This window comes from Pantherophis guttatus, chromosome 6 (assembly GCF_059756535.1).
Source record: "Pantherophis guttatus breed Tessera chromosome 6, ASM5975653v1, whole genome shotgun sequence".
Classification (NCBI taxonomy): domain Eukaryota; kingdom Metazoa; phylum Chordata; class Lepidosauria; order Squamata; family Colubridae; genus Pantherophis; species Pantherophis guttatus.
The window spans coordinates 95,970,701-96,259,058 of record NC_142068.1 but is presented as its reverse complement, the minus strand read 5'-3'; positions in this window follow the sequence as shown (position 1 = coordinate 96,259,058).

The window sequence follows — 288,358 nt, the reverse complement described above, 5'->3', positions numbered from 1 at the left end:
TGACCAAAGTAGGATAGCCTTTCTTTGGCAATCTTGGCCTCAAGTGATATTTTTGGTGTGTTTATCCATGCCAGACATTGCAGCTCTTCCAAGTGCTACACGCCTTGTGATCTCAGGGCTGCAGTCACCATGTTGGTCTACCTTAGAAGCTAAGAAGATGAATTCATTTACTCTTTCATCTAAGGTATTTAATATCTTAGTGATATTAATCTGCAATGCACTTGTTATGTACAGAGCCAAGACAGACATTGTTTAATTGCACCAGCTGGTTCACACCAGTTCGGGTAAACTGGTAGCGGCGATCGTGGATGGGCCCGCCCACCTGCCCCGGCTCCAAGTCGTGCTATTTAGGCACTTTTTTGAGGCCGGGCGCATGTGCAGAAGGCACACGAGTGAGCAAAGCACATGCATGGAAGGCTGGGTGCATGCATGGACAGTGTGTGTGTGTGAAGCGAATGTGCATGCATGGGGGCGAACCAGTGGGAAAGGTAAGTGAAACCCACCTCTGCACCAGGCAGAGACTTTCCTGCCACTGGGAATTCTGTACCTATCCTTACTGTAAAAAAGGTTGATTGAGTCATATGATTTAATGCTAAAATGTTGACTGCAATGTGCGGTGATCTCCAACATCCAAGATTAACCAAGAAAGAGTTGCAGAGAGAATTGCATGCTCCCCCTCCCTCACCCACTCCAAAATAAGAAACCTTCAAAATGACTTGTGTTTTTTTTTTCTTGAGGGAGGGAGGGGGAGTTTCCCCTGATGACTAGTTGTAAATAATTGAAAGAGGGTGGGAGGAGACACACAACAGCAACAGAACTGTATGGCAACATCTGTTGGATATGTTTAATTTGCTTCCCTGATTATTTAGCAATGATGGAAAATGCTTTGCTCTGTGTTTTGTCTGTGCGGGAAAATTGGGCAAATTGAAATAAATGGTTTCAAATTGCTTTTGCGATTGGATCAAAATGTTTGTGAGGTAACATCTGGAAAGCTTTTTCTGGGGGGGGAGAGAGAAACCCAACTAACTGTAGGCATGGGATTTGGGGAAGGAAGGAAAGGCAGCTGTGGCTGCATCAATTCAGTTCAGGGCGCTATTTTCCATTCTTCAGAGGGATTTTCCAAGACAACCTTTTAATATATTCTTTTTAAAAAAAATATTGGTTCTTGATTTTGCACCCCATTGAGATTTAGAGCCCTTTGCTTCTACTTGTAAAACATCTGCACCTGATCTGCCCCAGATACAGATCCCAAGGAATGTAGCACACACAACCTATGAACAAAACTCAATTTACTTCCAAACATAGTTTTCTACAAATGCAGGCTGTTAATTAAAACATCCTTAACAACCTGCCAGAAATTCCACAGAAGGATAAAGTCTTATGAGAGTTGGCAAAAAGCGCAGAAGCAAGGTTTGCAAAGACAGTCCACATTCAATGACCAGCGAGCGAACATGCGTTGTTTCCTGCAACTTTTACAAGTTGTGTGCAAACTTAAATAGGCTAAGGGAGTGGCCAATTACCCCCAAGCCTTACTCTTGAGTATCCTTACTCAGTAAGGAGGAGCCTTACTCCTCCTAAGTAACCACTCCTGCCTTTTGGCAGCTCTGCGTGCTTGTGCATTGAGAAGAGGCTCCTCCACTTCATCCTCTTCACTTAAAGGAGCCTCTGGAGGTTCTGAAGGCCCTGGCTGAATCCCCGCCTCTGGCACCACATCTTCTCCAGCCTCCTCGCTGTCCGACTCAAGCACGGCTGCACAGGCTGCTGGCGTGACACCACACCAGCCTCCTCCTCGTCGGGATCAGCAACACTCCGCGCAGGCCGCTGGCGGGCCACAAAAGCACCAGGCTTGCCCTGACTGTAGTAAAGAGGTCCACAAATATTTTGTTTGTCATGAAATCTGCCCTAACACTTTGCACCAGATGATGACGGTGGTGGTGGTGATGATGATGATGATTTCCCCCCAACTCCATGGGTCACATATTTCATTTTATTTGAGTCAGGTTGACTCAGCCTTCCGTCCTTCTGAGGTGGGTAAAATGAGGAGCCAGATTGTTGGGGGAAAGAGGCTGACTCTGTAAACCGCTTAGAGAGGGCTGTAAAGCACTGTAAAGTGGTATATAAGTCTAAGTGCTATTGCTATTTGCTGGACCTCACATTTCCCTCAGGAGCTCAAGAATGGCAGTATATACAACCATTTTCTTTACAATGAGCAACCCTCAGCAAAGTAACTCATGTTTCCATGACACTGAGAATATGAGTGTATCCAAACTCTTCCAATTTGATATTCAATCTATTGTTGTTGTTGTTGTTGTTGTTGTTGTTGTTGTTGTTGTGTCACTAAGTCATGTCCAACTCTTCATGATTCCATGGACCATAGCACACCATCCCCTCTCCTCTGTCTTTCACTGTCTCCCAGAGTTTGCCCGAATTCATGTTTATTGCATTGATGACTCTACCTACCTCATCATCTGCTGTCCCCTTCTCCTTTTGTCCTCATTCCTTCCCAAAATCAGGGGTCTTTTCCAAAGAGTCCTCTCTTCTCATTAGGGGGTCAAAGTATTTGAGCTTTAGCTTCAGGATGCGTCCTGTTTCCTAATACGATTCGATTGCTTATTTGTTCCTTATGACTATCATTAACTGTTGTACCTTATGATTCTTGACGAATGTATCTTTTCTTTTATGTACACTGAGAGCCTATGCACCAAGACAAATTCCTTGTGCACACATGCCCAATAAAAAAATCTATTCTTTCAAAAATACAGTCAGGGTTGATGTCCTTATCCAATCTATATTTCTACTCAGTCCCAATTAAATGGATATACTTAGAGTTTGGTTCCTTTTCTTACCCATGGATGTTCATATTTCCCCAGTCACTTTGGGAAAAAAAGTGGACTAAAAGGGGTTTTCTGCTTTTAGTCTCTCAAGCACCGCCACTTTTTTAATCAGCATAAATCTTGGGGGTGAATAGATTTTCCAGCAGCAACTCTGGGGTGTAGCCAACACTGATCATTTAGACCAGGAATGTCAAACTGGATTTCTTTGAGGGCTGGATCAGCATTGTAGTGCTCCTCCTTGGATTGGCCAGGGGTGGGTGGTGGGGAGATGGGATGGACAGCCTCCTGCAACACCCTGCCAACCTCCTGTAGCACCCCTCGCATCCCGTTTTGGTTGGTGGGTTGCTGCAGGAGGCTGTCCAGGCTGAAAATGGGGCACAGGAAAGGTTACACGCAGCTCCCACACCCCATTTTGGCTGCCAGAGGCACCATGGGCCAGTCCTTTGCTATTTCCCAGCCGACCCCGCCCGCCAAATTTAAGCACTTGAGTTTGACACCTGATTTAGACACTGTTATATATACAGGGATGTGGTGGCTCAGTAGCTAAGACACTGAGCTTGTCGATTGAAAGGTTGGTAGTTAGGGTTAAGGTTAATGGGGCGAGCTCCTGTGACTTGTCCCAGCTTCTGCCAACCTAGCAGTTCTAAAGCACATAAAAAATGCAAGTAGAAAAATAGGGACCACCTTTGGTGGGAAGTTAACAGTGTTCCGTGCACCTTTGGTGTTTAGTCATGCCGGCTACATGACCACGGAGACGTCTCCGGACAGCTCTGGCTCTTCGGCTTTGAAACGGAGATGAGCACCACCCCCTAGAGTTGGGAACAACTAGCACATATGTGCGAGGGGAACCTTTACCTTTACCTTTATATATTCTGGGTAAGGACAACCATTAAGAAAAAAAAATGTAGTACAGATTTGTCAGGAACAGGCTTCCCTTTTTATTGGAAGATTTTAAAAAAAGAAACTTTTCAGAAACATTCTTATCAAAATGCAATCTGAGCAGGCATAGATAAATTGCTGTATGCTCACCCCACCTTATTTCTCCTTCTCTTTTCTTGACATTTCCATGATATCAATCCTTCTTCTCGGTTATCTATTTTTTTATTATTATTACAATTTTCATTTCCAGAACCGCATCTCCATTTTACAGATAAGAGCAGAAATTCTCTAGTCATCACAATCAGATCCATAAGGCAAAGTCAATGGCTTAATTGCGCATGCATTTGTTCGGCTAAGCAAATTGCAGATGCGATATGCAACAGTGATTAAAATTGGCAGTGGTTTTTGCTGCTGTCAGAAGGAGGGCAGTTTCCATGAGATTAGCCACAGCACTTCAGGGCTGGCTAATAGGTTGTCCAGTTCAACAGAGGACATTTGCTCTGCTCGTGGCAAATACTTTGCTGCTATGGGACAACCATGGTTGAAATCAATCAGCAGCTGGGAATATTGAAATATTGTTTACTAGCTGGACACCCGTGCTTTGCTATGAAACTATGTGATCGGGCATGATAAATTGACACTTAAAGCCTGAAACTTAATGTAGAATGTGTAACTCTGTAGCATCAGAGTGTGTTAATATAAGGCACCTGGCAGTTAGAACAGAGGGGGAGTTGAATGTCCCACCCAGGCCAGATGAGTGACGTGCTGGCCATGTCCATGCCCAGTTCAGTGAAGGGGTAGCATCAGAGCGTGTTAATATAAGGCAACTGGCAGTTGGGACAGAGTTCCTTTCAGGTGGGGAGGGGGAGTAGAAAATCTAACTCCTTAGCATCAGAGTGCCTGAATATAATACTGTATATGAAATACTAATGATCTGATGGTCATTTCAAAAAATCCTTTCTTAGTGAGCACCTAGAAGCCAAGAGGAACATAAGTGCCAAATTTCAAGTTTGTAGGCTTTACCATTCTGGAGATTTCACGATGAGTGAGTGGTATTTGGCTTATATATATATATATACAGATTTGTGTCCTGTTCATTTAAGTATGGCTGCTAATAACACTTACATTCTTGTCCTTGATAACACATACAACCAACACACACACACACACACACACACATGCACACACATCATGGTGTTGGGTCCTTAGATATATCACGTACCTGTAGTACTGTGAAGGATTATATGAAAGATAGAGCACATGAGACTCATTTAAAGCATCACACAAGGGACAGAAGTCATTCTGGAAGATTTCAACCTTTGTGGCCTGAAGAAAAATACAAGAATTTCAGCTGGTAACGAGATCATTTTCAAAGCAAGAGAGAGTTCTTGAGAGACGGCTCATCCATAAACTGGATACGGAGATGATTCACCTTTGGAACACTGTCCTTCCTCCCCCATGAGTCAAGATAGGTCCACAGGTTTCTGGCTTTTTAAAAAATATTTAAATACTTAGTCCTGCTATCTCACTTGGGGTTCGCAGAGGAGAATGTAGCCATGGGATTGGTTGGTGCACTGAAGCCCCTCTCCTGCCTTTTCATTAATATTTAACATTGAATTTTAACCATCCTTGCCCCTATTTTAATTTTTTTTTTTATATTCAGGTTTTATATTTTTAACTTTTTATTTGTATGCTACAGTGGTGGGTTTCAAAATTTTTTACTACCGGTTCTGTGGGCGTGGCTTGGTGGGTATGGCATGGTTTAGTGGGCGTGGCTTGGTGGGCATGGCAGGGGAAGGATACTGTAAAATCTCCATTCCCACCCCACTCCAGGGGAAGGTTACTGCAAAATCCCCATTTCCTCCCGATCAGCTGGGACTCGGGAAGCAGAGAATAGATGGGGGTGGGGCCAGTCAGAGGTGGTATTTACCGGTTCTCCGAACTACTCAAAATTTCGTCTACCGGTCCTTCAGAACTGGTCAGAACCTGCTGAAACCCACCTCTGGTATGCTACCCAGAGTTCTTCTGTGAGTAGATGGGCAGTTTCTAATGATGATGATTGATGATTGATGATGAGAGCGAGGGAGACACACACACACAGAGAAAGACAGATAAATACATGCAGTATATACATACAGACATACAAGGAGATAAGCAGCATGGAGCTATGACTGGCCAGGTTTTACGAGGTCTGTTAAAAAATGAGTGGGAAATGGGATACTTTTGAGCCATCACAATCAATGAAGTACCATGCATGATGGGTTCTCCACCTTACTTCTTCTGTAATTCAAATCTAGGCGGGCTCTGTGACTTTGAATTGTGTAGATGTAGCTAAGTATTCTATGCAGGGGTAGCATTCATTCACCTTTGCTACCGGTTCACAACTGTGAGCATGAGCAAATGTGAGGACCTTCCATGCATGTGCAGAGCGTCAAAAACGGGACGTGATGACGTCCAGGTGGGTGGGCGGAGCCTCCTGCCACTGCTACCAGTTCACCAACCGAACCAGATATACCACCGAATACCACCACTGATTCCACGAGTCCCTGAGCTTTAGTTCAGCAGGTGAACATTAAAAGCTGTAAATTATTTCTATGTTTCTTGAATTTTTGGAGGAACCAATAGAAGCAGTAGATGTTCTGCTGCCTTTGTGTGTGACAAAATAGCACAGGAAAGAAACAGGAAAAAAAAAGTGATGGTGCTGCCTTCAGGCACATATTGAACATGTTCTAAGAAGACCAAAGGGGAAAAGAAAGAGAGGACTTCATTTTGATGGCCAGGTGGACATCTCTGCACTCGGGGTACAACTTTGCTTCAGACCTTATGAAGACAGACTTGGTTTTTTCCCCTCACAATTTCCCGATAGAGATAAGAAGGGAAGGGCAATGGGAAGATACTCAGAGTGAGGAAAACAACAGCAACAGAGCAACGGGAGAATGGATGGCTGCACCCACTTTTGTTTTGGCCCCAGAGATCACTTGCTTCGTCTGTCTCCATCAGCAGCAGCAAATAATCTCGGAAAGTAATTGAAGGAAAAAAAGTCTTCCTACTTTTGATGGAGATCATGCTTAACCAAATGCTGCAGTAAGAAACCACAAGATCCCAGGGGACATGTTTGCAAGAGGGAACATTTAAGCAGGATCCTTTGGTATGGAAAATGTGAAGCAAAGGATTAGGGCCACAAGCTATTTTATCATTAAAGCTACTGAGATCTTGTCACGCTCCACAACTGAATGTGACATTGACCATTTTCTCACCACAAAAGGGGACTCACTTAGAAAAATGCAGTGGAAAAATGAGTGAGAAACCAAGGAGCTGCTGCTTCAGTTCTACAGAGGAATTATAGAGTTTGTCATCTGCACTGCTATAACTGTCTGGTTTGGCTCTGCAACCCAACAAGGCAGACACAGACTTCAGAGGATATTTAGAACTGCAGAAAAAACAATTACTACCAACCTGCCTTCCATTGAGGACCTGTATACTGCACGAGTCAAAAAGAGGGCTGCGGAAATATTTACAGACCCCTCACATCCTGGACATAAACTGTTTCAACTCCTACCCTCAAAACGATGCTATAGAGCACTGCACACCAGAACAAGACACAAGAACAGTTTTTCCCCAAACGCCATCACTCTGCTAAACAAATAATTCCCTCAACACTGTCAAACTAGTTACTAAGTCTGCACTACTATTAATCTTCTCATCGTTCCTATCACCCATCTCCTTCCACTTATGACTGTATGACTTAACCTTGTTGCTGGTATCCTTAAGATTTATATAGACTGTTTCCTAATATGATTTGATTGCTTATCTGTTCCCTATGACTATCATTAAGTGATGTACCTTATGATTCTTGATGAATGTATCTTTTCTTTTATGTACACTGAGAGCGTATGCACCAAAGACAAATTCCTTGTGTGTATAATCACACTTGGTCAATAAAGAATTCTTTCTTTCTTTCTTTCTTTCTTTCTTTCTTTCTTTCTTTCTTTCTTTCTTTCTTTCTTTCTTTCTTTCTTTCTCTCTCTCTCCCTCCCTCCCTCCCTCCCTCCCCCCCTCCCTCCCTCCCCCCTCCCTCCCCCCCTCTCTCTCTTAGAAAAATGCAGTGGAAGAATAAGTGAGAAATCATTCCCCCTCCTCCCCCACAAATCCTAAAGTCCTAGTCACCTCCAGTAAGAAGACATTTGTCCTTCAAAATTGTCCTTCTATTACACTTCATAAAATGTGTCCTTTGAAAAGAGATACATCGATCCAATTCAGTTACCTGTGCCCCGTAGACATACTGTACACAGTCTTTCGAATAGAGAGAAAACATAATTTGAATAGTTCCTTTCTGGTCCAGTGTTTCAAAAAATTAGCCATTCCCACAGGGTGGAAAAGCTATCAATTTTGCACTCTTCTGGTCGGGAAATACCTTATTTCATTCTTCTCTCTTTAGAATAACAGAGTTGGAAGGGACCTTGGAGGTCTTCTAGTCCAACCCCCTGCTTAGGCAGGAAACCCTACACCACTTCAGACAAATGGTTATCCAACAGCTTCTTAAAAACTTCGAGTGTTGGAGCATTTACAACTTCTGGAGGGAAGTTGTTCCACTGATTAATTGTTCTAACCGTCTTTGTTCGTTTTTACTTTATTTTTTTTTAATTTGGGCCCATTTTAATCCACAGATTCCCTGCTGCCATTAGAAGAAACTCTAATTAGAAGTTAGAAGGTTCACAAGTTTGGTCCTGATTAATACTTTGAGGAGAAGCCTCCAGATAAGGTTTCTTCCCTGCAGGTTTAGCTTCCCAATGGGAAGCTTTTTTAAAAAAGAAAGAGAAAAGGAAAAACAAGAAGGCAGCAATTATAAGACAGTTCTGCCCAGGAAAACAACACAGCGTCTGCCAAATCACTAAGAGTTGAACAAAGCTTGAAGAAGATCCTAGCTTTACTTATTCACCGAAGCTCCTTCCCATTCGATCAAGATTTCAGTGAGAGAACTTCTAGAGATCAAAAAATCTTCACGGTGATACCAGGCTGAATAACAAGATGTGGTTAGAATGCAGTATTGCAGGCTAACTCTGCCTAGGGCAGGGGTCAGCAATCTGCAGCTCTGGAGCCGCATGTGGCTCTTTCACCCCTCTGCTGTGGCTCCCTGTCACTCAAAATATGCATCACAACCGCCAATGTGCAACACCCACCGGCAGGCGATTTATTGAGCTTTTAAACCCCCAGTAGGCCAACCATGGATAAATCTGAGAAAAGAAAAGTTTCAGAACAAAACAGAACATTTAATTCAACTACATATGCCAGTTTTGTGGCTGTTCAAGAAATAGTCAGGCATGGGAAGGGTTTTGTGGCTCCCGGTGTTTTCTTTTCTGTGGGAAACGGACCCAGATTGTTTGGGGGCAATATGCTGACTCTGTAAAACCGCTTAGAGAGGGTTGTAAAAGCACTATATAAGTCTTAAATCCTATTGTATTGCTATGATGCCCTTTTCTGGAGATGGAATAGTTTGATAATCCTTCAAAGGAAGCCTATTTTAAATTGTTAGATTCAAATAATCCCTGTTGCCCAGGCCTTTTAATATTCCTTTGGAAGAACATTTTTATATCTTTGACTGTGAATGTGTGGAGAATATTGTTCATTATTTGTTATATTGCCCATTGGACAAGGACTCAAGAGGGAAGTTTCTGTCTGTTTTTTTAAAGTATGCTAAAGTTTTAATTGTCAAACTCCTAAGAGATGCTTATTTCTTATGTTAAGCTAATAATTGCTTTGTTCATCAGTCAAAAGACAAAAATCACAGCTGCTTTGTAACAAGTTCAAAAAGTTTTAGCCTGCCCCTTTTAAAAAAATATTCTGTGCCTGTGTGTTAGCTTTGGAAGCCATATTAATCTCGGAAGCTTCCACACTGCCACCTTCTTGTGGTTGGGAAAGTAGGAGGAGGGATTTAGTAGAGAGACTGTAGTTAGACATAATAGCATTCTTCTTTTCGGTCAAGGTCATGGTGCTCCTGCATCTGGAGGAGGAGTGGTTGCAGAGGTGTCTCAAGTTGGGATGGATGGTGATTGGGCCATGTGATGGACTGATGGGTGCAGGAGCTGGATATGGGGTTTTGATTTATTGAGGGAAAACCCTGAACTCTCACATTCGGGTTTTCCCAGATGTGCCAGTATATCTAGTCCAATAAATGAAGTTTTTGAGATGAAGCTTGTCTCAGAGTTTTTAACTGGAGTTGGGTTGTTCTGGAACACTGACACTGTGATTGCAGCCTATTCCCTCTTCCTGTTCAGGGTGCCATAGTACAGCCACACTTGGAATATTGCATCCAGTTCTGGTCACCATGATATAAAAAAGATGTTGAGACTCTGGAAAGAGTGCAGAGAAGAGCAACAAGGATGATTAGGGGACTGGAGACTAAAACATATGAAGAAAGGTTACAGGAATTGGGTATGACTACTCTAGTGAAAAGAAGGACCTGGGGCTACATGATAGCAGGATTTCAAAATTTGAGGGGCTCCTACAAAGATGAGGGGGTCAAAGTATTTTCCAAAGCACTAGAAGGCAAGACAAGAAACAATGGTTGGAAACTAACCAAGGAGAAAAGTAACATGGAACTAAGGAGAAATTTCCTAATGGTGAGAACAATCAACTAATGGAATAATTTGCCTTCAGAAGTATTGGGTGTGCCATCACTGGAGGCTTTCACAAAGAGGCTGGACAACTATTTATCTGAAACGGTATAGGGTCTCCTGCTTGAAGAAGAAGCTCTCTGATTGTTGTGGCCCACCAGTGGCCAGCAGAGCTGGCAGCAGATTCAGACAATGAAGAGGTTGGGGAGGAACGTGGGATAGTCCTGGAGTCTGGGGAAGGCTTGGACGATGGCTCTGAGTCGGAGGCAGAGAGGGGGCCAAGGCCATCTGGTAGTCCTTTGCTGCCTCCAGAGTCTCTGGAGTCTGACATCAGCAAGGCAGAAGAACAGCATGAGCCTGTTCCCAGAGTGCGCATGCACAGAGCTGCCAGGAGACAGGAACAATTAAGGAAACAGGGTCGATTTGGGAGTAAGGCTTGGAGATGATTGGCCCCTCCCATAAGACATAAAAGAGAAGCGAACGGGACGTGAGCTTTTGCAGGAAGCAATTAGTTCATCTGGCCGATTCAAGGTTTGAAACTTCTGTTTGTGACTCTGTGCCAAGTTTGGCCTTGCCCTGCGTCTGGAAATTAGCTCTCTGGCAGCGTTCTACATGAGATAGGTGGGTGTTGATAACCTTCCTCTGAAAGACTTGATCAAGCCTTGTGGACTGTAAATGGAAGTAATTTACAGCTGTATGAATTAAAGAGGTTTGCTGGGATTAAATTTGTGCTGTTTAATTTCTAAGGAAGCCTAGGTCAGAACACTGAGGTCCCTTCCAACTCTGTTATTATATGTTCCATGTGTGGGACCTTCCCATCTGATCTGTGGCTTCTTGTTTTCAATGAATGAATATTTATTTATTTATTTATTTATTTATTTATTTATTTATTTATTTATTATCGAATTTATAGACAGCCCTTCTCCCGAAGGACTCAGGGCGGTGTACAGCCAAATAAAAAACATAAATACAAATATTAAAAACAATTTTAAAAGATATATATAAATTTGGCCCCAAAACTAAAAAGCAATAACAAAACATATTAAAAAACATTTAAAAGCATTAAGCATTAAGAATATGGAGAATAGGTTCAGTAGAACATCGGTTTAATGGTTAGTTTTGGGAGATATCTCACTGGTGTCTCCTGTATGCATTTGTACTCTGAGCTAATCTGCATCCAATACACAGGATTGCTAAAAAGTAGGCATGTTTGCTATCTCAGTAGTATTTCAAGAACACATGACTGATGTTTTTTCAAGATGGAAATGCAGTTAATTTACTTGATCATGCAGCAGATGTTTAAGATCCTTCAGACACTGGACAGTCTAATTGGAATAGAAGAAGCCTTCGATTTGAGTGTTTACAAAGGCTGGGGGATTTATGATCAGCGAATGGGAGAAATAACCAGATGGCATCAAAGCTATCTTGTGTTTATATCACACACTCTTTCTTAGCTTTCCGAAAGATTCACTGGAGATGTTGATTCAACAGAGGGCAAAAGACACCCCTGGTTTGTTTTTCTCTCCATCCTTCCCCAGTTTGAACAACAGCTTCAAGAAAGAGGCAGCAGGGGCTGTTTGAGAGGGCAAACACTCCACAAATAATCCTTTCCCTTCATTTACAAAGCATTCCTTTCTTTTCATCAGCAGCCCTTTTGTGTTGGCAGCAGCCCCCATTGGGCCTATAGAAACTTCCATGGCCTCTGATGTAAAAAAGCTTGCAGTTAAGAATAAAGGCATTTGTGGGGAGCAAGTCCCCTGCAGCATGTAAGCAAAAAAGAAGGAACCAGAACTGAAGGACAATTGGAAACTGGCTTGGCTCACTAGTTTTGACTCCTTTTTTCTGCCCTCTTTCCTTTGCACTGATGGATGTTACCTAATTTGGATCGTGAAATGTTTGCAAGAAAACCACCAAGCTTAGGGAGCACCAAGCGTCCCTCATTTGAACCCTGAGCTACAAATTTAAAAACACCATAGCCTAGTGAAAAGAAGGACTAGGGGGTGGCATGATAGCAGTGTTCCAATGTTTGAGTGGCTGCCACAAAGAAAATGGGGTCAACCTATTCTCCAAAGACAGCAGACAAGACAAGCAACGGATAGAAATTAATCAAGGAGAAAATCAACCTAGAATTAAGGAGAAATTTCCTCACAGTCAGAATAATTAACCAGTGGAACAGGTTGCTTTCAGAAGTTGTGGGCGCTCCATCGCTGGAGGTTTTTAAGAAGAAACTGGACAGTCACTTGTCTGAAATGGTATAGGTGTCAGGTTTTGAGGTCGACTCAAATAAATTGCATTTCAAACAAAGTCTTTGAAGAAAAACTCCCATTTATTAAGCACAACATTCTAACTCCGACTCCATCTCAGCCAACACTGACTTCCAGACCCAAAACACTCCCTTTCCATTCCCCACTCCCCTGCACTCATTAGCCATCTTCCAAGTCACTCTACCCCTAATCTTCTGCTCCAGCTCAAAGGAATTTCCCCCCTCCCATCCCATCTCCTAGGGGATATTATCTCCAGGGAAAATAAGTAGGTGAAAAGTCAAATGTCCCTTTCCAGACGCCTCCGCTTCTCCTTCTTATGTCAGCACTAGAGTAAATGCAGCTTGATGGCTAACCTTTTCTGGACCGAGTGCCCAAAACATGTGCCCCCCGGCATGCTCCCCCTGCATGTGCCATCTCTGCATGCACCCCCTGCATATGTGCACCCCCCATATGCACCCCACCCCCTGCACATGCACAGGCAGCCCCCCGCACGTGCCCCACCTGTCTGTGCATGAGCAACAGAGACCCAAAGACCAGCTGGCTGGCAGGAGGTGTGAGCACAGGCCCAGCGGAGCTGAACTGGGGTGATGGCTTGTGTGCCCACAGAGAGGGCGCTGTGTGCCACCTGTGGCACGTGTGCCATAGGTTCGCCATCACGGGTCTAGGGTCTCCTGCTGCAGCAGGGGGTTTGATTATATGACTGCCAATATGTCTCTGTTATTCTGTTCAATTTTCTCCTTTACTGCTACCTCTTTCCTTTCTCAGCAGGACTCAGGTCCACAAGATGTCAGTAGTGGATCGAGAACAGCAAAGGGCAGACAGAACTCTCCATTGTCAACATCTCCAGAGTGTCAGTGCTGCTGACTCAGAAGGTAACACGTAGCATCGCAAACCAGCAACAATGTGATTCATTATTAATAATCCGTGGGCAAGGAAGATTTGAGAGCACCAGTATGCAGCTGATTTGGGTAGCCTGTGCAGCTGGCAGGGAGGCTGCAGGGTCCTAAGTAACAGAACCTCTGTCCTGTAAAATTGCTAGCAAGTAGATTAGGCCAGATGTTCCAGGGGTGTTGAGAGTGGACCTCCAGGGCCAACTCATTACACCAGATATCCCTTTGACCCTGGGAACCACATTTTACCATACATTTACAAATGTTCTCTCTCATATAAGGGATTCCCTTTCCTGTGCTTTGAATTTAGACCCAGCGGAATTTATCCCTTTGATTTCCCATTATGTTTTGTGTCAGCCTCAAAATGAGGTACTCTCCACCTCTGTATCTTAACCAGGGAACCTGTGCCTGTTCAATCCATCCCTCTGCAAGATTATTACCACCTCCTCCACCTCCTCCTCCTCCTCCTCCTCCTCCTCCTCCTCCTCCTCCTCCCTACTGATGTGTCAGTCAGGAACATAGCCAAAGCAGGGAGAGAGAGCTCTGAAGCAAAATGAATTTTTGGAAACAATGAATAGGCAAGAAAACAATAAAGGAAGGTTGCTGAATAAAATGCAATTTCCTGCCATCACCCTCTTCAGAGGCTGCCTGTTAGTGAAATATGAGTCAACTGTTTTTTTAAAAAAAGATGTACCAAAGATATGATGGTTATAAGGAAAAGAGTTGGCATGGCAGCTCACAAGTGAACAAACAAGAACATTTCACAGGCTACAGAGGAAAATTGATTCCAGTTGATTCTACATCTACCTCATTACTCTGCAAAATTTGAACTGCTTCTACTTATTTTCCATGGGAGCTTAGAACAATCCTCAGTGGTTCTTAGGCATGTGAACCTGAACCTGAATTCCTAACCATCCATGGTGACTTCTTTTCTGGAAGCTTATGGAGCACCATTCAGAGCCAGACACACAATTTATACTTGTTGTGTCAGTTGCCAAATCTGATCTAACTTAGAGTCCTTTAGTTAAACGTCTCTCCTGATTCGACTTTGTCTGGCACTGACTTACCTTTGTTTGCATCGTTATATTTTTGCCAGTGTTGAACTGTTGGGAGAAATATTGCCTGGCTATGTTAAACCACACTTTTTTCTACAAATAAATCATAAAGTATATTTTATCCAGTCCAGCTAGAGAGAACTGTTGTCAGGGTTCCAAGTAACACCCCCAATGAAAGAAGACTCCAAGGCTTGAAGTTCCTCAAAGTCCCATTTTATTAGAGATGTCATATTGGCACATCTGGGAAAACACAAATCTGAAAGCTTCCAGGTTTTCCTCACCCAAAGGAAAGTCCAAGTCCCTTCCTCCTGCACCCACATGTCCATCACATGGTCCAATCAAAGGACTATCCCAATTGGAGATGCCTCTCAGTTTCAACCCTCCAGGTGCAGGGCAAGATGTCCTTGACTCTCTGAGAAAGGAATGTTATTATGACTATATATCACCCCTGCTTCATACAATCCCCCCTCCCAGTTTTCCACAGCAGTAGATGTGGCAGGCCTGAAGGCCCAATGCAAAAGATGGCTTCCAGGCCTGACAATTGTGTTGTAGTAGGCCAATAACTGTTATCCAAATTAAACAAAACCAGTGAAAATAGGTATCTCAGCAGCTCCACCTCTTTGCCCCCTCCCTCACCCATATTCTTTTCAAGTACAAGAACAGTTTGTTTTTCTACTTGTTGAATCTAAATTAGGTATTTTATTCCCAAGAATGTCAGGAGCATGAGAAGCCTTCTGCTCATTTCAGCAAATTGCCTGCTGGTTACTTTACCCTTCATGAAATCTGAGAATTTTCTCAGATACTCCTTTTCATTTCCTCACATGTATTATATGGGTTCTAGCAACTGAGGAACAGAAGGTATCAAACTTATCTGTCCAAATCTATCTTTGAAGGCCCATCCCATCATTTCTCCTGCTTTCTAGCATCTCTTACAACAAACAGACTCCTAATGATATAAGTCACTGGTTGTATTTGCAGAAGTTGCAGAGAACTGGGACTTGTCCATTGGATGAAGCTAGCCACATGGTAACTGAATCACTGGTGCATTTCTGTTGCATTTGCATAGCACAAGAGGTTGCTGGGAAGACTGGCTCAACACAAGTTGAAGAGAACTGGGACTTTGTCCATTGGATCAAGCTAACTACATAGGAGCTGAATCACTGGTTGTATATGCATAGCACCAGAGGATGCTGGGAGGAGTGGCTCAACACAAATTGACTGATGAAACATGAAAATAAGAGATGGTGAGAAGAGACTACTCATATTAATTGAGATTTATTATGAATGAAATTAACTCAAATTTAATTTTAGACCCTTGCCTTACCAGCCATGTTTTAGAGTGCATTTTTCCTCTGGCGTATCATACAAAATATCAATATTGTCTTTGGTTTAAGAACATCTGTTTAAATCATATTTCTCTGTTTTAAATTGTGTGGGGACAATGTTTGTGACTGCCAACATTGCATGGATGATAGGTTTGGGGAAGAGTGTCCCTGTGGGCCCAATTCCTTCCCATTGAACCTGGCCACTCACCTCCCTTCAGTCTAAATTCAGCTGTGGTTGCGTGAGAAGAGCTGTGACTGTACACCACTCTCTGGAGATATGAGAAGAACATGTCTCTCTAGCTCTTTGCCACTGAGCGTTGATGGCCTGCTCAAGGAGTGAGTTGTTGATCCTGGAGGTGAGCAAATCTGCCAGCATCCAATGTGAATTTGAGACCGGAGGTGGCATGATTCAATTTGAATTTACCCTTTGAGATTTGAAGGCAGCAAGAATTGATTTGAACTGACTGGAGATTCGATATGATAAAATAGTCAGGAAAAAGTTACAATGGAGATACATCAAAATTGATGTAGCGGCTTTGTGCTTGTCAAGGTGGGATGAAAACACCTAAGATGGTAGACTCTTTAGAGGACATTAACTAGGTCATTTTCAGCTGAGTATCCAAATGACCTCTGCAACACTTCTTTTCTTTGTTTTTAATGTAACCTCTCTACAAATACAGTATCCGACAAGACAGAGAAAGTAATGAAAGTGGAACTACAAATGACAAGCATAGAAAATAATTTGGAAAAGGAGGCTTTCTGGATGCATCAAAGAGAATGACTGAAGTCTTAAAAATTAAAAGGGAAATACAAATGATAAACCAGGAGGTTGACCTTGGAAATGTTTTCTAACTGGATCTACAAAAGAAGCTTGTTAACACTTTAAAGAATATGAGATATGAAAGCCAGTTTCGTCCCGTGGCCAAAGACTCAGGCTAGAAACCAGGATACTGGGAATTCTAGTCCCACCTCAGGCATGAAAGCCAACTGGGTGACCTTGAGCCAATCACCAGGAGATGGTGACTTCTAGTCCTGCCTTAGGGTCCACCTCCATCAGCCCAACCCACCACACAGAGTTGTTAATAGGGAAAATAGGAAGAGGAATATGTTGGATATGTTCGATACTTTGAGTTATTTGTAAAAATAATTTTTGTTGTTGTTAGTTGCGAAGTTGTGTCCAGCCTGTTGCGACCCCATGGATAAGGTGACCAGACGTCCCGCTTTTGGCGGGACAGTCCCGCTTTTGAGCAATTTGTCCCGCGTCCCGCGGCGTTTCAAAAAAGTCCCGATTTTTCTTGAGCCCCAGCTGATGGCTAGAAGAAAAAAAACTGTTTAAACTCTTGCCCGGGGCTTCAAAGGGCCGCCCTACAGGCAATCAGTGTAAAGAGTTCCTGAAGCTAGCTAAGCTTCAGAAACGAAACCGAAACCAGGGTCTTTGGTGCCGCGTGACAAAATGAGGCAGAGAGAGATTTATTTTTATTTTTATTTTTCCTCCCCAAAAAAGGTAGGTGAAAAACTGCAAACAATGGGAAATTTAGGAGGAGAGTTCAAGATTTTAAAACACAAAGGAAAAAAAGCTGTATTTAACTAGGGAATTGTAATAATTGAGATACTATTAATTGTATATTGTGTTGAAAGCAGAAATGGTTAAGTTGTGGTTCGGAGGAATATATGGGAGAAATTATTTGGTTTATTATTATTGGTAAATATAATTAATTGATTTGTAAGAAATTGGATTGCATGGAAATAATTGGAATATTCATGTTCATATTGATTAATATACAAAAAAGATAGTTTTATAACTAATTGATTTATATTAAAATGTTGAATTTGTATTAAACAACTGTATTACATAATTACATAATTAAACAATGTGAGGATGGATATAAAAATAGATGACAATGGGAAGGGGTATAATATAGAATAGAAGGGAAAAATTGAATTTGATTAAGATTAGAGATGAGGATGAAGGGTAATATTGGTTTTTTTAAAAAATAGATGAGGAATAAATATGGCAAAAAGGAAATATAGAAATTGTAAATTTAATTGAAATGACTAAACGCTGTTTAAATTTGTGAACCAGCCAAATATTCTGTTCAAAGAAAATACATTGTATGTTTGTATGTGTGTTTCTAATTATTGCTATTTATTCATATTTGTTCTCTTTTATTCTTTAAAGTTTAACAATTCATTCTTTATCTTAATATCTTTATATTTGCTTGGGGTTGGCTTTCTTCCCTTTCATCTTTTTTATTGTACAGCAATCTTTCTCCTCAAACCTACCACCTCTCTCTTTTCTTTCCTTCTTACTTTCTCTTCCCCCCACCCTCTTTTTCTCCTCCCTACTTCCTCTTTCTTTCTCCTTCTCCTCCTCTCTTCCTCCCTCTCTTACCCTCACTCCTACTCTAATTTCCATTCCTTCATCCCTCTCTATTGCTGTAATCCTTTAATGCATATGGACTACTCAGAGGGCTGAAAAAGTTATTTTTGACTGGTCCTCACACTTTTGACCAGTCCTCGAACTTATGACTGTCCTCACATTTTACATTTTTGCCCTATCTTGTCATCATGGTGAAGAGAAGCAGTTGTGAAATGAGTGACATGGTTGTTAAGAATGCTGCATGGGCATAAATGTGAGGATGGTCATAAGTGTGAGGACCAGTCAAAAGTGCGAGGACCTGTCAGAAATGACTTTTTTCAGCTCTCTGGTTAGTCCTTTTGTGCATATGGACTACTCAGAGGGCTGAAAAAGTTATTTTTGACTGGTCCTCACACTTTTGACCAGTCCTCGAACTTACGACTGTCCTCACATTTTACATTTTTGCCCTATCTTGTCACCTTGTTGAAGAGAAGCAGTTGTGAAATGAGTGACATGGTTGTTAAGAATGCTGCACGGGCATAAATATGAGGATGGTCATAAGTGTGAGGACCAGTCAAAAGTGTGAGGACCTGTCAGAAATGACTTTTCAGCCCTCTGAGTAGTCCCTATACACATAGCCATGGCCACCCGGTCACATGACCAGGTAGCCACGCCCACCCAGTCACATGGCCTCCAAGCCACGCCCACACAATAAGCCACGCCCACAATGGTGTCCTTCTTACCAATGTTAAAATCTGTTCACCTTACTCTATAGACATAGCCATGGCCACCCGGTCACATGACCAGCTAGCCACGCCCACCCAGTCACATGACCAGCTAGCCACGCCCACAAAATAAGCCACGCCCACAATGTCCCTCTTTACCAATGTTAAAATCTGGTCACCTTACCCATGGACAACGTTCCTCCAGGCCTTCCTGTCCTCTACCATTCTCTGGAGACCATTTAAGATCATGTGGACTGCTTCAGTGACTCCATCCAGCCACCTCCTTCTCTGCCATCCCCTTCTTCTTTTGCCCTCAATCTTTCCCAGCATTAGGCTCTTCTCCAGGGAGTCCTTCCTTCTCATTAGGTGGCCAAAGTATTTGTGTTTCATCTTCAAGATCTGGCCTTCTAAAGAGCAGTCAGGGTTGATCTCCTCTAGGACTGACCGGTTTGATTGCCTTGCAGTCCAAATAGAAGTGGGTTATAAATAAATAAATACCGTGTTTCCCTGAAAATAAGACCTCCCCCGAAAATAAGCATTTCCCTGAAAATAAACCCTCCCCCCAAAATAAGCCCTCCCCAAAAATATTTAAACATATGTGCAGCTGGTCCTTGCCATTTCCTCTGATTAGGGTTAGGGAGACAGAGTTGGAAATCAGGTAAGATGACAAGAGGAGCCCCGTCTTGCTCCACACACCCCAAAATAATAAGACCTCCCCGAAAATAAGGCCAAGCGCTTATTTCGGGGTTCAAAAAATATAAGACAGGGTCTTATTTTCAGGGAAACACGGTATCTCTGGTTTATTTGATCAACTTTTTTTAGCAATGTTCTGGCAATCTTTATGGAGTTTTTGTTGATACTAGAGTTGAAAAGTTGTTTTATGGATTTTCTTACAGATAAAGGATGGGATCAGGGATAAAGAGATATCTGTTTATAACTATATAGAATGCAGAGAGTTTCTAAGTTTGTTTATATTTGTTTTGATAAAAGTTGAAGGTCATTTCTTTACAGTTTTTTCTTTATTATATTCCTTTTTTATTTTTCTTCTCTTTTTATATACTCTTTCTTCTTTTTTTCTTGTCTCTCTCTCTAAGTTTAGTTTGTATTATTGTATTGTATTGTATTATTGTAATCAAAATTCTTAGTACAAATTATGTTTGGAATATCTGTAAAGAAAAATAGGGGGAAAGAATAGCACAATAACTCTGAAATTGCAGGGATGAAACTGAAATCCGCAATAATATTTGAAGTTCTACAATGCCAGAAAAAGCTTGGAACCTTCTGTCGGTTTTCAGCTGCTTCAGAGGAATCTGAAAATGATTAGGATTCAAGGGTATTTTGATAGAAACTTTTTGATTCAAATCTAACATTTTGCAGTGTCTTCGTGGGTTCTGCATTAGGCTTCTCACAAAATCAGAAAATCCTTGTGCATCTGGTCTTTGTGAATCGTTTTAACATTCATATACTGCTTTCCTTGCAAGCAAATCAATGTTCCTAAGAATCAAGAAAATGAGTGGAACAGCTTCAAAGCACTGAGACAACAGAGCAAATAAAAGTGGAACAGGAAAGAACAGGAAAAAAGTAAGAAAAGATGAAACTCAATAAATTATAAAGAGGGAGCTGCTGCTCCTACCCGAGGCTCTACTGACTTGGAACTGCATGAGTGGTAGTCCAGTGCAAGAAAGTCAAACTTAAAATCATTTGATCAACTCCCGTCTTCCCAAAAGGAATTTAAGTCACTGGAAAGAAAGAAGAGAAAACTAATTACCTCCTTCTAAAAGCCAAACTGAAGCAGTGGTGTAGTTCTCCATAGTATTACAACGAGAGAGAGAGAGAGAGAGAGAGAGAGAGAGAGAGAGAGAGAGAGAGAGAGGGAGGGAGGGAGGGAGGGAGGGAGGGAGGGAGGGAGGGAGGGAGAGGGGAAGAGATGATAGATAGATAGATAGATAGATAGATAGATAGATAGATAGATAGATAGATAGATAGATAGATAGATAGATAGATAGATACTGTAGATGATAGATAGATCAGAGGTGGGTTTCAGCAGGTTCTGACCAGTTCTGGAGAACCGGTAGCGGAAATTTTGAGTAGTTCGGAGAACCGGTAGTAAAAATTCTGACTGGCCCCACCCCCATCTATTCTCTGCCTTCCAAGTCCCAGCTGATTGGGATGAAATGGGAATTTTGCAGTAACCTTCCCCTGGAGTGAGGTAGGAATAGAGATTTTGCAGTATCCTTCCCCTGCCATGCCCACCAAGCCATGCCCGCCATGCCACGCCCACCAAGCCACGCCCACCATGCCACGCCCACAGAACTGGTAGTAAAAATTTTTGAAACCCACCACTGAGATAATAGATAGATAATAGATAGAGGGATGATAGAGAGAGAGAGATAGGTGAGAGAGAGAGAGAGAGAGATGATAGATAGATAGATAGATAGATAGATAGATAGATAGATAGATAGATAGATAGATAGATACTGTAGATAGATGATACAGATAGATAGACAGACAGACAGACATATAGATGATAGATTGATATATGGATGGATGGATAATGCAGAATCAGATGTTCATGAGGACGATTTTTTTTTCTTTTAAGAAAGAACTAATAGTTTATCCAATCAGTTTATGAACAGTTGATGCTTTATTTGACACACTTTCTATATCAATTGTTTCCTGAATGGGTGAGCTTTGTCACATTGCATCCATGTAGCAATAATATAATGTTCACAACCCTCATATTTTGTTATCCTGGAATATAGAGACAAGCAGCTGATATCTATTTAAACTCTTGGTGCAACTATCTCCTTTCTCTCTATTGCCTTTCAAAAGTTCCTCATTGGTGGAAGAATCTTGACTATTATTGCAATTTTCTGGGAAGTTCACATTAGAAATAAAACCCAACAAATTCTCATTTCTTTTCAGCAACCAAATTCCCTCTGTGGAATACACCATACTCAATTTGTTTGGGTCAGAGCTGTTAAAGATGAGAATACTAAAAAAGAAAAAGAAGCAAAACATTGAGATAGAACCTTAATTACATGCCACAAATTGAGGTGAATATCATGGGGATTCAAGTCCAGATTTTTAACTGGTTAGCATTCTAAAATAAGCTGTATCTAAATGGATTTCTCAATTCACTAGGTTTTAAGGTATTCTCAAATGTTGATAAAAAATCTTATTTAGAAAGAAAAGTAAAAGAATTCCCCGCTTATTCCTACAACCAGCTATGAGTTTTTCCTGAATATATTAAAGATAACAGGAGTTGAATCTGTGGATTTACAAGCATAGAGCAAGGATTCTGCTCCTAGGGCTGTAACTTTACTACTGGTTCTGTGGGCGTGGCTTGGTGGGCATGGCAGGGGAAGGATACTGTAAAATCTCCATTCCAACCCCACTCCACGGAAGGATCAGTGGTAGGTTTCAAATTTTTTTTACTATCAGTTCTGTGGGCATGGCATGGTGGGGTGGCATGGCTTGGTGGGCGTGGCTTGGAAGGATACTGTAAAATCTCCATTCTCACCCCACTCCCTGGGAAGGTTACTGCAAAATCCCCATCAGTTGGGATTTGGGAGGCAAATGGGGATGGGGCCAGTCAGAGGTGGTATTTACTGGTTCTCTGAACTACTCAAAATTTCCACTACCGGTTCTCCAGAACTGGTCAGAACCTGTTGAAACCACCTCTGCTGTAATCCTTTTCCAAAACAGATGTTTTGTTGTCTAATGTTATCTAGTATGGCTTTCCAGATCCCTGCCAATATTTTCCCATAGACATCCACTCTACAAATGAATGACATTGATTACAACTGTCTCTTGCAAGGCCTTTTAGAGAAATTTACCTTCCACACACAAGAAGCAGAGGGTTTTTTTTTTTTTTTTACATTTATCCTGGATGTCTGCAGTTTGGCAAAATATATCGATAACAATAACTTTGCTAACTGAGGTAAAACTCTTGGCAAATTTCACTGAACTCTTCAATATCTTTTTGACCTCACCTTCAAGTATCTGAGAGGTAGAGAAGTAAACATTTCATTTGTAGAAACTTGAAGAAACACCATAAAAGAAGAAAGGAGAAGAGATATTACCCAAGAAAAGATTTTAATAATAATCCTGGGGAACATGATTTATTTTGTTCATCTAATTTCCAACTCACTCAGTTTCAGAAAATAACTTCAAACAAATTAAAAAACAGAACCCAAGGTCTGAAGGAACAGATATTTTTTTAAGGGCTTGCTTGAAGATAAGTAGTGTGAGGCAGTGGTGAAATTCAAAAATTTTCCCGGTTCTGTGGTCGTGGTTTGGTGGTCATGGCTTGGTGGTCATCTGACCGGGTGGGTGTGGCTTGGTGGTCATATGACCAGGCAGGCATGGCTTGGTGGTCATGTGACCGGGTGGGCGTGGCTGCACAACTGACTCACACACAATGTAAAAGCAGCTGGACTTCATACAAAATGGCCCCTGCAACAAGCAGGAACCTCACAGAGTCACAGAGAGCTCAAAAATCAACTATCACACTTTACACAAAAATAACACAAAAGCTGCACAACATTTAAGCAGTTTTTTATTACTGGTTCAGGTGAACGGTAGCAATTATTACTACCAGTTCAGGTGAACTGGCCACCCTTGGGGTGAGGTCCAAACAGACCTACTATTAGAAGCTATGACAGAGAAGGGCCACTTCTTGTAACCTGATTCGCAGCATTGCCAGTTGAAGATGGCAAAATGTTGTTCTTAGTAGACATGTCCCTATGATCACTTCAGAAACTGCAACATCTAATTTTGTCTTAGAGGGTGCACAGCTACAGGTAATCCTTGACTTACAACCACAATTGAGTCCAAAATTCCTGTTGCTAAGTGAGACAGTTGTTAGGTAAAGTTTGCTCCATTTTATGAACTTTATTTCACAATTGTGAAATCACTGAAGTTGTTAAGTTACCAACACAGTTATTAAGCGAATCTGGCTTCCCCACTGACTTTGTTGGCCAGAAAGTCACAAAAGGTGATCACATGACCCCAGGACACTGCAACTGTCACAAACATAAGTCAATTGCCAAGCTTCCCCATGACTCTGGAGATGCTGCAACACTTGTAAGTGTGAAAAACAATCATAAGTCACTTTTTTCAGTGCCATTGTAACTTTGATTAGTTACTAAACAAACTGTCGTAAGTTGAGGACTGTATGTACTATGTGAGATAGACGGTCCTCAGAAAGCTAGATCATAGGTCATGTAGGGTTTTATGAGTAATGCAAACCCAACTGCTATGAAACAGTCACAAAGAATCTTGTCAAAATTCCCGAGCTACAAAATGCAGCATTAAAAAGAAAAAGAAAGTAAAAATGGGGAAAATAGAACAGAACAGAACAGAACAGAACAGAACAGAATAGAATAGAATTCTTTATTGGCCAAGTGTGATTATACACACAAGGAATTTGTCTTTGGTGCATACGCTTTCAATGTACATAAAAAGAAAAGATACATTCATCAAGAATCATAAGGTACAACACTTAATGATAGTCATAGGGAACAAATAAGCAATCAAATCATATTAGGATTTGATTTCTTATTTGTTCCCTATGACGTTAAAAAGAAAAAGAAAGTAAAAATGGGGAAATAGAATAGAATAGAATAGAATAGAATAGAATAGAATAGAATAGAACAGAACAGAACAGAACAGAACAGAACAGAACAGAACAGAACAGAATAGAATAGAATTCTTTATTGACCAAGTGTGATTATACACACAAGGAATTTGTCTTTGGTGCATACGCTTTCAATGTACATAAAAAGAAAAGATACATTCATCAAGAATCATAAGGTACAACACTTAATGATAGTCATAGGGAACAAATAAGCAATCAAATCATATTAGGATTTGATTGCTTATTTGTTCCCTATGACGTTAAAAAGAAAAAGAAAGTAAAAATGGGGAAAAGACAGAGCAAACTTCTAAATTACATAAGAATAAATTTTCCAGAGCATTTCTTGGTGGAATAATGACCTCTGTCTCTATCTTCTGTATTAAAATTACTTTGTTCCATTTCAAGTCATCCAGCTTTGTTTAAATAAATATGGGGGTAATTAATCCATCAGTCTCCATCAGATATTGATAATATCCAATGGCAGGGAATTACAGAGCCTTGAAGTTAGCAACTACTATTAAAATCCCATTTTTTACTCATTTGGATGCTACATATATTATCAGCAGAGATTGTCACAAACTTTAATTCTTGGATGTATAAGCAACCTCAAGACACATCTTGCCATCAAGCAAATTCTTCTTGGACAATTCCTTTAGAACATAGAATCGTAAGATTGAAAGGGACTTTGGAAGTCTTCTAGTTCAACTCCATGGTCAAGGCTGGAGACCTTATACCAGGGGTCTCCAGCTTTGCTGGCTGAGGAATTCTGGGAGTTGAAGTTCACAAGTCTTAAAGTTGCCAAGGTTGGAGACCCCTGCCTTATACCATCCCAGTGAAACTGTTGTCCAGTCTGAAAACCTCTAGTGATGGAGCACCCACAATTCTGTGAGACAAACTGTTCCATTGATTAATTGTTCTCACTATCAGGAAATTTCTTCTACTTGTAAGAGCCGAGGTGGCACAGTGGTTAGAGTGCAGTACTGCAGCTACTTCAACTGACTGCTAGTTCAACAGATCAGCGGATCAAATCTCACAGGCTCAAGGTTGACTCAGCCTTCCATCCTTCCGAGGTGGGTAAAATGAGGACCCAGATTGTTGGGGGCAATATGCTATTTAGTATACTGTCTTTGGTGTAAGCCGCCCAGAGTCCTCGGGGAGTGGGCGGCATAGAAATATGAATTAAAAAATAAAATAAAAAATAAATACTGTCAGCTGCCAGCTTATATTTGCTTGTGCTTTGCTGCTATATGGTGACAGACTGCCATGAAGTATGGGGTAGGGGGAAGGGAGAAGGCTTGAGGGAAAATGAAAGTAAGTGTTGAATCTCCTCCAGACACTGCTTCAAGATTACCCAGCAAATCAGCTGCATACCAAACTGTGCTTGGACTGATTGTTATGAAAACATTTTGCCCTAACCTGGCTGGTTGCACGAGGGGGTGAGTGAAGGGAGGTAGCCAGGGGTGAAATCCAGCAAATTCTGACAGGTTCTGGAGAACCGGTAGTGGAAATTTTGAGCAGTTTGGAGAACCAGCAAATACCACCTCTGGCTGGCCCCAGAGTGGGGTGGGAATGGAGATTTTGCAATATCCTTCCCCCAGGAGTGGGGAGGGAATGGGGATTTTGCAGAATCCTTCCCCTGGAGTGGGGTGGGATTGGAGATTTTGTAGTATCCTCCCTCTGCCACGCCCACCAAGCCACACCATGCCCACCAAACCATGCCCACAGAACCAGTAGTAAAAAAAAAATGGATTTCACCACTGGAGGTAGCTAAGAGAGGGAAAAGTTGAATTTAGGGATTTTGGTGCACAATTTTCAGTTCTGGCTTTCCATTACTGCAATGCACTTGACTTCTAATAAAACTATACCTTTCTCAATAAATGGAGCCAAAGATCATTTCTGTTTAGAGGTTTAAGGCTGGATACTTTTTAATTCTAGGTTGGATCACTGTTCAGCAAAGCTTCCACCCATTACTTCTTGTCCTGTCCTCTGGTACTTTAGATCAATTTGATTGGTAAAGGCTAAACTGAACCTCATCTCTTTCTTGTCATCTGGAACAATCAACAAATAACATTTCTTAGAACAATGTTCCTCATTGTTATGGGTTAGATGACCATGTGCCCTTGGAGGGAAATGAAGATGCTTGGAAGGTGCTATCCATCTCTAACTCTTCTCTTCACAACCAGGGAATCTAGGATACCAGCTAGGAGTATCTGAGCTAGAAAGTGCATTTTCTACTTCCATGGAGAGAAACAGTTCATTTATCTTCATACAAACAAATGTGCCCAGTACATCCGGTGATTAGAACAGGTGACCCATGGCATTCCTGGGTCATTTTATCTCAGTATCTCTCAAAGCTATTATCGTAAGAATAAAAGGAGAAGGATTCTATACAAGCTGCATTGAGCTCTTTGGAGAAAAAGGTGTGATGAAGAAAAGAAAGAACACTTCTAAGAAAAAAAAAGAACACTTCAAAATCTATTCTCATTTTTCATTTCATGGTGGCATTGTTCCACCTCTTGGGACTGTTGTAGCATATAAATATAAATCTTTATATTTTTATTTATTTTAAATTGTAAAAGAAAAATGCTGTGTTGTGCATGATGTTTTCGGTCTGGTGATGCAGGTGGTAAATATCGTTCTTGAAACTACATTTCACTGGCTACCACACAGTGAAGATTGTCAATTCTTCTGCTTACATGACTGAAATACCTGATTAGAGGTAGGAACAGGTGCCAGAGAGGACACAGGCTGTATTCCTAGATGCTGATAAACAGTCAGATGTCCTGATAAACATGCATCCAAGACCTGAAAATTAATCAAGGGTTGAGGAGGAATGGGAAGATTCTGCTCCCTTCCTGCTGGCTATGCTAAAGGATGGGAAGTGGATACATGAGGAAATGCTTAATGTTTTGGCAACCATGGTTTGAAAAAAAACAATTGTAATTAATTTCTGAAAAAGGGATGCAGCTACTTAAAAGGTGTGTTTACCAGGTGGGTAAAATTAACCAGGTGAGACATAGTTAATACTTGAGAGGAAGTGTCAGGTGTGCCTCCTTTCAGTACTCAAGAAAGAAAACCCGCTGACTCCATTTTCATAGAGAAAGGTACTTTTACTGAGTATGAACTGAATGCAACCAAAGAAAAGCAAGGTCTGAGGCAATAGGCGCGAAAATCACATATAGAAAGCATCCTTAAACCCTCCACCCAATCGTCCAGTCAGGATTATCCAATCCACATCCCCCCAAGGGGTCATGTGGGGTGCAGCTTCCGATGGTGCCTCCTCCTGGTATGCCATGATGGTTGACCTTGAGTGATTATCAGTGTTCTTCCCAGCTGCAGAGAAAACGCTGAGGAAAACTTTCTCCCCTCTTCTCCACCAGCTCACTTCCCCTCTCCCAGACATTCAAACAGCTCCCCTCTCCCCCCACCACCGTTACAATGGCAACCGAGCAATCAAGTAATAAAAAGGCGGAGGCTGACAGGAAGGAAGGAAGGAAGGAAGGAAGGAAGGAAGGAAGGAAGGAAGGAAGGAAGGAAGGAAGGAAGATTGGTTTTGGGTCCAAGTAGATCAGTGTTTCTCAACCTTGGCCGCTGGACAATGTGTGGACTTCAACTCCCAGAATTCCCCAGCCAACAGAGCTCTAGTGTTGAGAAACACTGAGGTAGATGAAACTGCATTGGTCACCTACATAGATGTCCTGTAGAAGAGCATTGTGAAGGAAGAACAGCTATTATAGCCCTGTTGGAACTCTTGATATATTATTGTTACTCTTTGTATACATGCTCAAAGTCTTTTCAGAGTGAAGCAATATATACATTTTAAAGGTAAAACAAATTAATAAATAGATAATTTTAAGTTCACCTTTGCATTTCATGGGTGGAATTGCCCTGGGAGGAACAGGTATTTTAGAATATATATATATATATATTTTAAAAAAGATTCCCCAATCCCTTTTGTCTATACAAATAAAAACAGGCAAACAACAATAAAAAAAACCTTTATCTTGTTCACCCTTGGCATTTCATGCCATCCTCCTTTGAATATTTTCCAACAAACAGAATCACACAACAAGCTTTCTTTCAATTGCTGGCAGATTTTTCATCCCAGTAAGAACCTTTAGATAGGCTCCACAACCTGAATCCCAGAGGTTTCAGAACTTTGATTTAAAGCAGTATATTTCTGATGAAGGCTTGACCCAAACAACGCTTTTGAAGTCGTGAGTGTAAATATATTTCTATTTTGCTGAAAGTCTGTTTTGGATCAGACATTCAATGAAGAGGAAGTGAGACTTTACATTATTATATACACTGTTCTTTCTTTGAATTTGTCAACAGGAACCAGGGCTGACAATTCCAAGGTGATGACCCCAAAGCCTCCAGAGAGAGCTACCCATCAAAAAAAGGTACAAATATTGCCTTAGCAGAACATTGCTGAAAGATGAAAAGGAAGTCCAAAGTCTCTCAGAAAGTCAAATTGTGACATGGCAACTGTAGCCCACAGATATTCAATATTTCTCCGAGCAGCCTATCAAAAGCAGAATTTCAGCAAATACCAACATCCTTTTTGGAAAAACCAAAGCGGGAATTCTGATTTAGAAATTAAGAATCATATCCAACTCTAAAGAAAGTCTTTAAAATGATCTGAAAAATTCAATTGTACCAATAGAAGATAAAAGGTGTAGCTGTGGGGTTCAGCTGAGGAGTAACACCTAGTTGGGTAATGACATGTCTCCAAGAAACAACCAAATTTAGAGACCATCAAGAACCCCTGAATTCAATTGTGGAATTTGTTAGTTCTTCTCTGAGAACAGTTGATCCTTCTGATAGCCACATACTACAAGATTTCAGTTAGACTGAGATCCAGCAATTCAGGAAACAGAGCAATTCACAGGTAAGATTGGGGCAAATTGAAATCAGCCTCCCCAAGTTCAAAGATTTGTACTTCTGAAGAACTGTTAGGGGAAATACTGATACAGATTAATGGAGTTGGAAGGGACCTTGTAGGCTTCTAGTCCAACCCCCTGCTCAAGTAGGAAACCCTGCACCATTTCTGACAGATGGCAGTCCAGTCTTTTCTCAAAAGCCTCCAGTGAGGAAGCTCCAACAACTTCTGAAGGCAACTTCTGTTCCATTGGTTGATTGCTCTCACTGTCAGAAAATTTCTCCTTATTTCTAGGTTGAACCTAGGCTGAATCTACTAAAAAGATCATAGGGGACCTCTTCCCCCTTATGAAGAAAATGGATGATTTTATTATTATGGTTCATCACACAGTCAGCCAGATGTTCAGAGTGGATTGGGCATTTTTATCTGCCTATTGAGACCTTTCCAATGACCTGGGATAGGCAGATGTGGATGTTTGATGGTGTTATAGAGATCATGGCCAGAGGTACGTTGTTCCAAGTAAAGCTGCCTTTTGCAAAGGACTGATAGGGAATTTGTATTATTTTGTATTTTTTAGGCAGAACAATTTTTATAGGCGGTACAGAAGAGTTTCCAGATGTTCTGGCACTAGACTTATTCAGTTTTTGTTTTTTAAAATTTAAATTTAAAAATTTCAATAATTTTTGTTTGGCATAGAATTTGGACTCATAATTTCTTCTTGCACCTGTGTGGTTTGGATGGACAGTTTGTACCTCAAAGTATTTATCATGTAGTCCTTTTAAGGTCCTGATCTGTCATGGCCACTAGGAGATCTTGGTTGGGCTAGGCTGCAAAGAGGTTCTGCCCTATTAATTCTACAGCAAAGTGGTGTAAGAAAGCTGTTTATGCTTCACTTGAAATAAAGGAACCCATCATTAAAAAGGGGAAAAAAGGGGGCACCGATTTTTGCACTTGTAGTAATTTCAATAATAAGCAGCATTTTATAGTTTTCAAAGAAAGAATCCATGCATTGGGGGCATGCAGAATTCTTCCAATTTCAGCTCTCCCTCTGAATCTAATGCCAACTGTTAACAGCAGGTTCACTTTTAATGACAGCTGTTTTCAGCGAGTGGAACTAATTTCTGGGTTAGCTCCTTCTCTTTGTCAGCAGATAAGTTGGAGGTAATGCTAATATCCAGATCACTAATGTCCCAATTTTCTTTTTTCTGTTTTTCCTCCTAATTAAATTTCAAAATTCCTCCCTGTCTTCTGTGAAAGAAAGAGAATATGAATTATTAAATCCCAATGAATGAAACATTTAACTTTGGTTTCAATGCTACAGACGTTTTATGGGATTAAAACATGAGAAGGTCATAACAAATTAATATTTGCAAAAGAACATTGCCTTATGAAGCTATGAAACTCCACCCTAATGCTACTTCATAGAAGGGGCTTGGATCTGGTAGAGATATATTAGTGCAATAGATCTTCAACTAAGGAAAATTACCATCATCAGTAGAAACAATAAGGATCCTAACTGGAAATGTCATATCTTCTTGTAGAACCAGTGAATGCAGTGTTACTCAATCCCTCCAAAGGGAAAATAAGCATTCGTGCTTTACATATCTTCAATAGCCAGTTGGCAATATTTTGTGCAGCTTCTGGAAAAACAATGTGTCCTGTGGTGGATGCTCATTCAATAAGAATGTCATTATTTTATATAAAAAAGATCTATACGCTCATTCAATCACGCTCCTCTTGATGAGATCAGATAATCACACCTACCATCTGTTCCTCTACATATGAAAGCCTTTTGTGATAGGTTGTGTAGGAGATGACCAGGCTGAGCCTGTGGGAGGGGTTAAATGCGTCATCAGTCTCAAGTCAATTTGCACCCACATGAGACTTATGTCCAGCCCACCTTGAATTCTGTTGACACTCATCTACTGCCAATTTGCTTTGACTGTTAGTAGTTCAGATTTTTGTAGAGAACATTAGCATACAATAAACTTTTAGTCATTTGTACTACCTGGACTTCTGATTTCCTGTGCTTGACAGGCATTCAAATTGCTTTGAATCCCAGATTGGTTAGTTAGCTAGTTAGGTAGTATTAAGTTGGACCAGTTCTTGGGAACTGCATATTTAAATGCTGTCCACTCTCACCTGTTCCCAGAGATAATTTGAAATTGCCTTCTACCATCTTATCTTTTGTCTTCTTCTATTTCACTCAACCTTGACAAACATAGTTGTTTTTTCTACTCCATCATCTCGTTGCACATAAACCCACAGTGTCAGCCTTAATTCGCTCCAGGACTGATTGATTGTTTCTTCTTACAGTCTGTGGTACTCTTAATAACTTTCTCAAAGTCCATAATTCAAAAGTGTCTATCTTCTTTCTCCTGCTTTTTCTTGGACCCAGATTTTAAAGCTGCAGATTAAAACTGGAAAAACAGTGCTTGATTGATGGTAATATTTATGCTAATTGAAATGTCCTTCATGTTTAGGATCCTCTTTTAAATTTTCCACTGCACTCTACCATAGGAATCATCTTTGTTTCCCCTCCATCTTGATCTTGTCTTGCAGAAAGAAAAAAGAAAAGAATCTACAACCTTCCCTCTTTTTTTGCATTTGGTGGAATGTGTGGTTTTGTTTTAAGTCTTCTTTAAGCCATCTAGGACAGTGATGGCTAACCTTTTTGCCATCGCATGCCAAAAGCGGGGGAGCGCAGGGGGTCACGAGTGCGCATCCCCACACCCATAATTCTATGTGCTCCGCCCCCTGCTTGCATACATGACACCCCCCCCATGCTCCCCCTGCTTTTGGTTTGCTGACTTCCGGTAGAACAGGAAGGCCTGTTTTTCACTCTCCCCAGGCTCCTGAGCCATTCTAGGAATGGCTTCTCCACACCCCCAGAGGCCAGAAACAGTGTGTTTCCTGACTTCCGGTGGGCCCAGAAGGCCCGAATATCAGCTGGCCGACACATACATGTGCGCCGGAGCTGAGCTTGCGTGCCCACCGATATGGCTCCGCGTGCCACCTGTGGCACATGTGCCATAGGTTCGCCATCACAGACCTAGGATCTTTAGATGAGATAGATAGTGTTATAAGTCCTTTAATTAGCTAGCTAATAAAGTAAATAGCTAAATAAACAATCAAGCCAGGAATTCATTAAATATGTTGTTTGACATAATCTGTGTCTATTTAATATTTAGCACTAACCTAGATTGGTAGGTGTCCTTGAGAACTGGGTGATGGTGATGGTGGAATTGTCTAGGGTTCTGGAATGAAATGCACACTCATGAATGGAAACATCAGGATGGTTTTTGAGGACCTCTGCATTATTATAGCTAAATACTCAAGATGATCCTTTGTAGAGCCAGAAGGCATGAAGTACCCCTCCCACGAATTTCACGCTAGCAATCTGTCCTATTCATTTTTTTTTCATTTTTAGACAGAAAAACTATCAGAGATTTTGAATAATCCATAATTCAGGTTAGACAACGTTAAATGTGCATGCAAAAAAAATAAACAAGTGTGAACTTGAATTAGAAACATTAAAGTTGTGATGTGACCAGATTTGGTCTTCTCAACTCAAGAACGGTTCTATCTTTGTTCGGCCTTTGCTCCTTCTCTCTGAGGCTGGTTCCCCCATTTTTTTGAGAAGCTAATTTTGAGCTTGCTGAGGGATCCCCAAAGTATACCTCGCTTTCCTACTTGGTGCTTTTTCCTACATTTCTCTATCAGCATTACTCTAATTTCAATTATCAAGCTGAAAGAGGCCATCAACCTGTCTACAGATTATAACTTATTCTCCAAGGATATCCTTATGACTCCCAAACCTGCACAAAACGTTTTTCTTGCATCCACTGAACGTGAAGGAGGAGAGAATATCTGAGTTTAAAGTTCTACATTTTATTGAATCTCTTCCTCTGTGACAAGCAATTCTGGGATATGATAAATATCAGTTCCTCGGGGTGCCGTCCTAAAGTAATAACAATGTTCCCTGCTTCTGTTCAAACATTTTCTTCCTTTTCTATATGATTCCTGAGCAGCAACCTGTGGCTACAGTTCCATTGTTTCTAAAAAGGTCTTTCTGTAGAGAAGAGTATTGGACACCCAAAGAAAGGATCCCATGGCGATGAATTTAAGAAGCCATAAGAGAAAACAACTCTGACCTCATTAAACTCTTTTCTGTTTGAAAATTTCAAATATTTTTAAGAAAGGGAGGAAAAGGGAATATAGACTCTGGTGAGGTGGCAAGGTTGGGTAAGTCATAATATTCCTTTTATTTGAATATGGAATGGAAAGCGTGCAATTTTGTGGGAAATGAATTAAGGCCACTCACTTGGAGATGTTCGGTAGGGACACCTAGTTTTCCAGAAAGAAATGGCTGCTGAGACAGAGTAAGGTAAAGTGCTGTTTCAATGAACAACCTCTTCAGCACCTTTTTCAAAAATTTGTTATAAAAATGGCAATCTATTCTATTCTATTCTATTCTATTCTATTCTATTCTATTCTATTCTATTCTATTCTATTCTATTCTATTCTATTCTACTCTACTCTACTCTACTCTACTCTACTCTACTCTACCCTACCCTACCCTACCCTACCCTACCCTATCCTATCCTATTCTCCTCCTCTTCCTCCTCCTCCTCCTCCCCCTCCTCCTCCTCCTCCTCCTCCTCCTCCTCCTCCTCCTCCTCCTCCTCCTCCTCCTCCTCCTCCTCCTCCTTTCTCATCAGCAACAGGAAGCACCCTTTCTCCAAACAAACAATACAGCATTTTTGAAGTCATAAAGAAAAAGTTTTCTTGCTAAACTTGATATTAGATAACTCACTTAAATAATAGTTTGCACACATCAGTTGCCAAATGAAAGATTACACTAAAGAGATTTATTACTTCTTGATATAGGACAAGATGTTTCCAGGCCTTTCCTTAAGAACCTGTTTTCTTCAGCACATAGTTTGAATCTGTAATTGAAGCCACAGAAAGATGGACAACCCTCAACCATATATAGAGTTAATTTTCTTTTGATTTCAGGATGCTTGTATCAAATCACACTCAGAATTAAGACTTCACATCTTTTATTCCCCCCCCCCTTTTTTTTTTTGCTTTGATGTGATATATTGAAACTGATTCGTCTGGAGTCAGTGAACTTTCCCTTTCAATAATCTGCATTTTAATGCTCCCTGAAATAAATACTGCTTTATTGTTGTTGCACTTTGAGAGTTATTAAGGTTGTTATAGCCTAGCATTATGTTTCATAAAAGAGACTAGGTGACAGCTTTTCAGGTGGGAGAAAGATGAAAAGATGGAAATACAGAGATAAAGGGAAAATATGAGCCAAAGAGACAGAAGGTTGAACAAAGAGCCTAGGAATAGGATGTATGGTGGAGAAGAAGCCAAAACAGGTCAACTGCAGCCGTTCCTGGTCCCTCATCTTGTCAGGAAGAAGGATAGCAATGCAGAAAAATGGAGGCAGGCAGGAAGAGAAGCAAGATTTCACAAATAGATAGGAAAATAGGATATTACAAATACTATAACACTCTGGGTCATTCCGATGCTTTCCAGACATGTTGGAATGCAAATTCGATACATACTGTCCCATATCCCTGCTGCAGTGGAGTACCCCAAGGCTCTGTTTTAGGCCCTTCAACATCTTGTTGAAGTGATTTGGACAAGGGGATAGATGGGGAACTCATCAAATTTGCAGATGACACCAAGCTGGCAGGAATAGCCAACACTTCAGAAGATAGGCTTAAGATACAGAAGGATCTTGACAGACTTGAACATTGGGAGCTATCTAACAAAATGAAATTCAATGGTGAAAAAAGTAAGGCTCTACATTTAGGCAACAAAAACAAAATGCACAGGTGCAGTATATGTAGTACCTCACTCAATAGTTCTAACTGTGAAAGTTATCCTGGAGTCCTAGTGGACAACCATTTAAATATGAGCCAGCAGTGTGCAACAGCTGCCAAAAAAGTCGACACAGTTCTAGGCTGCATAAACAGAGGGATAGAATCAAGATCACGTGAAGTGTTAATACCACTTTATAATGCCTTGGAAAGGCCACACTTGGAATATGGCATCCAGTTTTGGTCGCCATGATGTAAAAAAGATGTTGAGACTCTAGAAAGAGTGCAGAGAAGAGCAACAAAGAGGATTAGGGGACTGGAGGCTAAAACATATGAAGAACAGTTGCAGGAACTGGGCATGGCTAGTTTAATGAAAAGAAGAACCACAGGACACATGATAGCAGTGTTCCAATATCTCAGGCGTTGCCACAAAGAAGAGGGAGTCAAGCTATTCTCCAAAGCACCTGAGGGCAGGACAAGAAGCAATGGGTGGAAACTAACCAAGGAGAGAAGCAACCTAGAACTAAGAAGACATTTCCTGACACTGAGAACAATCAGTCTGTGGAAGAGCTTGTCTCTAGAGGTTGTGGGAAGAAACTGGACAGCTGCCAGAACTGCCATCATATGCTGAGCTTTGCATTTGCTAGCTGCCAGGCTGCTATGAACTATGGGGGGAGAGAGCCGGACAGGGTGGGGGAAAGGCTAACAGTACCTTCCAGGGGTAGCATCTCAAGGTCAAAGCCCTGGGAATGGAAAGGAATGGCTACTAACCAGCCTGCCATTGAAGAGATTGTTCCCAAAACAAATTATTCAAATATAATTAGACAATAAGGGACCAGCAGCGGGGAGGAACTGGATGGGGAAAGTTAACTGGGAAACTTTGATATGCAAACTTCAGTTCTAGCTTTGCTATACTGTATTACACTTGGCTTTTAGTAAAGTATATCTGACGCGATGGCTCAGTGGGTAAGATGCTGAGCTTGTCTATCAAAAGGTCGGCAGTTCAGTGGTTCGAATCCCTAGTGCCGCGTAATGGGGTGAGCTCCCGTGACTTGTCCCAGCTTCTGCCAACCTAGCAGTTTGAAAGTACATAAAAAATGCAAGTAGAAAAAATAGGGACCACCTTTGGTGGGATGGTAACCGCATTCTGTGCGCCTTTGGCATTTAGTCATGCTGGCCACATGACCACGGAAACGTCTTTGGACAGCACTGCCTCTTCGGCTTTGAAACGGAGATGACCACCACCCCCTAGAGTCGGGAATGACTAGCACATATGTTTGAGGGGAACCTTTATCATTTATCTTTCAACATGAATGGAGTTGAGAGTCTTTTCTTGCCTAAAGGATCAAGTTGCACCAGGTTTGAAAAAAGGCACTTGTCTGGAATGATATGGGGTCTCCTGCTTGAGCAGGCGATTGGTCTAGAAGATCTCCAAGATCTCTTCCACATCTGTTATTCTGTTATTCTGTAATGGATAAATAGATGATTAGGGATTGTGAGAATTGAGTCGAGTTACCTGGTGGTTACCAGACCTAGGACAGTGGTGGTAACTCAACTATAGAAAATGAACCAAAGGACCTCTTGAAGCCTATAAAGAGGCACAATGGAATCATCATCAATGATGGTTCTTTTTTCAGCTCCCTTACCCTACATTTAAACTGGGATCCAGGAAGAGCAGAAGGCAAGAAATATAACTCTACAGATAAATGAAAAAATGGGATGTGAGGTGGCAAATAATTTATATTAGGGAAAAGATCAAGGGTGTTTTTTTCTTCCCCATGTAAAATTTCAACATTTTCCAAAACGAGTTCGGAGCTATTGCAACTCATGCAGAAGTGAACTGGGTAAACTCACTCAAAGTTCAAAGTTCAGGATTTGGGTTTCAACATATAATGTTTCTTTAATCCATGCATTACTTGCAGCATTCTTGGGTTTTCTTTTCTTCCTGGTACATTTATGGTGCTTTAGCCCACAATCTGGGAATGAATTTGCTACACAACTGCCGCTTCAGAGGTTCGAGATGGCTGTGCTTAAATTAGCAATTCTATTGAGCCTGACTTGCAGGATAGTTATTTCTTCTACCTACTGGCAGTTGAAAAGAAAAGGAAAATTGAATTTATTTTCCAGCAGGACAGTTATTCAAGAGTAACAACTCTTTGTTCTTTGACTTGTATTTAAAAATTCTGGTGCTGTTTTCTGTTATGTTTATCTAATGTCACTCAGTCCTGCTAAATAAGAAACAAACCAATAAAAAGGCCCAGAATGCAACATGATTCCTCCCTCCTTCTGTCTTTTTCTTTCTTTCCTTCCTTCCTTCCTTCCTTCCTTCCTTCCTTCCTTCCTTCCTTCCTTCCTTCCTTCCTTCCTCCCTCCCTCCCTCCCTCCCTCCCTCCCTCCCTCCCTCCCTCCCTCCTTCAATTTTATTTACCTTTTCAACATGGGACTTTTTTGATAGCTAAAACTGTGCTGGAAGGAGACATCTGGTGAATTTTAAGTAGCATTTCTCTTTTTTTCTTTTTGGAAAAAAAAGAAAGATTGTGGTCTGGCTGCAGGTAATCAGGGCAACTGCACTGTGCTATGTCTTCTTGAAAAGAAGAGCAACATATCTTATTTTATACTCCATCTACCCTGTTCTTAATTGAAAAAAGAATGCCCAGTCAGAGGTGGATAAGTGGTTCTCATCAGGGTCTGTTTCCTACATAATCATAAGCTTCTTTTGTTGCTATTCCTGCATCAATCTTCATTTTCCCCTAACATTTGCATCTTTATATATACCTTTCCATAATGTATGCAGGTTTGTATGTCGTTTTCCATAATATATTGATTTACGTACACAGGATAGCCTGGAGGAGCACAATGACTAGATATTTACACAGAGGAGACAACAAAAAGAGACAGAAGCAGGGATTAGCAAACTAGGAGCGAAAAGGAAATGAATAATTATTTCAGTTACATATTCTGAAGTTTAAATTACAGGAATAACTTATAAATAGGACTTAAGCCATGCAGAAATATACTCCCCCCCCCAAAAAAATACACTTGTTCCTTAATTCTAACTGGAATATTACAATCAGTCTTGAGTTTTATCTTTACTTGTTGTATGGGTATCTGCTTTTCCTCTGGAAGTAAGGTGACAAATATGGATCTTCCTGCTCATGTTGTTCTTCACCGTTGAACTGTGAAGTTGAAATGTTGAAATGAGGTAAATTGTGTAGAGAATGAATGATTGGTCCAAAGTCACATCATTTGCCTCATGGATGAATGGAAACTGGGATCTGGAAGACCAAAATTTTAACCTCTTTTATTTTTTTTATTTTATCTTATACATCCAACAAACATTAAATCTATAGCGATCTACGTCAAAACGCGAGAAGGAAATAAACTTGTCCCATTACATACTGTATATAGGGTAACCTACAAAAGTCTATTACATATACCAATTGACATGCTTATCCAATACTTCTATTTGTAGCTCGATTTGACATCCAATTATACCATTGACTCCAAGATATATAGTAATCTGTGTCCCCCCGTCCTTTCAGTATCATAGTAAGCCGATCTGATTCCGCACAATTCATTATTTTCTGAATTACTACTTGTTCGGGTGGGCTAACATCCATCTTACAGTATTGGGCCCATGCCAATCTTGCAGCTGTTGTTATATGTAGCAGGTTACCATTTTAACCTCTTTGTTGTGACAATGATGTTCCTCTGAAGCACACAAAAAACTATGCTCTCCTCAAACTACAATCTGAATGAAGAGCATGGCATGGGATTTAGCAACTGCAAGACCGGTGGTAGACCTTGTAGTGCAGGGATGTCAAAATCAAAGTCTGGGGGCTGGATCTGGCTTGTGGGGTGCTTAGATCTGGCCCATGGGGCCACCCTGGAAACAGCAAAGGACCGGCCCATGGTGCCTCTGCATGACACTCCCAAGCTCCGTTTTAGGCCAAGGCAGCCGCCTGCAGCCCTCTGCCAGTGAAAACAGAGCTCGGGGAGGCTGCATGGAGCCTGCCTGGACTCCATTTTTGACCGCAACAGCCTTGCAATCCTCTACCAGTGAAAACGGAGCCCAGGAAGTCACGCACAATCCCCCGAGCCCTGTTTTTACTGGCAGAGAGCTGCAGAAGGCAATCATGGCCAAAAACGGAGCCTCGATGAATGACATTGAGCTGGCCACCCCCACCCAGGCCACCCCCCCAAGGTCAAACCCAACCCTGATGCAGCCCTCAATGAAATTGAGTTTGACATCCCTGTCCTAGTGGGTATATTCACATTTGGGTGCAAAAATAAAAGGGGAAGCATCTCACTGTTTCATTCCAGAAACAGTGCATCTGGAATAACAGACTCACAGAACTGGAAGGGATCTTGGAGATCTTCTAGTCCACCCCTTTGCCCAAGCAGGAGATCCTATACCATTTCAGACAAATGATTGTCCAAACTTTTCTTAAAAACCTCCAGTGATGGAGTCCCCACAGATCAATTGGCTATTCTGCTCATCCACTGAATTGAGAGTTGAGGTCCACAGAACTTAAAGTTGCCATGGTTGAGAAACACTGATAATGAACAGCATTCAATGAGTTCAGCTATGTTCAGCTGTTCAATTTTGAAGCCACTTGGGCAGTTTAGGACAATTTATTGTCTTTCTTCCCTTTCGTTTACTTTTTACATTTGCTTTAATCCTCCCATATTCACCGGGTCTTTTTCGTACCCTTTGTAAGGCCACTGCCTTTGTTTGGTTTCCCCACTTTCCATTTGTCCTAGTCCTTTTAGCTACTGACCCAGATAGCACCTGATGGACATACATGATTTACTGAGATCAACCAAAACGTTTATGTAATAAGGAGATTCTGAGTCAGCTATATAATAATAATAATAACAACAACAACAACAACAACAACAACAACAACAACAACAACACACCTGACATAACAATAGTTGAAAAGAAAAAAGTATGGCTCATTGACATTGTGATACCTGGTGATGCACGGATTGAAGATAAGCAGCAAGAAAAAATCACAAAGTACCGGGACTTGCAAATTGAAGTTGAGTGACTGTGGAAAAAGAAATTGTGTGTTCTCCTGATTGTAATTGGAGCCCTTGGAGCAATACCCAAAGAGTTACCTTGCTGTTTAGACATTCTAAATTTACCGGACTTGAACATTTTGCCTCTACAAAAAACCACTTTACTCGGAACAGCTTACATCCTCCGACGATACCTTAACAGTTACGAGGTCCTTGGTTAGGGCTCGAGCTGCTGAGCTATTAACCAGCCTCAAAGGCTGTGAATCTCACTAAAGATTAACCAATAATAATAATAATAATAGATGGAATAATAGATGGAACATAGATGGAAAACCAAAGCTTTGCATGGACAGCACTTGAAAAACATTGAAGGAAAATGTGATGACAACTTGACATGGGCAAGTTGTCAAGAAACGAACGGAAGGTTTAATACTGGCTGCTCAAGAACAAGCACTACAAACTAATGCCATGAAAGCGAAGATACAAAAATCCACCGACAATCCAAACTGCCGACTTTGCAACAACAAAGTCAAAACTGTTTCACATTTAATATGTGAATGCAGCAAAATTGCACAAACTGATTACAAAGCTAGACACGACCGAGTTGCTAAATTAATCCACTGGTCGTTGTGTAAAAAATACGACTTTCCTGTATCCAAAAAGTCATGGGAACATAAAGTGAAAAAAGTTATTGAAAATGAGAAGGTGAAGATATGGTGGGACTTTCGAATACAGACAGATCATCACTTGGAACACAACACGCCAGATATCACAGTTGTCGAAAACTGAAATGTACAATTTATTGACATCGCGGTACCAGGAGATGCCAGAGTCAAAGAAAAAGAACTGGAAAAAATCATGAAATATTGTGACCTGGCCATCGAAACTACATGGCTACGGATGAAACATGTAACAGTGATACCCATTGTCATCGGGGCACTTGGTACCATGTCCAAGAATTTTATAACATACGTCAGCAAATTGCAGCTTCCTGCAATAACACCAGCGAAACTGCAAAAAACTGTGCTACTTGGAACATCATACATCTTAAGAAGGTACTTGGTTGATACCTAGGACGCTGGCAGCAACCCGTATCAACCATTAGCACCAATCAATGGTATTTGTGATGCATTTTTTAATGTTCAGTTGACTGAGTTTCATATTTAATGAATAAAGATAACAGCAACAACAACAACAACATTCTCTTCCAGGCTGCTTCTCCCCATCTGACCTACTTTTCTTCTTCTATCTCCATCTGCTTCTTCGCTGCTTCTTTGGATCTACTATTAAAGAGGAATTTCCCTTCAACATGCAAATGCCTTCATGCTTGAAGTGCTGAATCCACCAAGCTGTTCGTGCCTGTGAAACCAATTCTTGTCAGTCCATTTTAAACCGGAAATCTACCCAAACAATTAATTTTGCCATTTTCCACCTCCTCTTGGAAATTTCAAGGGAGGTTGATTCTGTTTATCATGAAAGCAGCTCCTTTGCTCCAGTACAGCTCTTGCCACTTAACCAGATGGAACCTCGGAGAGGTCTCTGAACGGTTGGTGTTTAATTAAGCAACGTAAGGTATGACTGATCAACCTTTGGGAGCTGGCGATGCTATGCACAGGTTTTTCTTTTTAAAAAAAAATATGCAAAGAGCTTTTGCACTTAGCCAAAATGCAAAATTCGGGACAAGAGCAGGATATATTATTTCTGGATAACTGAAGGCATGGATTTCAAAGCTCTGAGGATGACGAAACCTCAGGATTCAGTCCTTTATCTTTAGAGCTAGTTCTCTGTAGATCTCCCCATCATTTTCACTCTTATAAGAGTAAAGCATTCACATTGCACATTTAGGAATCAGTGGAGGAATTAAAATGTTACAAAAATCCATTAAAAACCATGGAGATTGTGACGAGCAAAGGACATGGAGTATAGTTGGTGTGTTTGAATAGCTGAGAGTCAGAAGTCCTTCCTGATCTATGTGAAATGAGCCAGAATAACAAAATAAAAGAGTTGGAAGGAGCATCAGAAGCGTCCTCTGCTCTAGCAGGAGACCCTAAACCACCCCAGACAAGGGGCTGTCCAGTCTCTTCTTAAAAGCTTCCAGTGATGAAGCACCCACAACTTCTGAAGGCAATATGATTTATGGTTCTCAATGTTGGGAAATTACTCTTTAGTTCTAGGTTGCTTCTCTCCTTGATTAATTTCCATCCGTTGCTTCTTATCTTGCCTTCTGGTGCTTTGGAGGATAGGGTGACCTCCTCTTCTTCGTGGCAGCCCTTTAGATATTGGAATATGGCTATCATGCCATAAATCTACATGCTTCTTCACTGCTTGCTGTATGAACTATTCCCACATAAAGCCTACTTAGTGGAGGAGTGTTTTCTGAACTGCTCTAGACAGAGCAGGAAGCAGTGGCCAGATGTGGACCCAACTCATTTAATTAAAAAAACTACGTGAAATTCAAATTAATTTCTTCTGTTGAGGAGTAAGCACCATCTACAAGTTCAATTATTTACCCTCTTATTTGGTTGTGGAACAGTTGACTCTTAACTCAAAATTCAATGTTCAGAAATGTGTCAGGTTATTTTTTGATTAAGAGCCTTCATTTTCTTCTCTACGATCCTTTTTGTAAAAGGATTACAAAACACCATTGTATACAAATTACTGAGCGGATTCTACCGTTTGTAACAGGCAGATGAATTCTTTGTTTTCTGCTTGCATCATAGGTACTAAGCATCCTGTCAGATGAATTTTATTCTTTTTAAACCTCCTGATCTATATATGCTATGATTGCTCCTATTTACATTTTGACTAAGAGCCGTAATGGCACAGTGGTTAGAATGCAGTACTGCAGGCTAACTCCCTGCTCACTCCAGGATTTCAATTCTGAGCAGCTCAAGGTTAACTCAGCCTTCCATCCTTCCGAGGTCAGTAAAATGAGGACCCAGATTGTTAATATACTGACTCTGAAAACTGTTTAGAAAGGGCTTTAAGCACTGTGAGGTGGTATATAAGTTTAAGTGCTGTTGCTATTGCTATTACATTTATAACCCATGTCACTCCAGAAGTTCTAGGTCAGTGATGGCTAAACTTTTTGTCATCATGTGCCGGGGGAGGGGGTCATGCACGCGCGTGCCCTCACCCATAATTATATGCGACCCGTCCCCATGCGCACGACCCTCCCGCTCACCCCACTCCTGGCACGCAGTGGCCCGGTAGGCCCATTTTTCTCTCTTACCTGGTTCCAGAGCCTTTCTAGCAGTCTGGGGAGGGCAGAAACGGCCTTCCCCACTCCACCTGGAGGTTCTCTGGAGGCCGAAAATGGCCCATTTGCCAACTTCTGCTCTCCCCAAGCGCTGGAACTGAGCTAGAATGCCCACTGATATGGCTATGTGTGCCACCTGTGGCACGCGTGCCATAGGTTCTCCATCAGGGTTCTAGGTGGTATACAAATAACATTGGTATTTTAATATGACCATACTTGGTAGCACACTTGGACTATACCTTAATAAGATCACACTTGGAATATTGCATCCAGTTCTGCCCACCACAATATATATATTCATTCATTCATTTATTCATTAATTTATGTATGTATTTATGTATGTATGTATGTATGTATGTATGTATGTATGTATGTATGTATGTATGTATTTACTTACTTACTTACTTACTTACTTACTTACTTACTTACTTACTTACGTACTTACTTACTTACTTACATTTTTATACCACCCTTCTCCCAAGGGACTCAGGGCGGTGCACAGCCACCAATAAAACACATATATCCATAAAATTTAAAAACAGTTTAAAACATATTAAATAATTTGGCTCCAATATTATTAAAAACTAAAACAAACCATTAAAATTCATGTGTAAGCCAGCCCAGCTTGTTGAAACAATAATGTCTTGAGGGCATGGCAAAAGGTGCATAGGTCAGGGATCATACGTATCTCCGGGGGCAATTCATTCCAGAGGGCAGGTGCCCCCACCGAGAAGGCTCTCCCCCTGGGGGTCACCAGTCAACATTGTTTGACTGATGGCACCTTGAGGAGTCCCTCTCTGTGGGAGGGTATTGGTCGGAAGGGGGGCTATCGGTGGCAGAAGGCGATCTCGTAAGTATCCAGGTCCTAAGCCATGGAGTGCTTTAAAGATGGTAACCAGCACCTTGAATCGCACCCAGAAGACCACCGGGAGCCAGTGCAGCTCGCGTAGGAGAGGTGTTACATGGGTGTGCTGTGTCGCTCACATAATCACCCGCGCGGCCACATTCTGGACCAGTTTTATATATATAAAAAAGATGTTTAGACTCTGGAAAGAGTGCAGAGAAGATCAACAAAGATGATTAGGGGGCTGGAGGTGAAAACATATGAAGAATGGTTGCAGGAATTGGGTATGTTTAGTCTAATGAGAAGAAGGACTAGGGGTGACAGGATAGCAGTGTTCTGATATTTTAGGGGCTGCTACAAAGAAGAGGGAGTCAACTTATTTTCCAAAGCACCAGAAGGCAATACAAAAACAATGGATGGAAACTAATCAAGGAGAGAAGCAACCTAAAACTAAGGAGAAATATCCTGACAGTGAGAACAATCAGCTTTCCTCCAGAAGTTTTGGGTGCTGCATCACTTGAAGGTTTCAAAAAGAGACTGGGCAGCCATTTGCGTGAAATGCTATGGAGGTTGGACAAGAAGACCTCAATGGTCCTTTCCAACTCTGTTATTCTATGTTCTAATACAATCACAATATTACAGGTTTTTTTTAAAAAAAGGAACAGGTTTTTCTACCACCCAGATATTTCTTAGTAGTCTCCCGTCCAAGTATTAATCAGACTTCCATTGCCTTAGTTTAGACAGGTGCTGCAGCTGTCAAAAGTAATTTGCTCTTTCATCTAGTTGTTTCTTCACTCTCAGCTTGACAACAATCGGGAGGTGGGTGGTTAGAATGTCGGGGTGGGAATGGAGCGCCTAGACTCTGTCTGCAGATTGTGAGACCCTGTTGCCAGCCCCAAGGTCACACAGCACAGGTGTTTGAATGGTCCAGACTGTTCCCATAACAAAAGAAGCGGATGTAATTGGACAAAGCAATGGACTGAGGGGGATGGCCAAAGGGAAAAAGCAAGTTTAACTATGTGGGATTTTGTGCGGTAAAACCAGAGCTGGTCTCGCTTCTTCTGTGCCAATGTAGCGTATTCAATAAAGTTTTACTTTTGGGAAACACAATGTCCCAGGATTTCTGTTTTGGGATTCTCTAGTTGGACAGCTGAGAACCACTTATGGTGACTTTTGTGCTATGGAAATGAACAGACACAAAATTCATCTGTAAAAGAATCCCCATTACAAACCAGCATGGAAAGCCATAGAGATAGCAGCAGAGACTTCAAAGTCTGGGTCACAGGGAATGAGGCCAAGTACTTTTAAATATTTGATCAGCTAGAACAGAGAGATGTCTTCCATTGGGGATTTACCTAATCTGTTTCACTTCACTTGCATGCCAAAGTGCCAATACTTGCTCCAAATGAGGTTCTTCTGATTAGATCAAACACATTCACTAGTCCTTCAGTTAAAGTGAAATCTTGGAATAACTAATAGCTTACTTGACAAAAGATGGCTTTTCATGGGAAAGTATCAAGTACTGAAGTCCGGTCCAATTCACTTGTAATGATCAAGAAATTTGAGAAGAAGGGAACAAGAATGCTGCTCATAAATATCTGATCATAGCCTTTTATAGTACGAGTGGAGCGGTGGCAATCAGGACGCTGTGAGTTCGATCCTAGGTTGAGGCAGATATTTTTCTCTCTGGGCATGATGAGAATATATCTGCTGAATATAGTTCCACATTGGCGACAGGAAGGGCATCCGGCTAGTAAACACTCAGCTCCATTCAGTTGCCCAGACTCCACCCCTGCAAGGGATTATGGGGTCATTAAAAGATGATGATAGCCTTCTTTGGTACAATAAGACTTTAAACGAAATTTAAATTATAATAACCAGTTCCAGTCATGGTGAGGATCCATCTACGTGGTCACTAGAAGCTGAAAATGACTTGATAGTGTATCATCAATCAGTTCCAAATATAAACACTGAGATCCATTAACAATATTTTAGGGTTGATTTTATTGACCCCATGCCTAATCAAGGCATATCCTGATTCTCTTTTCTTTGGTGTTGCAATTCCCTCTCTCCTTTCCAGATGAATTTTGGGTTGTAAATAATACACATTTCTCCATATGGATTTCCATGATATGAGGCCAACTTATTGTAGTTTCACCTCTAGCCTTCTGAAGGTCAAGAATCAAATGATATTTGCTATATACCGTAGTACATTTTCATCAGAAAGTTTTTCCCTGAAATTCTTTGCCTTTTTCTTGATTGAATGGATGGATTTTATTGTTCTTTTGTTTTCTCTGCTCCTACTATTTAATTTAATATTGAAGGAAGTATACTTTGCTTGGACTTCTCTCAGTTGCATTGACTGGCAGAAATAAAAATGTTGTCTTTTATGTATTGAGAAAAACCGAATTGAATTTCTGGGCTATGCTCTGGTCCTTTGATTTGGGCAATATTGTCTACTATTGATCTCTGGGTTTACTAGAGGAAAAGAGAAAGTTCAAAGAAATGCTAGAATCTTCCTTATTATTTATTTATGCTGATCTTATCAAACAGTTAGAAATGCAGCCTGCTGATCTTCAATTTTATTCATTTATTTCAAAATTTTCTACACCCCAGTTTACAAATTGGGGTAAGCCATATTTTTAAAAGTCAATATAAAAAAATAAAATGAGGAGGAGGAGGAGGGTAAGGAAGACACCTAATGATTATAAACTTAATTTCAGCCTTTGAAATCAGTTGTTATAACAGCATCTCTTCTAAAAAGTCTTTTAAAAATATCTTTTAAATTGCAGCTGTTCTACGCATTCTCTGTGCTGAGATATGTATGTTCCCATATCAAATTAGCATTCTGCTGATTTGTACAGTTTCCTAAGTCCAATTTAGAAGTTATTTCCAGGGGTGTAATTTTGAGCAAAAGAGGAGAAATAATTCCTCCATAGCATGTATTTTACTGGAGTTGGGGGGCAGGGCACTGGAAGAGAAGTCACTTCTGGTTTTGCATAAATATTTTGGGTGTGGGACCACGTGGGGCCAGCAAGCGTGTCACATAACATGAATGCATCACCGTGACTTCAAGCTTCTGAAAAGTCTTCTTTCTAAAGAAACCAGTTAGGGATTTGCTTGTGGTAGCGGTAGAGATGGGTTGCTGGCTCTTTTACAGTAGTGGCCAGCATTGTGGAAACCTTTTGGGAAAAGTGTATTTTTGAGGTTTGATGGCTAGTAACACCACTTTTTTTTTTTTTTTTTAGTTTCAAGATAATCATATTCCATTGCTGGAATGGCCTGAGAATAGCCCAGACCTTAACCCAATTGAAAATCGATGGAGCCGACTGAAGAAATTTGTTAGTCAGAAGTGACCCAGCAATAAAACCCAGTTCATAGAAGCCATCATTCAATCTTGGTTTCACATTAGAACAGCTGCAGAACTAAAAGACTTGGTTCACTCCACGGGAAGACGTTGTGAAGGTTAACCAACTAAGTATTTACTGACATGGTGATAATTTTTGTATATCTCATTTTTTTCTACGTGTTTCTCTTTTCTTCTTTATACTGTAACTGCTATTCAAATAGCAAATCCTTCATAAAAGTTATTGCATTACATTCTTGATTAAATGATCTTTCCATTGATATATAACTTTATGGTACTACTGCAAAAAAAAAAAAAAAGTGGTGTTATTAAGCTAGTTTTAGAAAATACACTTTTCCCAAAAGGTTTCCACAATTTTGGTCACTACTGTAAAATTGTAATACTTAGAGTACTCTCGGAGAAATCTTTGATCTTCTATTCATATATCACCAGCAGTCACTTGTCTAGGAAGATTCTCCATAGCCATCCAGGTCATGGTTGTCCCAAAGGTGCTTTTTCCAAATGGCAACTGGGCGTCTTGTTTTTTTCCCCTTGAAAACGTTTTGCTTCTCATCCAAGAAGCTTCTTCAGTTCACTTCAGAACTGCAGTGGTTGTAGGCACAAGGACTGGTTTTACAGATTAGATTACAGATTAACAGAGTTGGAAGGGACCTTGTAGGTCATCTAGTCCAACCCCCACCCAAGCAGGAAACCCTACACCATTTCTGATACAGATGGCAGTCCAGTCTCCTCTTGAAAGTCTCAAGTGATGAAGCCCCTACAACTTCTGAAGACAACTTCTGCTCCACTTCTGTTGACTGTTCTCACTGTCAGAAAATTTCTTCTTATTTCCAGGTTGAATCTCTCCCTGTTCAGTTTCCATCCATTATTACTTGTCTGGCCTTCAGGTGCTTTGGAAAATAGCTGGCCCCCCTCCTCTCTGTGGCAGCTACTCAAATATTGGAAGACAGCTATCTTGTCTCCCCTGGTCCTTCTCTTCCCTAGCCTAGCCATGCCCAGTTCCTGCAACCATCCATCATATGTTTCAGCCTCCAGTCCCCTAATCATCCTTGTTGCTCTTCTCTGTACTTTTTCTAGAGTCTCAACATCTTTTTTTATAATGTGCTGACCAAAATGGGATGCAGTACTCTAGGTGTGGCCTTACAAGGCTTTATAGAGTAGTATAAAGTAACTGAGTGGGATGGAAATTTGGCTGTATTTTTTCTTTGCTCAGAAGAACATTTTTCATGGATTTGATGACAAATCATTCTTTATCATCAATTTTCTTGAGAGACTGTATTTATACACACAGCTTTATTTAATGTCCCAAACCTGGAGGGGAGACAGGGAAGAAAGTCCCTCAAATTTTGGAAGACTGCTATCATGTCTCCCCTAGTCCTTCTCTTCACTAGACTGGTCTTAAGTAACTTTTTTTCAGTGCTGTTGTAACTTTGAACGTCCATTAAAATAATGGTTGTAAGTCGAGGAGTATCTGTACTGGCTAGTTTTCAGGAGTATCTGAATATAGCTGCCTGTCTGAATCTGCATCATTGTTCCTTAAGATTCTAAAACTCAGACACAGTCTCGTTTCTCTGACCTGTGTGCTATTCTTTACGAGGAAGTAAATTTATCCTCCCTGCATGCAAATTTAATAAACAGTGTCATTCTCCATAAATGTCAAAATTACCCCTGTCGGTAGCAAGAAATCACTCAAAGGATATAATTTACAGAATGCTGTTAAATTATTCTACCTGGACCTGCTAGGTTCATAAAATACAGCCTTTCGGGGCATTAAAAATCCCCTTAGGAGACAAGAATAGAATCACTTCTCTAAATCAACAAAGTCCCCATCCTAGACAATTCTTCTCATCCCAAGGAGAAAACGTTTAAACCTGTCTTTTATGGGAATTGGCATTTTAGAGGACTTGGGCAGAAACAGTTGACTTAATATGGCTATGATATTCATAGCACACACCAGATTTGTGTTCTGCAAAGTATAATCTCAGGAGGACTGTTATTGTGTATTTCTCAGCTGTCAGATGCTTTGCAATCTGACTGAACTTATTCATTCACATCCACCGCTTCCTTTTATGACTAATGCTTTCCTTACGCATCATTATTACCATTTGAACTTTCTTTCAGGGCTTCATGGCCTAGAAACGTATTATTTGCTTTTCAATTTTCCAGCAGAAAGGAAGACAGACATGTTCCAATCTCTGATTTTGGTTGTATTTAAGTGGAAACCTTTCCTGCCAATGAACATTTTAGTGTCACAAAGGTAAAACGCTGGAAACTTTTAAGGCTTCCCCTTGGTCTGATGGAGTGAAAATACTACCCAAAGGAGCAGGGAGAAAAGGGTAATGAAAGAAAAGTTTGTGACAAAGATGAAAAAAGGTTTGTACCTTACCTTCTGTTTATTCACCTTTCGTTTGGAGGCAACAAGAAAAGGTGTTTTGAAAGAACTGGATGGGGGCATTACTTAGTTCTCTTTTCCACTTCACTTCATTCTCAAGAATCTTTCTCATTTTATTTATTTTTCTCAAGTAAGCAGTTTCTGGGAACAGGAGATGGCCTCTTGAATCAAATGGAGAGAAAATGTTATGTTTTTGTTTTAACGGAGTGTGACATTATGTGCAAATGGGAACAATTTCTCCTGATTCAACCTAGCCTTCATCCGTAGAAGAGAAGGTTATTGGTTTTTCTTTTTCTCCTGAATTCAGAAACTCTCCTTGTACAAGAGGTGAAAATCCCAAATTCAATGAAGGAAAACAAAGGGGGTGAAGAAAGTAATGGTCTACGAGGAGGAAGTCCATGTCCTCGTGAGCTTTGTGTAACAACCTTTGAGGTTGTAGCAGTGTGTTTGTGACATGGTCTCCGTTTATGCTATTCCACCATCAAGAATGTCAGCGGGTCCTTTCAATTAAACTGTTCAGCTACTCACTCATCTATATTCTTGCAACGGCACTGAATAACAAACATTTCGCCTTGGGGGCTTTGTGGGTAATTCGGATGCACGTCTCTTTGTCTGCAATCATCAGAATCAGCAGCGGCATCTTAATATGGAAAAGATGATAAAGATTTACAGACTGCAGGGGCACCGGCTCACAAAATGAAAACTATTGTCAGCATGCAAATACCATGGGGATATCCTTCCATGCGATGCTGATTCTGGAGAAAACAAGATGGATTATGGAATGACAACATCTAATTCCTTCATTAGAGGGATGGCAGCCTAACCTATGGGAGTATGCATCAATGTCAGAAAATAACTTCAAACATGAAAGACAAGTCTCATATTATTTTCAGCCTAGCCTGGAAACCATTTATGGATTATAATTCTGTATGTAGCTCACTGCCACATCTGAGACTTCAGTTCTCTTAAAATAATAGCAATAGCATTTAGGCAATTAAGTCTCTGGGCAGTTTACAAAAAAGAAGCATTATTTGCATACTCATTTTATTGGTCTTGGAAGGATGGAAGGTTGAGTCAACCTTGTGTCAGTGAGAATCAAACTCCAGGCTGTGGGCAGAGTTTGCTTGCAGAGTTACACTTAACCACTGCACCACCAATAAGGTTTCTAAACTATTCAAACACATTTATTTATTGTCGTTATACAGATGTCTTAGCTAATCTTGAATTTGACTTTTGTAATTGCCTGGAATGTGTTCAAGTCTTAAACCGTTGTGAAATTGTCTTTCTGTTTGTTCTAATCCAAGTTGGGGGGAAAAAAGAAGAGCTGATGAAGTCTGAAGAAATCCACAAAATTGATTTGTGTAAATTGTGTTTAGGAATGAAGGCTGCAAAGAATGAACCAGGAAATGCAAGGCCCAAACTCATCCTCACCTTATTCTGTCATTCTTTTCTCTGAAGCCCATCTTCCTTTTCTATTTCATTGGGATTGGAAAGAAGAGAGCAATCATATACCATCTGGGATTAGATGCCTCCTTCCAAAAATGTATTATTGCATTGCCAGCCAGTCCTAGAGGAGATCAACCCTGACTGCTCTTTAGAAGGACAGATCCTGAAGATGAAACTCAAATACTTTGGCTACCTAATGAGAAGGAAGGACTCACTGGAGAAGAGCCTAATGCTGGGAATGATGGAGGGCAAAAGAAGAAGGGGACGGCAGAGAACGAGGTGACTGGATGGAGTCACTGAAGCAGTAGGCGTGAGCTTAAATGGACTCCAGAGGATGGTAGAGGACAGGAAGGCCTGGAGGAACATTGTCCATGGGGTCACGATGGGTGAGATATGACTTCGCAACTAACAACAACAACAAAAGCTTTCCAAAGCACCCTTGTTCTGTTGCAATGTGTGGTACCTAGCAATCCTGACTTATAAATTGGCTTTATGGCTCAGATTAAAGTCTTGCATTATCAAAATATACACTACAATGAAAAATGAAAAAAAAAAAAAAGGGAAAGTAGGGGAAAAAAAAGGGAAGAGGACAACATGTAGGGTAAAAGGGCCTGGTGGCTCAGCAGACTGATAGCATTGTGATTAACACCAGCTGTCTGCAATTACTGTAAATTCGAATCTCCCCAGGCTCAAGGTTGACTCAGCCTTCCATCCTTTCTAAGGTAGGTAAATTGAGGACCCAGTTGTGGGGGCAATAAGCTGACTTTGTATAAATATACAAAAGAATGAAGGCTATTGCTTAGCACATTGTAAGCCACCCTGAGTCTCCGGAGAAGGGCGACATATAAATCAAATTTAAAAGAAAAAAAAAAAGAAAAAAAAAAAAAGAAAAACACTGACTGCCAACTCTTTTTAGCGCAATGGAAGATGGTAATAACATATGTTAGATCAGGCGCAGGAAATGAAGACGTGACCAGCTCGATACATTCAGTAATTTTATTTGTTACAAAAGTATAAGACAAGACTGCTGGCGCGCTGCCGGAGCTCTCCTTATATTCGCTCCTGGCAGACGCACCGCCCCTTGACAGGGATTCAAATCTCCCGCCCGATGGCTAGCAGCCAATCAGGGCGGATGTCCTTATAAGGACATAACACTCCTCCCCCCTTAGTCCGAACTGTCAAATCTCGTCCACAAAAGTCACGTAATCGCGCAGGTACGTGGGACCCCTCGGCACCCTAGCTGACCTGCGCAGTCTCACTTCTTCTCCGTCTCCGGCCTGGATGGACGGGGCTCCTTCGTCTCCTGGTTCCCTCTCCGGAACCGGGCTCGGTTCGGCTGTTGAGTGAGCGGGGTCACCCCCAGCGCCTCCGGCCGGACCTCAGACCTTGGATGGCTGGTTCTGTTGGTCTTCCTCCTGGCCTGTGGATCTATTGCCTCGTCTCGGTTGCTCGGTTCCGACCCGGGAAGAGCGTCTGAGTCTCGGTAAGCCTGTCGCTTGCTCCTCCCTGGTCTCCCGGGCACTGCGGTTCGGTCGCGGTTCGGCCTGCTGCTGGTTGGGTGGTGGTTCCGCTCGGTGCCCTCGGGTCCGGTCCGCCGGCCGCGGGTGGTGCTGGCTTGCGTTGTGCTGTCCGACCTCGCAGGGGTGGCGTTGGTCCCCTCGGTTGGGCTGGCATTGGTCTACCCCATCTGGTTGGTGGTGGTCGACCTGGTTGGGATGTTGTTGCGGGACTACCTCTGCGGGGCAGCGGAGGTTTCCCCTGCCGGGGTGGTGTAGGTCTCCCTGGCCGGGTTGTTGTCGGCTTTCCCTTCCCCCTAGTCCCTGGTCTACCGTCGGGTGGTGCCTGGGGTCATCCGGGTCGGGTTGTTGTTCGCTGGCTGTCCTCTGAGATGGGCGGGGGTCCCTCTCGCCGGGGAGTCGTGTGCCACCCTCGCCCATGGGTAGTGGGGTGCCCGTCTTGGCTGGGTCCCGGTCTACTCGCCTGGAACTGCGGTCTCCCTGGCTGGGCTGGTGTAGGCTGCCATCACTGGTGGGGTGCGCTGCTCCTCCTCTGGGCAGGTCCCGGTCTACTTGCGGGCTGGGTTGGTGGTCCCTGGCCCTGTTGTGCCGGGTGCCCACCTGGCTGGGTTGGTGTTGCCATCTCCCGTGCGGTTGGCCCCGGTTTACCTCGCTGGACTGCCGACGTGACAGTACCTGGTAGTGTGCCGGGCCGACCTCGTCGGGATGGCGTTGCTCTGCCTCGCAGGGGTGTGGTAGGCCTACATCATTGGGGTGTGGTAGGCCTACCTCGCCGGGGTGTCGTAGGCCTACCTCGTCTGGGTGTGGTAGGTCTACCTCGCCGGGGTGTTGTAGGCCTACCTCGTCTGGGTGTTGTAGGCCTCCCTCGTCAGGCTGTTTTTCGTATGCCCCCCCACCTTTTCCGGAGTTGGTCGATGTGACGTCTACAGACCTGTCCATCTTCCAACTCGACGGTGTAGGATTTGGGGCCGGTTGTGCTGGCAATCTTCCCCTTCAGCCACTTAGGAGAGCCGTTGAAATTCAGCGCGAAAACTGAATCTCCCTTGCTGAAGGTGCGAAGCGGGCGACTGGCGGTTGCGGTCACTTCCGGGCTGTATTGGGGGTGCAGCCGGTCCAAGGGTGACCTCAACCTTCTGCCCATTAGTAGTTTGGCCGGGCTCTTGTGGGTGGTGGCATGTGGCGTGATGTGCTGAGTGAGGAGGAAGTTATCTATGCGTTCTTGCCAGTCTCCCGGGCCCATCTTGGTGAGGGCTTCTTTGGTGAGTCTGACCATGCGTTCAGCTTGTCCGTTTCCGGCCGGCCTGTACGGGGCGGACAGGGCGTGGCAGATGCCCCGTTCTGCCAGGAAGGACTCCATGGCCAGGGATGTGAGCTGGGGGCCATTGTCCGAGACCAGCATGTCCGGTAGTCCATGTGTGGCGAACAGACGGCGCAGGGCTTGGATCGTCGCTTCTGTTGTGGTAGATGCCATGGGTACCACCTCGAGCCACTTGGAGAAGGCATCTACCACGATGAGGAGGTGTCGCCCCTGCATCGGACCCGCGAAGTCGATGTGGATCCTCGACCAGGGGTTGCTGGGGGTCTCCCACTTCGCGACTTCGGATTGCGGCGGCGCTGGGCGAACTTCTTGGCACGGGTCACATCTGGAGACCCATTGCTCAATGTCTCTGTCCATGGAGGGCCACCAGACGTAACTTTGTGCCAGGGCCTTCATGCGGACGATGCCCGGATGCCCTTTGTGCAGAGTCTCTAATGTTCGCCGTTGCAGAGTGCTTGGAATCAGCACCCTGTCTCCCCATAACAGACAGCCCCTGATGGTGGACAGCTCCTTCTGTTTCCTGGTGAACGGGCTGGACCTCTCCTCTGTCTTTTCCGATGGCCACCCTCTGAGGATCCAGGACTTCACTTGGCGGAGTGTGGGGTCCTTTTGGGTGTGAACGGCCACATCTGCGGATGAGACTGGACAGCTGGCGTCGTTCTCTATGTGGAATAGGTGGAGCGTGGGGGCTGGGTCTTCGACTGGATTCTTCGATGGGCATCTGCTGAGTGCGTCGGCATTTCCTATGGTTGTGCCTGGCTGGTGCACGAGCCTATAGGAGTAGCCGGCTAGGAAGATGGCCCATCTCGTCATCCGCGGGTACATGAAGGTCGGGGTGGGTTGGTCGCCTGCGAGGAGTCCCAGGAGTGGCTTGTGGTCGGTGACTACGGTGAAGCGTCTTCCGTAGATGTATTCGTGGAAACGCTTCACTCCTGCCACGATGGCCAGGGCTTCTTTGTCCAGCTGGCTGTAGTTCCGTTCTGCGCCGGACATGGTCTTCGAAAAGTAAGCGATCGGGGCTTCTGAGCCGTTGGGCAGTTCGTGGCTGAGAACTGCCCCCACCCCGTAAGGCGATGCATCACAGGTCAGCTTGATGGGGAGCGTCTCGCTGTATTGGATGAGGACGCTCTTGGACGTCAATAGTCCTTTGATGGCCCGGAATGCTGCTTCCTCTTCCTGGCCCCACTTCCAGGAAGCCGCTTTCCCCAGCAGGCGGTGGAGTGGCTCAGCAACTGTGGCTTTCTGTTTTAAGAAAATGGCGTAGAAGTTGAGCAACCCAAGGAAAGCCTGAAGCTCCGTTTTGTTTTTTGGGCTTGGAGCTTCATGGATTGCTTCCACTTTTGATTTGGTGGGGTGGATGCCAGTGCTATCAATGAGATAGCCCAGGAACTCGACTTCCTGTACTCCTATGATGCACTTGTCCCGCCTGACCCTCAAGCCCTTGGCCTTGAACCGCTGCAGGACAAGCCTGAGCCTTTCAAGGAGTTGAGCTCTTGAGTCACCGGAGATGAGCACATCGTCGAAGTAAGGCACCACCCCTGGAACGCCTTGGAGAAGGCGTTCCATCATAGATTGGAAAATGCCGGGGGCAGCACTGACTCCAAATTGGAGGCGGTTACATTTGAATGCCCCCCTGTGCGTGACAATTGTTTGTGCCTCCGCCGTTTTTTCATCCACTGGCAGTTGCTGGTAAGCCTGGGCCAGGTCCAGTTTCGCGAAAATTGAGTCAGATCCCAGGGAATGCAGCAAGTGTTGCACTACTGGGACTGGGTATGCGCTCTGTGCCAATGCCTTGTTGATGGTACAACGGTAGTCGGCGCAGATGCGCACAGACCCATCATGCTTCAGTGGGGTCACAATGGGGGTCTCCCATGAGGCATGATCGATCGGTTCCAGGACGCCCTGGGCGATCAGCTTATCCAGCTGCTCGTCTACTTTAGGCCGCAGGGCAAACGGAACTCGGCGGGGCTTGAGCCTGATTGGGGTGATTCCCTTGTCCAGATTGAAGGAAATTGGCCTCCCCACAAATTTCCCCAGCTTACCATCGAAGACTTCTTTGAACTCTTCGAGGATGGTGTCGAGTTCGTCCCTATGGATTTCGTGGATGCCCTCAATGGAAAGCCCCAGCGGCTTAAACCACTCCACTCCTAACAGGTTCGGTCAGCTGTTCTCCACGATGGTGATGGGCAGCTCTCCGTTAAAGTCCTTGTATTTGATGTGGATGGTGGTTCTGCCCAGGATTCCAATGGAATTACCGTTGAAGTCCACAAGCCTCGACTTCGGGGTTTTCAGCTGGGTCTTCTTGCAGGATGGCTTCAGCTGCTGTAGGTGCTGCCAGTCCATGATGGAGTAGGCGGATCCGGAGTCTACCTCCATCTTGCACAGTGACCCTTCCGCCATCAGCGTCATGTGGAACTTGGTGGTCCCCTCGTCACTTGTGTGAGCGATGGTTGTCTGGTGCACCGTTCTGCTGCGGGGATAGTCGTCCTCCCTGCGCCGGGACTGGTTCGAGGACCGTTTGGATGTCCTCTGGTTGTCTTTGCGATTCTCGCGGAATCGTGGTCTGGGCGGTTACGGGGCTGGATCTGCTGCTCTGCAGACCTCGGCGATGTGCCCCCTCTTCAGGCATCGGCGGCAGGTCACGTCCCTCCATCTGCAGGTTGCCCTGGGGTGGTCGCCTTTGCAGCTGCCGCATCGTTCTCCCCGGTTGCCCTGCTGTGGGTTTTCCTGCCTGGGGGGACGGGAAACCTTGTGTACGGCCCTTTCCTCATCAGACTCGGATTGCGTGGTTGAATCGTCTGATGAGGTCAGACCCGACTTGTGGATCTTGTGGATCCCTCTAGCTTTCACCATCGCGGCGGCTGCCTTCTCGGATGTTTCAGCCGCTGTTGCTTCGTCGAGGACGTCTTTGAGTGGGATCCTCTTTCGGCTGAGGAACTTCTTTTGCAGACCCACATCTCGCATTCCAAAAACAACGCGGTCTCGGATGGCGTTGTCCACGTTATCGAACTCGCAGTTGGCAGCGATTTGGCGAAGCGCTGCCACGAATTCTTTGATGGATTCACCTTCCCGCTGATTTCTCTGCTGGAAGGTGAACCTGTTTGCGATTGGGGTGCCTGTGGGTGCGTAATGCTCCTGCAGGGCTTCTTGCAGGTCGTTCCAGGACATCTCCTCAATGTCCCTGGGTGCCACGAGGTCAATCGCCATTTCCAAGATGTCCGATCCGCAGTGAGCCAGGAAGAGGGCTCTTTTCCGCTCATCATCGAGGTTCTGGTAGCCATTGCCTCGCAGGAACTGCCGAAATCGGACCATGTACAACCTCCACTTCTCTCGGGATGGGTCGAATGGGTTCAGTGCGGCAATCGGAGCTTGCGGAGTTGCCATTCTGAGAGTCGCTGTGGTTTAGTGCCTTCAGCTGGTTGGGCGATCGTGCCACGAGTCTTGTTCAGGTTCTCTTCTCTAGTCCTTCGTCGCCAGTGTTAGATCAGGCGCAGGAAATGAAGACGTGACCAGCTCGATATATTCAGTAATTTTATTTGTTACAAAAGTATAAGACAAGACTGCTGGCGCGCTGCCGGAGCTCTCCTTATATTCGCTCCTGGCAGACGCACCGCCCCTTGACAGGGATTCAAATCTCCCACCCGATGGCTAGCAGCCAATCAGGGCGGATGTCCTTATAAGGACATAACAACATACAACCTCAACTTTTTACTTTTACATAATAATATATACTAGCCATTTCTATAACAAAATCTACCGGTATCTGATTGGTAAAACCCAAAATCAAAGTTTATTATTTTTTTTCATCCTCTAGCACAAAGTCCGGAAGTGGTTTCCAAGTAGAAACAAAGCTAGTCATATTTTGTTCTTTAATTAAAGCTACCAATTTAGTCATCTCTGCTAACTCCATCAGCTTTTGTGGCCAGTCATCCATTGTGGGAATTAAAATGTAAGAATTTCTATACTGACTACAATAAAAATAATCCTTTGGGCTCCTTCTTTTCTGAAGGTAGATGGAGAATTTGGACCTTCTCTTCCTGTTTGTTGGCTGATTTTATTTTCCTGGCAACATCTAATTTGTGCAGATTCATTTTTTTTTCTGTACAGGACGTTAACATTTCAGATGTTTAATTGTACTTTGCCATATGACAAGAACGTTTTCTGTCTAGGCCAGTATTTATTTGATCAGATGGATACATTTTACCCAGTATCTTTATTTTGTCTGCTATTTCAGTCTGGTTTTTTTCACACATTTGAATATTTGTTGTCTCTCTTGTTGGCCAAGCTCAGTGATGCATAACCAACAGAAGGGGGAATAAATTGTCATTTTCCTAATTTCTCTGCAAATAATTTTCCCCACCCTTACTTTTCTAGATTGAGGTATGGTTTTCAAAAAGACTACAAAAATATATGTTTCGACTGGCTATTTTTTTTTCCAACATGCGTATTTTAGAATACATGTTCTCTCAGCATCACATTAGCAAGTTTCCACATAGGAATTTTTATGTTTCTGTGTATATTTGAGCTATGAGCAGCACTGCAGTATTTGGAGAAGTGCAAAACCCCGTGAATAGCTACATTCTAATCTGCATAAGAGAATCTGGATATATAAGTTCAGTAGTGCAAAACAAATTAGTTCATATTGGGATGAGCAGAGACGGGGTTCCTCAAATCCTACTGCCTGTCTTCTTAATTCTTTATAAATTCCTCTTTGTTTACACCGTCAGGCATCTAATTTAAAGTAGAACGTCATATTTCTGAGGTCCCATTTCTGTAAGTCTTCAACTTATAAACCATTTGTTTAGCAACCATTTAAAATGGCCGTGCTGCTATCTCCTTCTTAGCTTGCTTCAACTACAATTCCACATTTTATTTGTTTAAGAAATGTGTGATCACTGCCTCAGTCAAAGGGTAGTTCCTGAACTAGTTATTTCACATCCTCGTGGTATGTTTATCATCAAGTTCTCATAAAACAGAGGTGTCAAACTCAATTTCATTCATTACACACAGAAAAGGGTTGTGTTTGACCTTGGGAGGGGGGGCAGAGGGCGTGGCTAGGATAGGCGTGGCCAGCTTGATGTCACTTGTGTCGGGGGGGCGCCTGTGGTGGCTTGAGTGCTCTGCCAGTGAAAACAGGCTCCCAAGTTCCGTTTTTGGCTGCGACAGCCTCCTGCAACCCTCTGCCAGTGAAAACAGAGCTCGGGAGGCCTCCGAGCTCCATTTTTGCTGGCAGAGGGTTGCAAGAAGCTGTCACAGCCAAAAACAGAGCTCAGGAGCCCGTTTTCACTGGCAGAGGCACTGTGGGCCGGTCCTTCGTTGTTTCCAGGATGGTTCTGCAGGCCAGATCTAAGCACCTTGCAGGCCAGATCTGCCCCCCGGGTCCTTGAGTTTGACACCCCTGCCATAAAATATACGAACCATACACATGTTTACAGTATCTCTAAATAAAGCACATAAGACCTTCATCTGTGTTGGCTGGAGGAGACCTAACATTTAAAATGGCTTATGTCTTGCCAGCCTCTGTATATGGCTGGTTCAAAGATACCTTTCTAACTCAGGTAACCAAGCCACCATGGGACAGTTAAATGAATTGGTTCTAGGAAAGGGTCTGTATCCTCAGACAAACCAGGAAGGAGATAAATGCATTTCTTCCCATCTACTTTCTAGCAAAGGTGTCAAAATAATATATATTTAAATGTATATATAAAGTGAAAACATTCTGAGAATTCTGTAGTTCCTATATCATAAGCAAAAGGAAGGTCTACAATTTAAAATGTTTTCAGAAAATGGTGAATCATCATCATCATCATCATCATCATCATCATCATCATCATCATCATCTTACATCCTCCGACGATATCTTAACCGTTCCTAGCTCCTTGGTTAGGACTCGAGCTGCTAAGCTATTAACCAGCCTCAAAGGCTGTGAATCTCACTAAAGATTAACTAATAATATTAAAGCAAGGAATGGCATTCAAAAATGTGCCAATGAAAGTGGAAGAGACTATTCGGGCAAGTGTATCTCTACCTATACATGGTTAAATTATGAGCAATGACCTAAAGCAGATATTGGAATTCAGGGAGTTGAGTCCACAAGTCTTAAAGGTGCCAAGGTTGGAGACCCCTGACCTCAAGCACTGAGTGGAGAGGGTTTTGATCCATCTCCAAAACCTTTCATTATATGAGCTGTAGTAATCTCTAAAATCTAAATAAGACTTGATCCCTTTGGGGAGGGATATCTTGGACAGAAAATCCACAGCTTTCAGTAAAACACTAACATTTCTTTTGTTTGAAAAATGGGATTAATCACAACTGCAATGGCTACATTTTGATGCCCAATAGAATAAATAGTCTTCATTTAAAAAAAAAACCCTGAAAAGGAAGTGTGTTGAATGGATGGGGAGGAATATTATTTTTCTCTTTAAAAAACCTACAAAGCACTGTCCTCACCCAGTTATACCATATGTAGTACTTATTTTTCCAACTATGTGCAACAAGGAAGAGCTATTGTGAGTCACTAAATAATCCACATTCTGCTCTGAACCTTGACACTTACTCAGAGGATAGTTATCTTTCTCCATTTCCCCTTAACTATAGTTCTTGAATTCTTTTTTTTTATTGAAAAAGTTTTACAAACATCAATTTCCATTCCCATCCCTCCCTAACCCTCCCAAACCCTCCCTCCCCATGACTTCCCCAAGGTGAAATCCATCCACATTATATTATATCATACTTTACCACCCTTCTATTGTCCCCCCTGTGCACTATACAATTCTGCTTAGCAGTAAACTATTTTGCCCCCTATAAACTATACATTTCTAAACAACATTTGGCTAAAAGCTATTTGATACTTCCTAGTTTGATATTTATTCTGCACATAATCTATCCATTTCTTCCACTCCCATACATAAGTCTCTTGAGTCCGGTGTTCTTGAATTCTTTATTGGCCAAGTGTGATTGGACGCACAAGGAATTTGTCTCCGGTGCATAGCTCTCAGTGTACATACCAACAACAATGTGATAGGTCATAGATCCTAAATCATAAGATACAATCATAAGATACAAACAACAAGTGATAAACCATAAGATACCAATAGAAGAAGGTAATAGGAAAGATGAGAAGGTGAAAAAGATGAGAAAATGAGAAGGATAATAGCAATGGGTAAATATCTTCAGGCATAAGACAGTGCTGTGGGAATTAGGTGTTCAGCAGAGTGATGGTACTAGGGAAGGAACTATCTTTGTATCCAGTTGTTTTGGCATGCAATGCCCTATAGTGACATCCTGAGGGGAGAAATTGAAACAGTTTAGAAAACTGGACTAGACTAGACTAGACTAGACTAGACTAGACTAGACCAGACCAGACCAGACCAGACCAGAACAGAACAGAACAGAACAGAACAGAACAGAACAGAACAGAACAACAGAGTTGGAAGGGACCTTGGAAGTCTTCTAGTTCAACCCCCTGCTTAGGTAGGAAACTGTATACCAGTGATGGTTAACCTTTTCAGGACCAAGTGCCCAAAGCACACACCCAAAACTCCAAAATGCAATGCGTGTGCAGCCCCCGCATATGCGTCCCACCCCCAGCACATGTGTGTGCCCCCATGCATGCACCCTGTGCCCCCACGCATGCACACATGGTGCCCAACACACACCCACGCCCACTGCACATGTGCATATGGGCCCCCGCACACGCCCCACCCCTGCGCATGTGCGGCAGAGACCCAAACACCAGCTGGCCGATGGGAGGCGCACTTGCATGCATGGCAGAGCTGAACTGAGCTGAACAGTGCCATCAGAGACGCCGCTGAGTCCCTATACCATTTCAGACAAATGGTTATCCAATTGCTTCTTAAAAACTTCCAGTGCTGGAGCATTTACAACTTCTGGAGGCAAGTCATTGCACTGATTAATTGTTCTAACTGCCAGGAAATTTCTCCTTAGTTCTAAGTTGCTTCTCTCCTTCATTAGTTTCCACCCATTGCTTCTTGCCCTGCCCTCAGGTGTTTTGGAGAATAGTTTGACTTCTTCTTCTTTGTGGCAGCCCCTGAGATATTGGAACACTGCTATCATGTGTCCTGTGGTCCTTCTTTTCATTAAACTAGCCATGCCCAGTTCCAGCAACTGTTCTTCATATGTTTTAGCCTCCAGTCCCCTAACCCTCTTTGTTGCTCTTCTCTGCACTCTTTCTAGAGTCTCAACATCTTTTTTACATCATGGCAACCAAAACTGGATGCAGTATTCCAAGTGTGGCCTTACCAAGGCATTATAAAGTGGTATTAACACTTCACGTGATCTTGATTCTATCCCTCTGTTTATGCAGCCTAGAACTGTGTCGACTTTTTTGGCAGCTGCTGCACACTGCTGGCTCATATTTAAATGGTTGTCCACTAGGACTCCAGGATCCCTCTCACAGTTAGAACTATTGAGTGAGGTACTACATATATTGTACCTGTGCATTTTGTTTTTGTTGCCTAAATGTAGAACCTTATTTTTTTCACCATTGAATTTCATTTTGTTAGATAACGCCCAATGTTCAAGTCTGTCAAGATCCTTCTGTATCTTAAGCCTTTATCTTCTGGAGTGTTGGCTATTCCTGCCAGCTAGGTATCATCTGCAAATTTGATGAGTTCACCATCTATCCCCTCATACCCCTCAAAGTGGTGCCAGATTCTATTATTTCATTGAGAGATTGTGACTGAATGTGCACCTGGAGAAGGAGTGGAGAGGAATCTTGGCAGGGGCACTTCCCAGAGAGATGTCAGAACATTCCAGAGAGTGGCCCAAAATAAGAGACAGCACAGTCCTGAACTAAGATGGGGGAGGGAGGAAAAGGTTCAAGGTAGCTACACCCTAGAAATTCTCAGGTTACATCTATTAGGTTAGAAGGCTATCGCTTTACTCTGGCAAGATTCTAGTAGGTGTAAGCAAATACAGGGTTGGACTTGATTGGAATTCACTGTGTCATCTTTGGACTTGAACCGACAGAGATGTCCTTCCAATGAATTCATGAAAAGATCTGCAGGTTTAGTAGCAGAATGGGTTTTTATGTAGCATATGGGTTTAATCAGAGGCAGAAGTATATGAACAACTCTTAACCAGTTGGTTCCTGGAAGGTCCATTGCCTTTTTGTTGAATCCACTTTCTAAACAATCGCAAATTTTAAGTAAAAAATTAGAGATTATTTTAACCTGAAGATAAGCCATCAGCATAGTGAATATGCTGCACAAACAGCCAATGCATATGAGCTATAAAATCATCTCCTTTCTCATTTTGATGGGTTAGTTCCTGGACATTAGGAACTTCATAAGCTACAGGTAGCATGGAACAGTAGAGTAGAAATTCTTGGTGCCTTCCAATAAAACTGATGTTACCTTCTTAGTTGATGGAAGTCAACTATTGAAGACAGTCCATCCTGAATATAGAATCTTTCTGTCCATGTAGATGGAGTGTATTGGGAAAAAATGCATTTTTAATGTTCTGGGATGATGATGGACATGCACACACCATCTCCTCTCACTAAGAACTTTGTGAGAAATTTATGTGGAAATAGTAGAAGATACAGTAGTAGTATAGTTAAAAAGTTAAGTTAACTAACCTTAATTATTATCTCATAAATTCCTCAGGATTTTATTCACTGTTTGCTTCAGAGCCCATTTTCTTTTATCTCTGCATTTTCGGCTTGAATTAAACTCCAACACACATCAGTCTCTGTTGCTGTAAGAGGTTAAGAGAGGGCACAGGAGATAAAGATATTATAATGCATCGCTCAGGCCAGGCAGAACCTGATTTTTTTTTTCAATCAAAAGCCACGTTTACATTTTCAGAAGAAAAGCAATGTACAAAAGCAAATGAATTATTTTTTTCCCCCCTTTAGGAAGGCAGCCGAATATGAATTACAAATTAAGAGGTGCATTTGTACAGGCAAACAATGTATTGTTGTTGTTTTCTTTTTGTCCTCCATATAATATTGATAAGTGTTTACATTCCCTGGTGAACATATTTCTCAGAAAGTTGAATATATTGTGTATCCCGAAGTCCCCTGATTGCTCTGTAAATATACAGCAAATAACCTAATTACAAAATATTAAAGTATTGTAGCAGAAGCGTACTGCTGGAACATTTTTATGAGATAACTTTTCCACAAGTAAGAAAAACAAGTTATCTGCTCTTGTTGGCATGAAAGCCATCAATTTATTCAGTTTCCATGACTCGAGATCCCTGCAATGTTAAACTGTTTTCCACAAACAAATAAAACAACAAACTGAGCAACAGATATAGCTTTATTTCCATTTAAGTGGACAATCCAATTAAGTAGCTAGTAGCATCTTTATTAATTTAATTAAGTAGCTAGTCGCATCTTTATTAATTTAATTAAGTAGCTAGTAGCATCAAAGGGACACAGTGGCGCAGTGACTAAGACACTGAGCTTGTCGATAGAAAGGTTGGCAGTTCAGCGGTTCGAATCCCTAGTGCCACGTAATGGGGTGAGCTCCCGTTACTTGTCCCATCTATGATGATTCATGAAGCAACTTCAGATCAGTGCATTGTTCAAATCATTGATGAAAGGAAATCCATTCCCTCTCCTTCTTTTGGGTCTGTTTATTTAGATTCATATATTGAATGAGGGACATGGTGGCTCAGTGGCTAGGACGCTGAACTTGTTGGTTGAAAGGTCGGCAGTTTAGTGGTTCAAATCCCTAGTGCTGCGTAATGGGGGTGAGCTCCCATTACCTGTCCCAGCTTCTGCCAACCTAGCAGTTCGAAAGCACATAAAAAATGCAAGTAGAAAAATAGGGACCACCTTTGGTGGGAAGGTAACAGTGTTTCGTGAGCCTTTGGTATTTAGTCATAAATTTGGTATTTTGGTATTTAGTCATGACAGCCACGTGACCACAGAGAGTCTTTGGACTCTTCGGCTTTGAAATGGAGATGAGCACCGCCCCCTAGAGTCAGGAACGACTAGCACATATGTGCGAGGGGAACCTTAACCCTTACCTTTTTATATTGAATAGGATGCTGTCAGGAGGATGCAATCTCAGGTCCCAAAGTGATAGGCGTGAATTAAATACTGTAACCTAATACTGTGCTTAAATCTACTGTGTCCTTCAGTTTCTCCAAAGCCTTCTCCACCTTTGTGTTCTCAAAATGTTTCAGAATTTCTTTAGAAATTGTTTTCATGGTGTTTTTAGGGCTACCCTATTATTGCAAAGTGGGCAAAGTTATCTCTGTTTCTCAGGTTGCCCCCCTCATGGGAGCAGAAAATCCCCAAATTGCTGTAGATTTTTGGAGAGGCTGCTAAACCATAAAACATTGAGACACTTTCTTTTGACCATCATGTAACTAATTTATTTTACCGTGTTTCCACTTATTTTCTTCTCAATCAGAAATGTTATGAAAACAATTTTTACTTTGCCATATTAAATAAGAATTGGGGAAGGAAGGAAGGAAGGAAGGAAGGAAGGAAGGAAGGAGAGGGAGAAAAAGAAAGAAAAAAGAAAGGGAGAGAGGGAGGGAGAAGGAGGGAGGGAGGGAGGGAGGGAGGAAGGAAAGAAGGAAGGAAGGAAGGAAGGAAGGAAGGAAGGAAGGAAGGAAGGATCTTTTTGGCACATGATTAGAAAAGATTTTTTAAAATATAGGAAAATGCTGAAAAGTTGCACTGTCAATAACTGTGAGAATCAGTAAATAAAAGAGAAAATATCCCTTGATAAATCATATACCTTCATTATATCTGGCACTTGGGGGATTAGGGGTCATATCATTGTTCATTTCTTTTCTCGAGTTATTTTAACTGGTCATTTGAGTTGCAGCAAATAAATAGTGGCTGTTTACAAATGTCTAGGGGTACTTAGGATGTATGAAGGGTGAGGAACTCTTCCTTTTTTCTTCTTGGCATTTGTTTCTCACATCCAAGATCTGATGCCAACCTACCTGGGAGTGAAGCTCAGTTCAAGAGGGCTTCTGTCTGAATAGACTTTGAATCCTGGATGGGTGATTCAGGTGAATAAAGACAGTCACAATGCATAATTAAAACAGCTGGAAATAAGTGCACACCGTGAAGGGTATTTGTTGATTAAACGACCTTTACTTAACTAATGCTGCCCTTTGCATTGGGCTTATAAACATTTATTCAAAAGCTCCGTGCTGAAATTAGCACTGCATTGAAATTAGAAATGCGCGGCTGGATGTACCTCATAAAGATTCTAAGAATAGTGTCTCATTCCATCTCCTTTTAATTAATGGGAAAGCATGTAACCCATTTTATAAACAAACAAAATTACTTTGCACAATCAGATCCATATGTCAGCCTTGTGCTCAGATAAGTAGATTTACTGTAGAAAGGATAATGAAGCCGTTACAGAAGAATTCCACCAACTGCTGTATATGACATTGATTGAGTGAGTGAGTGAGAGAGAGAGTGCAATCAAGTTGTCTTGGACTCCCAGTGACCACAAATAAATGTATGTATGTATGTATGTATGTATGTATGTATGTATGTATGTATGTATGTATTGTTTTTCTATCGAGACAACTGGTCTACCCCAGCATGTGTGAGGTAGCATACTGCATCCCTTTCGCCTTTCAGCTCCAATCCAGGAGCCCTCAAGCAGTCGCATTCACGACAAACCATTTTATACCAAATTTATATTTCGCTGATAAAGAGGTTAATACAACTGCCTAACATGCAGGCAGCCCAAGTTTGAATCCAAGTAAGGATATGACTAGCTGATGAGAGCTAAATAGCTTGAAATAGATCTATCCTAGTCTCCCTTTATTTCTTTATCAGCGAAATATAAAATGTATGTATGTATGTATGTATGTATGTATGTATGTATGTATGTCCCATGACTATGTATCCCTAACCTGATCTTTCAGGTCTTCCAGAAGTGCACTCATTAACATTGTCATTGAGTCAATCCACATTGCTACTAGTCATCCTTTTCTCCTTTTCTTCTCCTAGGTCTTTGCATGGTGTGTCTGAAGAAGGATAGTTTGAGCAGAGCCATTTGTGTCTTGAGTGAAACCTCCGGGTTGATCCATCCGTTTATTTTCTTGGTTGTCCCTGAGGTTCTCAAGAGATTTCTCCAACACCATAGTTCAAAATCATTACTATTCTTCCTATCCTCGTTCTACAGAGTCCAAATATAAGGTCCTGCCTCTCCCTCCTGTTCAAGAAAGCATGGGCTCTCAAAACTTTAGCATTTCAAAAGGAACCTTTTATTGAAAGGGAGTGATTGCAAGACAATGCAAAGCAGGGTCTGAGTTCCCTCCAGGCAATTTCGTTAGGATAAAGTGGTTAGAAATCCCTCCTCTCAGTTTGATGTTGAATGAGCCAATCCACAAGTGCGAAGATGTTGTGGAAACGGTCGTCCTGAGAAAGAGATAAGGAGTCATTCCCATGCATTTCTTCTGTGAGGCTTCCAAACCAGAGGTGGGTTTCAGCAGGTTCTGACCAGTTCTGGAGAACTGATAGTGGAAATTTTGAGTAGTTCGGAGAACCAGTAAATGCCAGCACTGACTGCCCCTGCCCCCATCTATTCTCTGCTTCCCGAGTCCCAGCTGATTGGGAGGAAATGGGGATTTTGCAGAAACCTTCCCCTGGAATGGGGTGGGAAGGGAGATTTTACAGTATCCTTCCCCTGCCACACCCACCAAGCCATGCCACACCCACAGAACCAATAGTAAAAATTTTTGAAACCCACCACTGTTCCAAACTGAAAGAGAACAGATGGCCCTCCCCCCCCCTTGTACATTCCCCAAGGTAAATCCAAGCACAGGACAGAACAGGTGACAGGGTAAAAGTTAAACTAGGGAATTATAGGATACGTAAAAAAACAGGATGAGAGCAATAAGTGAGTAAAAGGATCCGGGGTCCCCTCCCCACTTGAATGGCAGTATCACGATAGGGATCTGTCACCAACTTTCACTTCCATAGTGTGTCACGGGGAATACTATGTCTTGCACGATTCTGGTCTTTGTAGATATAGACAATCATGTCATTTGAATCCATGGCTATGCTACTAAATACAAATCTGTGGCATATTTTTTGATTTCTTATTTCTTTACCATTACTGGTTGATTCTAAAAGACCAGAGCTATCCACTACTTTGATGTCTTCATTGCCAATGCCAAAGCTGGTTATTATTGGTCTTCTTTATATGTAATGTTGTCCCATTTTTTTCACTATGCCTCTTGATTTTTATTACCAGAGCTTGCAGATCCATTGCATTTTTGGCTATTGAAATAATGTCATCAATATAAAGAAAATTATTGGTATTTCCCCCCCCCCCCCAGTTTTAAAACCATTTTCGTCTTCTTCCAATCCAGCATCCTTTAATACAGTATATATTCAGCGTATAGGTTGAAGAGGGAGAGCATACAATTTTGTCACTTTCCTTTACTAACCTAAATCCACTTTATTTTACATGTTCTGTTCCTGCTGTGGCTTCCTGATCTGTATATAATTTTTTCATGAAGACAATGAGATGTTCTGATAGGGATAAAGCTGTGGCTGGAGAACGTTCAACAATGGAGTAGGAAGTTTTGTAGCCCACATTTTTTTACATCTTTCTGGCAATCCTAACTTTTACCTTTCTAGATGGTAACCAGGAATATTCTGATACAGTGCAGAAGTTTCATTTTTCATGATTCAAGACTCATTTTTTGCTTTAGTTAGAGGTCTCTTTTTCTCAGAAAAAAAATCTGTTTCTTTTTTATTATTATTATTATTATTATTCTGGTTCATCACAGAGTCAGCCCGATGTTCAGACTGGATTTCACATATTTGTCTACCTATCGTCGGAGTGTCAAACTCAAGACCCATGGGCTGGATCTGGCCCATGGGGTGCTTAGACCTGGCCTGCAGAGCTGCCTGTGGTACCTCTGCCAGCAAAAATGGAGCTCAGGAGGCCTTCCTGGGCTCCCTTTTCACTGGCAGAGCACTGCAGGAGGCTGTCGTAGCCAAAAATGGAGCCCTGGTGGGCTGCGCATGCCCCTCGCGAGCTCTGCTTTTGCTGGCAGAGTGCTAGCAAAACAAACTACTAGCAAAAGAGTCATTTGATCACATGAGTGATGTTGAGCTGGCCACGCCCACTCTGGCCACACCCATCCCGCCCCTCCAAGGTTAAACACAACCCTGATGCGGCTCTCATTGAAATTGAGTTTGACACCTGTGCCCTTTTGAATCCTTCCTGAAGACCTGGGATAGGCAGGGCTGAATGTTTAATGGTGTTACAGATATCTTTGCAGGATGTAAACTGCTCCAAGTAAAGCTGCCTTTTGCAATTGACTGATGGTGGTTTGTCAATGCCAATGGTGTTCAAGTGCTCCAGTTGTTTTGAGATTGCACACAGGGCACCAATTATTATTGGTATTATCTTTGCTTTCTTTTGCCACAATCGTTGTTTCTGTTTGCAGGTCTTTGTATTTTGTTATCGTCTCCAGTTCTTTCTCTTCTCTTCTGCTGTCTCCAGACTCTACCGCATCCAGATTTTTTGTCTTTCTTTTCAACAATTGTTAAATCTGCTGTGTTATATGACAGGTGTCTGTCTGTTTGAATTCTAAAGCCATTATTATTATTTAAGATTTAATCTTCAATTCGATTCACAGTCTGGGACTGGTAAAAATGTAACAGTTCAAGTCCTAACCAAGGGACCTTGGATATTAAAGTAGCATCTGAGTAAACAGGCAGTTCCAAGTAGGGTGGTCTTTTGCAAAATCAGGACATTCAAGTCTAATAAATTCAAATTTTCCATTTATCTAGGCAGCCCTTTGGGTATTGCTCCAAGAGCAACTATTACTATAGGTACAACCATTGATTTCTTCCTCCATAATCACTCAGCTTCAATTTGCAGATCGTTATTTTTTCCAGCGGTTTCTCTTCAATTCGTGCATCACCTGGTATTGCAATATCAATTAACCAGATTTTTTTTTTATTTTCCACAATAGTGATGTCAGGCATTTTGTGGGCCAGATGTCTGTCTGTTTGGATCTGAAAGTCCCACAGGATCTTGACTTGCTCATTTTCAAGAACTTTGTCAATTTGGTGTTTCGAGTAATTTTTGCTACATTCAAACCCACACTTCTGGCAAAACTTCCAATATATGATTTTGGCATCTCAATTATGATGTTGTAGGTAATCAGTCTGTGAGATTTTGCTGCAGCCACTGATAAGCTGATCCACTGTTTCATCTTTCTCATTGCATAAGCGACATTTGCTGTGTTACTGACATGTTAATTTTTTGCTTTCATGGAATTGGTCTGCAGGGCTTGTTCTTGGGCAGTCAAAATGAAGCCTTCAGTTTCTTTCTTCAGCTCCCCCGATTTCAACCAGCTCCATGTTAGCTTTGTAGCTGCCTTTCCTCCAATGTCCTTCAGGTATTGACTGTGCATAGGCTTTCTTTGTTTCAGTTCGAAACATGGTGCTCAATTGTTTCCTTTCTGCTTTCCATTTGTTGTTTTTAAAAATTACTATTATTGTTGTTGTTGTTTTCAAGATTGTATTTAGGCTTCAGATACCTGATAGCTGTGCTTTAACCACTGACTAGATTTCAGTAAGCAGCTGAATGCAATCAATGCCTTGAGTTTTTTGAAGAGTATATTGTGGACTCTGACATTTCAACGAGATTAAAAAGATTATAGACGGCTTTGTATGACTTCTCAATTGTTTACTGGAGCATTGGAAGTGATTCACTCTCTGCTGAATTATACCGAGCATCAGCCTTAAGTAAAACTTCATTGTGTGAATTGGCTGAATGTGCCAACTTGCCAGAATTCTACATGAGTTTTTTTTTAAAAAAAGGCCTTGCATCTTATCGGTGGAATGGTCCTCATCCGACAGATGGAGAGCTGCAGGGAAATGAGAAGATAATCGTTTGCTGCCTGATGGGCCACTGGTGATTGTTGATTAGGCGAGCACTGAAATAAATGCACATTGTTGAACATCTCTGGGATAGCCAGAAATCAAATGAAGCTATTAGCTCAATTGAGCATCGCACAGAAAGTGGTGAATATTCCCTGGGTATATCTTGCATGTCAACACAATTGAGAAGCAGAGAGATATTCTAAAAGAAGCAACATCTTGGATAATTATGGAGGGAATTATAAATATCAGTAGAAATGAAAATGCAAGAGAGGGGGTTAATAATCTTCTAATGTGCTAATATACTGCATTCGTATCTTTCTGTTTAAATTTGCAATATTTCCTTCTGGAACCTCCTGATCATTAGATCATTGTTTTTATATGGTTTTCTTGTCTTCCCTTAAATTGTACCTCGGGCCAGAGAAGAGTACCAGATTAGCAACTGAGGAAGTATTGTAATACTTCATTCATTCAGAGAGAATGGACATCAAGATGAAGACTTGTTCAACCAATCTGTGAATCTGCTCCCATTGGATAGTAAAATGTTTTCTAGAGATCAAAGGATACTATCATGGAATATATAGGAACCTTGGAGATCATCTATTTCAGGGATCTCCAACCTTGGCCACTTGAAGACTTGTGGACTTCAACTCCCAGAATTCCTCAGCCAGCTTTGCTTTGCTTTGACAGATGACCAACCAATTCCTTCAATGAAGGAGAATCTACAAGGCAACCCAGCTCTTACATTAGGAAATTGACCCTGAAGCTCATCTGAAGTCGCATTCTTTGCAGTCCCTTAATCTATCTCCAAAGCCTACCACTTCTTTTATGCTTGATCATTTGAATTGTGTATCAAATCTTAGAATTTAAATCAATCCCAAGTTTGATTTAGTGATCCATCTGCTGGTATGTCAGACTCAGCTACTACCAGAAATGTGTATCAATAATTATTTATCTTTGGCCAATGACAAAGCCAAAAAGATGGCTTTATTTGGGCAGTCCAAAGTTTAAACTAGACACAGAAGAAGAATTTAAACTGATACCTTCAGTTAACACTGTTCCCTCATACTTTTCCAAAAAAACCCACTTTCTGATGGCATTGGTCTTCGTATTCAGCTAAGAATAAAATAACAAATATGGATAGATTGATATTCATATTTGCTATGGATTTGATCCATCAGAAGCCACTGAGATTTCTTCTGTGAGCTGTGCTACTAGATCTGCTCTGGTGTCCATCAGCACTGTAATTTTTCTTAACAAACAAAACTTCTTGTCAGAGTTCCAAGTAACATCCCCAACAATCGTCTAAGCGCACTTCCACATGAGGGTTCTGTACTAGTTTCAAATATCTCTAAAGCTCTGGATTCCTATAAGTCCAGCAGGTTGGAGAGTGATTTAGTTGAAATCACAAAGCTGGAGATTCATTCATTCATTCATTCATTCATTCATTCATTCATTCATTCATTCATTCATTCATTCATTGATTCATTCATTCATTCATTCATTCATCTGTAGCTTCATTTTTGCATTGGAAGACTCTTCCTTTCTAGTTCTTATGTATCAGGTTCCTACGTGTCAAGTCCTCTAGGGGAAATGGTAGATTGGTATACAGCAGGGGTGTCAAACTCAAGGCCTGGGGGCTGGATCTGGCCCTGGGGGGTGCTTAGATCTGGCCCGTGGAGCCACCCTGGAAACAGTGAAGGACTAGCCTGCGATGCCTCTGCCAGCAAAAATGGAGCTCGGGAGGGCTGCATGTGGCCTTCCCACGCTCTGTTTTTGCTGGCAAAAGTTGCAGGAGGCTGTTGCAGCCCGAAAACAGAGCTCAGGAGCTCATTTCTTCTGGCAGATCGCTCGGGCCATCACAGGTGCCCCTGGCATGAGTGATATCAAGCTGGCCACGCCAATCCTGGCCATGCCCACCTTGGCCCCCCAAGGTCAAACACAATCCTGATGCGGCCCTCAGTGAAATTGAGTTTGACACCCTGGTATTCAGTATCCCCTTATTTTGCTCAGGTATAATAAGGAAGGGTAAAATTTACATAGGTTTTGTCAATTTCCCATTTCACAATACTTGCAAGCATGCAAATCTCTTGGCTACTGTTTTCTCATTCCCCCCCCTTCTTTTTTACATAAACTTGGGGTAATGACCTAGAGGTTTGGGGAAAAGCAGTGATCTTTAGATTAGACCTCCTTCTTAAATTCCATTTTATTTATGCTGATAATCTGGTTGGTAATCTGGCTGCTGATTTCTAGGTTCAGCAAATGGTTTCACCTTTTGCGTACCAAAAATGGAACCATATTTTGAAGTAAATGAATGGGACTGTATTAATGCTTCAGCTGAAAAGCAGATGTCCATGTAAGCTCCTATAGCTTAGCCACATGCAACAGAACTTCTCCCTTCTGTTCTAGGGAAAATGATGCTAACTATTAAAAAACGAAGAGGAAAGAAAGGAAAAGTAAATTGTGCATAAGGAGGTTGGTCAGCAATCCACCAGACTTCATGAAGCTGAGCTCCTATTTATATTTCTACTTTGAGTCACACAGCCCTAATGCAAGACTGCACAATTCATAATAGCAGGAAATAAATTAAAACAATCCAGCTCTGACTAGGCAGCTGATCTCCCCATTTAATTTAATGAGTTCAGGGTCACAGGAAGGGCCATCAAGGAGGCCTTGGCTCTGTTTGCCAACAGTAATAAATAGCAAGGAGAGAGATAGTTATCCAATCACTCTTGGTAAAGGCTAATGCAGCAAGAGACTACCATTTATTCTCAACAGCTTCACAAACAAGTGGCAATCCCACTGTTGCATAGATAGATCATAGCCCCATAGCCACATGGCTAGAGATAGATAGATAATAGATGGTAGATAGCTAGATGATAGATGATAGATAAATAGATAGATAGATGGATAGATGATAGATAGATGAAAGATAGCTAGATGATAGATAAATAGATGGATAGATGAGAGAGAGAGAGAGAGAGAGAGAGGCAGGCAGACAGATAGAGAGATAGAGATAGAGACAGACAGACAGACAGACAGACATGAAGGCTATCAAGAAATCATGTCTCTAGGGTAATAAAAGATTCTATGGACTTTAGGAACTTACTTAAAAATGGAAAAAATGTCAAAAGTTTTTTTTTTTTGTATTAAACTTTCTGCATTGCTTCAACATACTTTCTCATAAAGTTCTTTGCCAGAAGTTACCATGATCTACTTCCTCCTTGCTATGTCTATCTTAAAAGGATTGCAGGGTAGAGTTTTCAAAAATTAATTGTGAAATCCTACCCGTAGGTTTAATATCCTTCCAAAGATCTAACATTCAGGATACTTTTACCCCATCAGAGCCCAAAATGATGTAACTACAAGAAACCTGATGCTTAGCCATGAATCTTTAATGGAGCTGAATCAATTCAAATATAATATTGTTGCCTTCAAATCTTACATCTCCTATTCAGATTGAATCTTGCCACTTCTAATTTTTGAATCCAAATCAGATCTTGGCTAGCTCCCACATCTTTTCGTAGGTTAAATGTATGAGCAGGACAATAGGAATGCAAATATTGCAAGCAGCAAAGCTGGACTCAATTCAATAATCTGTAAACTTGTACGCATATATTATTACTCATAGCTGCATTCCGTTACATTCTGGTAATCAGGTGAAACAGAGATGGATTTAGCAGTGCATGTAATGAGTGGGTCATTTTGCTGGCATAATTCACTCAGTATAGATTTATGCATAACTACTTTCTTTGGTGTCTGACAGATTTGTGGAATAAATTCATTTTAAATAGCTTTGGGAATGGGGTGAATGTGGAAAACATCATGGCTGTTTCCCCATTTTGTCAGGGGATATAAAATCCTCATGTTCGTGGGACAGGCAGCTAAATTCTCCCACATTTAGGACCCTTTTGTGGCTCAGGAAAAGGATGGGAACAAAATCTTCATCTTACGTCCTTTCCTACCTCTCTTTTGCCCATTCCATTTGTCAATGTAAATTCTGCTCAGGACATTTTATTGGTTTCACTTGCCAATTAAAACGACATCTGTCATCATTTTCATTTTCATTTTGCATAATTCAATATAAACAAATTTTAGACATACTACCATGTTTTCCCGAAAATAAGCCCTCTCTGAAAAAGAGCCCTCCCCTGAAAATATTTAAACGCATGGACAGCCGGTCCTCGCCATTTCCTCTGGTTAGGGTTAGGGAGACAGAGCTGGAAATCAGGTAAGACAGCAAGAGGAGCCCCGTCTTGCTCCATGTGCCCCAATATATATATATATATATATATATATATATTTAATTTGATTTATATGCTGCCCTTCTCCAGAGACTCAGGGCGGCTTACAATGCGTTAAGCAATAGCCTTCATACTTTTGTATATTTATACAAAGTCAGCTTATTGCCCCCACAATCTGGGTCCTCATTTTATCTACCTTAGAAAGGATGGAAGGCTGAGTCAACCTTGAGCCTGCTGAGATTCGAACTTATAGTAATTGCAGACAGCTGGTGTTAATCACAATGTTTTAGTCTGCTGAGCCACCAGGCCCATGATAATAAGACCTCCCTGAAAATAAGGCCAAGCACTTATTTTGGGGTTCAAAAAAACAGGAACTCTATCAGCTTCTTATGCCTCTATTTTCAAAGTACTTTAGAACTTTAGAATCAGAATCTTGTTTTCCTGCTTGTTTGTTTGTGAAATTTTTATGCCATCCATCTCACTCTGAAAGAGATTTTGGGCTTTGGGCCAAATCTGGCATGTTGCTCTGTGATGTTGGATATCAATAAATATATTGATATGATAAATCTTTTTGGCTTATTGTAAAAAATATGTCTTTCATTTACTACTCTCTATTGGCTGCAAATTCAGACATGAGATTCACAAAGGACATCACTCTTGTCATGCCCCAGCATATAACTTTTATACACTGTTGTTGCTCTCTAGCCCCATCTAGTGGCTGGAGAGACAAATACCAAGTATATTGTCGAAGCTGACCCCACTGTTTTACTCATCAGCCTGCACTCTCAAACCAAGTGCATGCTGGGAAGCCAGACTCCATTTCCTTTAGCATTTGGAGAAGGCAGGAACACAAGAAGAATCTATCTTAATCTGTGGCACATGGTCATCCAAGGACAAACCCACATCCCACACACAGAGATTAAAGCTGGTGAGGTTTAAATTGCTTGTATTTATTAATTGTTATGTTCAGCAGTAACTCAATAGTGCCTATCTTGTATTTGGTTCTCATCATACGTATCCCTATTTTCCTCCAATTTCACCATATCCTGTTCTTTCAATAAAGCATTCATATCTACGCACATGGTCTGTTTTATTGGAGGATAGGTGGGTTTAGCTGCATGTCAAGCTGCACACAGACTAACCAGTTGTGAGGACAGAACAACTCTGAAGTTTCCATCCTATAGAGAGAAAAGAAAAGGCTGGACTATTGCATCATAAACTATAATTTAGTCTCATGTGCAAATTAACTGTCCTGCCACATAACATTTATAGAATCAAAGTCCACCATCCATTTCACAGAAGCAAGGCAGGACAAACCCAAGAGAAACTCCTCAAGACAAGCATGTTTTTGTTTTGGGAGCTTGACAAACTGGTTCAGCCATTCAGCCCAGTTCAACGCAAGGGAGAGGCACTTGCTAGTCAATTAGATGCCAAATAGGACTTTTGCAAAGGGTAATAACTGCACTCAGCAAGAACAGGGAGGATTTGGGGCATTTTAAGAAGAATTGCAATCATTTTGATGAACCAGCAATTGCCTTCTCTAGAACTGGAGGCTGAGTGAAGACAGGATGCCAATTTCTATGCCTGCTGTTTTGATTGCTTCTGATAACAAAAAGATGGGATGAGGTAGGAGGCAATGAAAAAAAAAACTACTGGTTATAGTTGTTGCTAAATTATTGGATATAATTTGAAAAGTGGAAGGAACACTTGCTGGTTCCATTGGTCAACAATGGGAGCAGCAGATTTTCTGGCCAAAGCATTAAGTCTAAATGGTGCCACGTCAGCTGCCTTATACCCTCACCCCAAATTTATGTTTCTGACATGTGTTACTGGTGTCCCTACTCTGTATAATGGGGTAAGAGTAAGATGCTGGAGGGAAACACTCAATGTCAGCTCTATGATGCTTGCTTGCCATTGGCTGCCATAGGAATGAGGAAAGGAGAATGGCATTTGGGTGGGGGGATGTGATCTGGAGAGAGATGCCCTGTGTGAACTAAAAGGGAGGACTGTTCCCCATGATATACTGTCCAGCTGAATGAAGTTGTTTATACCCAGTCAAGGTCAACTGTCCTGGAATACCAGATGGACGAAATCACCTGAAGATGCGCCCAACATGACACCATATGGGTTGGGGTTTGGACATTCAGCCTGGGTCCTTGGGGGAAGGGATTTGGGGATACTTTCATTCAGAGGTGAAATCCAGCAGGTTCTGACAGGAAATTTTGAGCAGTTTGGAGAACTGGCAAATATCACCTCTGGCTGGCCCCAGGGTGGGGTGGGAATGGAGATTTTAAAGTATCCTTCCCCTGCCACACCCACCAAGCCACACCACGCCCACCAAGCCACGCCCACAGAACCGGTAGTAAAAAATTTGGATTTCACCACTGCTTTCAACATGTAACTTTTGCGCCTTTTGCTTCAGATCTTGCTTTTCTTTCGTTGCTATCATTTCAAACTCAGTAAAAGTACCTCTTCTCTACAAACATGGGGTTTTTTTCCTTTCTTGGGTTTTGAACGGAGGCATGCCTGGCACTCACCTCCTTGAACATCTGATAATGTGCAACTCTTCCAAGGACGTTTGAGCTATCTTTTTGATTGCCTCCATCCACCTTCTCCATTGTCTTCTACTTCTTTCAGCTTCGCCAAGCATAATCATTTTTCCTCCTCTATCACATTCACCCCACGTACCCAAGGTATGAGTTTCTGCTTGCTGATTGTCGCCTCAAGGGACCAGTCACTTTTTATTTGTTACAAGATAGATTAATTGGTTCTATTTGCAGTCCCTGATACTCTTAGCACAAAAAGTGCCTCCAAACCCATCTTTCAAAGGTGTCTATCTTCATTCTCTTGTTCTTTGTCGGGGCTCAGCTTTCATAACCTTCCTTCACTACAAAAGCATCCCTTTAATTGTTCTGATCTTTGTTATTATTAAACTACCCCAATCACCCTTGATCTTCTTTCAGCTGCTTATTCATTCTTCCCTAAGATTGAAGTGTACAGCTATATCAGATGATGCTTGCTTGTTTATTAATGATACTTAATGTGATTGTTATTGGGACTGCAATGCAATCCCAATAACAATCATATTAAGTATCATTATACATATACATACATACATACATACATACATACATACATGCAAGTTTTGGTATATTCAGTTCGAATCCCTAGCGTCGTGTAACAGGGTGAGCTCCCGTTACTTGTCCCAGCTTCTGCCAACCTAGCAGTTCGAAAGCAGGTAAAAAAAAACAAGTAGAAAAATAGCGACCACCTTTGGTGGGAAGGTAACAGCGTTCCATGAGCCTTTGGCATTGAGTCATGCCAGCCACATGACCACGGAGACGTCTTCGGACAGCACTGGCTCTTCGGCTATGAAACAGAGATGAGCACCCCCCCTAGAGTCTGGAATGACTAGCACATATGTGCAAGGGTAATCTTTACCTTTGATACAATTGTTATTGGGACTGCAATGCAGGTTTAGGCTAAGACATTTTAATGAAAACATTTCTAACACCAAAATAACTTGATGTTAATTTAGTGTAGTTTAGACTTAGCCATATAGTTTCTTTAGTATCAGCATTTGATATTCATGACACCTCTGGTTTCTTTGGCGATCAGGCTTGCTCTAGCCTTCAACAAATGCTGTACTTTGATACACTTTATACTTCATAAAAGGGTATATAATCATCCATGATTATTTGCTAGACATATTTGAATGTAAATTGAAAAATGAGTCAACTTCTGGTTGAAAAATACTGTTTTGGATTGGGTTAAACTCTCTACCTTGCTTTTGAGGTTGATTTTCCTTTTCTCTGGCAATTAATCTTGAAGAAAAAAACCCTGCATTAGGCAGCTGGATTCTGAAGGCATCTGCACAGCATCTCATCCTTATGTGTTCTGGGAAGGAAGGAAGGAAGGAAGGAAGGAAGGAAGGAAGGAAGGAAGGAAGGAAGGAAGGAAGGAAGGAAGGAAGGAAGGAGACCTCATTTAGAAGAAGCTACAGATAGTCTTGTCCACAGCAAACTATAATGAGGGCAAATTGATGACCTTGTGGGACAATATCATAATGGAAACTCCACCCATTCATATGTGGAATCCAACATCCGACTAAAGTACATACATCACTTTTGTGTGATAACATTATTGTGTACATTCCATCATTTGCCATCTTGCTGCCACTCACCCCTTAGATGCCAATGGCTAGAAAAGTCTAATTCCAATGGGTGTACTAGGCTAGGGCAGCCAATCAATTTTATTTTAAATCTACAAGTTCAATATTTTAATTGTTTTATGCAATATTGTCTCATAAATTTCTAAGTAGTCAGATGTTACGAAAGGCAGAAAAGAAAATGCTGGGTTGACCATGCCTTCTACTCCTTGGAGTTATCTGTGGCTCACTCCTTCCTCCACCAGAGCCGAGGTGGTGCAGTAGTTAGAGTGCAATACTGCAGGCTACTTCAGCTGACTGCTAGCTGCAGTTCAGCAGATCGAATCTCACCAGGCTCAACATTGACTTAGCCTTCCATCCAGTGGTGAAATCCAAATTTTTTTACTACCGGTTCTGTGGGCATGGCTTGGTGGGTATGGCAGGGGATGGATACTACAAAATCTCCATTTCCACCCCACTCTGGGGGCCAGGCAGAGGTAGTATTTGCTGGTTCTCCGAACTGCTCAAAATTTCCACTCCCGGTTCTCCAGAACCTGTCAGAACCTGTTGGATTTCACCCCTGCTTCCATCCTTCTGAAGCAGGTAAAATGAGGACCGAGATTGTTGGGGGCAATATGCCAACTCTGTAAACCGCTTAGAGAGGGCTGTAAAAGCACCATGAAGCGGTATATAAGTCTAAGTGCTATTGCTATTATAATGCTAAGAGAACAGAGAATCTGGGCAATGCAATTCTCCCAGAACTGGCATGTCAGATGCTATGAAAACTTCTCCTTAAACTTTTTTGTATCTGGAAAGCAGCTTCAGGTCTTAAGTAAGTAAATAAATCTTTAGATGAACTTTTGAAATAAGCACTAGCAAACAAAGTTGTTTGAAGTAAATAGGATGATATTATGAGACTTTCTGGAGCTGTGAATGTCAGGTATGACATTCTAACCTAGTTTGCTTGCAATGACATTATTAGGAATGCTCAGGGTCCAAATTCTTAACTGGTTTGAGTGGTGTTATGGAATATTGTTTTACTTTAAAAATAAAACTTACGTATGTCAAGCCAAGATATGAATCATTCCAATTTTTTTAATTAAGTCACATGAAGTTAGTTAACAGAAGGGAAAAAAAGGCAGTATTAACAATACAATCTAACCTGAAAATTAATAATCATGCTAATAAAAAGGCAAAATCACAACATATTGGTTCAAGATATTGAAAGGCTGACAAGCAACTCAGGATACATACCCTTGACTATTTTCTTTCTACCCACATATGATAAAAATGGTAAAGGCATGATCTGTTACATGCTGAAGCATCTGCCACATGTATAAAAGACGTATGGATCAGAAATTGTCTACCTCTATTTTAGGTAGCCCAGTCCTATATTCTGAGATGCTTAGAAAATCAGCAAAAACCTTCAAGCCAACACAACGTAGGGCAGTTCAGAGATTTTTCAGAGATTTCGGAGTTTTTGTCACCACATTATAAAAAAAAAGATGTTGAGACTTTGGAAAGAGTGCAGAGAAGAGCAACTAAGAGGATTAAGGGCCTGGAGAATAAAATGTATGAAGAACCATTGGAGAAATTTGGTGTGGCTAGTCTAGAGAAAAAAAGGAGCAACATGATATCAGTGTTCCAATATTTGAGGGGTTTCCAAAAAGAAGAGGAAGAAGAAGAAGAAGAAGAAGAAGAAGAAGAAGAAGAAGAAGAAGAAGAAGAAGAAGAAGAAGAAGAAGAAGAAGAAGAAGAAGAAGAAGAAGAAGAGGGGGTCAACCTATTTTCCAAAGCACCAGAAAGCAAGATAAGAAACAATGGATGGAAACTAATCAAGGAGAGAAGCAACCTGGAATTAAAGAGTAACTTCCTAATAGTGAGGACAATTAATCAGTGGAATGATTTGCCTTCAGAAGTTGTGGGTGCTTCATCACTGGAGGCTTTTAAGAAGAGACTGGACAGCCATATGTCTGAAATGGTATGGGGTCTCCTGCTTGGACTAGAAGACCCCCAAGATCCCTTCTGACTCTATTATTCTGTATTCTGAGAGATTCTATTGCCATTTCAGGGCTGTCCAGGATTCCTCTGTGAAATCTTTAAATCTGTTTGGTGGCAGGCTATTGTAAAATCATCCATCAGTTGCAATTGCCAGGAGTCATTCTCTTGTCTCTTTGATAAACACACAACACAGCTCCCAAAGTGTGATCAGTAATATGTATGGTTCCCCTGTTTTTGTTCTGTGTCAGGTCTCTGTTTTGCAAGTGACAAGCTCAGGGGTGGCGATTCCGCTTACATGTCTCTTTGATAAGGCAAGCGGAATGACCTTTGCTTCCCAGTTGTAGAAAGACACTTTGTGTGGTTCACGTGAGGCCAGAGGACAAGTTTACCTGCTCTGTGGTTAAACTACTGAGGAGCTGATTTTAGTTTCAAGGAAGCCTCCAAGCCATCACGGAAAATATGACATCTGAGCAATTGCATACTGTATGTTGTCATACAATCTGAGCTATGAGAGAAATGTTTTCCTTGACGTTAGAGGACATTCAAGGAGAAAATACGACCAGTGAGACTTACATTTATAGATGCTATTTCATCTGTGGCAGGCATTGCTCTGACTGAGCAATTGGTGAGAAAGAGAGAGACAGAGAGAGAGACACACACACACACAGAGAGACATAGACATAGACAGACAGACAGACAGAGACACAGAGAGACACACTCATAGACAGACAGAGAGAGACACAGAGAGAGAGAGAGAGACAGACAGACAGAGACAGAGACACAGAGAGACACACAGAGAGACACACACACACACACAGAGAGAGATAGAGAGACAGACAGACAGACAGACAGACAGAGACAGAGACAGACAGAGACAGACAGACAGACCTTAACAATCAAACAGAAACTCTTTTTGCAGGACACATATTCTGTAGGTGACAATTCTTACATGGCTTATAAAATTCTCAATCTCAATGATTCTTTAATCTTTTGGGGAGGAAGAAGACCAGGCTCCAAAACCTAAGAAAGACATGCCAAGATTCTTCTAGATAGTTTCTTTTATTATTTCTTGCCTACAGACAGAAATCTTGCCAAACTGAAGCAACTACTTCCATCATTAAAGGTACATTCTGAGTACTTCTAGGGAGGAGCCATCTTATTGCTCTTCCTCCCAACCAGCAACCATCTAAACGTCACTATCTCTTGCTCTTCTGGAATGTGACCCCCCTCCCTCCTGGGAATTCAGACTACATTCCACCACAATGTTGCACCAAAAATAGGGCTGGGCAATGATAATTCTAATAAAGTGCTTTGAAATTGCGAGAACCTAAACATTTCAGCTGTCTGAAATTCTTTAGCAGTTTCTTTTTCCCAAATCTTTTCTTAAGAAGGAAAGACATCTAAACCACTGCTGATCCCTGCCAGAAGCTCACTGATTTCCCATGTTTTCCCAAAGAAGGAGATTGTGAAGTAACTCTCCCCATCTACCTCCACCCCCAATGAGGAAGTATTAACTCCCAAGGAGGGTACAGTGGGATAGAGATATATGAAACCAAAAGAAAAACCACTACTATCAGTCCACTCAACCACCTGTCAACTGTCCAGTTGGCAAATCCAGAAAAAGAAACTCCTAGAACATTATTTTACTAAGAGTATAAACTTTACTGAATAAATCCACATTGGCACAGAAGAAGCAAAACCAGCTCACTGTCAGGGCTCCGATGAATGCCCTAATTAACTCATGAGCCTCGAGCCAAGTTTCAAAAGAAATCCAGTTATTTATTAGGAGCAACATGCCGGCAGCTTCCCAAGTATAGTCAACTCTGCCGCACGTAATTTATGGCTCAACTATGACCCTGTTTCCCCCCCTCCTCTCAGGCTGTGTCATAAATCACATTCTCCAATGAGGCACTTTCGTGGGCTGTAGAAACCACGCCTCGCAAACTGACTCTGGTAATCTGAGATCCAACCTTGGAGGAAGGTATGCGTGGAATGTGGCTGCTGAATTGCTCAATCAGTTCTCCCCCCTTTCTGCCCATGGTGACTTGAGAGCAGACTAGAAATGCTTTGAGAGTTGACACTCTGAGCTTCCCGTACATACACCTACATAGTTCATTTCCCCTTTCCCCACGGGCTACCCACAGTCCATTATGTCCATCAATTGCTTCTGTTCATTTTGTTTTGAGAACTATCCAATCACGCTGTGGCATCTACTCTGGGTGCTCGGGGGTGGGAGGGAGCAATGTCTCATGGCAACCAACCATACTTGGAGGCCATTCCCCCCACCCTTCCATTCCAATCCACCCCATTCTTTCTCAAGCTGCAAGCAAAGCAGAATATAGATGAAAGTTCAAGTCAGTCTTGACACCTCTTACGTACCTAATGCCACCTCAAAACTCTTCAAAGAAAGCTTCAAGGGCTCTGAGAAGCAGATGGCAACCCTTTCTGAATGGGAGAAAATTTCTACAAAATTGGAAGGCAGCTTTTAATACTACTGGTATGTTAATTTAAGCACTGCATCTTTTGGGAGGAGTACACCACCTTGAGGAGGCAACCCCTTTTCTACACATGATAGATCAACTACAGGGACTACTATGACCTGTCATCATGCAATCTTGGGCAACTTAAATGGGGTTGATGTTGACCAGGCATATATGTCTATGGAGAGTCTCAGTCATCCAGATCATGGTTGTCCCAAAGATGCTTTTTCAAAAGACAACTGGACTTCGGAAGAACCATACAGAACCATTCTGTAGAACTGAAGAAGCTTCTTGGATGAGAAGCGAAACATCTTCAAGGGAAAACAAGGAACAGTTGCCTTTTGAAAAAGCACCTTTGGAATGACAGGGCATAGAGTTAGGAATTTTGTCAATGAAAGAGTTTCTTTTCATGCGTTCTACAGTCTCCACTTGCACATCACCAAATAGAGCCCAATCAGAAGAAGCTTGATTTTCCAATTCAAGTCCTAATGACGCTGCGAAAATATCTGGTTTATACAGGATGATTGCTATATGCCCAAGAGCATCAATATATTTGAGTGCATCCTTTCCCATGGGATCTAATTAAGAAGGTTCCTAAAGATGATTTTGCATCAGTGATGTTACACACTCAGTCCAAAGCAGCAGAATAAGATAATATGAGTCTTTTCTTCAAAAAGACTCCAACAGAAATCAGTTGGAGTCTGACATATTCCCCCCTTGTGAACAAAATTTCTGGTTAATGTCTTTCTAGTTAGTTTTATTTGCATGTGCTTCTGCACGAAATTAAGACAAAGGATTGGTCCCTATGGTCTCTTCTGGTACAAGAGGCATTAGGACAGCAGATAGGAGGGAAGGGCTAATAGGAGAGACCAAATGTTATAGTGCAGCAAAATCAGTTCCATTTTCCTAAAGAAAGAAGAAGAGAGGAGGGGAGAGGAGAGGAGAGGAGGAGGGGAGAGGAGAGGAGGAGAAGGAGGGGAGAGGAGAGGAGATGGGGAGAGGAGAGGAGAGGAGGAGAAGGAGGAGGAGGAGAAGGAGAAGCAGAAGGAGAAGGAGAAGGAGAAGGAAAAGGAGGAGACCATTAATATTGTAGATTTATATTCTAGATGAATAGTAGGAGTCCAGGTATGAAAACTATTGTCTCTAAAGAACTTCTAAGTAACAAGAAACAAAGGTCTGACCTAGAACCACAAATAGAAAGATTTAGCTCTCTTCTGGGTGAAAACTGAATGGGAAAGGCAGTTGTCATCTCTAAGACAAGTTTTTGAGTCAGAAATGATCTCCTCACATATTTCAATGAGTAGGAGAGCCTAGAAGTAGCATCTCTAATGTCTGAAATAAGCAAAAGCTCTCATGACTATGGAGGGGACAACAGCCCAGATCTAAAAGGGCTCAACTGTCCCTCTTGGGGGAAATGGATGCAGAAGACAAGGAACTTCCTGCATATCCAGGGGTGGGCTTCAAATATTTTATCAAGGGGTTCTCTGGCCGGTTGCTGGGTGGGTGTGGGCATGGCTAGTTGGCCTCCTACACCACAGTGGGGGTGGTGGTGGCGTTTTTGCCCTCCCCGGGTTCTGGAGGCTTTCCTTGAGCCTCTGGGAGGGTGCAAAAGACCTCCCCAGGCTCTGGAGGCCCTCTGGAGGCCAGAAACAGGCCCGTTTCCTGCCTTCCTGAACTTCTGGTAGGCCCTGCACTTACATGCATTCCAAAACGGGCCGCGTGGGGACTCCAGGAAGGAGAGGGGTGGGCGGGGCCAGCCAGGAGTGGGATTTGGGGGTTCTCCAAACTGCCAGAAACTTAGCTAGAGGTCCTCCAGAACCCCTGCAAACCCCCAGCAGTCCATCCCTGTGCATATCCTTGGACAGTTTTTTCCTGGCTGCTGTTCTCTCAACTGCTATGAAAACATGTCTATCAGCCATTGGCTGTGGCACATAAGTTTTTGAAGAATCCCCCAGCCTGAGGGCTGGCAGCAATCCTGTTGTGATAATTGGGAGAAAAACAGCTGTGGAAGGAGGGAGAATTCAAGGAGAAGCAGCAGAAGAGACCCAAAGGATCCTATTCTCTTGTTTTGCCCTTTTTTAAAAAAAATAATATTTTTTTATTATTAAGTTTCATGATAAAATAAAAACATGGAAGAAACAAAGTTAGGAAAAAACAAGAAAGTACAAAGGATAAAGGAAGAAGAAGAAAAAAAAGAAAAAAACAACTTTCTTTAGTGCAGTAGATTACAAAAATAATAAATGGTTGCGAAATGAGTCTCATCCAATTTTATGATCTCTTTTTGTGACGGTTGTTAAACAAAACACTGCAGTTGAAAGCTACCGTATTTTTCGGAGTATTAAGATGCACCCTTCCCCCCCCTAAAAGGGGGTGAAAATTTAGGTGCATCTTATACACTGAATGTAGCCCCGCCCACCCACTGCCCCCCTCCCTTTGGCCTCTGCCTCCCAGCAGTTACCTCCTTGCAAGCAAACAGCAAGAAAAAACAATTCCTTTCAGCTTCAGCACATCCTAATTAGCACAAGTTGATTGGATCGGCCTCCCGACTCTCAGCTGTTTTGTGCGGGGCCCCTGCTGCTTGTTGCAAGGAGGTAAATTGCTGGGAGCAGATTTTTCTTGTGCTAATCAAGCTATGCTGAAAACGAAAATGAAAGTAAAGCAGGCTATTTGCTTCTTTTCTGCAACGAGGCAAAATTGCTGGGAGTCAGAGGCAGAGGCAGATTTCTTTTTCTTGTTTTCCTCACCAAAAAAGGTAGGAGCATCTTATAGTCTGGTGCGTCTTATACTCCGAAAAATACGGTAAGTAAATCATGCAGTCATTATTGGCCTTTTGTTTTTCATTTCACAACATTTCAAGCCCATTCTATAATGATCTCTTCTGAGTGATTTGTCTTCCTTGAGATCTCTTCTGCATCTCAAAAAGGCTCTATACAGTGGTGGTTGGTATTCAGCCGGTTCAGACCATTTCGGGTGAACCGGTAGTGGCAACCTGCAGTTGAGCCTGCCACGCCCCACCCTGGTGCTATGCCATCCTATTTATCCACGTTTCCTAATCCGCATGCAAAGCTCACATTTTTAGTACGCGGTGAACCGGTGGTAACATTATGTGAAACCCACCTCTGGCTCTATAGATGCTGAGTAGTGATTAGGAGCCCTGGTCCATTTCTGCAAGAGATGCTCACTTTCATTCTAGAGAGAACCACTGGTGAAGTTCTCCTTTCATCTGTAGGTAATAAGAATGAAATTTGAACTTGGAAGCTATACAGGTAGTTTAGAACTATAATTCGGATCAGAAGTTCCATAGGCACATAAGTAAGGAAGCTGCTAAATATGTCCCATCTGATTTTATGACTGTTGTGACAGTTGAGTGGTGTTGATAGCATGATGTGGTGGCCTAGTGGTAAAGATGCTCACCTCCCACTCAGAAGGTTGAGAGTTCAATCCTAGGTAGCAGCAGATGCTTCTCTCCTAGGGCGCAAAGAAAAAAATATCTGCCGTGAACTCCACATGGTGTCAGGAAAGGCATCCGGCCAGTAAATTCTCAACTCCATCCAGTCACCCCAACTCTACCACAAATAGGGTCATGTAAAATAAATAAATAAAAGGGAGTTAAAGGAAGCACTGCAGTTGAAAGCTAAGCAAATCATGCAGTCATTAAGCAAATCTAACTTCTCCCACTGACTTTGCTTGCCAGATGCTGGCTGGGAAGGTTGCAGTTGGCAATCACATGACCCTGGGATGCTGCAACCCATTGTAAATACATGTCTGTTGCCAAGTGTCCACATTTTGATGAACGTGAGGATGATGCAACAGACATAAGTGCAAGGACCAGTTGTAAGTCACGGTTTTCAGTGCCATCACATCTTTGAACTGTCACTAAACAAATGGTTATATGTCAAGTAGTACCTGTGTAGTTCATTTAATAAAACAATGCAAATATTTGTTTGTTTGTTTATTATTTATTTACCATGTTTTCCCAAAAATAAGACCCTGTCTTATATATTTTTTGAACCCCGAAATAAGCACTTGGCCTTATTTTCAGGGAGGTCTTATTATTTTGGGGTGCATGGAGTGAGACAGGGATCCTCTTGCCATTTTACCTGATTTCCAGCTCTGTCACCCTAACTCTAACAAGAGGAAATGGCGGGGACCAGCTGTGCATGCATTTAAATATTTTCGGGGAGGGCTTATTTTCGGGGAGGTCATATTTTTGGGGCAGGTCTTATTTTGGGGGAAACACAGTATTTATTTTCTCCTATTTCTAAATGACCCACCTTCCTTAAAGAGGGACTTAAATTATGCATGGGGTTTGTGACTATCCTACATATTCTACACATTCATGATGATAATAACAGTATTAGTTAATTATGAAGTTCCCCATGAAGGTGTTTTAAACTGGTTAAAAAGCATAAGATAGGACCTGCCTATGGGCTTTTAACAATGTAAGTAAAGAGAGAATAAAGTAAAAATGCAAAGAAATAAATGGACAAGGAAGGGTCTCAAACACACACCTCCCTTGAAAATGATCAGTCAGAAAAATGGTAGATCTCTAAGAGAATAAACTGGTCGATAATGTGTGGAAAAGAGGCAGGCTATTGTTGTTGATATCATTGTGATTTCTATTAATATTTTTCTAGAAATAACTAAAAATATTGATTTGCTGACCAGATAAGTTTTTGTTTACCGCTGATCCGCTAGGACAAAGTTCCTAATCCAGATGTTTTCAACAACAGAGCCCATAAACTCTAGTTAGCACAGCCGAAGTTGAGAAGCGATGAGAGCTGTCGTCCAAAATGACTGGGGTCTTCTATCACCGGCAATGATCACCGCATGACCTGTCCTGAAAGCAAAGCACTGCTTCATGTTAATTTGCCTTTGTTTCTTCTGATTGGCCTCAGTATGTGGTCAGGTCTTTGTTGGCTGAGTAGCAGGAGCAGATCATTACATTCACGATTAGCTGGAAGCACTCTGAGAAAACCAAAGGAAGAGCAGCCACAGCGTGAACAGAAGAGAACGAAAATAGAACAGAGTTCTGGAGAAAACGACTCTAGCCCCAGAGCCTATTTTCATTTCTGCAAGAGAAATAAGCCAATTTCAATATCAGACTAGTAAAAATAAGCGAGAAACTGTGATAACAGAGGAGCGCAAAATAACCATCCAGGCAAAGAGACAAAGCCAATGTTCTAACCTGGCTCCCAAACACGACAAGCCCTTTGTAGTTAATGAAATGTTGTTTTTATTAGGAGCGCCAGCAGCCGCTCTCTCACAGCAGGCTACAAAGTCTCTAAGTCCTGTGGAAAGTGACACTTGCTCCCTTTTCCCCTGAAATGGCCCAACACACCAGGAGTCAGTCAGTCTCTCTCTCTCTCTCTCTCTCTCTCTCTCTCTCTCTCTCTCTCTCTCTCTCTCTCTCTCTCTCTCTCTTCCCACACTCGCAAAGGAAGTCCTAGAAGGTCTGCTCCTGTCAGGCCTGGCTGAAAGCCATTTTTTGCATTGGGCCTTCAGGCCTGCCGCATTTACTAATGTGGGAAATTGGGAGGGTGGGATTGTATGGAGCATGGGTGACATATAGTCATAATAACATTCCTTTCACAGAGAGTCAAGGACATCTTGCCCTGCACCTGGACAGATGAAACTGGGAGGCATCTCCAGTGGACGATGTCTTGATTGGACCATGTGATGGACATGTGGGTGCTGGGCAGTCTTCTTTCGTTGGAACCCTGACAGCTTGCTTTCTTCCAGCAGCGCACACACACACACACACACACACACACACACACACACACACACACTCAGAAGGAGCTGCAGATTCCAAGAAGAACTCTGATAATTTTCAGACAGGATTCGGAAGTGCAGGCTATCAGTGACGAACTGGCAGAGAGATGAATAGTTGTCTGCCACACCTATTCCTCTCCGCCCCCTGCCTTTTATCCCGAGAGCTAGGGTGGTACTTTGCTAGCAGCGGTGGCTCTTCTGTCCCAAGGACCGGCCCATAGATTTCCACTGCTCTCCTCTTCTCTGCCTTCTGTGCATCTGCATGTCAGGCACTGGACCCAGCTGTTCCTCCTCTTCCTCATCAGCCACCTCCAGACCTGGTGGTTGTTGACTCTCCATCTGAGGGCTGATGGAGAGGCCCAGGATCCGTCTCTGTCTCTATCTCTGACAGCTCCATTCCTTCTTCCCACTCGGAGCTCTCAGATTGCCTTGTTGCTGGCCCCGACTCCCATGCCGCCACTTCATCTGATTCGGCTGCCGAAGGGGCCTCATCTGATTTGACTGACAGGCCACAACAGCCAAGAAATTAGGTTCTTCTTGATCCTGAGTCACTGTAACAAAAGGCTAGTGAGATCAAGACATTTTGATCTCTTTTTCTGTGTCTGATATCAGATCTGGGAGTGAGGATCTCTGTTATCTTTGGAGGAATGGATCTTGGCTCATCCAACTGCCTAGCTCCTGGGATCTTGCACTGTAACTTTGGATATGATTAGGTAAAGCAACCAAGTGCAAAAGTGTTGATGTGTCAGTAGTAAGAGTCTGAAAAATCACTGGGGTCCCTCTATAAGGCAGTGGCCCCCAATCTTTTGGGCACCAGGCATTGGTTCTGTGGAGAGAGACTGGAGGGAGTGTGGTTTCGCATGATGCCTGTGGATGGGGCTTCGCTTGTTTGCGCAGACCAGTTTCTGGCATGCCGTAGCCCAGTGCTGGCCCACAGACCAGAGATTGGGGACCCCTGCTGTAAGGGACACAGAAACACAAAGAGGTCATATTTATTTATTTCGTGATGAAGACATTTGAAGGACAGGAAATACATCTATTAACATTAACAGCTCCAGATTGCCCTAGTGGTTATGCAGGTTAATGAAAAAGAACTCGTGATTTTCTTATGTATGGCATACTTAAAAGAATTGTGGATTGTTTATATCTTCTTATGATGAAGCAAAGGTCTTCTACATGGACAATTTTATGGCCCGTTCTCTTTAGTGTTAAACATGAAGCTCTCAAGGGTATTCCTAAAGATTAATTGGTGTTGGTTTCACAATCAATGGATGTAGCTCTGTTTACCATCCCACACTCAGTGTTTATGTGATGATAGAATATCTGCAATTCTGCATGGTTAACCACAGACAGCTGACATGATGGAATGTCTATTGCATCCTCACGATGCAAGCTTCACCTTTTTGATATAGGTAGTTCTCAACTTACAGACCACAATTATTATTATTATTATTATTATTATTATTATTATTATTATTATTATTATTATTATTATTATTATTATTATTATTATTTGAATTTGAATTTGTATACCGCCCTACTCCCGAAGGACTCAGGGCGGTGAACAGCCAAATAAAATACATATAATACAAATGTTAAAAAACCATTAAAATACAATTAAATAATTGGCCTGGAAACGAAATTTAAATTTATAAGACAAATTTAAAATTTAAAAATTTAAAAAGTTATTAAAAAAGTTTAAAAGAGAGGTTAGGCCAGGCCGGCCTGCTGAAAAATAAATGTTTTGATGGTACGGCAGAAAGCGCGCAGGTCCAGGATCCTCCGTATCTCCGGGGGGAGCTCATTCCAGATGGCGGGTGCCCCCACAGAGAAGGCTTTCCCCCTGGAGGCCACCAGTTGACATTGTTTGGCCGACGGCACCCTGAGGAGCCCCTCTCTATGGGAGCGTACTGGTCGGTGAGAGGCTACTGGTGGAGGAAGGCGGTCTCATAGATACCCTGGTCCTAAGACATGGAGCGCTCTAAAGGTGGTAACCAAAACCTTGAAGCGCACCCGGAAGACCACCAGGAGCCAGTGCAGCTTGCACAGGAGGGGGGGTCACATGGGAGCGCCCTGTCGTGCCCTGATAAAATGCCCTCCCGGCCACAGCCGTCAAGTGCTCTTCTAAAGATAGCTGTGAGTCCAGGAGGACCCTCAAGTTTCGAGCCCTCTCCGAGGGGGCCAATGACTCGCCCCCAATAGTCAGTGATGGCACCAACTGACTATATCAGGATGCCGGAAACCACAGCCACTTGGTCCTGGATGGGTTGAGCCTGAGTCTGTTTCTCCCCATCCAGATCCGTACAGCCTCCAGGCACTGGGACATCACTTCAAGGGCATCATTGGGGTGGTCCGGGGTGGAGATGTACAGCTGGGTGTCATCAGCGTACTGGTGGTACTTCACCCCGAAACCACGGATGATCTTGCCCAGCGGCTTCACATAAATGTGAATAGATAAATTGAGCCCAAAATTTCAGTTGCTAAGAAAGACATTTGTTAAGCGAATTTTGCCCCATTTTACAACCTTTCTTACCACAGTTGCTAAGTGAGTCACTGCATTTGTTAAGTTAATAACACAGTTGTTAAGTGAATCTGGTTTCCCTCTTGACCTGGGAGATACTGCAACCATCATAAATACTGTGAATCAGTTGCCAAGCATCTGTATTTTGATCACATGACCATGGAGATGCTGCAATGGTCATAAGTGTGAAAAATGGACATAAGTTGCTTTTTCAGTGTCATTGTAACCTTGAGTGGTCACTAAATAAACTGTTGTAAGTTGAGGACTACCTGAACTATTTTCAGGCAACCTCACTCACGAGCACGAAAGAGATGGCACCCACCCTTCTGTTTTCAGTCTCTGCGTCTGTCTTGGAACGTTCATAAATGCATCGCGGTCACTGAATTAGTACCAAGTGCTTAAATGAAAAATCTTAGCTGTCAAGGGGATATGGTTATAGAATTCTTTATAACTTAGCCTTTAGCATCTATAAATAGTCCATTGATTCATATCATTAAGTACACTTGACTAATTCAAAGGATTTAAAGCTATGTCTTGAAATGATTGTTTAATGCTAATTTAATTGGAATCTTGCACTAATATCCCCCCACCCCCCATTTTTTGCAGCAGTAGCTTGAAATTCTGCTCTTGGGATAACCCTTGAGGATGTACTTCACCGGCCTTGATCCCTTTGCTTTGGTCTGTATATATACATACATACATACATACATACATACATACAGAACATTAGTTGGGTAGGCATTGGCAGCTTCAGTATATATCAGTCAAAGTTGGCTAAGCCCTGGCAGCTTGTGTGTGTGTGTGTGTGTGTGTGTGTATGTATGTATGTATGTATGTATGTATGTATGTATGTATGTATAAGGTAAAGGTTCCCCTCCCACATATGTGCTAGTCATTCCCGACTCTAGGGGGCAGTGCTCATCTCTTAGTTGTTCATCTTTCTTTTGCTGAACTACACTAAGGTGCGCTGAGTAGCCATTGCTAAGTCCTAACCTCACTTTCACTGCACACAGGTGTCCTACCTATGGGCTTGGTTCTGCTTCTTTCGTCTTTGTATCAGAAGTTAATTTTACATATTTTAAAAAATTACCCAAGTAGGATTACAGAGTTTTATTTCTGAGACCAAGAAACAAATAAAATGGTATATTGTCACATTTTGCTGAGCACCTTAAAGGTAAAGGTTCCCCTTGCACATATGTTCTAGTTGTTCCCAACTCTAGGGGGCGGTGCTCATCTCTGTTTCAAAGCCAAAGAGCCAGCGCTGTCCGAAGATGTCTCCGTGGTCATGTGGCTGGCATGACTAAATGCCAAAGGCACACGGGACGCTGTTACCTTCCCACCAAAGGTGGTCCCTATTTTTCTACTTGCATTTTTTACGTGCTTTCGAACTGCTAGGTTGGCAGAAGCTGGGACAAGGAACGGGAGCTCACCCCGTTACGCGGCACTAGGGATTCGAACCGCTGAACTGCCGACCTTTTGATCAACAAGCTCAGCGTCTTAGCCACTGAGCCACTGCATCCCTGTATGCATGTATGCATGTCTGTATACACACACACACACACACACACACACACACACAAGCTGCCAGGGCCTAGCCAACTTTGGCTGATCAAAAAAACCTAAACAGGGACAGGCTGAGCTAATACTTGGATGGGAGTCTTGCCTTGATAGTATTTCACTGACTGTTTCAATTTATCTAAAGGTATGAGTGACAAGTTCACACCAAGAATGAATCTGAAGATTTTCTACTGTGGACGGGTGAAATTCTGCAGGTGTAGACTTCCCTGTGACTTCTGTTTCACCTCTATTGTTCATCCAGCTTAAATCTGGAAGGAGATTGATTGGCAGAACCCTACTCAACGAGCACTGAATGGGCTAGCTGGACTGATAAAAATGAATTTGTTTCTTTTTCTCCCCTAAAGATCTGTCTGGAAGTTTAGTCAAGCCAGTTGCCATGACAAAATATCCAAGCAGCTCTACCTAGATAACTGAGAATCTTCATCGACGTGTTCTAAAGATCTGTCTAAGACTGAACAATGCTTGGAAAGACGATAATGAATATACTACTGAGTTAACTTTCTCCCTGGCCTGAAAATCCCTTCCAAGATCCTGCATTGATTACAAGGGCCATTTTATGTTGAGAGGTTCAGCTCGTCTTGAGTCTGACGGGCTGGAAATCAGGTTACTCCTGTACTGAGATTAGTTGTACATATCAGGAGGAATCCATTCAACAGCATGAGCAGTTGTGGAATTCAATTTTTTTTTACTACCAGTTCTGTGGGCATGGCTTGGTGGGCATGGTAGGGGAAGGATACTGCAAAATCCCCATTCCCATCTCACTCCAGGGGAAGGATACTGCAAAATCCCCATTCCCACCCCACTCTGGGGCAGCCACAGGTGGTATTTGCCGGTTCTCTGAACTACTCAAAATTTCCACTACCGGTTCTCCAGAACCTGTCAGAACCTGCTGACTAGCACCCCTGCATGAGCTGGCAAGTTGCCAGGTAAATGAGCTACTTTTAGCTGGCAACTAAAAGTAACTTGGTCTTACCTGCTGAGACAACGATCCAGAGAAATGCTTTCATTTCGAGACACAGTTTGGGGACCCAGAGCAGAGGCAATACCTATCTTTCCTTATGGACATCAAGCAGTGTCACAGTATTATCAATATTTCATATTGTATATTCCACTGGGGGAGGAAACACGGCCATTTCCTTAGTTGTTCTTAGACAACTATGACACGCTTAAGATGTCTTCAGGCTTTCAATGCTCAGTTGCTGCACAATATGAGCTGTAGCAACTGTGCTCAATAGCACTAATGAAGCTAAAGAGACTTTCTAAATACCCAGGAGGAGAAGGATGGAGGACCTTATGGCCTCCAAGATGTTGCTAAACTGTAATTGCAGATCCCGGCATGAGCTGAACTGCTGGGAAATGTACTGTAGCTCTGCAGCATCTGGAGAAACCATCACTCTTAAACCAACCTTTAGTGCTTGAAAGCTAAGATAGAGAATCAGTTCTCAATCATCTTCTCAATAGCCCATCATCTCTTCCTCCTTCTTCCTTTCTCCCCTAGCAGTTGTATGTTAGTTGTTCATCTTTCTTTTGCTGAACTACACTATGGTGCACTGAGTAGCCATTGCTAAGTCTTAATCTCACTTTCACTGCACACAGGTGTCCTACCTATGGGCTTGGTTCTGCTTCTTTCGTCTTTGTATCAGAAGTTAATTTTACATATTTTAAAGAATTACCCAAGTAGGATTACAGAGTTTTATTTCTGAGACCAAGAAACAAATAAAATGGTATATTGTCACATTTTGCTGAGCACCTTAAAGGTAAAGGTTCCCCTTGCACATATGTTCTAGTTGTTCCCAACTCTAGGGGGCGGTGCTCATCTCTGTTTCAAAGCCGAAGAGCCAGCACTGTCCAAAGACGTCTCCATGGTCATGTGGCCGGCATGACTCAACACCAAAGACGCACGGAACGCTGTTACCTTCCACCAAAGATGGTCCCTATTTTTCGACTTGCATTTTTTTTTACGTGCTTTTGAACTGCTAGGTTGGCAGAAGCTGGGACAAGTAATGGGAGCTCACCCTGTTATGCGGCACTAGGGATTCGAACTGCTGAACTGCCGACGTTTCGATCGACAAGCTCAGTATCTTAGCCACTGAGCACCTTACAGTAGTCCAAAACAAGCAACAGGGATAAATAATAATGAAACTAAACAAGATTTGGGTAATTAAGAATAAAATTTTAACAGTGCAAGTGAAAGATAGCATGTATATTAATTGATTAATAAATAAGTAGTCATTAATAAATATGGCTCCTTTCCCCTCTGCGTCCTCTTCCTTATTATTCCTTATAAATGTAGGCTCCTTGATAGATAAAATTCAGTGTGTTTCTTGAAATTTCGTTTTTATTTGGGGAATATGTCTGGTCGCAGACCATAACAAATATTGATGATGATGATGATGAAGCCTAACAAAGGTCCTGCTTTGGATGTTAAGTTTTTCTTCTGTGAATCCAGGAGTTTTGCTCTCCTTCGCTTTGCATGCTGGGAAATGGCCATGCAAGCCTTTCCTTCTTTCAGTCCCCTTTCAATTCCTCACATTTTATCTCACACCAAATGTTTCTTCCCTTCCCACAGTGAAGGCCACCATTTCTGTAGGAAGCCTTCCTTCCTTCAGGGCTGCATTCATTTCTGTGGGCCACAAGGCCTTCTATGGATCCCTTTCATGAGAAAAGGAGCAGCAGACATAAAGCAGATCTCCTGTTGGTGAAAAGAACTCTGAATGACAGACTTGGATGCTGAACTCCTCATCCGTGACTTCCCAGTCACTCCAGGAAGCCTCCACATCAGTGTCTCCTCTTCCATTTCAGTGCCTCTTAGTGAAAATGGAAAAAGCTAATTTGGCAATGGCTTGCCTGAGAACCTAGCAGTTGTTCCTTCATGTGCACTTATAAAAGCAAAAGTTTCACTAAATGAGACATAAAGATCACCTTGCCTGATGGGACCAAATGGCCATCAAGTTTGAACAATCTGCTTCCAACAGCAGCCCGCCAACAGCCACTGCCAACAATTAGGACTGGATTTGCATTGACTGACCAGGACAGCTCCTGAAATTTCGTGTAGTGGAACTTCCTGGTGAAAATACCTCAGGCACTCCAAATGCCAGCATGTTTATCTCCCCAAAAGTGCTCAACTTTCATGCAGGGAAATGAAACTTCCTTCCTTCCTTGTGGGCAGCCAGACCAAAACTTAGGAATGTCCGAGCAATTCTGGTGGAACCTAGAAAGCTGTGACACAAATTTTAGCCAACTTTTATTTGTTTTTCTCATTTGCAATGTTTACCACCTGATTTGAGGACACCCGTAAGATGAGATGCTGCTTAAAATTTGAGGAAGCAAGGACTAGTGAATAAAATAGAATAGAGTTGGAAAAAACTTTGTAGGTCATCTAGTCCAAACTCCTGCTCAACCAGGAGACCCAATACCTGGACAGATGGCTGTCCAGTCTCTTTTAAAAAGTTTCCAGTGAGGAAGCACCCACAACTTCTGAAGGCAAACTGTTCCATTGGTTGATTGTTCTCAACGTTGGAAAAATTCTCCTTATTTCTAGGTTGAATCCAGAGGTGGGTTTCAGCAGGTTCTGACCAGTTCTGGAGAACCAGTAGCGGAAATTTTGAATAGTTTGGAGAACTGGTAAAAACCACCTCTGACTGGCCCTGCCCCCATCTATTCTCTGCCTCCTGAGTCCCAGCTGAACAGAAGGAAATGGGGATTTTGCAGTAACCTTCCCCTGGAGTGGGGAGGGAATGGAGATTTTACAGTATCCTTCCCCTGTCACACCCACAAAGTCTTGAAAAACATAATTTGGGAAGATGACAAACATCTTCCATGCAAAACTGTCAGTCACTCCCTCTGGGCATCCCTCATCGTGATGGCAACTATTGCCAAGATGTACCACTTGGCTACATCTCTTCCACTTGCGGTTTTCCATTATTTGTTTAACAATGTCTTAGAGGAATTCCAGGAAGCTTTCAAGGGCCTGCTGTGTTTCTGAGACATTTTCAACCATAGTTTTTTGTTTTCTGTTTTCTGTTTTCTGTTTCCCTTTCAGGCTCGAGGTGATGGAAACGTGTATTAACCAAATAAAGAAGAGGTGCATCCGAACAAACGAAGTAAAAATTGTAGAACTAATTGCCTTGGATTTAAAATATTTGTCCAAGGGGGGAAATTACCCTGCCATTTTGTCAATGCTGCACTCTATAATATTTTATGGGGAATAGAAGGGAAACATGATAAAAAGGAGAACTGAATAGAAACAATTTACCTCATGTTGTGTTAATGAATATCAAATACCATTTCCTATTTGAGTTGCTTATATAGTACTTTCAGAGAACACTTTTTTAAAAAAAACACTTGTTATCATTCAGTGCCATTCCCATCCAACCCCAGTTATTTTGTCTACTCAACACAGAGCCTTGTATGTTACGAACAGGTGTCCAGATACATCTGTTGAGGTGCAAAGTGGATTGAAAACTCTACAAACCCCATTTCCTTCATCATCAACCCCATTACTTTAATCATCTGGAAGACACCAAACTAGAAGACAGTTAGTGCTTTTTTTTTAGAAAACTGTTTTTTAAAACAGTGTTTTTTTAGTGTTTTTTTTAGAAGACAGATTTTTCCTGAATGCCATCACTCTGCTTAACATTTTTTTTTTAATTTGATGTATATGCTGCCCTTCTCCGGAGACTCAGGGCGGCTTACAGTGCGTTAAGCAATAGCCTTCATACTTTTGTATATTTATACAAAGTCAGCTTATTGTCCCCACAATCTGGGTCCTCATTTTACCTACCTTATAAAGGATGGGAGGCTGAGTCAATCTTGAGCCTGGTGAGATTTGAACTTGCAGTAATTGCAGGCAGCTGATGTTAATAACAGTGTTTTAGTCTGCTGCGCTACCAGGGCTCTGGTCAGGGCTCAATTAATTCCCACAACACTGTCAAATAATTTACCAAGACTGTATTACTATTATTCTTCTCTTCCTTACTAGTATCTGTCTCTTCCCACTTATTACTATAGCCATGTTTCTTGTATCTTTCAATTTATATTGTTTTTATTTGTTTCCTGGTATGATTTGACAGCTTATTAGTAACCTTGACTAACACTAAGTGTTACATAAAGAATAAATCTCTTTATTCTTGACGAATGTATTTTATTCTCCTTACGTACACTGAGAGCATATACACCAAAGACAAATTCCTTGTGTGTCCAATCACACTTGGCCAATAAAGAATTATATTTTAAGCCTCTTTGCATCAGGTCTCATCACATCACATATGGAAGCTGCTTGGAGGTTCCTTCTTCTGAGACCATGAACTTCCTAGTCTATTCTATCTTCCAGTGCTTTGGGGATGCTTCTCCCCCATTCAAGTCCTTATTAATTTTCTGAGACCATGTTCTGTGTGCGTGCTGCTGATTTCAATCCCATCAGTTCAAGTTCAGATGACCAAGTTGATTCAAACGGAACCACCCAAATTGGTTTGATCTGGTTCCATTCAGATCAAAATGAGTTTATGAAAGCTGTTCAGATGGAAACAGTCAAGTTAGGGAGGGTTCCACACACCCCATGCAATTGTGGCTTCAGTTTTAAAACTTAGTTCAGTACAGATATTCAGTCAAACTATTTTCCAAACCACCAGAAGGAAAGACAAGAAACAATGGAAATTTTTAAAGAAGATGTTGGATAACCATTTGTCTGAAGTGGTGTAGGGTTTCCTGCCTAAGCAGGGGTTTGGACTAGAAGACCTCCAAGGTCCCTTCCAACTCTGTTATTCTATTCTATTCTATTCTATTCTATTCTATTCTATTCTATTCTATTCTATTCTATTCTATTCTACTCTACTCTACTCTACTCTACTCTACTCTACTCTACTCTACTCTACTCTACTCTACTCTACTCCACTCCACTCCACTCCACTCCATTCTATTTTTTTCTATTCAATGGATGGAAACTAACCAAGGAGAGAAACAACCTAGAACTAAGGAGAAATTTCCTAATGGAATGCAATTAACCAATGGAACAGAAGTTGTGGGTGCTTCATCAATGGAGGCTTTCAAAAAGAGACTGGCCAATGATTTGTCTGAAATGGTATAGAGTCTCCTGCTTGAGCAGGGGGTTGGATTAGAAGACCTCCAAGGTCCCTTCCAACTCTGTTATTCTATGTTCTAAAGTGTCCTAGAATGTATTTTCATATTCAAACAGCTACATTTGGAATCTACTTGTAAGGCAATGTGTAGCATGTAGTCTGTGGTTTTATAAGTTATACACAAAGAAGTTCAGAAAGAAAAGAAAATTTTTCATCATAAAATTAAACATCTACATCTTGCTTGCACTGCAAACGTTAATACCAGCATGGAAAGATAATATGAGAAGAGCAAGATGCTTTGGGGTTGAGGGGAAAAAAAATCACAAATCTGCTTTTTTGCTTTGCTAGATGAGCTGTTCCTAAGAGCATTGTGTGAATCTCTCTTTAATTCTTTCTTTCTGTTGTTTCAAAAAATAACCCTCTCAGCTGCTTAGAGAGGGCCAGGCAAACAGCAACAAATCTTTTGATGCCACATACTTAGTTTCCAGTTATTCTATGCTTTAATTCTTTTGAAGTCCTGCTGAGAGATACGCAAGGTGCCATTGCTCAGAATTCTCCCAGCAATCTCTCTAGACAGCTCCTTAGCCCAGCACTTCAGAGGCTGTAAATATAATCATCTATTTTCTTGCATAAATAGAAAAGAAAAAAGAAAAGACAGACGTGGAAGGAAAAGGGAATTGACAGCATTCTGTCAGTTCCATCGCTTAGTCAAAAGCGGCAGCTATTTGTTGAAGCACAGAGTGAACATTTGCATCTTAAACCCTGCAGGTTTCATTTGTACCTTTCCACTGTGCTAGGATTTAGATCTGAATCTGCCAGTTCCACTGAAAATGCATCAAATTCAACCACGTACAGAAGTTTTTTTTTCTTTCTTTCACTGCTACTGATTTCCCTGCACTCTCCCTCATCCAGTGTTTTAAGTTAAACTGAAAGCTCTTTCTTCTTTCTTCTTCTTCTTCTTCTTCTTCTTCTTCTTCTTCTTCTTCTTCTTCTTCTTCTTCTTCTTCTTCTTCTTCTTCTTCTTCTTCTTCTTCTTCTTCTTCTTCTTCTTCTCCTTCTCCTTCTCCTTCTCCTTCTCCTTCTCCTTCTTCTCCTCCTCCTCCTCCTCCTCTTCTTCTTCCTCCTCCTCCTCCACCTCCACCTCCTCCTCCTCCTCCTCCTCTTCTTCTTCCTCCTCCTCCTCCACCTCCACCTCCTCCTCCTCCTCCTCCTCCTCCTCCTCTAACTGGCACAGGATACACACTCTCTCCTCTTCTCTTGATATCAATTGCAAATTGTTTTCTGAACCAACCCAAAATATTGTAGGAAGAATAACAAATGGTGCACACCAACAAAATGTGCACGATTATACTGTTGTTATTTCAGTCCCCAACATTTAAGGTTCTGTCCATTGTTTTTTTCAGCATGAAGAGTGATTTCTTTAGCACCATCCATGAGAAGTTCCCTAACTTTCTCTGCTCTGTTTCAGAGCAGAGGTTACTACCTTAAAGCCTTGTGGATTTCAACTCCCAGAATTCTCCAGCCAGCATAGCTCTGCCTTTTTAATTCAGTACTCCTGAAATAGAATACGCAGAAGGAGAACCAAACAAAGGGAAGAAGCTTATAAGACTATAATCTTTCCTGATCCTGGGAATGGAGTGGTTGGGTTGGGGAAGCACAGAAATTAAACATTGATTGCTGTCTTGCTATTTGCTTCATGAGTTGACATTAGAAATCAATAAGCTAGAAGAAGCATGTTCTTTTTAATTTTCCATCCTTGGAGAGAGATCTCGAGCCTGGCAAACTTTCTTACTGATGTGTTCGTTCAAAGTACATCTTGTGGCCACTTGGTCATTACAGGAGATGGGAGAAGAGATGTTGGACTGTATATTCTTCAGTGGGACCAAGGCTGATACAAGGTGGAAGAGACCTGTCCACTGGTTGCTATTTATATCAGCATTGAAGATATGCACATTTCTTTCAGAACATTTGTAAATACAAGTCTCCTGTTTAAGATCCTGCTGCAATATTTTGTTCCGTCTTAATCCATCCATCTGCCTGTCTGTCTGTCTATCATCCATCCATTTGTCCATCCATCTAACCATCTAACCATCTATCCATCCATCCATCATCCATCCATCTATCATCTATCTATCTATCTATCTATCTATCTATCTATCTATCTATCTATCTATCTATCTATCTATCTATCTATCTATCTATCTATCTCTAATTCTATTTATTTGCCATTCCCAACTTTCTGTCCAGAAGACACATGTCTACAATAACAAGTTAAACATAAATGTTTATGATCTAATTTTAAAGAAACCATTATCAGCTAAATTAAACCTTAAAAGGCCAGGTCATAGATGTAAGTTATGACTCCTTCCCCCAAAATTGTAAGAATCTGGTTGTCCATTTTCCTCATCTCCAAAAGATAACTATTTTCTGTAGCTATTGATTATTGATCGGTTTTGTCATATATCACTGTATCCACATTTGGAGGATTATGCTTACTATTAGTATAGAGGTTGATAATAATCTTGGTTCACACAGCATATTTCCTCCTCTCCCTCAATCTGGCTATATCAAAGCTCTTACTGCAATTGCAAATATAGTTCTAGAAATTATCCAAGGTTGAGAACAAGATGTCACCTTAAGCACGGTAAGAAGGTTGGGAAGAAGTAAGTCTGTTGTTTGAAGCCGTTATTATGTTTAGCCAATTTATGAAGAAAAACACCATACCATCCATGTGAATGTGACCTCGAAGCATAAGTAATCAAAAATTGAATCGTTGAAACAAATTGTAGAAAAATAGTAAGACTTTTCAGAAGAACAAGGTATCCCTTTGAGGAGAGCCCGTGACATATATGCTTAGAGGCATATTATCTACCTAATATGCAAGTAGCCTGGGTTTGAGTCCCAGAAAGAGTATGGCTAGCTGATGAGAGCTAAATAGCTTGAAATAGATCTATACTAGTCTCCCTTTATTTTTTTGTAGCCTGACTAGGTGGCTTAGTGGCTAAGACGCTGAGCTTGTCGATCAGAAAGATCGGCAGTTTGGCGGTTCGAATCCCTAGTATAGGTCTACTGTGTGAGCAGAGGGTTGGACTAGATCAGGGGTCGGCAACCTTAAACACTCAAAGAGCCACTTGGGCCTGTTTCCTACGGGAAAAAAAAAACCACACCAGGAGCCACAAAACCTGAGTGGGCGTGGTGAACTCGATGTCACTCACTCCCATCCAGTCACATGACCACCTAGCCATGCCTACCCAGCCACAAAACTACTCTCTATATCTCTCTCCTCCTCACGCCACATTTGCTCATAAGGCAGCCTTCACTTCCTGCCGCTTCGGGCTGGAGTCCAAAAAAGGGGTAAGAGGGGCGGGGCGAACCAGTGATGGGACAGGGAGCCGCGGCAGAGGGCCCAAAGAGCTGCTTGTGGCTCTGGAGCTGCAGGTTGCTGACCCCTGGATTAAATGACCTCCAAGATCCCTTCCAACTCTGTTACTCTTAGTTTATATATTCCCTCTCACTAGGCCTCATCAGTTGACTGCTACACTTCTACTAGTGGCTTCTGGAAGCTTCAAAATAAATTATGAAGTTTTCTGAATTATATTAGTATATTTATTCTCTCCCTCTCCCCCCCTTTCTCCCCCTCCCTCCCTCCTTCTCATATATTGGCATCTAATATATGTATTGCTTCCAATTAAGTGCTGGGTAAATACTCATTAACAAACCAGTCTTAAAAATTCTTAATTCACATTGTAAGATATTGTCTACCCACTATTTGTGGATGTCATAAATTTTATTTAATCAAGTGCTGTGCTTTCTAATTATGCTACTTTTCCATTGTTCTCGCATTTGCTTTTCTTTAATGCACTCCTATCTTCTCGGGGGGGGGGGTGTTTTGTGTGTGTGTGTGTAGATGCTAGACCTACTGGACTGAAAGTAATGGGTGAGAGTTAATTAATTTGAGCAGTGATGACTGGCGAGTGGAATTGTTCTGACTGAATTGTGCTCTCCTTGTCAAAGCACTAGACTCTAGGAGGATTTCAAAGCAGTTACAAAGTCGAGTTGTGTAACAATACATTCAGTCTGGTTGTGAAAGTACTATATTCTTTCCTCTATTCAGCAACAGCTGTGGCATAGTTCTCAGGAAAAACTATTCCACAAAGATCCTCAATTCTCCAGTCTCCAGTTCTTTTTCTGTTTTTTTTTTTAAAAAAAATTAACTATGACTACTTATTTTTTTCCTATATAAATGCACTATCAACTTTACCTTGATTCATGCTCTGCGGAAAACCTCTCAAATCACTGCCAAATTTGGTTTTGACAGAGGTGGAGCTAATTCAGGATTGTTGCTAATCTTACCCAACTCTTTTGACATCCTTTGAAATTCCTTAGCTGTTTTATATAAGTATATTGCCACATTAGTGTTGTGGTGGAATGTAGTCAGGAGTCGCAAGAGGTTGTTTCCCAGAAGGCAAAGATACAGCAGAGCCTGGAATGTCTGGTGGGCAGGAAGAGAACAAGATTGGTCCCTCCTTAGCAATTCACAGATGTCAGAGTATGTTCATAAACTGGAATAGGGATAGCAACAGGTTAGCCAATGAGGGCTGTTTGGTAGTTGAAACATAGTATTTGTTGTATGGGGTCATAAGAGACAGTTTGGAGGCTGGGCGTGGCTTAACTGTTCTGTACATAAGCTTGAGGGCACTAGCTTTTCTCCCGTCCATTTTGCTTTCTCCATTTTGTGCTTCCATTTTGTGCTGTGTTTGTACTTGCTATTTCTCTTCTCTACAATGTGGAAAAACCTACGATGGTATTGTATATAAAGACATTTTCTTATGTAGATGAATTCTGCAGGATTATTTAATTGTGTATCTGATTGTGTATGCTGCAACAAATTTATGCAAGTCCACCTCATGTGGTAATATGTGCCAGGTATTTGTTTACATTTCCAACAGCTTGGGGACATATTGTTAAACATTTTAGCCAATCTTCCATGGCAAGGATTTTGATGACATGACATAAATAGGTGGTCACCTACCCATCACAAAACTTAACAACCGCAAGATAGGAATCCAATTGTGAAGCTTTGAGCAATAAGAATGCTGAAGTTCCATCCTTTATCCTTTTGAAATAAATGTTGGAAATTACTGGATATCCCACTTCTAATAATTATGGCCCATGCAAGTAAAATTAGCATCCAGCTCATACTGTGAAGGAACACAATAAATCTGTCATCAACTTTTGTCAGGATAAAATAAATGCAGGTTGGATTCAGCAGTTACATTTGTAAAGGCCCTGACTGTAAAGAGAAGAATGATGTGGAAAAGCAAAATAAATGCACTTTCAGTGGGAGCCCCATTATATTAAATATCCTTGATACTGTGAATGGAGTATATCATTGTTAGACATTATTTGTTCCAAAAATATTCAGAACAATTAATGATAATCATCCTGTCAACATTTTCTATAAGGTTGTATTGTTCTTGCTTTGCTTTCTATGGAGTACCAAACCTTTGGATGTTATTACTTTAATTTATCTTTGAATTCTTGTCTACCAGGCCATCTCCCTACACAATAGCTTGATTTTACTCCATTATAGATCAAGTCATGATGCTTCCTCATTGCCTCCAGAAGGAAGTTCTTATTTCTTGTTTGAATCACATTAGGGGAAATTAGATTGACTGACTATAAGTGTAGGAGATAATTGAGACTGTACATTGTTGGCTTTTCGTTTGACATCACGATTAGGTCCTTGCTGGATAAATAGAAATATTAGTTCAATGGCCTTTTTGATCATCTGTGTTTCTGTAAACAAGACTTTTAATGATGCATAATAAGTCCTGATCACTGATCGCTTTGAACTAGAAAGGAAGATTATCTCTCCCCCTGTCTTAAACTGAGAATTGCATTTACTGCTAAAATAATATGCACAATTCATACACAAAATGTAAATTAAATAATGGAAACAACCAAACATGATTCTTGTTGGCAACTTCATCTCATTTATTCATTTAGGAGAAGCAACATCAAGCAACATCCACTTCTTTTTCTGCTAAACTGTTATGAGGTTTGAACAGTTTGGAAGATTATCACAAACTGGGAACACAATTTCTGTGTTCCCCCAAGAGCTGAATAATTGTAAATAAATTGTAATACCCTGCTTGGAGACAATTGCAAACCCATTTTAATATTTGTAAAGTAATATCTCTGTTTTGTTTTTGAAAATAGATGAAAAAAAATAAAAATACTGGCATGCCACTCACTCCATTGTGACTTAACTGGAGCCTAGACTACCAGCTTTTCACTGTTGTATGTCAGAAGCATCAAAGGGTTGAATCAGTCTTGTCAGCTTCCTGATATCAGTTTTGGAGAGTTTAATGAGGTTATGCTACATTCGTTAACTGGTTTTCAGCAATATTTATTATTAAAAAAGAGAAATGATTTGTAGCAGTTGTGGCCATCCATGTTTCTTTGGCTGGTTAGTTTCATCAGAAAAAGATTAGCAAAGAATATCTGTTGAGTTCATTTAAAGCAGTGATAACCACTGAAGCGCTGCATGCATAAGGTGAGGGGATTTATAACCAGGCCACTGATGGAAATTCAGTGAGAATACATTCCTGAGACATTAACAGATTAACAGAGTTGGAAGGGACCTTATAATTATCTAGTCCAACCTCCTGTCCAAGCAGGAGACCCTACACCATTTCTGAAAGAGGGCAGTCCAGTCTCTTCTTGAAAGCCTCCAGTGATGAAGCTCCCGCAACTTCCGAAGGCAACTTCTGTTCCATGGGTTGATTGTTCTCACTGTCAGAAAGTTCCTCCTTATTTCTAGGTTGAATCTCTCCTTGGTCAGTTTTGTTAGGAAATGGTTATTGCCTAATTGGTTGGCCAGGAAATATATAAGCCAACATTGTATGATGGTATTATGTGAATGTATTATGTAGCTTTAAGAACTGTGCTGAGCCATTCTGCATCCTGATTGGCTGAGCTCTGTAGCCAATGTATTTAAGGAGAACTAAATTATGGTTAGTGTGGACACTACACCATTTTTACCTGCTGCTACGCTGTAACTCTTTTTGATCTCTCTATATGGTCAATTGTTTGATCATGATTATTTATTTACTGCTTTCTGATATTTATTGAACTGTTTTTATATTGTTCCTTGTATTTTTCTACAAACTGGTAAGAAGATTTTATATCCCTGGATTGATCTTCTATTGCACTTTATATGGCTAAGACTTGGATTGTTAAAGGACTATGATTTTGCTTTTCCCTAAAAGTAAAATACTATAAAACCCAGTTTGTCTGTATGTTATTCACAATTACTCTCAAAACGTTTCCATGCGTAAAACTCTAACGGTACTCTGCTTTATAAACCACAACTTCGGGTGTAACTCAACAATATCCTTAACAAGTTTCCATCCATTATTCCTTGTCTGGCCTTCGGGTACTTTGGAAAAGAGCTTGACCCCTTTCCTCTCTGTGGTAGCCCCTCAAATATTGGAACAGATTGGAGAGAGATTCTTGTCCATGTGAGGTTGGGTAGGGAACTCAGGAAATTGGTGTTCTCTGAGCTTGGTTGTTTTCTTTTTCTTTTTTTTTTTAATAAAAAGTTTTTTTATTATTAATACAAAATTAAAAAACGTTGGACATAGATATGACATCCCTGGTTCCATACATCTTCCATCACTTCACAATAATATTAGTACTCATATAAACATATAGTTCGTAAGCTTTGTTCACTATTTAAGCATAATATGATATTAATAATCCGGGGTTTGTTATCCGGGGTTTGTTTGTCATCAGAGCTGAGACTGGGGATTTGGGGGAGTCTTGGGACAGGAGAGGCGGGAGGCTGACCAGGGCTCTATCGGTCGCCTCGGGTGGCTTCTCCTTCCCCCCCCTTCTTCCCCCAGATATGTGTGGGTGTTGGCCTTTGATGGCCACCCACCCTTGGACTTGGACTGGGTTTTTTGTCTGCTATCCCTACTCTCACCCCAGGGAAGAACTTGTGCCTGTGGGATTATCATCACTGTCTTTAATAACTTTACAAATTGCTGGCTTCTTGTGCGACCCTGAACTGGAGGAGAACTGGGCAAAATGGTGTGCAGGTGCTGAGGGGGCTGTTTGTCATCCGCCAGATGAAAGGATGGACTATTGTGACTTTATTGTCGGTGTCATCGGCCCCAGTCACTGTGAGAGGGTGACTGGGATAATTATCCTCCAGACGTGGGGGGATGTCACTGGCCCCTTTCACTGTCGTGAGAGGGCAGTGAACCAGCTCCTGATATGAAGATCTACTTTGACCCAGTATTATTGGACGATCTGGTGAAGCCCTGACCAGTTGACTCTCCATCTCTGTTTTGTGCGATGTTTACGGCTGCTGACCTGCTTGCGCTGCGAGACTCCCCCCTCTCGCAGGTTTGGCCCTCCTCACTATTGAGGGCCTACCTTGATGATGGATTTTGGAATCCCGAGAGGTGGCATGCGGCGAGGAGGGGGTTGTGGGGTTTTTTGGGGAAATTTTTAGATAAGGTTTTAAAGGTTTCTGGGAGGGGGGTGGGTTCGGTGGGTTTGGGGGAGAACCTGTCCGGGAGGAGGCCAGAGCCGGCTGAAGAGCACGGCACTAGAGATGTGGGAACCGGGGTCAAGGAGGGAGTTAGAGCTTGTGTTATGGATGGTCATTACATCAGTACTGTGGGTGGGAGGGGCAGATATGGCGGGAGCAGGGGGCCACATCAGGTTGTGGGAGCGCACGCCCGCTGGCTCCAAGCGGTGGCGCGCTCCGGCCTCCAATGCTCCCCTCGTTCCCCAGGTTGCACAGACCCTCAGGCCCTGGGCCTTCGGCTGATGCTGTGCAACGCCCGGTCCGTGGTAAATAAAGCCCCCCTCATTTATGATCTTGTTCAGGAGGGGGGAGCGGACCTGGCGGGTATTACGGAGACCTGGTTGGGCCAGGAGGGGGGGTCCCCCTCATTGAGATGTGCCCACCCGGTTTCCGCGCATTCCATCAGCCGAGGACACAGGGGAGGGGCGGGGGGGTGGCAGTTGTTATTAGAGAAGGTCTTGGTCCGAGGGAGGTCACTGTTCCTCAGACGGCTGGTTGTGAGTCCCTCCTTGTGAAGTGGGGTCATGGGGTGAAGATGGGTGTGCTGATTACGTACCTGGCTCCCTGCCACGTGATGGCAGCCCTGCCCGAGCTGCTCAACGTTATAGCCGCGGTGGCGGTTGACACCCCCAGGCTTATGGTCATGGGGGATTTTAACCTGCCATCCGTCGGTGAGGTGTCTGAGGTGGCTCGGGAGTTCATGGCTTCCATGACGGCCATGGACCTGACCCAGTTAGTTCATGGCCCTACTCACATGGGGGGGGAAACACGCTAGACCTGGTTTTTGTCTCTGGTCAGTGGTTGAGTGAACTTGAGATAGGGGATATAGTGATCAAGCCCTTGTCATGGTCAGATCACTCCCTCCTTCGCTTTGAGCTTCGAACCACCGCACCCCACCGCAGGGAGGCGGAACCCCAGGCGCCTGATGGATCCTGATAGGTTCCAGACGGAGCTTGGGCCATTTCCTGAGGCTCTGGCACACGGCTCGACTGAGGAGCTGGTGGCCGCCTGGGATAGGGCGGCCGCTGGAGCTTTGGATTGGGTCGTGCCTTTGCGGCCTCTGACCCAGCGTCGATCTCGCCTGGCTCCTTGGTTCACCGAGGAGCTGAGGGAGATGAAGCGCCGGAAAAGATGCCTGGAGAGTGGTTGGAGGGCCAGCCATTCTGAATCTGACCGAACACTGGTAAGGTCTCATATTAAGACCTACCTGGTGGCGATAAAAGTGGCGAAGTATAACTATTTTGCCACTCTTATTGCGTCATCAGATAATTGCCCGGCCGCCCTGTTTAGGGTGACCCGCTCCCTGCTCCACCAGGAAGCGCGGGAGGACCCCTTGGAGGGTAGAGCCGAGGATTTTGTACAGTATCTGTATGACAAAATCGCTCAGATTCGGGAACATCTGGACTCTGACTGGGTAGATTCAGCGGGGAGGACAGAGGCAGGTCTTGTGAGTATTATCTGGGAAGAGTTTGATTCTGTGACGCCCGAAGACGTGGACAGGATACTGGGTAGACTGAGCGCAGCCACATGTTTACTGGATCCGTGTCCCTCCTGATTGGTGCTGGCCTCTCGGGAGGTTACACGAGGCTGGCTCCAGGGGATTATAAATGCTTCCTTGAGTGAGGGTGTCTTTCCTGCCGCCTTGAAAGAGGCGGTGGTGAGGCCTCTCCTCAAGAAACCTTCCCTGGACCCGGCAGTGTTGGCAAATTATCGTCCAGTCTCCAACCTTCGCTTCGTTGCGAAGGTTGTTGAGAGTGTGGTAGCGCGACAGCTCCCCCAGTACCTGGATGAATCGTTGTATCTGGATCCGTTCCAGTCGGGCTTCAGGCCTGGGTACAGCACGGAAATGGCATTGGTCGCGTTGGTTGATGATCTCTGGAGGGCTCGGGACAGGGGTTGTTCCTCTGTCCTGGTCCTATTAGACCTCTCAGCGGCTTTTGATACCATCGACCATGGTATCATGCTGCACCGGCTAGAGGAGTTAGGGGTGGGAGGCACCGTCTTACGGTGGTTCTCCTCCTTTCTGACCGGTCGCAGCCTGTGTTGACAGGGGGGCAGAGGTCGACCCCGAGGCCCCTTGTATGTGGGGTGCCACAAGGGTCGGTCCTCTCGCCCCTTCTGTTCAACATTTATGTGAAGCCGCTGGGTGAGATCATCCGTGGTTTCGGGGTGAAGTACCACCAGTACGCTGATGATACTCAGCTGTACATCTCCACCACGGACCACCCCAACGATGCCTTTGAAGTGATGTCCCGGTGCCTGGAGGCCATGTGGATCTGGATGGGGAGAAACAGACTCAGGCTCAACCCATCCAAGACCGAGTGGCTGTGGTTTCCGACATCCCGATATAGTCAGTTGGTGCCATCACTGACTATTGGGGGCAAGTCACTGGCCCCCACGGAGAGGGTTCGCAACTTGGGTGTCCTCCTGGACTCACGGCTGTCTTTAGAAGAGCACATGACGGCCGTGGCCCGGGGGACTTTTTATCAGGTTCGCCTGATTCGCCAGTTGCGTCCCTTTCTGGATCGGGACTCGTTAAATACGGTCACTCATGCTCTCGTTACTTCCCGCTTGGACTACTGCAATGCTCTCTACATGGGGCTCCCCTTGAGGAGCACCCGGAGGCTCCAGCTGGTCCAGAATGCGGCCGCACGGGTGGTTATGGGAGCAACGTGGCGCTCCCATGTGACCCCCCTCCTGCGCGAGCTGCACTGGCTCCCGGTGGTCTTCCGGGTGCACTTCAAGGTTTTAGTTACCACCTTTAGAGCGCTCCATGGCATCGGACCGGGGTATCTACGAGACCGCCTTCTGCTACCAATAGCCTCTCACCGACCAGTACGCTCCCATAGAGAGGGGCTCCTCAGGGTGCCGTCGGCCAAACAGTGTCGACTGGCGGCCCCCAGGGGGAGAGCCTTCTCTGTGGGGGCACCTACCATCTGGAACGAGCTCCCCCCAGAGATACGGAAGATACGGAAGACCTGCGCACGTTTCGCCGTGCTCTCAAAACTTTTCTATTTCAGCAAGCTGGCCTGGCCTAACTCCCATTTTTTAAATTTTTTAAATTTTTTAATTTGTGATTTTATAAATTGGGTGTTTTAATCTGTGTTTCGGCCAAAATATTTAATAATTTTAAGGGATTTTTTAGTATTTGTATTATCTGTATTTTATCTTGGCTGTTCACCGCCCTGAGTCCTTCAGGAGTAGGGCGGTATAGAAATTTGATTAATAAATTTGATTAATAAATAATACTTTTCCCCTTATTTTTGTATATTTATTTATCTCTTAAACATACATTTATCTATAATAACATCTATATTTTTGTTCTAACACTATACATTTGTCTTGGTTACCCTCTTGTTATCTATCCAATCATAAAATTGTTTCCAGATTTTGTAGTACTTAGTTTCGCTTTTATCCTTGAGTTCCAAAGTGAGTCTGTCCATTTCTGTGCAGTTAAAGATCTTCAGTAATATTTCCTCTTCAGTTGGAATATTTTTCTCTTTCCATTTTTGAGCAAAGGCTATTCGTGCCGCTGTGACTATATGCAATAATAAATAATTTGTATCTTTCTTATATTTTCTTTCTATAATTCCCAGTAAGAAAAATTCCGGTTTGAGCTCTATATCTGTTAGCAAAATTTCTTCCAGCCAGTTCTTTAGTAAATTCCAAAATTTCTGTGCCTTTGGGCATTCCCACCACATGTGGTAGTAATTCCCAATGGTCTCTCCACACTTCCAGCATATCGAGGATTTCCCCTTATACATTCGTGCTAATCTTGTGGGTGGGGGAGGTGCCACCTATAGAACATCTTATAGAGGTTTTCCATGTAGGAAGTTGCTAGTGTGATTTTTAATTTTTTTCCCATAAACTTTGCCAATTGTCCAAATCGACATTATGCCCAAAATATTTTCACCAAATTATCATTGTTTCTTTCACCTGTTCCTCAATCATATCTTGTTCAAATAAATATCGATATAGATTACTAATGGTCTTGCCTTCCCTGCTAAATAAAATTTTATCTAATTCTGATGATTCTTGCTTTATGCCCCATTCCTTTTTATCTTAGCTTGGTTGTTTTCTTGCAGATGTTTCATTACTCAAACTAGTTCACATCATCAGTTGCCTAGTTTGGGTAATGAAAACATCTAAACTCAAGGAGCACAAAGGAGCCTTCATTTCAACCCTGAGCTACAAAATATTCTCCTTTATTGATGTCAGGAATAGTCTGCATAGCTTGGGAGGGGCTGACTTTTCATTGGGGGTAGCAATGAAAGCAGATCTAATACTTTCCCTTGTTCCTTGAACATTTGGGGGAGGGGGAGGATATGAGATTATGACAGTTCTATTTTCAACACACACACTTCCATTGACTTTGAGTTTAAGCTATCCCACTTTTTTCAGTCGCAATCTCATGTATATAGGCATGGCGGTATGCAGTGAAAGTCAGTAACAACCTTATCCAGACTGTCCCAAAGGTGCTTTTTCAAGAGGCAACTGGACTTTCTGATTTTTCTTTGAAGATGTTTCACTTCTCATCCAAGAACCTTCTTCAGCTCTGGTAGTGTTGTGGTCCGCCAGCAGCCTGAGGAGCTAGCAGTGGAGTCGGACAGTGAGGAGTCTGGGGAAGGCCTGGATGAGGGCTCTGCATCAGAGGCAGAGATGGGGCCAGGGCCATCTGGGAGTGATGTGCGGACTCCGGAGCCTCCAGAGTCAGACAGCAGAGAGGCAGAGGAACAGGAGGAGCCTGTTCCTAGTACACGCACAGAGCTGCCAAAAGGCAAGAGCAGCTAAAGCAAAAAGGATGTCTCAGGAATAAGGCCAAGAGATGATTGGCCCTTCCCATAAAGCTTAAAAGAGCAGCAAAGGCTCTTGGGCTCTTTGTAGGAAAGCAATGTTGCTAAATCAGTTTTCCAGTCGGCGTCTATTGTTTCTGAACTTTATGGGGCTTTGCCAAGAAAGGCCTTTGGCAGGGTGCCAAAGAAGATAAAGGTTTGTGATGAGCCCAAAGGACTTTTTCTGAAAGATTTTTTTGGGAATTAATTTGGACTAAGCTGGAAATGAAGTAATTCTCAGCTGTTCTAATAAAATAGTTTTGTTTGAGACTAATTGTGTCCTATAATGACTAAGTGAACCTAGGTCACAACAGGAAGCCAAGACTAAACTAAAGTAGGTTTTGGAGCAGAACTTCATGAGGCTGACTCAGGCCTCTGGAAATACCCTCCCCTCCAAATCCCGATATTCCCCACATTTATCATCTTTAGGGATGCTTTAAGATTAGGTTTTTCTGGAATCTTTTACAGATTGGCTACCTTTGTGCTTTGCCTGGCTGCTTTCATCCAGGTCTTGTTTTAGTTTTAATTTGTTGATTTGGAGGATTTAGGAAATAGTAGTCTAAGGTACCGTGTTTGTTAACTACCTAGGATTTTAATAACTCCACAGCATACAAATACTGAAGATAACACCATACTTTTAATCTCCTTTTCCATCTCCTGTAAGAAAAATGCCATCTTGGAAAAAATGGGATTCTCTTACTTGTAATAATTGATAGTGTTACTGGGGCACAAACAGATCTAATAATATATCCTGTATGATGTTTATTGATGGATTCAACTGAGAGCCCTCTTTGACTTCATCTTAACCAGGCTGTTAATCTACTTTATATGTTGGGCTATTTTAGTCAGAAACTAACCAGTAGATTAATTTAATGGTCTTTGTTTACTTGGACTAGCCTGGGAAACTGGCAAGATTCTAGTCAATTTCAGTCTAATTCCCAAACATCCTAAAACAGTCAGTAGTTGCTGTCTTTGCTTAGTTAACATAGCTAAATGTGGTGTGTATGTGTGTGTATCTCCATCTCCATCTCTATCATCTCTATCTCTATCTCTATCTCTATGTCTATCTCTATCTCTATCTCTATCTCTATCTCTATCTCTATCTCTATCTCTATCTATCTCTATCATCTCTATCTATCGATAGAGATGATAGAGATAGATAGAGATAGATAGATAGATACACACACACACAATTTCCCTTAAAATAAGACATCCCCTAATAAGCCCAATTGGGCTTTTGAGTGTATGCACTAAAATACCCCCCCCCAAAATAAGCCCTCCCCAAAAATATCTAAACGCATGTTCAGCCGGTCCCCGCCATTTCCTCTGGTTAGGGTTAGGGAGACAGAGCTGGAAATCAGGTAAGATGGCAAGAGGCGACCCGTTTTGCTCCACGTGCCCCAAAATAGTAAGACCTCCCTGAAAATAAGGCCAAGCACTTATTTTAGGATTCAAAAAATATAAGACAGGGTCTTATTTTCAGGGAAACATGATATATATATATATTTGTGTGTGTGATTTCATCTCTCTTCTTCTTCCTCTCCCTCCCTTTCTCTCTCTGGTGTGTGTGTGTATGTGTGTGTGGTTTGTACAAAGTCCTCTTTATTCCCACTTTTGGTTTCTCTGCCAGTTGATTTGAGATGAATATTCCAGGAGTCCTAGAGGTCCTCTAAATGGCAGACTTTGAAAAATTCTGATTATAAGCCCATGCATCTATACTAGCGTAATCCTACTGTGCGGTTGGCATAGGATGCCAGCTTCTTTCTGGCAATCTCAGACCAGTGATTAAGTTGAGGAGTTAAAAGGCACTTAGAGAGCCTAAGGCATAATGTTCTCCACAGGAGGCGCTTATAATTGTACTCCTTCTTGCCTCCAACTCTGCACATTTCACCAGCATTGTTTGCTTTGAAGTGAGCAGCAGAGACACTCACCTCATGTGATGGAAAAAGGAAGAATAGGTCCCTTCCAGCCCAGGGCTTGTGAAAAATTACCATCTCTGGGTATGTTATTAACAGGGGATTTTATTATTGTTTTTAGGAACTGGAAAAACGAGACATATAATCATGGGGGAAAACACATTCACTACTGTGGATGCCTGTTGTCTTGCCTTTGACTTCCTTAGCTTGCTTCAGATTTGGTGTTTCAACTCAGGACAGGCTCCCTTTGTTAACCATCTCCTCAGTGTTCTCCTAGCATTGATTAAATGGAGAAGTGAAAACGGACAGGTTGCTCTAAAACATCGGCTAAAACATATGAAGAACGGTTGCTGGAATTGAGTATGTCTACTTTAATGAAAAGAAGGACTAGGGGAGACATGATAGCAGTGTTCCAATATCTCAGGGGCTGCCACAAAGAAGAGGGAGTCAAGCTATTCTCCAAAGCACCTGAGGGTAGAAGAAGAAGCAATGGGTGGGAACTCATCAAGGAGAGAAGCAACTTAGAACTAAGGAGAAATTTCCTGACAGTTAGAACAATTAATCAGTGGAACAACTTGCCTCCATAAGTTGTGAATGCTCCAACACTGGAAGTTTTTAAGAAGATGTTGGATAACCATTTGTCTGAAGTGGTGTAGGGTTTCCTGCCTAAGCAGGGGGTTGGACTAGAAGACCTCTAAGGTTCCTTCCAACACTTATTCTATTTCTATTTCTCTACTTTGACCCTCTACACTTCACTTTTCTGAGTCACTGGGGAAGCTCTGAAGAACCCCTGATCCTGCCATCAACTGAGCATCCCCTCCAAAACTTCATGGATTGAGAATCATGAGGATTCAACCTGGGGGAATTGTGATGATGATGATCACATTGTCCATTCAGTCATGTCTGACTTCTGGTGATTTTATGGGCCAGGTCTCATAGAACTTACATGGAGAATTGTAACATGTCCCAACTCAAATCTGTATGGTGAATATACAAAGAGATTGGGATGAGTTGCATGTGCTTAAACGTGTGAAAATTGGCTTGGGGTGGGTTGGGTTAGAAATTGATCAGAAAAGAATGGAGTATAAAATAGGAGTAACTGAGGATTATATAAAATGCTTCCTAGTATTTCTGCTTTAAGTTACTGTAAGACTTTAAAACGTGAAGAATGCAATCTCTCTTTGGACAGATTCACCACTTATCAACCAATAAATCATCTCACAGAGGGCTAGAGAAGATCTGGCTGCTGAAGCTCTGCTTGGTGCATTTGAGCTGAAACATGATTCAGGAATAGCATAATTTACTGAAGCAGAACCATGCTATCTTTATCTCTTTCTTCATCACATCCTATTTATGGTCTGATGAAGGATCATAGATCCAGAATAAAAATACTTACGCTGAACATCCTTCTCCAGAAAGTAATATGATAAGTAACTTGTGTACAACAATCCTGAAAGTGCTTTTCCAAAAGGCAACTGGACTTTTTTGGACAGAACCATGGTGGCGCAGTAGTTAGAATGCAGTACTGCAAGCTACTTCTGCTGACTGCCGGCTACCTGCAATTTGGCAGTTTGAATCTCACTAGGCTCAATGTTGACTCGGCCTTCCACCCTTCCGAGGTGGGTAAAATCAGGACCCAGATTGTTGGGGGGCAATAGGCTGACTATGTAAACCGCTTAGAAAAGGGTGTAAAAGTACTATGAAACGGTATATAAATCTAAGTCCTATTGCTATTGCTATTTGGTTTTTTTCTTTGAAAATTGAGAACTGAAAATTTGAGAACTGAAGAAGCTTCTTGGATAAGAAGCAAAATGTTTCCAAAGAAAAACCCAAGAATGTCCAGTTGCCTTTGGGGATAACCATGACCTGGATGACTGAGCATCTCCATAGACATTGTGTACAGAAGGTTCCTACATTATACAGGCCAGTCTAAATTGTTTCTCTAATATGACAAAAATGGCAAGCAGAATGTATGACACAACTGGACAAAGTCAATCAACCAGCTGTGCCCTATTTCAGATCTAGAAAGAGCTCCTGGGGATTCATTTGGTCAAGGCACAGTGAGAAATTCATTCTGCCCATCCCATCTTTAAAACTACAGATTCCGTTTTTTTTTTCCTATTAAGATTTTTATTTTTATTTCTTATACGCATATTGTAAATGTACATTCTCTTATCCATAATTATCCATACATATACATAGTTTTTCTAAAGAAAGCATAACACTAAAACATTTTAATTACATTTGGGGTTGCTCTTCTACCTTTTCTTTCCCCTCATTTTACAACAAACCTTCTTCTCCTTCTCCTTTCTTTCCCTTCCCTTCCCTACCTCCTCTCCTCTCCTACTTCCTTCCTTCCTCCTCTCCTTCCTTTTCCCTACTTCCCCTTCCTTTCCCCCACTTTTCCCCTCTTTCCCCCTTTCTAACCTTCTCTCCTACTCTTTTCCCCTCTCTTTTCTTCCTCTCCTTTCCCCTTTCTTCCATTCCTCTCTCTCCCTCTCCTCTTCTATCTTACCTCTACTCCTCTCTTCTTTCTTCTCTGCTGTTATTATGTGTATTTAGTCATACACATAACAGCAGCAAGAATTGTATTTGCGCAAAATTGGACGACTGAGAAAATCCCGTCAGAAGGTGAAGTAATAAAGAAGATTTTAGACTGTGCAGAAATGAATAGATTAACTCTAAGAATAAAAGATAAAGAGGAATCGGTGTATTTCAAGACATGGGGAAGATTCTATGTATGGTTAGAAAAGAAATCTGAATAAAAGATGATAGATAAACAGATAAGAGAAAGATGAATGAGGGAGAAAACAAAAAGAAATAGAAACTCAGATGACACCAGAGTAAATGAAAAAGGGAGATGGGGGGGGGAGAGAAAGAATGTTATAATATAAATGTACAATTATGATGATAGAGGTGACAGACTAGGTAAAACTGAAAGGAAATTGAAAGAAAGTATATATTACTATAAAATTGGGGATGCTCGGATACCAAATAGGGGAAATATTGGACAAAATTACAGATTCCTATGGATTAGCAAGGGGTTGTGTTTGAAGTATTCTTTCTCTGGATGAAACTAAGAAAAGGAACTTATTTATTTATTTATTTATTTATTAGTTAGATTTATATGCCACCCTTCTCCAGAGACTCAGGGCGGCTTACAATGTGTTAAGCAATAGCCTTCATACTTTTGTATATACCTGCTTAGTAGGGCTTTCGCCCGCCCCCCCCAAAGCGGTGTTCTTTTTTTATACAAAGTCAGTTTATTGCCCCCACAATCTGGGTCCTCATTTTACCTACCTCAGAAGGATGGAAGTCTGAGTCAACCTTGAGCCTGGTGAGATTTGAACTTGCAGTAATTGCAGGCAGCTGGCAGCTAAGTGCTACTTTAACAGCACTTAGTCCACTGTGCCACCAGGTTCCTTGCATACAATATTAATTTCTAACAACTCACTAGTTCCACAGCTACATACACATTCTCATATCAAGATGTATGCCAAAATCCAGACTATATTTGTTGAACAAAGGGATCCTGGAAGAACATACCTGATGTCTAATAATAATAATATCTCTACACTTATTTTGAAATATAGAAAATAGATGCTCATAAAATAGCACAGAGAGAGAGAGACAGAGGCAGATACTCATGAATAGGTACAGACACAAAGACAGACAGGCAGGCAGTCAGTCAGTTAGACTGATGATTATTTGCAACAGAAATTTGCATTTTGAACCTATCTCACCCAGACCAGTTAAGGACTCTATCCTTGCCATATTTAAGTAAGAATAAATCTTGGCAGAAAAAAAGGGAGCTTCCATTCCTTGGGTGAACAAGAATGGAAGCTCCCTGAAACACACAGTAAGTTACTTTAAATTCTAGCACTTCTCCATGAATGTGCCATTCAGGCTGGTTAGCACAGACATACATTTGATAAACAATTTGCAAAAGAGAAAGGTTTATTGTGCATTGTGATTTATTTGGCTTTTGTGTTGACATGCAGGAATGGAGAAAACGGGGAAAACTCCAGGTAAGTACATGCATTTTGAAAATGCTTAACTTCCAACCTTCCTGCACACAAACATCATATCAATGTAGTATATGAGCAATGTGATGAGAACAGACCCTGGAGTTGACACAGTTGTGCACCTATTGAAAATGTTGTTTGTTCTTCGTTTTTAAGAAGCATGATTTGTTGGAGGGAAAAAGCTTGAAGGTATCTGGATGGTGTTTGATGGAAAAAATATATTTTCGTCTCTATCACACACCGAGAAAAAACCCTTCTAAATAATTCTACGTAGGTATAATTTAAATTCCTCTCTTACTTTATATTTTGACTGCCTGTCCAATAATTTTATATGTTCCAGTTCCTCTTGGGATGAGGAAAAAATGCATTTATTTATTTCAGATATGGGCAGCCTCCCAATTAAAAACACATCCCATTCAATAAAAATGAAGGCAGTGATAATCCAGAGACTAATAGACTGACCGATGTAATAATATTCCCACAGAGACACATTCCTGCTAATCCAGTGATTTCAAAGCCATTTAAAAAATGACAGGGATATTGCTCCAGATGGCAGGGGATGCAACAGAAAAGGCATATTTCCTGGATTAGAATCACTTGGAGAAAGGATTCTTTGGTTCATGATTTAGTTTGCAATTCCCTAACCAATTCTCCAACTGCAATATTTTCCATTGTACTTTTTCTAAGACACAATGCATATAAAGATGTGTATTTTTAAGACAGTTCCATTAAAAAGGCATATGTTAATGAATAATGTTGAAAGAAAAAGTTTGTCTTAGCAACGTTCTATATGTGCAAAAGATGGACAAAACAAATTCAAAAAATGGGATTGAGAGAAGTTTAAAAATATGAAAACTGAGTAATACCAAAATGGAGCGATCCTTCCTGCTCTAAACAATTTCCTCTCACATGCCAACTTTGGAAGATGAATTTGTTAGAAGTGGCTGCCTTTCCATGACTGATGTGGTTTTGTATCTTTTGGAAGGAAGAGAATCAATTGTACACTTAAACAGGTAGTCCTCATCTTATGAAAACTAAGCCCAGAATTATACTTGAAAGTCATGACAGTCACGAAGCAGACCATAATATCTGACTGCACCCAATTCTACAACCTTTTTGGGGCAGTTGTTAAGTGAACCTAGGCATTTTTGCCAAAAACCAGAAGTAAACACCGGAAAGTGACACAAATCACCCAAAGTCCTACTCATATAACTGTGGGACACTGCAAAATGGCTTTAAATCAGGGGTGAAATCCAGCAGATTCTGACAGGTTCTGGAAAACTGGTAGTGGAAATTTTGAGCAGTTCGGAGAACCGGAAAATACCACCTCTGGCTGGTCCCAGAGTGGAGTAAGAATGGAGATTTTGCAGTATCCTTCACTTGCCACGCCCTCCAAGCCACGCCCACAGAACTGGTAGTAAAAACATTTGGATTTCACCACTGCTTTAAATGTGTGCCAGCTGCCAAGTATCCAAAAATGCAATTGCATAACATCATGGAGAGTGTGGCTGTCAGATCTTTGAAAATGGGTTTCAAAGTTCAAAGTTGGAGAGATCCATCATAATCTTTTTTTTTTTTAATTTTGATTTATATGCCTCCCTTCTCCAGAGACTCAGGGCGGCTTACAGTGCGTTAAGCAATAGCCTTCATCCTTTTGTATATTTATACAAAGTCAGCTTATTGCCCCCACAACTGGGTCCTCAATTTACCTACCTTAGAAAGGATGGAAGGCTGAGTCAACCTTGAGCCTTGGCAAGAGTCGAACCTGCAGTAATTGCAGGCAGCTGGTCTTAATAACCAGCTTAATAACAGGGTGCCTTAGACCACTGTACTACCAAGGCTCTTACTTGAACAGTCACTAAACAACTGGCTGTTAAGTGAAGATTGCCTGCCCAGCAGAGATGAACAATCTTCAGCCCATGGATGGCCCCAACACCTCAAGATGAGTGTGATGAACTTTCAGATTGTTATGGCTCACTGAAACAAGTCCTCTGCTACAGTTGCTTCAATCACTTTCTTGAGTGTATTCTACATGATATCTACTTGACCTTGTTATGATGCAAAAGTGCCTGGGATTTTATTTATTTATTTTATTTATTTTATTTTTTTCAATTTATATACCGCCCTTCTCCCTGAGGACTCAGGGCGGTGCACAGCCAGAATTAAAAACATGAAATAGAAATATTAAAAACAATTAAAATATATATAAATTTGGCCCAAAATTTAAAAAACCACAAACCAATCAAACATTTAAAAATAAAAAAAAAAAATTCTTCCTAAGCCAGCCCGGCTTGCTGGAAAAAGTGGGTTTTAAGGGCACGGCGGAAGGCACTGAGGTCTTGGATTCTCCTTATCTCTGGGGGCAGCTGATTCCAGAGGGTAGGTGCCCCCACAGAGAAGGCTCTCCCCCTGGGGGTCACCAGCCTACATTGTTTGCCTGATGGCACCCTGAGGAGGCCCTCTCTGTGGGAGCGCACGGGTCGCTGGGAGGTCGTCGGTAGCAGCAGGCGGTCTCGAAGATAGCTAGGCCCTATTTTAACCATATTCCTCTTTCTCTCTCTCTCCTTTTTGGTTGAGAGCAATAGGTCCAGGGCCCTTGTCCAAGGACTACATAATATTTCTGATGCACTTGTTAATATTGGAAATCCAATCGATCAAATATTTCCCTTGCTATAAAACAGCTGATGTGATTAAAAAAAATGTGACATGCAAAGTACACAGAGCAAGGGGATGATAAGATGGATATGATTTCATTTTAACAGATTAACAGAGTTGGAAGGGACCTTATAGGTCATTTAGTCCAATCCCCCCTCCCGCTCAAGCAGAGCCTACACCATTTCTGACAAATGGCAGTCCAATCTTTTCTTGAAAGTCTCAAGTGATGAAGCTCCCACAATTTTCAAAGGCAACTTCTGTTCCATTGGTTGATTGTTCTCACTGTCAGAAAGTTCCTCCTTATTTCTAGGTTGAATCTCTGCTTGGTCAGTTTCCATCCATTATTCCTTGTCTGGCCTTCAGGTGCCTTGGAAAACAGCTTCACCCCCTCCTCTCTGTGGCAGCCCCTCAAATATTGGAAGACTGCTATCATGTCTCCCCTGGTCCTTTTCTTCACTAGACTAGCCACGCCCAATTCCTGCAACCGTTCTTCATATGTTTTAGTCTCCAATCCCTTAACCATCCTGGTTGCTGTTCTCTGCACTTTTTCTAGAGTCTCAACATCTTTTTTATAGTGTGGTGACCAGAACTGGATGCAGTATTTAGCTGGTTGTTCACTAAGACTCCAAGATCTCTCTCACAGTCACTGCTATTAAGCCTGGTTTCACCCAGTCTATATGTGTACTTTTGGTTTTTCTTACCTTCTCTTACTTTCTTACTTTCTCTGAACCAGTTAGTTACAAAACTGGACCAATTCTCCAAAGCAGAATATCTGATGTTTGTGCTACCAGTCCATTGTTTGCAAAACCAGGGAGCTGATTTTTCAGGAATGCATTAGATACAGCTGTTGAAATGATCCAAAATTGCATTGCTAGTCAAAAATAGCGAGCATATGTTTTCTAGATACTGAGATTTTGAGCAACAGATGGGCTCCCATGCTTTGTGGGCCTCCATTGATTATTCCAGATAACAAATCTGTATTCCTCACACTTCACTTCTCATTAAATGCTAAAAGTTCGTCAAAGATTCAGAAATGGTCAAATAAAGCTCCCCTCCCCATTCTTGCAACCTTTTGAGATTCACTCTGTGAGATTTCTTATCAGAAAGAGATTGGAGGAATTCCCAGAGAACTAGTTAAAACTGACACCGTGGCCTCTGGGCTGTACAAGAGTAAGAATCACTGGGACTTTATTTACAACTGAGAATTGGGCTAATAGCAACCTGGAGCTGTTTTCAAGTCAGACAGCTCTCTCTGTTTATGCTTGCATACAGCTGTTTTCTGTAGCTTAGGGAGTTATAAAGTATGCTTTGCTTGCCCTGTCAATTCTTCGTGTTTGAAAAGCATGTTTCCTAACAACTGTAAAAGCCTACAAATAATGAGAAGGAAACTAGAGATTGGAAGAAAGATCTGTATGATGGGGAGCTCGGAAGGACCACATATTTTCTTGGTTTTACCATAAAACCATATTTTCTCTTCTGCAGGCAGAATAAAGATGCAATCAGCCAACATGAAGTACCACTGGTTCATAGTAGAATAGAATAGAATTCTTTATTGGCCAAGTGTGATTGGACACACAAGAAATTTGTTTTTTGTACATAGGCCCTCAGTGTACATAAAAAGACAAGATACACTCGTCGTGAATCACAAGGCACAACACCCAGTGACAGTCATACGGTACAATAAGCAATCAAATCATACTAGGAAACAATCAATATCAATATCAATCGCAAGGATACAGTCATGCAGTCACAAGTGGTAGGAGATGGGCAACAGGAACTATGAGAAGACCAATAGTAATAGTAATGCAGCCTAATGTGAATAGTTTGACAGTGTTGAGGGAATTATTTGTTTAGCAGAGTGATGGCATTCGGGAAAAAACTGTCCTTGTGTCTAGTTGTTCTGGTGTGCAGTGCTCTATAGCGTCTTTTTGAGGGTAGGAGTTGAAGCAATTTATGTCCAGGATGTGAGGGGTCTGTAAATACTTTCACAACCCTCTTTTTGACTCGTGCAGTATAGAGGTCCTCCATGGAAGCAGGTTGATAAATAAATATTATATTTTATTATATAAAATATAATATTTATTTTATAATTGTTTTTTCTGCAGTTCTAATTACCCTCTGAAGTCTGTGTCTGTCTTGTTGGGTTGCAGAGCCAAACCAGACAGTTATAGAGGTGCAGATGACAGACTCAATAGTTCCTCTGTAGAACTATATCAGTTCTATAACTGTATTCATGACTTTATATCAATCTGGCCAGGTGCATGTTACACACACAGTTACTTCTCATCAATCCTAGATAGTCAGGAATAACAATAAGGCAATCAGGCAAGGGAGAAGTTGTATAACAAAAGGACACCTGGACATTAAAGTCTCAGTTTCAGTCACTGTTCCTCTCAGGTTAGAATTATAAATGACGCTTGATAGAGCTCTTAGAAAATCATTGGCAGACAGGTTAGCAAATGGAAAGGTAGGAAGATCAATGGTCCTTTTTGATATATGTATGTTTGTCTGGCTTGGTTTCCATCTATTTTTTTTTTGCAAAAAGTTTTTTTATTTTTTTCCAAACATACAAATTACATCCTTTCTGAACAGAGCTTTGATCCGGTCATCACTTTGCTCAATTTTAACAAAATCTTTAACAAAATTTTATCTATACTATTTTGCCATAGCACTTATTTCTAAATCTTATATCACATATTCAATTAATACTATCTTTAAAAAATTAACACATATTTAGGTTTCCATCTCTTGCTGACTCAAACAAATATGTTGCCCAGCAGAAATCATGAAAACACAGAACATTTTACCTGTGTTTTACTAGAAGCTCTAAGTCTCTCATGCTTGAGCTGTCAACAGTTTTTTTTTCCCTAAAACCCTAAAATTTCCTGAGATTAAGCAGGCAAGGCAAGAGTTATCCGTCACATCTTTTAACAGCTCCATTTAGAAAATATTCAGCAGTAATTTATCTGCCAGAGACTTGGTGGAACCAAACCACAACTTCTAGACCTAACAGTGAAGAGCTGTAGATAGATACCTAAATTAATATTCCCCTTTCCTCATTTACTAGTTAAATATTTTGTGCCATCATCACCAACGGCTATGAAAACTCTCAATATCTGGGGCTCAAGTAATGTTTAACAATGCTGAAACAGGAAATCAACAAGTGTTCACTCTTGAGGCAGTTGTTTCCTGGTGAGACTTTAAAAGTAATTCAACCATTGATGATTGCAAAATGTTACTGTCAACATAAGGTTACGCCTTATCAGAGGCATCTTGGGTAAAGAGTTGAAACATCCAGGCTGACCGCCTTATAGCCAAATTTCATGCGGAAAATCCAAACAAGCCTGGGATGTGTGTGTTTGCATCCCTAAATTCTATATCTGTACTCAAATTGTTTTTGCTTTGCGCAGGTTGCTTTCGGGAAGTGAGGGGAGCCAAATGTCAACTTGCAAAGCTTTCTAGTTGCCATAAGAGGGGGGGGGGAGAGAACTGATGGAGCTGATTGATTTCCCTAACTGAAACTACATTCCACAAATGCCTTTCTGTGTCCTAGGTTACCGGAGTCAGTAGGAGGGCTTTGGGTTTCACAGCCCGCCAACGTGGTCAATTGGAGAATGTGATTTATGACATAGCCAAGGAAGAGCGGGGGGAAGACAGGGTCATGGGGTACGGTAAATCTATGTGAGGTCAGTTCTAACTGCATCAGAATATTGCCGGAATGGTGCTCCTAATAAATGACTGTATTTCTTTTGAAGTTTGGCTCGTGGCTCATGAATTAATTAGGGCATCTTTTGGAAACTTCACAGTTACATTTCTTGTCCTTCCAAATCTCATATCTTCCACAAAATAGCACTAACAAATTTCTTTTCTTTCCTTCTTTTAGACAAACCTGTCAGAGAGCCAATGTTACAGTTTAGTGCGTCATCTTACTTTGAAACAAGTCAGAAGCTTGGAAGATATTTGCTGATCCTATCATGGATGCAAAGGTAAATGGACAGCGACTGATCCAATTAACTGATAACATCTATTACCACCATGCCAAACAATCTACTCGGAATCAGTAGCAAGATGAGCAAACCAAAAGATATCATATTTTTCCATGTTTAAGATGCTACTTTTTCTTAAAAATATTTAATTGAAAATGGAGGGTCATCTTATACACGGGAAACAGAGAGGAAAAGGCCACACATGCTGGATGAGCCTCTATCTTATATGCAGCTCTATCATTCCTCTCTATTGTAGTTGTTTCCTGTATCACATTGCCACTCTAGGTTTCAGCTCTATTGGTCCTGTGATGCATGTCCTGTTCTTGTTGTATTACTCACTCTAACAAGATGGCTTCTGCACAGTGATGGCTTGTAATGTGCTTACTACAAGAAACTACGTGAAACATGGAGGTGTCTTATACATGAGGGCATCTTATACATGGGGGCGACTTAAAGATGGAAAAATATGGTATATGCACCATATTTTTGGCATTATAGTTGCAGAGAAGAATATTTGAAGGGCTGCCACAAAGAAGAGGGGGTCAACCTATTTTCCAAAGCACCAGAAGGCAGGACAGGAAACAATGGATGGAAACCAATCAAGGAGAGAAGCAATCTAGATATAAGGAGAAATTTCCAGACAGTGAGAACAATTAACCAGCGGAACAGCTTGCCTTCAGAAGTTGTGGGTGCTTCATCACTGGAGACTTTTAAGAAGAGACTGGACAGCCACTTGTCTGGAATGATATAGAGTCTCCTGCTTGAACAGGGGGTTGCGCTAGACCTCTGAAGTCCCTTCCAACTCTGTTATTCTGTTAAGAAAAAGCTCAAAACATCTTACATTATAAAGAAGGCTATGGCATCTTATTGTAATCACTATATGTATAAAATATACAATGCATTAGGGAAGAGTCTCCCAAAATGCAGTTTCTTCTAGGAAATATAGGGAGATATCATCAATATATGAAGCCGTGGAGGCACAGTGGTTAGAGTGCAGTACTGCAGGCTACTTCTGCTGACTCCCAGCTACCTGCAATTTGGCAGTTCAAGTCTCACCAGGCTCAAGGTTGACTCAGCCTTCCATCTTTCTGAGGTGGGTAAAATGAGGACCCAAATTGTTGGGGGCAATAGGCTGACTCTGTAAAACCGCTTAGAGAGGGCTGTAAAGCACTGTAAAGCGGTATAGAAGTCTAAATGCTATTGCTATCTATTCATGCTTTCCAAAAACATCAGCAATCCTATCAATGGATACCCCCCATATCTGATTTATTGGAATTCTTCACATAATCTGCAAAGTTGCATGAAAATAAGCAAGAATAAAAGTGATGCACTTCAGTAGCTGCGGGCAACTGCTGTCATAGTCAGTGCTCTGTTGGTTTTTGGATGAGAATCTAGGACAGCAAACTGGACTTTGAAGTTGAAAGGTCAACCTGGGGGAGTGCAAAAACTTTTTTTTAATCTTTAGGCAACCAACCAAAGGCCAGTTGGTCACAACCTGGATCTGTGAGTGTGTTTTCAAAACAAAGAGTGTTCTGCAAAACCAGAAGGGAATGTACTATCTGCACTTGGCCAACTGTCAAGGCTTGTGGGGTCATCAATAAGAGAATCTGCCCCTTTGTTCATCTGGCTCAGTAGAATGGGTTCCTCTGCTTTGTGTCTCTGGAAGTCACTTGACCATCTTGACCTGAAGGATTGTCCTTCAATATCTCAACTCCATCCCAGCAATTTAAACCCCTTGCTGGACGCAACTGTGAGATCACTTTCAAAACACAGAAGTAGCTTAGAGAGTTGTGTCAGTTCAAGATGTGCCTGGAAAACACCTAAAAGAAAGACATACTATATGTTGATCCATGATTTTACAAAAGAAGGCAACAATAGCTTTTCTCCAATACTATCTTTTTTTAAATCAACAACCACGTGCCACACAATGCACATGTGTTTGAATTTCCCAGAACTTCCTGAGCTTGGATGATGGAAAAAAGCAAGGTGTGAAGAAAAATGCAGAAAAGATCCATGAATAGGTTGATTTTGTGACTACCAGTATGGGGCCTGCTGTTTAGATGGAAATGGTAAAACATGCTGCATAAGATGTGGTTTTTCTTAATGTTTCAAAATAAACTTCAATACTTCCAGCAGGTCCTACAGATTGGAAAATGATGACCAAGATGTCACTTTAATATTTAAACCTCCATGTACATTAAGATGCATGCTGTTTCCTTCTTCACATTTGAGATTCTTATAGACATGGGAGAAAGTCATATACTGCACAGATGTAGTTAGAGCTTTGATTATTTTGTTTCATGATAAAGAATTGAAATGCAGAGAATGGTAAATCTGATCTCCATATAAGATACATTTTTCAAACCTCTTCAGAAAGGTAAAATGGAGAGAGGTGCCATAAAATGACTCTTCATATTAAAAAGGAGGATTGAAATATATATAGAATAACTGCATTGATTGCAGCTCAAAATAGTTCATTGGGAAAATATTTCATAGCCATTTTCATCTGCTACAGCAGGAGACAAATCCAGATGGCCAGTTCCAATTAATCTGAGCTCATTTTTTAATATGCAATCAATCAGTTCGGCATTTAATCTCATCTGTTAATTAAACAAGACTTTTTTTCCTTCAAAAGAGAATTAAATTGCACTATTTTTTTTGTAAAAAAAACACTTCTGCCAGACTTCTGAACACATCACTGTTTTTATTTTTATATTGTTTAAAATATTTATAGTCTTCCCAATATCCAGAGAATTTCATAAAGGTCTAGTCTAGTGAAGAGAAGGACCAGGGGAGACATGATAGCAGTGTTCCAATATTTGAGAGGCTGCCACAGAGAGGATGGGGTCAAGCTATTTTCCAAAGCACATGAGGGCCAGACAGGAAACAGTGGATGGAAACTGATAAGGAGAGATTCAACCTGGAAATAAGGAGAAATTTTCTGACAGTGACAGTGTTAGATCGGCGCAAGGCAACAGGAGAGAGTCATTAGTGAATTCAGCACCTTTTTATTTCCAGCAAAATGTGACTGGAGCTCGCCTTTTTAAGGAGCTCCAGGCAGACCAGCCGACCAATGACAGCAGGTTAAATCTCCCACAGTCCGGACAGCTAATCCGGTGAGCATGAAACTTTATGTAGATTCTAGCCAATCCATGGCGAGCATGAAAACTTATGTAGATGCTAGCCAATCTGTACATAACACCCCTCCCCTCCTAGAATGAATAGTGTCCAATCCCCTGCCTATGTATGTGACGTAGTCCTCTAGGTAGGCGGGGCGCGCCGGCTTCCTACTGGACTGTGCAGTTCACTTGTCCCCGGGATCTTGGTTGCAGCGGTCGAGTCTGGTGTTCCTCCAGCTGCCTGGGAAGGAACCTTCTGGAGCTCCTCAGCCCGCGAGTCAAGTTCCGGCCTGGTTCCTTCGGCTTCCGAAACCATCGCTTCCCACTGGACACCCTCAATCCCAGAGGAGTGGTCACAGCTCTGGTTGGTAAGTAGTCCCCCTGTTGGGCCACCGGGTAGGCTTGGTTCCTGCTCATCTGTTTCCCGGCTGGCGGTTGAGCGTGCTCCTCGGGGCAGAGACCTCAGGTTCTGCGATTGCTGCTCTGGCCCTCTGGTCACGGTCCAGTCGCCCTGGTTTCTCAGCTCGGTGTCCCCCAGGTGGTGTCTGAGTTGGTCGATATGCCTCCTCCAGATCCGCCCATCCTCCAGCTCAATGCGGTATGACTTGGGGCCAGTGACAGCCAATACTCGGCCCACCAGCCAGGTCAGGTACTCGGCATAGTTGTGTCTGAATACCTGGTCCTGTACGTTGAATGCCCGCATGGGCCATGCGGAGTCCAGAGGGGTCTCAGGAAGGTAGTCTGGGTGGTATCAGTCAAGTTGCGACCTCAGCCTTCTTCCCATCAGCAACTCCGCTGGGCTCTTGTTGGTGGTCACATGGGGGGTGATGTGTTGAGCGAGGAGGAACTGGTCGACTTTTTCCTGCCAATTCCCTGGGCCCATTCAGGTGAGGGTTTCCTTGGTTAGTCTCACCATTTGCTCGGCCTGCCCGTTGTGGATGTAAAGGAGAGATGAGTACGTGCCGGATCCTTTGCTCTGCTAGAAATGTCTCTATGGTCTTGGCTGTCAGTTGTGGGCCATTATCAGAAACCAGGACATTAGGTAGACCGTGGGTGGTGAACAGCCATCGGAGGGCTCGGATGGTGGCTTCTGTCGTGGTTGTCTGGATGATGATCATCTCTAGCCACTTGGAGTATGCATCTACGACAATCAGGAACATCTGTCCTTCTACTGGTCCTGCAAAGTCAATATGTATGCGGGACCAGGGCCCCTTGGCCACTTCCCATTCATGAGTTGGTGCCCATGGTGGCACTGGTCGCATCCCCTGGCAGGGTTTGCAGGTGGCCACCCACTCGATAATGTCCTTGTCCATCTGGGGCCACCAGATGTAGCTCTGGGCTAACGCCTTCATCCTCACGATCCCAGGGTGTCCCACGTGCAGGGTGTCCATGGCTCGCCTCCGAAGCTTTTGGGGAACGATGACCCTTTCTCCCCACAGCAAACAGCCCTTAATGGTTGACAGTTCGGTTTGCTTGCTGTGGTAACTCTTGAATTCCTCCCCCAGGTTCTCCTGTGGCCACCCCCTCAACACCCAGTTCAGAACCTTTCTTAACATTTTGTCTTTTTGGATGTGTTCAGCGATGTCTCTGGTGGTCACTGGGCTGGCCGGGTCGATGTCGATCAACAGTACTTGGGCGGTAGGTGCAGGGTCTTCCACCAATTCTGGCAGCGGGCAGTGGTTGAGAGCGTTGGCATGACTGATGTCTTTGCCGGGGTGGTGGATCAGCTCGTAGTCGTACACCGTGAGGAAAATGGCCCATCTGGTCATCCTCGGGAACATGTACGTTGGGGTTTGTTGGTTACAGGTGAGGAGTCTTAATAGGGGCTTATGGTCGGTTACAATCTCGAAATGCCTACCGTATACATACTCATGGAACTGCTTAATCCCTGCCACCATGGCCAAGGCCTCCTTATCAATTTGGCTGTAGTTGCACTTGGCCGATGACAGGGTCTTGGAGTAGTATGCTATCGGTGCTTTCGTTCCATCTGGTAGGCAGTGGCTGAGGACCACCCCAACTCCGAAAGGGGAGGCATCACAGGTGATCCGAACCGGCAAAATGTGGTTATATTGGATCAGGACGCTGTCGGATGAGAGGAGGTCTTTCACTGCTGCAAAAGCTTGGTCTTCCCTCTGTCCCCAGATCCACGGTGTTGTCTTCCCCAGGAGATTGTGGAGCAGTTCAGCAATGGTGGCCTTCTGTTGTAAAAATGTGCTATAAAAGTTTAACAGTCCCAAGAAGGCTTGCAGTTCTGCCTTATTCTTCAGGGTGGGGGCGTTCTTAATGGCTTTCATCTTGCTGTCAGTCGGGTGGATGCCCAACCCATCTATTAGGTAGCCCAGGAATTCTACCTGCCTTACGCCAATTTTGCATTTATTAGGATTCATTTTGAGTCCTTTTTTCTGGAACTTCCCCAAGGTTTCGCGCATGCATTCCATCAACTGGCCTATTGACTCCCATGATATAAAAACATCATTGAAGTATGGCACCACCCCGTGCAGTAGCCGCTCCATTAGCCACTGGAAAAGTCCTGGGGCTATGCTGACCCCAAACTGCAACCTGGTATATTTAAATGCCCCCCTGTGAGTCACTATGGTTTGTGCTTCAGTGGTGGCTTCATCTACTGGCAGCTGCTGATAGGCCTGAGCAAGGTCCAGCTTGGCGAATATCTTCCCGCTTCCTAGGGAATGCAACAGATGTTGCACCACGGGAACTGGGTACGCACTCTGCTGGAGGGCCTTGTTCAGTGTACACTTATAATCTGTGCAGATGCGGACAGACCCATCTGGCTTCATGGAGGTGACTATGGGAGTCTCCCACACCGCGTGGTTGGTTGGCACGAGGATTCCCTGGGCAATGAGCTTGTCTAATTGTTCCTCGACCTTGGGCCGCAAAGCAAATGGTACCCTACCGGGTTTGAGCCTGATGGGGGTCACATGGGGTTCTAGGTTAAATGAAATGGGTTTCCCCGTATATTTACCTAGGCCCTCGTCAAAGACATCCGTGAACTCTGCCAACAGCTGGTCCAGTTTGTGGGTGGTTACGCTGTGCAGTCCGGTGATGTCCAGGCCCAGGGGTTTAAACCATCCTATCCCAGCAGTGATGGCCGGTGGCTGCCAACGACCATGAGTGGCAGCCAGCCCTGGAACTTGTGGAACGTTATTTCGACCTCCATTCTGCCTAGTACCTCTATCCGGTTCCCTTGATAGTCATTCAGGCGGACATTTGGCGGCTTCAGGAACTTCCTGCTTGCAGCTGGGTTCAACTTCTTGATTGTTTGTCAGGATACTATTGTAAAATATGACCCTGTGTTCAGCTCCATTTTGCATGGTTCCCCTTCAATGTTCACGACTGCGTGGTATTTCTCCTGCTCATATGCATCTGTGTGTCCCACGGTTGTGTGATGGATTTCTCTGGGAGTTTGGTATTGGTCCTCTCTTTGTCTGCTCCGTTGTTGGCTGGCTCTAGGGTTCCCTGGTCTTCCTGACAGAGCTATAGGCTTTCGCTAAAAGGGAATGGGCTGGGGTGCTTTGCAGGCTTCAGCAATGTGGCCCTTTCTTTGGCATCGGTGGCATGTTGTGTCCCGGAAATGGCAAGCCACCCTTGTGTGGAAACCCATGCAGCTCGGGCAACATGGCTGCCTGCTCTCCGCATCCCTGGGGTTCTGCCGCTTTTCTGGGTACACGCGGTGGATGGTGTCATCTGTGTCGTCCCAGTCATCATTGTACTCAGGGACTTCGGTTGACCAGTTGGGCTCCCGGTATGTGTGGTGCACCCTGCTGGTCTTCCTTACGTTTGCCGCCAAGTTGTCTGATGATTCTGCAGTCCTGGCCTTCTTGACAACGTCCTTGAATGAGACCCCTCTCCTTATCAACAGTTTCTTTTGTAGAGCGAGGTCCCTCATCCCCAGGATGATCTGGTCCTTCATCATTTCTTCAGGATTTATGAATTCGCACCTGGTAGCGATCTCCCGGAGGCTGGCCACAAAATCATTGACAGTTTCTCCCTCTCGTTGGCACTGATGGTAAAACTCATTTTGGCTGACCATGGGGGTGGCGGATGGTGCGTAGTGGTCTTCCAGGCCATGTTGCAGGGTGGCCCAGGTGACAGTCTCCACATCTGCTGAGGCGATCAGCGTCTGTGCCATTTTGTAGATCTTGGTGCCGCAGTAGGTCAGGAATAACGCTCGCTTCCTGTTGTCCGGCCTGTCCTGGTAATCGTTGGCCTCCAGGAACATTCTGAAATGGCCCATGTATGTGTGCCAGTCTTCCGTCTGTGGTTCGAAGATCATCTGTGGTTCGAAGATCGCGATGCCATTCGTGCAGGTGGTTGGACGTCCTTGTTTCAAGACAGCTGTGTGGTTCACGAGGAGGTTCTCAGGTCCTTTTTGTCCTTCGTTGCCAGTGTTAGATTGGCGCAAGGCAACAGGCGAGAGTCATTAGTGAATTCAGCACCTTTTTATTTCCAGCAAAATATGACTGTGCTCTGCCGGCTGGGCTGTCGGAGCTCACCTTTTTAAGGAGCTCCAGGCAGACCAGCCAGCCAATGACAGCAGGTTAAATCTCCCACGGTCCAGACAGCCAATCAGCGGTGAGCATGAAACCTTATGTAGATTCTAGCCAATCCGTGGTGAGCATGGAAACTTATGTAGATTCTAGCCAATCCGTACATAACAGACAGCAATCAACCAATGGAACAGAAGTTGCCTTTGGAAGTTATGGGAGCTTCATCACTGGAAGCTTTCAAGAAGAGATTGGACTGCCATTTGTCAGAAATGGTGTAGGGTCTCCTGCTTGGGTGGAGGGTTGGACTAGATGACCTACAAGGTCCCTTCCAACTCTTGTAATCTTTAAAGGACTGAAAAATAAGTTTGCATGATGACTGATTGGTTATACACAAAAGTCACAGCACGAACCAATATATACAGCACTGTCACAGCATACGAACCCACGCAGGGGCATGGCACAGTCCCTTGAGTAGGTGTATAAAAATTAGCAGAAAAAAATAAAAATAGTTAGCCTGAACTTTCAATATGAAGTCGCGGTGTCGTTTTGCCTACTCTGTAATGATTGCCCTGAATAACTCTTTGAAAGAAGCAAGGAATCATAGCCCTTAAACAAGTCTTGCTAAAACTTGTTCCTTCAATATCTGAATTTTAAAGCTGACTTTAGTGTTCCTCTCCATTTAGTTATTTCTTTCTGAGGTAAAATTGCCAGCCAATTAAACATAAAGTGAACAATTGAAGCTGAATGCTCAGGTCAAACATCCATGAAAATTTAGCAATGCTGCTCCTACTAACAATTTTACAACAATAAAGAAGACAAGCAGGACATTCATAGCAGTGGTGAAATCTAAAATTTGTTACTACCAGTTCTGTGGGCGTGGCTTGGTGGTGGGGGTAATGTGACTGGGTGGGCATGGCCAATTTTTTTTTTTTTACTTTTAAAACCATTTTTTCTACAACCTCTTCGGGAAGAGGTTGTAAAAAAATGCTTTCAAAAGGCTCTGACAATCCCAGCTGAGTTGCCTGATCGGCAGAGGCTTTTTTTTCTTTTAAATGCCTCTGATGATCAGGCAACTCAGCTTGGATCATCAGAGGCATTTAAAAGAAAAAAAGCCTCTGATGATCGTGTGGCTCAGCTCGACATGGGGGGGGGGGGGCAGGGATTTTTGCTACCAGTTCTCCAAACCACCCGCCTCCATTGCTACCGGATCGTGAACAATACAGTGAACAATAAAAAGAATGATGAATGCAAAATAGAACGAGAATTCAACACCATGTTACATTCCAGTGGATTATAGCCTCACAGGTAAATTTGCACTTAAATGAAAATGAAAAGAAGTTCCAAAACTGAAAATAGAATTTTGGAACCAGAAAGTTTAAAATAAAAATTTAAAGGATAACATAGAACACAACGACATGTGGAACATTAATTTTATTTATTTATTCATCAGATTTATATGTCCTCCCATCTCACCAGATGTGGCCCTTTTATTTATGAAGCTAAAACATATGAAGAACAGTTACAGGAATTGGATATGTCTAGTTTAATGAAAAAAAGGATTAGGGGTGAAATGGTTACAGTCTTCCAATATCTAAGGCTGCCACAAAGATGAGGGGATCAATCAAAGCACCTGAAATCAGAACAAAAAGCAATGGATGGAAGCTAATCATGGAGAAAAGCAACCTTGTTGTAATAGTGACAACAATTAACCAGCGGAACAGCTTGCCTTCAGAAGTTGTGCATGCTCCAACACTGGAGGATTTTAAGAAGAGATTGGATAAACATTTGTCTGAAATGGTATAGGGCCTCCTGCTTGAGCATGTTGTGACCGAGGCCCAAGTAATGATTACCAAACATAGTTCAGTCCTCAACAAACTTATTTTATTAAAACAGCTGAGAATTAATTCATTCTCAGCTTAGTCCAAAATGAATTCTTAATAACGAGTCCCTCGGCCTTATCACCAACCTTTGATGTCTTTGGCAACCTGCCAAAGGCTTTTCTTGGCAAAAACCCGACAAAGTTCAAGAGATGCTGACAAGAAGCACTGGAATCAATGTTGCTTTTCTACCAAGAACCCAACGGCTCATTGCTGCTCTTTTAAGCCTTATGGGAGTGGCCAATCATCTTCTGGCCTTACTCCTGAGTTGTCCTTTTTGCTTCAGCTGTTCTTGCCTTCTGGCAGCTCTTCACATGCATGCACTAGCAACAGGCTCCTCCTGTTCCTCTGCCTGTCTGCTGTCCACCTCTGGAGGCTCCGGAATTCATGCATCACTCCCAGGTGGCCTGGCCGCATCTCTGCCTCTGACGCAGAGCCCTCATCCAGGCCTTCCCCAGACTCCAGGACTGGCCCATGTTCCTTCCCAGCCTCTTCACTTTCCAACTCTGCTGCCAGGTCCACAGGCTGCTGGCGGACAACAACAGAGTAGGGTCCATCGTGTTCAAAGAGCACCTGTTCTGCCCCAGCTACGGACCCCAAAGAACGCAGCACAGACAAACTCTTTACAAAGTTTATTTACTCAAAATAACGTAGTCTTTATCATTCAAAGGCTGTTAATGAACTCTCTTAACAGTCTAGCCTTCTCTGTGGGGGCACCAGCCCTCTGGAATGAGCTGCCCCTAGAGGTTCGTATGATCCCTGACCTGCATACCTTTTGCCGCGCCCTGAAGACTCTTTTATTCCAACAAGCCGGGCTGGCCTAATAGGAATTTTAAATTGGGTGTCTGTTAGCTTTTAATTTTGTGGGCCAAATTTTTATATATTTGTTTTTAAATTGCTTTTAAATTTTGTATGTGTATATGTGTTTTAAGATGACTGTAAGCTGCCCTGAGTCCTTTGGGAGAAGGGCGGTATAGAAGTGTAATAAAATCTAAATCTAAATCTACAGAATTCTAAGATAAGGTAATCACAGTCTTACTAGAGTTGGCAGAAAGCCCAGAAGCAGTTTTGCAGACACAAAGGAGAGTGAACTAAAGTTGTTCTTTACAGCTTATTGCAAGTAGCCTTCCTTCTTAAATAGGCTAAGGGAGTGGCCCATTAGCTCCAAGCCTTACTCTCGAGGAGACCTCCTCCTGAGGAGCCACTCCTGCCTTTTGGCAGCTCTGCGCGCCCGTGCATTGAGATGAGGCTCCTCCTCTTCATCCTCATCACTTAAAGGAGCTTCTGGAGGTTCTGAAGGCCCTGGTGGAATCCCCGCCTCTGGCACCACATCTTCTCCAGCCTCCTCGCTGTCCGATTTGAGCGCCAGCTGCACAGGCTGCTGGCGCAGCACCACACCAGCCTCCTTGTTGTCGGAATCGTCTACAATCTGCACAAGCCGCTGATGGGCCACAACAGGACCTCGACATCTAACGGGTTGTGGGCTGTCCACGGTGTGTCCACAGCTGGCTGGTAAGGCCTATACAGGCATGGAATGTTCTGTCCCATGTCGGGCCTACATGTGTGGGCACCATTGTTGCAGCATTTGCAGCTCTGACTTTGCGAAGTGCTCGCTTCTCTTGTGCTGTGATTGTTCTTCTGTCTTCACATGTCTGGCAGCCTTGGTGGATCAATGTGCGCCATGTCGATCGATCTTGTGCCAGGGTTTCCCAGGAGGTGGTGTCCATGTCAAGGGACCAGAACAAACATTTCTCTCTCTCTCTCTCTCTCCCTCTCTCTCTCTCTCTCTCTCTCTCTCTCTCTCTCTCTCTCTCTCTCTCTCTCTCTCCCTCCCTCCCTCCCTCCCTCCCTCCCTCCCCCCCCCTCTCTCTCTCTCTGCATATTCTTTCTAGCCAGGTTTTACCTACGTAAACTTAGTTGTTCTACAGCCCTAGGTTCTGTGAAATCTCATTCACAAGTTTCTGGGCCTTTTTTCTGCTGACAAACTGCAACTCTGTGTTGCTCCCTGGGAGACTCAGATAGCTATTTCTGCCTCTTAAGGCGTCTTCGGTGAGCCACAAGTTTTTCAGCAAAAAAAAGGCCCAGAAACTTGTGAATGAGATTTCACAGAACCTAGGGCTGTAGAACAACTAAGTTTATGTAGGTAAAACCTGGCTAGAAAGAATATGCACATAAAAGCCTACAAAAAAGGAAAAAAGATACATTGTACCTTTACAGGAAGGATATCTGAGAAGTGGGTGTGGCTCACAGAAGACGCCTTAAGAGGCAGAAATAGCTATCTGAGTCTCCCAGAGAGCAACACAGAGTTGCAGTTTGTCAGCAGAAAAAAGGCCCAGAAACTTGTGAATGAGATTTCACAGAACCTAGGGCTGTAGAACAACTTAGTTTACGTAGGTAAAACCTGGCTAGAAAGAATATGCACATAAAAGCCTACGAAAAAGGAAAAAAGATATATATACACATACATACATACATACATTCTGGGAATCTCAGAGTACTTTAGCACAAGTTGAGTAATTTCACTTGAAGATCAGTAATACGAACAAATCATTGATTTGGCAGTTGGGGGCCCAGTTGTCATGGCAACCCCAAGAAACTATGCATGGTTTCCCAGCATTTTGCAAAGCTTGTCAATTAGCTGAAGGTTCTTGACAATTTTAATGAAAATAGACACTTGTCACTTTCTGGTATTCTAAAATTATACCTTTGCAAAATTTTTGTGAATGCAAGAGGGCTTCCGCTGTCTCTATGAAGTTCCTTTTCCCTGAATGAATCCGAAGGAGCAAATTTCTCTCTCTCCTGAGCTGTTCAATCTTCTCCTTGGGAAGAAACCGATCTTTCTGCTGAAAAAAAGAAAAGTGCCTAATTACGCCTATAAATGATATTCATGTTTAGCAGGGTACATTCTCAGCACAAAGTATTCGAATGTGGTTCGAATAAGTGAGTGCTTCAGTTTCCCAAACATGCATCCAGTTAAAAGATGCCTTTTCTTATTTTTTCAAACATTGCATGGAACCACAAGTAATATTTCATTTCACCCTCTTGTCATTTTTTACTATTTTGTCACTGAAATAGTTCCTTGAAATGTACACAACTGTGACTATTTGGACAATCTTGGCACAGTGATTTGTACATCTTTTTTTTTTTGCATGAATGGCCAAGTATATTAAGTATATTGAATGGCCAAATTGGAATTGATGTTGGACAAGCAAGACCATCCATTCTCCACCATCCAGTTGGAGTCGAAGAAGCTTCTTGGATGAGAAGCGAAACGTTTTCAAAGAAAAACAAGAAAGTCCAGTTGCCTCTTGAAAAAAGCACCTGAAACCCTGAGAGTTGAATCCACTTTATCAGGTTTCCTAAGATTTTCTAAAGATATTCATATTCTACTCAGACTCATACTTGAGAAGTTAAGGGATCCTAAGAGGACTTCATCTATGCATTATTCATATAACTTTGTGAATCTTGACAGTGGACCAGTATGTATTTTATAATAAAGAGAATTGTAAAGAGAATTAATCAAGACAACTAGGTTTTAATTGTATTAAAGAATCACTCTATGTATGAATTGGCAACATTTAAATTAGATAGATAGATAGATAGATAGATAGATAGATAGATAGATAGATAGATAGATAGATAGATAGATAGATAGATAGATAGGTGGGTGGGTGGGTGGACACACACACAGAGAGATGAGAAATAGAGATAGATAGATAGATAGATAGATAGATAGATAGATAGATAGATAGATAGATAGATAGATAGATGGATGGATGGATGGATGGATGGATGGATGGATGGATGGATGGATGGATGGATGGATGGATGGGTGGGTGGGTGGGTGGGTGGACAGAGAGAGAGAGAGAGATGAGAAATAGAGATAGATAGATAGATAGATAGATAGATAGATAGATAGATAGATATAGATGATAGATAGATGATAGATGATAAATAGATGATAGACAGACAGACAGACAGACAGGATAGATAAATCCAATGTTGGTGGAGGTAGCTTGATACTATCTGTCACAAGACTCTAACAAATAATTATTTGCTATTTTTGGTTAATATTTCCCCATTAAATATTGTTCAATATCAGATACATTTTTTGCCCTAAAGGCAGAGTTCCAATATATAATTATCAAAGGAAGGCTATATCAGTTTTAGCATTGTTCAAACAAAGGTTATATGGAATTATAATTAAAAAAAGTAAATCCCATTAGGGATCTCTCATTTATGTTTAAAGGTAATGAAGCATAATGTTAAAGAGCATTATAGTCCCTGATTTAAATCACTTGTAATTGAACTCATTAGGTGTTCTAAAAATACATTGTCTCAATCATCAGTCTTCAATCATCAACCAAATTAAATATTTTGCATGTACAGTGAAGTGATAGCCATTAAGAATACTCCTTCATTGTCTTTCTCCAGGCAGGATTACAAAAAGTTTTAATTGTTGTAAAAATGTTTTGAAAACCCTATCTATTCATAGATATTGCAAATTCTGATTATCCCTGTCTGGGTTAAGCATTTTCAGCCAGATCTGGTAAATAATTGTTCCTGTACTCCCTTAATCCGGAATGTAGAACTTTTAAGCCAGAATGTCGAATGTTAAACCAGAATGTAGAACTTTTCCTTAAACCAGAATGTGAAACCTTAAGCCAAAATCTAGAACCCTCTTGCATTCACAAAATGTAGAATATTTCTTACAAGCAGAAAATTGTGCCAACAGTTGACTTCCAAAAGCCTAGGTCAGCCTTTCCTAATTTGATACCTTTCATATATGTCAGATTACAACATGGAGGATTCTGGGAGTTGAAGTCCAAACTGAACAAGACTGAGCTAGATGAATGCAGATGAAAGCATATTAGATGATATTCTATGAAAGCATATTTCTGTTATTCTCGCCAGCACTATCATTCTATCATTTTTGTCATCGCATGCCAATAGCCATAATGCAATGTGCGTGCAACCCCCACTCAACATGCCCCACCCCTGCACATGCACACATGACCCACCCATGCACCCCACCTCCCATGCATGCACGCACAATGCCCTGCACTCCGGCGCATGCATGCATGACCCCCGTGTGTGCACCCTGCCCCCATGCATGCATGTATGACCCCCTGCATGTGCACCCCTGTGCATGTGCACATGATCCCCGCACATGCGCCTCTTCCCCTGTGTATCTGCATGTCTCCACCATATGGCCTGCCCCCCACGCATGCACGGCAGAGACCCAAATACTAGCTGGCCGGCAGGAGGCACATGCGCATACACAGTGGAGCTGAACTGGGGTGACGTCTTGTGTGCCAGCAGAGAGGCCTCTGTGTGCCACCTGTGGCACGCGTGCCATCGGTTCACCATCACGGGCCTAAGTGATCCTTCGTATGTCTGAATTCACTTTCCCTGGCCCTCAGAGATAGTGAGGGAGGCTTCGCTATATCACAACATGGTGTATCATTCAACATTCAGTTTGACTGGCTTCCGTGTCTGATACGGAGCAGAGGAACCATCCTGAGCTTTGTTTCAGACCTCAATCAGATGGTTAACATCCAAAGTGAACTACAAAGTGCTCCTCAAAACACTTCCCAGAACCTCTTAAGAAGAACAGAGATCCGCCCCTGGGAACTGCACCAGATCATGGAGATCTTTTGATGCAAAAGGCTTCTCTGAGCAAAGAAACCATGGCATGACATCATGATCTTATGAATTCAGCTCACATCTGCACAGCATATTATCTCAGAATCCTCAAACAGAACACTATTTACCATTCACATTGTGAAGGCAGGACGTGAGTTGACTCTTAATACGAGTGGTCTCTTTCTAGACCGAAAATCAGCAGATATAGCTCTAAGCTCTAATAAGTAATAACCACGATTTTGAAAAATAAATATAACAACCAGCACAGAAATGTAAGATACGATAATGAAGTCCAAGCCAGGCAAAGAAATTTGTTATCTGATTTATTCATACATGTGCCCCTGATATATTATTGATTGCAAAATGGTGCTTCCCCAAAGGATTTTCCACGCTGTTTGGGAGCCAGGGAGCCAGCCAGCAGGAAAAGAATTCAGCCTGTGTCGATAACAGCACCTTAAGGCATCCAACCATCACACATATCATTACAGGGAGATTTGACAAAGCCAGCAGCAATAGGAAACATTTGCCTTTCGGAGAGAGGTTCAGGAGCATGGTTTTCAGTGGATGCATTGCAGTGAGAGGATACTGTTTAAAGCAGGGGTCAGCAACCTTCAGTTCTGGAGCCACATGTGGCTCTTTCATCCCTCTGCTGTTGCTAGTCGGCTCCACAATTGATAGGGTTTTGGCTTAGGACAGGTAGTGGAAAAAGGATGCTGTGCTAGGAGGAGATTCCATGGTGGGGGAATCGACTTCCAATTGGCAGAGGAAAAAGGACGCCGTGCTAGGAGGAGACTATGATGGGGGAACCGGACCTCCAGTTGGCTCCAGAATTGAATGGGGGCTTCTAGTTAGGACCTTTGTGGCTCTTTCAGTGTTTAAGATTGCTGGCCCCTGGTTTAAAGAGATACAAAGTCACCCCTGTTGTCTTGCATGAGAAGTAGAAAAACAGAGCAATGATTGCAGTATGAAAATCTCCCATTGTCAGCATTAAGACCGAACAAGAACTGAAGAATCTTCTTGGATAAAAAGGTGAAAGGTTTTCAAAGAAAACACCAATGAAGTTCAGTTGTCTTTTGGAAAAGCACTTTTGGGACAAGCATGATCTGGATGATGGAGAATCTCCATAGACAAGAACAGAAAAGAAAAGAAAAGAAAAGAAAAGAAAAGAAAAGAGAAGAAAAGAAAAGAAAAGAAAAGAAAAGAAAAGAAAAGGCTGTCTGCCTAACTAACTTGTTCTGACCCGTGAAGCTGCATGGATGAGCAGCAAAACACCTCAGACCAACAAGAGAAGAAGTCCAGTTTCAGACAACTTTACTTGGATGGCTTAGAATCTTCACAGAATCCAAGAGAAACAAGAATTGTTCTGTTGGATCTATTATTCTCACAATGGCCATCTAGATGGCTTTAGGAAAGCCCACAAGCAGAGACCTATCAAAGATCTTTTCTCAAATCCCACCCCTTTTAATACCGTCCAAACTGGTGATCACACCCACCTTGTGTTAAGGATGCCCAGATGAAGGAAATGCAGTTGTTTGGCTGTTTACAATCACCTTTCAGTCAGCCTTATTGCACAGAGGGTGAGAAGGAACTGTCCTTGAACGTTTCACATGCACTTGTGCATTTGAATACATTGGTGCAGGTGTGAAAGAGTTTGCAGAGACTCCTGTGCGTCAAGCCACAGAGGGGGGGCACTTTGGCAAATGGAACAGCTTTTACCAAGTTGTTAATAAATAAAACAATATAAACAGAAAGGGAAATAACTTTCGGCCAAGGAAAATATTGAAGATGACAAATAAATTGCCTTCTTCAATATAAGACCTGTGTATTTGCTCTTTCTCAGATGACAGGCTTGGATGTCTCCCATAGGATGATCTCAACATGCTTATAGACATTACGAAAATGAGAAACAAAAATGAAGCAATGGTTTCTCCTAGAGATGTTGAAGAAATCTACTCCTTTCAACAGATATGTGGATAGTTGTGGCCTGCCAGTGGATCTGGCAGCAGATTCAGACAATGAGGAGGTTGGGGAGGAATATGGGCCAGTCCTGGAATCTGGGGAAGGCTCTGATGAGGGCTCTGCATCAGAGGCAGAGAGGGGGCCAGGGCCGTATACCAGTTATCAGCTGCCTTTGGAGTCAGACATCAATGAGGCAGAAGAACAGCTGGAGCCTGTTCCCAGTGTGTGCATGCGCAGAGTTGCCAGACGAAGGGAACAGCTAAAGAACAAGGGGCGACTTGGGAGTAAGGCCACAGGTGGACAATGAATGGCCCCTCCCAGAGGAAATAAAAGAGGAGCAAAAGGGGAGTAGAGTTTGCAGGAGACAATTAGTTCATTACTGCATTCTTGCCAAGTATTGTGGCATCTGAAAGATATCGGCCTGGCCACTCTCCAAGCCTGATAAAGGTAGGTAATTGTGAACTATCTTGAAAGACTGTGGGAGAAGAAAGACTTTGCTGGAGAGGAATTCACTGTAAATTAAATAAAAGGGGTTTTTGTCAGGATAAGGAGTCTGCTTCGTGGTTTGGGGAAGCCTAAGTCAGAACATGGATAAAGAGGTTTCTACTATACTTTCCACTTCTCTGAAAGTTTCAATTTTGGGCACCATCAACATTATGATTCACATTTAAGGAGAAAAAGGCATTTAGACACTTTTCATAACACTTATTTAAAATATGCATTTTCATTTTTTTTTAAAAAATCAGGACTTAAGAGATGGAACAGAATGAAAGTTTTGAGGAAGATGTGAAACAGGAGTTTCAACAGTAAACGGATTCGCTTGAATCTGGACAAATTGCAAGTTATTTTCATTTTTAAAGAGAAGTCTATTTTGCTGGTGCTCTTTGATGTCATTGGCTTCTCTCCTTTTCCCAAATACCTCGCAACATGGAAACAAGAGCTGTGTGATCCCTGCTGGGAAGTTCTAGCATATCCATGAAAACATATTCTAGAATATGTAGATGCCAGTTGTTGTCAAGAAGCTACAAACTAAAGCAGAGCAAAATTATTTCTCTTCTCCTTTTTTTTTAAAAAAAAATATTCCCATTCTATCTTCACCATAAGGCTGACCTCCCTCTTTTCTTATGAAAACTTATGATGGACTTATGTCTTAGCAATAAGCATTTCAAGATGCTGGATAGTAATCACACATTTGAGAGTTAAAGGAAGATATACAGGATTAATGTACTTTATGAAATAGATCTTCAAGAAGATAAATGGGTAGTTAAGCTTTGATTTTCTGGAAAAAAAACCATAAAGGCTTTTCCCAGTCTGGAGATCTCTGGATACATTGAATTACAAGTTCTGTCACCTCTGACAAGCATGAGGGCCATGTTGGCATATTCTATCTTTCTTTGTGTATTGATTCTGGTTTTCCATGCTCCCATGGAAGTCCAGAAGGAATTGCATAGCAGAGAAAGAAATGTACAGAAATGAAACATAGCAACTCTGTCCCTTTGGCTGCCTTGAAATGAGAAGAGAAGCTCAAAAATGCCCTCCAGAGACATTGTAAAATACCCAGGAGAAAACCAGAAACTTCTTTCATGAAGAAATAAAACTTTCAGAGAACTGAAAGGGTAAACTTTCAGCACACAATCTGACAGAATGCTTTTTCTCCTCTTTTATGAATCCATTTATGTGGCCCTTAATATATTCAGTCCAGGGGTGAAATCTGAACCAGTTTGCTACCGGTTTGCTGGCCGCACATGCATGCCAAATGCCAAGCATGCGCTGTGCGTGCACATCCACACCAAACGTGCACTGTGTGCATATGCACAGTGAGCACCAAATATAGTTAGTTACTGGTTTGGTTCAACCGGTAGTTTAAAAAGCTACCAGTTCAATTGAACCAGTAGTTAAAAAAAACTACGATCTGACAATCAGCTGTGCCACATGGTTTAGCTTTGGTAGAAAGCAGGAAATTCTGCTTTCTAGCAAAACTAAACAGCATGGCACAGCTGATCATCGGATCGTAGCTTTTTTAAACTGTTCGATCGAACAGGTAGTTTTTATCACTACCAGTTCTCCCAAACCAGAGCGAACTGGTAGCATTTCACCCTGATTCAGTCCCTGCTTCCCCCATACACTAACTTTCCAGCCTTTTCTAGATAGCATTTGAATATCTGTCTGAACAAAGCTAGAAGATATTTTTGGGTTGTAATGCTATATGGAAAAAATATCTCTCTCTCTCTCTCTCTCTCTCTCTCTCTCTCTCTCTCTCTCTCTCTCTCTCTCTCTCTCTCTCTCTCACACACACACACACACACACACACACACACTTCTCTATATGTCCCAGAAATTATTCATTTCATTCTGATCAGCAGATGGTAAATAAAACTTACCCTCATAGTGTTGTGATCCAGGCCCAAGTAGTTAGTATTAAATACAAACAGACTTTATTAGAACAGCTGAGAATTAACTCATTCTCAATGTAGTCCAAACTAAATTAAAGCTAATTCTTCAAAACACCATTCCTCAGTTTATCACCGACCTTGGGATAATTAGGCAAACTGCCAAAGGCTTTTCTTGGCAAAAGTTCAGAAGCAGAAGACACTGACAAGAAATGAATACAGTGAAACAAGAAGCAATTCTCTCAACATTGTTTTCTGGCAAAGAGGCCAAGAGCCATTGCTGGTCTTTTAAGCCTTATGGGAGGGCCAATCATCTCTTGGCCCTACTCCCGAGTCATCCTCTCTGCTTTATCTGCTCCTGCTTTCTGGCAGCTCTTCTCATATGTGCACTAGGAACAGGCTCCTCCTGTTCCTCTGCCTCTCTACTGTCAGCCTCTGGAGGCTCCGGAGTTCACACATCACTCCCTGATGGCCGTGGCCCCATCCAGGCCTTCCCCAGCCTCCAGGACTGGCCCATGTTCTTCCTCAGCCTCATTGCTGTCCGACTCCGCTGCCAGCTCTGCAGGCTGCTGGCAGACCACAACACATAGGGAAAAGTCAGGGCTAAGTTAATATTGGCATCATGTAATCTTCTATTGGGTAAATTGCCTGTTTTGGAGCCCAGACCTGGGCATTGGATGGGATGCTTGAATTGGGATCTCTCAGGTGGTTCATTAAAGTCACTGCAAAGGTAAGGTGACCAGATTTTAACATTGGTAAAGAGGGACATTGTGGGCGTGGCTTATTTTGTGGGCGTGGCTATCTGGTCATGTGACTGGGTGGGCGTGGCTATCTGGTCATGTGACTGGGTGGGCGTGGCTAGCTGGTCATGTGACCGGGTGGCCATGGCTATGTGTATAGGGTAAGGTGAACAGATTTTAACATTGGTAAGAAGGACACCATTGTGGGCGTGACTTATTGTGTGGGCGTGGCTTGGAGGCCATGTGACTGGGTGGGCGTAGCTAGCTGGTCATGTGACCGGGTGGCCATGGCTATGTGTATAGGGACTACTCAGAGGGCTGAAAAGTCATTTCTGACAGGTCCTCACACTTTTGACTGGTCCTCACACTTATGACCATCCTCACATTTATGCCCGTGCAGTATTCTTAACAACCATGTCACTCATTTCACAACTGCTTCTCTTCAACATGGTGACAAGATAGGGCAAAAATGTAAAATGTGAGGACAGTCGTAAGTTCGAGGACTGGTCAAAAGTGTGAGGACCAGTCAAAAATAACTTTTTCAGCCCTCTGAGTAGTCCATATGCATTAAAGGATACAGCAATAGAGAGGGATGAAGGAATGGAAATTAGAGTAGGAGTGAGGGTAAGAGAGGGAGGAAGAGAGGAGGAGAAGGAGAAAGGAAGAGGAAGTAGGGAGGAGAAAAAGAGGGTGGGGGGAAGAGAAAGTAAGAAGGAAAGAAAAGAGAGTGGTGGTAGGTTTGAGGAGAAAGATTGCTGTACAATAAAAAAGATGAAAGGGAAGAAAGCCAACCCCAAGCAAATATAAAGATATTAAGATTAAGAATGAATTGTTAAACTTTAAAGAATAAAAGAGAACAAATATGAATAAATAGCAATAATTAGAAACACACATACAAACATACAATGTATTTTCTTTGAACAGAATATTTGGCTGGTTCACAAATTTAAACAGCGTTTAGTCATTTCAATTAAATTTACAATTTCTATATTTCCTTTTTGCCATATTTATTCCTCATCTATTTTTTTAAAAAAACAATATTACCCTTCATCCTCATCTCTAATCTTAATCAAATTCAATTTTTCCCTTCTATTCTATATTATACCCCTTCCCATTGTCATCTATTTTATATCCATCCTCACATTGGTTAATTATGTAATTATGTAATACAGTTGTTTAATACAAATTCAACATTTTAATATAAATCAATTAGTTATATAACTATCTTTTTTGTATATTAATCAATATGAACATGAATATTCCAATTATTTCCATGCAATCCAATTTCTTACAAATCAATTAATTATATTTACCAATAATAATAAACCAAATAATTTCCCCCATATATTCCTCCAAACCACAACTTAACCATTTCTGCTTTCAACACAATATACAATTATTAATAGTATCTCAATTATTACAATTCCCTAGTTAAATAGAGCTTTTTTTCTTTTGTGTTTTAAAATCTTGAACTCTCCTCTTTTGCCCAAAATTTCCCATTGTTTGCAGTTTTGTACCTACCTTTTTTGGTGAGGAAAAAGAAAAAGAAAAAGAAAAAGAAAGAAATCTCTCTCTGCCTCATTTTGTCACCTTGCAGGTTTAGTTTCGCTTTCGCCTTTGTTTTCAGTATAGCTAGGGGGGGAAAAATCTGCTCCAGGAACTTTTTGCAGCTTTTTGCAGCTAATTAACCTAGCGGAAGCTGTTAACAGGGGCTGTTTTTTCTATTTTTGCAGACATGGGTCTATTCATTTTTTTTTTAACACTGATCAGCTGTAGGTCGGCCCTTTGAAGCCCCGCGGCAAGAGTTTAAAGACTTTTTTTTCCCTCTAGCCATCAGCGGGGATTCAGGAGGCAGCCGGGACTCAGAAGCAGAATGAAAAATCGGGACTTTTTTAAAACGCCGCGGGACGCGGGACAAATTGCTCAAAAGCGGGACTGTCCCGCCAAAAGCGGGACGTCTGGTCACCTTATGCAAAGGAGAGAATAAGATACAGCAATAATAAAGAGAAATCCTCCCTCCATTGGAGGAAATGGTCTATCTAAACCATTAAAGTCATCACCAGCTTGCTTACTTGTCCTATCACACAATGGATGAAATGAAAACCTTCTTGCTGTTAGCTTGCAGTTCAGCCTGTCTCTTCAATCCATAAGTTCTCAGTCAAATCTGCCACTCAGCTTTCACATTGCTTGAACCCAGAGTAATAGAAGACCTCTGTGAGCTAAGGATTATGCCTGGAAAAGCTTGGCTTTCTGGAAAGCTCAAAGTTAGTCCAAGAATCTGAATCTCTCTATCTTTCTCAGAATCAGATCTTTTCTTCTACTACAACAGCAATAGCAATAGCAACAGCACTTAGACTTATATACTGCTTTACAGCCCTCTCTAAGCGGTTTACAGCCCTCTCTAAGTGGTTTACAGAGTCCCCCAACAATCTGGGTCCTCATTTTACCCACCTCGGAAGGATGGAAGGCTGAGTCAACCTTGATCCGGTGAGATTTGAACTGCTGAACTGCAGCTAGCAGTCAGTTGAAGTAGCCTGCAATACTGCACTCTAACCAGAATTATACTTGCATTCTCTTTCTACTTTAGAGTTCCCTTCCTACAACCATTATTTTATTTATTTATTTATCAAGAACGTATTAGATAATGTTAAATGTTAAATGAACACAGAGACTGAATAGACTGCCTGACATATAATTTCAAGTTCAGCCTAGGCCTGGTTTTTCCTAGCTTTTCCTTGTCCTTCCTTTTCCTTAGCCTCATCCCCAAATCATCTTGCTGCTATACATAAACCATGAGGGTTGTTACTCATAATCAGAAAATAAACTTTTAATCAGAAAACATCTTAAAATATCCTTCCCACGATAAACTTAGAAACCAGGGAGAGAAGAAGTCTACAGGTGAATAGACTTTGTATGACTAGCTAGGCCTACATTGGCCACCTTTGCAAAGGAAAAATGGAAAAATATCTTGGTGAGAGTGTTGGAAGAAATGTCCATCTGGGTTCAGTTCCAAGTGGGGAAAAAGACACTGGATTCATGGAAGTTGCTTGGAAAGGTTTATTGGTGAACAGGATCACATGCCTTGAAGATATTGGGCGAAGAAAAAGGGAAGAGATGCTGAGAGTGCCTGGGTTTTATGCCCTCTCTGGGGTTTTGAATTTGAGTTTGTGTTTTGATTGGTTACCAGACTCCCATGGGGCCATGCAGGGGTAACTTTATAGGTTGTGTTTTGAGTCCCAAGCTTGGTTGAGCCTTGCTGGGTGATGCAATCTCCCCAGGTGCCATGTGGTGAGTTCTGTTGCTAGATGGGTAGAGGGCTAATCCTACCTTTGTTGGATCTTGGGTGAGGGCATTTGCCTATGAATAGACCTAGCTATCTCTTTATCTCTTAAGTGCGGACATTTGCTGTAGGTTATTGAGGAGGGTGGGGGCTATTAAGAGTGAGTCTGCTTCCTGCCTAAAAAACACGTTTCTCCATGTCTCATCCAGGGAAATATAATATTCTGCCTTTTTAATATTTCCTAGAATACTTCATTTTTCTAGGAGAGGGGTGGGTGCTAACTTCCTAGAGTTACAGAAAAAAGCTTTATTTCACCCAGGGCAGAGGATGCCACTAGTTGGCACTTTCTTCTCATTCCTGTTTCAGAGGAATTAAGAGGCACAAACTTCACAAACAATAAATGGGCAGCTTTTAGTGTTCGGCCATAGCTTTAGCACTTGGTGGCTTCTGAATGTCATCGACAGCTCTTGAACCGATCAATGAGAATTGTGCGTGTCTTAACTAGCAAGAAATGCCCTTTCAGTCTGCACAAATGAATTGCCTCCTTTCTTCTACGTTCTTCCACGGAAACTTCTCTGAGCCACTTTTGCACACAGCTGACACTGATTTTCCATTCTATTTTTCTATTGAGAGTTGTGAGATTTGTCCAAAAACTCAAGCAGGGAGAAGAAAAACGGTGGTACCTAGATGATGAATTCTAGATTGTAATAATTAAAAATATAGACTCTGTTATCTAGCCATAAGGGAATCGGTGGCTCAGTGGCTAAGACGTTGAGCTTGTTGATTGAAAGGTCGGCAGTTCAGCGGTTCGAATCCCTAGTGCCGTGTAATGGGTGAGCTCCTGTTACTTGTCCCAGCTTCTGCCAACCTAGCAGTTCGAAAGTACGTAAAAAACGCAAGTAGAAAAATAGGGACCACCTTTGGTGGGAAGGTAACAGCGTCCCGTGTGCCTTTGGCATTTAGTCATGCCAGCCACATGACCACAGAGATGTCTTCAGACAGCGCTGGCTCTTCAGCTTTGAAATGGAGATGAGCACTGCCCCCTAGAGTCAGGAACAACTAGTACATATGTGTGAGGGGAACCTTTACCTTTTATCTAGCCATGGGGGGAAAAATATTTATTAAATTTGTTTGCCACCCATTTCATTGTGAGGCGACTCTGGGCAAGCTTCAATTATAAGTTATTAAGTCTGAGCATGTTTTTGGTTTGGATTTTTCTTGAAGTAATATTTGAGTCGTCAGCACTGCCCATATGTTTAGTACATATCAAATGTATTTACTAACATCAAACTTGGCAGTGGATTTTTACCAACAGTCTGGTTGAGACTGGAGGATTCACTTCTAAATAATTTCATGGCTCTCTCTCTGTGTGTGTCTTTCTCTTTCTGTGTGTGTGTATGTATGTATGTAAATTATGATTGTGACAATAATTTTCCAGTCCTAAACTTTAAGGGAAAGTTTTTGGAGTCCCTGCGGTGCTCGAGACATGGGGGAGGAGGGGGGGAATTGCAATAATAGTAAAACATCTGACAAGCATCACAATCTGGTTGGAATACAAAGAAAACCTTTCTGCAACCAACTGCTTAAAAATGGCTCCTGATTAGGCGTTTATCTTGATGGTCTCTCTCTTTTCTTATCCTCTGAAAATGGGCTGCTCCATCAGACATATAATGAAGGTACTTAAATCACCAACCAGGCAGATTTAAAAGTAAGGATAAGGTTTATCCTCACTTTGTCTCCCAGTGAATTAAACAGAAAGGCTGTGGTTGTTTTTTTCTTCTTCTATTCATTTCTATGCATTTTCAGGAGGAAGAAATAGATTTAAGTTCTTTCTGAAGTCATTCATTCTTAGCAGACAATCAATGCATGCATTCAGCCATTGCATACATGGTTAGAAATGGCCAACAAAAATAAAGCTTATATTATGTTTTCTATTCTACTTCTGTTTGCAGTTCATTTATTATCTATTACAAGCTAAATGAGTTCTATGGTAGTAACTTATGGACTTAACGCTTGCCCAGTACTTATTCTGGAATTCTGTTTCCTGAATAGCATGTGCTAAACTATATGTAAGTGATTGCTATGCTTGAAATGGACAGATTGTGGCATAAACCAACTATGGCAGTCCCAGTGGTTATCAGAACGCTGGATGACGTACCAAAAAAATGTTGGATGGCACTTAGACAATCTGTGCATTGACAATATTTCCATCAGTCAATTGCAAAATGTCCCACTGCTTGGATCTGCACATAAATTGCACCGGTACATTACACCACCCTATATTCTTGGATTGGTTCTTCTCAGTTTCTAAACATTTTTGGAAATAGCTCATTAAGTACTGCCTAGTTATTAGAGACCTTTGGAATAAGTTTGAAAAGTCTTCATCAGGTGACTTAAACAGACTCATACAGTGCATTACAGTTTATTATGAGATTGAATGGTATTGGCATGTTCCATTTGATTCAAAATGGACACTGTTGACATATAGTGATCTGCTCTTCCCTCATCTCTTGCTGGATTCCAGAGCCCATAAACCCTTATCAATTGTGTTGCCTGGTGATTGTAGTTCAGCACCAACTGGGGATTCAAAGTTAGAAATGGTTAAAGAGGATAGATATTCACCATCTTCTTCCTATAAAAGATTTCACAAAGAAGTATCTATGGACTTCACGCCTTGCAGAAATGATCACATTTCTGTTTATGCACAGTTTCCAACACCTTGAAAAGAAGATATATTCAAAACTGCTTTTGTGACACAGGAAGCATCATTTGCACAGTCTAATTTGGGCAGAAGATGGAGTTGCCATATTTTATGGTTGGCAGGTAACCTGAGATATCTGCCAAATATGAGATATGAATTACTGAGTATATATTTGATTTAAAAAAATATAAAAGGAGAGGTGAGGATGAAGCTACTTTCAAAAAGGAAAGTTCGATTGCTTCTGATCCTTCCTCTCCTTGAGCTACTTTAGCTACTTTGATAAAATAAATATTAGTGATCTGATTGCTGTAGTAATGCAAATACTGTGCTCTCTACTGTGTATGTACTTGTGTTGAGAGTGGTCTCCTCCTCCTCCTCCTCCTCCTCCTCCTCCTCCTCCTCCTCCTCCTCCTCCTCCTCCTCCATCATCTCCATCATGCACTTCCACTTCCAGCGTCAAGGGAGATACAAAGTTCTAGTTCTTGCACTTCTGGTGGCCTCAACCATTGTTATTTGATGCCATTGTTGTGGGTCTTTGATGTTGTCTCCCCATCTTCTTCTGGGTTTGCCTCATGTTTTTTTGACCTTCTCCTCTTTTTATATATGCCTTGTATGGTATATAATCCCAAGACATGTTGTGGGTTTAGATGACTTGATTTTTGACAAATCTCTGCAGCATTGGCATTGTTTTTGGAACTGGTTTGCCCTGACTTTCTACCTCCTAAGGTTGAGGGAATAGGACTGGTCCATAGTCACCCAACCAGTTTCATGCTTAAGGCAGGATTAGAACTCAGGGCCTCCCAGTTTCTAGGCTGATGTCTTTAACTCCAATAGCAATAGCACTTAGACTTATATACCACTTTACAGTGCTTTACAGCCCTCTCTAAGAGGTTTTTCAGTCAGCCTATTGTCCCCAACAATCTGGGTCCTGATTTTATCCACCTCGGAAGGATGGGAAGCTGAGTCAACCTTGAGCCTGGTGAGATTCGAACTGCCAAATTGCAGGCAGCCAACAGTCAGCAGAAGTAGCCTGCACTCTAACCACTGCACCACCGTGGCTCCTACCTAACTGTGTCTCTAATGCTATGCTATATTAATATACTTGTAATTCCGTGAGGCTTTTAAAACCTCTTTTAGATCATAACAGAATGTGCTGAAGGAGAAGAAAGCACTCTTAGGTTCAAGAATGAACTAAAGATTAAACACTGTGTATTAAGTGTATGAAATCACAGAAGAGAATTCCCAAGGGACGTTTGACAGTCTGGGCTCCATTAAGCAAATGGCTTAGCTAAAGCAGAATTGCATTAGGGATTTTTCTAAATATACTACAGCTTCTCCCACTTCTTCCCACCCTCAGTGAGATTCAGCAAGAGGTCTGCTTAGGGACATGTCTTCTTTGGAAGGAGGTGGAGAATTCCTCTCTCTGGGGCAGGGGTCTCCAACCTTGGCCACTTTAAGACTTGTGGACTTCAACTCCCAGAATTCCCAAAGCTGGCTGAGGAATTCTGGGAGTTGAAGTCCACAAGTCTTAAAGTGGCCAAGGTTGGAGACCCCTGCTCTGGGGAGAATCTGCATCTATTCATGGACCACCAAGCATCTAAACGAATATTTTGGGTTGCACCTTCAGTACTGTATTGAACTGGAACATTTTGATTTACTGAAGGAGAATTAAAGCAACTTTTTTAAAAAACCACTAATTTATTCCAAACTGGCCACCAAACTCTACACGCTTGAATTACACTTGTTATGCTGTATTAGAATATCTGCTGGTGTAAAAGCTCCCAGTGAATGAACTATTAGGACAATTTACTAAGGAGGTGAGGTCTTGTAAATATTTCACAGCCATCTCTGAATCATCACCAGCTATTTAGCACTGGATTTTCCTGAGTTCAAGGCCAGAGATCAAGGCCATACCCATGAAGATCCACTTAGATACCACTAGTTTCTGGTAGAGCTGACAGAATGTGATAGGGTTGTTTTCCAAGTGTGACAACTAATATAGGAAAATCAGACAGTGGAAGCTTTTATGCTTTTTACTATATACTGTGACATTATTTACAATAGTTTTTTCAACAGGTATACCCAACACAACGCTACCCTGTTTCCCCCAAAATAAGACATCCCCTGATAATAAGCCCAATTGGGCTTTTCAGCGCATGGCAATAAGGCTAAGCACTTGTTTCAGGGTTCAAAAAAATATAAGACAGGGTCTTATTTTCGGGGAAACATGGTAGTGGTCATCCAGTGTCTGTTTTCCTCCTAAATCTTCCTCCAGAGAGATTATTCCCTTGTAGCTCTCCTGTTTTCTCCTTCTTTTTCTCCATCTCCATCCCCTGTTTCTGGTCTTACTGAGCAAAAGAGTGAAAAGAAAGGAATGGGATTTCATTCCTCCTTGAATTGCTCAGTCAAAAGTTTACTACTTGTCTGATGGGAAAAGAGTCTATCCTTCCAGGTCCTCTGACTAGCCCTTTCCCAGAAACCAGGGCTTTTCCATGGACAGTGAAGCCAATTCTTCCTCTCTGGAGTCTTGCGTGAAGCTCTTTTCTGCAGGCAGATGGATCCACCCTTCTGTTGTGACTCCGGCCCTGGAGGCTGATTTATCTTCGCATGCTGAGTCGGAGGATAATATGGAGGAAGCTGGCACAAGCTGGCACAAGCTATGTGCCGGAGGTACATAGCTATGTGACAGTTGCTGACGTGCCTGTGGACCCCAGCCAAATTGAGGAGGAAACAGAGACCGGTAATGAGGAGAGGGAGCCCCTATTGGATGCAAAAGAGAGACGTAGGAGACGTCATAGAGAACAGCTATTGCCATGTCCCAAGAGGTGTGGTCAGGAGACGTAGGGCCACACCCTACAAAGTATACTGTAAAAGGGGTGTGGCTGGGCTGGAAAGGCGTGGTGAACAATTTGTTGGCATTTTGGATGCAGTGAAGTTTAGAACTGCTAGTTTTGAGTTTTGAAAAGGAGTCTGCATTCATGCATTAGCCTGCTGGCCGTCTGCCAAGACCTCTGGAACATTGCCTCATACTTACTGAACTGATATAACTTTGGAACATTGCCGGTAACTACTGAACTGATATACTTTTGAAAGAGAACTGTTTATTAAAGGGCCAGCTTCAATCTCTCTAGTCTGCGTTTGTTACTGCTGGGCTATTTGAGCTTCTGCAAGGCCACTCGTGGGAGGGAACAGAACCCCTTCCCATTCTTGGGATTTGACTGGAGTTCTAATCCCTCTGGATCTTCACTCCCCTTCTTTCAGGGAAGACCTTTCTTCTTCCTTCCTGACCAAAAATCAACAACAAAGGGGTCCTTGGAGTTTGGTTGTCTTCCTGCAGAAGATGTTACCTAGTTTGGGTTATGAAATGTCTGCAAGAAGACAACCAAGCTCAGAGAAAACCAAGGACCCCTCATTTCAACCCCTGAGCTACAAATATTCTCCTGTGTTGGCAATCAACAACTGCTCTGAACACCTAAATTCTCTCTCTCAAGCTTTTCTTTGCAGCCACTCTGTTCTCTCCTCTCCTTTTATGTCCATTTTTTATAGGTCAGACTGGCAATAAGATCCCGGCAAGTGAGGAGGTGGGTGTTCCCCCTCAGTGTTGTAGTCCCTACAACTCTATACAAGGCTGAAACAATGGGACAGCTTCTTCCAAATCCCCCCCCCACACACACACACACACATACACACCAGCTCTGGTTAGCACTCTGGTCAGCTCCTCAGCTCTGGTGACACCACAGATGCCCAACCATTTTATTATTGGTTCGATTTATATGCCGCCCTTCTCCAGAGACTCAGGGCGGCTTACAATGCTTTTAAGCAATAGTCTTCATACTTTTGTATATACCTGCTTAGTAGGGCTTTTGCCCCCCCCCCCCCACCCAGTGGTGTTCTTTTTTATACAAAGTCAGCTTATTGCCCTCACAATCCAGGTCCTCATTTTACCTACCTCAGAAGGATGAAAGGCTGAGTCAACCTTGAGCCTGGTGAGATTTGAACTTGCAGTAATTGCAGGCAGCTGGTGCTATTTAACAGTACTTTAACAGTACTTTAGTCTGCTGCGCCACCAAGGCTCTATTGCCAGAAATGAGCTACATTTCTCCATTTACTTCCTCCAAATGCTCACGTCATCCGGACAACAGCCATGCCAGATCACCAAAGCCCATAGGTCACAAGGGCTGGGCCAAAAACATCTGCCCTATGCCCTCAGCATGATCTGAGCATCATCATTCCCTTCGTATTAGAGTTAAAATCAGAATTTGTTTTTCTATATTTCCTCATAGATATTAAACACCATTGTCAGTTTCTTTCAGGAAAGGCATTTTGTTAATGCCAATCATCACATTCCCTCTCTTTCCCCTCCAAGCACGAGATGTCAGAAAATTTCAAGAATTATATCAAGAATGAATGAATGTCTATATTCTAATAACTATTTTCTTTCCTATTCTAAACATTTTAGTAGAAAGGCAGTCAAGCAGACAAAAATTATTCACACATATATTTAATATAAACAATGGCAGCACAGAATATGGATCTACAAGTAAGTGGGGGGGGGAACCTAGCTAAGAACAATGGTGCACATCAACAGCTGAACTGCAGGCCTATGAATACACCCCAGATGATTCTTCTGTTTTAATTTTGTTTTTCTTGTGACCTGATGGAATGGAGGCTCTCCAGACTGAAGGTCCTGTAGCAAAATTATGTTGTTACTGGAAGCCACTTTAAACTGCAGAATTAAATTGGGGGTTAAGTGTTCAGCAGTTGTTGAGATGCCGAAACTTGATTTAATCAATGAATCAGCTACACAGCGCTTTCTACAAACCGACAGTCTATTTCCAAGTGGTTGCAGTTCGGTTGACACTACAATTGTTTTGCGAGTCATTATCATTTTTTTTTCTCATTGTTTACTTCAATGCAGGGCAAAAAGTGGAAAGTTCTTTGAATGTTTTCAGATATTAGCAAAGGCATATCTGCCCTCCAGAACAGTAATCTGATAAAAAAAAAATCATATTTCCTTTCTTTCTCCACTGTTTTACTTTCCTCTTTGGTCAATACGAAATTAAGAGAAGCAGCTGCAGGGCTGATTTTGCACAGAAAGGAAGCAATTGGGGAGAGAGAAAGCAGAGTAGAATGGTAGGACCAATTCCTATCTAAGTAGAAATTTCCTGACAGTGAGAATAATTAACCAGTGGAACAGCTGGCCTCCAGAAGTTGTGGGTGCTGGAACACTGGAGGTTTTTAAAAAGACACTAGACAGCCACTTGTCTGAAATAGTATAGGACAGTGATGGCTAACCTTCTTGTCATCGCATGCTGAAAGCGTGCGTGATGATTGTTAAGGATATTGTTGTTGTGTTACCAACCAGCAGAGTGTAGAGCACAGAGAAACGTTGCTGAGAGCAATGAATAAGAGATGTGCAAACTGGTTTATCAAAAGTTTACTTTATAGTGAAAAAACAATCTCATAGTCTTTAAATCAATCCAAGTCTTTGCCAGTTAAATCAGTCCAGTGATACAACAATTCTTCTTACCATACAAACAGTAGTTGGTTAGAATAACAAGTTCACTCTGGTTCACAAACCATGATGGTAGCAGATCCATCCAACCGATGATAGCACAATGGTTGCAACTCCACACACAATGGTAGCATTGGTAACTGAATACGTTACAGTACCTTTCTTAAATACGTTCACAACCAGTATTTATCTAATTACAGCATGACTCAGTATTACAATGAATCAGCAGTAAAGCCTTAAAGTCACACAATACATATTCATATTTATTTTATTTATTTATTTTATTTTTCATATTTGTATACCGCCCTACTCCCGAAGGACTCAGGTGAACAGCCATAATAAATACAAATACATATAGAAGTTAAAAACTATTAAGAAACAGATTAAGTAATTTAGGCTCAAAGATTAAAAACATCCAAATTTATCTAAAGAGATTTAAAAACCCAATTTAAAACCCAGTTTAAAAGCCAATTAAAAAGGGAGAATTAAAGTTACAGAACATATATATTGCCTGGACAACTTGTTAGACTCAAACCATATCCTAACAATGATAATGCAATTCATGCACAACCCCCCCGTGCACCCGCACCCGCACATGCACGCACTCCCTTGTGTGCCCCCAAGGCATGTGAGCATGACCCCCCATGTTCCCCAGACCCCCCATGCATGCATGAGTCCCCTGGCAACCCCGCGCATGCGCACATGACTCCCACACTCCCTGCGAATGCATGCATGCCCTCCGGACATGCATACACATCTCCCGCGTGTGCCCCTCTCCTGCATGCAGCAGAGACCCAAAAATCAGCTGTCTGGTGGGAGGCACACGCGCATGCATGGTGGAGCTGACCTGTGGCGACGGCTTGCGTGCCAGCAGAGAGGACTCTGCATGCCACCTGTGGCACGCATGCCATAGGTTCACTGTCACGGGGATATATCTCCTGCTTGAACAGGGGATTCGACTACAAGACCTTCAAAGGCCCCTTCCAATTTTGTTATTCTTTGTGTTCTGTTCTCTTCCAAGAAGTGCTCCATGCCTCTAATTTGTCATATGGATGTTGTGACTCCAACCATAAAATCAATCTAGTTTTAAAAAATGGGGGGGGGATCAGATAATAAATTGGGAAAACTGCATGCACTTCTACATGATGAGACCCAGTGGTGTCAATCCATAGAAACCATTTCAAGCTTTTGTAGCTCACAGAGCAATGTGGAAATTGAAATGATTTAATGCATGTCAAATCGGCATAGACGAGAAACAGCCAAATTGTCCATTCCTGAAGTTGCCCTAAATTCAGCCTTTCTGTGTTCATAACAGCTACTTTGGAATTCACAAGGAGTTCAATTTTTCATTCAGGATCCCTTCTGGGATATACTATAGGATGCCCCAAATAAGTAAATAAATAAATAAACAAACAAACCCCTTGGTGCTTAAGAATGAGAACTCATACATACAAGTTTTCATTTGTATGAATTCTCATACATGAGAACTCACACAAATAGGAACTTGATGCTCAAGAATGGGAACTCATACATTTATGAATCAAATGGTTATATGAATGTTTGGCTCCTAAAGGAATCCTAATCCTAACATGTTGCTGTTTTCATAGCCTAATCTTGGAAGTTCTTCTTCAATAAGGTTTGGCCCTTTTTGGGTGGAAATTTCTGTATTAACCTCTCCCTTATAGAGCTTCTCCTGTCATCCTAGAATCAGCACATGCAAAGCCTGTGGTTGTGTAGGAGATGACCAGGCTGGGCCTGAGGGAGGAGTCAAATGTATCATCAGCCCTGAATCTGTTCATGCCCAACTTGAATTCCATTGACTCTTATCTACCGCCAATTTCCTTTGACTGTTAGTAGTTCAGTTTCTTGTAGAGAGAATTAGCAAGCAATAAACCTATATTCATTTTAACTGCCTTGGCTCCTGATGTGGTAGGTTGTTGTGTCTTTATAGAAGAAAGTTTCTACTCTAGGAATAATAAGACATGCAGGTTGCAGCCAATAGCATAATTGCTAAAGAATATATTCTCAGTATCTATTTAGCTGTTCATTTTCTTTCGGATTAAAGCCTCCAAGCTTCAGAGCCTCCCTCTGAATTTGGCAAACTAATTTGGCGAACTTAGGCAGCATTTAGATACTATTCAAAAGCAGCTGTTAGCAAGCTGTCACCCTACACAAACTTTCTCCCAAACAGGAGAAGAAAATGATCTCACTTAAGGCATATTCCAGAGAAAGTTAGGAGGATGTAAAGCCTCTTGAATTCTTTGGAACATGTTCTTAAACCTTTGCATCTGATTACATATTATGGGCTTTCAGTGTGTTTGACCTTGGCTAACATTTACTGTCCAGCAGCTAAAACTGAATAAGAAGAATATGGGTGTCTTGTTTTTGGCTTCAGTTGTTTTTTTTTAAATAGATTTTTTAATTTTTAAATATACATCAATGTCAATACATGAACCGTGTGGCCCCTGGGTATAATTCATTTTAATACAAACATCAATAATGATAATTGTAATAATTGTTATATTAATCAAATTTATATAATCCTAGAATTGATATACATGATTTTAAGGTAATTATTCAATATTTCAATATTCCATTTTAATGTCAATGATGTTATAAACATACATGGTAATACCATCTTTCACTCTCTAGTCTTTCCCATCAAATTGTTATTTTTATTCTATTATATAAAAAGAAGGGGGAAAATTATATCTGCTAATATTCCCCCTAAATCAGGGGGAATTACTAATCCTAATATATAAAGGTGTGTATTCTTATTTCTTCCTCTATAAATTTCTTATCAGACCATCGTTATATTAGAAAAAAAGAAGAAGAAAAATATCTATAATAATTTCTTTCTATCCATCCATCATCTCTCGCCCATTTTAATACTTCAATTCTTATTCATTTTTTTGCCTGCCTCCCATATTCCTGTCTTGGATCTTTATCTCTATCAATATCTGTATCTTCACCATTCAGACTGAATATTTCTCCCATCTCTATCCTCCTAAGCTGCCAAGTCTCCAGAATATCCACCCATGCCCCTATCTCCCTTTCAAAAGTATCTTCCCAATTATCTGATTCCATTTTTAAATCTGTTAAAGTGCTTTTCCCTTGGTTTATTTCATCAGTCATTATTATCTTTATCATCTTCTCCTGCCCATCTTTTAGTTTTGTTTGCTGGTTTGTCTGTTCTGTCTTTTCTTCCATTCTTTCTGCTATCACCTCTCTTTCCTGGACTCTTTGATCTTTGTTCATCATCAGTTGTAGCATATTTTCTATTTTCCCATGTATGCCTTGCATTAGGTACTTTAGCTCTCTGTGATTCTTTTCCATAGTACCCCTAATGCTTTGAAATATCCACGCCATTTCTCTTGAAATCTCACTTCTTTCACCCCGATGAAGCATCTTGTCTTAATTTAATAAGTCCTACTCTTACGCAAGACCAAAAGCAATATATTCCAGTCCAATTTTATTCCTCAGAAAGTTCAGCAATCATAGTGCTTTACATCTCAGAGTTGTTAATCAATTCCATTTAAGTAGTCCAAGAAGCTTCCGCAAGTCAAAAGTCACTTTGCTTTACTTAAAAGTCTCCCTTATTCTCATAATATGATCTCCAGTAATCATAAAGTTTCCAGAAATCCTTTCTGGATCAGGATTCCTTACGCACAGTCACTCAGGCACTCGTCACTTCCCGCCTGGACTACTGCAATGCTCTCTACATGGGGCTCCCCTTGAGGAGTACCCGGAGGCTCCAACTGGTGCAGAATGCGGCCGCGCGGGGGATTATGGGAGCGAGGGGTCGCTCCCATGTGACACCTCTCCTGCGTGAGCTGCATTGGCTTCCAGTGGTCTTCCGGGTGCACTTCAAGGTGTTGGTTACCACCTTTAAAGCGCTCCATGGCATAGGACCTGGGTATTTGCGGGACCGCCTTCTGCTGCCGATAGCCTCCCACCGACCAGTACGCTCCCACAGAGAGGGACTCCTCAGGGTGCCGTCAGCCAGGCAATGTCGGCTGGCGACCCCCAGGGGGAGGGCCTTCTCTGTGGCAGCTCCTGCCCTCTGGGAACAATTTGCCCCTGGCGATACGAAGGATATCGGATCTCCGGGTCTTTCGCTGTGCCCTGAAAACTCTTCTTTTCCAACAAGCAGGGCTGGCGTGAACCCCGCCCCCTTTTTTAGTTTTTAATGGTTATTAATTGTTTAGTTTTAATCTGTAAATGGGTTTCAATTCGCATTGTTTTAATTCGGGCCAAAGTATATAATTCTTTTAATTAATTTTAAATTTTGTATTGTTATGTATTTTAGTTTTGGCTGTGCACCGCCCTGAGTCCACTAGGAGAAGGGCAGTATATAAATTGAATAAATAATAATAATAATAATAATAATAATAATAATAATAATAATAATAATAATAAAGTAACTAGTTATAAAACAGTAAGAGTCAGTCATTTTTAAGGTAGCTCGTTATCCATAATCTGGGGCAGCCATTCAAGAGGTACCACCAAGAGTCATATCAAATTAGGAGTCATATACACAGACATGGCTGCTTTAATGAATACCAAAGTATACCATAGACAGAGCATAATGGAATATGTAGATGACCTTGAGGAAGGAAGGGAAGAGATGCTGCCTAGAAAACAATCAGACAAGAGAGGCAGGGGCCTCTTAACAGTCGCTTAGCGGTCAGTAGAAGAATCTTAGAAAAGATCCACCTTACTTGATCAGACATTTAAAAGCGAAGGTGAGAAGTTTTGTACTTTCAGACTTGCAAGATTCTGTTAATGTAACCTAACAATAAAGTAGATTTAGCCCATCTAGTTGTGCTTCCTGTCTGGGACATCTGACACAGAGCGAGAGAGGCAGAAAAAAACCCCTAATTTAATTCACAGAGAAGAAAAAGACAGGAAATTGGAGAAAAGGTATTTTGACACAGCACTAAATAGAATATCCAGATCTAGGACTAGATTAGACAGGCTTTTAAGGCACTCTGCCTTTTCATTTCCTGATATAGTAATACAAATACACAGCGAGATCATCAAGTAACAATTCTCATAGGAATCTGCCTCATTTTACAAAATTATTCTCTGCTGATTCATCAAGTAAAGTTCTGGCCAATTAGTGTCCTAACTGACCTGATTAACAGCACAATCCCAAGTATATTTATTCAAAAGTTGTTTGATTCCTCCTGCTGAGCCTGACTCCCAAGCAAAATTGGAGATCAAGGTACAGTATGCAGTTGTTAAAGGTTATTGTACTAAGCCTCACTTTCTCTGTTGTATTTTTGGAAAAGTTTATAGATCTCAATTTTTTCAGCAGACTCCATTCCTTCATCTATATTTCACGGCACATAACCATTTTTGTTGTTTCCTCAAAATGAGTCTTAGACACTTTCTTGTTACTTGCTTGATTTATTTTGCCCTCTTGTTTTAAAATTCATTGAAAGATACTGTTGCATTTGAGATGGTTTATAAGATAGATGGATAGACAGGTACACAATAAAAGTTCTTTAAAAGTCAGGCTGAGAGGTATTATATGACCAGCTCCAAACGTTGAAGGTGGGACTAGTTGATGTCCCAAAGGATCTGGACTTTCTTTGATTTTTCTTGACAACATTTCACTTATCATCCAAGAAGCTTCTTCAGATCAGTCAAAACTGAAGAAGCTTCTTGGATGAGAAGTAAAACATCTTCAAAGAGAAACAAAGGAAGTCCAGTTGTCTCTCGAAAAAGCACCTTTGGGACAACCATGATCTCGATGACCAAGAATCTCCATTGTCAAGGTCTAAGAATGTCACGATTCCCACTTGAAAAAGAGAGTTCAGAAGAAGGTGCCAAAACCAGAAAGGAAGGAATAGGAGTAGTTGAGATTTACATTGCATCCTGAAACCTAAAAATAAAGGATAAAATCTGAGTCTCAGAGCTGAGGGTGTTCATCTGCAATTCTTTGCAAACATGTACACAACAGAGCTGCATAGCCTGTGAATCTTAAAAGCAACAACAACCATCAGTTGTATTTGTCTCCTAAAGTGGCCCATTTTCATATTTCTATTTGTACCATCTTGGAAAAATCTTTTGGCTTATTTTGCTGTCTCCCAATTTCAGAAGCAACATTGTAATTCAGTAGCTACATATCTGACATGTATTCTGTCTGATTTACCGATATATAAATCTCCATGGCGAAAAACATATTCTTGCTTCTTTTCCTTTCAAGGACATGAAAGATTGTAGATTAAATTGAATAGGGGATAATAATGGAGTAGAGACCCATCTTCCTTCCGATGTCACGTCTGCGGGGTCCAATTTAATCTTTCCTTGATGGTAGCACTTCACACACACGTAGATAAGAAAAACATAGCCAAAACATTCTTTCAGAATCTCTATCGGCAGGAAGATGTCCCCGAAGACCAAATTCGAAAATACCTTAGTAAAGTGAACATTACACAATTCGAAGAAGAACATAGAGAGATCTTGAATCGCCCCATAACAATGACTGAATTGATTGAAGCTCGTAAAAAACAAAAGAACAACAAAACTCCAGGACCAGATGGAATTCCTACTGAATTTTATAAACACTCCCAACAAGAAATAGACGAAATACTGCTACAAGTCTTCAACGCAGCATTATTGACAGCTGAAATCCCAAAATCATGGACAGAAACCATTATTACGTTAATACACAAAGAAGATTTAGACCGGACCCAAGTTAGGAATTACAGACCCATCTCATTACTCAATGTAGACTACAAACTATTCATGTCAATATTAGCGCAGAGACTTAAAACAATAATCCATAAATATATACATACAGACCAAAACGGCTTCATACCCAGGAGGCAGATTAAAAATAACTTGAGAACGATCATAGATATACTGGAATACTACGATAAGAAAATAGATAAGGAAATAGCTCTAATATCTCTCGACGCCCAGAAGGCCTTTGATAATTTAAATTGGTCCTTTCTTACATCACAACTTGAATTAATGAATTGCGGAGAGAAATTCCTTAAATTGATAAGAAAGATTTATTCCTGTCAAACAGCCAAAATTGCAATAAATGGTGACATGACACAAACTTTCGACATTCAGAAAGGAGTACGACAAGGTTGCCCCATGTCACCTCTATTATTTATAATCGCACTGGAGGTTTTACTAACGGAAATCAGGAAGGAAGAAGACGTGGAAGGCCTTAAGATTCGGGGGGAGGAATACAAACTACTTGCCTTTGCAGACGATGTGATCTTCATATTGGAAAACCCAATACGATCTGGAACCAGGTTGATGACAATGATAGAGGAATACGGGGAAGTTGCGGGCCTCAAAATAAATAAGCAGAAGACGAAAGTATTGACGAAGAATATGACCCAAACACAACAGTTGAAATTAGAGCAAGAATTAGGACTTCAAATAGTAAAGAAAATAAAATACCTAGGTATTTGGCTGACAGCAAAAGCAACTACAATTAAAGAAGATAATTATACCAAATTGTTAAAACAAATCAAAAAAGACTTAGAAATTTGGAGTAGATTACAACTCTCATTGATGGGCAGAATTGCCTCAATAAAAACGAATATATTACCAAGAGTACTATATTTATATCAAGTGATACCAATACACCCCGGAAGAGATTTCTTTAAGAACCTCAACAAAATAACAATGAACTACATATGGCAGGGAAAGAAGGCCAGAATTAAAATCAAAGCTCTACAGGATTCACGGGACAAAGGAGGCCTAGCAACACCAGATTGGGAACTCTACTATAAGGCATCGGGATTGACCTGGATTAAAGAATGGATGGAACTCGGCAACAAAAGAACCTTATATTTAGAAGGCTTTGACTTAATAAGAGGATGGCACGCTTTCTTATGGGACGGACCGGATAAAAGACACACGTACTTCCAATGTCATATAATTCGAGCTTCATTATTCAAGATCTGGCAGGATATTAAGAGAATTCACTATACCAAAATACCAAAATGGTGGTCCCCGATGGAAGCGTTGATATACCCAAACACGCTCGAAATAGGAAAAATGATGAGGTACCAAGACTTACTGAATCATGAAGGCGAACTCGTCTCAAGACAGCAACTCCAAAACTCCGGCATAAATATCGATTGGTGGCCCTATACTCAAATACACTCAAGATACATAGCAGACAAAAAGCAATATGGAATCTCGAATAATTTGAACGAATTGGATAAGATTTTACAAGGCCCACAACAAAAAATGATAACCAAATTATATAACTACTTACTTAGATATAAATTACTGGAAGAAACAGTAAAAGAAAATATGATAAGATGGGCCAAGGACATAGGGCACAACATCCAACTGGCAAACTGGGAGAAATTGTGGAAACAGAATATTAAAATGACAAGAGCCATACCCTACAAAGAAAACCTCATAAAAATGTTTTACAGATGGCACCTAACACCAGCCAGACTAGCCAAAATATATCCAAACACCTCCCCACGCTGTTGGAAGTGCAAAACAAAAAAAGGGACATACTACCATGCCTGGTGGAAATGTACAAAGGCCCAACAATACTGGAAGGACACAAAGGAAATCATTGAAGAAATAATAAACCAACAAGTAGAAAACACCCCAGAATTTTTTTTATTCGGAATGATAACAACACAATACAACAAAGAGACAAAGTACCTCATCATACACATTTTGACAGCAGCACGGTTACTGTTTGCGCAAAATTGGAAATCAGATCAACTCCCAACCAAAGACAAACTAATCTCAAAGATAACAGAATGTGCCGAAATGGATAAACTGACACTAGAACTCCAAGATAAAGAAGAAAGTGAATTCTATCTTGTGTGGCACAAGTGGTATCAATGGCTGGAAAAGAAAATCAGTACAAATATAGATGAAAGATTATAGGGTAGGAAAAATAAAACCGGAAACAGCTAAATAAAGAGGAGATGCAAGATTATTTCTAATCTAAAACATCTGAATTGACAATGTATTAAGTATATATTAATTTATAAAGCAATATATATTCTGATGATGACCAAAACATATATGTAAAATATAGTGTGGGTAGGTTGGTGGTGGGAATTCGTTTGTCTTTGTAATGTCTTTGTATTTTTTTTTGTATTGTCTTTATATCTCTGTTTAAAACTCAATAAAAAAAATTAAAAAAAAAAAAAAAGAAAAAAAAAAGAAAGATACTGTTGCATTTGAGATGGTTTATAAGATAGATGGATAGACAGGTACACAATAAAAGTTCTTTAAAAGTCAGGCTGAGAGGTATTATATGACCAGCTCCAAACGTTGAAGGTGGGACTAGTTGATGTCCCAAAGGATCTGGACTTTCTTTGATTTTTCTTGACAACATTTCACTTATCATCCAAGAAGCTTCTTCAGATCAGTCAAAACTGAAGAAGCTTCTTGGATGAGAAGTAAAACATCTTCAAAGAGAAACAAAGGAAGTCCAGTTGTCTCTCGAAAAAGCACCTTTGGGACAACCATGATCTCGATGACCAAGAATCTCCATTGTCAAGGTCTAAGAATGTCACGATTCCCACTTGAAAAAGAGAGTTCAGAAGAAGGTGCCAAAACCAGAAAGGAAGGAATAGGAGTAGTTGAGATTTACATTGCATCCTGAAACCTAAAAATAAAGGATAAAATCTGAGTCTCAGAGCTGAGGGTGTTCATCTGCAATTCTTTGCAAACATGTACACAACAGAGCTGCATAGCCTGTGAATCTTAAAAGCAACAACAACCATCAGTTGTATTTGTCTCCTAAAGTGGCCCATTTTCATATTTCTATTTGTACCATCTTGGAAAAATCTTTTGGCTTATTTTGCTGTCTCCCAATTTCAGAAGCAACATTGTAATTCAGTAGCTACATATCTGACATGTATTCTGTCTGATTTACCGATATATAAATCTCCATGGCGAAAAACATATTCTTGCTTCTTTTCCTTTCAAGGACATGAAAGATTGTAGATTAAATTGAATAGGGGATAATAATGGAGTAGAGACCCATCTTCCTTCCGATGTCACGTCTGCGGGGTCCAATTTAATCTTTCCTTGATGGTAGCACTTCATTGTGACTCTATTTGGGATCAAATTTTATAGGAGAAGATTTTGTCACTGTGAATGAAAGATAATTTCAGAATATGATATGGGATAAAATGATCAATCCGGAACCATGCCGTGCCCGTTTCACTTAGAAACAAAGCTTCACTGGTGGGGAAATATTGCTAGTTTCCAAATGAAAATTCCTCTGCAACCTTAGGCATTCTGGCATATAAAGCCTTCTCGTTAATGTTTCTTTAAAAACAAAACAAAACTCTGGCTGATTCATATATGATGCACATATATATTTATTATGGTTTGGTTGGAGCAGACAGGAACCAACTTTGATCAATTACCTCCAAGTATTAATGTTTGTATGTATGTATGTATGTATGTGTATGTGTGTGTGTGTGTGTGTGTGTGTGTGTGTGTGCGCGCGCGCGCACACACAAACACATACATATGATGAAAATAATTTTCAGGACAAGAAACAATGGTTGGAAACTAATCAAAGAGAGAAGCAACCTGGAATTAAGGAGAAACTTCCTAACAGTGAGGACAATTAACCAGTGGAACAGAAGTTGCCTCCAGACATTGTGGGTGCTTCTTCACTGGAGGTTTTTAAGATGAGACTGGACAGTTATTTGTCTGAAATGATATAGGATCTCTTGCTTGAGCAGGGGGCTCGACTAGAAGACCTCCAAGGTCCCTTCCAAATCTGTTCCATTCCGTTTCATTCCATTCCATCCTATTCTAATTATGCATTGTTGAGTCATGTTCAGTTTCTGCCGATTGCATGAACAAATTATTTTTATTATGGTTCATTGCATAGTGAGCCAGATGTTTAGGTCAGCTTTGGGGTTTTAATCCACTGATCGAGTCATTCCCAGGGTCCTAGGATAGGCAAATGCATTAGGATGTAAGCTTTTGCAAGTAAAGCTGCCTTTTGCAATTGATCGATGATGATTTTGTCAATGCTGTTGGTGCTCAAGTGGTGCTTCAGTTATTTGAGTGCCTATTTGTGTATTTGTATATTATTACAGTTCATCACACAGTCTACCAGATGTTCAGACTGCATCTGGCATTTTTCTACTCCTATTGAGTCCTTCTGGTTTTTCTAATTTTTTTCCAGCCAGCCTCTCCCTCTGTATCCCCTGCCTTGAAGACCTGGATCAGTGAAAAGAGCCTCTCACTATGGCTGGTGGTGTTTTTGCATTGCCCAACTAAGCAGAAGGGAAACAGCATCTGTGTTCTCTCCCTGCAGTTTCAGGGCCCAATTCAGAGGGTGGAAATGGATGCTAAGGGAATCAGGCAACACAGCAAGGCTTCATCAGCTAAAGTGACTTTTATTGTTACCATGAATAATAGAGTGAATAATTTCTGCCTGTTTCTTCAAAATGAAGTGCTTTCATTTTATTCTACTCAGGTGCAGGTGTGTTTTCTAATAATATCCTAAAGAAATCTTACAGAAATTGTGTGTAATTCTTATTCCGATTGATAGTCTTAAAGGAGCACTAAGTAACGTAACACCTAAATTGCTTAACTTAATCATTTGGAGACTCTTTTGTTATCTTTCAAGGTGTTAGTTATCACCTTTAAAGCGCTCCATGGCTTAGGACCTGGGTACTTACGAGACCGTCTTTTGCCACCAATAGCCTCCCACCGACCAGTTCGTTCTCACAGGGAGGGACTACTCAGGGTACCGTCAGTCAAATTATGTCGACTGGCGACTCCCAGGGGGAGGGCCTTCTCTGTGGGGGCTCCAACCCTTTGGAATGAACTGCCCCCGGAGATACGGAATATCCCGGATCTCCGTGCTTTCCGCCGTGCCCTCAAAACCCTGATGTTCCAACAGGTGGGGCTAAACATACGAACATGAGAATGATTTTTTAAATGTTATCTAATTCTGGGTTTTATTTAATTGACCAAACTAAGTAACAATTTTAATTAGCAATTTTATGATGTTTGTGTGTCTATATTTTTCTTGACTGTACACCGCCTTGAGTCCTACGGGAGAAAGGCGGTATAGAAATATAATAATAAATAAATAAATAAATAAATAAATAAATAAATAAATAAATCTTAGAATAGTTCAGCTTCCACAGTCAGTTTGCTACTATACCTGTTTCTTTAAACATGGGCAAATTTATTTTGCTCTTCTCTAACCCACCCTCTTGAAAAGTCCACCCTCCGGAGCTCTAGTGATACTGCCAAATTAACAGATTAACAGATTAACAGAGTTGGAAGGGACTTATAAATCATCCAGTCCAACCCCACCCCACCCCCTCAAGCAGGAGACCCTACACCATTTCTGACAAATGGCAGTCCAATCTTTTCTTGAAAGTATCAAATGATGAAGCTCCCACCACTTCTGAAGGCAAGGTGTTCCATTGGCTGATTGTTCTCACTGTCAGAAAGTTCCTCCTTATTTCCAGGTTAAATCTCTCCTTGTTTAGTTTCCATCCATTATTCCTTGTCTGGCCTTCAGGTGCTTTGGAAAACAGCTTAACCCCCCTCCTCTCTGTGGCAGCTCCTCAAGTATTGGAAGATGGCTATCATGTCTCCCCTGGTCCTTCTCTTCACTAGACTAGCCATGCCCAGTTCCTGTAACTGTTCTTCATATGTTTTAGTCTCCAGGTCCCTAATCATCCTGGTTCCATCATAGTTCCATCATCTTTGTCTGAAATGGTATAGGGTTTCTTGCCTGAGCATTGGGTTGGACGAGAAGACCTCCAAGGCCCTTTTAAACTCTGTTATTCTGCTATCTTCCTCCTCTGCTTTTATTCAGTATATTTGCTAATCCTGTTCCTCAACAATGGATAAGGAAGGAAGGAAGGAAGGAAGGAAGGAAGGAAGGAAGGAAGGAAGGAAGGAAGGAAGGCAACAGCCCAGAAAACAAAACTTCTGGAATTCTTTTAGACCCCTTTATCATTGGTATCAGGATAAAATTCATCAGAGGACGCAACATGTATTATGCTTATCTAGTTTTCTGTTGACTGATGGACTGTTGAAGGTGGTTGTTGTTAGTCGGGAAGTCATGTCCGTCCCATCGTGACCCCATGGACAACGTTCCTCCAGGCCTTCCTGTCCTCTACCATCCTCTGGACTCCATTTAAGCTCGTTCTCTGTCGTCCATTTCTTCTTTTGCCCTCCATCGTTCCCAGCATTAGGCTCTTCTCCAGTGAGTCCTTCCTTCTCATTAGGTGGCCAAAGGATTTGAGTTTCATCTTCAGGATCTGGCCTTCTAAAGAGCAGTCAGGGTTGATCTCCTCTAGGACTGACCGGTTTGATCGCCTTGCAGTCCAACTCCTTGTTGAAGGTACTTGATAGCATTTTAACTTTTTGCTTTTCTGCTATACAGAAAAGAAGAAAATACAGCCTTGCCAGGGGTAGTATTCACTTATCTTTGTTACTGGTTCGCAAATGTGCATGGGCATGCACAGAGCGTCAAAAATGGGATGTGATGACATCTGGGCAGGTGGGCAGAGTCTCCCGCAGCTGCCCCTACCGGTTGGCTCGAACCGGATAGAACCAGCTGAATGCCACCACTGAACCTAGTAGTATATTCTTGAATCATCTTCTACAGCATCCCTTATTTTCTCCAAAGTTTGCATTTCAGCCCTCGCAGCCAACTCTGATACAGAGTTCATACAAGGAATGCTCATACTAGGTCTCGAGAGACCATCCTTCTCACCGCAACGCTAGCAATCTGATCATGTAAAAAGAAAAGAGGCACAAACCATCTTTACAAATGTCTTCCCACCTCACCAACACACACACACACACACACACACACACACACACACACACACAGAGAGAGAGAGAGAGAGAGAGAGAGAGAGAGAGAGAGAGAGAGAGAGAGAGAGAGAGAGAGAGAGAGAGAGAGAGACTTCAATTGTGAACAAAATATCAAAAGGCCTGGGGGAAATTTGGCTGACAAGCACGATCAAGGGCTGTGGAAAAAGAAACAAGTGTTTCTGAACACATTTCCAGTTGGCCTTATTGTTTGAAGCTTTTCTCCCCCTTCTCCTTCCTTTCATATTTCTTCCCACATTTGAGCGGTCCGTATTCTAATGGTTGGAAGGAAGATAAAAAGCAACAACTCATGTTCTACCCTGAACTTTAATCTGAATTCCAGATAAAACAAAACCAAAGTGAGAATAAGAAGGCTGGAATATCATCAGGCTAAGAATCTGACCATAGTTGAGCAGGAATTTCACCTACAGTATCTTTGTTTGCATTCTTAGCTCTGATGACGTTGTGTGCTTCGTGTACATTATGACCCCTGCTTAGGTTGAATGGTCCCTCACCCAAATATCTAAGTGATATTTGTCTCTACTGTTGGAAGAAATGTCCATCTGGGTTCAGTTCCAAGTGGGGGAAAAGACACTGGATTCATGGAAGTTGCTTGGAAAGAAGGTTTATTTTATTTATTTTTTTTGCAGGTCTGAATATAATGATTTTTATTGACTTATACTGTATATGCTGAACTTGGACTTCAGCATAGCACACTTTTCTTTTCTTTTTTTTTCTTCTTTTTATTAAACATTTTTTTAATACGAACAAACAAACAACAAAACACACAAACAAACAAAAATCCATCTTTACATCTTCTTTTCAACATTTTTGCATCAGTAATCTATATTTATATTTATACATTTTCTCTTTCTTATCTTAATCTATCTCTTATACATATATTCCTAATACATCATATGTACGTATTCTCTTAATCTAAATATTTTATTTACATTTAACATAAACAGGTACCTATTTTCCTTTCCACAATTTATATCTTCTCATTTGTTTCCATATCTTTTTCCCCTTTTCTCCTCCAACCATTTATACCATTTCTCCCAAACTAAGTAATAATCTGTTTCATCTTTTTCTTGTATCTCCTTTGTGAGCTTATCCATTTCCGCACATTCCATAATTTTCCTATTCACCTTGTCTTCTGATGGTATGTCATTGTTTTTCCAGTTTTGAGCGAAAACTATTCGTGCTGCTGTCAATATATGAATAATTAAATATCTTATTTCTTTTTCATATGGCCCGGTAATTATTCCCTGTAAGAAAGTTTCTGGCCTCATTTCTATTTGTTGATTTATAATTTCTTCTATTTGTATTTTAATTGTTTGCCAAAATTGTTTTGCCTTCTGGCAGGACACCACATGTGGTAATAAGTTCCTTTTTGATGTTTACATTTCCAACATAGCGGGGAAGTATTCAGGAACATCTTTGCCAATCTGGCAGGTGGGAAATGCCACCTGTAAAACATTTTATACATGTTTTCTTTATAGGGTACAGACATTGTTAGTTTATAATTTATATTCCATAATTTCTCCCATTTTTCTAATTCAATATTGTATCCAAAATTTTTCGCCCAAATTATCATATTTTCTTTAACTACTTCTTCTTCCAATTTGTATCTTAATAAATAATTATAATTTTTTTATCAATTTATCGTCTGTTCCCTGAAGAATTTTATCTAATTCATATGCTCCCTTTTGAAATCCAAATTGTGCCAAATCTGTCCTATATCTGGATTTTATTTGCATATAAGGCCACCAATCAATGTCTGTACCCAGTTCTTTCAATTCTTGTCTTGCTCTTAATTCCCCTTGATTATTCAGCAGGTCTTTGTAAGTTTTCATTTTGGCAATATCCAGAGTATGTGGGTAGATTTGTGCCTCCATAGTGGATAGCCATTCTGGAATTTTTATCGTAATGTTTCTTTTTTATATCCTGCCATGTCTGGAGCAATGCTTCCCTGATCACATGTCTTTGGAAATATCCGTGTTGCCTACTTTTTCCCTCCCACAGGAAGGCATGCTTTGTAGGTCGTACCCTTCTAATGACAGTATTCTTCTATTTTTTAGTTCCATCCAATCCTTAATCTATATCAGTGAGGTTGCTTCGTAATATGTTTCCCAGTCTGGAAGTGCTAATCCTCCTCTCTCCCTTGTGTCTTATAAATGTTTTATTTTGATCCTTGCTTTCTTCCCCTGCCAAATGTAGTTTGCTATAAGTTTGTTAAAATCTTTTTAAAAAGTTCTTCCCCGGTTTTATCGGAATCACTTGGAATAAGAATAACATTCTAGGTAGCACATTCATTTTAATGGAGGCTATCTTCCCAAGAAATGATAATTGTAATTTGCTCCAGATTTAAAGAAGGTTTATTGATGAACAGGATCACATGGCTTCCCGAGATCCTGGGCAGAAAAGGGCAGAGATGCTGAGACTGCCTGGGTTTTATGCCCTCTCTGGGCCCCACCCTAGAGTTTCCTATTCCTGTGTGAGAAATGCACTCTGATTGGTAGTCGGACTCCCAGGAGGCGGGGGTCTTAGCTAACTTTGTAGGCTGTCTGTCCCCCAGGTGCCATGTGATGAGTTTCTGTTGCTAGATGAATCCTATTATGTCCTGGAGGCCATGTCTTTTTGTGTTGCATATGAGCTGGGTCAGGCCTTATTTATTTATTTATTTATTTATTTATTTATTTATTTATTTATTTATTTATTTATTTATTTATTTATTTATTTATTTATTTTATTAAATTTCTATACCGCCCTACTCCCAAAGGACTCAGGGCAGTGAACAGCCACAAAATAAAACACATAAATACAAAAATTTAAAATAGAATAAAAATGAATTAAATAATTTGGCTGAACAAATTTAAAATACCGCATAATTTAAAAACAAATTAAAATTTACATTTAAAAAGGGGAGAAGATTTAGGCCAGGCCAGCTTGATGAAATAAAAAAGTCTTAAGTGTGCGATGGAAGGTGCACAGATCCAGGATCCTCCGTATCTCTGGGGGGAGCTCGTTCCAGATCGTAGGTGCCCCCACAGAGAAGGCTCTCCCCCTAGGGGCCGCCAGTCGACATTGTTTGGCTGACGGAACCCGGAGGAGCCCCTCTCTATGGGAGCGTACTGGCCGGTGGGAAGCTATTGGTGGTAGCAGGCGGTCCCGTAGATAACCAGGTCCTAAGCCATGGAGCGCTTTAAAGGTGGTAACCAAAACCTTGAAGCACACTCAGAAGACCACCGGGAGCCAGTGCAGCTCGTGCAGGAGAGGTGTTACATGGGAACTCCACGTCGCTCCCATAACCACCGCGCGGCCACACTCTGCGCCAGTTGGAGCCTCCGAGTGCACCTCAAGGGGAGCCCCATGTAGAGAGAGTTACAATAGTCCAGATGAGAGGTGACGAGGGCATGAGTGACTGTGTGTAGAGAGTTCTGATCTAGAAAGGACCTTAATGGCCCATTGACAAAGGTGAAAGAGGCAGAGTTTCTGCCTTCCTTTTAGGGGTGATATTCTGCCCTTTTAATATTTCCTAAAATATTTCATTCCTCTAGGAGGGGGTGGGTGCTAACTTCCTACACTAAAATTCTTCACATAAAGGCTTCTGCATGAAGCTCAAGAACTCAAGAGAGAAGGTTTCTTTCATGTCCTTGTATCTGCAGAGTTGTATCTGCAAAATCAGTTCCTACTGATGTCAAGAAGGTCAGATCCTGTTCTCGTTATTTCAAAGAAGAGGTCATGAAATAATTGATTCTTTCCTCAGATAATAGGATCTCAACCTCATTGGGCCAGGGATGCAAAATTCTTAAGAGAAAAAGATAATATTGATCCAATTTATATTTTAATCCATTAAAGCGCACTGGGGACACACACTTCTGTAATTTCCCTCTTGCTGAAGATTTTTAAGTTTGGCTATTTTGTTCATGAAGTATATTTGGACATAGAACCAGTGGTGGGTTGCCCCCAGTTCAGACCGGTTCGCAAGAACCAGTAGTAAAACCGGCAAGAGGCTCCACCCATTGACCCTGATTATAGACAATCTGCGCATGTGCATGCCGGCACAATGCAAACCGGTAGTAAAGGTAAGTAGAACCCACCCCTGCATAGAATGTAGAAGAATGGAGTTGGGAAGGACCTTGGAGGTTTTCTAGTCCAACCCCTGCTCAACCAGGAGACCCTCTACCAGGGGTGTCAATTTCATTGAGGGCCTCATCAGGGTTGTGTTTGACCTTGGGGGGGGGCAGGGGCCGTGGCCAGGATGGGCATGGCCAGCTTGACATCACTTGGGTCAAAGGCGCCTGTGGTGGCCCTGGCACTCTGCTAGTGAAAAACAGGCTCCCAAGCTCCATTTTCGGCTGCAACGACCTCCTGCACCCCTCTGCCAGCGAAAACAGAGCTTGGGAGGGCCACACACAGCCGTCTTGAGCTTCATTTTCAGCTGCAATGGCTTTCTGCACCCCTCTGCCAGCAAAAACAGAGCTTAGGAGGGCCACACACAGCCGTCTCGAGCTCCATTTTTGCTGGCAGAGGCACCCTGGGCCAGCCCTTCACTATTTCCAGGGCAGCCCCATGGGCCAGATCTGTTCCCCAGGCCTTGAGTTTGACACACCTGCCCGATACCATTTCAGACAAATGTCTGTCAAATCTCTTTTTGAAAGCTTCCAGTGATGGACCACCCACAACGTTTGAAACGTTTGATTCCATTGGTTAATTGCTTTCACCATTAGGAAATTTCTCCTTAATTCCAAGTTGCTTCTCTCCTTGGTTAGTTTCCAACCATTGTTTCTTGTCTTCTGGTGCTTTAGAAAATACTTTATAGGGTCTTCCTTTCAACCTCCATACAGTATGTACATTTTTTCCACAGGATGATTAAATGCTTAGAAATACAGAGATATCAACGCCAAGGAAACATAAAGTTTTCTAAAGGAAGAAAACCACCTGAAATTGCCACAGATGTTCATGTGGACTAAAAAATTATACCCTCCACTGAATTGACAATGAGGTACAATGGACTTGGAAAAATTAGAAATTTCATTAAATAATGTTCAACTGATTTCCCCATTCTTGGTAGAAAGGCACACTTTCCTTCTCATAAGAAGGGAAGGTACATTCTGCTTAAAAACATTAAAATGATATCCCTGGCTGATTACAATTCATTTTTAAGAAAAGATGGGCTATTTATCCAATAGATTATAGATTAGTTTTCATGTAACATTTTTTTGTTCTTGCTCTGCAGGAGACAGGTAGAAACCAAGGATGATACAGACCAGAGGTGGCATTCAGCTGGTTTGGAAATCATGAGTAGGGCCTGCCCACCCACTCCGGCTCCATGCTGTCCTATTTGGGCATGTTTTTGAGGCTGGGTGCATGCACAGAAGGTGTGCGTGAGAGCAAAGCACATGCACGGAAGGAAAAGCTTTATCTGCTTTTCCTTGTCCCACAGCAGTGGTGGGTTCCTCCCACCTGGTTCTGCCGAGCTGGTAGCAGTGACGATATGACGTCACTGAACCGGTTCTGACCCCCCAACCGCCCGACCCCCCACCCACCCCCTGCGTTATTCTTACCTTTTATTTGGTCTCACCCCCAATCTATTGCTGCCTCCTGAGTCTCAGCTGATGGCTAGAGGGAAAAAAACTGTTTAAACTCTTGTCGTGGGGCTTCAAAGGGCCGCCCTACAGCTGATCAGTGTTAAAAGACAAATGAGTAGATCGGTGCCTGCAAAAATACGAGTAGATCAGTGCCTGCAAAAATAAATGGGTAGATCGGTACAGCCTGGTAGACCAGTACCTCTGCTAAATCCTAAATAATTGTCACATGACCATCAAGCCACACCCACAAAATAAGCCACACCCACAGAACCGGTAGTAAAAAAAATTTAGAACCCACCCCTGTCCCCCAACCATCCATCTGATTTAGGCAGTGTCCATCCCTTTCAGAGAAAAGAGAGAATGTGGTACCTCGTCTAGTTCTGCCTGATGGAGAAATCCCCAAGTGACCCCTTTATTTTGTCCCAATCATAAAGATGCCACAAAATCTTCCTTCTGAATTTTTGCTTTGGGAGAAGAATAGAAGAGAATTCTAGAAGCTCTGAATAGCAATGGGACCACCTGCTTAGATTTCAGATTGCAAGATTCTCCCTCCTGCCTGCCTAGCCAGACAAAAATAAGCCCTGGGAAGGAAGCAGCAGATGTCACTAGACTCCATCTTTCGTTTCTCGTTGCAAGGGAGAAAAAACAGGAATATCTTTCCTGCCAGGATTTCCCCAGAGAGTCGTACAGAATCCCTCGAGAGGACAGAGAAGATGGAATATCTGCTCTCTGGGTGAGGTAAATCAAAGCTTATTATTTGGGGGAGAGGGAAGAGCTGGCAGCACAAGTTCAAAGTGTATTTATCTCCTTAAAAAACTTGGAGAAAAATTAAAGCAATTTCTCCCGCATGAAACCAGTTTTCCCACACTGCCCAAAGGGAGAGACCCAAGGGAATGAATGGGGGATACGACCCTGAATATCTTCCTCTTGTTTATGTATTTTTCCAAAGATCTGCAAAATCCCCAGCTGGTTTTGTTTATATAACTGCACCATAATTTCCTACAGAAATTGTGTGTGTGTGTGTGTGTAGACTAATTGTTTCGATCATTCTTACTCATTTCCCCAGTGCAGAATTTCCTCACCTTCTCTAAGTTCTTGGCAGAAGCTATTCAGCCAACTGACATGATGTGGCTAATGTGGACTCTTAATCGCATAGTAGGATGAAGAGGTTTTTAGTAGTTGATACGTCTCTGTCAAAAACGGCCTGAAAATGGCCCAGAAAATGCCCCAAATACAGCCTTTTGGGGGCCATTTTGGGCTGTTTTTTGGGCATTTTCAGGCTGTTTTTCAGGCCAAAAACAGCCTGAAAAATAGTCTGAAAACAGTCCGGAAAACAGTCCAGAAAATGGCCTGAAAATGCCCCAAAAATGGCCTGAAAAACAGCCTGAAAATGGCTAGGAAAATAGCCCCAAAACGGCCTGGTTTTTTTGTTTGTTTTTGGGCTACTTTTTGGGTATTTTCAGGCCACTTTTCAGGCCAAAACCAGCCTGAAAGATGGCCTGAAAATCACCTGAAAATGGTCTGGAAAATGGATCAAAAAACAGCCTGAAACAGTAAAAAAATATGGCCAAAAAACAGGATGAAAAATGGGATGGGCAGGGTCAGCCAGTGGTGGGATTAGCCCCAACCGGCTGAATCCTATCTCTGCCTTTGAGGCGAGTGGCTGGGAGTCGGGGCTGGGTGTGATGAGTAACGTCACCCACCCAGTCACATGTTATTTAAGTCCCACCATTGGTTACTTTTGTTTTGCATTGGTAGCAGAGAAGAGAAATATTAGTGTCACAAATAACCATTTAAACAAGGGACTTAAATTAGAAAATTAAGTCCAGTCTATACTATAGACTTCAACAATACTGCACAATAACTGCTTCCTTAATTTGTACCAGGCCTTTTTTCTAAATACTTTATATTCTTAATTATATTCCTTTCTGTATCATTTGTACACACACTAATTCATTAGCGGAAATGAAAAGTTTCTGGAATCTTAATCCATTTGAACGTTACAGTAAAATAAAATCATTGCAAGTAAACGAAAGTTCATGTTTCTTCTGCTGGATCCATATTTTATTTTAATTATTATTAAATATTCTCTAGGGTGTCTTTAAGGATAGCAACCCTCTCAAAGTGTCTTGTAGCAATCAATGAAAATACCAATAACATGAAATTCAAGAATATAATCAGCAACAGTAGGAGAGAGTAGTAAAATAATCAGTCTCATACCCATATTGATATATACAATGAGTACAACCCAAAGTTACAGTTCATTTGGCTCCTAAAAAGTATATCAGAATCATCTTTTTCATTTCCACAATACCTCCATAGTGTTAAGGTTAAGCTTTTCATACCAGGTGCTGAGCCTACTGGCATCCAGAGAGTTTCATTTTGCTCCCTTGGATATAGATATCCAAGGCCTGGGAGTGGGCCATTGGCCAAGGGCCAAGCCCTTCCCTCATTTATTGGTGACCTAGAGGTGTGTAAAGGGATGCAGTGGCTTAGTGGCAAAGACGCTGAGCTTGTTGATCAAAAGGTTGGCAGTTCAGCAGTTCGAATCCCTAGTGCCGCGTAACGGGGTGAGCTCCCGTTACTTGTCCCAGCTTCTGCCAACCTAGCAGTTTGAAAGCAAGTACAAAATGCAAGTAGAAAAATAGGGACCACCTTTGGTGGGAAGGTAACAGAATTCCATGTGCCTTTGGTGTTTATTCATGCCGGCCACATGACCACAGAGATGTCTTTGGACAGCGCTGGCTCTTCAGCTTTGAAACGGAGATGAGCACCGCCCCCTAGAGTTGGAAACGACTAGCACATATGTGCAAGGGGAACCTTTACCTTTACCTAGAGGTGTGCTTGCAATTCCTGCAGCAGCTGTTGTAAATACAATCACAAACCATTGGAAGGAATAACTATGAAGATGGAAGCCGAGTGGAAGTGCTGTAAAAGGAAACCAGTGACCTTAATCCTGTCCATTCTGAGTTCAGACCCAGACTGGGAGCACAATGTCTTATATAGTCAAGAGATCTATCCATGCCTGGGTAGGCTGCAAGCCAACTGCCCTTAGGTAAGCAAGAGGAAGCAAAGGCAGATGGTGAAACTGAAGCTAACATGGTAAAGCTGACACGAAATGTCTTGAACAAAAAAGTAGCTTCAGGATTCTTTGGGTGAAGGTTAAAGACAAAGAGTCGGAGAGATGAAGATGGCTGTAGGGCAGTCCAAGTGGAAGCTACCCAGACCAGGATCAGGAAAGCCAGAGATTAAGAAAAAGAAGGAGTTTAAAGGGACACCTGGAAGAAGCAGTGAATTTGCCAATATCAGGTTGCATGCGTGTCTCTTCCTTATGTGCTGATTGCGTGAACAGCTGGCAGTCCAATTCCTTCCTTCCTGACTCTCAGACATTCATCCCATCTTACCTCCTGGCCAGTGGTGGGATTCAAATATTTTTACCATCGGTTCTGTGGGCGTGGCTTGGTGGGCATGGCTTGGTGGGTGTGGCTTGGTGGGCGTGGCAGGGAAAGGATACTGCAAAATCCCCATTCCCTCCCCATCCCACTAATCTGCTTTCTAGCTCCATTCTCCTGTGCAGGGCAACAAAAGAAGACCCAGCCGATCAGCTGGGAGGATGGGAGGCAGCAATAGACCAACCACGCTGATTAGCTGGGAGGCAGAGAATAGATCGATTGGGTGCCCCAGTCTTACAGGCTAGGCTTCCCTGCAGCCCCCTGAGAGCCAAAACAGGGCACGTGGGGACTCCTGGAAGAGGCAGGGTGGGTGAGGGTATGGCCAATCAGAGGTAGTATCAGTGGTGGGATTCTGCCGGTTCTAGGGGGTTCGGCCGAACCCTTTGTTAAATTGCTGGCTCGCCCCGCCCCTTGCCCCGCCCCTCCGCACCACTATTTATTGCCAATAAATAGTGGTGGGCAAGGGGTGGGCGAGCCAGCAATTTAACAAAGGGTTCAGTGTTTTTTTGTAATTTTATTGGCCCGCGGAGCTTCAGCATAGGCTAATTAGCCCTTGCTTAGATCGGATCCCGAGTCTCAGCTGATTTGCTCTCAGCTGTTTTGCTCAGGCCTTTGCTGCTTGCTTGCAAAGAGTGCTGATTTTTTTCCCCCTATCTATGCTGAAAAACGAAACAGAAAGTAAAGCAGGCTGTTGGCTTTGCTGTTGTTGCAACGTGGCAAAATGAGGCAGAGAGAGATTTCTTTTTCTTTTTCCTCACCAAAAAAGGTAAGTGCAAACAATGGGAAATTTAGGGCAAAAGAGGAGAGTTCAAGATTTTAAAACACAAAAGAAAAAAAGGTCTATTTAACTAGGGAATTGTAATAATTGAGATACTATTAATTGTATATTGTGTTGAAAGCAGAAATGGTTAAGTTGTGGTTTGGAGGAATATATGGGGGAAATTATTTGGTTTATTATTATTGGTAAATATAATTAATTGATTTGTAAGAAATTGGATTGCATGGAAATAATTGGAATATTCATGTTCATATTGATTAATATACAAAAAAGGTAGTTATATAACTAATTAATATTAAAATGTTGAATTTATATTAAACAACTGTAATATTACATAATTAACCAATGTGAGAATGGATATAAAAATAGATGACAATGGGAAGGGGTATAATATAGAATAGAAGGGAAAAATTGAATTTGATTAAGATTAGAGATGAGGATGAAGGGTAATATTGGTTTTTTACAAAAATAGATGAGGAATAAATATGGCAAAAAGGAAATATAGAAATTGTAAATTTAATTGAAATGACTAAACACTGTTTAAATTTATGAACCGGCCAAATACTCTGTTCAAAGAAAATACATTGTATGTTTGTATGTGTGTTTCTAATTATTGTTATTTATTCATATTTGTTCTCTTTTATTCTTTAAAGTTTAACAATTCATTCTTTATCTTAATATCTTTATATTTGTTTGGGGTTGGCTTTCTTCCCTTTCATCTTTTTTATTGTACAGCAATCTTTCTCCTCAAACCTACCACCTCTCTCTTTTCTTTCCTTCTTACTTTCTCTTCCTCCCTTCTTCTTCTCCTCCCTACTTCCTCTTCCTTTCTCCTTCTCCTCCTCTCTTCCTCCCTCTCTTACCCTCACTCCTACTCTAATTTCCCTTCCCTTCCTTCATCCCTCTTTATTGCTGTATCCTTTTATGCATATGGATTACTCAGAGGGCTGAAAAAATTATTTCTGACTGGTCCTCGCACTTTTGACCAGTCCTCGAACTTACGACTGTCCTCACATTTTACGTTTTTGCCCTATCTTGTCACCATGGTGAAGAGAAGCAGTTGTGAAATGAGTGACATGGTTGTTAAGAATGCCACAATGGGCATAAATGTGAGGATGGTCATAAGTGCAAGGACCGGACAAAAGTGCGAGGACCAGTAAGAAATGACTTTTTTCAGCCCTCTGTAGTCCCTATGCAGATAGCCACGCCCACCGGTCACACGACCAGCTAGCCATGCCCACCCGGTCACATGACCACCAAGCCACGCCCCAACTAAGCCACGCCCACAGAACCGGTTGTTAAAAATATTGAATCCCACCACTGGGTAGAATTTGCCGGTTCTCCAAACTACTCAAAATTTCTGCTATTGGTTTGCTAGAACTGGTCCAAACTGGCTGAATACCACTCTGCTCCTGGCACCTTCACTTCCCTTTTTTGGGGGGGCCAGCTCTTCATCTCCACCTGTTTCTCCTCTGGGAGGAGCATTGGCCTCTGCTAGAACACAGGCCTGCAATTCCTAAGCCTCTCCTAAGTCTATCCTGATGCTTGTGGGGCCTTGGCTGCACAGAGGGACAAGGGGAACCAATGGGGCTATTGTAAGGCAAATCACATGACTTGCCTCAATATCAGAATGCTCATAGTAAAGGCAGAGATTTGTCCAGGGGTGAAATCCAGAAGGTTCTGACAGATTCTGGAGAATCTGTAATGGAAATTTTGAGTAGTTTGGAGAGCTGGCAAATACCACCTCTGGCTGGCCCCAGAGTGGGGAGGGAATGGGGATTTTGCATGCCCACCAAGCCATGCCCAGCAAGCCACACCATGCCCACCAAGCCACGCCCACAGAACCGGTAGTAAAAAAAATTGGATTTCACCACTGGATGTGTCCCACTATGTCATAAGGAATATTTTACCATGTTCACGATACTGAGGTGTGTTCTGGGTGCCTGTGCTGGACTTTGTTCATAGATGATCGGTACCAGCAAAGTGACAGGAAAAGCATGACTCTCTTGATAATTCTGGATCATCCAGAAATTTTAATTTTAATTTTAATTTCAGAGCACAACCACCTGATGAGGGTTTGAGGGAGCTAGAATCATTTATTTATTATTTATTTATTAGTCCAATTTATATGCCGCCCTTCTCTGTAGACTCGGGGCAGCTTACAATGCATTATAGCAATAGCCTGCATACTTTTTTTGTATATACCTGCTTATTAGGGCTTTGCCCCCCCCCCAAAGCGGTGTTGTTGTATACAAAGTTGGCTTATTGCCCCCACAATCCGGGTCCTCATTTTACCCACCTCAGAAGGATGGAAGGCTGAGTCAACCTTGAGCCTGGTGAGATTCGAACTTGCTCTAATTGCAGGCAGCTGGCAGCTAAGTGCTAGCACTTAACAGCACTTTAGTCCGCTGCACCACCAAGGCTCTTTTGCATCACCAAGGCTCTTTTTTGATCATGAGAATCATGATTCTCTTTGGTTTGCAGTAGTGTTCTGTTTACCATTTGAAAAAAGTAATAGTGGAATAAAGTGGAAAAAAGGAGAGATTTAATCTGGAAATAAGGAGAAATTTTCTGACAGTGAGAACAAGCAACCCATGGAAGTTGTGGAAGCTTCATCATTGGAAGCTTTCAAGAAGAGATTGGACTGCCACTTGTCAGAAATGGTGTAAGGTCTCCTGCTTGGGCGGGAGTTGGACTAGATGGACTAGAAGTTCCCTTCCAACTCTGTTAATCTGTAATCTGTAAATAATCTGCCAAACTTTTTGGGAATTGTCCAGGCTCCACAAATTTCCATCTTGTTTCCCATGTTCTTTAGAATCCATATGGACATCCCTGAGAAGGGCAATGTGAAGGTTTAGAGCAAGTTTCTTTATGCAAATTCAGGATTGAATATCTCAAGATCTTCCATGGGGCTCCAATCCCAGTGACTGCATGTGGGAGAAATAGGTGAATGTGAATTTAGACAGAGCTTTCCCCGCTTCACTGATTTCGCTTTAGCTATCATTTTGGAGATGTTTTGACATAGCTTCTTTGGATAGGTTTTGAGAAAGCAGCAGGAACAGAAGAAATGAAATCCAAAATGGGAGAAAGTCCTGTTTAGATTTGGTCTAGGTAAGGGAGCCAGCAATCACAAACGTAAGTAACTGCTATCTTTTAGACAAATGTAATAAAAGGCTCAAAAAGGACATGGTGGCTCAGTGGCTAAGATGCTGAGCTTGTCGATCGAAAGGTCGGCAGTTCAGTGGTTTGAATCCCTAGTGCCGCGTAACGGGGTGAGCTCCCGTTACTTGTCCCAGCTTCTGCCAACCTAGCAGTTCGAAAGCAGGTAAAAAACACAAGTAGAAAAATAGGGACCACCTTTCGTGGGAAGGTAACAGCGTTCCGTGCGCCTTTGGCATTGAGTCATGCTGGCCACATGACCACGGAGACGTCTTCAGACAGCGTTGGCTCTTCGGCTTTGAAACGGAAATAAGCACTGCCCCCTAGAGTGAGGAATGACTAGCACATATGTGCGAGGGGAACTTTATCTAATAAAATATCAGTACCCCAAATGTGCATTGTAATGTAAAGCACTGTAGATGTAGAGTTCAGTATCATTTTTTTAAAAAAATTGATTTATATGCCGCCCTTCTCCAGAGACTCAGGGTGGCTTACAGTGCGTTAAGCAATAGCCTTCATACTTTTGTATATTTTATACAAAGTCAGCTTATTGCCCCCACAACTGGGTCCTCAATTTACCTACCTTAGAAAGGATGGAAGGCTGAGTCAACCTTGAGCCTTGGAGAGATTCAAACTTACTTTAATTGCAGACAGCTGGTCTTAAATTACAGTGCTTAGTCTGCAGAGCTATCCAGGCTCCTACATTTTACACAGAAGATGAAGTTTAACCATGGAATATATGCTTCTCATTGAATAAAATATTTGAATACATTCACAATTCCAATCAATTATTGGCAATTGATCTTCCTTCATTACCACTGTCCTCTCTGTATGTGTGATGTTAATTCCTCTCTAGGAAATGAAGGTGAAGGCAGCCAGATTTAGCTCCTTGTTCTTCAGTAACTGACCCTTGATTTACACCATGTGGTCGTGTGAATCAACCTCCGGTCCTATTTCTTCCCAAATAAATATGAAAACCGCTTTCTCTCCCAACAGGCTCTTAAGACACATGGTCTGAGAGACAAATGAAGGTGCATGTTCCAGGCACTGTATGGTTTCCAAGGGAACAAGTCATCATACATAGAGGAACAACAAAGATCTTGAGATTGTCAGAAGGGGTAGAAGAAAACCTTGAGAAAAGTCAGCTTGCTCACCAATTAGGAATATAAATTAAGAGCCTCATTGCTTATAATGTCCATACAACTTGGGGCCATGTGACAAAAGAACCTTATGGCTTTTGGGGCATTTCTTGATCAAGTTGTGCCATCCAGCTCCATTTTATATGTCAGGAAAAAGAGCCAGGGATGTAATGCATAATACCATAATTGGCTGTTTGTTTTACCAGAGGAGGTTGCAGTAAATACAATTAAAACTGCATTTGATCTTTATAACAAGTCAGATTTTATTAATATTTCTGGGTACTCTCTATTTCTTGATATCTACTCCACCTCCGAACATAACATCATTTAAATGGAACCCTGGTGAGAACAAAAAAATATGTTGCTGGCTTTCACTGCAGAACTGGTGTTTCACACATTTATCATTTGTTGTAACAAAAAAAAGGAAAATTTTTTGGGTTTTTTTTTTTTTGCTTTTGAAGAAGAAGATGACCAGCACAAAATGGATGGACTCAGTTACAGTGGCAATGGGTGCATCACTGGGAGACTTGAAAAAACCAAATTAGGGATCGATTGTCATGGAGAAAAATAATCTATGTGGTTACCAGGAGTTGTAAACAACTTGATTGCATGTAATTAATCAGTCAATCAATCAATATGTAGAAACTGACCATGTTTCTAGCAGTTCAGCGGATAGTAACTCTGGCTTGTATTTGGTTTATTGAGTCACTGATAGCAATAGCCCTTAGACTTATATACTGCTTCGCAGTGCTTTTACAGCCCTCTCTAAGCTGTTTATAGAGTCAGTCTATTGTCCCCCAACAGTCTGGGTCCTCATTTTACCGACCTTGGAAGAATGGAAGGCTGAGTCAATCGAACTAGCAGTCAGCAGAAGTAGCCTTCAGTACTGCATTGTACCTAACCATAACCACTGTGCCACCACAGCTCTTCAATGGTTGCAACCCAATTTCAAATATTTACAGTTATGCCTGACATACAGGCATACTGTAACTGTATGGTGCACTTTAGAAGGCAGAGAAGGAGCTTCTCTGATGAATCCCCATCAAAGTTATCATCTGGTGCCAGGAGGGTCTAATTCTGACTGGTTGTGATGGCTCATGTAATTGAATAAGGTAAAGGTAAAGGTTCCCCTCGCACATATGTGCTAGTCATTCCCGACTCTAGGGGGCAGTGCTCATCTCCATTTCAAAGCCAAAGAGCCAGCACTGTCCAAAGACATCTCCGTGGTCATGTGGCCTGCATGACTCAATGCCAAAGGCACACGGAACGCTGTTACCTTCCCACCAAAGGTGGTCCCTATTTTTCTACTTGCATTTTTTACCTGCTTTCGAACTGCTAGGTTGGCAGAAGTTGGGACAAGTAACAGGAGCTCACCCTGTTATGCGGCACTGGGGATTCGAACCACTGAACTGTCAACTTTTCTATCGACAACCTCAGCGTCTTAGCCACTGAGCCACCAGGTCCCTTTGAGTAATTTAATAGAAAAGACAAAAATTAGACAGTAGGAAAGAGAAGAAATACCTCTGTAAAATGTATATCTGTACATCTATTTATATAAAAGAGCCACCACAAAGAAGAAACAGCGAAACCTGGCACAATAGCCAAGTCTGCAGTAGATCCAGGTCACTTCAACAATGCAATATCAAAAGGTAACTCAAGATCACAGGAACTACACACAGGTTCTTCTCACCATGATCTGGGTGTAGTGCCTGATGGCATTTCAGAAGACCTTGAAACCTTGATCTGGTGGTAAGGTGGACCGTTTTTCATCCATGAAGAAGCAAATCATGGTTCAACTATGCCCTCAAACAGAAGCATTTGGAGTCTTGTTCCATGCACATAATAAAGGCAGATAGGAATTCCATAAGCATCCATCGATACAATTTATGCCAGATAGAAACTCTTATAAAATAGTATGATAGTACTACAGTTTTACTCAGATGCTATGTTTCTGATGTGCTCACGCTTGACTGGGATTTTGCAATTTTGTACACGAATTCTACCCTCTGTTTACACTCTTAATTCTCTCCCTCCAGAGAGAAAAGGAACTTTCTATCCCTGTTCAAAACAAAACAAAAAAAAATGTTGAGGTTCTTTTATACAATTAATATTTTATGTCAGTGGCAAGAAGAAAAGATTTCTGTACTTTCCTTTGCAGTTCAAACACTTTTGATTACATATTGATGTTTAAAAAGACCAGCTTGTGGAATTTATTCATCCTCAAATAATATTGCCAGAAGGATTAAAATAAACAATTGAGGTGGCATCTAAAATCCACTTCTTTGCCAGCTGTGAGGATGGAAGGATTTGAATGCAGAGGTGACAGCAATATTAATTGGTTATAAAAGTGACTAAGAAATAAGGGAAAATAGGAGCAGCTTCTCAGGAAATATGAAGCTTTATTTACCAGCAATGTCTTTGCAGGGTGTAAGGTAAAGGTAAAGGTTCCCCTCAAACATATGTGCTAGTCCTTCCTGATTCTAGGAGGTGGTGCTCATCTCCGTTTTAAAGCCGAAGAGCCAGCACCAGGGATTCGAACTGCTGAACTGCCAACCTTTCGATCGACAAAGCTCAGCATCTTAGCCACTGAGCCACCACATCCCTTGGGACGTGCAGGGTGTGGGTGGTGTCAAAAAATCAAGCCAGCAGTCAAGACAGCCATCCTGATATTTTTTTTTTTTTGACTCCATATCCCTTCCCCACACACCCTACCCCAACGCCCTGGCTTAATCATTCATTTTTGGCATTAGCACAAATCAACTTAACACAATTTCAATGGATGTTTTCACAATACAATGACGTGAATATATCACTCTAATGAAGTGTCTGTGTTTGTGTGTGTGTGTTAAAGCAGAGACAATTTGCAACTGCAATCATATCCATGATTGCTTTTCATAACTCATAATTGATAATAAAATAGGAGATTACTTGGGCAAACTATCTGAGGGATGTTGAGGGAAATCAAGAGTTTCAGTGGTGCTGATTGAAAAAAAACTTGTGTGTGTGTGTATTTGTGTATGAGAAAGCATTATTGGGGAAAGAAGTAATGTTGAGGAAAATTAAAGAAAACGTTAAGAGGCTAATGTTTCAATATGTGCTCTGTTGACTTTTAATTCCCCGTCGATGGTTTTCTCCAGTGGAGTTTTGAACATAGAACAACCCTTGAACTTGTTTATGTGAGCAACTGGTCTCCAAATTCTCAAGATCAAAGGTATAAATCAGTCAGTCAGAATAGAGTTGGAAGGGATCTTGGAGGTCATCTAGTCCGACTCCCTGCACAAAGCAGAAGACCTTTTACCATTTCAGATAAATAGTTGCCCAGTCTTTTTTTGAAAGCCTGTGGTGACACAACTTCTGAAGACAAGGCTTTCCACTGATTGATTATTTTCACCATTAGGAAATTTCTCCTTAGTTCCAGGTTGCTTCTCTCCTTGGTTAGTTTCCATCCATTGCTTCTTGTCCTGCCTTCTGGTGCTATTTTGTTTATTTGTTGATTCGAATCCCAGGTGCAAGGAAGGTGAAGGGTTAGGATTAGCAGGACCCAACCCCTTTGGGGAAGGAATCTCAAGCTTGGTTGCCTTCTATCCTTTCAGATGCTCTGAATGGGTTTAGAAGCTACCTTCAGCATGGGATGGGGCTGGTCCAACCTCTGACTGAGAAAGGAAATGAAGAGTTAGATGATCATCAACATTCAACCCAGTTGTTCTCTACAACTTTATTATTTATTTAAAGGTAAATGTTCCCCTCGCACATATGTGCTAGTTGTTCCCGACTCTAGGGGATGGTGCTCATCTCCGTTTCAAAGCTGAAGAGCCAGCGCTGTCCGAAGACGTCTCCGTGGTCATGTGGTCGGCATGACTCAACACCAAAGGCGCATGGAACGCTGTTACTTTCCCACCAAAGGTGGTCCCTATTATTCTACTTGCATTTTTTGCGTGCTTTCGAACTGCTAGGTTGGCAGAAGCTGGGACAAGTAATTGGAGCTCACCTCATTATGCAGCACCAGGGATTCAAACCGCTGAACTGCCGACCTTTCGATTGACAAGCTCAGCGTCTTAGCCACTGAGCCACCACGTCCCTTTATTTATTTACTTATTTTTTTAAAAAAATGGCCGCCCAACTCATTCACTGTGATTTCAGGTGGCTTACAGGTATAACAGGTGTCCTTTGGTGTCCATATTCCTATTTCAAATCCTGTTATTTTGTTTTGAAGTATGCCTTTGTTTTTAAGAAAGCAAAGTGTGAAGTTACAGCTGTCATGTCCTTCTTGGTCATCAACTGGCCTATCCCAAACTCATGAATATACATTTTAATCCTCTGCAGTAAAAATTGAGTTCACATTTCATGTTTTATTACCCTTCCTCAGGAGACTTGTCAGTTTATACTGGATTAACATTTTAATTACTTTTATAATTTAATGAACATACAAAGCAATGAAAGGGGTCCCTTTTCAATGGCGAAATAGCTTATCAGCCTATCTCAGTGAGATCATAGGTGCTGGATAATAATGTAATCCTACAACGTTCAGTGCTTCCCTTTCTGCAGAGTCCAGTCTGAGTCAATCACTGGGACCAAAGGTTTATTCTTCTAAGTTTTCATGCTCGTGCTGAAGCCTATCATCAGGGAATTTTTCTCTCTCCAGAATGTGTGCCCTGGGCTGTTCTGCGTGTTGTATTTATATGGATCCTGGTTGCGTGTAGCTTTTAGTTGTTAATTAGGGTATTGATGGCTAGCTAGTAAATTGTTAATTGTTTTCTTGTGCTGCTGTGTTTTTGGCTCCTAAGTTCCTGATAGGCAGGTAATGTTCTGATCTAGGTTTCCTTAGGAATTAAACAGCACAAACTTAGTTCCAGCAAACCTCTTTAATTCATATGGCTGTAAATTACTTTCATTTACAGTCCACAAGTCTTGATAAACAGTCTTTCAGAGGAAGGTTATCAATACCCACCTATCTCACGTGGAACACTGCCAAAGAGTTCATTTCCAGGCGCAGGACAAGGCCAAACTTGGCACAGAGTCACAAACAGAAGTTTCAAATCTTGAATTGGCCAGATGAACTAATTGCTTCCTTCAAAAGCTCACGGCCCGTTAACTTCTCTTTTAGGTCTTATGGGAGGGGGCCAGTCATCTCCAAGCCTTACTCCCAAGTTGACCCTGTTTCCTTAATTGTTCCTGTCTCCTGGCAGCTCTACGCATGCGCACACTGGGAACAGGCTCATGCTGTTCTTCTGCCTCGCTGATGTCAGACTCCGGAGACTCTGGAGGCAGTAAAGAACTAGCAGATGACCTTGGCCCCCTCTCTGCCATTGTCCAAGCCTTCCCCAGACTCCAGGACTGGCCCACGTTCCTCCCCAGCCTTCTCACTGTCTGAATCTGCTGCTAGCTCTGCTGGCCGCTGGTGGGCCACAACAGGTAAATAACTCAGCACTCCTATTGACAGACAAGCATTTTCCAGGATTCAATAATTTCTCTGGCTATTGTTGTCCCTGCTCGGCCAACAATCATAGTAGCTGCAAAATAGAATGCAAGTCCTTATTCATTACAATGTGAGGCTACCAAAGTGTTCAGGTCTCCTCATCTAACTGCTTGCTCCTTTTCTCCCTGTCTGCTTTAATATTGGGTGGATTAACCAACCGTGTCATGATTCATAATTTGTTCTACATAGTTGGGATGGCCCTCTTTCCCGCTGGAGAGGGGAAATATATCATCAATATATTATAGGCACTTGTAGAATGGATGATCTTGTTCTAGAATAGAATAGAATTCTTTATTGGCCAACTGTGATTGGATACACAAGGAATTTGTCTTGATGCATAGGCTCTCAGTATACATAAAAGAAGATGCATTCGTCAAGAATCATAAGGTACAACACTTAATGATAGTCATAGGGAACAAATAAGCAATCAAATCATATTAGGAAACAGTCAATATGTTATATATTTCTATTATATATTTCCATATATGCAAGAAAGATGTCTATGCGCTCCTAATTTATGTTATGTTATCAGATGTTAGACAGAATGTCTAAGATAGAATCTCCAAATGTGGGTTCTGCTAATCCATTAAACCATGAGGTCAGCAAGTGTCAGCAAGGAAGGCTGGAATGTTTTCCAAGTGAAGTTTTGCATCAATTATACCCAAATGAATCAAGGCACTGAAGAGGTCCAAGCAGCCAAATCTGTGCCAGGTGATCTGGAGAAGAAGTCATATTCCAAAAGGAGATTTTTGTTTTCCCTTTTAGGAAGAACTTAGAACAGAGGTCTTCAAACTTGGCAGCTTTAAGATTTGTGGACTTCAACTCCCAGAATTCTCCAGCCAGTATAGCTGGAATTAAGGAGAATTCTGGGAGTTGAAATCCACAAGTCTTAAAGCTGCCAAGTTTGAAGACCTCTGACTTAGAATGTTGCTTCTATTAGTCTTATATACTTTGGTTAGCCATATTTGGTTGTACCCTGAGAGAGAAATTGGAAGTGAGGAAGGCACATTTAACACTGTGTGTACCATTTGCTCATGGTAAATTAATTTGGGTCCAATATAAAATATTTAAGGAAGCTGTGAAAATAAAACCAAACATAAGATGGAGAGTGGATGAGTCCCTCGACAGAACGAATTCTAGACTGTGTGTTGATTTTAATGAAACAAAGCAAAAATATTTGCTGATGTGAAGAAGATCTTTAAAAAAAGCTTAGGACCATAAAACACACTGCTTTATTCTCTTGGGTCGCCAGGTGTCTTTTGTAGGATCTCTTTACTACCACTTTCCTTAAATAATAGGTAAACGGGTTGTAGCTCTTTGCTGGTTGAAGTCCTAGGATTGGAATTTCACTTTCCTTGCTCTGAGCAACCACTAGATGGCAGCAAAGAGATGCAGAAAAATCTTCCTTTGTTGCACCCAAGTGACAATCTGGATTTTTGCAAGCCAGCATTAGTAGCTCTGATCACTCATTGCTTGAATTCCGGATTAGCTAGGATACTAGAAATGTCATAGCACACCTGCAACAAGCCATTTCATTGCCTCATTAAGCTGTGCATTAGGAGACATATAAACACAACATACTACTGATATAACATACCACACTTGAAATATACTGCATCCAGTTTTGGTCACCACACTACCAAAAAAAGATGTTGAGACTTTGGAAAAAGTGCAAAGAAGAGCAATTAAGATGATTAAAGTCCTGGAAACTAAAAATATGAAAAACGGTTGCAAGATTTGAGAATGTGTAGTCTAGAAAAAAGAACTAGGGAGAAAGAGGAGGGGGTCAACTTATTTTTCAAAGCACCAGAAGGCAAGACAAGAAGAAATGAATTGGAAGCTTATCAAGGAGAGAAGAAACCTGGAATTAAGGAGAAACTTCCTAACAGTGAGAACAATTAGTCAAGGGAACATTTTGCCTTTAGAAGTTGTGGATGCTTCATCACTGGAAGTTTTTAAGAAGAGACTGGACAGCCATTTGTCTGGAATGGTATAGGGTCTCCTGCTTGAGAGGGGTTTGACCACAAGACCTCCAAGGTCCCTTCCAACTCTGTTCTGCCTGACTGATTCATACCTTTGATCTTGAGAATTTGGAGACAAGTTGCTCACATAACAACAAGATCAAGAGTTGGAAAAGTCAGAGAAACAAAACCTATTGAGTAAAGAAGATTTTGAAATGATGCCATCATCTGTCTCATAAAGTGGCCACCATGGAGAAGGAGAATTACAGCCCATAATTTATTTGAGCCACAGTAACACAGTGGTTAGAGTGCAGTATTGCAAGCTAGTTCTGCTGCCTGCCGGCTGCCTGCAATTTGGCAAGTTCAAATCTCACCAGGCTCAAGGTTGACTCAGCCTTCCATCCTTGGTGGAAGGATGGACCTTACCCAGGTGGGTAAAATGAGGACCCAGATTGTTGGGGGCAATAGGCTGAATTCTGTAAACTGCTTAGAGAGGGCTGTAAAGCACTGTGAAGCAGTATATGAATATAAGTGCTGTTTGACAGAAGGAGAATTGGGCAGGTTATATACTCCAAGCTATTTGTGTTTTTTTAACATAATTTATGCTCCATAACACTCTGTAATTTTTACTCTGTAATAATACTTGTCCATGGTACATTGGAACCAGCATATATAAATGATTTTAAGAACCACAATTATTTCAGACTTCATTTTCTCCATGAAGTAAAATGTAAATTTCTCCATCTGCTGAGCTCAGTCCTAAGCAGTACAAAAAGAGGGCATACCATGTGCATGACAGTTTTTAAAATGTACACAAAGCTCTGCAGATGAATCTTGGCCAAAGTCTTCTAGCAATATTATCCCTGAAGATTTTTTTCAGTTACTTCTGCATTCCAATTGTTGGTTAAAGTTAGAAAGCCAGTGGAAAACCTACAGAATATCTAGGGGGTTAGATACACAAAGCAAAGTTTTGTCAATATACCAAGATATTGATAAGGAACTGATGCTGTTGTGTTATGCAAGAGGATGCTTGAAAAATGAAATTGAAAGCTACACAATTAAGGAGGTAATTTTTCCTCTTGCTTTATATTCTGCATTCAGGGGAGGAAGGATTGGATAAGTGCAAACTATTTCAAGAAGTCCTTGAGTTATGACCACAATTAGGACCAGAAATTCTGTCGTTAACTGTGATGGTTGTTAAATGAGTCATCCTCAACTTTTTAACCTCTTTTGGCATGGTGGTTGAGTTGTTAAGGGAAGCATGCTGTCCTTCAATCAATCCAGCTTCCCCCATTGACTTTGCTTGCCAAAAGCTGGCTGGAAACTCAAAGGATGATCATGTGACTTTGCAGGACTTTGCAATCATCCCAGAGGTGTTGGAAGTTTTCAAGAAAAGATTGGACAGCCATTTGTCCAGGATTGGATAAGGATTCCTGCCTTGGGCAAGGGCTTGGACTAGAACAGCAGTTCCCAACTTTTCCAGTTTGCAGGCCCGGCCTGGCCCAGCTCGTCGCAGGAGGGGATGTGAATGGCAGGTGCACATGTGAGTGGAGAGCGCTTGTGCTTGTGCGCGAAGTTCCACTTCTGTGAACTGAGGGCACTCACATGCAAAGCTCCTATCATGCGAATGGAGCTTCTCACGGAAGCACCAGGGATGGGCTGCTGGGGGTTCACAGGGGTTCGGGAGAACCTCTAGCTAAGACTCTGTTCAGTTTGGAGAACCTCCAAATCCCACTCCTGGCTGGCCCAGCCCACCCCGTCCCTCCTAGGAGTCCCCACGCAGTCAGTTTTGGATGCAGGTAAGTGCAGGATGCACATGGAGGCTCAGGGAGGGCAAAAAAACCAGGCCTGCCGGAAGTTTGGGAAGGCTGGAAATGGGCCTGTTTCTGGCCTCCAGAGGGCCTCTGGAGTCTGGGGAGGCCGTTTTCACCCTCCCAGAGACTCAAGAAAAGCCTCCAGAGCCCGGGGAGGGCAAAAATGCCCCCCCGCCATGGTGCAGGAGGCTGACTAGGCCACACCCATCATGGCCACACCCACCAAGCAACTGGGCAGAGAACCCCTTGCTAAAATTTTTGAAGCCCACCTCTGCTGAGCCCTCTCTGTTCACACGAGCGGAGCTTCATGTGCGCACAGTTGCCCATCTCTCCTGTGACCTGGTTTCTTTTCTTTTTTTTAAAAAAAAATGTTTTATTGTATAAAAGTAAAAGAAAAAAAAATAGAAATAGGAAATTAAGGGAAGGAAAAGGAGCAGGAAAAAAGGGATGTGAGATACAAGGGGGGAAAGGGAAAAAAAGGCATTGACTTCTGACTCTTCTTAGCACAGTACAAGATAAAAACACTTCAACCTCGACTGTGGCCTGGTTTTGAACAGGCAATGGCAGCCCAGGGTTTGGAGACTAGAAGACCTCCAAGCTCCTGTAGAAAGTTAGAACCCACCCCTCTCCTAGAAGAATGAAATATGTTGAGAAATATTAAAAAGGCAGAATATTATATTTCCTGGATGAGAAATGGAGACACATGTTTTTTTTAGAGGAAGAAAGCAGCCCCCACCTTTCTTAATAGCCCTCATCAGATGTCAGCATTTAAGAGATAAAGAGCTTGTTGAAAGAAGCCAAGTATCTAGGTAGCTCTATTCATAGACAAAGCAAATATTGCAGGCAGAAATACATTCAAGACAGGATATTTTCAAATTCCTTGAAGCAAAGTAGAATTAGCCCTGAGGCACAATAGGACTTATTTATTTATTTATTGGTTTGATTTATATGCCGCCGTTTTCCAGAGACTCAGGGTGGCTTACAATGCGTTAAGCAATAGCCTTCATACTTTTGTTTATACCTGCTTAGTAGGGCTTTCGGCCCCCCCTAAGCGGTGTTCTTTTTTATACAAAGTCAATTTATTGCCCCCACAATCCGGATCCTCATTTTACCTACCTCGAAAGAATGGAAGGCTGAGTCAACCTTGAGCCTGGTGAGATTTGAACTTGCAGTAATTGCAAGCAGCTGGTGTTACCTAACAGTGCTTTAGTCTGCTGCGCCACCAAGACTTGCCCAATGCTCCTTCATTGCATCACCCTCAGAAACTTCAACTGAACAGTTGGCAGCAAACAACACTAGGCTCAACGACTGCTTAGATCTCATCTTCTGCAATAGTCTAAACTCAATTTATTGTTAAATTAAAGAAGGTTCTTTAAGTTAAAGAACCTTTTTCCAACAGTGACCACAGCATGATTGATTTTTGTCTCAATTTGTACCCTTGCAAAGAGGGTCATAATGATGGGATGCCAAATTATAACTTTAAAAAGCCAACTATGAGGAGGAGCTGCCGACCTCACATCTCTTGATTGGCATTCATGTCCATGTTCATATTCATACCTGCTATCTTATTTATTTATTTATTATTTATTATTCAAACTTCTATACCGCCCTTCTCCTTTTGGACTCAGGGCGGTGAACAGCCAAAATAAAAGCATTTATACATAAGTTACAGTTAAAAAATAGATTTAAAATAATTAAATAAATTTGGCCCGTAATTTAAAACTTATCAATTTAAAATCCGTATCAAATTTTAAAACCAACCATAAAACATGTTTGACAAACTAATAAATGAAATGGAAAAAATACGTAGCTCAGAGAAACATCTACGATTTGTACTTTGCCTATAGAGCCAGCTATGACCCCTACATAACCCGTACATGGAGTCTGACAACAGCCAATAGAATACATGTTCTTGCACAGGAACAGGAAGCTTAAGTGCAAAGCTCAAGAGAAGGTATAAAAACCCCTCATTCTCAACTCCATGTGGTCAGCTGCAACAGGGCCACCCATGTGGTTCTGCTTCATCATTAAACCATCTTTCCATGCCAATTTCGACTTCTTTCACATCTGATTGTAATTTAGTTGACATCCAAACCATATCAATTTTGGACCATCGTCTGTGTCTATTCGAATAGTATGTATATTGGTTTATGTCCTGATGTCTCTCCCTCCAAATATCTTTTATCTTCAATGCCTCCACCATTTTAAAGAAAATTTTAAGTAAGGTTATTCTTATTCCTTTCCTCATTTTATTCCTTTTATAATCTAATTTTTTGTCAGTTATTGCATTGTAATCTCCTAAAATACAGATCTTATCATATGTTATATCGTGAATTATGTTATGTATTTTCTTATAAAATTTCTCTTTCCTCCATTTGGGGCATTTCCAATCAGCCTCCATGTTTCCAGTGTCTTTCTCCCAGCTTGGAACTGAACCAGATGGATATTTCTTCCCACACTCCCTTCCAGCCCTATAATTCTAAGTTGTGCAGAAGAAAAGTAGGGGAGTGTTGGGGTCCGCCAGCAGCCTGCAGAGCTGGCAACGGAGTCGGACAGTGAGGAGGCTGGGGAGGAACATGGGCCAGTCCTGGAGTCTGGGGAAGGCCCGGACGAGGGCTCTGCATCAGAAGCAGAGATGGGACCAGGGCCATCTGGGAGTTATGCGTGGACATCGGAGCCTCCAGAGTCAGACAGCAGAGAGGCAGAGGAACAGGAGGAGCCTGTTCCTAGTGTGTGCAAGCGCAGAGCTACCAGAAGGCAAGAACAGTTAAAACAAAAGGGACGATTCAGGAGTAAGGCCTGGAGATGATTGGCCCCTGCCGTAAGGCTTAAAAGAGGATCAAAGGCACGTGGGCCCTTTGCAGGAAAGCAAAGTTGTTAATTCTGTTCCTAGCCGGCATCTTTGTTTGATTCTGGACTCCGTGTGGCCTTGCCAAGTAGGTCTTTGGCAGCGTGTCAAGGGAGATAAAGATTGGTGATTATCCTGAAGGACTTCTCCTGAAGGACTTCTCCCGAAGGACTTTTTGCAACTAATTGGGACTCAGCTGTGAATGAACGTAATTCACAGCTGATGCAATAAATGTAGTTTTGGGACTACTCGTGTATTTTATTGACTCAGGAAGCCTAGATCACAACAGGGAGCAGCTTTTCCTATATTCGCAGTTTTATCTACCCATGGCACATTGCAATTTGTCGTGCCTCTGCCAAAGTACAACTGGTTGAATGATGGGTATGTGATTATGCCATTAAACATCCTGTTTCCAAGGGCAACCCCTAACGGGACATTTGGAGATAAGATAAACAAACCTGGTGGCTGCTTGCTTTTTTTTTTTTTTTTTTTTACTGGTGTAGCTCAAAACTCTGGAAAGGTAACAAATGGCTGCCTTGCTTTGCAAAGCCACAAAGGCAAAGCACGGACTTCTAAGTAGACTGCAAGATTTAATATAATTCTTCAGGGTAAAGATCCATGGCAGTTTGGATGTATTTTTCCTGCTAACTGACGTCGTCCTTATTTACATCTCCCACACAGAAATAAATTGGAAAAGAACCCTTTTAAGGAGAAACTCCAGGGTGAGGCAATGACACAATGATGTTTGAAAAGGAGAGCTAAACTGTTCAGCTGAAAAGTTTGGAAAATGTCATCGGCTTCCCAGCAAATCTTATTTAACACTTTCAGCTGGCAGCTCTTCTACATTATATTCAGTCAGAAAGAAAAAGGTGCTTTTTTTCTAGAAGTAAGGCCAAATATCTTTGTGCTCTGCATCTACAATTTACAATTCTGATTCCCCCCCCTTCTGATTCTTCTATTGCTTTAAAAACCACTTTGTATTGACATGCTTTGTATTGACATGAGAGACATGGTGGCTCAGTGGCTAAGACGCTGAGCTTGTTGATTGAAAGGTTGGCAGTTCAGTGGTTCGAATCCCTAGTGCCGCGTAACGGGGTGAGCTCCCGTTACTTGTCCCGGCTTCTGCCAACCTAGCAGTTTGAAAGCACGTAAAAAATGCAAGTAGAAAAATAGGGACCACTTTTGATGGGAAGGTAACAGCGTTCCGTGCACCTTTGACGTTTAGTCATGCCGGCCACATGACCATGGAGACATCTTCGGACAGCACTGGCTCTTTGGCTTTGAAACGGAGATGAGCACCGCCCCCTAGAGTCGGGAATGACTAGCACATATGTGCTATGTGGGGAACCTTTACCTTTACCTATTGACATGCTGCATTCTGCTTGAATTACAGAAAGCTCTTTGTTAATTATTTAGTGTATGATGAGAACATGACAAAAGAGAAGTAAATATATTCACACACGCAATCCACATGATGATACACAAAACATCTACAAGGAGGTACAGTAGTGGCCTCATAACTGGATGTCCAGTTCAGCTGTCCAGGAAATGGCCTTCATGCAGATCTTCTAGGGAATCCGAGAACAGATCTCATGGGCAATCTTGCACAATAAGCTGAATAGTTTGCATATAGTTTAATGGTTTCCTTCCAGTATCTTCTTCACTTTCCTACACTAGGCTATAACCTTTATATCCCATACTTGGATCTCCCTCCAAGAAGGACTAACTCTGCGTAGCTTCCTAAACCAGTCAAGGTCAGCCAATTACTGCTAACTGCAGATCCTCTGCTATCAATCAAGAATGCTATTTCAATTTCATTCAAGGAATCTGGTCTTTGAACCTGCTCCTCTTCTGAAATTGGTTGATGTCGCTTCCAAGAGGATCTAGCCATGGCAATCTATACAAGGAAACCGGTGTTAATTAAATGGATGGTAATTGTTTGGTAATTAATAAAATCTGGACAAGAAGTCAATGAACCATGGAGCTGTTCATCTGTTATATCTTATCTCAAGATTTTCAGTTCTGAGCTAGACTGCGTCTTTGCCCAAGTTATTGAGAGAAGAGATAACTAAATATCTGCCTTTACTGTATTTATCAGCACAGTAAGCACTAAGGATTTATAATGTGGTTTTCAGAATTTTAGGAACGTACAAAATCCTCGATACGTCCTCCATAATCTCAGTTCTGCATTTCAGATAATCGATTTCCCCTTTTGCATGCTAATGAAATACGTAGCCTCCAAAATCTGAGTTGATTTTGTTCAATTTATTCAGGTTTCCAAATGGAGGTGAGGGCTCATCAGAGGAATGAGCTTGCCTTCAGAAGTTGTGGATGCTCCATCACTGGAGGCTTTTAAGAAGAGATTGGACAGCCACTTGTCTGGAATGGTATAGGGTCTCCTGCTTGAGCAGGGGGTTGGGCTAGAAGACCTCCAAGGTCGCTTCCAGCTTTCTGTTATTCAACCCATGTATTTAAAGGGTGTATGCACATAGAATCTGTGTGTGCTTGTATTATGACTGAAGAATGGAATTGGCAATTAAAATTTAGGGGGCATAACTTCTTAGTTTAATTTCCAGAAGGAGGAAGAATTTCAGAGCTACAGGTAGAAGTACAATACAGAACACCTTAGAAGATGGGTGAAGAGCCTGGATAGCTCTGCAGACAAGACACTGTAATTTAACACCAGCTGTCTGCAATTAAAGTAAGTTCGAATCTTGCCAGGCTCAAGGTTGACTCAGCCTTCCATCCTTTCTAAGGTAGGTAAATTGAGGACCCAGTTTATGGGGGCATTAAGGTGACTTTGTATAGATATACAAAAGTATGAAGGCTATTGCTTAACGCATTGCAAGCCGCCCTGAGTCTCCGGAGAAGGGCAGCATATAAATCAATTTTTTTTTTTAAAAAAAGAGAGAGATAGTGGGGTGGAGTTTTCTCCCTTTGTCCATATAAGATACATCTCTCTAGAAAAGTTAGTTAGTTAAAGCAATATATGTTTAAATTTAAAAGCTTTCTATTCAACATTCCCCTCCACGCATGGAATTACTTAGAAAAAAATTACTGAGCAAGCTTTGCAGATTGCATCATTGTGTTGTAAATCACTCTTGCCTGGAAAGTGTCATCTGTTATCCAACTTGTAACAATTAAGATAAAGAAGACAACAGCTGCCTACTCTTAACACCTGTTAGAGAGAGAGGAAGTGACAGCTACCCTCTGGAAAGACAGATTCCCATAAAAAAATATTCCTAGCGAAGGATCAACAATGAGGTTCCCAAGTTCAATAACCAGATATGCCATCATACCATCCCTGCCAGAGATTTTGATTTGATTGATTATGCGCCATCAGTCAGTGTCAATTCACAGGGACCACACAGATGTCTGCTAGAGAGGGCACTTTATTTTGAAATATCCCTGGCACAAGATCAACTATCTGAGATGCTGACCAATTCACTGAATAGCGGTGTCACCAAGCCTCCTCCAGATTTTACTGCTTACCCTCCCTGCAATTGTTCTCCAGCATAAAGCAAGGGAATTAATTCAAGTGAAATGTTCTTCCTTTACAGTAGTGGCCAAAATTGTGAAAACCTCTTGGAAAAAGTGTATTTTTGAGGTTTGATGGCTAATAACACCACTTTTTTTGGGGGGGAGTTTCAAGATAATCATATTCCATTGCTGGAATGGCCTGGGAATAGCCCAGACCTTAACCCAATTGAAAATCAATGAAGCCGATTAAAGGAACTTGTTAGTCAGAAGTGACCCAGCAATAAAACCCAGTTAATAGAAGCAGTCATTTAATCTTGGTTTCACATGATAACAGCTGCAGAACTAAACAATTTGGTTCACTCCATGGGAAGATGTTGTAAGGCCATAATTCATGCTAAAGGTTACCCAACTAAGTATTAACTGAGATGGTGATAGTTTTTGTATATCTCATTTTTTCTATGATGATCATTTTTGTATATCTCGTTTTTTCTATGTGTTTCACTTTTCTTCTTTATACTGTAACTGCTATTCTAATAGCAAATCCTTCATAAAAGTTATTGCATTACATTCTTGATTAAAATATCTTTCCATTGATATATAGTTTTATGGTACTATTCCTCCAAAAAAAAGTGGTGTTATTAGCTAGTTTTAGAAAATACACTTTTCCCAAAAGGTTTCCACAATTTTGGCCATTACTGTAGGAATTGTCATTGCTGGTTATGCAGCTCCTGTGCAGTTTTCCTGAAAATGCATTGTCCTCTGTGTAGGGAGTTCAACAGGGAAGGGAAGATAACTGGGAAATTGACAGTTAGGGAAGAAGTCCTATCTTTAGTAGGTGACTGAAAGAAGGAGGGGAACATTTTTTTGTTGCTACTTCATGGTCTCTTTCTTCTGCATTTAAGCCATGGCCTACCCACTGGTCTCCTTGGTTATCACAAGAATAGCAGATTATCACAAGCGGCATCTATTGATGTTCATGGTTTTGGTTGCTCTTTCCAGTCTACCCTATTGGATCTTTCCAATAAATTCAGAAGTTCTCCCAAATTGTCTATATGTCTACCAGCTGAGAGCATGCAAAAGTGTATCCTTGTTCTCTCCAGCCAATCAATTCACCAGTCCCAGAACATGGAAAATGTTATTATTCCACTGTACTGATTCAGTTCATGTTGTTCTTATTAGTGTTATGTATTTGTTATGAGAGGGAAAAGCTAGGCCACTATCCTTCTACTGAGTTGAAAAGACATAATTAAAATAGAAGCCAGGAGCCAGAGTCTCCTTGTAGTGAGATGGATGGAAAGTCAATCAATCAATCAATCAATCAATCAATCCAATAAATAAATAATGAAGAGTAGCAATAATGAGATTGCTGGAAGATGCCTTGATGTTAGGAAAGCTAATAGGCGGAAGGGGACAGCAGAGGATGAGATGGTTAGATAGTGTCATTGATGCAATGAACATGAATTTGAGCAAACTCCAGGAGTGGGGGAGAAGGGGGCCTAGTATGCTCTGGTCCATAGGATTGTGAAGAGTCACAGCGACTCAACAAAAACAAAACAACAAATGAGAAGAATAGACTAGACAAAAATTCCACTGAGATGCACTGCAGTCATGCATTGCAAAGAAAAAAAGTCCATTTTGCTTGAACCAGAAGCTCAGTTCAAGAAGTTCCCATGTTGATTTGGGTCCTAGACCCTTGTGCCAAAACTGCTTGAGAAACAGAACATTCGTTTTCTTGCTAATGCTCATTGTATCAGAAAGTTCCTTTGAAAGTCAAACAATTGACAACTGCAAATCTCAACCAACAAATGCTCACTCTTACACATTGACAAAAAAAAAAAAATTGGAACACAAAATACAAACTGGGTGGATATGACCTCGTAGATGACCCTCACTCTTCCAAAGATCTTGGAGTACTCATCTCAAATGATCTAAGCACCAGAGCTCACTGAAACAGCATTGCCAAAAGGCATTAAGAGTTGTTAACCTAATCTTGCGTAGCTTCTTCTCTGGTAATATTGTACTGCTAACTAGAGCATACATTTGCTAGATCAATTCTCGAATACAGCTTATCTGTCTGGAACCTGCACTGCATATCGGACATTAATACAATTGAACAAGTCTAGAGATATTTCACTAGAAGAGTCCTCCACTCCTCTGTTCGCAACAGAATACCTTATATCACCAGGCTTGAAATTTTGGGCTTAGACAACTTAAAACTACTCTGCCTTCAGTCTGACCTAAGCTTAGTACACAAAATTATCTGCTACAATGTCCTACCTGTCAATGACTACTTCAGCTTCAACCACAACAATACACGAGCAAACAACAGATACAAACTTAAAGTGAACCACTCCAAACTCGATTGCAGAAAATAGAACTTCAGCAACAGAATGGTCAATGCCTGGAATGGACTACCTGACTCTGTGGTTTCATCCCCAACTCCCAAAAACTTTAACCTTAGACTGCCTACTGTTGACCTCACCCCATTCCTAAGAGGGCGTGCATAAGTGCACCAATGTGCCTACCATCCCTGTCCTAATGTCCTCATTTTTTCATATCCATTTCATGTATTCATAATCATGTTTATACTTATATCTGTTATCTTATAAATGCTTGACAAATAAAATAAAAAAAATAAAATAAATAAAATAAAATAAAATAAATAAATACACTCCTGTTTTTAGTATAATACTTTCCTCCTGCTCCCTAGCTAAGTCTGCTAAGACCCATCTCTGCTCTTGCTTAGAGGTTTTGGAATATTAAAAAAAAAACCTTTTTACATTAGAAATCTGCTAGCTTGGAGCCGTGCTGCACTTCTTTGTCTCTGCCAAACTATTCCTGCCTGAAAATATTAGTTACTGGTTGGGGCAGTTGTGGGTGAGTGTAACATGGAAGGGACGACAGCAACAATTCTGTCTTTTTTTTTGCTTTCTTTGCGTCTCCCCACAAGGTTTGCTGCCATTACAAGATTGCCTCCTACTGACAGCTAATAGCAATGTGTGTTTTATTATATGTTATTCATTTTGGAATACTTGTGCACTCCAGGTCACTCACAGTGGCATGCATCAAATAAAAAGTGAGAAAAAAAAAACCATGAGAATCTACACATCACAAAGAACACAGTGGGAGAGAAGTGTGAAATATATCATAATCAATTCCTGGCACATAAATCGGGACTAAAGGAAGAAAGAATACAGGCATTGATTTTAACAGAAAAGCTCAGCTACTAACTGGGACCCAGATTTGGGGTGAGGGGGGAGTGAAAAGGTTTCCCTATCCATTCTAACAAGATGCACTAACAAGCAGGATAAGCAATAAATGGACTTCAGCTAGAGAGGGAACATCAGGATGGGAATGAAACGATGGGAAAGGGAATGGTTAAAGAAGGCTTCAGGGAAACCAAAGTACTGCTATACCCTGTTTCCCCCAAAATAAGACATCCCCTGATAATAAGCTCAATTGGTAGCCTTGGTAGTACAGTGGTCTATAGCACCCTGTTATTAAGACCAGCTGCCTGCAATTACAGCAGGTTCGAATCTCGCCAGACTCAAGGTTGACTCAGCCTTCCATCCTTTCTAAGGTAGGTAAATTGAGGACCCAGTTTGTGGGGGCAATAAGCTGACTTTGTATAAATATACAAAAGGATGAAGGCTATTGCTTAGCGCATTGTAAGCCGCCCTGAGTCTCCAGAGAAGGGCGGCATATAAATCAAATTTTAAAAAAAATAAATCGGGCTTTTGAGCGTATGGCAATAAGGCCAAGCGCTTATTTCAGGGTTCCAAATATATATATATATATATAAGATAGGGTCTTATTTTCAGAGAAACATGGTAGAAGGATGAGGGTAAAAGCCTGGTTTAACTGGGTCTGGTGTTTGTTAACAATTGGACTTAGTTTCAGCTGTCCCAACTTGGTCAGTTAGGAAAGAAAGACTACTGGTCCATGATTAACCAAAAGTATACACTCCCTGTTGGAATCAGTTAACTGAGGACATTATCATCCTGTTCTCTAAACATGTAACAGTATGGCAGAGTTGGAAGGGACCTTGGAGGTCTAGTCCAATCCCCTGCTCAAGCAGGAAACCCTAGACCAGTGATGGCGAACCTTTTAGGGACCGAGTGCCCACACTCCAACCCAAAATCCACTTATTTATCACAAAGTGCCAACATGGCAATTTAACCTGAATAATGAGGTTTTGTGAGGAATTTCAATCACTCTTTCACAACTTGACTTCCCCCTGGTAGCACTGGATTTCTTTAACAGCACAACTCAGGAATGAAGGTGTTCTGTCCCCCCACCTCACATAGGCAGACACACGAGCAAAAGACGTCTACAGTAATTTATTTTTACAAGCCGACCTAAATCCCTTTGGCAGATACAAATTCTGGCAGCTACTTTCTGAATGCCTGCCAAGTTTCTTATCACCTCTAGAAACAAGAGTCAGCATATCTGTAGTCCGTTGCTGGGGTAACCAAGAGTTCAAAGAGTAGTCAGAAGTCATTCACAAAGTCCAAGCCTTAATTCCGAAAGATATCCCATCCGAAGCTCACGATATGCAGTTTTTGTCCGTCACAGAGCCTGCAGAGCAGCCCCACCCACTTTTATCCCCTGTGGGGCATGGCTCAGTGACTCAGCAATCTCTGGCCCTTCCCCACCTCTTCCTTTGCTGCGCACGCCTCTCCCTCTGACACTGCCTGGAATCAATCCAAGATTGATCTTCATCACTCCCTATTAGTGGATGCCCCAACATGCTTTCCTCCTGGCCTTCAGCTGGAACCTGAGGCATTGCCAGAAAGGAGGGTCCTGGAGAGGGAGGCCTTGTCAGTTCCTCCCCATCACTTTCAGAGTCATCTTCCTCCATGAGGACAGGCTTGGGAGCCGGAGTCACAACAGATGGGAGTGTAGTGGAGTAGCCTCTGGAGGGCCAACACATCCTTATTCCTTCCTTTTTCCTTCCTTCCTTCCTTCCTTCCTTCCTTCCTTCCTTCCTTCCTTCCTTCCTTCCTTCCTTCCTTCCTTCCTTCCTAGGGGCTCAGTGGCTAAGACACTGAGCTTGTCAATCAGAAAGGTTGGCAGTTCAGCGGTTCGAATCCCTAGTACAGGTCTCCTGTGTGAGCAGGGGGTTAGACTAGATGACCTCCAAGGTCCCTTCCAACTCTGTTACTGTTACTATACTTTACTAAAGCCAAAGTGGTTATAGAAGAAGCAGAACTGGATCTGAGGTTTTTGCACACAAAAGATACCATTAACCTCCCCTTGTTCTTGGCCAATGCCCTGGTTATCACTGACTATCCAACTGGTGTTCACAAATTATTTGGATAATAGTCCCTCACTTCGCTGGCTCACTGATTCTGCATTCCTTTGGTCTGAGTTTTGAATGCTGGCACTTCTCACAGGATGGGCACAGCTTGGTTTCAATTCCACCTGGTTCCCTCCCTGCATCCATACCTCATGCTCCATTACTAATGTCAGTCTGTCAGCTTACGAGGCATAGCTTAGCCGAATGGCAGCCATGACACGTAGAAAATATTGCACACAAGGCATACTTTTTTTAGTTCCTCCCTTCTGAAAAAGAACTTATGGGACCAGTTATGTGAATTTGAAGAGCACATAAACAGCGCAGCTTGGAATTTAATGTGGTACGGCCATCTATCCTATGAAGAAGAGAGTGAAAATATGAGAGCCTTGGTGGCGCAGTGGACTAAAGTGCTGTTAAAGTAGCACTTAGTTGCCAGCTGCCTGCAATTACTGCAAGTTCAAATCTCACCGGGCTCAAGGTTGACTCAGCCTTCCATCCTTTCGAAGGTAGGTAAAATGAGGACCCGGATTGTGGGGGCAATAAGCTGACTTTGTATAAAATAGAACACCGCTTAGTGGGGGCCGAAAGCCCTACTAAGCAGGTATATACAAAAGTATGAAGGCTATTGCTTAATGCATTGTAAGCCTCCCTGAGTCTCCGGAGAAGGGCAGCATATAAATCGAACTAATAAATAAATAAATAAATAAATAAATAAATAAATAAATAAATAAATAAATAAATAAATAAATAAATAAATAACTCTTGCAGGATGCTGAATATTGTGGATACCTTATTTGACACAACATTTCATTATCAAGCAAAAGGATAGTTCTTCATGATTATCTCCCATAATTTCCCCCCCAGATCTTTAGGTAGGATGCTTGTACAGCTCTACGGGTTTTTTGTTGTGTAGGACATTGTGGTCCAGATGTTCTAGTTCCTTTTATGGGTTTTCTGGTTTAAATGGTAAGCCAGCCAGAATCTTTCTGGAGTTGGATTCTTTTTGCTCCCTTTTTGGCTGGTTGATTGTCTTGTTTGCATAGTATGCAGATATTGCTTCTGTCTATGTGCCTGTTGATGGCTAATTTGTCTGAGTGCTGGGCTTCTAGAAATTCACTATTGTTTTTGGTTTTGGCTTGGTCTAGGGTGGTCATAGTTTCCCAATTGAAACTATGGTTGTGTCTGTCCATGTGTTGTGCAATTAAGGAGTTTTCATCCTGTCTTCTGTCTTCATGATGGATACGTTCTTCTGCCAGTCTTCTACCTGTTTCTCCTATGTGGTGTCTATTGCAGTCTTTACACTGTATGTTGCAGGTAACTCCCGCTTTTTCTTCTGGGGCTGCTGGATCTTCTGGTTTACTTAGGACATTTTGAAGGGCTTTAGTTGGCTTGTGTGCTATGTGTTGTGACCAAGGCTTCCTGAGACAGTAACAATCACACGCCTAGTCCCAAAAAACCCTCTTTTTATTTCAACAGCTGTGAATTATGTTCATTCACAGCCCGTAATGAGTCCCAAGCAGTTTGCGAATAGTCCATCAGAAGGCTGCCACAGTCTTTCGGGATAAGGCTAATAAGCACCCACTTTTATCTCCCTTGAAACACTGCCAAAGTCCTAATTGCCAATTAGCTTTGCAAGGCCAAATGGAGCACAAAGTCAAAACAGAGCTTCAGAGTTTAAACCGACCAGAACAAACAAAGTTGCTTCCTGCAAAGGCTCATGTCCCTTTGCTCCACCTTTATGTCTTATGGGAGGGGCCAATCATCTCCAAGCCTTACTCCTTAGCCTTACTCTCGAGTTGTCCCTTTTGTTTTAACTGTTCTTGCCTTCTGGCAGCTCTGCACATGCACGCACTAGGAACAGGCTCCCCCTGTTCCTCTGCCTCACTGATGTCAGACTCTGGAGGCTCCAGAGTCAGCACATAACTCTCAGATGGCCCTGGCCCCATCTCTGCCTCTGACACAGAGCCCTCATCTGAGGCTTCCCCAGACTCCAGGACTGGCCCATGTTCCTCCCCAGTCTCCTCACTGTCCGACTCTGCTGCCAGCTCTGCAGGCTGCTGACAGACCACAACACTACACTGATTCCATGTGTTTGTAATAGTTGGAAAGGGCATGAACTACCTGGCCACAAAAAAACAGTCTAATCCTTTGCTGCCATTAAGAAAATGTCAAGATGTCTGAAGCTGTACTTAAAATCCCCTAAAAATTCTGCTAATTTTAAAAAACTTTCATTAAATGTGAGGCTGGGTGACCAGCAATAATACTGTATTTGACAACTTGAGAAAGCAAAATCCTTCCCCAAATGCCTAGGCTGAGAATAAAACAACGGGGACATAAAACTATAGCCAACATTAACCCAAGAATGTAATTACAACGAGACAACCCATTGGAAGGTCAATGAGAAACTCGACCATTTTTCTCTCTGGATATGTTATCTAATTTAGTGAGGTGAAAACATGGCCTGAACCTGTGCTTTGCTGAAGGACATTCCCACCAAGATATTAAAAAAAAAAAAAAAGTTTGGCCGAAGAGTTGGGTAAGAAAAAATAACCGGGCTACCTCATTTAACACTTTCAGAAAGTTTCTCTGTAAATGTATCAATGTCACAATAGCTTCCTTGTGATGGAGGCTGTAGCATAAAGCCCTAATCATATGGGCAGACCCTACTGTGATGAAATTAACTGCCAACTTCCTAGAGCACTTCTAGGAAGATAGTGACTATTTCTTTTCAAGAGGGACAATGCTTTAGGCTGAACTGCTAGTAGAATATTTATCAGCCATTGGTCAATGTTCAACGCCTTGGAGAGACAGGCAGGGAGATGGACATTTGTGGATGTGCCCAGCATACGTACGAAACTGGTCAATATGCCTCCATAAATTTGCGATAAGAGTTTCTCTCCATGAGTATGTCCCGGGTGAATACACATGTAATGAATGCTTTGAACTGATATGGAGCATTGATTTTAGTTTCCAAAACAATTCAAAGACTCGTCTAGATTGTCAAATCATTGGAAGTCAACAGTTTTGTCCGACAGTTCAATCCAAGTCAGCAATGTAGTTTGGCTCTCTTTCGATTCCCAATTTAAAAATCTAAAATGGACAGCTAACATCAAAAACGTCATCAAAAAAGCACAACAAAGAATGTTCTTTCTGCGCCAACTCAGAAAGCTCAAACTGCCCAAGGAACTGCTGATACAGTTCCACAGAGGAATGATTGAGTCTGTCATCTGCACCTCTATAACTGTCTGGTTTGGTTCTGCAACCCAACAAGACAGACACAGATTTCAGAGGATAATTAGAACTGCAGAAAAAACAATTGTTACCAACCTTCCATTGACGACCTGTATACTGCATGAGTCAAAAAGAGGGCTGTGAAAATATTTACAGAGCCTTCACATCCTGGACATAAACTGTTTCAACTCCTACCCTCAAAACGACTCTATAGAGTACTGCACACCAGAACAACTAGACACAAGAACAGTTTTTTCCCGAATGCCATCACTCTGCTAAACAAATAATTCCCTCAACACTGTCAAACTATTTACTAAGTCTGCACTACTATTAATCTTCTCATCGTTCTCATCATCCATCTCCTCCCACTTATGACTGTATGACTGTAACTTTGTTGCTTGTATCCTTACGATTTATACTGATATTGTTTCCTGATTGCTTATTTGTACCCTATGACTATCATTAAGTGTTGTACATTATGATTCTTGATGAATGTATCTTTTCTTTTATGTACACTGAGAGCATATGCACCAAAGACAAATTCCTTGTGTGTCCAATCACACTTGGCCAATAAAAAAATTCTATTCTATTCTATTCTATTCTATTCTATTCTATTCTATTCTATTCTATTCTATTCTATTCTATTCTATTCTATTCTATTCTGATACATTGATGGAGTTTGTTTGCTCCTTCTTCATGTCATTATTCTTATTATATGGAGACAAGAAGGGAAGACTCTGGTCCTTTCTTTGACCCCTATCATTTAAATGTAAAGTTACCCACTACATGACCTCCTGCTTTTCATAGGTCACCTGGAGGAAAGCAAGATTAAAATTTACAAAGTAGCTGTATAAACATTTACAGTTAAAACTTAAGATGGCATGCCCAATGATTAAACATAATTTCTATATAACACCCAGTATTAAAACACCCAGAGAATAAAAGGCATCCACATTAATTTAATAAACATAACTGAATAATAACTTCAGCCAGTACTAAAATTCATAGCAAACATCCCATTCAAGCATTCTTAACCATCCAGGTTGTCTCCAAGGTGCTTTTCCAAAAGATACCTGGAGTTTCTTGGTTGTTTTTTTTTTCTTCATCTAACTGAATGGTGGAGAATGAAAGTATTTGTATTCCTTCTGGGTGTTGAATCCTTCCATTCTCCATCATTCAGTCAGAAGTGAAGAAGCTTCTTGGATGAGAAGCAAAACGTCTTCAAGAAAAAAAAAACCCAAGAAAGTCCAGTTGTCTTTTGGAAAAGTACCTTTGAGACATCCCATTGAAGATCACCCTAAGCCACCAGCTGCTTCATTTTCACAGCTTCCTGAAAGACCACTACTGTGTGGAACAATCTAATAATTTAAGGAAGGCTATTTCATAACACTGGTACTACCATGGTGAATCATGGCTTCCTTAGTTCAACCCTTCAATGTTATGCAACTGTAGAAGAATCAAGACCCAATGTCAACTCGCAAAGCATCCCTGGCCTGCTCTTGAGTTGCCATAGGCCAGGGAGGATGGGAAACCAGTGAAATATCATGGCAGCCAAAGACAGATCACATTCCAGACTTATCTCTCTCAAGGCTGTATCCCAGGGTTACCCATAGCAGCTTGAGCTCTACAACCTGCAAAATTGCTCCGTTGGCGAATGTGATTGATGACACACCCTGGGGGGAGGGGGGGAAACAGGGTCATGATTGGGGTGTAAATTATGTAGGGTCAGAGCTGGTTTCACTTGGGAATGTGCCGACATGAAGCTCCTAATAAATAACTGGATTTCTTTTGAAGCTTGGCTCGAGGCTCATGATTTAATTAGGGCATCCATCAGAACACTGACACTCTCCTCTTTTTGGATGTACTGGAAGGATTGATTCTGTCTGAAACTGTTGTTCAGATGCTTTTGACTCTTTGTGATCCAATGACATCATTTTGCCATGATTGTCTTTCAGTAATTGCTTCCATAACTGCTGAGTTCTTAAAAGCTCACGCTTGTGTCACCAAATGATGGCTTCTAACCAGTTTGACTTCTGTCAGCCTTTTCCCCATCACCTTTGATTTTCCAAGAATCATTGTCTTCTCCAATGAGAAACTTATTAACTTATTAGTGCTTCTAATGAGTTGTCTCGTTTCATTTCATTTGGGAGTCAATGAGTTGTTCTTCTTGCATTCTGAGAAATTTTATCGCGGATCACAATTTAAAGGCATCTCTTTTGGTTCAGTTTTTAAGGTGACTCACAGAGATATGTTGAAACTAGGAAAATCATGGACTTGATCAGAGGTCTTCAGACTTGGCAGCTTTAAGACTTGTGGACTTCAACTCCCAGAATTCTCCAGCCAGCTATGCTGGCTGGAGTTGAAGTCCACAAGTCTTAAAGCTGCCAAGTTGGGGCCCCCGGACTTGACAATATGGATCATGATTGCAATGTTACTGTACATGTGTGATCCACTTCTCTGGTTCATGCCTTCCTCTGTCTGGAAAAGCTTCAAACTCCCCTCAAAACACAGCAATGCTTCAGCAGTTTTATAATGCCCAGCTTTTAAGGTCACCAACCATTTCTGATTTTTGAAAAGGCTGATCTTCAACAACCACTGCTGTCTAGATCATCTTACATGACAACCTTTTTTTTAATTCCACCCTAATTTCTCTTCCTAGAGCTCCTTTGTTAAAAGGTAAAGGTTCCCCTCACACATATGTGCTAGTCGTTCCCGACTCTAGGGGGTGGTGCTCATCTCCATTTCAAAGCCGAAGAGCCAGCACTATCCGAAGACGTCTCCATGGTCATGTGGCCGGCATGACTCAATGCAAAAGGCACATGGAATGCTGTTACCTTCCCACCAAAGGTGGTCCCTATTTTTCTACTTACATTTTTTATGGGCTTTCGAACTGCTAGGTTGGCAGAAGCTGGGACAAGGAACGGGAGCTCACCTCATTATGCGGCACTAGGGATTCGAACTGCTGAACTGCCGACCTTTCGATCGACAAGCTCAGCATCTTAGCCACTGAGCCACCACGTCCTTCTGTTAAAGACCTACAAATATAGTCCCAAAGGTGCTTTTTCAAAAGGCAACTGGACTTTGTTTTTCTTTGAAGACATTTCACTTCTCATCCAAGAAGCTTCTTCAGAACTGAAGAATTTTCTTGGATGAGAAGCAAAACTTCTTCAATGACCAACAAACAAAGTCCAGTTGCCTTTTGAAAAAGTACCTTTGGGACAACCATGATCTGGATGACCGAGTATCTCCATAGACTACAAAGATAGTTTTGAAGAAGACAAGTGACAGACCATGTCAACAACTAAGTGTGTGAAAGGATTGGTTTGCCTTGACTCTCTTTGGTATAAAAGGAAGGGAACAGAATCACCATACATTTTTCAAAATTCTATTATTATAGCTTACTATATAGTATCGATAAAGTAAGTATTACTTGTGCTATCTGTTTCCTGATCTCATCTAGATCAGAGTGCTGACTCTTGGACAATATGAATCTCCATCTCTAGTATCAGTCCAATAGCCCTTTTTCTCCTATGCAAATGTTTTAACAGAATAACAGAGTTGGAAGGGACCTTGGAGGTCTTCTAGTCCAACCCCCTGCTTAGGCAGGAAACCTTACACCACTTCAGACAAATGGTTATCCAACCTCTTCTTAAAAACTTCCAGTGTTGGAGCATTTACAACTTCTGGAGGCAAGTGGTTCCACTGATTAATTGTTCTGACTGTCAGAAAATTTCTCCTTAGTTCTAAATTGCTTCTCTCCTTGATTAGTTTCCACCCATTGCTTCTTGTCCTGCCCTCAGGTGCTTTGGAGAATCGCTTGACTCCCTCTTCTTTTGGCAACCCCTGAGATATTGGAACACTGCTATTATGTCACCCCTACTCCTTCTTTTCATAAGACTAGACATATCCAGTTCCAGCAACCGTTCTTTATATGTTTTATCCTCGGGTCCCCTAATTATCTTTGTTGCTCTTCTGTGGTCTCTTTCTAGAGTCTCAACATCTTTTTTACATTGTGGCAACCAAAACTGGATGCAGTATTCCAAGCGTGGCCTTACCAAGGCATTATAAAGTGGTATTAACACTTCACATGATCTTGATTCTTGATTTTCCTAGGAGAAAGTAGACTATAGCAATAGCAATAGCACTTAGACTTACATGTTGCTTCACAATGCTTTATAACCCTCTCTAATTGGTTAATAGAGTCAGCCTATTGCCCCCAACAATCTGGGTCCCCATTTTACCAACTTTGGAAGGATGGAAGGCTGAGTCAACCTTGAGCCAGTGAGACTCGAATTCCTGGCAGTGAGCAGTGAGTTAGCCTGCATTTTAACCACTGCGCCACCACAGCTCCTATGCACTGGTCTCAGATTCTCATCCAAGTCAAGCAACATTTATTTATGTGAACAGCCAGCAAGAAGCCATGGTTGAATTTGAGCGGCCTCAGGAAGATTGTTCAAATAAATGAGTGCAAGAAATTGTGAACTTCATAGTGGTTTATTACATGGAATTAACAAAGATTATAATTCAGAACATTGCATACAGATCAGGGGTGAAATGCTCCCGGTTTGGACCGGATTGCCCGATCCGGTAGCGATGGCAGCGGGTGGTTCAGAGAACCAGTGTAAGGATTGCCTCTCCTTCTAACTTAAGAAAGTAAAAACTCTTGAAACGTGGTTGTTCAAAAGAGACCTTTTATTAAGCAGAAGTGATAGCCACCCAGTTAAAGCAAGATCTGAATACCCTTAGGCAAGACAAGTAGGATTAAAGCAGTAGAGACCCCTCCCTTTAAGTCAGAATGCAGATTTTAACCAATACACAAGTGTGAAGATGCTTTCTTTGCTAGTTTCCCTGAGAACCCGAACAACCATGCATTCACACTGTTACCCTTTAAAGTGAAACAAACCACATGGCTATCATAAACATTCCTCCACGTTAAGAGGATCTCAGGGCTCTTTGGCGCCAGGATATAGGTTGTAAAATATCTGTTGACACAGGCAATGCTAGTAAATCGAATCCAAGTCTCCCCCTTCTTCCAATTGAATGGCAGTATCACTTTTAGGGATCTGACAACCGGCAGCAAAAATCCCTGCCCCCCCCCCCCAATGAGCTGCGTGATCATCAGAAGCTGGTTTTCTTACTTTTAAAAGCATTTTTTCTTCAGCCCAAAAAATACTTTTAAAAGTAAAAAAAACAAGGTGGCCACACCCACCCAGTCACATTACTCCCCCCCCACCAAGCCACGCCCACAGAACCGGTAGTAACAAATTTTACATTGCACCACTGATACAGATCTTAAAGAAAAGTGGGCTTCACATACTGTAACAAACGGCTTGCCCAGCACCGGAAATGTGTGTGCGCACCATCCATGCATGCATGTGGCATCACGAAACACAGCAGTTCGCTTGTGCGTGCCATTCACACATGCGCGCAACATGGCAATTCGTTCTCGTGCGCCATCCACACATATGTGCGGCATCAAAAACACAGCGATATAGGACGGGATTGCGCCCGAGCGAGTGGGCGGGCCCACCCTATCTGCACCTGCAGGTTGCCACTACCAGTTTGCCGAACCGGTTTGAACTGGTCTGAATCGAACCGGCTGAATCCCACCTCTGAACTTAAAAAATTTTGCTGTAGAATCTCCATACAAACAAATAGATCTATCTTCACATGGGGAATCACAGCAGTTCTTAGAAATTAATGATATTCTCCTTACTGGAATATGAAGAAGTACAGCTTGATTTATGGCAAGAAATGGATGCAGGCTAGAATCAATCAATCTTCATCACCAGAGAGAAGCAAGTGAGAAGCTTTTGAAGCAAAATGATGCCCTTGATCTAATCAGGCTATTAGTAGGCCCAGCTTTTCAGGCTTAAAACAGGTTGCACAAATGGAAGCACCTTTAACTTTATTTTCTAATTTGCTGCAGAATTTTAAAAAAACAAAAAAGATTGGCTGAACATTGTGTCCTTAAAAATTACCTTAATAAGATACCAAGAGGTACACTGATATGTGATTTTCAATATCCTGGAGAGATTGATGCCATAAAGCAGAAATTAAAGTGTTCAGTGTGCTTACGAGCGAGAGGGCCCTTCCCCCAAAAAGATCTATCTTAGTGATGTGGAAGGAAATCCATGTTTCAGTTTAGTTAGTTAGTTAGTTATTAAATTTATTAACTGCTCATCTTACCACAAGATACCTCTGAGCAATTTACAATGTTAAAAAGTTAAAATATTATAAAAACTGTTACAAACCTATTGTTTGTAAGATGCTCAGATCACTGAGAGTGAGTGGGAAGCCATATGAATCAAACAAACACACATACAGTATGTGCTAGATTATATAAAAAGATATGAACATGAAATTTAATGTGCAGAAAAACCAAGGTTTTATACCTAGGCAGGAAAAACTAAAGGCACAAGAATGAAACCTAGCTCAAAAACAGTAACTGTGAGAGGGATTTTGGAGTCCTAGTAGACGATCACTTAAACATGAACCAGCAGTGTGCAGCAGCTGCCAAAAAAGCTAATACAATACTTGGTTGTATAAACAGAGTCATAGAATCAAAATCACAAGAAGTATTAGTACCTTTTATAAAATCTTAGTAAGGCCACACCTGGAATACTACATTCAGTTTTGGTCACCACATTACAAAAAAAGAAGTTGGGACTTTGGAGAAAAGTGCAAAGAAGAGCAACTAATCCAAATAAGCATCAAATCCTTCTCCTGCTATGCCCAACAAGCAGTGGTGGGTTCCTCCCGGTTTGGCCCGGTTCGGCCGAGCCGGTAGCGGTGGCAATATGACGTCACCGAACTGGTTCTTTTTGTTCGGGAGCTGGGTCCTCCTGCCACCCCCCCCATTATTCTTACCTTTTATTTGGCCCCACCCCCAATCTATTCGCTGCCTCCCGAATCCCAGCTGATCGGCTAGAAGGAAAAAAAAACTGTTTAAACTCTTGCCGCAGGGCTTCAAAGGGCCGCCCTACAGCTGATCAGTGTTAAAAGGCAGTGTGGTGGTAGACCAGTGCGCTCGAAAAACAAATGAGTAGACCGGTGCCTCCAAAAACAAATGAGTAGACCGGTGCCTCCAAGAACAAATAGGTAGACCGGTACAGCTCTTCAAGCAGTTAAAAGCCTGGTAGACCAGTACCTCTGCTAAATCCTAAAGAATTGTCACATGACCATCAAACCACACCCACAAAATAAGCCATGCCCACAGAACCGGTAGTAAAAAAAATTAGAACCCACCCCTGCCAACAAGCCACGTCCATAGAACCGGTAAAAAAATTGAATTTCACCACTGATTTAAAAGCCTGGAGACAAAAACATATGAAGAACGATTGCAGAATTTGGGTATGGCCAGTCTAGAGAAAAGAAGAATTAGGAGGTGACATGATAGCAGTATTCCAGTATCTGAGGGGCTGCCACAAAGAGGAGGGGGTCAACTTATTTTCCAAAGCGCCAGAGGGTAAGAAAAGAAACAATGGATGGAAACTAATCAAGGAGAGAAGCAACCTGGAATTGAGGCGAAACTTCCTAACAGTGAGGACAATTAACCAGTGGAACAGTTTGCCTTCAGAAGTTGTAGGGGCTTCATCACTGGAGGTTTTTAAGACAGCCTTAGTTCTAGATTGCTTCTCTACTTTATTAATTTCCATCCATTGCGACAGCTTCCTGGGTACCTGGATGAAGCTGTCTATCTGGATCCGCTCCAGTCTGGCTTCCGGCCTGGGTACAGCACGGAAACGGCATTGGTTGCTTTTTTTTTTTTTTTTTTTTTTTACTTTTAAAAGCATTTTTTCTACAACCTCTTTGGACAAAGAGGTTGGAGAAAAAAATGTCTTTAAAAGTCTCTGGCGATCCCAGCTGTGTTGCCTGATCGTCAGAGGCTTTTAAAAGCATTTTTTTCTGAAACCTCTTAAGGTTATAGAAAAAAATGCTTTTAAAAGAAAAAAAAAGTTGGCCACACCCACCCAGGCACATTAACCCCCCACCAAGCCACATCCACAAAATAAGCCACGCCCACAGAACCGGTAGTAAAAAAATTTAGAACCCACCCCTGGGCTCAAAGGATCGGGACCATACGTTATGTTTCAATTCAGAAAGATTTATTCTCAAGCCTATACATAAGGATTTAGTCAACTAAAATTCAAATCTTAATCAGCACCAGATAAGAGTCAACTGAATACAAGGAGGATTGGATTTAGATCTTTTTTTTTATTGAAAAGTTTTTAAAAAATTTTTACAAACATTTCCCCTTCCCCCTCCTTCCTCCCCTTCCAACCCTGCCCTTCCCCTCCCTCCCGCCCCCAACTTCCCAGAGCAAAATACAGGGTATAACATTTGACAATCATAAGCTAACATAAGATAATTATCCTATCCCCCTCTTGAACTTTTAACTCCCCTTTTACTAAACTAAATTTAAGTGCTTTATAAAATCTCTTTGATCATTCATAAGCTATTTGAAATTTTTTAGTCCGATATTTGCCTTGAATATAATCAATCCATCTTTTCCATTCTAACATATATTTCTCATTTGATTGGTCCTTCAGATATGCTGAAATTTTTGCCATTTCTGCTAAATTTACTACTTTTAATGTCCATTATTGAATAGTAGATAAATCTTCCTTCTTCCAGTACTGTGCCACCAAGAGTCTTGCTGCAGTTATTAAGTTCAGAATCAAATTAGTCTCTATAGCCATACAATCTGTAATGATACCTAACAAAAACAACTGTGGAGTAAACTTTATCCTTTTTTTAAAGATATTTTGAATAATCCACCATATTTTTATCCAAAATGCTTTAACTTTTTTACAAGTCCACCAAACATGAAAATAGGTAGCATCAACACAATCACATCTCCAACATTTGGGTTGTAAGTTTGGGTACATACAAGCTAACTTTTTAGGATCCAAATGCCATCTATAAAACATTTGATAAAAATTTTCTCTCAGATTTTGAGCTTGTGTAAATTTTACATTTCTTACCCAGATCCTTTCCCATGTTTCCATCATTATTGGTTCCTCAAAATTTTGTGCCCATTTTATCATACAATCTTTAACTAACTCTGTCTCCGAGTCTATTTCTATCAAAATATTATACAACCTTTTTATATGCATTCTACTCTGGTCCCTAATTTGTTTTATCAAATTTTCTTCACTTTGTATAATACCAATTTTCTGATCTTTTTTCCATCTATTCTGCAGCTGTACATACTGAAACCAGGTTTGAATTGCCCTTTCCTCTCTTAGCACATTCAGAGGCTTTAACTGTAGTATGTTTCTTTCTGTGAACAGAAATTCTTTATAAGTAGTTACATCCTGTCTTTGTTCTATGCTTATATTTTCTATCGCATGTCTGGGTACTACCCACATGGGTATCTTGCCATTCAATTTATATTGGTATTTTTTCCAAACACGCAGGAGGGCATTCCTTAATATATAACTTTTACAAGTTCTATCCACCTTCTTCTCATAGACTAAGTAGGCATGCCAACCATATAACAAATCATACCCTTCAATATTCAATATTCTTTCATCTGTTAAATTAATCCAATCACTAATTGCTGACAAAACAGCTGCTTCATGGTACAATTTTAGATTGGGCAATTTCAAACCTCCTCTTTCACGTGTATCCTGCATTATTTTTAATTTAACTCTCGGTCTCTTCCCTGCCCAAACAAAATTGTTAATGCTTCTCTGCCATTCCTCCAGATTTGCATCCTTCTTAAGTATTGGTATCATTTGAAAAAGAAACAGAAACTTGGGCAGAACATTCATTTTAACTATTCTTCCTAGCAAAGACAGTTGTAATTTTTTCCATTTATCCATCTCTATCTGTATTTTATGCCATAACAATTCATAATTATACTTGTATAATTTCCCATTTGACGTTGTAATAAAAATTCCTAAATACTTAACCTTTTTCACTATCTTGCATCCTGTTACTCTTTCCATTTCTTCTTTTTGATTTGTGTTCATATTCTTAGCTATCATCTTTGTTTTCCCTATATTTATTTTAAACCCCGACACTTGACCATATTGCCTAATTATCTCCATCAAACCTGTAACTGAATTTACTGGTTGGGTTAAAGTTACAACCAAATCATCTGCAAATGCTCGTAGTCTATAATCATGTTGCCTGATCTTAATACCCTGTATGTTATCCGCATCCTCTATTTTATTCAGCAATACTTCCAAAGTTAAAATAAACAATAGTGGAGACAAGGGACATCCCTGTCTTGTTCCTTTCTCAATTTTAAAGATTTCTGTGAGACTACCATTAACTATTATTTGTACTGTTTGTTTCTGGTATATTGCCTTAATAGATTGTATAAAATGCTCTCCCAACTGCATCTTTTGTGCTACTTTCACTAAAAACTGCCAATTCAATCGATCAAATGCTTTCTCTGCATCCAAAAACATAAGCACTGCAGGGACTTGGTTGTTCTTCCCCAAATACTCCAGAATATTAACAATTTGTCTTACATTGCTTTTCATTTGTCTCTCTTGTATAAATCCAGTTTGATCTTTATGAATCACTTGTTGCATAACTGACATTAATCTATTTGCCAAAATTTTTGCAAAAATCTTATAATCTGTATTAAGCAATGATATGGGTCTGTAATTTTTGGGTTGACTATGATCTTGATCTTTTTTCGGGATCAGGGAAATAAAGGCTGTTCTCCAGGATGGTGGCACTTCTCCTCCCCGTTGTATTTTAACAAATAACTCCTTAAGAGGTTCTACCATTTCTAATTGAAAATTTTTATAATACATTGCTGTCAAACCATCTGTACCAGGAGCCTTTCCACTTTTTAATTGTTTAATTGCCAAAAGAATTTCCTCAGTGGTTATTAATACATTCAGTCTTTCCCTTTGTTCATCAGTAATTGCAAGGATATTTTCCTTCTGCAAATATCTCTCTATATCATTACCTTGTATATTATCACCAGCATATAACCTCGTATAAAAATCTAAAAATGCTTTCTTAATCATATTCTGTTGATATACCTCTTTACCTTTATACTCTATTTTTTCTATTGTACGAGATTTTTGTTTTTTCCTTAACATATATGCTAACCACCTGCCTGGTTTATTTGCATTACAAAAAGTATTATGTTTAGCATATTGCAAGTTCGTTGCAACTTGATTTGACATCAACATATTAAACTGTCCTCACAATATTGTGATAGCTTCTTTTATATTCTTGTCATCTGGTTTATTCACTAACGCCTGTTCCTTCTTTTTTATTTCCTCTTCCAATTCCCTCCGTTTTTTTCCCTGTCTACGTCTGTAAGAATTGTTCAAATTTATTAAAACTCCTCTCATATATGCTTTACTTGCATCCCATGCCATTTCCACAGGTGTACCCTTATGCATATTTAAAACAAAAAATTCTTTCATTAACTTTTTACATTCTATCACATCTGCCTCATATCGAAACAAGTTTTCATTCAGTCTCCAGGATCTCCTAGACCCCTCCCCAAACTCTAGTTCCATCCACACCGGATTATGGTCTGTTAAAGTTCTTGGGCATATCTTGATCTTCTTTACCCTGGAAAGAAAATCATTTGTAGTTAGTATAAAATCAATTCTAGAAAAAGATTGGTGCCTATCAGAAAAAAAAGTAAAATCCTGTTCTTTAAAATTTTGTTCACGCTATATATCTCTCAGCTCCATATCATCCATCATGTCAAAAAAGGATTTAGGCAATTTAGTCCATGTTTGAACATTTGGCAAAAGAGTCTTTTTATCTTTTTTGGTATCCAATACACCATTCCAATCACCCATCATTATGCATGATTTGTAATCCATTTGTATTAATTTTTTATGCAAAAGTTTATAAAATTTCTCTTGTTGTTGGTTAGGTGCATATACTCCCGCTAAAAGTATTTTTTTCCCTTCTATTAATAGTTCAATCATTATATATCTTCCTTGTGGATCTGCTTCAATTAATTTAGCCATTAAATCTGTTCTTAGGTATATAACTAAACCATTTTTCTTCTCAGGAGCTGATGCAACAAAGTGTTTGCCCAATCTAGCATTTATAAGGTATTTCTGATCACTTGTTCTAATATGTATTTCTTGCAAACAGATTACATCATTTTTGAACTGTTTCAAATAATGAAATATTTTCTTTCTCTTTTGTGGTGAGTTTAAGTCATTAACATTTCAGGTCAAAAATTTATTTGCCATCCTTGGCCCCTGAAAGCTTATGGAGCACCGACTGGAAGTCCTCCTGGAATTTCCACTTCGGTCTAGCTCCTCCCACAGCTTCCATATTTGTAGTTGCCATTTCTTGGGTTATTATCTGACTTTGTTGCTTCTTTAATTCTTGTTCTTTATGTTTAGTTGCTGCTCGAGTTTGTCTTTGATCCTTGGGGTCTTCCATTTTTTTCAAATAGATCCAGAAGTTGAACATCCTTTGAAAGTTGCAATGATTCTTGTTGAGTAGTCAAAACACTTCCTTGAGCTTGTGCCTGCATTATTTCCTTTTCCGCCTTTCTGACCTCTCCTGGTCCTTTCCTTCTTTTGACATCTGGAGATGGTGGGTTTCCAGCCTTTAGTATGGTAGTGTAAAAATCTCTCACCTTCCAAACTGAAGTGAGACGATGTCTCTCACTCAAATAATTCACCACTAATCCGGCTGGAGCTTCCCATCTGTACTGCAACTGACGCCTTCTAAGTTCATCAATTAAAAATGCATAGTCCTTTCGAGATCTCAACATTTTTGGGGGAATTTCCTTCATTACTGAAACCTCCTGTCCTGCCACTTGAAGTTTCTTCTTACAAGAGACTTGTAAAACTCCATTTCTTGTTTTCCTTGTAACAAAGTAGATCACAATATCTCTTGGTAGTTGTCTCTGTCTAGTAATCCATGAATTAACGTGATAAATTTTGTCTATTTGCCAATCACACACTGCTTTAGTTTACTCTCCAGTAAACTGAGCAAGGGCTTCTGCAAAAATCTCTCTGAGATTTTCCTGGTTATTTTCTTTCAAGCCTCTAACTCTCACTGCCCATTCCATTGCTTTGTATTGTGTCATTATGAGTTCTGCTTCCGCCTTATCCATCTTGTTTTGAGCCTCTTGCAGTTTAGCTTCCACATTCAAATTAAACTGATCAATTTCATCCACCCTTTCTTCCAATGATGTAACATGACCCACCAGTCCCTTAAATGCTTCCACAATATCTTCTCTTATTGCATCATTTTGGGTTTGAATTGAATCTTTAATTTCAAGTAATTCCTCAGACACTCCTTTAATTTTTTCCTCAAAACAGAGTGTGATTTTTTTCTTCCAAGTCAGTAGACAAATCAGTAGACAGTTTCTTTAAAGCTCCCTGAAGAACTTCTAGTGTCAGTGTTTGTGTGTCTGGTGGGGCTAAAAAAGACTGCATTTTTGATGTTTAAGCTGGAGAAGTCCCCGCACTTTTAGTCACAACAGTTTTTATTTGCTTCGTAGCCATCTGCACAGCCATCTGCTGGTGGGAAACTGCACTTTCCCACCAGCCACTCAGCAGAACCAACAGATCTTCTTAATCTCAGTCCTTAATAATAATTGTTATGGCTTATTGATAAGTCAATATTGTATTCTTTAATTTCCAATCCTCAAAAGTCCCAAAAAAGTCTTTTAAAAGGTACTGACAGCATTAACGAGCATTAATGAGCGTTAACAAGCACTTTCTCTTTTAACTTTCAATTTCATGCCCTTAAGCAACTCAGCGCCATCTTTTTAAAACTTTCTCCCATCTCAAGCTCCGAAGGAAGTGGTAGTTTATTAGAGTTAAAGTTTAGTTCTTGCAGTTGTGATTTCTCCTGTCTTGCTCTGCCTGCTTTCAAGAAAATTGATGTAAATTCAAACGTCCCGGATCCGGAGCTTCTTCAGTTGCTTGGGGAGCTCTCACCCTCTGCACCCCAGGATTGATCCTGGGGGTCTTGGGGAGCTCTACCCACACCTGCCTGCTCGCCTTCCCCTCTTCTCCCAAGGGGAAAATTCCGAGCCATTAGAACAGCTGATTTTCACTGCTCTAGCAGCTTTATGAAATCGCAGGGGTTAGCGCTCCAAAGGGAGCTGCTGCCGATGCCTGCGGTGCCACCGGAACCGGTGACTTAGATCTTTTGTAACAACCTCAGATATGCAGATGATACCACTCTAATGGCAGAAAGTGAAGAGGAACTAAATAGCCTCTTGATGTGGGTGAAGGACGAGAATGCAAATGTTGGCTTGAAACTCAACGTTAAGAAAACTAAGATCATGGCATCCGGCCCTCTCAATTCCTGGCAAATAGATGGGGAAGAAATGGAGGTAGTGACAGATTTTATTTTCCTGAGCTCCAAGATCACCACAGATGGGGACTGCAACCAAGAAATTAAAAGACACTTGCTCCTGGGTGTTGTGACCCAGGCCCAAGTAGGTAGAAGTCGACACAAAGAGTTCCAAAATAAAAAGACTTTATTAGAACAGCTGAGAATTAAATCATTCTCAGCATAGTCCAAACTAAATTAAAGCAAACTCTTCATAACACAAATTCTTCAGTCTAATCACCAACCTTGGTATAATTAGGCAAACTGCCAAAGGCCTCTCTTGGCAAAAGTTCAAAAGCAGAAGACGCCGACCAGAGATAAGTGCAGCAAGACAAGAACAAGTCTATCAACGTTGTTTTCTGACAAAGAGCCCAAGAGCCATTGCTGGCCTTTTAAACCTTATGGGAGGGGCCAATCATCTCTTGGCTCTACTCCCGAGTCATCCTCTTTGCTTTAGCTGCTCCTGCCTTCTGGCAGCTCTTCTCATACGTGCACTTGGAACAGGCTCCTCCTGTTCCTCTGCCTCTCTACTGTCAGCCTCTGGAGGCTCCAGAGTCCACACATCACTCCCCGATGGCCCTGGCCCCATCTCTGCCTCTGACGAAGAGCCCTCATCCGGGCCTTCCCCAGCCTCCTGGACTGACCCCTGTTCTTCTTCAGCCTCATTGGTGTCCAACTCCACTGGAAGCTCCGCAGGCTGCTGGCAAACCACAACACTCGGGAGGAAAGCTATGGCAAATCTAGACAGCATTCTAAAAAGCAGAGACATCACCCTGCCAACAAAAGTGCGTATAGTCAAGGCTATGGTGTTCCCAGTTGCAATGTATGGCTGTGAAAGTTGAACCATAAGAAAGGCTGAGCACCAAAGAATTGAGGCCTTTGAACTCTGGTGCTGGAGAAGACTCCTGCGAGTCCCTTGGACTACAAGGCGATCCAACCGGTCAGTCCTAGAGGAGATCAACCCTGACTGCTCTTTAGAAGGCCAGGTCCTGAAAAGGAAACTCAAATCCTTTGGACACCTAATGAGAAGGATGGACTCCCTGGAGAAGAGCCTAATGCTGGGAAAGACTGAGGGCAAAAGAAGAAGGGGACAGCAGAGAATGAGGTGGCTGGATGGAGTCACTGAAGCAGTCAGTGTGAGCTTAAATGGACTCCAGAGGATGGTAGAGGACAGGAAGGCCTGGAGGAACGTTGTCCATGGGGTCACAATGGATCGGACACTACTTTGCAACTAACAACAACAAACAACAAAAGGATTCTAAGCTGATGACATGTTTAATTCCATACACCCAGTTCTGCCTCCTCTTATCCTACAGGTAGCCATGTTACGGTGAGATTGAAGCTTCTGGAAGTCTATATAGTGCCAGGGGAAAGGATCTTGACACTAAAGATAGGAAAACTAGAGAGGCTAAGAACCACACAAACTTCTTGCAAAGCGGGCTTTGAGTGAAGTATTTATTTATTTATTTATTTATTTAATTTGTATACCGCCCTTCTCCCAGAAGGGACTCAGGGCGGTGAACAGCCAAAATTAAAAAAACATACAAATGCAAAAGTTAAGATAATTAAAAGAATTAAATCATTGGCTACCCAAATTTAAAACCCCAAATCCATAAAATTTAAAATCCCAATTAAAAAACCATTTAGGCTAGGCCGGCTTGATGAAATAAAAACGTCTTCAGGGCTTTACGGAAGGTCTGGAGGTCCGGGATCAATCGTATTCCAGTTTGTATGTAACTCATGTGATTTTTTTTTTTTTTTAATATGGTTTTCGGGAGAAGTTGCAATCTGGAGCACCACTCCATCTGATTATTGTAAATTAAAGATTGCAATCAACCGAGCACAGCTTTCAGAAATCTAATATTATAAAAGAACTTTGAACTTTTTCATCAAACCTGTCTTCCCCACATGGATCGGTAATGCCCTCTCCTCCCCACCCAGAGACACTCAAGAAATGAAATGGAAGGTTGTTTTCCATCACTTTCCACTACCTCCTCTTGCTGAGAATGAATGATGTACGAGGCAGGGGGAATCAGTAAGATGTTGACTTTTCTGTGGTTAACAGATAATGAGAGGCTGATTTCATAACGTACCTTTATTTATTATTTAGCTGAGTCGATCATCATTTACATTTCAGGAGCATAAATTACCTGCATACCAGGAAACCTGGAGCTCCACACTGAGTACCAGCATCAAAATGTGAACTTTTACCAGCACATCAAAGTAAGGATCACTGCTACCAGAGTTATCTTAGCTAAAATTACAGATTCAGAAAAAAAAGAAATAAGAGGATAAAAGAGCAAGTAAAACATGGCACATCTATTCTCACCCCACCCCAACTTCTGGTAATAATTGGCTTGGAGAGGTTTTACAGCAAGTCTGAATCAAGATAGGGGATGCCTCCAGGGGCTTCTTGTTCATATAGATGGAATCCCAGTGTCGACGGGGGCAGAATCCAGAAGGATTATATTCAGTGCTGGGTTTCAATTTTTTTTACTACCGGTTCTGTGGGTGTGGCTAGATGGGCGTGGCATGGCTTTGTGGGTGTGGCTTTGTGGGCGTGGCAGGGGAAGGTTACTGCAAAATCCCCATTTCCTCCCGATCAACTGGGACTCGGGAGGCAGAGAATAGATGGGGGCGGGGCCAGTCAGAAATTTTACTACCGGTTCTCTGAACTACTCAAAATTTCCGCTACCGGTTCTCCAGAACTGGTCAGAACCTGCTGAAACCCACCTCTGATTATATTCCTTAGCTTTGATTGTGTTCTTAGCCTGATAAGTGAGCTGAATAACAGAGTTGGAAGGAATCTTGGAGGTCTTCTAGTCCAACCTCTGCTCATGTGGAAGACCCAATACCATTTTAGACAAATGGCTGTCAAACTCTTCTTAAAAGCCTCCAGTGATGGAGCACCCACAACTTCTGAAGACAAGCTGTTGTACTGTCCGGAATTTTTACCTTAGTTCTAGATTGCTTCTCTACTTGATTAGTTTCCATCCATTACTTTTTGTCCTGCCTTCAGATGCTTTGGAGAATAGCTTGACCCTCTCTTCTTTGTGGTAGCCCCTTAAATATTGGAAGACTGCTATTATGTCTCCCCTGGTCCTTCTTTTCATTAAACTGGACATACTCAATTCCTACAACCATTCTTCATATGTTTTAGCCTCCAGTCCCCTACTCATCTTTGTAATAATTGATTAAAATAGCTAAGAAATAAATAAATGAGTATCTATACGTCTAGTACTTTTCATACTCTTGTTGCATGATTCTTTACACCAGGGGTCCTCAAACTTTTTAAACAGGGGGCCAATTCATTGCCCGTCAGACTGTTGGGGGGGTGGACTGGCTGGGTGGGCATGGCTAGGTGGTCATGTGACTGGGTGGGCATGGCCAATTTAGCAGTCCATTAAACAATACACACAAATTAAACTTTAATTTGTTATGCTCCTGGGGGTGGAAAGCAGTTTAGTGAAGGGATGTGGCTGCCGTGTGTGTGTGTGTGTGTGTGTGTGTGTGTGTGTGTAAGGGAGTTCTGTTTGTGTGTGTGTGTGTCTCCCTCCCTCCCTCCCTTTCTCTCTCTCTGGAGGCTGGGGAGGGTATCAGTACCACTCCAATACCACTCTGCTGCCCAAAAACGAGCCCGTTTTTGGCCTCCTGAGGCCTCCACGCATCCCATTTTTTGGCCTCGGCCTCCAGAACACAGGTGGAGGACAGCAAGTAGGGGGGGCGATGTGGGTGGGGCAACCTCATGGTCCCACCCAGGCTGGATTAATGGCTTCATTGGACCATATCCACCCCGCAGGCCGTAGTTTGAGGATCCCTACTCTACACAGTCCTTATTTAGGGTAAACTAAGGATACATCATGCTTTATTGAGTCTGCTGTGGAGATCACACCCATTGGGACTTTTCTCATGATAAGAAAAATATCACACCCTGCTCAAAGAATTCTCTGTCTTCTGTTGCTCCCCTTGGGATCTTTTCAACTGATGGAAAACTTCATTTATGCTCTTTTATTTGGGTATTTCTTGCTAAGACTTTATTTAACCTCCCGCTTTTTCATTTGGACTTTGATATTTACTGCTGAGCTTAATTTTGTTATTTCAATAAAGTCATTAAAGAGATTTCCTGTGACATTTGGGTGCATATGAGAGAATGTGAACATTTTGGGAAATCAATAAGATAGTTAGGAGGTGATCTACTCCCTAATGCACTGCTAAAACCTGCAGGTGAAGTCAATATTTTCTCTTCACCAAGACAGCAACAAGACAACTGTTTTAATCCTGAGCTGAAATTGGCAGTGCTGCACATAATCTATTAGGCACAAGAGACCTAAGAAAAAGCTGGTTTTAAGGTTGAAGATACTCCTGAGACTTGGAAGTGGACTTCTGGTCCAGATCATCATCCTGGAGAAGAAATTACATAATAAAGGATTAGAGGAAACTTTTGATCCAAAGGCTGGAGCACCTTCGAAGCATGAATGCCCTACCATTCATTTCACCCACAGTTCTGCCTTTTTGTATAGAGCCGAGAGGAGCAGTCACAAAATTAATGAAGTCTTCACCATCCTGAATTCCAGGTGCAAACATGCTGAATAGATCTCTCTTAATAGCTGATGTTTCTCTACCAATCAATACGGCAATTTCATCACATCCACCTAATCTAATGAGGCAGGATGTCACTCATTCCTGAACAAGAAGGGAACCTGGATGACCCTAGAGAGACAGGCACAAGAATCTTTCCTTAGAACAAAGAGAGGAAGTTATAAACCAGCTACTATTCAACCCATGGGCCTGTCTATATATAAAAGGCAAAGCTGAGCAATGTGATATATGCAGTACAATTCAGTAAGACATGTACAGACCTGTACGTTGGAGAAACAAAACAACCACTTCACAAGTACATGGCACAACATAGGAGAACAAACCCATCAAGACAAGATTCAGTAGTCCATCTGCATTTGAAAAACAAAGTTTACTCTTTTGAAGACAGCAAAGTCCACATTCTGGACAGAGAATTGAAAGAGGGGTCAACAAGGCCATCTATATTAAGACTGAACAGCCCTCTCTCAACAAAGGGGGGAAGAGAATATGACACCACCGACCTCCTGTTTACAACACAGTCCTTTCAGCAGTTCCAAGAAGGTTCCACATCCATTTGCATTAATCAGGTGTCCCTGAAGGACAGATAAACATTCAAGTGGCTTCAACAGCTCTCAGTGAGACAGCTAAGAACCAGATGACTGCAAGAAATATAAATCCTTCCATTCCCCACCATTCAGTCAGAACTGAAGAAGATTCTTGGGTGAGAAACGAAATGTTGTCAAGGAAAAACAAAGGAAGTCAAAAAGCACCTTTTTGACAACCATGACCTGATGATTGAGAATGTCTGTAAGGACCAGCTTTCCCCCCACCTTCCAAGAAAGTATGGACTCTTGAGAGATTTGTATTTCAAAAGGAACCTTTTATTGAAAAAGATGAAAACAAGTCAAAACTCAAAGCAGGCTCTGTGGTCCCTCAGGGCATGCAGTTCAGGATAAAGGAAATTAGGAATTCCCTCTCCATCTTCTGATGTGGATTCCGACCAATCCGCCGGTGTGACGATGAATGGTACAAGCCTTTCTGAGAAACAGATACAAAGAGCTTCTCAGGGTCATCTTACAATCCACTTGTTTCCCCCCCTTCCCCTTTCATTTCCCAAAGTGTGAGAATTCTTCAGGCATTCCTGGTGCCAGGCAACAGTTAGAAACAAGTTAAAGTTTATACAAAGAGGACCAGGCAAGAAATTGGATACTTAGTGTAGGAAAAGAACTAAATGTGTGTTGAGGAATTCGCAGAGCAACCCTTGAGTAGCAAGGGTGTGCACATGAAAAGCGATTGAGAGTAGTTAGGAAATAACACAGCCAACACAGAGATACACTGAGTTGTGTTTACTTTCAGGAAATAGTAATAAGGCACAGTCCAATAAACAGTCCAGGTCATACACATATAAAGCAGTAAATAGTAAAACAATAGTCCAGGGATAATCCAATAACAAAGTCTTCTTACCAGTCGTAGTCATACACATTAACAGTTCTTCTGTATTTGCAAACAGTAGCATACAGAGATATCAGAGAGCACGGGCAGCAAAGAGCAAAGATATCAAAGAGAGTCAAAGAGAAACAAACCATGTTTCTAGCTCCCTTTTAAGGACATTGGCTACAGAGCTAACCAATCAGGACACAGTATGATGCAATACAGCAGTCTTAAAGCTATATTTATGGTTTATATATTGCCAACCCAACAAGTTAGGTAAAATCATATCCTAACGATGTGACAACTCCAAATTCCCCCCTTCTTCCATGAAGAATGGAAGATACATGGACAATGTCCATAGATAGTGTGCAAATTGATTTGGGAAGGGGGCTCTATAAATCAATGAAAGTATATCTGGTTTCTGCTTTCAGACAGCAATAGCACTTAGATTTATATACTGCTTCATAGTGCTTTCCAGCCCTCTCTGGCTGTAGTTGTGGTTTACAGAGTCAGCATATCACCCACAACAATCTGGGTCCTCATTTTACTGAACTCGGAAGAATGGAAGGCTGAGTCAACCTTGATGGTTGTCCATTACGGCTCCAAGATCCCTTGTGCAGTTCCTAGTATTGAGCCAGGTTTCACATGCAAAGGTCCATGAGTTCAATTCCGTGTAGAGAGTTTGAGTTCCATAAAATAACTTCTGCCTACCTGCATCAGAAGATTCCCAAGGAGGATGAAATTCATAGCATGGCATCCACACAGATGGCCACTATGCCTTTCACAGTTGTGTAGAAATATGTAAGCAACATCGATTTAAAATTTCACTTATATAGCACTGTTAGTGTTTCAGCCTCTTCTGCACTGAATAATATGGATAACAATATCCATATTATTTCAAGACAACAATGAGTATCTCACAAACTACAAGGTACACAAAGGGCGCTGAGCTACCCATAGGATGATGGATATGTATGTAAAAGTATAATTGTTGTGTTGTACACTAAGAAGAGTACAGAATTGTTCTTGCTACAACCAAAATTTCATATCTAGCTAAAAAAATATTGTTAAGAAATATGCATGTTTATGCAAATCTACCCATAAGACCCATTTAGTTGAATGATGCTTAACTGCAACTGTTTATAGCGAGTACAGTCAGTTCCATTATTAATTATAACATCATTATTTGAGATGAAACACTTTATTAAACTGATACTTGCAGAAAACGAGACTGTTAGCCAAGAGAATTGCGCTGCCCTAGAAACAGCATCTAAGATCAATGTGAGATTAGACAAATGTTGATCTTGGGGTCATTCTTGGATCAACTCAAGCTTTCAGTGGTCATTGTGAGGTTAGCTAAAGCTTCTAACTTCCATTCTGGGATCAGCAAAAGCTTTCAGGACTCATTTTTGTTCTCCTCAAGCTTTCAGGCCTCATTGTGAGAACAGATAAGACTTCTAGCTTCAAATGACCCCAAATGACTCCAACAAACATTAGCTAAATGCAGAATGATACCTAGAAGATTTACTTGACCTCAGAACGATCTATGGAAATTTAAGTTGATGCCAGAATCTGTCCGTGAAGATTGAGTTCTTCCCAGAGTCATTCCTGGAAGCTTGACTTGACCCAAAATGACCTCAAGAAGTTTTGACTGACCCAGAATGACCCCCTAGAAACTTGAGTGTATCTAAGAATGACCCCTGGAAGCTTGAGTTGAATCACCAAGGGAAGCTTGGGTGGACCCCAGAATGATCACCAGATGTCAAGCACAGGAAATCAGGGGTCCAGGCAATTCAAATGAATATATAGGTTTATTGCAAGTTATTGCAAGTTTACACTCTCTACAAGAATCTGAACTACTAATGGTCAAAGCAAATTGGCAACAGATAAGAGTCAACGGAATTCAAGATGGGCTGGACTTACATCTCTTGTGGGCATGAAGGGACTCAAGACTAATGATATGCTTGATTCCTCCCCTCCCCTCTTGGGCTCAACATGGTCCTCTTCTACATCTGGTACCAGAAATAGTCAATTTTTACAAAGATAATCCAAGCCCAGTTTTAAGACTAAAATCCCACCCCAAATCTTGTTCCACCATCTGTTTTTGCATTTGTTTGAAGTTTGGCTTCATATGACTTGCAGGAACACCTGCTGTTGACATCAGGAATTTTCTGCCCAGGCAGACAAATTTCATTTTTACAAATGAAATACAAGGGTAATTCAAAACCTAAAATTCCACTCCACCATCCATTTTTGTATTCGGGATGTGATTTATTTATTTATTTTAGTTAGGCTTTTATGCATGTCTTCTATTTGTATCATGACTTTTCTATCTGGGCATTAAAATTGGCTGATTTTTTTTTTTAAAGGGAATCCAAGACCAACTCTAAGCATAAATTTGAATCTGATCCTGCTGTCTATTTTTGCATTTGCATTACAAGTCCTTTTGTCTGCCTTTCATGTGTGTCTACTGCTGGCATCAGAAATGTTGCGTCTGGTTAACAAAAATGTCCATTTTTTTAAAATGGGAATCCAGGTGCAGCGCTAAGCAGAAAATTCCAGCCCAAATCTCCTTCTGCTGTCCATTTTTATCTTTGGGTTCACATAAAACTTTATTTATTTATTTATTTATTTTTAAAATTTTTATATCGCCCCCTCTCCTGAAGGACTCGGGGCAGTGAACAGCCAAGATTAAAAAACATAGAATATAAACATTAAAATACATTTAAAACAAAATTAAATCCCTAATGGCTTTTCCCAATTTAAAACCCCTTATCCATAAAATTCACCAATAAAACATTTTAAGCCAGCCCGGCTTAATAGAATGTAAAATATTATAATGAAATATACTTGGTTAAGGGTATAGAACAGAGGTCTTCAAACTTGGCAGCTTTAAGACTTGTGGACTTCAACTCCCAGAATTCTTCAGTCAGCTATGCTGGTATAGAAAGAAGAGTTTTCCATTTCAGAATAGAACTTGTTGTCTCAAAGTATGGGAAATCGAAATTGGTGTGAATGTGAGTACAAAGAGGAGTCAAGTAAGAAACCTGACTGGTTGAGGTGTTCAGGTGGCTCCTTTCTTTTTCATCTCTTACCTGTAGTCAGGAGTATCACCAGGATGTGATACTTTAAAAAAAAAAAAAAAAACTCCAGATGGCAGCCATGATAGGACAATTTAAATTCCAGGTGTTTTTATATATATATGTAATAATTCCAAGTAATGCAGCCATTGAAAGCAGAACTCTGAGGCAAACATATTCCTCAAAGAACAATTTATTGGATACATCATATTGGCAGAACTGGTAAAAGCTGAGTCTGAAAGTTCCTGCGGCTTTCACCTAATTAGAAAGTAAAAGTTTCCCCTTTCCCCTAAGTCACTGGTCACACTGTCCAATCAAGGTGCTGGCTGGTTGCTTGGTTACTTCACTCCTCCCCTAGCCAGCCACCTGTCAGAATGTCCTTGGTTCCCAAAGGAAAACTTTCTTGTTTTGGCTACAAAACCCCCTCTAGCCATTTGCCCCTGCAATTAAAGCAGATCAGTAAAAGGCTGAATAGAACATCATTATCCTGCTACTGAATTTTCTTGTAACCACTAACTCCTTAAGCAGTACAGCCCACTGAAACCCAAAAGTGTTGTGGCTCCTATCACCGAGCCTGTGTTATCAGCAGGAGAGGACTCCGAGAGTGAAGGAGAGGAGTTGGCAAGGCCTCCCTCTCCAGGACCCTCCTCTCTGGCAATGCCTCCGGTGTCCACTGAAGGTCAAGAGATAGGGCCAGGGCCAAGCACGTCCACGCAGCCACAGGTGGACAGTAATGAGGAAGATGAGTCTTGGCTGGACCCTCGGCAGCGTCGCAGAGATAAGCGCATGCAACAGAAGAAGAGGCATGCCAGGGATTAGTCTGAGTCATTGGACCACACCCCACAGGGTATAAAAGAGGGTGTGGTGGCCGGTTCAGCTCTGTGACAAGCAAAAAATGGATATCAGACGACCTTCTTTGTATTTACTGGACTTTGTTGATTATTGTGTATTGGCTTTGTTCCCGGACGAAGGGAGAAACTCCCCCCTCGTGAGTAAAGAATACCTGGCAGCCAGCCACTGGGTTGCTGCCAATTCTGATACCGGATAAACTGTTGTCGGCTGAGTTCTTTAGCTGTTGCCTGTCTGTGGGGTGCGTGTGTGAGACGGGGACAGAACAAGAAATAGAATTGAGCAAACACGAATGTTGGCTTTGGTGCCATTGATTTTGATCTGATATTAACTTTTAATTGATGGATTATGTTCCATCCATTCGGTGTTGACTCCTGGAGGCCACATAGATTTTGTTGTATTTTGGCCTGACATTTCTTTGCAGCACTCTGTTCATAAATCAGAAGAACATAATAACAGAGTTTGAAGGGATTTTGGAGGCCCTTAGTTCAACCCCCTGTTCAAGCAGGATACCCTATACCGCTGGTGGCAAACCTATGACACACGTGCCAGAGGTGGCACACAGAGCCCTCTCTGTGGGCACGCGTGCTGTCGCCCCAGCCCAGCTCCATCTGGTTTCTCCAGGGAAAGAGAGCGGAAGAAAGAAAGGGAGAGAGGGAGGGAAAGAGAGAAAGAAAAAGAGAAAAAGAGAAAGAGAGAAAGAGAAAGAGAGAAAAACAGAGAGAGAAAGAGAAGGGATGAAGAGAGGGGGGGGGAAAGAGAAATGATATTACAAAAGTTTTTCTTTTTTATTGTTGCTAAACGTAATATTTCAAAAGCAGAAAAAAAAGGAAGGGGCATAAAAGTGCATTTATCAAGTTTTTCTTAGAACAATTAGCTGAACTCTGCCTTGTTTATCATTATTTTAGGTAGTAAAACCTCAGCGTTCAGGTTAAATTGCCATGTTGGCACTTTTGCGATAAATAAATATAAGCCCCGGTGGTGCAGCGGACTAAAGTGCTGTTAAGTACTAGCACTTAGCTGCCAGCTGCCTGCAATTAGTGCAAGTTCGAATCTCACCAGGCTCGAGGTTGACTCAGCCTTCCATTCTTTCGAGGTAGGTAAATTGAGGACCCGGATTGTAGGGGCAATAAGCCAACTTTGTATAGAACAACAACGCTTAGGGGGGGCCGAAAGCCCTAATAAGCAGGTATATACAAAAAAGTATGCAGGCTATTGCTATAATGCATTGTAAGCCGCCCTGAGTCTACGGAGAAGGGCAGGATATAAATTGGACTAATAAATAAACTAATAATAAATAAGTGGGTTTTGGGTTGAAGTTTGGGCACTCGGTCTCTAAAAGGTTCACCATCACTGCCCTATACCATTTCAGACAAGTGGATGTCCAGTGTCTTCTTAAAAACATCAAGCAATGGAGCAGCCACAACTTTTGAAGGCAAACTATTCCAGTGATTAATTGTTCTACCGCTTTGAAAATTTCTCCTTAGTTCTAAGTTGGTTATCTCCTTGAACAGTTTGCATCCATTGCCTTCAGGTGCTTTGGAGAATAAGTCGACCCCTTTTTCCTCGTGGCAGCCCTTCAACTATTGGAAGACTGCTATCATGTCATCCCTGGTCCTTTTCAATAGACTAGACATAGCCAATTCCTGCATTCGTTCCTCATATGTTTTAGCTTCCAGTCCCCTAATCATCTTTGTCAGGAGTATCAGAAATAACAACCTTGGGCTGTAGCACTGAAGATGGCATATCGTCTACACAAAAAGCAAGCAGAAGATAGGAGAAGAAATGTCAATGTGAGCCTGAACATCTCCACAAATCAAGGAAAGCAGTGGGGATGGCTGACATTCACAGCAAGATGGACTCTGGAAAAAAAGGGGGGATTTTTTTGTTGTTGTAAGCACTTGAAAGAGATTCAGTACATGAGATAGACATGAGTGGAATTCAGAAGAAGATATCCTTCTAACTGCAGATTAAATTCTCCCTTTGAGTGCAGCACCCATTCCAATAACTCAACAATGGGCCTTGTGACGCTCATTGTGCTCTAAGCAGAGCAATAAATTCAACATGAAACATACACACACATTCCATTACCTAAAATCAATGCTGTGTCTGCAATATTTGGTGGGTAACAGGGGCAGGCAAAATCTGCTCCCAAAGTCAGAGGTTTAATCTAGAACTAAGGTGAAATTTCCTGACAGTGAGAACAATCAATCAGTGGAATAGCTTGCCTTCAGAAATTGTGGGTGCTCCAACATTGGAGGCTTTCAAGAAGAGATTCAACAACTAGTTGTCCTATCTCAATTGGTATAGGGTCTTCTGCTTGAGGAGGGGTTGGACCAGAAGACTTCCTAGGTTCCTTCCAACTCTGATATTCTATGTTCTATCTCCCTTTTTCCTTTTTTTTTTCCTCCTGAAAACAAAGTCAACCCAGCAAATTCAGATGTCTCCAACCTTGGCAACTTTAAGACTCCTAGAATTCTATGCTGGCTGAGGAATTCTTGGAGTTGAAGTCCACAAATCTTAAAGTCAACAAGGTTGGAGACCTCTGTGCTACTTTAAATGTTACTATGTTGTGATGAAACACAGTTCCACGCATTACCATAAATGTTAAAAAAAGAAAGAAAGAGATAGAATTGTTTCCTTTATAATTTAGGATGCTATTAACATTAGGCATGCTGGTTTCTTCTACATGTGCAATTGACCTAACTACTTTTTCATCTGAACTTGAGATGGAAAACATCTTGCAAAGCGACTAGAATATGTATGTCTCTCTCCGTCTTGATAACATTGAGAGACGCAACAAAATCCTTCACTGATGAAATCTACATTATACATGTGGCAGCTTCATTTGCTCTAATAATATGGTTGTTCATGTAAGGTATGCAGGCAAATTTCAGATTTCTTGTAGGGTAAAATAACCCCCTCATTCAGGCAGATAGTAAAGTAAGTGTCAGGCAGACCCTCTAGGGAAAAAAAATCAGTATTAGTGGCTGCTCCCTTAGACTTTGCATAATGAAACTCTTCAAGATGTGCCTCTCAGGACTTCCATCCCAGCCACTTATATTTTAATGAGAGCCACCAATACCTTGAACTGGATCCAGAAGCATCAGGGAGATCTTGGTTAATAATCAGTTTGCAGCATTTTGCAATTGTCAGTCTTTCCAAACTTCACATTAACCCTTTCCAGTTCATCTATCCAGAGTGTGGAACAATTATAGCTCAACCTATTTCTTTAGCTCAGAAAGGATCACAAGAAGTGAGTTGTACAAAGTGGAAGAAATTACAAGAAGCACCAGTTCTTCCTTTTCTTTTCATCATCACCAGAATAACAATTGGCAGGTCCAACTGTCTATATAAACATTGATATTTTTGAAGGGCGGTTAGCAATATATGTTCATACGTGTCTATGGAGATTCTCAATCATCCAGGTCATGGTTGTCACAAAGATATTTTTTTCCCCAAAAAGACAACTGGATTTTCTTGTTGTGGTTAGATGTTTTGCAATGGTGTAAGTGAATGACTTGCTACTGCTGCTTATTGATCTGAGTGGAGTTCCCTTTTTGTGGATTTGGGGGAGTCCATATATGCATGGATTGACTTTACCTGGATAAAGGCAATAGTCAGTGGCATTGTCCTTCAGTAGTTGTTGCAGATGACCTTTTTCTTATAACTGCTATGTTCCAATATCTCAGGGGCTGCCCCAAAGAAGAGGGAGTCAAGCTATTCTCCAATGCACCTGAAGGCAGGACAAGAAGCAATGAATGGAAACTAGTCAAGGAGAGAAGCAACCTGGAACTAAGGAGGAATTTCCTGACAGTGAGAACAATTAATCAGTGGAACGACTTGCCTCCTAAAGTGGGAAGAGATTAAACAATGATTGGTCAGAAATGTTATAGGTCCACTTGAGCAGGGGGTTGGGTTAGAAGATCTCCAAGGGTCCTTCCAATTCTGTTATTCTTTGATCTCTCTTCAGGGTCTCATAGATAGCCGTGCTCTTCAGAAAATCAGGATAACTGTCCATCTCTCTTTATAAGACAGCCAGATGATGATGTTTTCAAGAAAGTCCAGTTTGGGGGGGGGACCTTTGGGATATCTGTTCATACACTTCCACATAGCAGGGAAGCTTCTGATTCATCACGGTAATCTTTGAGAGTTAGTTTCATATGCACATGCAGGCCCTGTTTATAAACATAGCAATAGTAATAGCACTTAGACTTATAAACCGCTTTATAGTGCTTTACAGCCCACTCTAAACAGTTTACAGAGTCAGCCTATTTCCCCCAAAAATCTGGGTCCTCATTTTACCCACCTCGGAAGGACGGAAGGCTGAGTCAACCTTGAGCCTGGTGAGATTTGAACTGCCAATTTCAGGCAGCCAGCAGCCAGCAGAATTAGCCTGCAGTACTGCACTCTAACCACTGCGCCACCTCGGCTCTACATATCAAATTTGTGGGCTGTGGTGGGTGTAACCCTCTGGTGTGACAGCAGGGGCTGGAAAACTGCAGCCCCATCCCACAATCCTTGTACAAGTAATGCTAGTATCAAACAGAAAAATATCAGCAAACATTTCCTCTCTTTTTTTTTTTATTACGTTCCTTTCAGCAGGCATTTTTAGTAAATTCACAAAATTGCCCCTCTCTTTGTGTGGTTGCATTATATGCTATCCAGAGTTTATTGGAGTGTCTGAGTCACTCAATGCTTCTCAGCTTCTTCCTCTAAAACTGTAATTTCGTCATTAAAATGGATTACCGCGCGCATAGATAGCGTGACTCCAGCAAATGTCTCAAAATGACAAACCGCAGGAAAGGCTTTGAGCATTATACAAGTAGTCCTTGACTTACAGCCATTCGTTTAGTAACCTTTGAGGTTACAATGGCACTGAAAAAAGTAATTTATGACCATTTTTCAAAATTATGACCATTGCAGCATCCCCATGGTCACATGATCAAAATTTTGGCACTTAGAAAGTGGCTATTATTTATGATGGTTGTAGCATCCTGGGGCTCAGTCACATGATCACTTTTTCTGATCTCCTGGCAAAGAAAATCAATTGGGAAGCCCGATTCACTTATCAGCCACATTACAACTTAACAATTGGAGTGATTCACTTAAACATCTGTGGCAAGAAAAGTCATAAAATGGGGCAGAACTTACTTAGCAAATGTCTCACTTAGCAACAGAAATGTTGGGCTCAGTTATGGTCATACCTGGAGCTGATGTAAGGTTTGGCTCCAAAAATCTACCATACCACAGTTTTCTGAACTATTTAAGTGACATAGACAGCAGTGGGATTCAGCCGGTTTGGACAAATCGGATGCTAATTTTACATCTGGTTTGCTGAACCAGTAGTTTCAAGGACTGCCTGGCCACGCTCACCCCTCCCCTCCTAGGAGTCTCCATGCGGCCATTTTTGGATGCCAGTTAAGTGTAGGACCCGCACGGAGGCTCTGGGAGGGTGAAAAACAGACGTCCTGGAAGTTCCAGAATTCCAGAAACAAGCTCGTTTCTGGCCTCCAAAGGGCCTCTGGAGCCCGGGGAAGGCTGTTTTTGCCCTCCCAGATGCTCAAGGAAAGCCTCCAGAACCTGGGGAGGGCAAAAAATGGGCCTTCTGGAAGATCTGGAAGTCTGGAAACAGGTCCATTTCTAGCCTCCGGAGCCTGGGGGAGCCCATTTTCATCCTCCAGAAGACTCAAGAAAAGCCTCCGGAGCTTGGTAAGGGAGAAAATGCTCCCCTCCACTATTGTGCAGAAAGCCGAGTAGGCCATGCCCACCATGGCCATGCCCACCCAGCAACCGGACAGAGAACTGGTTGCTAAAATTTTTGAATCCCACCCCTGGACATAGAGAAACACAAACATAATCTGGATAGAAGCATTACAGCACAATCCAGGCTAAACAGGCTTAATACGGAAGATGTATTTAAAAAATAAAAATAAAAAATGAGGGGGCATCGACACTGATTTCTTCCCCTACCTTCTGAAACCTCTTTCTATTGGAGTTACTATAGTTTTGATTCAACCTGCTCCTGCTCCAGAAGACTGCTAAGATAGAACTCTTCCACAAGGCTTCGGAGTTTGATATAATCTTCCAGAGGATTTATTCTCTTGATAGAGATGCAGTATTGTAGGCAAACTCTGCCCACAGCCTGGAGTTCGATCCTGATGGGCTCAAGGTTAACTCAGCCTTCCCTCCTTGCGCGGTCGATAAAATGAGGATCCAGAATATTGTGGGCAATGTGCCAGCTCTGTAAATCGCTTAGAGAAGGCTGTAAAGCACTGTGGCACAGTATAAAAAGTCTAAGTGCTATTGCTATAGCGATTTATCAGTTTCATTGCATTATGTTTTTTTTCCTGGTTAGGCAATTTTAACTGCATGCTTGTGTTCTAATTAAGCCTATTGCCAATGGCTATGAATTGCTTCTGTTTTAGCCATATACATGTGTGATGTTGTACATTATAATAAAAGTGCGATTAAAAATAAATAAATTGCAGTGATATTCTCCTTTCAGCTCCTGGGTATGCCAAATGCCAAAACGCTTTGAGCAACTTTCTGCTTGAGATATTCACAATTCTACTCAAGGTTGAGTATCAAAGCAATTTTTTTTTTTTTAATTCGTTGTCTCGTAACCATTCTGCAGGTTTTTTTCCCCTCATGCTACAGCGTAGCTATCTGTCCTCCGTGTCCGCCTGCACAAACACAGAATTTTTATACAAAGGGATTCTTTTTATAGCCTTCACATCAGACTGAAGTGCTCTTTCAAATAGGAAGAGGGGGGAAAAAAAGGCGCGGACAGGAAAAAGAGAAGCAAGCAAACACTATTATTTTTTTAAAGGTTTCATTTTTCACAAATGTCACATGTGGCTTTCAGAAAAACACAACTCTGTGCTGCAGCTCTAAGCCCCCCAAACAGAATGTATTATCTTTTTTTTTTTTTTTTAACAGAGATGTACCCTGTAAGATGAAACACACTTTTGATGCATTAAGGCCAAATCATTCACAATCAGAATATTTCTTGTGTTTGACATTCCTGGGATGAGATCCTGATCTTTATAGAAAAGGCTGTGAAAAGCACAGACCAAGCACGTGCTAAAATACAATTGATGCTCAGATTTGCTCGACCAGATATCTGGAGGCCTCAGCCATAGTGTAAACTATTACAAGAACAAATGGGTGCTCAATTTGGTGTGCTATAAGCTTTTCCATAAGAAGGAAACTAAGTTCCAAAAGATGGGCCATCTATGGAGATTCCCAATCATTCTAGATAGATAGATTTAAAATGCTGGAAGGGACCTTGTAGGTCATCTAGTCCAACCCTCCCTCCAAGCAGGAGACCCTACACCATTTCTGACAAATGGCAGTCCAATCTTTTCTTGAAAGTCTCAAGTGATGAACCTCCCACAGCTTCCAAAGGCAACTTCTGTTCCACTAGTTGATTGTTCTCACTGTCAGAAAATTTCTCCTTATTTCCAGGTTGAATCTCTCCTTGTTCAGTTTCCATCCATTATTCCTTGTCTGGCCTTCAGGTGCTTTGGAAAATAGCTTGTCCCCCTCCTCTCTGTGGCAGCCCCTCAAATATTGGAAGATGGCTATCGTGTCTCCCCTGGTCCTTCTCTTCACTAGACTAACCATGCCCAGTTCCTGCAACCATTATTTGTCTGTTTTAGTCGCCAATCCCCTATTCATTCATTCATTCATTCATTCATTCATTCATTCATTCATTCATCTATCAATCATTGAGGCAATTGGATTTTCTTCTTGTTATTTTTTCCTTGAAAATATTTCTCTTCTCGTCCAAGAAACTTCTTCAGTTCTGAAAGAATCAAGAACCTTCTTCAGCTTCAGAATTCCGAATCAGAATTCAGTCATAAGTGAATAAGCTTTTTGGATGAGAAGCTTGGATGAGAAGCAAAATGTTTTCAAGGAAAAAAAGACAAGCAAGTCCAGATGCCTTTTGAAAAGCATCTTTGGGACAAAACGATCAATGGTGTTTTGCATTAAATAAGCATAATCCAAACCAGAAAAGAAATCTGCTCTGTGACTAGGGAGATGGTTTCTTCTCTTGCCGAATAAATTAAGATATAAATATACTTTGTCATTGTTTAAATGGTATAGCCATTGCCCAAACAGGTATTGATTAAACTAAAAATATTTCTTGTTAAAGTCAAATCTTGTCTCTTCTTAGGTATTAATGTTATATTAGCCTATTTACAACTATCAAGAATGTTATGTGTAATAACAGCAGCTAGAATCACATATGCACAAAATTGGAAAAACGAAAGTATATCTATAGACGAAAAGGTAAGAAAGAAAATATTAGAATGTGCCGAATTGGACAAGTTTACAGTGGAACTTAAAGATTAAGAGGAATCTGAGTATTACTCAACATGGAACTTATTGTACAAATGGTTAGATAACAGGTACAGAGATTAGTAACTTAATAACAAAAGAAGATCAACAAAATAGAAATAGATACAGATAAATAGATACATATATATATATATAAGAATGGATATCGTAAGTAACAGTACTATCGGACTGTATGGGATTATAGATTAAAATATAGAGAGTGATAAAGGTATAGAATGTATAGAGTATAAATATGAAAATAATGGTTATAATGTATTTAAGAGAGACTATATTGTATGACTATGAGAATAATGGTTATACTCAGGGTGTATAATACTATGTGTACTTAAAAAGGACTTGATGCAGCCAGTACACTGGCGTTGCAAAACTGGAAATGTGATGTATAATAAAGAAAAATGTATAATAAAAATATTTTTTTTAAAAAAAAGAGTCTTTTCATTCTATAGAATACTACTTGTTGTTTGTAAAAACTATAAAAGCTAACCTTTAAAAATATTTATTGCAAGATGCTGATGACCCATCTGGACCTCGTGCCTTTCCTAGTTTTAGCTTTTAGTCTTTTTTGACAGCTTCACATGGTTTCCTTATTATTATAAGTCCATTCAAAATGTGTCTCTAATACTCTGCGATCTTCAGGAAACTCTGTTTACATAAATAGTCATTCACTTTTTCCCAAGACAATTTGTATAAAATAGTATAACAGGGATGAAACAGTTTTCATATATTGGCATGATCTGTTATTACAGTATTTCTTTCTCGTCACTTTAATTAATTCTTTTCATTTTTGTATGCCAACCATCTCCCTGCTTTGTTTGCAGATTGAAAATGTCTTTGTTTTGCACAGTTCATCTTTATTTCTATCTCTCTCATGGTTAGCATTGATAATTGGTTCGGGAAAAGCTTAATTTGATGAGTAATGGTTGTCATCCTTGGGAAAAAAAATTGCTATCTTGTACGACATCCTGTTTCTCATCACTTAGGGTATTCCCTCTAGTCCACAGTGACTTTGTGTCAATAGCGTGTCAACTAATAAACCCTGGCAAACATTTTCCTCTCTAACTATTGTATGAAAGTTGACAGATGGGTGATCCTTCTTCAGGAGAGACATTAAAAAGTGAGTCACTGGACAAATATGACTTGCCAAGGTCACCATTTTGACAGGCTAAGTCCCACACCTGTTCCCTTTCAGGTTTGCCTTATTTGTCCTTTTGTCCAGCCCATTAAAATGCCAAGTGAACATATTTCAATTCCTCTCCAACCCCCTTCAGTTTTGCTCATCCATCATACCTTTAATTCTCCTAAGGTGGCCATCATCCCGTAAAGATTAGATACATAACAATTGCTGCCCCTCCAAGTAGCCTCTAAGCTATCCAGCTGAGTCAAGAATTGCCTTAAAATTGCCTCATAATTTTCAAAAGACAGATGCCTAAGTAGCACATTGCAAGTCTCAGCATTCCCCCTTTTTTACAAAACCCATTCATTTATTTTTACTGGCATTGTTCTGTAAGGAAATAGATATACTGAGATACTAGAATTAGTGGAAATTGCTAATTGTTTCCTGCAACGTATATATATATGTATGATATATGATATCTTTGTATATCTGCATGCTGTAAATATTTGTTTCCTGTGACACTGACATATATATTATGCCCTTTGTAATTATAACACAAACATGCCACATTGACTAACTTCCTGGACTGTTATTGGGGTATGTTGTGAAGTATCTGACATTTGTCAAACTATATGTTCCATTTTTTGAGCCTTATCTCTCCCGCTCCTGCCTAAAGAACATATCTCATCTTTGATCTTTTGAGTTCCTTCCACTCCAGGAGGCTAAATAGCCAAGTGTGATAGCCAAAGAAGATGATCAGGAAGAGATAATGCTGATGATGCTCATTAAGAGGCTCTACCCTGTTCCAGGGGATATACAAACCAAATTTCAGGGATACACAAATCAAAGATGCCAGAATTGGAGGTTTATGACTTTCCTAAACAATATAGTTTGTTTGTTTGTAGTTGTTACCTGCATGTATCTTGTATGTGTTTGGAACAGCTAACCATTTAAGCTTGACCAAGATTAAATGCTATTTTACTCAAGCCTCTGTTTAAGTTTCTTGTTTGGCATTTATGAGCTTAAACATATTATTATTGGACCTTACATTTTCTATGCTATTAACAGCAAATCTGACACTACAGTACCACGTTGCAATGGGGAAAGTCTCGGGCAAAACATTGGAGACTTTTGCTATACTTCTTGAGAAGCTGGACAAAATTATCTCTTCCCGTTCTGCGGCCAGATAGGATGGAAAATTTGTAGAGCTCTCCTTTAAGAAAGCTGTATGTTGGCAGTAATACTTGCCTGTCAAAAAAGAAAAGAAAAGCACTGATTTAAGAGTTTGAAAGCAAGACCTGAATAGGTTCAACCTGTAAAAGTTAATCGTTTGCTAAATTTTCTGCAGAATAGTATTTTACCTACGTTGCTATGTAACAATATCTTAAATAACTCATGCAATTCCAATTTTTCCTCAATGGAATGCGCACGCTTAATAAAAGCAATATTAATTTGTCTAAGTTCTCTGTTTCTGGCTTCCACTACAATGTTGAGTAATATTGAATCACAGATTGCTAATATTATCCCCACAAGATTTTAATTCTTTCTAAAAGCAGCTGATTTTTTTTTATGCAAAGTGTTGCAGAGTGATCTGCAATTTACAAGCTGCATAGCCCTAATTAATTTTTTCCCACATAGCGCCTTCAATGCACTCAACGTTCATTTCTTCATACAATATCAGACAGGACACATATTAATTCATTTTCCTAAAGAAAGCTGAGGTTGATCAGAAATGAAGACTGGCCCTTATCAACAGCAGGATATAATTATTATTTCATCTTTTTTCCTTATTATTTCATCTCCAACTGAATTGCTCAGTGGCAAAGTGGGAAAAATAATATTTGTAAGTTAGAGTGAGCCAACAACTTATCAGCTATCCAAATACCCAATCACCTTACTAGACCTTGTGGGTGACTGAATGTAGGGAAATGAAAGAACAAATCTACAAAATTCTATGGAGATTCCTAATCATCCAGGTCATGATTAGCCCAAAGGCAAATGGACTTTCTTGGGTTTTTTTTCCTTGAAAACATTCTGTGTTTCTGATCAATGAGATCAATCAATCTGATCTCATTTCTTGGATGAGAAGTGAAATGTTTTCAAGGAAAAAAAAACCAAAAAAGTTCAGTTGCCTTTTGGAAAAGCATCTTTAGGACAACCAATCCATAAGTTTTTATGCAGTGGATGTACAAGTTCCTATCCAGAAAAAAAGGAATTTATTCAGTGGTACCAATGACTTTTCCACAAAAGTTATGCCCATCTGCAAAACAAATATTTGTCACAGAGATAAACATCTGAAAAAGATACAGTCTTGTGTTTTTTATTCAGGGATTACAGGTAAAGGTAAAGGTTCCCCTCGCACATATGTGCTAGTCATTCCTGACTCTAGAGGGTGGTGCTCATCTCCGTTTCAAAGCCGAAGAGCCAGCCAGATGTCCGAAGACATCTCCGTGGTCATGTGGCCAGCATGACTAAATGCCAAAGGTGTTACCTTCCCACCAAAGGTGGTCGCTATTTTCCTACTTGCATTTTTTATGTGCTTTCGAATTGCTAGGTTGGCAGAAGCTGGGACAAGTAACGGGAGCTCACCCTGTTACGCGGCACTAGGGATTCGAACCGCTGAACTGCCGACCGGTCGATCGACAAGCTCAGCATCTTAGCCACTGAGCCACTGCATCCCTATTTCACAGATTAGATGCTGCCAAATAGTAACATTATCTCCACACATTTGGATTAGTCAAAGAGAAAGAGAGTATTCTTTGATGGTGATGATGCAGCTAAGAGGCAGCCACTTCTTGCTGCTGAGAAAAAAACCTTGGGGGGGGGACATAAAATAATCTATGGTTGTCCAAAATGATGGTAAAAAACTGTCAGAAGAAATATAAACTCAAAAACCATAGCGCCAACTCCATACACCTCCCAGAATTTTAACACTGTGCCTTTATATAATAGCAGAGAACTCTCTGGATGAACAAGTGCCAAATGGTTTTATGTTTGATGGAGAGTAGGACACAGATGAAATACATCTAACTGGGGGATAATTTTATCTGGTTTTTTTGGGGGGGGGGGATAGATTGGCTTTGGAGACTGGATTTATTGCATTCAGTCAATCAGCAATTGATAAGAGAAAGTATAAAGAAATCAAACCTAGATATTTGATTGTATTTGATCCAGGACCAATTAGGGTTAATATTTGGATGATTGTGGGTTGAAACCATGATAAATTTACTCATTTAGTGAGTGTAATTATTACAGGGGATTTGGAAAGTTTGATTTTAACATGAATAGAACATGTAAAAGTCAGTTTCACTTTGCCAAATGCCTATCCATCCTTAACATGTTTCAGAGAAAACTCAACAGATTTTGTCCTGCATTGACATACAGCAATTGAGTTTTCTTTATTTTTTACTCAAGAAGTGGCTTTTCTACCAATTATGTCCATGCATTATCACTGGTGACTGTGGGTAAAAGAATGTTTGTGTGATCAGACCAGAAACAATCAAAATATATCCCTGGAAGCTCATCAGGCTTCTGCTGACTTTTTTTTTTTTTTAGTTTTGAGGGACATAATGCTCCTACCCCAATAATCTTACATGGACTGATGTGCTAACAGAACAATATCTAGGGTTTTGCTATCTTTGCATTAATATTGTTCATCATCATGATGTCACTAAGCTCCCAAATGGCTAAGTAGCAGTTGATACAGGCTCCAGGTTTTGTTATGAAAATTGGAACATAAATAAAGTTTCATTCAAATAGAACAGTGATTTGCATTGCCATTGCCAGTGCCATTGCATGCCAAAACATGGGGAGTGTGGGGTGGTGGTGGTTGTGTGTGCGTGCCCACACCCATAATTATATGCGCCCCACCCTGATGCATGCGCACGTGACTCCCTCATTCTCCCCCACTTTTGGTACACGATGGCACTGTAGGCCTGTTTTTTGCTCTGCCCAGGCTCCAAGCTCCAGAGCCTCTCTAGGGACTGGATGCAGCAAATAGAGAGAGGCTAGAGAGGCTCTGGAGCCTGGGCACAGCAAAAAACAGGCCTTCCCCACCCCCCAGGCCCTCCGGAGGCCGGAAACAGTTGGTTTCTTTAAAAATCCCTTTGCAGTAAGCACAGGCATTTGGTAGATCAAGGAACATTGGAAGAATTTCATCTTATTTCGGAGAAAATCTCAGAAGAACCAAGGTTATGATTGCCCATCCTGCTTGTGAGTTTCTAACCAGGAGTAAAGACCAACTGCCACTGTGCTAAATTTAAAGACAGTAGTCTACTTACTCCAGCAGAAAAATTACTGCTTGTACTTTTCATTTCCTAAGATCCAAAAGACCTCCAAATCCACAGACCCTTTTGCATTCATAAAATGCGTGCTTCAAATTTGTAATTTCCCCCCTGCTTGCAATAAAGATCCCCATCTGAAAACAATGCAAATGAAAGTCAATGGGACTAAAATATATTTAAACATCTCCATAGGATTTTTTTTTTTCAAATTTAATATCGAACCACCTTATTTTCCTTTTTTTCCCTGTAATATAATTTTCCTTCGGCTTGATTCTTGACAATGTTCTTTTCCTCTACTGGTTCTTCGTACACCATAATTATTTCTTTTGTGTAATGCTACCTTAGTGGGACCGTTGGAAAACAGTGTGGTGTTTTTCTCTAGAACATCCAAAACACTGTGTTGATTTTTATACTTTTGCATACATGAATTTTGCTTACATGCAGTATCTTTGCATATTTTTTAAAATGCTACTTCCCAAACATTTTGAAACTGTGGTTTTTCTGATTTACTCAAATGTATTGTGCCCATACATAAACTCATGTAGTTTTTGTTGCAACTGAACAGAATGATTTTTTTCTTGACTTTTTCCAGGATTTGGTTGTTTTGTTATTTTTTCAACTCCTCGGCTGAATCTGCAGTTATCCTAGTTGTCAGTCATCTAAGTGCAAATCAGATCTCATCATAGTTAGCTGTTTCAAGATCCTTCTCATAGTGTCAACATAGGGTCTATGATCTTCTCTGGCTGTCAAGGTTCCGACTTATACACCCAAACAAATCAGGACTCTGAGGCCAGACACTTCCTCAAAGAAACTTTATTGGGTAAATCATATCAGCACACGTGGTTGAAAACCAACTCTGAATCTTTCCCACAGGTTCAGCATAGTTAAAATCAGTAATCACTCTTTCTCCCCATAGTCACTGGTTGTCAAGGTTCCGACAGATGCCCTAATTAATTTATGAGTCTCGAGCCAAGGTTCAAAAGAAATCCAGTTATTTATTAGGAGCAGCATGTTGGCATCTACTTGAGTGAGGTCTCCCCTGCCACACACAGTTTACGGCTCAACTTTGACCCTGTTTCACCCCTCCTCTCAGTCTGTGTCATAAATCACATTCTCCAATGAGGCACTCCTGCGGGCTGTAGAAACACGCCTCATCAACTGGCTTTGGTAATCTGAGAGCCAACGTTGGAAGAAGGTATGCATGGAATCTGCTCCCCCTTGCTGCCCATGGCAACTTGAGAGCAGACTAGAAATGCTTTGCGAGTTGACACTGGTCACATTGGCCAATTAGATCAATTGGCGGGTTCCTCAGGCACTCATCTCTTTCCCCCTGCATCACAAGGAAGTCCAATGTTGTGTCTAGTACTGCATTCCAGCCTCCTACCCCACCCTCCCATACAATGTGGCAACGATGAACCAGGAAAATGGCCCCTAACAGGTTCAGTTCAGAGTTGACACCGGCTTGTTGCATGCAGAGAAGAAATTCTGGAGTTCCCAAGCAAGAACAGAAACTGAGATCAACAGTAATACAATATTCTTACAATTCAAGGAAAGAGAATTTGTGATATATTCTAGGTAGGAGCAGTCAACTTCTCATAGCTCCGGCTGACATCCAAGAACCAGACATAATGAGACACCATTATGTCCAACGTTTCTGGAGGACATCACGTTAGCCCTGCTGAAAGGTTGAGTCTACTAAATGTTATGTGTCATCGGATCACAGTTAACTCCTGGTGACCATATGCCATTTTTACTTGTCTTTGGTAATTAAATAACTTTACTCTACCATCAGTTAGTACATATGTTTCTTCCCTACTCCTTTCTAAAAATGATTTAAAAGAATTCTGTCTAAAACCCTTGGGAACAGAATTTTAATAACTTTGATGCATCGATTCATGTCTAGATGAATGCAAAGTAAAATATGGCTAGTTTTTTTTTTCTCCTTTTTAGAAAATCCATAGGGAATTGCACTTACTTTGTATCAGAAGTCTTCTGTTTTGAAGTGGTAAGACACCTGGGCTGTTTAGTAGAGCACTGGGCTTTTTCAAATAGAGGGGACACTAGGAAAGAGACACTTCCTCCACAAAATGATTTTTTTTTAAATTAATTTTATTAAATATACAATTTAAAAATATTAGACTTGGTGCGATTTGTCTGGTACATACTTTTCTAGCACTTTTTCTTTTGTGTATATTACAATATAATATCATGTATATTCCATATATACTTTTTGTACATTCAATCACACTTCAGTTACATATATATTCCCTTCATACCTATTCAAATCCAATTTATTCCTATCTAATATTTCTTAATTTTATTTTATTTTTCTCCCTTTCCTTCACTCTGTTTCTAATTCTCTATCCCTACATTCCTCCTTTTCTCTAGCTATTTATAAAATGTATTCCAGGTTACATAGAATTCTGATTCATCTTTATCTTTGAGCTCCATTGTTAACCTGTCCATTTCTGCACAGGTCAATATTTTGTTAATTATTTCTACCTCCTGTGGGTTCTCTCTGCATTTCCAATTTTGTGCGAATATCAACCTACACGCCGTTAGTATGTGTACCATAAGATATATTTCTTCTTTTTTTGTAATTATCCCTTACTATACACAGAAGGAAGAGTTCTGGCATCATATCTATTGTCTTGCTTAACATCTCTTCTAGCCACTGTTTTATTTGGCACCAAAAGTCCTTGGCTTTCGGGCACCCCCACCACATATGATAATAGGTGTCTAATATTGCTTTACATTTCCAACATTTCAGTGAGCAATTTTTGCACATCTTGGCCAGTCATGTGGGTGGGTAATGACACCTGTAAAACATCTTGCATTATCTTGCAGCACTATCACATCAGAAGAAAGGGGGAGTAGCAATGTATTTTAAAGAGGGAATTCCGACAAGACAAATTTATGAGGACAACGAGGGTAGGATATTGATAGTAGAAGCAATTTTGAACAATAAGAAAGTAGCTTTAGTGGGAATCTATGAAATGATTCCAAATGAAAAACAGAATCAATTTTACAAGAAGTTATACATGATTATCGGAAAGATGGAATACGATAACATTTACATTTTAGGGGATTTTAATGCAATAGTGGATAAACACCTGGACTATAAAAGTGAAAAGATAAGAAAAGGAATTAGGAAAACATGTCCAATAACTTTTTCAAAATGGCAGGGGAAATGAATATTTTGAATAGTTGTAGGGAAAGAAATGCAGGAAGAAGCAATTTACATTCTATTCGGGTCGATATGCCTCGTGGTCAAGGATTGACATGGCTTGGATGTCAAAGGAATTAAATTTGGAAATAGAAGAAATCGAAATTGGAAAAAATCTTTGGGCAGATCATAATGAATCTGTTCTTCCAAGATAATAAAAAGGAGGACACGAATATTCAAAATCTATGGGATATGGCAAAAGCCTACATGAGAGGGATGGCGACTGCCTACATGGTGAAAGAAAATAAAAAGAAAAGACATTGTCAAAAAGATTTGGAGGAAGAACTTGGTAGACTAGAAAGAGATCTACAAAAAGAACCTAAAAGAAGGGATTTGAAGCAACAAATTGGCATAATTAAACATAATTTGAATATGATCGAGAAGGAGGATTTGGCATGATGACTAAAATACTTAAAACAAAATTATTTTGAAAATGCAAACAAACCGGGATGCTGGCTAGCTTATAAATTGAAGAAACAAAAAGATAAAAAGTGCATTAGTAGATTAAGCAATAAAGAGGGGCAGATAATATATCATAACGAAGGGAAAAGAGACATAATTCATGAGTTCTACAAGGAATTATATGCAGAAGAGGGCAGCGCTCTCAAAGAAAAAAGCATTTGATGTCTCCAAAAGGCCGACTTACCTAAAGTGTCAGAAGAAATAAGACTCATGCTGAACAAAGACATAACACCTCTAGAATTAATAATTAAAAGACAGAAAAATAACAAAATGGCAGGTCCAGATGGATTGCCTTCAGAGATATACAAAAATCTTCAAGATCCACTAAATTCCACTTTATTAGAAGTATTCAATGCAGTTCTCAGAGATGCAAAAATACCAGCCTCATGGGAGGAAGCAATCATCACCTTAATTCCAAAGGATAATTCGGATTTGACACTTGTTAGGAATCACAGACCCATATCTTTGTTAAATTCAGATTATAAGATATTCATGGCCATTATGGCCGAAAGGTTAAAAAGATTCTTAGAGGACTTTATTCATAGTGACCAGAATGGTTTCTTGCCGAGGAGGCAGATAAAAAATAACATCAGAATCATACTAAATGTATTGGAATACTATGAGACCCATAATGAAAAGAAATTGGCCTTAATGTTTGTTGATGCACAAAAGGCCTTCGACAACGTCAAATGGGACTTCATGTCAAATCAATTAAAACTAATGGAATTTGGGGAGAATTTCAATCTACTCCACCCAAAAAACCAAAGTAGTTGTTAATGGTGAAACGACACAGAGTTTCAAAATTCAGAAAGGAACTAGGCAGGGATGCCCATTATCACTGTTATTGTTCGTTCTATCCCTAGAAGTACTCACTAGAATTATCTGAAAAGATGGACAAATAAAAGGTCTGGAAATAAAAAAGGAAATCTTCAAGGTGCAAGCATTTGCTGATGACCTTGTGTTCATTCTAGAAGACCCTTTACAATCAGGTGAGAGGTTAATGGAAGTATTGGGCGAATATGGGGAAGTTGCAGGTTTGAGGGTGAACAAGGAAAAAACCAAAATTTTAGTCAAGAATATGAGTAAAATGCAAGAAAAAGAATTGGCTGAGAAAATTAAAATACAGACAGTAAAGAAAGTGAGATATCTAGGTATCTATTTGATGTCAAGATGTGTTACACTAAAGGAGGACAATTACAATAAATTAGTGGATCAAATAAAGGTAGATTTGAATAGGTGGAAAAACCTGCAACTTTCCTTTATGGGGAGAATCGCGACAGTCAAAATGACTATATTGCCAAAGATACTCTTTCTATTTCAAACCATACCAATAAGATTGAAAAAGGATTTTTTTAGAAATTTAAATAAAATAATAACTAAATATATTTGACAAGAGAAAAAACCCAGAATTAAACTGAAATTATTGCAAGATTCGAAAGAAAGAGGTGGATTTGGACTCCCTGACTGGGAAAAAATACTACCAGGCGACAGCACTCACGTGGATCAGGGAGTGGATTAATTTAAAAAACAGGAGGCTGCTAGCACTGGAAGGACATGATATGCAAACTGGGTGGCACGCAATCCTCTGGGACGGGAAACATATAAAACACACCAATACTTCCAGAAACACCTCTTCAGAAGAGCTCTATTGGACGTTTGGATTAAAACTAAGCAACAAAATTATATGTTGGCTGTCGACTCTGGAGATGTTTGTACATCCAAATTTCATGAGATTAGGAAGAGTTTTTACGTATAAAGACATACTGAATGAAAAGGGAGAACTGAGGTCTAGACAGGACTTAAAAGAAGAAAGGATAGAATTAGAATGGTGGGCATATCTTCAGATTCAATCCCGATATGTGATAGATAAAAATGAATGGGGCAGAAGAACCGAACCAATAGAATTGGATGAAATCTTACAAGGGGCAGATGTGAAGATGATTAGGAAATTATATAAATATTTATTGGATTATGACATGATAGAAGAGCAAGTGAGAGAGACCATGCTCACCTGGAGTAAGAATTTTGGATATGGCATAGATCTAGACAGCTGGCAAAAACTATGGGAGAGGAATAGAAAGCTTACCCTAGCCACTGCATATAAAGAAAATCAACACAAAATGAATTTTTATGCGCACTTCTAATCTCTATGCTGTTCTCACTCCTTCCCCAAACTTTTTTTTTTATTTTCCATTTGATTACCTAGAATAAAATCTTCACAACATATCCGTGAGGGCAGCTGAACTGAGTGGTTTCAAAAAAAGGCCAAACATTCTGCTTGAGTCTTCCAGTGGATTATGGTGTTTCGTGTGAGATTGAAATCTTTGATCACAGATTAACAGAGTTGGAAGGGACCTTGTACGTCATCTAGTCCAATGCCTCCCCCCCCCACCCAAGCAGGAGACCCTTCACCATTGCTGACAAATGGCAGTCCAATCTCTTCTTGAAAGTCTCAAGGGATGAAGCTCCCACAACTTCTGAAGGTAACTTCTGTTCCACTGGTTGATTGTTCTCACTGTCAGAAAGTTCCTCCTTGTTTTCAGGCTGAATCTCTCCTTGTTCAGTTTTCATCCATTATTCCTTGTCTGGCCTACAGGTGCTTTGGAAAATAGCTTGACCCCCTCCTCTCTGTGGCAGCCCCTCAAATATTGGAAGACTGCTATCATGTGTGCCCCGGTCCTTCTCTTCACTAGACTGGCCATGCCCAGTTCCTGTAACCGTTCCTCGTATGTTTTAGCCTCCAGTCCTCTAATCATCCTGGTTGCTCTTCTCTGCACTTTTTCTAGAGCTCAATATCTTTTTTATAGTGTGGTGACCAAAACTGGATGCAGTACTCTAGGTGTGGTCTTACTAAGGCTTTATAGAGTGGTATTAGTACCTCACTTGATCTTCATTGTATCTCTGTCCAAAAGCATCCTCACTTAGAGTCATTAATTTGAAATCAACATTTATGTGAAGCCACTGGGTGAGATCATCCGTGATTTCGGGGTGAAGTACCATCAGTACACTGATGATACTCAACTGTACATCTCCACCCCGGACCACCCCAATGATGCCCTGGAAGTGATGTCCCGGTGCCTGGAGGCTGTGCGGATCTGGATGGGGAGAAACAGACTCAGTCTGAATCCATCCAAGACCGAGTGGCTGTGGTTTCTGGCATCCTGATATAGTCAGTTGGTGCCATCACTGACTATTGGGGGCGAGTCGCTGATCCCCACGGAGAGGGCTCGCAACTTAGGTGTCCTCCTGGATTCACGGCTGTCTTTAGAAGAGCATTTGATGGCTGTGGCCAGGAGGACTTTCTATCAGGTCCGCCTGATTCGCCAGTTGCGTCCTTTCTGGATCGGGACTCCTTACGCACGGTCACTCATGCCCTCGTCACCTCCCGCCTGGACTACTGTAATGCTCTCTACATGGGGCTCCCCTTGAGGAGCCTCTGGAGGCTCCAACTGGTCCAGAATGCGGCCGCGCGGGTGGTTATGGGAGCGACGTGGCATTCCCATGTAACACCTCTCCTGCATGAGCTGCACTGGCTCCCGGTGGTCTTCTGGGTGAGCTTCAAGGTCTTGGTTACCACCTTTAGAGCGCTCCATGGCTTAGGACGGGGTACTTACGAGACCTCCTTCTGCCACCAGTAGCCTCTCACTGGCCAGTACGCTCCCATAGAGAGGGGCTCCTCAGGGTGCCGTCGGCCAAACAGTGTCGACTGGTGGCCCCCCTTCTCTGTGGGGGCAGCTGACATCTGGAATGAGCTCCCCCCGGAGATACGGAGGATCCCAGACTTACGGACTTTCCGCCGTGCCCTCAAGACCTTTTTATTTCAACAGGCTGGCCTGGCCTAACCTCCTTTTTAATTGTTAATTTTAAATTTGTTTTAAAATAATAGGGGTGTTTTAAATTGTTTGGGCCAAATTATTTAATGGGCTTTTATATTGTTTTTAAATTTTGTATTATGTATGTTTTATCTTTTGGCTGTTCACCGCCCGGAGTAGGGCAGTATATAAATTAAATAAATAAATAAATAAATAAATAAATAAATAAATAAATAAATAAATAAATCCCTGGCCTCATATGCAAGAAGAGGCTGATGAGGGAGCTAACACAAAGCACATTCAAAGATCTTGCACCATTTATCCCCATCCATGTTGTCTTGAGCAGGCTAGGAACTGAATGGACTTTTCCTAGGTATCCATATAATTCTTCAACATTTTAAAAACTGTACCTTAGTTCAGGAGGTTTCTATGTGGACAGCACAATTGAGGAGTTGGATCAGAGATGGGTTTCAGCAAGTTCTGACCAGTTCTGGAGAACTGGTAGTGGAAATTTGGAGTAGTTCGGAGAACCGGTAGTAAAAATTCTGACCGGCCCCACCACCATCTATTCTCTGCCTCTCAAGTCCCAGCTGATCAGGAGGAAATGGGGATTTTGCAGTATCCTTCCCCTGCCACGCCCACCAAGCACATCCACAGAACCAGTAGTAAAAAATTTTGAAACCCACCACTGAGTTGGATGTTATTTATTTATTTGTTTGTTAAATTTATTTGCTGTCCATCTCACCATTGGAAGTACTTTGGGAGGCTTACAACAATAAAACAAGAAAAAAAAAACACGATAAGAATGTAAACAACAATCACAAAGGAATAAAACAGTCACGATAAACAGTGCAAGTAGAATAATGTGAAATTACATAATGGTCAATTGTACATTGCAGTTTTTATGCTGCACAGAGTATTATTTGAGATTGCAGGGATAAAAGGCTGAGCATACAGTATACTGTATATCCGTGATGGCAAACCTATGGCACGCATGCCAGAGGTGGCATGCAGAGCCCTCTCTGCTGGCAAGCACGTCATTGCCCCAGGGCAGATCTCCGTGGCATTTCTTCCGTGAGCTTCTGTTTCCCTGCAAATGATGAAACAGAAGCTCATAAAAGAAAAATATCTTACCTCTTGCCACACTGTCAGTGTTGGGATGCCCCATCTCCCGCCGGCCAGCTGGTCTTTGGGTCTCTGCTGTGCATGCGCGCATGTCCACACATGTGCATGTCCATGCATGCCCTTGTGCATGTCTGCACATGTGTGCATGTCTGCACATGTGTGCATGTCTATGCATGTCCACGTTCACACCTTTCAGTTTGGGAATGTGTGTGCACGCAGTTTGGGCACTTGGTGTCTACAAGAGCCTTGGTAGTACAGTGGTCTAAAGCACCCTGTTATTAAGACCAGCTGCCTGCAATTTCTGCAGGTTCGAATCTTACCAGGCTCAAGGTTGACTCAGCCTTCCATCCTTTCTAAGGTAGGTAAAATGAAGACCCAGTTTGTGGGGGCAATAAGCTGACTTTGTATAAAATATACAAAAGTATGAAGGCTATTGCTGAGCACATTGTAAGCCACCCTGAGTCTCCGGAGAAGGGCGGCATATAAATCAAATTTAAAAAAAAAAAAGGTTTGCCATCACTAGTATATATGCTTTGATCAGACCTGGATTCTCTAGCAGCCTACCTGTGGCTGGTTTTTGCTATAACCTAGTTTATAACCAGTGGAACAGAAGACAATATTTTTTCATGCTTCTATTGTACGTGCCTGTATTTTCATGCATGAGCCAGTTGTAATTGTAACTAAGCCCTTCCCTCTGGAGGAACGGGGCTTCTGGAAATCCCGCCAGCCAACTCAGGGAAGAATCTGATGCAAACACTTGTACAAGTGAAAAAAAAAATCGGCATCATTTGCAAAGAAGGCTGTAGATACATGCCTGCCTGGGAAAGAATGACATACCACATCAGAAGAGAAAGAAAAGGAACAGGCAATGAGAGCCCCCAAGGAACAATGCAAATAAATCTTGTTTGCTTCGGGAAATAAGCAAGATCCAAATCAACCTCAGAAACGCTGGTGTATAATAGCTAAGCAGCATAAATGTAACATGGGATGTCTTATGTCAAATTAATAAACAGCGGTATTTAACTGAGTGGTGAATGAAATGACAAGGTAAAAGACTTATGCTCAGAATATGGTCTTAGGTTAAATAGTACGGCTAACAGCATGTGAATGTACATATTCGTGCAAAAGATGAATCCAAAGAAAAATACTGACTTTGCCTCTGAAGGACACTGATACAATGAAACATACATTAATTTATATAATTGGAAAAATGTCCCGCCATTATGCATTTTATTACCGTGTATTCTTAAACACGACTAGCTCTTTCAAGATGTAACTTACAGATGTATACCTCTGATTTACAGATCTGAATGGATTTTTTGACCAGAAAACAATGGGTGATTGATTTGGTGCCAGCATCTATGTAAGTGGCTTGAGAGAGTTTGCAAATCTGCTCTGCTAGAAATCCTGTGATATATTTCTTCTAAAATGCACGATTGAAGATCTGGTGGAAAAAGCTTTTTCAAGGGATCTGTAAACACCTTTTGCTAACTTGCTGAGATGTTTTTTTAACCTTGCCAAACCAGAGGTGGTATTCAGTCAGTTCGGTAGATGGGCATGCCCATCTCTACCCCGGTGTAATGCCATCCTATTTAGCCATGTTTTTGAGGCCGGATGAATACGTGGAAGGCACTTGCGTCTGTGAAGCAAGCATGCGCGCAGGTGGCAAACCGGTGGTAAGAATATATGAAACTCACTGCTGTGCCAAACTATCTCCACATTTACCAAGAACCTCTGGGCCACTTCAATGTTTTGGCGTTCTTTAAATTTTAAGGGATATTTAAATGTGATTCTGAAGTTACTGATATTTTATGCTGGAAAGTTTTTTGGGTTATTTTAAGGCTACTGGAGTAACTGCAGCTGACGCTTAAGAGGAACGGTTGGACAAGAGAGCTGAAAGGCTCCTGAGCTTTGAAAAAAGCTTTTCAAATTTAAGCAAGATTGATACAATGCATGAAATTAACACCGTAGCCTCAATTCTAGGTGGATTCAGCTTCAAAGTATTTTCTTTTTCTTTTTTCTTGAGCCTGATTGCAAATGAGATGAACTCGGGGACCTTTGTTGGTTGTGTGATCATTCCCTGAGAATTGCTTAATTCCTCAGATGAACAAGAAACTTTGTTTAAGAACCTCAAAGATAAGTAATATATATATAGGAAAGCTTCAGCAGACTTTCTGATTTCAGTCAGTGGCATCATTTGGGATGCAACCTGAGTGAAGAGGCTTTGGAAAACTTACAAAAATTGCTTACATTATTGTCACTCCCTCAAGTGTTTCTAGGATTTCACCTCAAGAAAGTCTTTCTTTCTTTCTTTCTTTCTTTCTTTCTTTCTTTCTTTCTTTCTTTCTTTCTTTCTTTCTTTCTTTCCTTCCTTCCTTCCTTCCTTCCTTCCTCCCTCCCTCCCTCCCTCCCTCCCTCTCTCTCTCTCTCTCTCTCTCCCCCCTCCCCCTCTCTCTTGAATTCTTTCACCATAAAGCAATGTTTCTCAACACTTTTTACTTTGCCATGCTGGTTGGGGAATTTTGGGAGTTGAAGTCAACACATTTTAAAGCTGCCATGGCAGCAATGCCCTAATTTTAATGATATATTTGCCTAGGCAAGTGCCCTAATAGGACGCTAAATACCTCAGACTGATATCATTGGTATTCACACAGATAGGAAAGTGTATTGATCCATCTTTTAGCACTGAGGTTCAAAAGACACATCAACAACTATTCCCCTGCTTCGACAAGGTGATTTAATTGAATCCTTTTTAAATTAAATCTCCCTGACACAGCCCTGCATGATCTTAATAGTCAACAGAATTGCCAGCAAAATATGAAAGGATAGAAAATAAGATATAAATAAAATCCAAATGTAAATAGATCCCAATCGGATAAATACTGAATAAAGATTAAGAATCAATTACGTTAATGTAATGTAAAATATTAATACATCGCAAGTGTTAATAAACAACACATTATGAAAGCAGAACTGGCAGCCAATCAATGTAAGTGGAAGCCATGCATTGATTGAGTTTCAGTCAATGGGGACTCCGACCTTGTCATGGTCTTAGTCACACACAGAGCCAAATCCCTCAAGATAAGGCTTTGTCTTTTTAGAGACAGTAGATAAGCAAGACGTTGTTTGCTGAGGCAGAGAGAAGGAGAAAGTGGAGATTAGATTGTTCAGATTAAAGTTTAGAACTTTCCAAATAACAAAAAAGAAATCCACAAAAAAAAAAAATTGAATCTGAAGGAACACTGGATTCCAAGGTAGGTCACTTGAACAGAAATAACCTTAAGTGTCAGGCCTGGAAGCCATCTTTTTTGTTGGATCTTCAGGTCTGCCACATTTATTACTGTGGGAAATTGGGAGGGAGGGATTGTATGGAGCCAGGGTGATATATAGTCATAATAACATTCCTTTCTCAGAAAGTCAAGGACATCTTGCCCTGCATCTGGACGACTGGAACTGGGAGGCCTCTCCAGTTGGGACGGTGCTTTTATTGGACCATGTGATGGACATGTGGGTGCTGGGCAGTGACTTGGACTTTCCTTTGGGTGGGAAAAACCTGGAAGCTTCCAGATTTGGGTTTTCCCAGATGTGCCAATATGACATCTCTAACAAAATGGAACTTCGAGGAAACTCAAGCCTCAGAGTTTTCTTTCATTGGGGGTATTACTTGGAACTGTGACATTAAGAATAATGTATTAAATCTATAAGTGTCCAACTCCCAGCTAAATTTAATCTCTATTCTATGAATGCTACAGTTATGTTTAAACCTTAGCATTGGGGTGTCGGATCTGGCCCATGTGGTATTTAGATCTGGCCTGTGGGGTTGCCTTGGAAACAGTGAAGGCCTGGCCTGCAGTGCTTCTGCCAGTGAAAACGGGCTCCCAAACTCTGTATTTGGCTGCGATGGCTTCCTGCAACCTCTGCCAGTGAAAACGGAGCTCTGTTTTCACTGGCAGATGGTTGCAGGAGGCCATTGCAGCCAAAAACAGAGCCCGTTTTCGCTGGCAGAGTGCTCAGGCCACTGCAGATGCCCCTGACAGGAGTGACATCAAGCTGGCCATGCCCATCCTGGCTATGCCCACCCTAGCCCCCCAAAGTCAAACACAATCCTGATGCGGCCCTCAATGAAATCAAGTTTGACACCCTTGCCTTAGCATAGCCTAAGGGTATTCCATTCTATCTGAGGCAAAACTTCAGGGAATTTCTGTTACGGCAGCCTTTGGAAACTTCTCAAGAGACACTGTGATTTTTCTTTCCTCTAGGAAGGAAGGAAATGTATTGGTGGGAGTGCATTTACAAGTTCTAAGACAGCCATATGTTCTTCAGTCTGTAATTTTAGTCTCTATGTGATGGTCATAAGTGAGTTTAAGATTCTAGGCAGTTCCTAATACATATAATAATGAAATAAATAAACTGGAGAGTCATCTTAGTATCATGGTGGATGGTGCTGGACGAGAGGAGGAGATGGTGAGTTCTAGGTCTGTCTTAGGCAAGTAAGCCAACTGAGTAAGTTTGGGCCAGGGCCTCCATCTCACCCTGACCCACCTCACAGGGTGGTTGTGGTGGGGGAAAAAAAGGAGGCAGGGGACTAAACATATTTGCTGCCTATCAAACAAAAAAAGAGGGCAGGGTAAAATCTAATAATAATGGTGCTTGGAAAAGATGAAGCTCTGATGAAGAGCAGATTCATAATGGGATGTCTGAAGATGAGATTAAAAACTTGAATTACGAGAGCTCCAATATTCCCAAACCAATGGAGTTATGAATATTTATCAATAGACATGGAGATAAAATGAAAATTTAGTTTCTTCGCCATGGACACATTTTGTTAATAAGACTCATCTTCCCTCATGGGTTTCTATTAAAATACAGCTATGAAGCTTAGTGAAGAAATAAATAAGGGACTTCTAAATCTAATCCATTAAACTGCTTATAAAACCACACAGGAGAAGCTATCTTCCAAGAATAAACAGACCTATTTCCTCCCAGATTTGCATTGTTTGTGTCTGCAACATGAAGCTTATCTAAAAGGACAATGGGAGTTCCAGACTGGTAGACATTACGAATGTCTGCACTGTGACCCAAATACAATTGGAAGTGGGACAAGATCAAAATGAGTCCAGTTCTACTGTGTATCCCTTGATGGACAGCAACCTTTGTGTATATGTGGGTCAGGAAAAAGGTCACACAATTAAATCAGGGCTCTTCCCAAAGGTTTGCATTGGAAGCCCTCATGACAGGGGAGTCCCACCATCACCATCCAAGAGCTTCAGCTGCCATCTGATACCTTCAATCAAATGCCCATATCATGTTTACAAGTTATAGCAAGGAAAATATAACTGGTTACTGGTGGTTTGTATCAATTATTTATAGATTATTTCAGTATATTGCCTGACCTTGCTGCTCAGGATGGAGAGAGAAAGAGAAGGAGGAGAAAGGGGAGAAGGAGAAGGAGGAGAAGGAGAAGGAGGAGAAGGAGAAGGAGGAGAAGGAGGAGAAGGAGAAGGATGAGAAGGAGAAGGAAAAGGAAAAGGAGGAGAAGGAGAAGGGGAGGAGGAGAAGGAGAAGGTGGAGGAGGAGGAGGAGGAGGAGAAGGAGAAAGAGAAAGACAAGAAGGAGAAGGAGGAGAAGGAGGAGAAGGAGGAGAAGAAGAAAGAGGAGGAGGAGAAGGGGAGAAGGGGGAGAAGGGGGAGAAAGAAAGAAAGAAAGAAAGAAAGAAAGAAAGAAAGAAAGAAAGAAAGAAAGAAAGAAAGAAAGAAAAAGGGAATCATAATTTATAGAGTGGAAAGATGGCAGAGGGCTGGATGTTGATCAGATATGGAAGAGTAGGGAACTTGGTGGTATTCTTCAGTGTCACACTTCAAGCTAAGGTTGCACACTAGACCCATGTGCTTCCTAGCATGCAAGAGATTGACTTTCAGAAATCACCAGATTTCCAGAGAACAGAAGATTCTGGGAGAGTAGCCAGCATCTCCTGACAACAGGTTATTTATCCTTCCCTTTTTCAGCCAGACATGTTTCACTGGTTGGAGATGAAACCAAGATCCAGTGCAAAGCCTGGCTGAGCCCCCCCCCCCCCCCCGTGGCTGTCATTTCAAATGCAATCAAGCACGTAGAAGCAAATGCAAATGTTTGAGTGTTTTCCAGAACCAAGACCTTGCCTGTCTATCCATAAACCTGGCCATGAGTGAGCGATGCCAATTTATCTGATGCCTGGGACAAATGGAGAGCTATAATCATTATTGTTACAAACAGTACTATGTTTCTGTGGGTTCAGCTCAACCAACTTTTCTCAATTACTTCAAACACATCCTTCCCAAGCTCCAAGATGGGACTGCATAATCTAAGATGAGTGGGCATGATTCAGAGAAGGAAGGACATCAGATGGTGGTCCACCATCTTGCATAAAAATACAGTCATAAAAAGAAACTTTCCTTCTTCGTGGACTTTCTAAATTTTAAACATGCCTTTGACTCAATTTCCAGGAATGCCCTTTGGGAAACGTAAAAAAAAGAAGAAGAATTGACAGAGGCGTCCTCTTTCTGAAACAGAAATTATAGTCCAACATCAGCAGGGTCCCTCTCTGGCACAATAAGTCTTCAGAAAGGCGTGAGAATGCAATGTATTCCTGCTCCCCTCATTTTTCAGCTTGTACATCAATTCAGTGATGGACCTTCTTTATGCTCAAGATTTTTATGCACCTAAACTTTATGAGCTGTGGTGGTGCAGTGGTTAGAGTACAGTACTACAGGCGACTTCTGCTGACTGCTGGCTGACTGCAATTTGCAGTTCAAATCTCACCAGGCTCAAGGCTGACTCAGCCCTCCATCCTTTTGAGGTTGGTAAAATGAGGACCCAGATTGTTGGGGGAAAGAGGCTGACTTTGTAAATCTGCTTAGAGGGGGCTGTAAAAGCACTATGAAGCGGTATATAAGTGCTAATGCTATTGCTAAACTAGAAGGATGCAATTGCTATGTTGCTCTATGCTGATGATGCCACCAACTTGCTTCCAGAAGGTGAAGATGCTCCAACACTGGAGATGTTCAAGAAGAGACTGGACCTAGGGCAGGGGTGAAATGCTCCCGGTTCGGACCGGATCGCCCGAACTGGTAGCGATGACGGCGGGTGGTTTGGAGAACTGGTAGCAAAAATCCCTGCTCCCCTCCCCCCCACCATGCCCAGCTGAGCCGCACAATTATCAGAGGCTTTTTTTTTTTTACTCTTAAAAGCATTTTTTCTACAACCTTTTCCGACAAAAAAATGCTTTTAAAAGTAAAAAAAAAAAAAGCCTCTGATGATCGCGTGGCTCAGCTGGGATCGTCAAAGGCTTTTCAAAGCATTTTTTCTGCAACCTCTTGGCTGAAGAGGTGGTAAAAAAATGGTTTGAAAAGTTTTTGACGATCCCAGCTGAGTTGCCTGATTGCAAGAGAGGCTTTTCAAAGCGTTAGAAAAAAATGCTTTGAAAAGTTAAAAACAAAGGTTGGCCACGCCCACCCAGTCACATTACCCCCCACCAAGCCACGCCCAAAGAAGCAGTAATAACAAATTTTACATTTTACGCCTGACCTAGGGTCTCCTGGTTGAATATCATGGGCCCATTAGGGCCCAGTTTGGAGAAGAAGGAGGAGGAGGAATTGGAACTAAGACCTTCTGACAAGGAAGACATGCCAGGGGCTGAGGATGATGCTGTCCCAGGCTCTTCAGCCATTGAAGGAGATGGCTAACCAGATGGAAAGCTGCCTGCCTGCATAGACACAGGGGAGGATGGACTGCTGACCAACAGTGGTGCTGATAGGCATCCTATCTCTGATGAGTAACAGCTGCCCACTTCACTCGATCCAAGGGCAAGGACAATGTAGTGTAGGCAAGGCTAGAGAAGGGCTGCAAGGTTGCTTGGGAGGAGGTCACTCCACCCCTCTTCACAAGGAACTCAAGGAGAAGCTGTAGGGAGTTAGTCTTTGCCACAAACAATTGTTTGGTTTACACTTCTCTGGCTTTGACTCGTGCCTGTTGCTGTTTATCTTGCCTCACTTGGAAGATCGCTCTTCGCCTTTTGTCTTGGACCTGGCCCTTCTCTTGTGGCCTGCATTGGGCCTTTGCTTCACTGGGCCTTTGGAATTGCTTCTTGCCTAGGACCTGAGGAGGACTTGTGCCTGGACTCTGCCTTGTGGATTGGACTTGGAACCCTGGACCTTGCCCTGTGAGCATGCTCCTACTCTGTGGGCGGGTTTTTTTTTTTTTTGGTTTTTTTTTTTTTTTGTACTATAGGGGCTATTTTATTTTTTTTATTTTTTTTATTTTATTAAATTTCTATACTGCCCTTCTCCCAAAGGACTCAGGGCGGTGAACAGCCACAAGATAAAACACATAAATACAAAAATTTAAAATAGATTAAAAACGAATTAAATAATTTGGCTGAATTTAAAATATCCCATAATTTAAAACAAATTAAAATTTATATTTAAAATTTATATTTAAAAGGGGAGAAGATTTAGGCCAGGCCAGCTTGATGAAATAAGAAAGTCTTAAGCGTGCGACAGAAGGTACGCAGATCCGGGATCCTCCGTATCTCTGGGGGGAGCTCGTTCCAGATCGTAGGTGCCCCCACAGAGAAGGCTCTCCCCCTAGGGGCCACCAGTCGACATTGTTTGGCTGACGGCACCCAGAGGAGCCCCTCTCTATGGGAGCGTACTGGCCGGTGAGAGGCTATTGGTGGTAGCAGGCGGTCCCGTAGATAATCAGGTACTAAGCCATGGAGCGCTTTAAAGGTGATAACCAGAACCTTGAAGCACACTCGGAAGACCACCGGGAGCCAGTGCAGCTCGCGCAGGGGAGGTGTTACATGGGAACTCCACATTGCTCCCATAACCACCCGCGCGGCCGCACTCTGCGCCAGTTGGAGCCTCCAAGTGCACCTCAAGGGGAGCCCCATGTAGAGAGCGTTATAATAGTCCAGACGAGAGGTGGCGAGGGCATGAGTGACTGTGTGTAGGGAGTCCCGATCTAGAAAGGGACGCAACTGGTGGATCAGGCGAACCTGATGAAAAATCCTCCCAGTCACGGCCGTCAAGTGCTCTTCTAAAGACAGCCGTGAATCCAGGAGGACGCCCAAGTTGTTTGGGAAACTGAGGGTGGCTGCCTTCAGGATAGTGTGGGGGTGGAGCCTTACCAGTTATTGAAGGTCCATTGGCTGGAACATTTGTTAAGAGAAATAAAGAAATCTCTAGACGTCTGCCTTGCCTTGATCACCTGGGTCATAACATTGAACAGGGGGTTGGACTAGAACAGGGGTCCCCACTCCTGGTCCTCAGAGTGGCACCAGTCTGTGGCAACAAGTGAAGTCCCAACTGTGGGATGTCATGCCCCCTCCGTTCCTTGGAAAAACCTCTCTCCACGGAACCGATCCCTGGTGCCCAAAAGTTTGAGGGCCACTGGGCTAGAAGACCTTCAAGGTGTCAGCACTTCAACCTGCATTTACTCTAGTGCTGACATAAGAAGGAGAAGAGGGGGCAGCTGGCAAGAGGACGCTTGACATTTCACCTACTTATTTTCCTTGAAGATAATATCCCCTAGGAGATGAGAGGGAGGGGGGACATTCCTGGGAGCTTAAGTAGTAGATATGGGGAGAGTGATTTGGGAGAAGGCCAATGAGACGCAGAGATTTGGGGAATGGAAAGGGAGGGTTTGGGATCAGGAAGTCAGAGTTGGCTACGCCACGATCGGGGCCAGATTGTCATGCTTAATAAAATGAAATATTTCTTCAAAGACTATCTGTTTGGAAATGCAATTTATTTTATTTGAAGACGATATCGAAACCTGACACAAGGTCTCCTCCAACTCCATTATTCTGTTATTTATTTCACAATCCTATAGGACCATGATGGTAAAATTATGGCATGCGGAGCCATATTGGTGGGCATGTGAGCGTTGCCCTAGCTCAGCTCCAGCGCACATGTGCACACTGGCCAGCTGGTTTTCGGGCCTTCCGGGCCCACCGGAAGTTGGTGGGCCCGGCTGTTTCTGGCCTCCGGTGGGCCTCTGGGGAAGGTGGGGAAGGCCCATTTTTCACTCTCCCCAGGCTCCAGAGCCTTTCTAGAAGCCTGGGGAGGGTGAAAATGGCCTTCCCCATCCCCCTGGAGACCCTCTGGAGGCTGGAAATGGCCCATTTGCTGACTTCCAGTGGGAAGGCCCGTTTTTCACTCGGGGGGTCATGCACACATGTGTGGGGGGGGCACATTGAATTATAGGTGTGGGCACATATGCACGTGACCCCCCCCCCCACATTCTCCCCACTTTTGGCAGGTGACGGCAAAAAGGTTAACCATCACTGCTATAGGACAATAGTAACAATATTTTGGTACAGCAGACAAAATCACTTGGATTTTAATTTTGGTAAATCTAAAATTCTGTCTTTGCTAAGAGCCACCCAACAATCCTGGAGAGTAGAAGGGCACAAGGTTTTTTGTTTTTTTCTTTTAAAAAATATTTTAATTACACAAAGCAAATAAATACAAACAGAGATAGAAAGAGAAGGGCAGAAGTTAATCACTGCATTTAAATACTATGGAGTGGTTTTCCACTCTAACGGTGCCTGGAAAAGTGCATCAGAATCATGGAGTGCAGCTAGATGTTAGGTCTACAAGTGCTATTAAGCACTTTTATACAAGCAGAGCACAATTATCCCTGCCACATTAAAACCTTTTGAGGTCAATCTGCTTTCCCACATCATTTATGGGGCACAATTAGGAATTTATGTGAAAAAGGATGCATGGACACAGTGCAAACACAATTTTTGAGATCATCAGTCCTTGTTGGATCCAATGGAAAGACCAAATGCCCAGTTAAAGCTTGAGATAGGAATGCCTACAATCCAGCTAAGGGCTTGGAAGATGGGACTAAACTACTGGTTCAAAACCAGTTGAATTAACCTCTTTAGTTTTAATAGACAATTTTCCTTCTCCTCGGAAACAGGACATAGAGCAGAAGTCAGCTGATGTGGGTTTTCTGGTATATGGATTTTATTAGAATTTTATTAGATTATGACTGAGCCAAACAACTGCTCACTCAAAGAATAAGGGATATGGGATTCCAGACTGAAGTTAATAGGGAGCCCCATCATGGCAAAGATAGGATAAATAAGGGCTCTTGAAAGCCAGCAAAATACCTACAACAATCTAACTTTCTCCAAGCTGAGAATAGCATTTTTCAAAGGCAGGCATAACATTCTACCATCGACACTGCTGCAGGGCAGATAATCCAAAACCCTATTAACTGAATGTACTTGCCCATACGGTGACAAAGGAAACTGAAACCATTTCGCATGTATTACTACTCCATTGCGAACTCTAGAGAAACATCAGCTCTGCTTATATTCTGATATGTAAAATTTCCAGGAAGACTATAGAATTTCTATGTGAACCATCTTCTAGAACAGTATTTCTCAACCTTGGAAGCTTGAAGATGGGTGGACTTCAACTCCCAGAATCCTGGGGGATTCTGGGAGTTGAAGTCCATCCATCTTCAAGCTACCAAGGTTGAGAAACACTGTTCTAGAAGATTTGAAACCCTCTGTCACTTGTGCAGTAGCCAAATTCTGGGTTACCACAATGAAAATAAAACATAATCGGTTAGAGAAAGCATCATTTCTGTTTTACTTATTGCTTTAGATTTAACACATATTAGCTATGTTGCTTTTATATGCATATATGTATATGCATGTATGTGTGTAAGCTGATAAAGGGAGGAGAACTTGTGGCTCAGAGGTTAATACAACTGCCTAACATGCAGGCAGCCTAAGTTCGAATCCAAGTAAGGGTATGGCTAGCTGATGAGAGCTAAATAGCTTGAAATAGATCTATACTAGTCTCCCTTTATTTCTTTATCAGCGAAATATAAATTTGGTATACAATGGTTTGTCGTGAATGCGACTGCTTGAGGGCTCCTGGATTAGAGCTGAAAGGCAAAAGGGATGCAGTATGCTCCCTCCCACATGCTGGGGTAGACCAGGTGTCTCAATAGAAAAACACTATATATATATATGTGTGTGTGTGTGTGTGTGTGTGTGTGTGTGTGTGTCATATATATATGAGAGAGAGAGAGGGAGGGAGAGAGAGGGAGAGGTATGTGTGCACCTACCCTGTTTTCCCAAAAATAAGTCCTAGCATGATTTTTCAGGATGCTTGTAATATAAGCCCTACCCCAGTGGTGAAATCTGAACCGGTTTACTACCGGTTTGCTGTCTGTGCATGTGCAGTGTGCACCACACACCAAATGCGAGGTGTCAAAAGGAGGCATGTGGTAAGTAGAACAGCACATGGGAGGATGATCAGCTGTGGCATGCAATCTTTTTTTTTTAGTTTTAAAAGCATTGCTTTTAAAAGTAAAAAAAGAGCCTCTTGACGATCGCGCTGCTCAGCTGTGATCGTCGGAGGCTTTTTTTTACCTTTTAAAAGCATTTTTTCTACAACAGGTTGTTTTAAAAATGCTTTTAAAAGGCTCTGACGATCCTACCTGTGTTGCCTGATCGTCAGAGTTTTTTTTTTCTTTAAAAAGCATTTTTTCTAAAAGCATTTGCTTTTCAAAGAAAAAAAAAGCCTCTGAGGATCAGGCAACTCAGCTGGGATCATCAGAGCCTTTTAAAAGCATTTTTTCTATAACCTCTTCGAAGAGGTTTAAAATGCTTTTAAAAGGCTCTGATGATCCCAGCTGAGCCGTACGATCATCAGAGGCTGCTTTTTTTTTTTTTTTACTTTTAAAAGCAGTTTTTCTACAACCTCTTTGAGGTTGTAGAAAAAATGCTTTTAAAAGAAAAAAAAAGCCTCTGATGATCATGCTCAGCTGGGCATTGGGAGGGGGGGCAGGGATTTTTGCTACCGGTTCTCCGAACCACCTGCTGCTATCACTACCAGATCGGGCAATCCGGGAGCATTTCACCCCTGCCCTACCCCCAAAATGAGCCCCAGTTAAGATTGTCAGCCAGATGGATGCATTTAGTACCATATTTCCCCCAAAATAAGAACTAACCAGAAAATAAGCCCTAATGTGTCTTTTGGAGCAAAAATTAATATAAGTCCCGGTCTTATTTTCTGGGAAACACGGTATGTATGTATGTATGTATGTATGTATGTATGTATGTATGCATAATCTTCATAGTCTGTAATATTTTAGATTTACATTTGCACAGGTAATTAATGTACCATTATAGCATTGTGCGCTGCATTTGAATGTGTTATTTTATCTTTGTTTACACAGTCTTTTATCTCATCTATTTGATTTTTCTTGGATGTTGCGTTTTTTTTTTTGTTTTTTTTAATGATGCTGGTCGTAGACTGAATAAACCATTACAATATCCCCCTGTCCTCCGAGCTGTCTCAACCATTTTATCCATTCAGGCTTAATTGATTCTGTATCCTATTAACTCTGTTTCTCTCCAGCGCTCAGTGTACCCATTTGTCTTCTAATCCTGATGCTTTGGATGCCAAATGTGGTCTTTCAGCCAGCTGCTCTCAGCAATCCAACTGGCTCTCTTGCGCTGTTCCAAATGTTGCAGCTGGACCTTTGGGACAATAGGATCTGCACTTGGCGAAGTCCAAACGAGCTTTTGATTGAAACAAATTAGTGCTCTCAGCAGAACGGCCAAGGACAGAATGGACAATGAGGTAACCGTAGAATCGTGGTGGAAGGAAGGGAGACTGCTGGCCAATTGTTCAAACAAGTTGGTGCAGAGATTCTGTCATCCAGATGAAAGTCAGGGTTTGATTGCAAGAGGAAGAGACGGCAGCAGAAATCAAAATGGCTTAGGGCCGGGGTATTTACGAGACCGCCTTCTGCCGCCAATAGCCTCCCACCGACCAGTTTGCTCGCACAGAGAGGGCCTCCTCAGGGTGCCGTCAGCCAGACAATGTCGGCTGGCGACCCACAGGGGGAGAGCCTTCTCTGTGGCGGCACCTGCCCTCTGGAACGACCTACCCCCAGAGATACACACGATACCAGACCTCCGGACTTTTCGTCGGGCCCTGAAAACACATCTATTCCATCTAGCCGGGCTGGCTTGACCCCATCCTTACGGTTTTAAATTTATAATTGGTTTTAATTGGGTTATTTTAAATTGATGGCCAAAATTATTTAATGTTTTTTAAATTGTTTTTAAATTTTATATGTTGTGTTTTTGCCGTGGCTGTTCACCACCCTGAGTCCTGTTGGAGAAGGGCGGTATACAAAATAAATAAATAAATAAATGAATAAATAAATAAATAAATAAATAAATAAATAAATAAATAAATAAATGAATGAATGAATGAATGAATGAATGAATGAATGAATGAATGAATAAAATACCAGCACTGGATTAGAAGAGTGTTATTGACATCGCTTTGATTCAGCCAAATGCCACCAGATTGACAAATAGGTTCCTCAAAACAAGCAAAAAAGAAGGAACCTCAGTATCGGAAAACACCTGGACGGTCTTGTAGGTTTTACTGGGTGACCTCAGGTTGTTTGCAAGTGAAAAAGAAAAAAGCCCAAACTTCTTTTTTTCCCCCTATTCTTATCCACTTCTCTTATATTTCATCTCATTTTCCTTTGCACTAAATACCTAACTTTAGTATATTCATTAAAAAAAATTCTGATTTGTTGTTCAGTCACTAAGTGGTATCCAACTCTTCACAACTGTCAGGGTTCCAAGTAACACCCCCAATGAAAAGAAACTCCGAGGCTTGAAGTTCCTCAAAGTTCCATTTTATTAGAGATGTCATATTGGCACATCTGGGAAAAGTTTCCAGGTTTTCCCCACCCAAAGTCCCTGCCTAGGACCCACAAGTCCATCACATGGTCCAATCAAAACACCATCCCAACTGGAGATGCCTCCCAGTTCCAGCCTTCCATGTGCAGGGCAAAATATCCTTGACTCTCTGAGAAAGGAATGTTATTATGATTATATATCACCCATGCTCCATACAATCCCCCTTCCCAGTTTCCCACAGCAGGAAATGTGACAGGCCTGAAGATGCAACAAAAAGATGGCTTCCAGGCCTGACAACAACCCCATGGACCACAACATGCCAGGTCCTCCACTATCTCCTAGACTTTGCCCAAATTCATGTTCATTGTGTCAATGACACTATCTGACCATCTTATCCTCTGCCATCACCTTCTCCTTTGGCCTTCAACATAGTCTTCAACATAGCCTTCATTTTCTACCAATGAAACTAAGTCTGAGGGTGGCTGAGGACAGTTCTATATCTATCAGATGGGGCTACTTATTTCTCATTTCTCTGAATGTCCCATGCTTTGATTCCATGCTCACAAGGCTGTCTTCATTGCTGTTGGATCCATATCTCATTGGCTTTCATGTCTCATAGACAGTGCCATTATTTTAGCTTCTGTGATGCTGATACACGAATTGACCCAGTTGGATGCTTTGGGATTGAAGGCTGGTGAAATATTCATTCAGCTATTAATGAATTCTTCCCAGGTTTTTATAAGAAATATCCCTGGAAAGGTTAACAGATTAACAGAGTTGGAAGGGACCTTATAGGTCATTTAGTCCAACCCCCTGCTCAAGCAGGAGACCCTACACCATTTCTGACAAATGGCAGTCCAATCTTTTCTTGAAAGTCTCAAGGGATGAAGCTCCCACAACTTCCGAAGGCAACTTCTGTTCCACAGGTTGATTGTTCTCACTGTCAGAAAGTTCCTCCTTATTTCCAGGTTGAATCTCTTCTTGTTCAGTTTCCTTCCATTATTCCTTGTCTGGCCTTCTCTCTATCGCAGCCCCTCAAATATTGGAAGACTGCTATCATGTCTCCCCTGGTCCTTCTCTTCACTAGACTAGCCATGCCCAGTTCCTGTAACGTTCTTCATATGTTTTAGCCTCCAGTCCTCTAATCATCCTGGTTGCTTTTCTCTGCACTTTTTCTAGAGTCTCAACATCTTTTTTATAGTGTGGTGACCAAAAGTGGATGCAGTACTCTAGGTGTGGTCTTACTAGAGCTTTATAGAGTGGTATTAGTACCTCCCTTGATCTTGATTGTATTCCTCTGTTAATGCAATTTAGGATTGCACTGGCTTTTTTGGCTGGCGCTGCACACTGCTGGTTGTCCACTAAGACTCCAAGATCCCTCTCACAGTTACAGCAGTAACTGTAGCAGTTAATAGCAATTAAGCCTGATTTCACCCAGTCTATATGTGTACTTTTGGTTTTTCTTACCTAAGTGTAGGACTTTACTTTCTTTATTTTTTATTTTTGTGTTATCTCTACTTGGGTGGCATAGGTGATTGCATGTACGTACACAAGGAGAAAATATTACTGCAGAGATACATTCCTGCAATGGTTTCAACTTATTTTAAGAAAAGTTGTTTTAGCGTTTAGAAAAAGATGTTGTGTTGTGTTTTTTTTTAAAGAAAAGATTTAATTTTCTCTACCTGTTGAACTAAACTATCTTGCACATGTGTAATTAATTACCGAGCGGCTGAGTGATGAGTTGCTGTTGATTTCTTACTGTGTAATGAGATGGCATTAGAAACGACTTGTACATTAAAAAAAAACAAATTTCACTTTTGCAAAATTAATTATGTTCATTAACATTATTTACTGAGTAACGATCTTTACGAGGCATTTGTTAAATGCCATGTTTATTTTTTTCCAACTATTAATCATTGAGGCAGCTGTATCCTTTTGAATAACTGGATGTTACCTTGTTTGAAGATTAAAAATGAAAAGAGAGCTTTTATGTCTGTTCTGCTAAATTCTTCTCAGTTGAATGTTTATGTCATGTCTGTCTGTTTAAATTCATTTCTGTTCCAAATAATGTACATTTAATATCCTTCCAGGGATATTCTGTGGTCTCCCATCTAACTGCCTAGGCAGCTTGTATACTCCCAACCATACCATGCTCCAGAAACACTCAATTTTTAATTTCCTACGACATGCCTTTCCTCAAACACAAAAGAGCCCCTGTTAGAAAAGCAACAAACGATATATAAACTCTATTAAACCAAGGCCTGCCCAACTGGTGATCCATTAAGTCAAACAAAGCTAATCACATTTAAGAGCTGCGTCTTCAAAAATGCTTTGGGAAAAACTGCTTTCTGCTCTGTGTAAGAACAGCTTCCCTCTGCAAGAGCAATATATATATATAAAACGTATTTTTGCTGCCATTTTGTGAAGGTTGAGACTTTCTGAAGCTCAGATGCAGTACTCATGGTTCAATTAAAGCATATTATTTGATTTAAGATAGGATTCTATAATTACTTAGTTCCTTAAAGTAGGGAAATCATTTTTTCAAAATCATTTTAAAAAAAAGATGTACTTTATGAGAGATGAGAAGCGCTGACTATGTATGAGTACCAACTCGCTTCTTCCAAGACAATTTTGAAGTCTTCACAATCCTACTGTTGTGGCTCCATTACCTGAGCCTGTGTCATCGGCAGGAGAGGACTCCGAGAGTGAAGGAGAGGAGTTGGCAAGGCCTCCCTCTCCAGGACCCTCCTCTCTGGCAATGCCTTCGGTGTCCATCGAAGGGCAAGAGATAGGGCCGGGGCCAAGCACGTCCACGCAGCCACAGATGGACAGTGATGAGGGTAATGAGTCTTGGCTGGATCCACGCCAGCGTCGCAGAGATAAGCGCGCGCAACATAAGAAAAGGCGTGCCAGAGATTAGGCTGAGTCACTGGACCACACCCCACAAGGTATAAAAGGGAGTGTGGTGGCCAGTCAAACCTTGTGACGAACAAAGCTGAAAGCTTCCACACCATTCTGCATTGCCGGACTTTTGTTATAGACTTTGCTAGATTATCTTTGGACTTGATTGACTCTGTAATTATTGAGCTGTTTCTTTTGATGTACCAGAAGCAGGGAGACGTTATCTCTCCTCTTCGTAAGTAATAAACTCTTGGCAGGCAGCCACTAGGTTGTTGCCAAGTTCCGTTATCATAAGGAAAAGGATTTTGCCGGCTGGTTTGGTCTTTAACTCTTGGTGTGTGTGCGTGTGTGACAGGGACAGAACACCTACAAGCTACACACTGTCCTTGGCAATCCCCCTTCCTGTTTCTCTAACCTCAAATTGCACTCTGTTGAGATGGATTTTGTTTAACAATGTGTACGCCTGAATTATATAGAGTCAGCGGAGGGAGGACAGATGCTGCAGCCTCTAACTGGCCTTTCCATAGGAAGGGCAAAGAGAAGGGATTAGTTTGGAAAGAGGAAATGTAGCCAAACAGCGGTCAGAAAAATGTGGGTTCTAATCTGAAATGGTCTGCAGGAGGGAAAAGCTTTCTCAAATGCCATCGCTTGACCTTTCCTATGTTGCATTATTGCTACTTCAAGAAATCAAACTTCAGTGTTTAAGGACTAAATTATTCAATGGCCGAATAAAATGGAGAAAGTTTCCAACTCCAGAGCTGGTGAACTAAATCTCAACTTTTTCATCCCATCTCTGATACCAGTTTCCTCTCAAATTAGAAGATCTGCTACAAGATAAGTGACATTTCAAGAGCAGTTGGATGATCCTTTGCTAGTCCATTCAGAAATAGGCCCCAGTATATTGAGGTCATCAGGACATAAAGCAAAATTTATCCTAAATGCAAAATGTTTGCTTAGCAGCTGGTCATTGCGGTAGGAGACTTTTATTACCCTAAACTTTTCCTGTATATAAGTTTTATATAAATGGTAACATTACTTACAACAGCAACTTTCATTATCTTACTTCTTTCATTACTTACAACTCTTTCATTATCTGAAATATCTAATTTTGCTAAGAAGGAGATATATAGTAGAAAGATGGACGGATAGATAGATAGATAGATAGATAGATAGATAGATAGATAGATAGATAGATGTTTAATAGAAATGATTGATAGATAGATAGATAGATAGATAGATAGATAGATAGATAGATAGATAGATAGACAGACAGACAGACAGACAGACAGACAGACAGACAGACAGACAGACAGACAGACAGACAGACGGATGGATGGATGGATGATAGATGATTAATAGAAATGATAGATAGATAGATAGATAGATAGATAGATAGATAGAGTAGATAATAGATGATAGAAATGTTGATAGATATAGATAGATAGATAGATGATAGATGATAGATAGATAGATAGATAGATAGATAGATAGATAGATGATAGATGATTAATAGAAATGATAGATAGATAGATAGATAGATAGATAGATAGATAGATAGACAGACAGACAGACAGACAGACAGATAGATAGAGTAGATAATAGATGATAGAAATGTTGATAGATATAGATAGATAGATAGACTGGCAGACAGGCAGATAGATAGATAAGACAGATTCAAGAATCATCAATTCTTTGACAAATGTTCAATTGACACTTGGATCTTCTACAGTCACTAAAATCTAAAAATAACCTGTTCTATTGCACTTATGAGGAAAAAAAAGAAATCTGTCAGAATAAATGAGATGATTAATTTATTTTCTTCTTTTCAGATTTTAGCTGAAGGGCAGCTTCATGCAGAGCCGCCAGCTGTAGAGCTCAACTGTGTGCTTCTTCCTGTTGGGATCACAATGAAACATCACATTAATCTATATAGCAAATAAACGACCACCATTTACATAATCACATTTACTCTCAATTTATAACATATTCATAAGCACACAAGGGAAGGAGTCGGATATTACCTTTGCATATGTAAATGATTAAAAAAAAAACCTATTCAACAGTTCAGGCAAATCACTCTTATTCAGCGATAATAATCCCATCTAACACAGAACCCAAGATGTGGGTTTGACTAGATACTGAAAATGTTTTTATTTGGTCAAAATGGAGTGAATTGATATGAAATACCAAAACTTTGGGAGCTATTACAGAAGAAGGAAGCTCTTGTTTATAGAACCCTCCTAATCTCTAGAAGGGAGAAATATATAATTTCTATATATAAGCAGCCCAGACTTGTTGGGCAGCAAACAAATTAGATAGATAGATAGATGATAGATAGATAGATAGATAGATAGATAGATAGATAGATAGATAGATAGATAGACAGACAGACAGACAGACAGATAGATAGATAGATATGAATAGATGGATAGATGGATGGATGGAGAGGTAGAGATAGAGGCAGAGGCGAGGCAGAGATGTATGTATATATGTATGGATAGATAGATGATAGATAGATAGATAGATAGATAGATAGATAGATAGATAGATATGGATAGATGGATGGATGGATGGATGGAGAGGTAGAAGTAGAGGCAGAGATGTATGTATGTATGTATGTATGTATGTATGTATGTATGTATGTATGTATGTATAGATGGACAGACACCTAATCCAACAAGAGACTCTTGCTTGTTAAATCAATATAAATTACCTTAATTGGGTTTTATCCCAGGTATTTTGATGGGGCTGCAATCAAACCCTTTTATTTTGCAGAAAATATAAGAAAATACAGAGTATTGGACTCAGGTTTATTACCTGATGAAATCTGAAATGGATTATTCATGTAATCTTCAATTCTTAGGTTGCTTTTGGTCGGATGGATAACCAAATGGCTGAGAATTGTAAGAATGCCACAATTCTTACTACTGTCACAAACAAAACTGTATTGTCTGTTAGATAAATATGTATTTTAAATCATTTTCTTGAATACTTTAAATATCTGTTGTTGCTGTTGTTCTGGGAGTATAAATTGAGTTTATACTCAATTGATCCAGAACCAGATTTATATTAACTGAGATAATAGATAAAATATTAAGTTGGGTTTGATTCTTAGTGATTTCACAGACCTGTTGGTAGAATTCTCTTGACACCATTATGGAAATGATTTGCCATATCTTAGTTTTTTATTTGGTTTTTTTCCCCTTCCCAGTCTAGCTTTAGGATTTTCTATTTCTCTCTCATCCAAGGCGATTTGAGTCTTCTTAGTGCTTTGAGATCACCCAAGGAGTTATTTATTCAATCCATAACTACAAAATAAAATTAATTGCTTGTAAATTAGGCCACCTATGAAATTAATTGGTTCCTCATTTGCATATGTCATCCTTCTCTCTTACACTCAAAGAAACCCACAAATCCCAAATACATATTTCCCCCATTTTTTCCAGGAGAGAAAGCGTAGGAGAAATATAAAATAAAGGTAACATGAGTTTATTTTCAAAAGCACCGTCTATTTCATTCAAGTAATGTTTCTCTCACTTCTACCTTCATCTCAAATTCACAGGTAATTATTGCCAGGAAGATATAAAAATAGCTAATGAAAATGTACCCGTTAATAAAACTGGTATTCTGTTCTACCCATTGGGAAATGGATCCAGGTATGTAGAAAAAAAGTTAGTGTTTGCTTTTAAAAGTTTCTTTAGGCCTGGCTAAGCAGCCTTATAGATCTGATACAGAATTGGTGGAAAGCGTATTGATTTTCCATTCTTTGCCCCATATAATTTAGCTGCTGCTGCAGGTCATAACTTTTGTTCAGTTAGTGCAGGGGTCTGCAACCTTAAACACTCAAAGAGCCATTTGGACCTGTTTCCCACAGAAAAGAAAACACCGGGAGCCACAAAACCTGGATGGATGTGGCCAACTCGACGTCATTCACTTCCACCAATCACATGACCCCATAGCCACCCCTACCCAGCCGGTCATTAGGGCAGAGAACCGATTGTTAAAAAAACACCAGGAACCACAAAACCCTTTTGACATCTTTCTCTCTCTCCCTCTCTCCCTCTCTTCTCTCCCTCCTCTCTCCCCCCTCTCTGTATCTCTCTATGTCTCTCTCTCTCCCCCTCTCTCTGTATCTCTCTGTCTCTGCCCCGGTTGCTTCTCCATCCCCTGCCGTTGCCCTTACCTTCTCAGGCCAGGCAAGGAATGACTGGGAGGGGAGGATGAGGAGCGGAGCCAGCCAGTGGTGGGATCACATGACAGGGAGCCACAGCAGAGGGCCCAAAGAGCCACATGCAGCTCTGGAGCCACAGGTTGCTGACACCTGAGTTAGTGCAAGAAAGGGAATTGTTATTTTACAACCATAGTGCAGCATATGTGGTTTCTCCAAGCTCCAGGCAAACCACAGAAGAGTTCTTTGGGTGCTTCCGTTGTGAAATCTATTGAGGTTAGAAAGAATATGGGATAATAGATACTCCAGCATTGTCTACCCACAGATGTCACCAAGTGGCTATTATGGTCCTTACTGCGTGTTGTAGATGTCTCCCGTTTTTGATTCTGGGGCTGGTGGGTCTTCTGGTTTACTTTAACAGATTAACAAAGTTGGAAGGAACCTTGTAGGTCATCTAGTCCAACCCCCTGCCTAAGCAAGAGACCCTACACCATTTCTGACAAATGGCAGAACCAGCTGAATCCCACCACTGAGTCCAGAGACCCAATCCTTTGGCCAAAGAACTGCTTGGCTGTCAATAGTGTGCAAGGAATTGTTTGGAGGAATTAATGGGAGAGAACTTGAAAGTCAAGTGCTCAAGATCTATAGAAGCGTCAAATGCAATTTATTTGGAATGGAATTCCAAGAGAGCCCAAATCCAAAGGTTTGCAGAAATAAAACAGATTCATTTCCAGTTATGTTTTTCTTTTATTTAAAGACCTCTGGAAAGATTTGCCATCTGCCATACCCAAAATTTAAGTGGGACACGGTAGCTCAGAGGCTAAGACACTGAGCTTGTCAATCGAAAGGTTGGCAGTTCAGCGGTTCGAATCCCTAGTGCCACGTAACGGGGTGAGCTCCCGTTATTTGTCCCATCTTCTGTCAACCTAGCAGTTTGAAAGCACGTAAAAAATGCAAGTACAAAAATAGGGACCACCTTTGATGGGAAGGTAACAGCATTCCGTGCACCTCCGGCATTGAGTCATGCCGGCCACATGACCACGGAGACGTCTTCGGACAGTGCTGGCTCTTTGGCTTTGAAACAGAGATGAGCACCGTCCCCTAGAGTCAGGAACGACTAGCACATATGTGCAAGGGGAACCTTTACCTTTACCTTATACCCGAAATTCAGATATGCAAAGACAATTGCAGCTTTTTTTAAAAAAAAAAATAAAGCACAGTCAAACAGCGGTAATCCTTTTATAACACTCACTGAATTACTGCAGGGAGCAGGAAGACAGGCATCTCTTGAAGCCCTATGCAACCCAGGGAGTGGCTTTGAAAGTTTTCTTCCTCTGAGTTTGCTCCTAAAGCACTTTGCTATTCTAGTTCTTTTCCTCTCCAAAGAAGAGCTTCTTGTCCCAGATTGCCACCCCTGAGGCTGTTCCTATTCAGACATTTCCGATGGATGGATCAGCTGAGGCAGTTGAGCAATGGGAGCACTCGCCTTTGAAGTAGCATCTCTGAATGTTCTCACCAATCATCATTAAATTCAGGTAACAATTTAATTGCCGTATTTTTTGGATCATAAGACACACCTAAAAGAGGGTGGAAATGTTGGTGCATCTTATTCACAGAATACAAACATTTTTGGCTTCCTGAAGCCCTGCCCCACTCATTCCATTTTTGGGAAAAACAGGTCCATTTTTCACCTGATTTTTGCAAAAATGGAGACATTTTTGCCTTCCCCCAGCCTCCAGGGGCATTTTGCAAGCTTCCCAAACTCTCTGTGCACCTCATTTTTTCACAAAAACGGGTGAAAAACAGCCCGTTTTTTTTGCCCATTTCTGCAAAAAACGGGGCACACAGAGGGTTTGGGAGGCCTGCGGAGTGCTCCTGAGGGCCTGGGAGGACAAAAAACTTTTTTTTTCTTACTTACCTCTTCGAAATTGTGAGGGATCTCACGAAGAATGATGGTTCATTGAGGGCGCTTCCAAGAAAAGGTCAGCACACAAGGATGCAATCAAATTAAATCTTTATTTAGAAGTAAAAGTGGAGTAAAATAAAGTCCCAGGCATGGAGGCATCCATGCCTGGATTGAGCCCATGGGTCAGTCCCATAGGAGACTAGAGCAAGAGCAGGCAAAAGGGAAAGGGTAAAAAGGGGCAAAAAGAAGGGTAAAAAAGGAAGAGCAGCCCCTGTGCAGGGGCTCTTATAGGGGCCCCTGGCCCCTCCCTTACAAGGTGTGTGAGGGGGCCGGAGGGCCATTAACTTTCCCCAATGGGGCTACAGGGGCTGGAGCCCCTTGACCCACCAGTGGGATCAAAGGTGCCTCTTTGCCCCCATCTGGTGGCCTTTGAAGAGACTGCCATGGCTGGCACAAAACACGTAACAGAAATCTTGGTGCATCTTATACACTGGTGCGTCTTATAGTCCGAAAAATACAGTAGTTCGTTTCTGCTCAGAACAAACAAACCAGCTCCAATTTTGGTTGATATTCTACAACACTGTCAAGCAGATATTGCCCATAATTTACAGTAGCTGGACCTACAAATGGGAATGCATTGCACCTCATTGTTCCCCACTTTGGAAAACAAATAATCCCATCACAGTTTAGGAGCTTACATTGTAGAACTTCTAGCTTTAATTGTTTTAATGTGCTGATTAAACAGCCTAGGTTTTAGCTGATTAATTGCAGAAGCATCTTTTTAAGCTGCAAGTACAAACCTTAATCACCCAGGCCAGGAAGATACAAGGACTTTCATTTGGATGCTTTGTTTTCAAAGCAAAAGACTACGAAGACGTCCTTCACTTAGATTAACCTGTGTAAGGGGCCCCTACTCTAACCCAGATCATGCGACATGCCTCAATAGGATAGATAAACCTCAACATCTGCTGCTCTGGAAGTCTAATTAAAGATTAGACTTAAGATTAAAAGAGTGGGAAGGGACCTTGAAGGTCCTCTAGTCCAACCCACTGCCAAAGCAAGAGATCCTACACCAGTGATGGCTAACCTTTTCCGGACTGAGTGCTCAAAGTGTGCATGCGCGAACCCACAAAATGCAATGTGTGAATGAGCCCTGCACATTCCCTGCCCCCAGGCATGCGTGCACTGCTGCCCCACCCTCACACATGCGCACACAGCCCCCACATGCACCCCACCCCCCACACATGCGCAGCAGAGACCCGAAGACCAGCTGGCTGGTGGAAGGTGCTGTTCTGTCCCCCTTCCTCACACAGGCAAACATAATACCAAGCACGCCTGCCAATATTTTATTAGGTAAACAGATTAGAATTCTTGGCAGACCAAGGTTTTGGCAGCAAATTGCCGAATGCCTGCCAAGACTGTTTTCACTCCCATAAAGCAGAAGAGGACTTATCTTCAGTCCATTCCAGGAGCAACAAATTATCCACGAGACAAGAGTTTAGTCAATGTTCAGTCCAAAATATATCCAAGCCGAATTTCAGAGATCACGATGTGACTTTCAAGGTTTAACTTTGTCCGTCACAAAGCCTGAAGAGCAATCCCACCCACTTTTATTCCTGGTGGGGCACGGCTCTGTGACTCAGCTCAATCTCTGGCCCTCCCACGCCTCTTCCGTTGTTGCGCACGCTTCTCCCTCCGACGCTGCCTAGGATCAAGCCAGGATTCATCATCCTCGCTCCCTATCAATTGGTGCTCCAATATGCCTTCCTCCTGGCACATCCCAGGCTGTTCCTCCTGGCCTTCGGATGGAACCTGAGGCATTGCCAGAAAGGAGGGTCCTGGAGAGGGAGGCCTTGTCAGTTCCTCCCCATCACCTTCTGAGTCCTCTTCCTCTGTTAGGACAGGCTCGGGAGTCGGGGTCACAACAGGTGCACGCACATGTGCAACGTAGCTGAAATGGGGTAACGGCTTGCATGCTCACAGAAAGGGTGCTGCGTGCCACCTCTGGCACATGTGCCATGGTTTCACCATCATGGCCCTACCATTTCTGACAGACGGCAGTCTAATCTCTTCTTGAAAGTCTCAAGTGATGAAGCTCCCAAAACTTCTTCTTTTTTTTTTGAAAGATTTTTTTAAATTTTAAAACAAAAAAACATAAAACATATATCCTTCATCCATACAATTGCAAACAGTGTGTCGGTCGGTTACAAATCTTTTGTGCTTCCTCACCATGTTCATTACTTACTAATGATCTAATTTCTCATATTACCAATCTAATAAGTCTCTTTCTAGTATAATCCCCCTTAATCTCTTTTCATAACAATTATTTTCAAATATTTATATTATAATATTCATTTCTTCATCCTCAATCAACAATAGTCATACCATTTTGTATTATATTTTATATATTTCTACCATTTTTATGTTCTAATAATCTCATCTAATAATCTCCTAAAGATTCTAATTATTAAGGATATTGCTGTTGTGTTACCAACCAGCAGAGTGTAGAGCACAGAGAAACGTTGCTAAGAGCAATGAGTAAGAGATGTGCAAACTGGTTTATCAAAAGTTTACTTTATAGTGAAAAAACAATCTCATAGTCTTTAAATCAATCCAAGTCTTTGCCAGTTAAATCAGTCCAGTGATACAAAATCTTTTTACCACACAAACAGTAGTTGGTTAGAATAACAAACTCACTCTGGTTCACAAACCACGATGGTAGTAGATCCATCCAACCGATGATAGCACAATGGTAGCAACTCCACACACTATGGTAGCTTATCATCAACTGAATACTTTACAGTACCTTTCTTAAATACGTTTACAACCAGTGATGATCTAATTACAGCATAACTCAGCATTACAATGAATCAGCAGTAAAACTTTAAAGTCACACAATACATATTCATATTAAAGTCACAGAACACATATATTGCCTGGACAACTTGTTAGGCTCAAACCATATCCTAACACTAATAATCTTTAACAGATTAACAGAGTTGGAAGGGACCTTGTAGGTCATCTAGTCCAATCCCCTGCCTAAGCAGGAGACCCTACACAATTTTTGACAAATGGCAGTCCAATCTTTTCTTGAAAGTCTCAAGTGATGAAGCTCCCACAACTTCCGAAGGCAACTTCTGTTCCATGGGTTGATTGTTCTCACTGTCAGAAAATTTCTCCTTATTTCCAGGTTGAATCTCTCCTTGTTCAGTTTCATCCGTTATTCCTTGTCTGGCCTTCACCTATATAAGTATGGGGCAGTCAAGGCTGGCCTTGCTGACTGTACATGGATGCTTGTTATTATCAGACAGAAAAAGAAGCATGGAGGAAGAGAGAACAGAAAGTGCAAAGAAAAACATAAGAGGAAAGAGGAGGAAATAAAAAAGGTGGGTATTGTTCAGGGGTGAAATCCAGCAGGTTCTGACAGGTTCTAAAGAACCAGCAGCAGAAATTTTGAGTAGTTTGGAGAATCGACAAATACGACATCTGGCTGGCCCAGAGTGGGGTGGGAATGGAGATTTTGCAATATCCTTCCCCAGGAGTGGGGAGGGAATGGAGATTTTGCAATATCCTTCTCCCAGGAGTGGGGTAGGAATGGAGATTTTGCAGTATCCTTCCCCCAGGTGTAGGGAGGGAATGGGGATTTTGCAGTAACCTTCTCCTGCCATGCTCACCAAGCCACGCCCACCACACCACACCACTCCTACCAAGCCACACCCACAGAACCGGTAGTTAAAAAAAAATGGATTTCACCACTGGTATGGTTATTTAAATTTGTAGTGGTGGATTGCACAGAAGATGACTTAACATTTTCCACTTGTTTGCGTTTGCACAGTCATCGCACCCAACCCCTAAAGGCAGCAGTCATGGATAATAGAAGTTATACACTGGAAAGACAGAGGGGACAGTCCATGTTCTACTACATCCTCCTATTTTTAGGGAAATGTAATAATGCTTCTAACTCTTTGCACAGGCAGGTGCACCATGTTGCATCCATGTTGGGCTGCATTTCAGAAAATGAGATGCAAAAAACAAAAGAGCGCAGCTGTTGATTATTAGACATTAAATTATTTGCTTTTATCCCAGTTCTTTCTTGCTCGAGATCGGCTTATAATCACAAAACTGCCAATCTATCTGTGCCACTGTCAAATGTGAGCATACTGTTCTTGACACACTCTAATTGGTTTTGACGATCAATCTGTTTGTACCAAAGATTGCGAGATCAGGGTGTTAATCAAGGATGATGCTGTGGTTGGCATAAACTAATCACATGTCAGAGCCAACTGCCAAATTTTCCTTACAGGAGTTAAGCAGCTACTAAATGAGCAAATTAATATCAAATTTAACATCACACTTACTTTCAGTTCTCATTATCTAATACACAACTTTGTTCTGCTTTTGTCCATCATTTCTACATTTCCAACTTCCAATTGTTTCTGAGCCCAAATCTGAAATGACATTTAATGGGAAATTGTAATTAATGTATACATTAAAAAGTTAGCTGATAAGGAGGCTGGTAATTATCAGCAATGCAGTGGATTAGAGAGAGATCTTAATCCTTTTTGTGTGTTAGTTTGACAAAGATCACTTTTCTTAAGGTGCTATTAGTACTGAAGGATGAGGACAGGTTTGCTGAATCAGACCAAACTTTTTTGTATGCCATCAGTGATAAATCACATTTTAAACATAACTGAGCAGATGAGTAACACTATTATCCTTCTCGTGTTCTTCAGAAAATAGCTCTGGTTACCATAGTTCTCACATCTTGAAATTAATACCTTACCATTACAACTAGAAATCTTGATAAGCTTTTTCTTCCGTGTGTTTGTCCAATTTCCACTGAAAATCATTATAGTTTATCATTATGCCCTGTGAAATTCTATAGAAAGCTTTGGGATATGTACACAATATTTTGTATCTCTCCTGCCCAAACTATATAAACATGTATTTAGTTGAGAAAATTCAAAAGGAAAATATCTATGTTGTTTACAGAAGTATGCATTAAAGAGAGTGAAAATAGTTATGCCTGCATTATGGGAATGTGTAAATCAATAGGCATGTAATAAATATTGATGCCTGTTCTGTCCCCACTACACATTAGTCTGTGTGCAGCTTGACATGCAGCTAAACCCACCTATCCTCCATTGAAACAGAACATATGCGTAGATCTGAATGCTTTATTGAAAGAACAGGATATGGTGAAACTGGGGAAAATAGGGGTACATACAATGAGAACCAAATACAAGATAGACAGTATTGAGTTACTGTTGAACGTAACAATTAATAAATACAAGCAATTTAAACCTCAGCAGCGATGCTCTGTGTTTGGGGGATGTGGGTTTGTCCTTAGATGACCATATGCCACAGATTAAGATGGATTCTTCTTTGTGCTTTTGCCTTCTCCAAATGCTAAAGGAAAATGGAGCCTGGCTTCCCAGCATGCACTTGGTTTGAGAGTGCGGGCTGATGAGTAAGTGGGTTGGGTCAGCTTCAAACAATATACTTGGCATTTTTTTCTCTGGCCACTACATGGGGCTAGAGAGCAAAAAGAATATATAAAGATCATATGTTCTGGCATATTTGACCCTCTGGCCAGTAGATGGGGCTAGAGATCAACAACATATATACAAGTTATATGCTGTGGCAGGACAATGTCCCAATAATCTTTATTTTACAAGGTAATTTGTAGTAGATTTCACAGAATGGACTAATATTTGAATAGAGGGCCTACTGAGATTTTCAACTTAACTGCATATCCCTAGCGTTACTGTTGTGGCGCAGTGGTTAGAATGCAATACTGCAGGCTACTTCTGCTGACTACCGGCTGCCAGCAGTTCGATTCTCACCAGCTCAAGGTTGACTTCCATCCTTCCGAGGTTGGTAAAATGAGGACCCCGATTGTCAGGGGCATTATGCTGACTCTGTAAAACCGCTTAGAGAGGGCTGTAGGGCACTGTGAAGTGGTATATAAGTCTAAGGGCTGTTGCTATTAAAGGAGCCAAGGTGGCACAGTGGTTAGAGTGCAGTACTGCAGTTACTTTAGCTGACTGCTAGTTCAGCAGATCAGCGGATCAAATCTCACCGGCTCAAGGTTGACTCAGCCTTCCATCCTTCCGAGGTGGGTAAAATGAGGACCCAGATTGTTGGGGGCAATATGCTATTTAGTATACTGTCTTTGGTGTAAGCCGCCCAGAGCCCTCGGAGAGTAGGCGGCATAGAAATATGAATACTAATAAATAATAATAAAAAAATATTGCTTACAATAACAGGAAGGTGAATATACTGTATCTATGAAAGCTGATTCACCTCTAATTTCTTTGCCTCATCCTCCTTTTCTCTTTAGGCTAGAAGAATCTTCTGATCACATTATGTACCTGGATGGTATTGCACGAGGCACCACTTCCACATTGCTTGTGATGTTCCAATAAATTTCACATGGAATGCATTTAATTCATTGATTCTGCATGTGCAGAGACTCAGCCAAGCACCTGAGTTTTGTGGATTTAGCGTCATCTTCAGAAATCTGGATGTCATCGGTGTTGCCTTAGCCTTGGATTTTATCCCTCACAAGTAATTTGTCTTTGAAAATGGGCAGCAATAAATAGAAGGATCAATTGGAGTAGGTGGGTTCCTCTGAATAGGGTAATTCTTCAGGGTCCTGTTAAGCTGTCCATCAAAGTCTTGCTGTTACTCTTGAAACAATTTAGGATACAATCCTAACCAGCAATTCTTCCCTTCCTCTTCATTTCTTCCCATTTTATTTCTAAAAGCTTGCTTCCACTTACCCTCCATTATATTTCTTCAATGTACTTAAATCACTTTTCTTCCAATGCACCAAAGTGTAAAAAAAACAAAAAAACAAAGAAATTGTAACATAAAATGAAATTAAGCATTAACAATGACAACTCTCTGACTCAGTCATTCTTACAGGATTATGCTGAAGATACAGAGAATTTATGCCATTTAATTTGACAATCAATTCAGCAGTGGGAAAATTTATGACATGAAGGTATTGTAGAAGTGTCTTTCCAGGACAGCTGAAAGAACCTTGGCTGTGGGATGATAGAGAAAAATATAAAGAGGTAAGGCAGCAGCTTTGCCTGTCAATCTTTTTCTCCACCGAAGGTACTCAAAAGTCTTGGTGCTCACTGAAAGACTCTTAGTGTTAACTCGCAAAGCATCCCTGGCCTGCTCTCGAGTTGCCATAGGCAAGGGGGATGGGAAAACAAACTTGCAGCTACGACGAAGCAGCACGGCAGTCAAAAACAAAAGCACATTCCAGACATATCTCTGTCAAGCCTGTCTTCCGGGGTCACCCACAGTGGCCGGAGGGGAGTAATCTCTACAACCCACCAAATTGCTTCGTTGACGAATGTGACTGATGACACACCCAGGGTGTGGGGGAAAACAGGGTCAAGCCTGGGCCGTAAATTATGTGAGGTCAGAGTTGGCTTCACTTGGAATGTGCCGACATGAAGCTCCTAAGAAATAACTGGATTTCTTTTGAAGCTTGGCTTGAGGCTCATGATTTAATTAAGGCATCAGTCGGAACCCTGACACTTAGAATGAGAAATCCCCTTTGCTGGTGTATACAGGAATCTATTTGGTTTAAACCAAAAATAGTACATTTATAATAATTCTTATAACCTGTTCTGTATGTCTCAATAAATCTTGCTAAAGAAGACTGTGAGATCATGCTTGGAAAAGAATTACATCCAGTTTAGATAGCTGTCAAAGAATCTGACATGATGTTCCTAAGAGCCATTCCCCATTATTTGAATTGTCACTGGATTTTATCTAAAATTTAGGGCTGTGAAAGATGGACAGGCCCTGATAAAGAGCTCTGCACTGCAGTGATGATGGGTTTATTTCGGTCAAGGTGAAAAGCTGAGAATATTTTCTTTGAAGTCCTGTCTCCTGCCTCAATCAACACTTAAAAGTCAACAGCCAGAAGTCAAGAGGTCACTTAAAGAAGTGCTCCATTCATTTCGGTGAGAAAAAAAACCCTTCAAGATCTCACAGCCCTACTCAAACTAGATAGAC